This window comes from Lepidochelys olivacea (assembly GCF_965140295.1).
Source record: "Lepidochelys olivacea isolate rLepOli2 genome assembly, chromosome: 2".
NCBI classification, from domain to species: domain Eukaryota; kingdom Metazoa; phylum Chordata; order Testudines; family Cheloniidae; genus Lepidochelys; species Lepidochelys olivacea.
The window spans coordinates 8,884,213-9,091,728 of NC_140412.1; the positions used below are offsets into that span (position 1 = coordinate 8,884,213).

Sequence of the window (207,516 nt, forward strand, 5' to 3'; positions counted from 1 at the left end):
CAGGTATCTCTATTCTTTACTGGACCTCACAGAATAGAAACACAAATAAGGTGCTTTGCACATTCTTGTCTTTTTTATTATTGTTTCTTTTGCTTTTTTTGGTAAAAGTGGTTGTCTGTATCACAAGGCTGAAGTAAATTTAAAAATGCTTTGACATAATAGAAGTCCAAATAATAATGAAAAACATATCAGGGTGGCTTGGGTCTGGTGAGGGGAGGGAGAGGAGGGGAGGGGAGGCACGGCTGCGGCTGGCCCAGGGCTCCTCCAGGCAGGTGTGGGACTCGGGGCTTCGGCCAGCCCAGAGCTCCTCTGAACAAGGGGGGAGGTGCTCTGGGCTTCAGCCAGCCCCGCGGGGGCTTATTTGGGCAGGTGGGGTGGGGGGAGGCTTTGGCCAGCCCGGGGCTCCTCCGGCCGCGGGGGTGGGGGCAGTCAGGGCTTCTCCGGGCTGGGAGGTGATGGCTCCAGGCACAGGGGGTCTCAGGGATGCAGGTGCCAGGGGTGGGGGGAAGCGCAGGCAGAAGGGGTGGAGTCAGAGGCTAGCCTCCCCAAAGGGGGAGTCCACCCACTGCCCATGCGCCCGCCGCTCGCCTCCTCACCCCCACACCGCTTGCCTCCTCAGCCACCCCCACCCGCTGCTTGCCTCCTCACACCCCTGCTCGCCTCCTCACTCCCCCACATTTGAGAAATGGTGCAATAGACTGTGATGCTGTAATAATCCCATGGCCACAGAAACTTCGTTCCTGGCAAGTATTCCATACCCCACAGCCTCATGAACTTGACTGTCCTTGTTGGGGATGTAACTCAGGACCTTTTGTTCCAGTAACACAAGTGGGCTAACGGGGAATTTCAGTTGGCTGTCGTGGTGTTAGATCTTAGATCCGAGGGCTGCAGCCTCCAGATCGCAAAATGTTCATATGTAGTTGAACAGTTCATATGTTACATCCAGCGGAAGGCTGTGGTGCCATATATGCTCTAGCCACAAGTTTATTATCCCCACCTGACGCCAGCAGAGTATCTGAGTTCACAGGCACAGAGGAAGGTGAACTCTCCTATGACCATGACCCTATCCCTTTATACACTGGAAAAAATAATGTGTATATTACTAGACTAATGACTTCATTCTGCACCTTATTAAGATTGGGCTGTTCTCGTGGCTGAGTTTTTGGTCTGGAGTTAGTATGGAGGAGGAGGGTGTGCAGTGTTGAATGGAAGGCAGGAAATGATTGCAGATTAAGATTTAATACAGCGGCTTAGCATGGAGGAAGGGAGTAGGTGCCTAGGGCAAACAGTGACAAAAGTCTGACTCCCAATAGTGCTGATTCAGATCAGTGGTTGAGAAGTCCTGACATAGACCATCAAGATGTGAGAGCCACTCAGAGCCGCAAAATCTCCCACTTCCCTGATCCGAATGCAACTAAAATCATTGAGGTCAATAAGGGCTGCACCCACTTTTGCCAAGGCTGAATGTGGTCCATGCAAAGTAGACGCAGTTAGACCAATAGAGCTGGGCGTCTCCCAATGGACCGTCACTCCCCCACTCACTCCAACGGAATGTCCTTGGCTGCTTCTTTTTGAAGTCCATATGAATAAGGACTTGAGCTAAACCAATGTTCATTTGTGTTCTGACAGGGCAGACAGGATCTGTTGCTCCACTCAGGGTGATTTCATCATCCTGACGTTTGTTATGGTGCATTCCCACATTTCTTCTTTATTCCCTTACCAGAAATGAATATTTAAAAATAATGTTTCAAGGATCAATTCATAAATAGGTAGAGTGGTATGAATTTTTTAAGCACACCATTTGGAACAGAGAGTTGTTCGTACATGGAACTTCACTTTAAATATATGGGCATCAATATATTCGTGGGGTTTTGCAATGATCTTCATTCCCACTTGACTTTGCCTTTTTTTTTTTGTTTCGTTGTCTTTCTTAAATAAACCATTGGCAGTTACCATGGAAACACAGCTCTCTCTTTCTCTACCCCCCCCCCCCCCGGCCTCGTCCCCATTTCTTTTTAGTAGACCTTGTAGAGGAAATCTATTTATATTTCCCTTTTGTTGCTCTGCCCCTCTTCCCTCTCACTCGGCAGGAGCAGAGGTAGTCTAGTGGCTATAGCAACACAACCACATGCTACAAATTGTAGCCATATACAGATCCAACAGTCTTCCATGGGAATCAAGCCTGTGACCTTCAGCACCAAAATGGCAAGCCCACCACTTGAACTAACAAAGCCGGGCCTTAAAAACCTCTAAGGATGGAGATTCCACCACCTCCCTAAGTAACCCATTTCAGCGCTTCACCACCCACCTAGTGAAATAGTTTTTCCTAATATCCAACCTACACCTCCCCCACTGCAGCTTGAGACCATTACTCTTTGTTCGGTCATCTGCCACCACTGAGAACAGACAAGCTCCATCCTCTTTGGAACCCCCCTTCAGGTAGTTGAAAGCTGCTATCAAACGCCCCCTCACTCTTCTTTTCTGCAGACTAAATAAGCCCAGTTACCTCAGCCTCTCTTCATAAGTCACGTGCCCTAGCCCTCTGATAATTTTCGTTGCCCTCTATTGGACTCTCTCCAATTTGTCCACATCCTTTCTGTAGTGGGGGGCCCAAAACTGGATGCAATACTCCAGATGTGGCCTCACCAGTGCCAAATAGAGGGGAATAATCACTTCCCTCGATCTGCTGGCAATGCTCCTACTAATGCAGCCCAATATGCCGATAGCCTTCTTGGCACCAAGGGCACACTGTTGACTTGTTGGGTAGAAAACGTTCAATTTATTAAGTGTACATAGTCGCCATGTTGGATTGGTAAAAGGACAACCTGTCCTCCGTCTTGTCATCTCTTCTCCTGCAGCTTTTGGTGCTTTTTTTGAGTTTGGCACCAAAGCAAGGAAAAGGCGGGAAAGGTAGTGTCTCGTGGCAGTAGAATCTGCCTAGCAACAGAGAACGCATATAAGAAAGTGTCACCCTCTGAGGGGCACTCTGTATCTCTGGATGCTGTGGAAGCAGGTCGTCCCAGTGAGGCATAGAAGCCCTTCTACAGTGTACCAGTCCTGCTGTTAGCTAGAGGCATGCGGGATTAGGACTTGAGGTGAACCAGTAACATCTACCCGCGTCCCCTTAACTTACCTCCACTCACCTGTTCCATCATCATGTGAGCTAGCGTTCGCATTCAGCACGCCGGATGAAGAGATCAAGAATTGAAGACAGAAGACACCATACTGAAGATCTACTTACCTGTCACCAAAGTTCCTGAGGTCTGGTTCCTGTTGTGTTCCTGTTCCTGGCACCTGTCCCTGAGGTCCTGGTTCCCGTCTGTGTTCCTGTTCCTGTTCTCCTGTCCAGCGTCTGCAAGACATGGTATAGTCCTTCTTGTTTAGTCCTGGGTACCCCAATGTGTATAGGGTTTGGGGCTCTGGGGTTCACCCCCATTTACATCAAAGGGTTAATAACCCAGCTGTTATTGTGTTTGCAGGGAGTCCTAGCCTGTTATTATTACTCTTAATATATACCACCTGTTTGCAACCTCAGTCTGCCTATGTCTTACCTACACAATTACCGACGATAGATGTGGAAAGGGTAGAACGCTGCAGGTAGCCCATCTTCTGTAAAGTAAAACCTAGTTCCAACTGCCTCAGGCTAACAGACTCATATCCAACTTCTCGTCCACTGCAATCCCCAGGCCCTTTTCTGCAGAACTGCTGCCTAGCCAGTCGGTCCCCAGCCTGTAGTAGTGCATGGGATTCTTCCATCCTAAGACTCTTTGAGAGTCTTTGAGAGATATTAGCAAAGTCAAGTCTTATTTTCCCTGAGGTGCATTATAGAGTTTAGACATGTGAATTGCGATTTTTCTTAGTCCTTAACTGAAAAGGCAGGTTTTGGAATTTTAAACATGAGAGTGTTTCTCCCAACAGCTTCTCAAACATATGAGTTAAGTAGATCTTAACAAAAACCAATTAGTTTTAATCAGTTTTACATCGTTTCTCTACTGTCATAAACCACCCGTTCTCCACTTAGCTATAGAGTATTTCAAGAAATATATGGATGAGACTTACATTTCTGAATGTGAAAAGCAAGCAGAAAAATAAAATCCTCAAAAGACACAACCTTTTGGGACTTCTTTATATATTATGAAGTGGCCCAGAAAATCCTAAACCCCATTTTTTTCTTTGGTTGTCACCTTCAAAGCTTGGATTAAGACTGGAACTGTGATGCATTACATGCAATATTCACAAAAGGGTTAATATGTATAAAGCTATTCCCTCAACATGTGGCGAGCAAAAGTGTCCTGTCCCCAGGGTAGGATCAGTGTATGAAAATGTATTCTGATCATGTAATGTTTGCAACTCAATTTCCTGCTGGGAAGCTTCGGTGGGTGGAGTTGCTGCTGACCAGACAGAACCAGAATTGTCTCCCTCTCCAGCTTGCTTCTGCATGTGCAATCAAGTTCAGCTGGAATTAATGTCAACTGGTATTTTTCTAATTCGCCTCTAGACTTTTAAACACCAGAGAGATGGGAAGTTCATTGTGGTCTAACAGACAGGTTAAATGACTGAGAGTCAGGAGACCTGTATTCTAAACCTGGCTCTGCCACTCGCCTGCCATAGGAGTTTGGGCAAGTCACTTTTTTCCCGCTGTTCCACCTACTCCCGCCAAATGTTTTGGGAAGAAGGATGGTCCAGTGGTTAGCCTGGGCTTAATTTCCTGCTCCACTAGAGTTGTTCTGAGTGACCCTGGTCAAGTCATTTAGGCCCAGACCTCAAAGGATCCCAGTGAAATCAATGGGGCCTAAACAACTTTGAGGATCAAGGCCTTAGTCTCTCTGTATGGTGGGAATAATAGCACTTCCCTGCCTCACAGGAGTGTTGTGTGGATAAATACATTATCATTTGAGGCGCTCAGATACCATGATAATGGGGGCCAGATAAATACCTAAGATAGAGAGGTGAGAGAGAACAGGCCTGCAGCCCATTCATTATTTGGTCCTAATCCTTGTTCAAGCAGTGAGTCATAGCGGGACTTTAGTTAAGTCGCTGGAACCTCTCTGACTCAGCTTCCCCAGCTGTAAAATGAGCAGGCTTGGAAGGATTAGCTTCTTACTGGTAAGTGTCAGTAAACGTCACTTTCCCCATACCCACAAAACATATTTCCATTGATGATCATCGAAATGTACAGAGGCAAAAGTAAGAAAAATCCTGCTTGAGAACTTAGAGGTTGATTTAAGGATATTTACTTTGTATATTTTGACATGAGGTTGACAATTTGTGTTTTAATGGTTATACGAGTTAACTTTTTGATTTGCAACATCTACTGTCATTAAATAATTCTTGGCAGACTCCCCTCCCCCCATAATTTCCTCCAACTATGAAAATGTACATCAATAAAAACTGGAAAAAATGGTTAAAAATAAACATCAAAATATCAAAACCGAATTCTGCCCAGCCTAAAGATGAGTTATCCACACTCCCAACCCAGTGTTGTTGTGAGGGTTAGTTAACATTTGTAAAGGGCTTTGAGGATGAAAAACATCTGCCCAGTTATGAGGGTTTGAGGAATTAGCCCTGAATGTGCTTGTTTGTGTTTACATTTACCCACTTTCAAAGTGGGTTAAACTAAACAGGAACAAGAAACTCAAACTCCAGAATTAGTGTCCACACATGGAGTGAATCAGGGATCGTTAATTACGGATAACTCCATGTGTAGACAACCCCTGAGTGTGTAGCTCCTGTTATTCTCATAGAAAATCTGATCAGCAGCATGGGTCAGATCACCAGCTAATGTAAATCAATGTAGTTCCACTAACTTAAATAGAACAATGCTAGTTTACACCACTTGAGGATCTACTGACTACCTATCTACCAACTCCTGATTATCTGCAATCACTAAGCATATTAGACACCTAACTCAGGTACTTTTGAAAATCCCACCCCATTGATTTTCAATGAGGCTGGTGCTCCCAACTCACTTAGGTATTTTTGAAAATCCCACCCAGTATTAACAATAAGCACAATTACACTGAAAATGTTGTTAAGGCTGAAGCATAAGACTGAACGCTTCAGAGCCACAAAGGATTCTCCACAATTCCTTAGCCCTCCCACCACCTTTCTTTCTTTCTTTCTTTCTTTCTTTCTTTCTTTCTTTCTTTCTTTCTTTCTTTCTTTCTTTCCTTCTTTCTTTCTTTCTTTTCTCCTCAGTAGTCTTGCATTTGTCAGGGTCAGGGCTATTGAAGAGCATCCCAAGGCACTCCCTTTAACCCTTTACACATGCACATTCTACACCCACAGGGTCTGTTTACACAACTACAGCCATGTTGGTGGACCCAGTTACAATAGGGCCCTTTTCTGACCTGGTTAAGCCACCATTCCACACTGTGGTGCATGCAAGAATTTAACCATGTTGTCAGACAAGGCTAAAGCCATGGATTGGCCCGTTTACATGACAAAATGGGATTGAACTTTAACTGGGTTAGAGGACAGCTGCGATGGAACCAGGTCATCTGATGCAGCTGTTGTGTAGTCAGACCTTTATACCAGTGGTTCTCAAACTTTTGTACTGGTGACCCCTTTCACATAGCAAGCCTCTGAGTACGACACCCCCTATAAATTAAAAACACTTTTTTATATATCTACCACCATTATATATGCTGGAGGCAAAGCAGGGTTTGTGGTGGAGGCTGACAGCTCACGACCCCCCATGTAATAACCTTGCGACTCCCTGAGGGGTCCCGACCCCCCAGTTTGAGAACCCCTGCTTTATACAGTACTTCTCTCCCAGGGCCACATGCACGTATAACCTTCCAGATCTGGATGCAGTCTCTGTTCAGGGCTCCCAGTTCCTGATGGCTTGAATTTGCCCCTGGGTACCAATACTTGGGTAATAAGTGAAGCATACAACTATGGTTTTGACATGTGTGGGAGGAAGAAAGGTGGTACCACAAGGCAGTGAATTTCAGTTTCATTTGTGTGCAGAATGCAGTCCAATTAGTCAATCTTTAAGTGAATTCCAGACATTGATCCTATATATATCTATATATATAGAATACAGACTAATCCGGCTGCTACTCTGAAACCTATATATCCTGTGACTCTTTAAAGGCACAGACTGCAGTTCTTACCTTTTGTGAGAAGGAAAGACTAATAAAGAAACCATCTGAATCTGAGTTTTTGAATGGTCTTGTTTCCTCTCCAGCTCACCCAGAAAGAAAGAGCACCCACAAGCACTCACAGTGTTACAGATGCTGTTGAAGGCTTTTCTGCAAGTTCAAGAAATCCAGCATCTCCATGAGACCAGGTGGGTTTGTGGCCAGATGGACCTCTGTGCTGGGAAAGACAAGTAAAAACAATCTACTTTTTGTAATTCTGGAGGAATCAAGTGAGTCACCTGTGCAATTTTCAGAGCAGCAGCCGTGTTAGTCTGTATCCGCAAAAAGAACAGGAGGACTTGTGGCACCTTAGAGACTAACCAATTTATTTGAGCGTAAGCTTTCGTGAGCTACAGCTCACTTCATCGGCTGTGCGATTGTTATCTTCTACTCATTAGTGTCCATTTCAGGAGTTGCACAAGCTAAACTGATCCCTACTCATTTATATCAATGGACTTTTTGATACTGTTCAGATTGCAGGTGAGGCAATGCAGGGAAAGATGCTACAGTAACGGATGCTTCATCAATGGTGTTGCTTATTAACCAGGACACTGGTGTGAAACAAAATGGTGAAGCCTTGGACCCTGGTGTGAAACATGCAGTACAAGAGTGAAGTCTCTAGCTGGTTGTGAGAAGGACATTAGTGGTGTTGACCAGCTCTATATGGTGTTTAGCAGTTTCAATCCAAAGGAGACTTTTTTGTTTCAGGTCTCATGGGATTCTAACTTCTTACCCACCGAGGCTCATTTTGAGTTTCTGGGTTTGAACAACCCTCAAATCTAAAGTGAAACCCTCCTGAAACCACCAGTTTTCCCTGGTTACAACTTCAAGACTATGAGAAACTGCCAAGTTTTATCTCGTTTCCACCTGCAACCATAAATAGTCATCTCCTTATCTCTTTGAGCCCACAACTGACCAAAACGTAATTGCAGGATCACTTGGAACTCAGGGAAGGTTCCCTAAAGGTTCACAAATCTTAATGAATTCGGCTTAAACTTGGGATTTGTCGTTAAACCTACTGCCTGGTCACAAAAATGTCACCTGACTCTCATGATAACCCAAAGGAAAGTACTAGAAGTGGAGCATCTGTCTTGGCTCTCTAATAGTATGGGGAGATCAGGAGAGAATCTGGTCCTCAGCTGGAGGGTGAGAAGGAGGCATCAGTGCTGGAGCAGTGACACTAAAGCACATTAAGAAGCAATCTCTGTTCTTTCCGGTCCTGGAGAAGTGGCTTTTGTAGCAACGATTTGTAAGTTAGCAGTGAAAAAATGCATCACCACTCTTCTGCAGAAGCAGTGAGAGGTGTTGTCAGCTGTGACACAAAATAGGATCATTATTTCCATTGGTTCAGTGCGGCGTCATCCTAGGTGAAAGAGCTTGAATTTTGCTGAAATGAAAATCATTATGACAGAGCAGGGAAGGATTAAAAAAAAGGAAAGATTAGAGATCAGAAATTGTGACAAAGCAGGTGTATGAGAATCATTTCAAGAGTCTGAAACCCTCCCTCTAAACTTAGCTACTGCAGAAAGAGCCTCTTCTTCCGTGTATGGATTTGAACTAGCACAGTGCTGAATGCAGTAGTCCCGTCCCAATCCACTGAAGGATTGAGGCATGTGCTTATCTTTAAGAATGTGAGTAGGCCCATTGACTAGAGGGATAGAGCCCTATAAGGTTAGTAATTTCAGTACGGTTACAATGATCCCAAATTGCTTTTCAGTGCATTATGCTGAAAAGGACATTACATGATGCTGAAATGCAAGGAGATTATCAATATTTGTGCTGAATAATCCTTTCAAATCCAGGAAATTACAGTTAGTGTAGATCCCACTTGATCCTCTTAAGGCAGTGGCCCAAATGTGGAAACATTCCTCTAAACTAATGTGGGTTTTCTAAACTAGATAAAAGTCTGGCAGGTCTAGCATGGCTATGGGATATGGACCCAGATTTAGGGTGACCAGATGTCTTGTTTTTAAAGGGACATTCCCGTATTTAAGCCCTCCTGCAGGTGTCCTGACTTTTTCTTAAAAACAGACAAATTGTCCCGTATTTTCTGTCTCCCCCCCCATCAGTACAGATGGGTCCTGCAGCTGGCCAGATCCCTGCTCGCCAGCTGCCCTCCCACCAGCAGTGAGTGTGGGGGGGAGGGAGGGGAAGGGGTCCAGTGACTGACGATGGGAGTGGGTGTGCCAGGCTGGTGGTGGGGCAAAGATGCAGACTGTGGGGCCAGCTGCTCCGTCCGGCTGGTCCGTCAGCGCAGCCCCCCACTACGTGCTGGCTCTTGGCCAGCAGGGCCTCGCCCCCACATCCCGTTTCTGGCTGGCACTGGCTGTGTGCTGCAAGCCGCGACGGCTCATGAGTGCAGGCAGGCGCCAGGCGGTGGCCAGTTACGTGTCGCCTCTGCTGCCCATCCACTGGCCCTTCACGTGCTCCTACTCTCCCTGTCCTCTCCCTGCTTTGCCTGTTCACCCCCCGCCCCCAGCCCCGCTGCTCTTCCATATCTCCCGCAGCACTGCTCAGCTCACCAACAGCCTGGCCGGCAGGCTCCTTCCTTCCCCCACTGCCTCTGGCTGAGCGGGCGCCCCGGGAAAGCCCAAGACCCTCCAGCCTGGGCCGCTAGCCAGGAGGAGCTGAGCCCTACATGTGCCAAAGCCCCGCACAGTGCTGGCATGGGGAAGCCTCTCTGCCCCTCAGCTAAGCTCTGGAGTGGTGGGTGGGTGGGAAGCAATTTCCAGCCTGTTCATGCCCTGAGCCTGCAGGCTCCACAGCAGCCCCTGGGGCAGGGGCTCAGCACCTTCTTCACACCCCTGCCCTGGGTCCTGGCAGTGAGCGCGGGGCTCTCTGTCCCCTAGGCACCTTCACCTGCTGACCCACCTCTCTGGCTGGGTTCACAGAAGCCCCTGCAGTCAGGTTCCCTGCACCCTGGTGCACAATGCAGCCTTAGGGCTTAACCTCTTGCTGCCCACGCTGCAGCCAGGGGAACTGGAGGTGGCTGGGTTATGTCAGTGACCAGCAGCAGCCTGGAGGTTTTAGCTGCCTTTTGACACGGTGCAGGCAGGAAGGGAGAAGTTGCTTCCAACCACAAAGGGGTGGGGTGGGGGAAGGAAAGAAGAGATTAGCTCTGCAAAGACGGGGGCCAGGTCATCTGTCTCCGCCACATCTGTGGCTGGAAGCAGTTCCCGTCTCTTCCCTCCTGCACAGTGCTGCAAGGAGGCTGCTGCTGGCCACATTCTGCTGTGAACCCTGGCAGAAATCTGGGGTGGGGGGGGGAAACATGCGACCCCTCCCATGTGAACCCTAAAGCCTTAAAGATAAGAAGGTAAATACAAAGAATCCAACTACGCAGTATTTCTTTTTAATGGGGGCTCAGTCAACTTTATGTTCATTTGCATGTTTGTACTTCATAGTTCTAACTGATTGCCATTGAACTCGCTTGAATACGAGTAATTTTACCAGGTGTCCCATATTCAACAAAGGGAAATATAGTCGCCCCACCCAGACTGGTAAAGAGACCTGAAGATGTTACCAGAGGGGGTTTTGTACCAGTGTCAGGTTTATCTGAGCCCTCTGTCTAGTCCATAAAAGACACTGAGACACGGAAAGTGAATACCATCTCATTCATGAAGAAAGAACCAGGTCAGAACCAGTTATTGGAGAAGTATGGTAAATCTTGCTCCAACAGAAATTAGTCCAATAAAAGTCCATCCACCTTGTCTCTCTAACATCCTGGGACTGACATGGCTACAACAATGCTGCAAACCACTACATTATGTTAAAGAAAAAATGGAACAAATTAATAAATGTATATTGAAAATTAAATTCTGCCCTCAGTTCCATTGAAGGTAATGGGGTTAAACTTGTGTAACACTGGTAGAATTTGGCCAAAATATTTTACCAACTGTAGTGGCTGGCAAGCTTTTTCCTTTGTGTTTGTTTTTGTTCCCTTTGTTGGTTGTTCTTGTTTCCTTCTCTCTCTTTTTTAAAGGAAATAGTTGATTTGTATATGGTTTTAGCAGCCAATCCTTGTGCATCCAATGATGTCAAAAGAGAGTTAAGTCAACAGAAGTTTTATCTGAGTAAGACTGGCAGAATCAAGCCTGTGAACACCAAAAGCAATTTACTTACTATTTAATGAAAACAACGGTCATTCCACCCACAGCCTCCATTCCTCTTTCACTTAGAGTTTGTCCTCACTTTGAAGAGGTAGGAGGGAGTTACACAGCGAAACCTGCTATCTTAAAGTTGAAAGGAAAGGAAAGGCTCAAGGAGAAAATATGGAAGTATACTCTTTATTGTTTTTGTATGATGCATAAAGAGGTCCAGAAAGTTATTTTCAAAGGTTTTTTTCTGCTTGTTTTTTGTTTTTTTTTACCATGGAAATATTAGGCTTGTCAAGTCTGGTTTTGCCTGAGGAATTCTTTGGGCTATTCCTCACCCCAGCCTTTGGGGTCAGCATTCAGCCCCATCCTGGGCTCACTATGCCTTATGTTTGACTTGCATTCTCTTTCCTCAGGAACCCAGGCCCACCATCTCCTCTAGGTTCTGGCCTGGACCCCTGTACTAAGCAGCTAGGTCTGCTTCTTCAGACATGCTGCTACTTTCGGGGCTGCTTCCTACCTCTAAGCCCCCTTGTGCTGTTTCCCACCGCTTGTGCTTAACACAGCCTCCATTCTCTGCTGAACTAATAAGTCTTCCACCCCTCATGGGCTCCACTCAAGTGCTTTTACTGGCCCTACCTCAGGGTCACCCCTACAGGAACGTGACCTGCTCCCTGTGGGTTTCTGTCCACAGAAAATCCTGTCTTCTCTTTAGTCACGGGCAGGTTCTCTCTCTTTCTCCTCAATTCTCCCTGGTTCCTTACAAGGCCCGGGGGGGGTGGGAGAGTAGGGAGGGGGGGGGGTGTCATGATCCTTACGTACCTCCACCCCCTCTGGACAGAAGGCAATCAATCAATCAATCACAAGTGCACTAACTGGCTTTTAACCCCTTGTCTGACAGGTGATGGGAGTAAGCTCCATCACAGCCCCCAAAGGGTTCTATACAGTTAGAATAAAAATAATTTCCTTTCTCAATTAATCTGGTTTCACTTGCATGGTACCCCTGTTATTATAAACCTACCAGTTCTCCCATCATCAGTAGGGTCCTCCAGGACACACCAGGGCTGAACTTCCAATGTGAAAAAAAACCACAACACTCTCCAACCTTTCAGGATTTAGTGACACATAATAAAGCCAAAAAGAGCACTAATTTTTATTGTTTTTACTTTGCAGGTCACCTGCAAGGCACAGAGTAAATAGCAAAACTGTAATGCGTGTGTAGCCACGATACATCAGTCAAGTAACTCACATAAAATAAAGGAAATGGAATTACACATGCTCATGAATTAGAATGTTCTGGCCCAAGGCCATGAGGTTCCGAGCGCCTTCGGTAAGGTATGAACTCGAAACAATGGGGAAGGCACTTAGCATCTATCATGATCTGGCTGCCAGTAGCTCAGAACCATATTTTCCTGTTCTGTATTTTAGGCAACAAACCAACCACAACATCTCTTAAGTAACATTAAAATTCCTAGAGCTAAGGTCTAGGCTGACCTGTAGACCAGGCATTTTGCTGGACCACACATAACATCATCCCTGGGGACACTTGTAATGACTGTGTGGAATTCCTGCCTTAGATGCATCTGGATCCATTTCCAGACCTTCTTAGTGCTGCACCTTCATCCAACTGGCTTCCTCTTCTGCAGCAGGTTCAAGCTCTCATCCTTACAACTCTGTATCCAATGCTACTCTTTGCTGCACCTCTGCTCTCATTTCCACCCATTCCCCACTTCATCTGCCCACATCTCCATCCTCCATGAACTTATCTAGTTCTTTTTTGAACCCTGTTATAGGGCTTGTCTCCACTTACTGGGCAAGTGACGCACGGCGATCGATCCACTAGGGCTCGATTTAGTGGGTCTAGTGAAGACCCACTAAATGGACTGCCGATCACTCTCCCATCGACTTTGGTACTCCACCGGAATGAGAAGCATAAGGTAAGTTGATGGGAGAGTTTCTCCCGTTGACCCAGCACAGTGTGGACATCGCAATAAGTTGACCTAAGGTACATCAACTCCAGCTACGTGAATAACGTAGCTGGAGTTGCATAACTTAGGTTGACTTAGCATGACTTAGTAACTTGCGTAACTTAGGTTGACTTAGTGTAGACCTTCCCATAGTCTTGGCCTTCATAACATCCTCTGGCAAAGAGTTCCACAGGTTGACTATGCGTTGTGTGAAGAAATACTTCCTTTTGTTTGTTTTAAACCAGCTGCCTATTAATTTATTTGGTGACTCCTAGTTCTTGTGTTATAAGAAGGAGTAAATAACACTTCTTATTTACTTTCACCACACCAGTCTTGACTTTATAGACCTCTATCATATCCCCCCTTAGTCATCTCTTTTCCAAGCTGAAAAGTCCCAATCTCGCAACACTGTGATAGAGAACCTTCCTCAGATCATCCAAGGCATTTTATGTCTGTACCGTCTGTTTAGATTGCAAGCTCCATAGAGCAGGAATTGGATCCTCCTCTACATATTGTACAGCACCAAGCACACTGGATTTTATTCCTGATTTGGCCACAGACATTGTTACATGCTGAGAGCCAATAAAACAAAGGAAATGGAATTACACATGCTTGGTGCTGCACAAAACAGAACAAAAGACATGATCTCTGCTCCAAAGAGTTCAACATTTAAACAGAGAGACAATAAAAGTGTTGAACTATTACAGTGATAGGGATCATATAACAGAAGATATCCAGAAGATAGTTTTATCTCAAAATGACACAGATGTGTGATGTAACCTTGGACAGATTTCTGTGATTCTCAGGAAACAGCTACACAGTATACAAAGGTGTAATCACAGGTAGGCATACCTACGCTAGTTTTAATCTAGCTAGTGCACGTAACAATAGTAGTGCAGATGTGGCAGCATAGGCTTTGGCATGGGCTAGCTGCCCCTGTACAATCCTGCCAAGCACCTGGATACAGGCTCGGGTTGCTAGCCTATGCTGAAGTCCGTGCTGTCATGTCTTCATTACTAGCTAAAGCTAATGCGGGTACGCCTGCAATACTGTGACAGGTTTGGTCACAGAGAACCCCTTGGGACTGTCACCTGATGTGCTGAAATTACCTCTGAGCCCGTTTTCCCTGCCAGCTTGGGACTTCCAGAACCCTGCCTTGTTGAGCCAGACATGCTAGCCTGCCGCAACACAGACCCAGGGTCCGGGCCATGCCCCCAAAACTGCAGGCTTTAAGTGAAAATCCTCTTCAGGTTACCTGACTCCAGCACCCAGACCCCAATGGGATCCAAACACCAAATAAATCCATTTTACTCTGTATAAAGCTTATAGAGGGTAAACTCATAAATTGTCTGCCCTCTATAACACTGATAGAGAGATATGCACAGCTGTTTGCTCCCCCAGCTATTAATCACTTACTCTGGGTTTATTAATAAACAAAAATGATTTTATTAAGTATAAAAAGTAGGATTTAAATGGTTTAAACTAATGACAGACAGAACAAAGTAAGTCACAAAGCAAAATGAAACCAAACACGCAAGTCTAAGCCTAATACATTAAGAAACTGATTACAGGTAATATCTCACCCTCAGAGATGTTCCAATAAGCTTCTTTCACAGACTAGACTCCTTCCTAGTCTGGGCCCAATCCTTTCCCCTGTTACAGTCCTTGTTAGTTCCAGCAGATATCTTAGGTGGCAGGCAGGGGCTTTCTCATGGCTGGGAGTTCCCCTTGTCCTGCTCCTCCCCCTTTTATAGCTTTGGCCCAAGGCGGGACTCCTTTGTCTCTCTGGGTCCCCACCCCTCCTTCTAAATGGAAAAGCACCAGGTTTAAGATGGATTCGAGTATCAGGTGATATGTTCACATGTCCTGTGAGACCCCAGCCTCCATTCTTCCAGGGCTGGCCCATAGGTACCCAGGAAGGTTTGCAAGTAACAGAGCCATTTACAGGTCATTGATTCTGAAGCACCCTTAATGGCTTCCACTTAATATGTTTACATCGGTAATACAAGTTTATATCTTATTCTCCTAACTCTAGACATAGAAATAATACATGCAGACAAATAGGATGACCACACTCAGTAGATCATAAGCTTTGTAATGATACCTTACAAAAGACCTTTTGCATGAAGCATATTCCAGTTACATCATAGTCACACTCATAAGCATATTTCCATAAAACATTGTGGAGTGCAATGTCACAACTACAATCACACCTTAATTTGCTGTGTGGACATACCCTCAGTTTCCTCATCTGTAAAACCTAATACCAACAAGGTCTTGTGAGGCTTAGTTCTTTAATGCTTTCAGAGGTTAAAAGTATTCTCAGGAATTTCTGATTTAGAAGACGAAGTTTCAGTGTCTTTCACCACAGAAGAAAGACGGTCTTGAGATTAAAGCATATCTCTGGGACTCCTGAAAACTAGTTTAATCTGTTTACATTTGATAATAGAAAAAAAACTTTCTAACTATAAGGTTAGTTAAGTACTAGAAGTACTAGACATTCAAGGGAGGTTGTGGAATCCCTGTCATTGGAGGTTTTTCAGAACAAACATCTGTCAAGGATGGTCTAGGTATATTTGGTCCTGCCTTAGCGTGAGGGGCAAAACTAGATGACCTCTTGAGGTCCCTTACAACCCTACTTTTCTATGAGTCTATTCGTAGATTTACTACAGATTTTCTGTGTGACTTTAGGCAAGACGCTTAATCCCTCTTGGTGCCTCATTTCATCTCTGTAACAAGAAGACCATAATACTTCTTTAATGTCTGTGAGGCACTCAGATGCTATAGTGATGAGTGCCATAAAAAAACCTATCAATCAAAAATAAATTAAGAGAGGCAGCTCGTGCTGAAGACTGTTGCTCGGTTCTCATTCCTTCAACTTTATGATATTTATATAGCACCCTAGATATACATGGTGATTTATAATAATAAAGTAACATATTGGCAGCCTAAGACAAGATCCCTGCCCTGAACAGCTAAGTATTTGCAGCTTTTAAATCACCCACGTCTCCAGGGTAGTGACCACTGATGTAATGTCATTACATCTAGAGTTTATCTAGCTTTGCTACTGCGAGTTGCACCATATTAAATTTATTATTTATATTGCTTAGGAAATTCTCCAGTCTTCTATTAAGTTCAGCAACAGTATTTTGCTTTGTATCGACTGCAGCACTCGATTCCACAAGTTGGTTATGCACTGTGTGAAGAAATATTTCCATATGCTTGTCCCAAATTAATCTTCTGTTAATTTCAAGTAACTCGTTATTGTAGAATTATGGGGATGGTATAAGCAGGAAAAGATTTTTCTGTTTTTATGCTATCCTTTCTAATCTTAAACACATCACTCAAGTGACTCTGCTTCATATTTTAATTCTTTTCCTTCCCATGCTAATTGATCCTAGGTTTTGGAAACTCTCGCAATATGCAAGTACCTCTAATCATCTTTGTTGTACTTCTCTGAACCTTTCAGTTTAAAGTGAGTTGACCACTGTAGTCCAGAGGAAAGATAGATCATTGTTTGATGTCAGGTTATTATAACATTGTACAAACCCTCAACTACCTAGGACTTCACGGTTGTCAACAGGCTGCCAGCATGCCAACTTGGAACCGTCTAGCAGGGCTAGAACTCAAATCTTTCTGAAGTCAGTGGGCTTTGGATGAGGCCTTTCCCACTTGAGCTAAGTGAGAGTAACCTTCAGGTGCTTTTTGTATAGAGCCTGTGACACACAGTTGGACAGTCCCGATTCCCTCCAGTAGAGGGTAGTGGTGCTTAGTTACTTAGTTCTTTCAATATTATTTTTCTGCACCTTTGTTCAATGCTCCTTAGTATGGTGGTTGCTTTTTTAACTGCTGTTTCACATTGGGCAAGTAACTTGGTTGAGATTCCTGAGCCATCTTCCTCAATGGATCCTGCAAGTTCCAAGCTCTTGGCATATTTGTAGAGAAGTTTGCCTTTTTTGGGAAATATGTGTGTGACGTTCCACTGTACAAGTTACACTCCATTTTCCAACGTGCTGTGCCGTTTAATTCCATCTGGGATTTCTCCCAGCTTCACTAGCTTCTTCCTCCAAAGTCACTGAATTAGCAGGTTAGTAGGTGAGTTAACCATTGTCCTATAGTGCAGAGAATCAACACTACTCATTGTCTGTGTCACTAGCCCTATAATGCTAACAGCTAAAGGAAATGCTCCTTGAACGGGGGATGGGGTGGGGTGGGGTGGGGTGGGGGCATAGGCGACACTTGTGATAAAAATCGTGAATGTCAGCAACAGCAGAACTAGCCATTGGAAGTTGAGGCCATGTTGCAGTTATACTAGCCCATCCCCCACTCCTTCTTTGCCCCCCACCTCCTTTTACCCCCTCTCTCACTGTTCCCTTCCCCCTCCCCCTTCCTTCCCCTCTTGCCTCTCCCCATCTCTCCTCTTCCCCCCTGGCTGCTCCCCGTCTCCTTCTCTTACCGCTCCCCCATCTCCTCTCCTCTTACCCCCCTCTCTGTTCCCCATCTCTTTCTCTTACCCCTCCCCCTTCCCCATCTCCTCTCCTCTTACCCCCTCTCTCTGCTCCCCGTCTCCGTCTCTTAGCCCTCCCCCATCTCCTCTCCTCTTACCCCCCTCTGTTCCCCATCTCTTTCTCTTACCCCTCCCCCTTCCCCATCTCCTCTCCTCTTACCACCCTCTCTCTGCTCCCCGTCTCCATCTCTTACCCCTCCCAATCTCCTCTCCTCTTACCACCCTCTCTCTGCTCCCTGTCTCCTTCTCTTACCCCTACCCCTTCTCTCCCCTCTTGCCTCTCCCCATCTCCTCTCACCCCCTCTCTCTGCTCCCCATCTCCGTCTCTTACCCCTCCTCATCTCCTCTCCTCTTACCCCCCTCTCTGCTTCCCGTCTCTTACCCCCCTCTCTCTGCTCCCTGCCTTCTTCTCTTACCCCTCCCCCATCTCCTCTCCTCTCACCCCCTCTCTCTGCTCCCCGTCTCCGTCTCTTACCCCTCCTCATCTCCTCTCCTCTTACCCCCCTCTCTGCTTCCCGTCTCTTACCCCCTCTCTCTGCTCCCCGCCTTCTTCTCTTACCCCTCCCCCATCTCCTCTCCTCTTACCCCTCTCTCTGCTCCCCGTCTCCGTCTCTTACCCCTCCCCCTTCCCCATCTCCTCTCCTCTTACCCCTCTCTCTGCTCCCCGTCTCCGTCTCTTACCCCTCCCCCTTCCCCATCTCCTCTCCTCTTACCCCTCTCTCTGCTCCCCGTCTCTGTCTCTTACCCCTCCCCCTCCCCCATCTCCTCTCCTCTTACCCCTCTCTCTGCTCCCCGTCTCCGTCTCTTACCCCTCCCCCATCTCCTCTCCTCTTACCCCTCTCTCTGCTCCCCGTCTCTGTCTCTTACCCCTCCCCCATCTCCTCTCCTCTTACCCCCTCTCTCTGCTCCCCGCCTCCTTCTCTTACCCCTCCCCCTCCCCCATCTCCTCTCCTCTTACCCCCTCTCTGCTCCCCGCCTTCTTCTCTTACCCCTCCCCATCTCCTCTCCTCTTACCCCCTGTCTCTGCTCCCCGCCTCCTTCTCTTACCTCTCCCCATCTCCTCTTACCCCCCCAACCCCTTTTCCTCCTCCTCTGGCCCCGCCCCCTTTCCCCGGCCCCTCCTCTTGTCCCTCCCCTTTCCCCTCCTATCTCTTTCCCCTCCCCCACCCTCCGTCTCCCCCCCTCCCCCCGTGACCCCTCCCCTTTGTCCTCTCTAACTTCTCCAGTCGCCTCCCCCCTCCTTCACCCTCTTAGCCCCGTTAGAGCATCGCAGCCCTCCGGCCACCTCCCATTGGCTCCCCCGGCACCCACGTGACACCCCGAGTAAGGGGTGGGGGCAGCCCCGGGCCGAGCGCCTCCGAACGGCAGGGAAGGGGGTGGGGCGACGAGCGCGGCTGCGTGCGTGCGAGCGAGCCGAGGGGCGCGCGACGGAGCAGGGGAGGGGTGGTGTCTCGTGCGCGGGTGCGCGCCGGCCCCCCGGGGGAGCTCAGAGGCAGCGCGTGCGGCGTGCGGCGCGCGACGGCGGGCGGGCGGGCGCGAGCTGCTGCTACTGCTGCGCCCTTGCGGGGGTCGGTGCGGGGGAGGCAGGTGAGTGTGCGCGGCGCGGGCAGCCCGGCGGGGGGTGCAGGGCGGCGCCAGCTCCAGCTGCAACAGTGGGAGGGAAGTGTGACCGTGACCTCCCGGGGCTGGGGAGGACCCCGTGTGTGGGGCACGTTCAGAGCACGCTGGGGAGGAGCCCGCCCCCGTGCGTGCGGGGCACTGGGGGGCGCCCCGGGCGGGGGGCGCTGGGGATGAGCCTGCCCCCTCCCGCCCACTCCCCCATGCAGCGCGCCCCTTGCCTGGACGGTGGCACGTGCCCCAGGCACAGGACGCTCCGGAGTTGGGGAGACCGCCCTCCCGTGCATAGGGTACTCTGTAGCTGGGTGCATCTCCTGCAGATGGGGGTGCCCCATCTGTGTATGATGTCCTGGAGCTGGCCGGATGCGCCCCCTTCTTAGTGCAGCCTTAGGGGGTGGAGATTGTGCCTGGCAGGCTGGAGGAGGGTGCTGGTGGGGTTGTGTCGCCTGGGTAGCATGTCCCAAAGTGTGGTTGGGAGAAGAGCATCGTGCATGAGGCAGTGTCACGCCGAACATTTTTGCGCTTGGAGACCGTCAGTGACGGTACAGCCATACTAACTGTGATGCCTAGCTACGCTTTCAACAAACAAAGCACAGATATAAATGGTCAGTGTTCAGAATGGAGAGAGGTAAATAGCAGAGCACCCCAGGGATCTGTACCGGGATTACTGCTGTTCAGCGTATTCACAGGTGATCTGGAAAAAGGAGTAAACAGTGAGGTGACAAAGTTGGCAGACCATATGAAATTACTCAAGATAGTTAAGTCGAAAGCTGACTGCAAAGAGTTACAAAAGGATCTCCCAAAAGTGGGTGACTGGGCAACAAAATGGCAGATGATATTCAGTGCTGATAAGTGCAAATTAATGCACATTGGAAAACATAATCCCAACTATACATACAAAATGATGGGGTCTAAATTAGCTGCTACCACTAAAGAAAAAGGTCTTGAAGTTGTCCTAGATAGTTCTCTAAACACATCCACTCAGTGCGCAGCGGCAGGCAAAAAAAGATAACAGAACATTAGGAATCATTAGGAAAGAGAGAGATAAAAAGACAGAAAATATCATCATGCCACTGTATAAATCCATGGTATGCCCACACCTTGAACACTGTGCAATTCTGGTCACCCTATCTTAAAAAAGAATTGAGAAAGGTACAGAGAAGGGCAACAAAAATGATTAGGGGTTTGGAACAGCTTCCGTATGAGGAGAGATTAAAAAGGTTGGGACCAAGCCACTTAGAAAAGAGACGACTAAGGGGGTTGTCGAGGTCTGTAAAATCACTAATGAACTGGAGAAAGTGACTAAGGAAGCGTTATTTACCCGTTCGTGAAACACAAGAACCAGCAGTCCCCTGATGAAATTAATAGGCAGCAGGTTTAAAACAAACAAAAGGAAAAAGAAAAGGAGTGTGTGTGGCCACAAAAGGACGTACTTCTTCACACAAGGCACAGTCAACCTGTGGAACTCATTGCCAGGGGATGTTGTGAAGGCCAAAAGTATAACTGCGTTTAAAAAAAAGAATCTAATAAGTTCAGCGAGGAAAGGCCCATCAATGGCTGTTAGCCAAGATGGTCAGGGTTGCAATTCCATGCTCTGGATTGTCCCTAAGCCTCTGATTGCCAGATGGTGGGACTGGACGACAGCGGATGAATCACTCGATAATTGCCCTGTTCTGTTCATTTCCCTTTGAAACATCTGACATTGGCCACTGTCGGAAGGCAGGATACTGGGCTAGATGGTCTGACCTAATATGTCGGCTCTCATGTTCTTATGAGTGTAGATGTGGTGGTATACGTTGTTGCAATGCGCATGAGGACTCTGAGATCTGAAGCAGCAGAAGTAATAGGTGCTGAATGGCAATAGTGGTAGTGGCCACACACAACTGGCATGGTTCTCGATACTTGAGTATATTTGGTTGCCTTTTTCCTTGACATGAGTTTCAGCTTTAAGTAAATAAAAACTAGGTTGGTGAAAGTTCCCAGCATCTCTCAGCAGCCTCCCAATTACAGTTATGAAAATATGTGTTTAAATGGTTAGACTCATAATATTTCTTTGGCCCGGTCTACACTACAAACTTACCTTGGTGTAACTACATCGCTGAGGGTGTGAAAAATCCATGAGAGCTTCTGCCATTGACATAGCTACTGCCTCTCGCAGGGGGGGATTAACTACACCAGCAGGAGAAGCTCTCCTGTCGGTGTCTTCACTAAAGTGCTACAGTGGCATGGCTGCTTCGCTGTATGTGTAGACAAGTTTTCAGTTTCCCTCTCAGGTTGTGTATTTAGCTCAAATTATTGCAGACTATTTGTATTGGATGAGCTGAATCTGGAAAATGGCAGAGGGGTATGTATGGTCTAGTGGATGGATTCTGGGCTGAAGTCAGGAATCCTGAGTTCTGTTCTCAGTTCTTTGGGGCAGTGACTGTGTCTTGCGGGGTGTGCATGCACACGTGAGTACAGTGGTTTTCACAATAGGGCTCATGGGGCAGTGATCTAATTTGAGCCCTCTAGGCTAGGGGTGGCCAACCTGAGCCTGACAAGGAGCCAGAATTTACCAGTGTACATTGCCAAAGAGCCACAGTAATATGGCAGCAGCTCGCTCTCTCCCCCTCCCCGCCCGCTCTCAGCGCCTCCCGCCCACCAGCAGCCCCGCCGATCAGCACCTTCCACTCCCTCCCTGCACCTCCTGATCGTGGCATGCAGGAGGCTCTGGGGTGGGAGGGGGAGGAGCAAGGGCACGGCAGGCTCAGGGGAGGGGGCAAGAAGGGGTTGAGCAGTGAGCACCCCCCCGGCACATTGGAAAGTTGGCGCCTGAAGCTCCAGCCCCGGAGTCGGTGCCTAGACAAGGAGCCGCATTTTAACTTCTGAAGAGCCGCACGTGGCTCCGGAGCCCCAGGTGGGCCACCCCTAGTCTAGGCACTAGCGTGATAGCGTTAATAAAAAAACAACCCCTTCTTCATGTGACTGTCATTTTGGCGTTTAGATTAAAAAATATCCGTGTTCAGCTGGACAGACCCTTTAGAGACGCTAGCTCTGGATGCTGGTGTCTTATTCCAAAATGCATGTGGTGTGCATCTTGTACAACCAGAATTACTAATCCCAGCAGTTAGTCTAAATCTTGGGTTTTATGTTACTGCCAGCTTCTAACTAATTCAATTGTAACTTTATCTGCCCACTCAGAGGAACTGAGATTTAAGCCGAATGAATGGATTTTTTTTTTCTGTGCATCCTTCTTGGTAAACTTGTTCAGCAAGAATACAAGCCTTGGGTTCGGTCCACGCTACAGACTTCTGCCAGCACAGCTATGACGGTCAGGGTGTGAACTTGAAGAGAGGCGATTCCTGACTGATGTAGCTGTGCAGCAGAACCCCTGGTGTAGTAGCTAGTATAGCCCTATAGGGATGCACATGCAGTTACTGATGGCCTTGAAAAGATGCAAACCACAAATCAATGGAAGTTGATACCTTGTGTATATAACCAACTCATTTAGTAAGATCCCTTACTTTGCAGCAGACTGGATTTAAAGACACCCTGATTTGTGTCACATTAGTGCTGTATTCTATAACAGTTGGAATTTAATTCAGAACTGGTAGATTTTACTGATTTGGGACCGTATCCTGTTTTTCACAAATGCTTAATGCAGGTGTATTTGCCTGTTCTCCGCTTTAGCAATTCTAGGCAACTGGGCTGGGGGCAGAGCAGAGCTGGGTGGCGCTCCCTCCCTGTCCCCTGTTGGGCCTGCCACGCCCTCTCCCCCCCCCAACGTTCCTCTGTGTCCCCCTAGGGGGGTGCACCTCACAGTTTGGGGACCACTGCCCTGACTCAAGTCCTGTTACTCACAGTGGACTTATCTTGAGTGTGGTGGTTCTTTTAACTTGAGTTGGCTGGCAAGTCCGGGGTAAAGTCTAAAACTAGAGTAAGCACAGCCAGCTGCTAACGTGACTGCTGTGGTGGACGCAGGCCACCTCAGCTCATCTCATGTGCTGCTAGTCCTCCAGTGCCTTTCCATAATTCCTCCTGTGTGCCCAGAAAGGACAAAGTTCTCCCACAATTCACTCGGGGAGAGAGAATTCCTAGAGCAGCTCAGCTTATTGCATTACAAGGAGCCGTGGTGTGTACCCTCAGAAATCTTAGTGGCACACGAGTGAGTGCAGAGCCATGTGGACATAGCAACTTGAAAGCTTTTTCACAATGGGGCTGCTCTCACTCAGGTTAGTCTAATGCGAGAGGATTAAATTTAAATGTAGATTACTCAAGTGAACTCTCTGAAGATGTACTTTCAAAAGAAGGACATTAGGGGTCAGATTCAGTGCTAAGTGAAGCCAAAGGAAAGGCCTCCATTTACTTCAGTGGGAGGTGGTTTGGGTCCCATGTGTAGAGTACCCATCTGCACACAGAGTTACGGTTCTATATTTAAATACAAGTCAAGCAACAGGAGACAGCTCTCTGAAATGGGAGTAAGTCGTGTTACTATCCTGAAGACAGTGCAAAAAAAAAAATCTTTACTATCTAACCAGTCGCTTTTAGGGCAGTGTATACACAGCTCCCAGCAACTGTTCTCAGTTACATGTGCTTATTTCTTCTTTTTATTCTAGGCAATGCCACCTATTGGTGATGCCCTATGTTATCTTCTGCTATAGAATTAATTACACCCGAGAGGAAGCATGAGTAAATGCAGATCTATGAACCAGCTGGTACTTTGAGAAAAGGTAACAGCCCTCTGATTAATCTGCCATCCACCGAGAAGATAATTGGGCCCATACCTGAGCAAGGGCTGCTAAAGGAGGTTCTCCCTGCTGCAGCCCAGCAAACACAATACATTCAATTTAATTACTTGGTGATATTTCTGTTACTTTCACAGCGTTTAAAAATGTCGCTGGCACATGGCTGTTAATTAGGTAATGTAACGGCTCCCAAGAAACGCTCATTGATTTTTAAGTAATTCTTACACAGTATAAGCAAAACATTCTTTTGTATTGGTGTATGTCCTAGAAGTTTAAAATTGCTAGGTTGCTTCCAGAAAAAAAGTAATCAATAATAGCAGCAATGAGGTTTGGCTACAGAGCTCATGATAAGTTAAGTGTTTTTTTTTTAAAAAAAAAATGAGTAGAGGGGAGCCATGGTTAAAAAGTGGGCTTTAAGTAAGATTCCTCCTTGTTCTAACACCTGAAGGTTGTGTGTTCTTAAGTCAAATCTGAGTGAAAACAAGGCAGTTTTGTAGTTACCAGATCGAGTTAGACTATGAAGACCCTAGGGTTTACCTTGGACTTGCTAACTTGTGTGAAAACTACAAACTGCTTTGTCTTAACTAGTGTTTAGAATGCGCCTCTCTTTCTAAGGGCTTGTCTGCACCAACAATTAGACCGCAGCAACCCCGGGCTAGCCTGTTGCTGTCTAATTGTCCTTGTGCACCTTGCTGACATGCATTAACAGCTTGTTAGAACACTTTGCTTTGATCCTCTTTTTGAAAGGAGACTAGCTCAAAGTGCATTAAGTAACTGTTAACACACATTAGTAGGTTACACCACACACGCAGTTACACCACAGCAGGCTAGTGTAGGGTAAATTCACACCCCAGCTTACTGTGGTCCCTGTAGACAAGCCCTGTTCTTTCTTTTGTCATTTTCTTTCCCAACCAGCTCTGTGGGGGACAAAGTGGGTGGCATCTTTTTTTTCTTCCCCTTCCTTTTGCTGTTGCTCCTTCTGTCCTCTGTTCCGCTTCCCTTGTTGAAATCTCCTTCTTACCTCTTTCCCTAAAAACAGATGCAACAGCAGCAGTTTGCAGACCTCAGGGGGAGAGGGCCAGTGGGCTCTTACTGTCCTCCGAAACAAAGTGGTGACCTTAACGAGCTCAAGGAGCTGAGTAGTGTCAGAGTACATTGTCCTTCCTCGCCTTGTGAACGTGCTCGTCTTCTGCCCCACACTGGAACACGGGAACCCTGCTGCACTCAGTCCCAGAGTCTGGCAGAGTCTAAAGCTGTTATCCCCTGGAACTGCAGGGCCTAGGAAGATGAAGTGCTGGAACAATAGGCCCTTGCTCAGCATGAATTACTTGAATTGTAGTCTTCTCCTGCCATCATACTACAGGAGGTGGCTTTAAAAATACGTGATCCCTATGGCTGTGCACTGAAAGGAAAAGCCATTGGAAAGCGATTCAAGGTTCCTTTAACAAAAAATGCAAACCCCTTGCAGGTTTAAAAAAAAAACTTGTGCAAAAACTGTTGTGAAATCAGGAGCCAGAAGAGGAGGAGTGTTAAGCACCACCTGACCAAGATAAGGATTATGAAATGCTCAGGGAGATTAGAGAGGCTACAAAAACAGAAAACCCAATAACAAAGGGGGATTTCAACTATCCCCATATTGACTGGGTACGTGCGGAGATAACGTTTCTGGACACCATTAAGGGCTGTTTCTTGGAGCAGCTATTCCTGGAACCCGCAAGGGGAGAGGCAGTTCTTGATTTAGTCCTAAGTGTAGCATAGGATCTTGTCCAAGAGCTGACTATAGCTGAACTGCTCAGTAATAGTGACCATAATGTAATTAAATTTAACATCCTTGTAGTGGGGGAAATACCAAAGAAACCCACCACAGTAGCACTTAACTTCAAAAAGGGGAACTACACAAAAATGAGGAGGCTGGCTAAACGGAAATTAAAAGGAACAGTCACAAGAGTGAAATGCCTGCAAACTGCATGGAGACTATTTAAAAACACTATAATAGAGGCTAGACTAAATGTACACTCCGAATAAAAAAAAATAAAGAGGATTAAAAAAAAAATGCCACCATGGCTAAACAGCAGAGTAAAAGAGGCAACTGGAGGCAAAAAGGCATGTTTTAAAAATTGGAAGTCAAATCCTCCTGACAGCAATAGAAAGAACATAAACTCTGGCAAAGTCAAGTGTAATAAGGCATGTGAAAAAAAGAATCTGAAGAGCAGCTAGCAAAAGAGACAAAAACCAATGGCAAAAAAATTAAGTACATCAGAAGCAGGAAGCCTGACAAACAATGTGTAGGGCCACTGGATGATCGAGGTGCTAAAGGAGCCTTCAAGGAAGACAAGGCCATTGTGGAGAATCTAAATGAATTCTTTGCATCAGTCTTCATTACAGAGGGTGTGAGGGAGATTCCCAACTGGAGCCATTCTTTTTAGGTGGCAAATCTGAAGAATTGTCCCAGAGTGAGGTGTCAATAAGAGGAGGTTTTGAAAGAAATTGATAAACTATTAAACTGTAATAAGAGTTCTGAAGGAACTTGGATATGAATTTACAGAACTACTAACTGTAGTATGTAACCTGTCACTTAAATCAACCTCTGTACCAGATGACAGGAGGATAGCTAATGTAATGTGGATTTTTAAAAAAGGCTCCAGAGGTGCTCCTGGCAATTACAGGCTGGTAAACCTAACTTTAGTATCAGGCAAATTGGTTGAAACTATAGTAAAGAACAGAATTACCAGACACATAGATGAACACAGTATATTGGGGAGGAGTCAACACAGCTTTTGCAAAGAGAAATCATGCCTCACCAATCTATTAGAATTCACTGAAGGTGTCAACAAATATGTGGACAAGGATGATCTACTGGATATAATGTACTTGGACTTTCAGAAAGCCTTTGAGAAGATCTCACACCAAAGGGGGCATAACAAGTGGGAGTGTGCTAATAAAATTTGTGGATGACACAAAGTTGGAAGGTATTACCAATATGAAGGAGGACTGGAATATCATACAAGGAGATCTGGAGGACCTTGAAAACTGGAGTAATAGAAATGGGATGAAATTTAGTAGTGCAAATTGCAAGGCCATGCACTTGAAGACTATCCACAATTTTTTGTGCCATAAACTGGGGATGTATCAGTTGGAAGTGACAGAGGAGGAGAAAAACTTGGGTGTATTGGTCAATTACACGATGACTGAGCTGCCAGTGTGATGTGGCCATGAAAAAGGCTAATACAATCCTAGGATGCATCAGGCGAGGTATTTCCTGTTGAGATAGGGAAGTGTTATTGCCATTATACAAGGCACTGGTGAGACCTTATCTCACTCACTGTGTGCAATTCTGGTCTCCCATGTTTAAGAAAGCTGAAATCAAACTGGAACAGCTGCAGAGAAGGTTTACTAGGCTGATTCAAGGAATGGAAAACCTACCTTACAAGAGGAGACTCAATCAGCTTGGCTTGTTTACCCTAACCAAAAGAAGGCTGAGGGGCGATATGATTGCTCTCTCTAAGTACATCACAGGGATAAATACCAGGGCAGGAGAGGAGGTATTTAAGTAAAGTGGCAATGTAGACATAAGAACAAACGGATATAACCTGGCCATCAACAAGTTTAGGCTTGAAGTTAGGCAAAGGTTTCTAACCATTGGAAGAGTGAAGTTCTGGAACATCCTTCAAAGTGGAGCAGTGGGGGCAAAAAACCTTACTGGCTTCAAGACTGAGCTTGATAAGTTTATGAAGGGCGAGGTATGACCTAATTGCCTACAATGGCACGTAGCTGATCTGCGATGCTAGTAGCAAAAATCTGTAACAGCCAGAGATGGGGCAATAGATGGGGAGGGCTCTGAGTTACTACAGAGAATTCTTTCCTAGGTGTCTGGCTGGCAGGTCTTTCTGGCACGGTCCGGGTTCAGCTGATTGCCATATTTGGAGTTGTGAAGGAATTTCCCCCAGGTCAGATTGGCAGAGACCCTGGGGAGGTTTCGCCTTCCTCTGCAGCATGGGGCACTGCTCACTTGCAGATTTAAACTAGAATAAATGGTGGATTCTCTGTAACTTGAAGTCTTTAAATCATGATTTGAGGACGTCAGTAACTCAGTCAGAGGTTGGGGTTTATTACATGAGGAGGCTGGGTGAGTTTGTGGCCTGCAATGTGCAGGAGGTCATGATGGTCCCTTCTGGCCTTAACATGTATGAGTCTGAGGTCCTCTCATGGATCACTAACTGCTTAAAAGATAGAAAACAAAGGGTAGGAATAAATGGGCAGTTTTCACAATGGAAAGTGGTAAATAGCTGGGTCCCCCAAGGATCTGTTTTGGGACCTGTGTGGTTCAACATATCCATAGGTGATCTGAAAAAAAGGGTAAACAGCTAAGAGGCAAAGTTTGCAGATGATACAAAATGTCTCAAAATAGTTAAATCCTACAAATTGCAAAGAATTACAAAGGGATCTCACTAAATTGGGTTAAATTAGCTGTTACCACTCAAGAAAGAGATCTTGGAGTCACTGTGGATACTTCTCTGAAAACATCTGCTCAGTGTGCAGTGGCAATCTAAAAAGAACCCGAATAGAACATCAAGAGCCACTAAGAAAGGGATCGAGAATAAGACAGAAAATAGCATAATGCCTCTATATAAATTCATGGTAAGCACATACCTTGAGTCCTGCGTGCAGATCTGGTCACCCCATCTCAAAAAAGATACCTTGGAATTGGAAAAGGTCCAGAGAAGGGCGACAAAAATTATTAGAGGTAGGAACTGCTTCCATACGAGGAGTGGTTTAAAAGGCTGAGCTTTTGTTAACAGTGCACAATTACTTCAGTATAACTACGTTGCGCAGGGATGTGAATAATCCGCACCTGTGAGTGACCAGAGTTATACTGACATATAGCGTAGACAGCGCTATGTCAGCGGGACGGCTTTTTAACTAAACTGACGGGAGATGCTCTCTTCCATCAGCTTAGCGCGTCCTCATTAAAGCGCTACAATGGCACAGCTGTGCCAATGCAGCGCTTTAAGTGTAGAACTGCCCTTGGACTGTTCATCTTAGGAAAGAGATGACGAAGGATATGATAGGGGTCTATAAAATCATGAATGGTGTGGAGAAAGGGACTAAGGAAGTGTCATTTATCCCTTCTCATCACACAAGAACGAGGGGTCATCCAATTAAATTACTAGGGGGCAGGTTTAAAACAAACAAAAGGAAGTATTTCATACCACGCACAGTCAACCTGTGGAACTCATTGCCAGGAGATGTTGTGAAGGCCAAAAAGTATAATTGCTTTAAAAAAAAAACTAGATAATTTCATGGAGGATAGGTCCATCAATGACTATTAGCCAAGATGGTCAGGGACACAACCCCATGATCTGGGTGTCCATAAATCTCTGACTGCCAGAAACTGGGATTGGACAACAGGGGATGGATCACTCGATAATTGCTCTGTTTTGTTCATTCCCTCTGAAGCATCTAGCCACTATCTCAAGACATGATACTGGGCTAGGTGGGCTATTGGTTTGACCCAGTGTAGCCATCTTATGTAACTTGCTGAATGCTGCTCTCAGCATGGCTGTTGTGTGCATCTAGGAGTTACTTCTCAAGTGGATGGAGTTTTGAGTGCTTTTGCAGATTGTTTTTCAACCATTCAGTCTGGGGTGGTGGTTGTAGTCATTTCCACTTCCTGGGAAGAAGTGATCTTGCAGCCAAGAATAGCAATTCTTCCAAGATCTTCCATAGGGTGCTATTAGAGCTTTCTGCAGCTCATGCGTGTTTATAAAATGGCCCCACGATGAAAAATGTAAAATCTTAATCGCATCTGTTTGGATCCAGCCTCTACTAGATTAGATGAGAGCATTTAACTGGCAGCTAACTGTGTCAAACAGGTGAGCAAACTTCTTGGTAATGAATCATTGAGTCTTGAGAAAAAATCCACTTCCCGGTGGTGAGAAACTTTCAGCTGAACTTGACGGCTCTCTCCTGGGAATCTAGGAACTCACTAAGAACGTGTATAATTTTCAGCTCTAATGGCCGTGATGATAGATTTTAAAACATGACCAGCGTGTAAACCAATGCAGTGCTTCCTGAATCTGCCAGGAGATGGCTTCAGTGCCTCTGCTGCTGCTCATAGCTTTGGCCAGTTTCTTCTGCTGCAACCTGCCAGTCTTTTCAGAGGTCACTGCCCCTTCTGAGACTCCTGCCAGCACCTGTGGAACTGACAGTGGGGTCAGTTTCCTGTTGCTGGTGTCTGGGAAATTCCAGAGCAGGGAGTGGAGCTTTTCGCAAAGGATCACAATCCAAGAGAGACTTTGGGATGCAGAGAACAACTCTACAGCACCCTAATGGCTCTGGAGTGGGTGGCAAATACAGAGAGGTTTTTAATCCCTTCCAGTATCTATAGAGGGATGGCAAGAAAGGCCTCAAACTTTTCAGATACCAGCTAGCCAGAGGTTGCTAGGAAAGATGAGCTGCTGAACAGTTTCCATATAGGAATCTCAGCACCTGCCTCAGCTGAAGGAGAGGGAGTGGCGGGATTCTGTGTTGGGCATTAATCCTGGAGAGTGTAAGCTTTGTCTAGTTGTTAATTATCTGGTTAAAATACTCAAGTAATGGCATTGAGCTGTACATCAACCTGACACGGGATCAGGCCTGGACACTGCTGAATAATAGACACTGGACTTGGAATCAAATACCAAGTCCAGTGCATACCCTTGGCCTGGGCAGATCTTGCTGGTTGGGCAGAATCCAGAGGGGTCTGTCTGAGTTCACACTCCGGAAGCAGTTGCGTTGCTTACCGTGCTAATTAACCCTCATTGAATTGTGTGAATAGGATGTGTGCTTGTATGAAGAAAGCTCGATAGGGTAGATTAGGACTTGTTTACACTTGAAAATTAATGTTGATTAAGGTAAGGTGTGAATTTAAAGCACAATGGCTGTTCCTGGATGACTCCATGTGTGGGCTCTTATTCCAGAGCAAGTGTCCACAAACGATGTTAATTGGGAGCGACTATGTGTAGACAAGCCCTTAGGGAAGTGAAGTATTTTGGAGAAATCAAGAGGAAAATATGGAGAAGGAGGGCTAGAACACAATGTGGGATTAGAGGGAACAAACCATGACTGGCATGTGTGTATCAAATTGTGAACTCCATTTTGTGTTAGGACCTTCGTTTTTGTATTAAGTGCTGAACACTTCTAAACTTTCTCTGGCCAGCTTATTGTATTGCCATGAAGGCAGTGCCTGCCCAGAAAAGGTTTTTGCCACATCTTTAAATGACAATCACTGAGAGGCCATCTGTTGATTCTGATTGTCTCTCAACCACTTACTTGTGCCTATGGAACAACAGATTTTCTGTAAAACCATGAATGGTATGGAGAATCTGAATAGGGAAGTGTTATTTACCCCCTCACGTAATGCAAGAACCAGGGGTCATCCAATGAAATTAATAGGCAGCAGGTTTAAAATGAACAAAAGGAAGCACTTCTTCACACAACATGCTCGTTGCCAGGGGTTGTTGTGAAGGCCAAAAGCGTAACTGGATTAAAAAAATAATTAGACAAATTCATGGAGGATAGGTCCATCTATTAGCCAAGATGGTCAGGGATGCAACCCCATGCTCTGGGGCTTCCTAAATCTCTGATCACCAGAAGCTGGAGCTGGATGAATCTCTCGAAAGTTGCCCTGTTCTGTTCATTCCCTGTGAAGCATCCTGTGCTGGTCCCTGTCAGAAGACAGGATATTGGGCTAGGTGGACCACTGGTCTGACCCTATATGGCCGTTTCTTGTGTTCTTCGACTTATGTGGTGAGCCTGACTGCGGGCAGGGCTGGGGCTTTCCAATGGAACGCATGGCAAAAAGGAACAGACTTTTTGAGTGGGATGCTGCTCTGAGTTGATTTGGGAGGGCAAGAGGGTCGGGAAGCTGACCATTGCTGCTTGGAAGCGGGCTATGCAGGGGGGACTCTGCCCAACTTGAAATGCTGACAAACCCCAGGCTCACAGATTGGGTGAGAGCAGACGAAGGTGTGTCATGAGACTTTAATCTTGCAAAGATTTATTATTCTCAAGTGCTTTCAAGACTAAAGAAAAGGAGGACTTGTGGCACCTTAGAGACTAACCAATTTATTTGAGCATGAGCTTTCGTGAGCTACAGCTCACTTCATCGGATGCATGCCGTGGAAACTGTAGCAGACTTTATATATACACAGAGAATATGAAAAAATACCTCCTCCCACCCCACTGTCCAGCTGGTAATAGCTTATCTAAAGTGATCATCAGGTGGGCCATTTCCAGCACAAATCCAGGTTTTCTCACCCTCCACCCCCCCACACAAATTCACTCTCCTGCTGGTGATAGAGTAAAGTGACGGTGGCAGATGAGGTCTTTTCCCAAGCCTGTTTCTTGCTATATTGTCCAGAAGGAGTTAACCCAGAAGCCCAGAACTCCCACAGTTGGGGCAGAAAACTCGTCAGGGAGGGGACGAGGGGTTGGGAGGTCTGAGGCAGTGGTTTCAGGGTCAAGGGCAGCTGGAATGTGGAGTCCCATGCCACAAGGAAGGGAGTGTCAGTCTGAGCCTGGGACCATGGCCCCTGTAGACCCAGAGCTAGAAACAGAGAGAGAGCTCAACTCAGACCCACTTGTCGTGGAAGCATGTCGGACGCAGCAGTTGGGTCTGCTCACAAGAAGACTGGCAGAGGGGCACTGGGCCAAGGTGTTACAGGAACTTTGACTGAGGTCAGTGTAAAAGAAGAGATGCCATGTTCGCCTACTGAAAAGAAGAGAGTAAAACTGAAGCAAAGCCAGCAGGGGTTTTACAGGAACAAGGGAAAAATCTGTGCATGCGTTTAGAGTGATTATCGAATAGAAAACTGATTGTAGATTATTGTTAAATACGGGCTCAGTAAACAAGACACAGTTTCATATTCCTCTAAATTGCAGGTTTCAGGGATTTGATTGGGGGTAGTGGCAGTGAAGGAATCTCTCAACCTGACTAATAGGCTTATTCTCACGCCAGTAGTGCTGGGAGAGCTTCTGTATATCCACTTGCACACAACCAGCTAACTGATCAGTCAGTAGGGCAGTCTGTGTAGAGAAGTACCAAGTGGCTAATCACAGGGGTGGGATTGTGAGGGTTTTTTTAAGTTTGTATCTCTTAAGGCTTGTCTTCGCTGCAGAGTTAACTCTAGTCCTGTCCACACACAAACACTTACCTTGAGTGGTGGTGGTGCTTTAACTCGAGTTGCCTGGCCCCTCTGGTGTAGATAGGCTTTGACGCCTTAGATTTTTATCAGTAAATGTCAGTTTTACCTTACACGCTCACAGATGAAAAAATATTTCCATCAACAGTCATTGAAATGTATGGGTAGGCAAAGTAAGAAGAATGCTGCTTGAGAACCTGTCAGAGTTTGATTTAAAGATATTTACTTTGTGTATTTTGACACATGATGCTGATTGTGTGTTTTAACTGTTACAAGCCTTTAATTTAGAGTCTCAATGTCTACTGTCATTAAATAATTTCTGACCTCTTTCCCTTGTCTGCCCCCCCAATTTCCCACAACTATGAAAACTGAAATAGATAAAAATAAAAAGCTTAAAATAAGCAGAAGTATTATCTGTTGAAATGAGTAACCACCCTCCCACCCCCGAATTCTGCTAAGCCTAGGTGTGGGCTACAGATCAACTTAGCACAACTCATTGGCAGTTAAACTGCTCAGAGTGATCATGCTGAGTGTTATTTCATAGTATGGTTGTGTTCACTCAAGCTAGGCTAATGTGAGAGGAGTAACTTGAGTGCAGATAACTTGAGTGGGTTCTGTAGTGAAGACGTGACCTTGCCGGTTGGTGGAGCAGGGGATATCTTTGGCATTTCCCCCCTTTAAGATGGGTTGTTTGAATTTCACCTCCTCACGTTCCCCTTTTATTTCTTCTCTCTGATGGTGCTTGCCCTGTAGAGGTGATTTCCTTTCAGGCCAGCCAATCCTTCTCATTATTGTGGTATAGTTAGAACTCCCTGCAGAACCTGGCATGGTCATCAGAATTGCAGCATCAGTCAGTGTGTTGCTTTGTTTCCCCCATGAATTGAGTTGAATATCAGGGTTGGAAGGGACCTCAGGAGGTCATCTAGTCCAACCCCCTGCTCAAAGCAGGGCCAATCCCCAATTTTTGCCCCAGATCCCTAAATGGCCCCCTCAAGGATTGAACTCACAACCCCTGGGTTTCGCAGGCCAATGCTCAAACCACTGAGCTATCCCTCCCCCCCCAGCCTTTGTTGCGTTTATAAATTAAAGAGGCTCTCAGTTTAAAAATCAGAGCCTCTGTTTTTTTAAATAACCTTACCTGTTACTAATATATCGCACATGAGCTTAAAACCAAAAGTACTTTTAAAAGAATCATTTCTGTGTCTGCTGGTTCTTTTGTATTTCTCTCAGATTGGACAGGATTTGATAGTTGGTGTTAATGTCTCGCAAGTTCTAGCTGAGTGCTACAGTATGAGTTGCAGACACTGCAAGGGAATGGTTTTCTAACTGCTTCTTCTAAAATTTTGTTTTTAATTGAAACTTTTCTGCTGGTCTCTGATTTCTGCAAAAGCACTGTAGAGATCCTAAATCTTGAGTCCTATATGGCTCAGGCAACGTTAAGTGGTTCAGGTGAAGGTTAAATGATGTGTTTAAAAGAGATTTGAAGTAAAATGGAAAGACGATGGATACAAGAAGGCTGTTCAGGATGATGGGAGCGACAGAAAAGCCTGCTTATGCCAAGCATGACCAGATGATAGGAAGGGACAAAGGAAGCTGGTGTTAGATGGTTGTGGGGAACAGGTTGGAACACGACAATGAGTGATCTAAATATAGTTTTGAACTGTCCGGGAAAGGAGGGGTTATTTGTGGTCACACTTCTTCGTAGATTAAAAAACCAAAGCAAATTCTGTAGTAGCTGTAACTGCTGCACATTTAGCTGTTGATAAAGCTAGCGTCACTCATGGTAGCCCTTCATCAGGAGCAGTTGCTGCAGTTTTGATCCTGCTTATGGATATCCAAATCCACGGCAGTGAAAACCACGTCGTGGACCATGAAATCAGACCTGCCCTGTGAAATTTAGCTGTTGGAGGGGAGAAAGAGGGACAAGGCTGGGGGCATTTGCTGGGCTCCAGCTGCTAGTCCTCCAGGCTGGGGAGGGACAGGACTTCCTCTTCCTCTGCTTGGCTGTTCTTGGCGGGGAGATCAGACCCGCTTCCCAGAACTTCCCCGGCTGCAGGAATCTCTGCAAAGTGAGGGTGGCAATCCCGCAACCGCCCCTACAACATCTTTGTGATCCCCCCCCCGACCTTTTTGGGGATGGGACCCCCACGGTTACAACGTGGTGAAAATTCAAATATAAACACCTGAAAACGTGAAATTGACCAGTTTTAAAAACCTCTGGCTGTGAAATTGATCAAAATGGACCATAAATTTGGTAGGGCCCTAGATATAGCCATGGGTGACAGTAATTGAGAGGTTTCAGAGTAACAGCCGTGTTAGTCTGTATTCGCAAAAAGAAAAGGAGTACTTGTGGCACCTTAGAGACTAACCAATTTATTTGAGCATAAGCTTTCATGAGCTACAGCTCACTCCGATGAAGTGAGCTGTAGCTCACGAAAGCTTATGCTCAAATAAATTGGTTAGTCTCTAAGGTGCCACAAGTACTCCTTTTCTTTTTAGTAATTGAGAGGGGTAGTGGATGGGCAGCTCTCAGTGATGGGGATTTTCCCAAAGACCCACGCTAGAAAATCCCTTTTGTAGAGTATAAAAAGTAGGTGTAAAGGGAAGAAATACGAATGTAAATGGAACCTGCAGGCTTCTGACAACTGGAGGGAGTATTTCCTTGCTGTAGTTTGGTTCCAGTTCTTTTGTATATTACCCATATCTGTCTGAATTCTTCATTGCACTGCTAAAGAGGGGTTCATGTCTGTCATACTGAAAATTTTCACTAGGAAATGTATTGTTGTGACCTGGAAAGATAGGACTCCCATAAACATGTAATCCCATACACCAGGTACTGAACAGAAGTCTATCCTAGGTGTTAGAGCAAGGGAGTACATCAGGTCTGGGTTCTCTTCCAGCTCTAACACCAACTTGCTGTTTGACCTTGGCCAAGTCACTTAATCAAAGAATTGTAGGACTGGAAGGGACTTCAAGAGGTCTTCTAATCCAGTCCCCTGCACTCAAGGAAGGAATAAGTGTTCTCTCGAGACCATCCCTGAAAGGTGTTTCTCTAACCTGCTCTTAAAAATCTCCACTGATGGAGATTCCACAACTTCTGTAGGCAGTTTATTCCAGTGTTTTCCTAAGTGTCCAGCTAGTTAGTTTTTCCTAATGGCCAACTTAAACCGCCCTTTCTGCAATTTAAGCCCATTGCTTCTTGTCATTTTCTCAGAGGTTAAAGAGAACAATTTTTCTCCCTCCTCCTTGTAATTATCTTTTATGTACTTGAAAACTGCTATCATGTCCACTCTCAGTCTTCTCTTCTCCAGACTAAACAAACCCAATTTTTAAAATCTTCCCTCATAGGTCATGTTTTCTAGACCTTGAATCATTTTTGTTGCTCTTCTCTGGACTTTCTCCAGTTTGTCCACATCTTTCCTGAAATGTGGTGCCCAGAACTGGTCACAATACTCCAGCTGAGGCCTAACCAGCTTGGCATAGAGCGGCAGAATTACTTCTTGTGCCTTGTTTACAATGCTCCTGCTAATACATCCCAGAATGTTTGCTTTCTTTTTCTTTCCAACAGTATTACACTGTTGACTCATATTTAGCTTGTGATCCACTATGATTCTTAGATCCCTTTCCACAGTACTCCTTCTTAGGCAGTCATTTTCCATTTTGTATGTGTTCGACTGATTGTTCCTTTCTGAGTGGAGTACTTTGCATTTGTCCTTATTGAATTTCATCCTAGTTTACTTCAGACCATTTCTCCAGTTTGTCCACATCATTTTGAATTTTAATCCTATCCTTCAAAGCACTTGGAACGCCTCCCAGATTTGTATCGTCCACAAACTTTATCAGTGTAGTCTCTATGCCATTATCTAAATCAATGATAAAGATATTGAACAGAACTGATGCCTGCGGTATCCCACTCAATGTGGCCTTCCAGCGTGACTGCGAAACACTGATAACTACTCTCTGGGAATGGTTTTCCAATCAGTTATGCACCCACCTTCTAGCAGATCCATCTAGGTTGTATTTCCCTAGTTTGTTTATGAGAAGGTCATGCGAGACAGTATCAGAAGCTATACTAAAATCAAGATATACCACGTCTACTGCTTCCCCCCATCCACAAGGCTTGTTACTCTGTCAAAGAAATCTCTCTCTACCTATTCATCTACCTCTCACAGATGTGCTGAGCTTTGATCAATGACCATAAAGGACATTGGGATCTTGGTTAACTCCACCAAAGAGGGTGGTGATGGTATTCTGAGGATTTGCTGGTCAAATAGTATAGGGTTTTGCTCCACTCCCATAGAAAGTGTTTGGAGAGTATGTGGGTTGGGAGTGGGGGGTTGGCGAAAAGCAACTGGAAAAGGGATGTTGATGTAATGAATTGCTGTGTGTGCAGTTCACGTAAGTGCTGATTCTCAGCTGTGTGGGATCTGCAGACAAGCTCATCGCAACTGTATGAATTTCAGATGAGATTGCTGGACCACTTTGCTAAGAGCCTCTTACATCTGATCAGCTGTAATATCTCCTTTCCCTCCCCTCGAACTCAAAGTCTATGCAGGCTGCATGGAGTTTATAGGGGGTGTCTGCAGCTGTGCCGTGTTTGTAGGCAGCTGGTTTCCTGGAAGGCAAGTTTTTATCTTAGAAATATTTTTACTCTTAGTCTCTTGTATCTTGACTGGATGTCAGGTTTAGTTTCCCATGACACTGGGTGATTAGAAAGGCATGGGTGGGAGGGATCCATTTTCTATGTAGGTCTTTGTGCTATGGTATGCATCCAATCAATGGTAAATTTGCTGCATCTCATCTTTTTAATATTGCCCAATAATTTCCTCTCTACGTCACTGAAGATCACCGGTGCTTAACTTGGGAGCTGAAAGCAGTTTTGTGTGTTGTCCTGTTGCAAGTGGGGGGAAACAGGGCAATAGCAGTTCCCACGCAGAGTTCTGTGCATGATGGTAGATTGACTCGGAGTCTTTCCAGTTGAACTTGCCTGCATATTTTGCCGCAATTGTCAGGTTGGAAGTCGGACTTGATCTTTAACATTGAGAAACCTGCATGATGTGCTCTGTCCCCGCCCCGCCCCCCAGATCTAAGATACAGGTAAATCAGTCTCATGCATCAGGACATGAGCTGATTGCAGAGACCAGGAAGGGGATTCCCTCTCTATACGTTGATATATAATCATAAAGCACCTGGCTAACTGGTTTTATTTCCTTTCTCTGAACTGTCAGGTGTTGGTGACTGCTCGAGGTAGAATATCAGACTTGATGGGTAAATGATTTGATCTGGTGGTATGGCAAATCCTGTGTTTTATCTTCCTCTTCTTTTTTCTGCTTCACTTTTGAGGCTCCCTGTAAGCAGGTGGGCATCCATTGTCCTGGGGTCATCTGATATTGCAGACTGTTGAGGCTAGATGCATTTTTCTGATCCAGAAAACTCTTTGGGCTCCTGGACCAGTGATCAGAAAGGAATGGGGGGGGAGGGGGGAGGAGAAACACCCGATCCCGAGTTCTGACTTGGCATACAGATTTGGGTAGTATTCACAGAACATGTGTGTTTGTGGGGAAGCAATTGACATTGAAGGGGTGATGGAGAAAGCTGGATTAGCCAGGAAGAAAAGGGTTGTGGTTGCAGCCTCTCCCCTCCTCAGACCTTTGGTAACTTACTGCCCTGTTGAGAACCCATAGGGTAGAGGAATGAAAGGAATATGAAGAGGAGTGGGGGAACTCTCCAAAAGGGAGCATCAGAAAATGTTTCTTTTGCAAAAGCTAGTGGAGATAGAAAACTCATTTGTCTTCTGAAGTGTTGTCAGATACGAAGACACGATTCAGTCATTACGGTGTGAAAAAGGGGATTTGTAGCCCTGCCAGCCCACCAGAATTACCCTTGTATTGAGTTGCTCCTGCCAGTGCTTTCAAAATAGAACCAGGCTTCGAGGAAGATCGGGGTGGCTGAACCAAAATGGAAATCCTAAATAGCTGGCTGGAGTCGGATCTTTTGGCATCGTTGCGTAGTGCTCGCCTGCCACTCCCCCACATCGGGATAGAATGACTGTTCTGACAAGTCTTCGTGGGCAGAACAGCGGCAGATACAGGTTGTGTTATCTGCGTACAGGAACCAACTTTGAATTATAAGAGAGCTCTTTTTTTTTTTTGTCTTTCTACAGCCTGCTTGTGTGATTTCCGTGAGCTGAGCACTTGCGATCAAAAGCCACATTCTTAGTTCATAGGACGGCTAGCCCTGTCTGGGGCTGGTAAGCCAGCTGCAGAAACCTTCAGCTAACAGTCTTTTTCCCCCCTCTGTAATGAGGGAGAGAGAGAGGTGTGTGTGTGTGAATGAAACTAAAAACCCAAACCGGGAGCCAGATCCCTCACACAGCTTCACTTATTATTCAAAATGCACCACAGACACTTCATCCTCCCAACCCCGCCCGAGACGCAAGTCACTCTTACTGCCCGTCTTTCAGATGAGGTCACGCGTCTGGCCCGAGGTCACACAGCGAGTCCTTGGCAGAGCTGGGATCACCACTCCGGAGGGCCGGACTACGGGAGCCAAGAGCTGCTTCCCGCACTGAGCTGAGTCATGAGACCAGATCCCTCCAACTTACACTGTGTAACCAGTCCAGTATTTTTCATACCCTATAAATGTTCTGTATGTTACAGACCTGAAGCAGCCATGGCAAGGGACTCCTGAGTGCAGGTGATGGCTTGCTTTTATCGGCAAGGAGGTGATTATATTTGTATTTCTTACCATGAGTAGCTGTTCTCTGCTTCTGTCGTGGAAATCTGCACATGTGCAAGGAGTCAACACTTATTGCATCAGGGGAAAGGGGTTTCCTCCTGTCCCTGTTCAGAGGCAAGACATATGGGGGTTTGAAGAACTGGGGGCAAATATAGGGGACAAGTATTCTTGACCAGGTTGTGGGGTACTCTCTGCTTGCTGAGAGGTAGCATGACCCCCTGGGGAGGGTACTCGACTGGAAGTCAGAAGACCTGGGTTCTGTTCTCATCTCTGCCACGGACCTGCTGGGTGACCTTGGGAAAGTCACTTTCTTTCTCTGTGCCTCAGTTTCCCATTCCACCTTTTGTTTGGTCTGTTAACAATATAAGCTGTTCAGTTTGTGTGTGTCTGTATAGTGCATAGCACAATGGGGGCCTGACCATATTTGGGCTCTAGGCTTTGCTGTTTAGCAGATAATTAACATATTGCTTGTCTTGCTATGCATAGGCAAACGGTTGTAATAGCAGCAGGGAGCAGCTGCTGTCATGGCAATAGAACTGGGCGCTCTCAAATGGTCCGAGCTGAGTTTGTTCCTTGAGTGCCTTGTGTATTGCTGTGTGGCGTTCCACCACAGAGTTAACGGTCTCAGCGGGTGTGGCTCCCAACGCAGATTGTCCCTCATGGCAACAGTTTACCAGGCCAGCTTGTTGAGAAGAAAATGTAGAAGTTGCTGAATAAACACTTGGAGGGTGCCCTGGGGAGTTTGGTACTAAACGGGAATGCCTGTGTGTTTCGGTGCCAAGCAACCTTTCCTTGGAGCCGTGGTTGTTGTGTCCTCTCCCCCCCCTTGCAGTTTTTTTTAAGCCTGTCAGTCAAGGTTTCTCCTCTTGTTCTCACCATTTTTCCGTAACTTTTTTTTCCTGTTAGATCATGCCACAAAAGGGAGAGAGAGTGAGTGTGTGTATGAGAGAGAGAGAGAGAAATCCAGCCCTCAGAAGTCAGCTAAATATCAGCCGGGTATCTGTCAGTCTTCCTCTAGGACTAGGTGACTTGCTGATGGCCCTGTTACAGATGAGTCAGGAGCTGCTCTCTTGGGAGGCCATCTGGTGCAGGTGGGTTTAGTGTGTTCAGTGGAGGCAGCAAGAGCTGCCAGGCAAGCGGGAGCAGAGTGAAAGCACCTGTTCGTTCGCTTCCTGCCCACGCCCTACTGCCTTTGAGCAGGCATGGGGCCTGGGAGCTCCCTGCGTGGCAGAGAGTGGCCGTGTCTGTATTCCAAACCCACCCTTCCTGCTCGGATTCTTCATCTGTGCTGTCACCTCCCCCGGCCTCTTCTCATTTCTCCAGCAGCACACCGGGATCTTTCCTCCCCTCTGGATAGCTGTTATTTACTGGCGGCCAAGATGGCGGATCCATGGAAAGTGAGGAGCAGGAAAGGCCTCTGCACTCAGGGGGCATCTGTGGTGGTTTTCTGAAGTAGGGGCAGGTTCTCTGGTGCTTTGAGAGGAGAGACCCCCCCCCAGAAACAGCCAGACTCCCATCACTGTTACAGAGCTAGCTCCATCTTTTCCTCCCTTCTGGTCTCTGAGTGCACCTTTTCAGGTGGTCAGCCCCCTGCCTTTTCCTGTCTTGGGGGGGGAATCTCATAATTTTACCAAACTCAGACCAGGACCTGGGTACATCACCAGCCACTGATCAAACTGCAGGCCTGACTGGGTTCCAGGCACCTGCCTGCCCCCCCGTCAGGAACCTGTGAGCAAGGATAGCGACTAACAGCCTTCTTAAAACTAAGGGGTTTTATTTAGCAGTGGGAACGTAATCTCTTCTAATCTTGCCCTTCACTACAAATTGAGCTAGACAGGTTTTCCTCTTCTCTTCCTGTAACTGAACGGAACCTATTGACGTTCTCCTAGCAGAGCTCTGATTGTCCTGTGTGTCTGGGGTACTCGGTCTGCCCCCCCACCCCTCTTTCTCTGACCCACCCTGTTCACACTAGGTTGAGTGCTCCCCAAAGAGAGCAGGCTGGAGCCAGTAAGGCTTCTTGCTCAATCTCCCCTCTCTCCCCCAAGATGCAACCCAGACATACCCACAGGGTGAAGTAACCATTCCATTATATGCGACAGATGCAGATACAAGATTATTAAAGAGCAGCCCTACCTTTGTTACATTCACTATTAGAATAACTGCTGCTGCATCAAGCAACAAAGGATAAACTCCCATTATCTAAATGTTACTACTAAAATATTGGTGAAATAAGAGGAAGCATTGAGGTAAACAGTCATCGTTCAGCTTCAGAGTTAACACCACGTTAACTGGGATGGGAGAAGTTTGCATCCCCCTAAGCTAGCATTTCAGGCTTTTGTTTGCAGACTAACTAAGCTAATGCTGTGCTGTTTACCTCTCTTTCTTGCTGTGATGTTGATCTCCCTAGGCAGGCGATTGCTATTTACCATTGCAGCCTTGCACAGAACTTAGAAAATAATTGATGGCTGTAGTCAAGGCAGGCAAGTATGGGTTAGAAACAAGTGCAATTACTAGTAGATTAACCTTTAGAAAGAAACCTGCAGTGGAAGATCAAAGTCTGACTTATAGAAAGGGGGGTGGGGAGGGCGGTGGATCAGAATGGGGTCTCTAGCTGTTCCTAGAATCTCTTTCCTTAGGGTGACTTTTTAAAGAAGAACCGAGAGGGAAAACTAGCCAAACTTTCCCACTCTCCCATAGACGTCATGGTGGGGGTAAGAGTTTGGGCCTCGAGTTCACCAGGACGCCTTCCTTTAAGCCGTAAGCTCTCTCTCCCTGGTTGCATGAGTGATACGTGTCTGCTCCTCCCTTCTAGCTACTCAAGTGCATTTAATCCGCGGGAACTTGGAAGGCTCAGGGTCTGTGGGGTTCTTCACTCTGACTTATTGGGGCGGGGAGCTGCCTGGCAGGCTGGCCGATCTGCTGCTTTGTGGCTCTAGGCCCTGAGGATCCAAAGCACCCATTCTCCTCTGAGTGGAGGCAGTTGCCCTGTGCAGAAGGAGTGGGGCAATATACCTCTGACCCAGGAGCGGGTGGGGGAGGGAGAGGATGTGGGAAATGGTAGCGTGGAAGGGGCAATAGAAGACGAGACCCGGGCTCGTTTGGGCCGGTGGGGATGCCACGAAGGGCCGTGAAGATAAGGAAAGCCAGTTTAGTCCCCAGGTGTGGTGCGCCTGTTGGGGGGTCCATGGGGAGTTGGCAGGTAACATGGCAACACTGCCAGCCGCTTCTGCAGCACAGCGGGCTTCCTATCAGCTCGGCAGCTAACAAGGAGCCAGCCTGATACTCCTCCCGTGCCTGCTGCTGCCTTGGAAAGGAAAAGGAGCCTCCGAGTCTGAAGTTATCCAGTAGGAGGGGCGCATGAAGGGATAAAGGGCAGCATGTGCGAGCGGGAAAGGGAAAGAGGTAAGGTATATGCCAGAAAGATGTGGAGGCTCAGGCAGCAGGGTGGAGTGTGTGGTGGAGGAGGGATGGCAGGAACAGAACAGATGGGGAGGAGGCAGTGAATGAAAAGATGAGCCAAAAGGGGATGGTGATTAATATTTCTTAACAGTGGCAGAACACTGCCTGCATTACACTGTTTGTTTGTTTTCTGTTTAAAGCTAACCGTGAATACCTTTTCACGGAAGGAGGTGTTGCATGATTGCAAATGGGACTGATGAGTGGGAGGCTTCCCACGAGCTGATCTCTCCTAAGATGCTTTATGTTAAGAAAAAGTTTGAGATGTGGGGTGGGGGAGGGAGGTGTCAGCACAGGGAAAACAGCTCTCAGTGACCTCTGTTTTCCGGTTGGCATTGTCCTGTTCTTGGGGTGAGTGTCATGAGCCATTCAGTGTCTACTTGCAGACTCTTTTGGTCTCCTCCATACGGGTGGTGCAGTGCCGTCCTACTAGGAGTGTCTGCCATCAGGAGCAGTTATTAACACGTAGGACCACTCCTGGGCAAGGAAATGAATGCCCTTACATAGCCGTAAATGCCATCTGCATACTTGGTATGCGTAGGTGCTCTTGTGTATATAAAACGAGCTTCTTGCAATAAAACATAAAATGCTGACATTTGCCGTTTAAAATCAACCCTTCTCCACTGTGCCTGGGCAAAGTGCAGGACGACAACTTTTTCCAGTGAATGTCTGAAAGATAATCGAGCAAGTGTTACAGTAATCTTGCAATTGAACTAGCTAGCAGGGATGCAAAAAGACGAACAGGACTTTAAAAGGGATCCTGAATGTGGTAAAAGGGGCAGCCGGAGTGCAGAACTGGCTCTTTCAACAGCTTATGTTGCTCATTATAGATGGCCTTGTAAGATCGGCCTGCAGCACACGTTCTGGAGCTGGGAGTATGCATCAGGCCTTGTTCTTGTGAATAGGGTCAGCAGCTGGGAAATCGCATAACAAAGTGCCTCCCTGGTAATTCCCAGCTGCTATTAAAGCGGCTTTTAAAATAAACTCTCTCTCTTTTAAAGAGAGATGCCAAGCATTTAAGGGTTTGAACATTCCAGAGCGGGCTTTGGGAGTTCTGTCCTCTTCCACACTGGGCCTTGGCATTGTAGAGATGGGGATGAGGGAATGGGTTTAATTATCCTGGAAACTAGGAAATGTTCTGATGAACTAAAAAATTAAAACAGGCAGGGTTTATATAGCGGTGACACTCTGAAGTCTAGCGTTATTGAAACAAGCTTTCTACTAAACTAGGAAGAGCTTTTGTTAAGACACAACATTATTTTAGCTGAAGTTTTGAATGTTTGGTGGTGGGCTATAGATTATATCAGACTCGTTTAGTGTTAAAGTTTCCGTGAACTCGATTCTTTGCGGCTGTGCCTGGATGGCGTTTATTTGTGGGGCTTGAAATCTTTAATATTAAAACTGATTTTCCTTTAACAGTGAAACATTTCTTTCTGTCTTTGTTCATGTTTGCCTGGTAACGTGACATAACCAAAAACAAACAAACTTTGGAGCTACTCTCGCTCTCTCAGAACTCCCTGAAAAGTGTTCTATTCAAAACTATTTTGGATCGATGTAGGCCTTTTCTCATACTCTTGAAAATTCTCAGACCAACTGAGTGGTCTCCACTGAAAATTTTTAAAAGTGGCTTTAGGCTAGAGAGTATTTCAGCAAGAGAAAAACCTAGCATAGACTCTCAGAAGGTAGATACAGGATAATAACCTATCTGATTGTCCACTCCTTGGCAATGAAGGATTATTATTTATTTAACACTTGTATTGTGGTAGCACCTAGAAACCGATGAGGTCAGAGCCCCATTGTGCTAGGTGCTGTACAAACATAGAAAAATACAGCCCTGCCCTCCAAAAGCATACAAGTTTAGGTTTGAAAAAGTGGAAATTCTCCTGGTAGCAATATGCTTCTGATTTGGAATTTTGAAGCAGAAAGCTACACGAGCAGGTCTTCAGTCACTTCAGCATTAAGCACAAAGAACAGGATGTGCTCATGTGCAATTTATCTGAGGTCTTGTCTCTCAGGAGGATTCGTTTGTACTGATTTCAATAACCAAGATTGCTCCATGTGTGCAAACCCCAAAGAAACTCTCAGCTGGCTTTGTTGATGCTTACCCCACTTGTAAGCAAGGGTAAGACTCAGCAAAGTATTGGAAATGTGGAATTGCCATGCTGCTGAGGCTAAAGGCGCATCTTGGGAGTTTTGAAGAACTTGCCAAACACCCGCTAGCCAGGAGGAGTTGTAAAAGGCACAGATGGGGGGCTTGTTAGTATGGGCCAGAGAAACCTAGAGCTCCCTCTTTTTCTAGGATCTGGAGTGACAGGTGCTAGGGTTCCTACCAAGGTGCTGTCTTAACCCTGCCGGGGAATGGTGTGTGTTGTGTTGATTTCTGGCTAGTTAAAGGTCTGATAACCATGAAGCTTCTCTCTGGAAGGAAGAGGGAGGTGTCTGCATCTTCCGCTCCAGTGTCTCCTGCCACCGCAGACAGGCTGGGTCTCTGCTGCACTGTGTTTTTCCCAGCTGCTGCGTGAAGAGAGGAAGAAAGGTTTCAACCATTTGTCCACAGCTTCTGCTTTTGCATCATCTTCCCCATGTATAACAGCTACTCATCTTGCTGCTGCTGTTTCTCGTAACTTTCCCTGGCCACTGCAGCCTTGGTTGGACGTGATTCTGGCCCATCTCACTGCTGTCCGTAGCTTTCTGAGTAACATCAGTGGCACTGAGTGGAGTCTCTGGAACGTAGCTTTGCCAAGTGGCAGCAAAGACAATGGAGGTGTCTGACGCTGGGTTCAGAAAGGCAACGACTTTTCCGCGCTTGTAACAGTGAACTGCGGATGTGCCCAAAAAGCGCTAGTCATGTCACAGTCCTACAGGACAACAGTGCTTGCCCCAAGGACTGAGTGCTCCGAAAAGTCGCAAGAGCGGGTAAAAGATGTGGGGAAGGGATAATCACATACAAGGCAAGGGTCCGGGGTGATGGCAGACAGATGCTGTGACGCTGTGTACCTCAGGGGAACCCCCTGCACCCCCATGTTCATCTTTATAAAATGATTGTGTGGTATCCAATGCAAAGTTCGTCATGTTGGGTGTCTTCGGAAGGCTCATGATGCACTGAGCAGGGTTGTTATAGTGATTGTTACAGTCATGTTATAGGTTATAATTTCATGTATATAGTTATGAGGCTGAGAATATGTCCTCATGGCTTAAAGCAAGCCCAGGTAAAAACTCTCCAAGAACAGAGGGGCAGTTCACACGTCATCAGGGTATGTATGGGACAAACCCAGCCCAGCCTCAACGGAACAAAGGACGCTGGCCTAGGCAACAGCAAAAGGATCTGTTAGACTCTCCAGTGAGTCACCCCCCTTCCTTTGGTCCGTATGGGACTGCGATGAGGTATCGCTCACCTGACTCTGAAGGGGGGGCAAAGCCAAGAGGGAAGAAAGGACGTGATAAAAGGGAGAGACGTTTGCCACGCTCGCTATCTCTCTCTCTCCCACCTACATCTACAGACACCACACCAAGTGACTGAAGCGCTGATCAAAGGGGAGAGCCTGGCTGAAGAGCAACCAGCCAGCCTATGGTGAGAAGCATCTAAGGGCTTGGCTACACTTGCGAGTTAGAGTGTATTAAAGCAGCCCTGGGTGGCCTAGCTCACTACCCATCCACACTGGCAAGGCACGTAGAGTGCTCTGACTCCGCAGGTAGAGTGCTTCTGGTACTCCACCTCGGCGAGTGGAATAACGTTTGCTGCACCTTGGCTAAAATGCCCGGGTGTCAGTGTGAACGAGGTGTTGCTTTACTGTGCTCTGATTGGCCTCTGGAAACATCCCATAATCCCCTTAAGTCAAGTGGCCACTCTTGTAATTGTTTTTGAATCACTGCAGGAATGCAGATATGCCCTTCCAAAGCTCCGTTTCTGACAGCCGGCTGCTTATCTGCTCCGAGACAAAGCAACCATTAGTGTGGAATGCTGTGTGTGAGAGAGAGAGAGGAGGGAGGGGGGTCTGCTGCTGTCTGAACTTACAAGACAGTATGCTGACATGCTCTCAGCCCCCCAAAAACCCACTTTCTCTTCCCCCACATGCACACAACACACTCCTGTCACACTCCACCCTCACCCCACCTCATTAGAAAAGCACGTTGCAGTCACTTGCATGCTGGGATAGCTGCCCATAATGCACCGCTCCCAGTGTTGCTGCAGGTGCCACAAATGCGGCCATGCCAGTGCGCTTGAAGCTGTCAGTGTGGACAGACTGCAGTGCTTTCCCTACTGCGCTCTCCGAAGGCTGGTTTAACTCAAAGCGCTTTACATCTGCAAGTGTAGCCATGCCCGAAGTTTGTGAGGACATTGAAAGTGTTAAGATCATTTTAGAATGTGTGTTGCTTTTATTTCATTTGACCAAATCTGACTTACTTACAATCACTTACACTTATTTATTACAAAGATAAATTTTATTTACCTGAAGCAGTGTGTTTGGTTTGAAGTGTGTCAGAGTTTCCCCTTGGGATAACAAGCCTGGTACATAACAATTTCTGTGTTAAATTGATGAACTCATATAAGCTTGCACCTCCAGCGGGCATAACTGGGCACTGCAAGATGGAGGTTTCTAGGGTAGTGTCTGGGACCGGAGATATTGGCTAGGGTCATTCGGTTGCACAATCCAAGGAGCAGCTTACATGCCAGAGGCTGTGCGTGAACAGCCCAGGAGTGGGGGCTCTCACAGCAGAGCAGGGTGAGGCTGGCTCCCAGAGTCAAGGATTGGAGTGACCTAGCAGATCACCAGTCCAGATAACACCAGAAGGGAACATCACAAGATGCCTTGTTTCAATTTTTATTTTATACCACACACACTTGTTAATATGTTATAGATACTCATCGGGGTGCAAGGGAAATGTAGGATAGAGGAAACACAGATGGGACAAGGGTGATGAGACGCAAAACAGAAAGGAGCCCGAGCTGCTGAACGATAGCAGTGATAGGGGGTTGGTAGGATGAGACCAAATAGCCAGGGCAACAGAGCAAGCCTCTCCTAATCCAGTACTTCAATGAGTGGTACAGTCTCATATGCACACTTTGTTGCCGTCATGCTTTGTTGCCATTTTTATTTGAACAGGGTGGCTGCAGACAAGCATAACACGAAAGGCGTAATATCACACGTCTTCAGAGTCACAAACACAGAAACATATCAGAAAGAAAAGACTAATTGGGTCAGCTAGTCAATTGCAACTCTGCCTTGTGTAGCAAGGACTACGGTGGGGCCTTCAGTGATTTGTTCAGTTGAGAATATCTTTGACAATCAGATTTCTGTCACGTCCTTTTGGAGAATACACCAGAATCAGGACACTTCCTCCCCCCCCCCCCCCCCACTGTGTCTTAAATTTGTCCCCCTTCCTGTCACCCCATCACTCCAGCTAGCATCTCTTCTCTGTTCAATTGTGTGTAGACTTCTGTTCCTCTATCACACAGTGGGGTTGTCATGTGGTCCAGGAGTGTTTGTTGTTAGCGCTTAATACTTTTAGTCTGTAAAAGTCAAACTGCTGCACCAAGGTGGGGAAATAGATTACCCCTTTGCAAGGGTGGGGAATGGAGACACAGAAGGCATGTAACTTGCCCAGGATACATGACGAGCAAGGGACGGAACCACAAAGAGGACCCAGATCCAACTCCCAGTCCAGTGCTCCAAGCACTGGATCACACATGTAGCTCTCAGTCCGTTCCTCCTAAACTAATCCCTCAGACCCTTAAGCTTTTTTTGTTGCTCTTCCCTGAATTCCTCCTAATTTATGGGCATCTTGCCAGCATAGAATACATTATAAAAGGGGACTTGTTCTTCAAGTTTCCTTCCAGGACAGCACATTTGCACAAATAGCAACCCACTCTGCAAGTAGTTCTGTGCTTCCCCAGCTATTTCTGAAATATTTGTAGGGTGCTTGGGGAACTGAATTCATGTCTTAAGAGGAGCCTAGTCCAATTTCATGGAGGGCCTTGAGCCCAAAACCTAGCCCAGTCTTCACATTTTGCCCATGTACTTCGGTGAGCTACGTCAGCTGGCAAAACATAGGTATAGTTCTTTCAGAATCCCCATGCAATTTGTCCCTCTCGTGAGAGGAAATGGGAAAGACCCCCACACAACAGATGTATGTCACGTCACTTTGTGTTCCCCTGGAAAGCGTATAGATACCCCAGTAATGACTCAGTGTAAGGATCGGGCTGGAACAGAGTTTTAAAATATTGGATGGTATTTAAATAGCAGCAGAAAGGAACCAGGAGCAGTAAAAAGCCTGCGTTTTGAAGAAGTTATGTCAGACATACAACAGCTAGTTAAACCGAGATAGACCGACAGTCAATGGATAAAAAAGGAATAAAATATTGGAACTTTGTGAAAACGTTTAATGGTGTCTCATGAAATCTTACCTGAATTAATTAAATTGGCTTGAGTATGAGCTTGCTCGTATGATTCAAAATAGGAGAAGGAACAAAGTGAATGAGAATAGCTAGCCATATATTTTAAGTTGGAAGAGTCTAGTAGGGCCAGTGGTTCAATTCTATCTAATTTATCATCTTTAATGGTCTAGAAGAGGGAATAAGACGCAGTATAACAAAATCCAGACACTGAATTGGGAGGTGGTGCAAAGACCAGTGAGGAGGGGGGAAGCAATACAAATGCCGCTGAAGAACTTAGGATCATAAGTAAAACATAAAAATGAGTTCGCTGTAAAGAAATATGTATAAATCCCAAATGCATCTGTTCAATAGGAAGGAGAAATTGAGGCAGCCGTAATGCTGGAAGAGGCCAGGGGTGTGACAGAACTACAGATTAGGTAGGTGCTTGCAATCCAATAATTGAGTAAAAAGAGAAAGCAATTTTGAGCTGCAAATGTAGAAACATAAAGGCTGTGGTCAAGTAGCCAGAGTGTGCATTTATCTGTGTCCCTGGGGTGAGCACACCTGCAATACTTTGTGCAGTTGTGGGAAACTTAATGCCTGAAAGATTTTTCCAAATTGGAATGAATACAGAGAAGGAAAATCAAAAATAATGGAGGGACTGAAGGAAAATGGTTGAAGAGGAAAGTCTTAAAGAAAATGTATGTATAGAGGGCTGAGACTTAGTTTGAATGCTCCCAGGGAGAGCTAGGAGTTATTGGATGCTTAGGAAATGTTTCCGGATATTCAGGCTAACCTTTTCTGTTGTCCGTTTAAGCTCTGGAATAGTCTTTCACAGTGCAGGAGAAATGGCAAAAGCCCCCTGGTTTTGTGTTGTAACTGGACAGGACAAAGCATTTGACAATATCCTCTAGGGAGCAGAGCTAGTCTCTAGGTTATAGACTAGGTGCCCTATTAAACATTTTCCATGTCTGATTTCTGTGGCTTGTTTAAACACATCCTTAAGTTTTTTTAAATTAATGCAAAAAGTGCATTGGACTTCTGCTTCTCTTAGATCATTGTATGTCTTATGATTATAAGATAATCCAAAATAAGCCACTCTGAAACCAGAATACCTGCCTACAGAGGGGTTTGTGCCAGTTTAGCGATATTAATTGAAAAAACAGTGTAAGCTACGTGGTGCAATTTTCTTGAGCCTGGACAGGTGAACAAATGGAGGCAACTTTCTTGAGGTGACCGGCCGGCGGAGCAACTGAAAATGTGTGATAATTCTGGGCATGGCTTCGTAAGAGACCCAATCCTGTGCATGTTAATAATGCGGAATCTCACGCTTGCTGCTTTTCCCTGATGTCCATACTGGTTAGGTGGGAAGGCACAGCTTGTTTTACCCTGAAGCTCTGGTTGTAAATATCTGAAGCATTTCTGAACAGGGAGGGGTATTTCATGTTCACAAGCGAATAAGGAAGATGGTGCCAATTGCTTACATGTAGCTAGCGAATACCCTGCGTACGATAAGGAACATTGTGGGGGTTAGGCAGCAGTATGTTGGGAAGGGAACTTCCCCCTTTGATTCTAGGAAGGGAAGAGATGATCTTTTGCAAAACAAGCCTAGCAGAAACATGCACGTAGCTTTCTTCCCTAGTTACAGAGGCAGCATCGGCATGTGATTACCAACTGTTTTCTGGCAAACTCGCACGTACAATAGAAACCAAAGGGTCTTGGATGCCCAAAGTAAAACAATTACATTTCCTAGGACTTCACTAAGACTGATTCCTAATAGTTTGCAAAGAGCCCAGTGCCTGGTTGGTTTCACATTGAGTTTGATGTCTGTCTGGAAGGGTGCATTCGTGCTAGCAAAGATTCATCCACTCTGAGTGTGGTTAGACATCATGGTGGTGTAACCTCTGAGCCTTCTCTACAATGGCACACCTGTCATTGTGTTTCCTGGGGACAGCGAGGCTTGCCTAGTGTAGGCTCATGTTGTGGGCTTGCAAATGGCTTGGTTGGGTTTCATTGCTGAAATTATGCATGACTCTAACTGCAGCCAGAGATGAGCAAAGTATTTAACCCCCTGCCCTCCAGCCAACATGGACATAGAATCATAGAAGGTTAGGGTTGGAAGGGACCTCAGGAGGTCATCTAGTCCAACCCCCTGCTCAAAGCAGGACCAACACTAGCTAAATCGTCCCAGTCAGGGCTTTGTCAAGCTGGGCCTTAAAAACCTCTAAGGATGGAGATTCCACCGCCTCCCTAGGTAACCCATTCTCAATCACCACTCTCCTAGTGAAATAGTGTTTCCTAATATTGAACCTAGACCTCCCCAACTCCAACTTGAGACCACTGCTTCTTGTTCTGTCATCTGCCACCACTAAGAACAGCGAAGCTCCATCCTCTTCGGAACCCCTCTTCAGGTAGTTGGAGGCTGTATCAAATCCCCCCTCACCCTTGTCTTCTGCAGACTAAACAATCCCAGTTCCCTCAGCCTCTCCTCCTAAGTCATGTGCCCCAACCCCCTAATAATTTTCCTTGCCCTCCACTGGGCTCTCTCCAATTTGTCCACATCCCTTCTGTAGTAGGGGGACCAAAACTGGACACCGTACTCCAGGTGTGGCCTCACCAGTGCCTAATAGAGGGGAATAATCACTTCCCTCAGTCTGCTGGCAATGCTCTTACTAATACAGCCCAATATGCTGTTAGCCTTCTTGGCAACAAGGGCACACTGCTGACTCATATCCAGCTTCTCATCCACTGTAATCCCCAGGTCCTTTTCTGCAGAACTGGTGCCGAGCCATTTGGTCCCCAGCCTGTAGTAGTGCATGGGATTCTTCCGTCCTAAGTGCAAGACTGCACTTTTGCTTGTTGAACCTCATCAGATTTCTTTTGGCCCAATCCTCTAATTTGTCTAGGTCCCTCTGTATCCTATCCCTACTCTCCAGCATATCTACCACTCCTCCCAGTTTAGTTTCATCTGCAAACTTGCTGAGGGTGCAATCCACACCATCCTCCAGATCATTCATGAAGATATTGAACAAAACCGTCCCTAGGACCGAACCTCGGGACACTCCACTTGATACCGACTGCCAACTAGACATGGAGCCATTGATTGCTACCCGTTGAGCCCGACGATCTAGCCAGCTTTCTATCCACCTTATAGTCCATTCATGCAGCCCATACTTCTTTAACTTGAGGGCAAGAATACTGTGGGAGATCGTATCAAAAGCTTTGCTAAAGTCAAGGAATAACATGTCCACTGCTTTCCCCTCATCCACAGGCCAGTTATGTCATCATAGAAGGCACTTAGGTTAGTCAGGCATGACTTGCCCTTCGTGAATCCATGCAAACTATTCCTGATAACTTTCCTCTTAGTGCTTCAAAATTGATTCCTTGAAGACCTGCTTCATGATTTCCTTACCCTCCAGCATATCTACCTCTTCCCCCAGTTTAGTGTCATCTGCGAACTTGCTGAGGGTGGTGTTGTCTGTGTGGTTTAACGTGTAGCGTTTCCTCCACTAGGCCAGAAGGGCATGGGTTAAGTCCCACCTGTCAAGACTTAGCCTACTGCCTAGTGCTGATGCCACAGGATAGCACCTGGGAAGCTGACTTGTTTGAGGTGCTGTTCATCAGCTGGGACTTGAGGCTCCTCTCTGGCTTAAACTGGAACCCCAACTCTGAACCACCTAACTTCTGTGCCTCTGATCTGGCCCCTACCTGTATGGTTTTGAGTCTGGATTGGATCCAAAGCCCAAAGGGATCCATTTGCCAGATTTGGCAAATATAGCCTGAGGCAGTGGAAATGGAAGACTTGGCCCCTGACCTCTGAGAACAGCTCATGGTATTTCAGCACCATCATCCCTAGCTCTGCTTTGTCCTTTAGCTCAATCTGCAACCCCACATCTGAACCTAACCTGGATGAGACCAGTCTCCTAAGCCCTCTTCTTGCCTGTTTGTGGGCATCTCATGGGCCAGTAGCAGTCCCATGGTCCTTTGGGAAAAAGGTAGTGCATTCCATCAAGAACCTGCCAGTACTCCCGCACCTCAGATCAGTTCTGACATCCAGGGATGTGGTCTTGTCTACACTAAGAATGAAATCAATTTCAAGCAACCAATGGCCAGCCGCTGTGGTGGCTGCCCCTATGCAAACCCTAGGCATAGATATAGAAAGCTGCAACTGCTCCATGACTAAGTTCCACTCATGCAAATCACTGCTCCCCTTGTCTGCACTGGGGCAGCTGCATCGGTGGCTGGAACGCTACTCCAGTTCCAGCAACTAGGACAAGGCTTGCACACATGCTGGTGCTGAGTGCATCTTCGCTGCAGCATTTGCCACTCCCAAGTCACTGATGTGTCTCAGCCCTTGCTGAGCAACATACCTTGCTGAGGCAAGATGCTGCTATAGAAAACTCTATTCTGGTGTCCGGTGGAATGCTACTCGGGGATGCTGACCAAATGTTCTTGGCCATTGCTTCTAGGAAGCCTGCAGAATTGCCAGCAGGGAAGATTCAGGTTTCAGAATTGCAGTCTCTCTAGGTTCTCACAAGATTACTGGAGGCAGAGGAATGTGCAAGAGAAAATACTCTTCGCTGTTAAGGGGCAGAGAAGACGATTCTCTCATTACTGGATGAAAAAGTTTGGCTTATCTTGATTGCAGTGAACTGTCCTTTTATGAGATAGGTTTCCCAACTCCGTAATATTTAAAAAACGGACACTCCAGCACAAGTGCTGGAATCTCCCCGCCCCTGCCCTTTCCCTCCCAGGCCATGCCCCCATTTTCTCCTCTTTCCCCCCCTTCCTCCGTTGCTCACTGCTTTTTCCGTCTCCCCACCCCGCACCTCCTGGGTTGGGAGGAACTCATCTGGGAAGCAGGGGCTGGGAGTTGCAGCTACTTGATGCAGGTAGGAGGCAGCCCTGGCTGAGTAGAGTTTGGCGTGGGTCATGACCCGGCACCTCCCCACGTCCCCAGCCTGCAGTAACCAGACTTTGGGTGTAGATCTGACTGGACACTGTCAGGTCCCCAATGTCCGGTTGAAAACCTGGCACCTGGCCACCCCAGATGGAGGTAGCTGTAGAGCTCCATTAAGAGAACAATTCTTTCTCCTTTTCCCTGGCCCCTCATCACCTCTAAACATTTGATCTGACTTGTGCCAATGTTGGGATGAAAGTCTGAGAAATCTGGGAGCGCTGATCATTTGTGACCAGTTAAACTGATTAGAAGAAGATTAGCGGGAAGATCCAAGCCCTCAAATTTCAATTGAAACAAACCTCTAGAGCGAAAGAAAAATCTCTGGAAAGTAGCAATAGTATTCTTCTGGCCACCGGTCCTCTGAGAACCAGCTGAGTGAGTGAGTGTGTGTGTGTGTGTTGGGGGGAAGGTGGGAGAGAGTGCAGACTGCTGCCTATCCATCTTCACCAGCAAATCTTAGGAATGCTTTGATGTCCATTGTATCCCATTTGGTACCAGACACCAAGATAAATTGGCACAAGACTATCCTACATCTGTTAATGAAGTTTGCAGAGTTTAAAGGGACGCTATCAGCTTGAAATTGAGTCCCTTTTGAAACAGGAGTTACAAGTAGTTTCTGTCATTGCACCTGAGCCCTAATTTTGATTTATTTTACAATCAAATTTTCATATATAATTTCAACTGCCACCTCCCTTTACTAGTTTGTGAAAGACCGACACGGATAGAGAAGTGCCCGACTCTACAAAACCGTCTGAACACAGTGAGTCAAATGCACAGAGTAAGCACCTTGGGGGGAAAAGATACGTCTAAACCTTCGATGTGCTTATAACAGTAGGTTAAAGAAAAACTGAGATAGAAATATGACTTTTCAGAATGGTGATGCCACTTAAATGTGTACACACATCTTTTATTGGGTTTTTTCAAATCCATCACAAAGGTGGTGGGTTTTTAAAATATGTCCAATAAAACTGGCTGGTGGGGAGGATACCTTTTAATAGCCTTGAAGTTTGCGATATGGTGACCAGATGTCTGAAGTGGGGAGGGAAATGTGTTTCAACAGAGAATGATTGTTCCAGTGGGGGTGAATCTTATTTATTTTAAAAGCCTGTGTTTTAATATTTGCAGGCTTATTTTAAAGTGTGTGTATATAAAAGCTGACTTTTATTTATCATGTGTAAAAGGCCACCTTGTCCTTACCCGACTTAAAATTTAAGTCGTAATGTATTGAAGGTAGGAGCTTATTTTATTTACAATCTTGCTGAAAATGAAATGGTTTTAAATACCAGTCTCTGAAGTAACTCATTTGGGTGAATCTGCCCACAAAGAGGTGAGTTCAGGTCAAGGTCTCGCTTTTCTGTCGCTCAAAGCTCCTGTGCTCATTTAATGGGCTTCCTTTTGCCTTACTTCACTTAATGTAATCCATTAATAAAATTAATAGAAGTGAAAAAATTCACATCTGACTCCCAAGATGCTGTGAAGCTTGCATCACTAAAGGCTAGAGCTGGCTAGAAACTTCTCAGCGGAAGCGGAAACTGTTTTTTCCTTTGGAAAAAGGTTTAGTTGAGAACAAAATTGTTCATGAAGAACGTCAGTTTCAAAGCAATTTTTTGGGTAAACAGCTTTTTTGAAACTTTTCATGTTGGGGTTGTTTCTATTTTCTGGCAGTTCTCCCAACTAGCGAAAGTTGCAAGGCAGAGGGGAATGGCCTGAAAGTGGGCCAAAAGGCCTACTTCTTTTTTAATTTCTTGCAGAAGATCTGTAATTTCCTTATGGGGGAAAATTTTGGAAAGGGGACTTTTCCCATGGAAAACTGTTGTGGGAAAAATCCTGGTATTATGTCCAGATCTACTAAAAGCTGGGGGATTGGGTCATAACCATCTGCAATGAAGATTATCAATTTAAAAAATGAGAAAACTCTCTTACTCAGAGGTAGAAGCAGGTTACTAGAAGTAGAACCTATTAGCTATACACTTTCCTGTGGAACACATTACAGGACAGAAGTCATTTGTTAAAGTAGCAGGCTGGTTGGTCAGAGAATCTAATGCTTCTACCAATTGGTGTCGCTTAGAAAGAACTCTAGAGGCAGGAGCCCAAATTCTATTTTCAGCATCTGGGGGTGGGCATAATGGTCAGGTAAGGCACCCAGAGCTTTTTAGGGCTGATCCGATCAGCAGCATATGTTACATGTCTCTTCTTTGAGAACAACATCCACACCCTCTTAACAGTTGCATGGTAATGGAGCTGCTAAGTTCTGCAGGAGAAGAGCTGTTCTCCATCTACCTGTACCTTGTGTGATGCACAGTGAATGAGGCCAAGCTCCCCAAGTGTGTGTGGGTGGGTGGGTGGCAGGTCATTTGGGAATGCATATTTTGGCATGATTGCCTTCAGCGACTTAGCAAGAGAATGTTCATCTTTCCTTCTACCCCAAAAATGACTGAACTTTTTTGCTCAAACTTAACAGAGAGCTTCACTTTTGAGCAGTAACTAAGCCTGGAAAGCTTAAGCTCTAAAGGCAAAAGTTCCAGAAAGTTGAGTGACCTGGATACAGGACACCAGGTTAGGATGAACAGAGATCTGCAACCTTGACTCTAGCAGTTATTGTTGCTTCTGTTGTAATGAGAATCCCAGAAGTTCTGCAGACTCTGACTTATATTTCCCACATACCTACAATGATCTGATGGTGGCTTTCCTGAGTTGTTTCGAGTGTGGTCTGTAATCTCCAGAACTCATGGACAATTGCTTTTATACGCCTAATTCTTAATCCTGTACATTTGCAGTTCCAGAGTACTTCTCAATCTTCCCTTACGTTTGACTTTGGACAGTAAGGTCTGGAGCAGTGGTTCTCAACCAGGGGTATGTAGAGGTCTTCCGGGGGGCCATCAACTCATCTAGACGTTTGCCTAGTTTTACAACAGGCTACATAAAAAGCACTAGTTAGGTTAGTGTGCTGCCTGGGAAGGTGTCTCATTCCTCTCCTGGAAGCGGGGCAGGGCAGAGGGAGCTTCGGATGTATCTACAAAGTTCAAGGAGCCTATCTAGGGATCATCTCAAGAGTGACCCTTTCAAGTGTTAGACTTATTTCTATAATACAGCAGCTGTGGTTCTCCTTTCAGATTCCCCCTCATTGATACCTTATCTCAGAACAGGGAGGCCACTCTCCCTCTGCCCTACATAGCAGGGGGCTGGGGATTCTGTACGATCAGGGTACGCTCAGTGTGAGGCTAATTTGTCTTTGTTCCTTCCCAAAGTGTTCTGGTGGAAACTCAGGCCCCGAATTGTCATTCCTCCCCAAACCCCCAGAAGACCCGTTTGCCTCCAGGATCTTGCAAAGATGCTGAAGTCATATTCCGTACGAAGAGATTAATAGGCCACAGCTATGACTGGGCACTTTCTCCCATGGCCAGAAGCACGACTGTCTTTCTGTTTACTGTATTCTCCAGGACAATAAAATGCAATGAGTTGGGTGGCCCCATCCTGGTTTTTGTATCTGACTCACACAACAAAACCACCATTCAGTTATGCCTCCTGTCCAAGGAGGATCTGCTCTCAAGGACTAGATTCCACATCCGAGCACAGAGTAGTTAGTCTAGCTACCGGACATTTGAGAGGTTCCAGTTAAAATAGGAAAGGTATTTATCATAACTTTTATCTTTGAGAAAATGTTCCACAAAAAGAGCATCTTCAAGGGCCCGGTCTAGGGGTAAGACATTGGGGTAAGCCATTGGAATGGATGGATCCGGTCAAGAAAAGACCAAAGCCTATCTTTCTTGGAGCTCTTAAAGTCTTGATATGGGCCTAAAATCTCAGACTCTAATGTCCAGGTGGTAACCATTTCCAGCTCACTAGAGACAGTAAGTGAGCGACTGTCCTCTCATCCAGATGTAAGTAGCTTTCTTAAAGATGCCATGCTTCTTAAATCTACACCAATTAGAACTTGCTCTTGAGACCTAAATCTAAACACTCTGTCAAAGCATCTTTTGATCCCTTGTCAGAAGTGCCCATAGATTTTCTATCTTTAAAGGTTGTCATCCTGTTTGCAGTCACAATAGAAAGGAGCAGTTCTGGAAGTTAACGTCCGGTTGGGGAATGGTAGTACCACATGTCTCATGAGGGCTAAGTCATGGATAAGAGTTAACACAGCCTTTATTCCGCAAATGAAGCGGGTTACAAGAAATTGGGGGGGATAGGAGGAATATGTATCATCAGATTCCAGCATTGTCACTCTATCTCTGAAACCTGAAATGTCTGAGTCCATGTGGAGTAATACGAGTAGCTACAAGCATGACTGAGAGTTCTTCTTCAGAATATCACCAGGTTCAGTCATCTCTGGGGTTTGCAGTCTGTTACCATCCAAGTTTTAAGTTTTCAGCCATTGTTATATTTTTTACATGCCTTTACAATTTACACCTGTGTGACAGCACGAGTTTTCAGCTACTAGTATGAAACATATAACGAAATGTTGCATGGCCTCCTTATAATGTTTCTACACCTTCACTGAGATTGTGTGTGTGTGTGTGTTTGTTTTTAAAATAAATTACATGTGCAGGCCTTATTGGTCCTTGCCATTGGAGAAAGGGCACTGCTTACTGTGTTCGCTGGATAACTGATCTCTTCTTTATCTTTACTGTGCCCAGCCAGTCACTGATCTTTTCATCATCTTTGTTGTCACTTCCCTTTTCTGGGTCAGCAACTTTTATAGCCTTCTTCCAAAACTCATGATTGTACACTTGGCTTGTTGTGCAAATTGGTCTCTCTAAAGTCTACTTCAGATCTGGTCCACGTACCGAGTCTTTGGTCTTCCCCATGGTCATCTTCCAGCCACGATCATTGCAACACCCTACCAGTGGAACTCCCAGGTCTCCACTGTTTCTGTAATATAAATCTCGTTGTTCATCCTTTGTTTCCCCCTTGGTGAGACACTGCTATTGTAATGGATCCCATTGTACTGGATCCGCAGAATTTCCCTGCAAAAAATCAGAAAATTGTAACTTACTGGAAATTTCCTTTTCTAGCGGGAAAGCACGCAGGTGTGTTACAGTGGAACCAAACCTGTCTATCAAGGCAGGCTGGGAGTAGCCACACCTGTAGAGACCTAGCCAATGTGAGATACTTCCAAAGCTACTTTGTAGAGCTAAGTCATTTAAACTTTAATTCATAGGTTATTTAAAACAATAAATTCATATAAACGCTTCCTACCGCAGAGCAACTTCAGATTTTGACCCCAGCTACTGGAGCAGAGAGGTAATATAAAACACACTTAGAAGGAAAGTGGAAGAGTGCACGACTGTTCTAGCTCCTCTAATTATAATCCTTGTGCTGGGTAGGTTGGTTTTGTGGACTTTCCCACAAGAAGAAAGGAAGTTTTTGGTTAAGTGCTGGTAAATTTTCCTATATAAGTACATTAAAGGTAGAGTACTTGGACAGATAGCTGCAAAATATCTGGAAGTTTAGTCTGGCATGTTTCGATATGGAGGGAGGCTTTGATGGATCATTGGCCCTTTGCTGGCCACTGAAATGTTTCTGCAACTTCTCAAACACTACGATTGATGTGCCCTTCCTTTCAAGGTGGCAGTAAGTCAGCAAGGGAACGCTCTATTTGAGATCTGCTGAGGAACAGACTTTCTGCAAACTGTAGCTAGTTTCCTGGGAACTTTTTCAAGACTTGGCAGCTGAGCATTACAGGGGTTTTCACATAGGAACCAAAAATATTGTTGTCAATGCAATGCTCCTCTCTCTAAATGCAGGGTCAGGTCCCTCAAAAATCAGACTATTGACGAACAAACTAGTGTATTAAAAGCTTTGGTTTTCTTGGAACTTTTGGATTGCAAAGTTTCAACCAGTGCCAAAAAGTTTTTTGTTTTATTTACTTTGCAGGCCAAAAATATAATTCAGCACAGTGAAATAAGGAAGCAGGAGCTCTCATACTGATGTAGCAGAGTATGCAAACTGTGGAAAAGCTTGACTATGCATTTTACTGTCCCCTCATATTAATACAACATTAGGGCTGAGAAATAAAACACTGAGAAATCAGGAAATGCAGAATTAAAATGGAAACTTCTGCCTTAGCTCTGTCTCCTTTGTACTTAGAGTCTGTCTTTAAAATATGGTTAGCAGTGTTGTTTTAGCCATGTTGGTTCCAGCATATGATAGAGACAAGGTGAGTGAGGTAATATCTTCTGCTGGTGAAAGAGACAAGCTTTCAAGCTCTACGGAGCTCTTTTTCAGGTCCTGAAGAAGAGCTCTGTGGAGCTCGAAAGCTGGTCTCTTTCACCAACAGCAGTTGGTCCAATAAAAGATGTTACTTTATCTACCTTGTCTCTTTTTTAAAATGCGTCTCTCTCTCTCTCGTTACAAATATGCCAGTTACTATGATACAAATTGGAACTTCTTTGTACAGATTGGTCTTTAGACCTGGTTTATTTTGTAGATCTCACTGAGACTTAAAGCCTAAAACCAAGTCTGAAGTAATTTGGTGGAGTAGCTTTTTTAAAGTTCAGAACTGGAAAGAAGCCCATGTTCTAAACCCACACTAGCTTTGAATTGCTTTTAAAAAAGGAATGAAGATTTCAGCTTGCTGACTTCATATGTTCTTACCTTGAAAACATACTTAACTCAAAACTACCTGATTTGATGGCTGGGAGCCGAAGAGGAACGTTTCAGGGGCTTATGCTGAACAGGGATTTGGAAGTTGCCTTATTCAAAAGAATCACACCTGCGTGTCTAAAAGGTAGTCTGCTTAAATCCAGCATTCTTGAAAAATGGGCCACTTCCATTTTAGGTGCCTAAATATGAATTTAACAGCCTGATTTCTAGAGACTAGAGTTATGGTCTTCACAAGTACCTGAGTCTCATTCAGCTCCCAAGTGCTTAAGTTACTTTTGGAAATGGGACTTGGGCTCTCTAACTTAGGCAATTTTGAAAGTTTTACCCAAGATTTGAAAAGTTTTTGCCTTGAAAATCAAAGCAACATGTTAGATCCTTTTTAAACACTAGTTTTCCAATGTGATTGTCATTCTTTTTGTGGGGAAGGGCAACCCTGATTAGACTTTTGCTTGGGTAAAGGTATCTTTAAAATATTGACAATTCGAATTTCCTTTTCCCACTACCTCAGAAAAATGAAACAATTTCTGAGATGTCCTCTCAAAAGCTGTGTATCTTGCCTGTTTTTATTAATGTGTTCCTCTGATGTTTTTAATTGATTTTTGCTTTGGTGTTCGTAATTTCTTTGCCATCTATTCTGATTGCAGTTTAAAGAAATATGTATTGGCGTATACAAGTAAGGTAATCTGATAAAAAGAAGAATTAGAAAACAAATACGCAGAGGGAGGAATCGGATACAATGCATCGTATGGGTGGTTACACATCTAACTTTGTAGTCACCACAAAGGTAAAGTACGTCTTTGCCCCAGATGTTTGAGGTGTGAGCTTGGGCCATTAGGCTGAATTTATAAATTAAAACTTTTCTTTGCACCGTCCATTGGGTTCACCTTGTGTTGTTCAAACTTGTATTATAGCTGCATTGTAGTTGGAACTTGGCATCAGCATACCATACAGCTGGGCAAAAATTCCTTCTGCTAGCTGCTAAAATTGGCATTGGATAAGGTTAGTGATAAAGCTCCAAGGGCAGAAGAAAGAGCAGTAACTGAAATAGGCTGTGATAATTTTGTTAAGTTATGTTTATTTTAATGGAGTGTACAGGCCAAAGACTAGTGTTTTATAGGCATTCTGACATCAAAGGGATCTGCCTGGGTTACCAGTGATTGGCACAATTCCTGGTTCTTGTCTTTATGGGTACAAGTCTGTAGGAATAGCCTGGGGCAAAGAGAACTCTGAAGGGTAAGGAGAAGGAATTCTGGGAATGAGGGGTTTGCAGTTGGCTTTGTGTCAGTCACATGTACAGCACTTGGCAGCTAAACAGCTGGGGATCTCTTGCTTATGCTTAGAAGGCTTTGCCTCAGAGTTCAAGCAGCAGAGAGGGAACTGTTTTGTCTTGACAGGGATTATTATTCCCTTCCCCCAGAGCTCAAGCAGATGGGACAAGCGGTTGTGCACATCTCCTCTTCATGGGTTTAAGGGGAAGCAATCAACAAAGTCTTTTATCCACTGATGTTCCACAGAGTCTTGTCTGATGTCTGTGGGCCTTCTTTTGTTGGGCAGGAGATGACACTTCTTGTGGTTAACTAGTATTTCACACTTGGTAATGCTTTTCTCCTGACTGGGTTTATAGTTTCAGAGCAAACACTTTCATAGTCACAGAGCAAACGCTTAAATATTACCATATCACATGGAATATAGATATTGTTAGTGTATTAATGCACGCAGCAGTTTACAGGCATTTCACAGAGACCAAACACAGTTTTTATAAATCTAACACCTATTTGACCGGTAAGCCAGATGGTTTCCAGCTATGCATTTGTCAGTGTTCAGTGAGGCCTAGGGGCCCTGGCATGAGCTAGCACCTGGTCTGTCAGCGTCACATAGGCATGGACTCCCTCTCTGCCCATAGGAAAGTCACTTTATCTTCCTGTGCCCCCATCTTCCGTGTCTGTAAAATGGGGATAATACTCACTCACTTGCAGAGTGCTCTGTGACTTACAGATGCAAAGTACTGTACGCTGTCAGCATTGGACGTTGCTGATCTGCAGTGAGTGAGCCACAGAACGAGAGTTGCAACAGTCAGAATAAACCTTCATGGACTTTCAGGCTGTCCAAACTCTCTTTATGGGTTGCCCTCTGGTTGGCTTCAGCTGTTTGCCTGGAGCAGCCTGAATTGTCTTTGGGACTCTGCTAGTGTCCTGCCATAGCTGAAATGCAGCGTGTCAGAGCCACTGAGCCCTGCACAGGAATCTTCAAAGGCAGTGGTCGTTTAGGGAAGAGAGAGGGGCTATCACAGGCCCACAAGTTAGAAGTGAACCAAGGACTATAGGTAGTGAGAGCTGTGGCCATGCTGAAAACAAAGGATAGAGGGGGGATGTCCCAGCTAGAGCCTCAACCAGTCTGTGTTCAGAGGATGGGGGGAAATGAGAGTTGGTTGGTTCACATGTCTCTCACCAAGCCAACAATCCTGGTCCCTGTCATGTCTGACAGCTGCTGGGTGGGATTGCAAAGTTGAACTGTCAGATTCTGGATCAACCATCAAAGCTCCATCAACACACTGACGACTGCCCTTCCTCAGTGTGCCACCAAGGGAGGGCATTGCACTCATTCAGTAGAAAAGTCAAAATTCCACTTCCAGTCCTTGGTCTGTAGGCCGGGGCAGAAATTCAGGCCCCTCTCCCCCCCCCCACCGCCACATGCCCCCAATGTCAATGGGAGGGTTGCACAACGAGCCAGGGTAGAATCTGGCTTTTGTAGGTAGGTAAAGTTTATAGTTACTGTTCTTCAAGTTTTTTTACTTTAATATCACTTGGTGGATAAACATGCATGCCCCCCTTTTTTTCCTTCTTCCTTTCTGTGAATCAAGTGCCCCATGCTGGCAACAGACAGGGGTACACGGTTACAAGTCTATATCGAGGGACTTGCCTAGAGATGCCCAGCTGGGCACGTTTCCCCTGCAGTGGCCATTTTCATGGTATTTCCCCGAAGGGGCTCATGTGGTATCTGCCAAAAACGAAGAACTCGCTGGTTGTCATGGGTATTGCAAGATGTATATACGGAAAATATTTGAAGAGTTGTGTAACATGTAGAATGGCGCGTTCCAAACCTGTTGGGGGTGAAACTGGTCACCGGGGGCAGGGTGGTTCTCCGAGCTAACTTGGTCCAGACTGAGAACAGTTGACATCTTTCGGCCCAGCCCAGCCAAGTGTTGACAGCCTAGACAAGGTGTGGGCATGGGCCTTTCCAAAGTGTGAACAAGCCCAAGAAAAGGATTTTGAATAGGGGGACCATGATGGGCAAGTGAAGTTACCGGAATGCCCTGGTTATGAAACAAGACAAAACATCTGGAACTGTATAATAGGAGAAACAAGGATGCAAGATAGGCTCCATTATGGAGGTGACGCTGCCAGTGGGAGTGACTCGTGAAAAGTAGATCCCAGCTGTTTTGGCTGGACAGGCACTGGACGGACTGACCACTGCGTGAGAAATACCTTATTAGGCAGGAAAGGAACTCCTTAATTAGTACAGGCTCTCGATGGCATTTTGTGTTTGTCTTTGATCTATAACCGTATGTTTCCAATCCTCATCCTGGCTTCTATTTGAATCTTTATCTTAAGCTTTGTCAGGTCTGTTTGGTTTTACTGTAGACACGACAAGTTCTGTGCGCTAAGGAGCGTGCTCCACCGAGTGGAAGCTAGTGAAGTGGGGGCACTGCTTCCATGGAGGCTGCGAATGTGTGTGCATTGCGGTGCCCAGAAGTCGAGGGAGTGGGCATCCGAGGATAATAAAGTGGGTTGTACAAGCTGGTTGGAGGAACCTGAGCCCTGGGTCAGAGCAGAACTCTGGGGGTAATTTCCATAGATTTTTGCCCCACATTCTCTGCTTTGCCCCAGATACTTAGGGAGCCTAAGGGCTGGGGTGTGCAAATTGCTAGCCTGCAGAGGGAAGCACAGGGCTTGCGGAGTCTGGAGTGGGGCAGTTTTGTTGTCAGCAGACGGTAATTTTGGGTGATTTTCCCGCAGTGGATATAGGCAAAGCTCCTTCGCGCTGTAAACAGGTGGGAGTGATTCACCCTGCACCCCTGGGGTAACCCCCAAAGTGTTACACTTGCCCATCTTTTCTTTTGTCTCCCTCTTCCGTTATTATTCCAACTGCATTTCTTTCCCTGTGTACTTTCCCACTACCCAACCCCCTGGGCTTTTCTCCATCCACCAAAATGATAGGCAGTGCAATTGTCAATGTTGACAGCAGGGTCATTTAAATTGATGCTCCCATGTGCTCCATTGGGGATTGAGGTGGTTCCGCCTCTCCAAACTGTTGCTTCTGTCTGTAGGCTCAGGAAGGCAATACTGCATCCATGTGCCCAGTGTTCACTTTGGAAGGCTTTCTGCATAGCCATGAAAGTTAGAAACCCTTTTTTAAAGAAAAAGAGAGAGCCTAGATCTGTGCTGGAAATGACCCACCTTGATTACCATGCACATTGTAGGGAGAGTGGTCACTTTGGATGAGCTATTACCAGCAGGAGAGTGAGTTTGTGTGTGTATAGAGGTGGAGGGGTGAGAAAACCTGGATTTATGCTGGAAATGGCCCACCTTGATTATCATGCCCATTGTAGGGAGAGTGGTCACTTTGGATAAGCTATTACCAGCAGGAGATTGAGTTTGTGTGTGTGGTTTTTGGAGGGGGGTGAGAGGGTGAGAGAACCTGGATTTGTGCAGGAAATGGCCCACCTTGATTATCATACACATTGTGAAGAGAGTGGTCACTTTGGATGGGCTATTACCAGCAGGAGAGTGAGTTTGTGTGTGGGGGGGCGGAGGGTGAGAAAACCTGGATTTGTGCTGGAAATGGCCCAACTTGATGATCACTTTAGATAAGTTATTACCAGCAGGACAGTGGTGTGGGAGGGGGTATTGTTTCATGGTCTCTGTGTGTATATAATGTCTACTGCAGTTTCCATGGTATGCATCTGATGAAGTGAGCTGTAGCTCACGAAAGCTCATGCTCAAATAAATTGGTTAGTCTCTAAGGTGCCACAAGTACTCCTTTCCTTTTTTAAATGAAAGCTGAGAGTTTGTACAATGTAAATGTCATGCAGGCCTCTCAGATGCTTCGGGCAGACCAGATGTGGCCTGAAAGCCATACGTTTGGCACCCCACTTCCATAGAGGAAGAGTTGTGTCGATGCCTGCTGACCTGACTTAGAGCTAGAGTTAATGCATGTTGAGTTTTGTCTGCATTAGGGGTTTGCATTGGTTTAACTACATCAGTTTTAAAATCACTTCAGAGAAACTGGTGCAACGTCTCTGGTATAGACAAGGCCTACGAATAAATGAGTTCTATCTTGGAAACTGAGAGGAAGAGGTGCTCGATTCCTGTCTCCCAGTAATACTGCAGTTAGGGCAGGCAGGAGTCTCACCTTTCCCTTTTGTGTCCAATTCTGACACCCCCCCCTTCCTCCAGGCATGGACAAAATGGCAACAGTCTCGCCATGTGTCTCTGCTAGAGGAGAATTTTCAGGGAGTAACTGGACAAGGCATCTATGAGGGGCCAGTTTGAGAAACCCACCAGGATGTCACCTCTGTTACACTGTCTGATTTTTTGTTTTGGAGCCTACCTCCAAGGGTTTGGCCTGTAAACTCCAAATCCGCTTCATTCCCTTGCCCTCCACAAGGGCTCTGTTCGCATAAGGTGGCCCATCACTGTGGCATCTCAATGCATACAGGCCCCGATTCAACAAAACATGGAAGCAGTCCTGTTGATTAGAAGAGGAAAAGATTGCCCAGTGGCTAGGGTGCTAATCTGGGACTCGGGTAACCTGGATTCAGTTCCCTGCTCTGGCATAGGTTTCGCTTGGGCAAGGGTATCTCTATGCTGCAAAGAAACCTGCAGCACTGAGTCTGAGCCCAGCCTCGGTCAGCTGACCTGACTCACAGGGCTCAGGCTGTAGGGTTAAAAATAACAGGGTAGGCGTTCTGAGGGCTCCCCCTTGCTGGGTCTTGGTGCCCAGGCTCCAGCGGGTCTTTTATTTGGCGTCTCTGTGCCGCTGTGAAATGGGGGTATAATCGTATTTCCTTGCCCAGTGGGGGCGTTGGTGGGTAAACGCATTGTGCGGTGCTGAGATACTCTGGTACCTGGGGCCATATGTTGGGTAGATTCACCAGGACACTCCCGTGGTTAAGTGCTTGGTGGATCATGGCTGAAGCACTGTGACTAGCAGTGGTTAAAGTAGACTGAACTGTAAGGGGAATGGAGCAGAGACGGGAGATTTTCTCCTTTACTTTAACCCCCTGTGATTTGCATCTGCCTCATGTGGGGTTCTCCCTCTTTAAGCAAGATTGGGTGGCAAATATTTCAACTGTTCACCGTGGCAGGAGGAGGGGGTGTATCGCTGAGGGCTCTTGGGCTTCCTGGCCGGCTGCATTAACTCTGCCAGTTACAGCGATAATCTCGAAGGAATTGAATGTGTATGTAACTAAAGCTTCAGCGCTGCTCTGCTGCATGTCTAGTAAATGAGGAAGATATGGTAATGAATACAGATGGGATGTGATAGCTCTAATAGGTGGATACTAAGGAGAGTAGCTCTCTGGAGCAGGGGTGGAACAATTATTTCCTTGGTTTGTGCTAGAAGTGCCAGAGAAGTGGGAAGGCAGGGGACTTTATATTATAGTAGTACCTAAAAGCCCCTGTGGAGATCAGTCCCTATTGTGCTGGGTCCTGTGCGTACATGTAGGTCACGTGTACACTAGGAAGAAAGTGTATTTTTAAAACATGTTTGAATCCTAGTGAAGACAAGGCAAACTGTAGTTTTAACACGTTGTCTGGTCAAGGTATCCCCAGTTTCTCTAATCTTTTCCAGTGATAATGATCTTGGGCGTTAATTGCCACAACAGTGGATTTTAAAAGATGTTTACAGTAGTTTTCTCCTAAGAAGGTGGTGTCCCTGGAAGTAGGAATTTCCATGCTTAACGTTTTAAAAAAAAAACCCGCAAAACTTTCTGATGAGGTTTTTCATGAGTAAAAGATATGTTTACTACTCTGCTTCTGTTGGTTGCAATGTTTATAGCGTAATCTGGGACCTCTGTAAATGAGAGATCTGTTTTCTACTCTTTGCAGATATGAATCGTGGGTAGTGCCTGAGAAGAACTGGTCCAGAATAGAAGCCATTAAATGGAGATGAAATTGCTGAGAACAGCCAGTGGATCTGTCTGGGTTTACGAGGACATTCATATTGAATTAGGTAGGGCGTGGCTCTCCTTGTTGCTTTTCCCTTACATGGAAAGATTGTTTAAAAGGGGATTTTCAGGTTAAAGAATATCCTTATTTGTACTGTGACCTTCTTTGTTTTTAATAACTATGAAACACTTCGATCTAGTTCATTGTTCCCTAGTTATACTGTTAACTTCCTGCAATTCTCTCAGATTGGACTAGGTCTATAGGAAGACCATCTCCTTCTTGGTGATTTCACCTTTAGGTTCTCAGGCACTAGTGTGGTTCCTCAATATTTGAGTTGTAAATACTGCTGGGCAACTTATGTTTAGTTAGTTAACAAAAATAACACCCTCCCACTGCCACAGGTAACCTTTCTGTTACTCTAAGGTCTGGTCAAAACACACTTCTTGTACTGATATAATTAGGGGTGTGATTTTTTTTTTCCCCTTCCAAAATAGTTAGGCTGGTACAATGCTTAGAATGGAGGCAGTTGTACCAATATAAAGGTACCGTATACTCGTGCAGTTTTATTCACCTTCCCAAATGGGACCAGTTATACTACTGGTATACATACCAGTATGACAGAGTCCATGCTAGGGCATTGAGGTGCTTTAACTATATACTAGTAGAGTTAAAACAGTACAGTTCTTGCACAGACAAATCCTTGGTAACTTTAACAGTCTCCCTTGGATGTGTTTCAGGTGGTTTGGTGACTGCCACTGTGTTCATTGACACATAATAGTCTTTCCCAAAGGAACAGAGCAACATTAGGTTCCTCACGTAATAACTTGATTCATAGATTTCCAGGCCAGAAGGGACCATTGTCGAGGGACGTGATCGTTCCCCTCTATTCGACATTGATGAGGCCTCACACTACAAGAAGGATGTGGAAAAGTTAGAACGTGTCCAGCGGAGGGCAACAAAAATGATTAGGGGACTGGAACACATGACTTATGAGGAGAGGCTGAGGGAACTGGGATTGTTTAGTATGCGGAAGAGAAGAATGAGGGGGGGATTTGATGGCTGCTTTCAACTACTTGAAAGGGGGTTCCAAAGAGGATAGATCTAGACTGTTCTCAGTGGTAGCAGATGACAGAACGAGGAGTAATGGTCTCAAGTTGCAGTAGGGGAGGTTTAGGTTGGATATTAGGAAAAACTTTTTCACTAGGAGGGTGGTGAAGCACTGGAATGCGTTACTTGGGGAGGTGGTGGAATCTCCTTCCTTAGAAGTTTTTAAGGTCAGGCTTGACAAAGCCCTGGCTGGGATGATTTAATTGGGGATTGGTCCTGCCTTGAGCAGGGGGTGGGACTAGATGACCTCCTGAGGTCCCTTCCAACCCTGATATTCTATGATTGTGAGATCACCTCCTGTGTAACACAGGCCAGAAAGCTTCCCCCCAATAATTCCTAGATCACATATTTTTAAAACGTCCAGGCTTAATTTAAAAATTGTCAGTGATGGAGAATCTACCACGACCCACTGGAACAATTCACCAAGGTTAATTACTCTCGCCGATGAAAACGTGATGCCCTTCTAGCTTGCATTTTACTGGAGTAAAGCCTGACTTCCATCACCCTGCTCCTCTGCTCAAGGTGCTGATGAAGGCATAAAGGGTATTTCTTCATTGCAGTTAGCCCAGGTGTTGCCCTAATCCCCTCTCCCATCCACACACACAACCCTCTCACCTGAGTTTGGCGCTTTTAACCCAGGCTAGCTGGCCTGGCTGGGGAGGTGGGTGAGAGCCCAGGTTCTGCTGTCATTCAGGGCGGTAACCCGTCTGCTTTGCAGTGGGGATGCAGGCTAAATCACTCTACTGCTGCTAGGGCACCAGTGCTGTCCCACAATTGCCCCATGCGCCCAGAAAGAGAGATGAGTTCTCCCACAATTCCCTGGGTCTTAGAGAAGCTCCGGTTAGTGCAGCGCAAAGAACCATAGGGTATGCCCCCAGAAGCTGTAGTGACGAACCCAGGGAGTGCACCACCCGACAGGGAGCAGTAACTTGGGTAGGGCTTTGCAGCATGGCTGCTCACACTCGCGCTAGGCTTCAACCCGAGTGCCAACCACCCAGGCTAACTGTGCAATGAAGACCTGCCCAAACAGGGTTATCGTCTAAGGCTCATGTGATCCCATCCCTAAAAGGAGAGCTCAGGTTATCATGCCCACTTGAGCATTTCTGGTCCTATCTAGCAGTGGCTGGTGGAGCACATATGTTTTAGCCACTTCATTATGACAAAGCTCCGATGTCATAAATTGCCACCCTAAACCGCTCTAGACCCAGACTGCTACCTTTGAGAGCCTTGCTCTTTCCAAACTCAGCCTGCATTAGTGAGTATAAGGCCAGATTTTTGGAAAGAACACCGCTCCCATTTAGACACCTAAATGAAATGGCTAGGCTCTCAGCCACATTGAGCATCCAGCTGGGAGTGCTGGGGTCCTGAGCTCTTCTTGAAAATCTGGTATGTAAGCTATCACTTAAATCAGCCTCTACCAGATGACTGGCGGGTAACTATTATGACACCAGATTTTTTTTTAAAAAGGCTTCAGAGGTGATTCTGCCAAGTAAGCCCAGCTTCAGTACCAGGCAAATTGGTTGAAACTGTAGTAAAGAACAGAATTATCAGACACATAGATAAGCATGATGTGTTTGGGATGGGTCAGCACAGCTGTTAAGGGAAATACATGCCTCAATCTATCCGAATTCTTTGAGTGAGTCAACAGGCATCTGGATAAGGGTGGATACAGTGTACTTGGGCTTTCAGAAAGCCTTTGACAAGGTCCCTCACCAGAAGCGCTTAAGCAGACTAAGCAGTCATGGGATAAAGAGGGAGGGTCCTCTAATGGATCGGTAACTGATTAAAAGATAGGAAACAAAGGATAGAAATAAATGGTCAGTTTTAGGAAGAGAGGTAAATGGTGTGCCCCCCACGCATCTGTACTGGGACCAGTTCTGTTCAACATATTCATAAATGAGTTGGAAAAAGGACAATACAAAATTACTCAAGATAGTTAAATCCAAATCTGACTATGAAGAGTTGCAAAGGGATTTCATTAAACTGGGTGACTGGGCAACAAAATGGCAGATGAAATTCTGTGTTGATAAATGTAAAGTAATGCATATTGTATGTATAGTTAGGATTATGTTTTCCAAAATGGTTGTGTCTAAATGAGCTGTTACCACTCAAGAAAGAGATCTAGAAGTCATGAATGGTTCTCTGAAAACATCCGCTCAGTGTGCAGGTTCAGTCAAAATAGCTAATCATTTTAGGAACCATTAGGAAAGGAATAGATAATAAGAGAGAAAATATCATAATGCCACTATATAAATCCATGGTACCCCACACCTTGAATAATGAATGCAGTTCTGGTCATCCCATCTCAAAACTGATATATTAGGATTGGAAAAGGTACAGAGAAGGGCAACAAAAATGATTAGGGTTATGAAAGAGCTTCCATACAAAGAGAGATGAGAGAGACTGGAACTGTGCATCTTAGAAAAGAGATGGCTGAAGGGGGATATGATAGAGATCTATAAAATCATGACTGGTGTGCAGAAAGTGAACAGGGAAGTGTTATGTACCTCTTCAAGAAACACAAGAACTGCGGGTCACCCAATTGAATTAATAGGCAGCAGGCTTAAAACAAAAGGAAGTACTTCTTCACACAGTGCGTAGGCAACCTGTAGAACTCATTGCTGGGGATATTGCGAATTCCAAAAGTATAACTGAGTTCAAAAAAGAATTAGATAAGTTTGAGGAGGATAAGTCTATTAATGGCTATTGGCCAAGATGGTCAGGGATGCAACCCCATGATCTGGTTTCAGAGTATTAGCTGTGTTAGTCTGTATCAGCAAAAAGAAAAGGAGTACTTGTGGCACCTTAGAGACTAACAAATTTATTTGAGCATAAGCTTTCGTGGGCTAAAACCCACTTCATCGGATGCATGCAGTGGAAAATACAGTAGGAAGAGATATAGACATATATACACACACACACACACACAGAGAACATGAAAAAATGTGTGTTGCCATACCAACTATAACGAGAGTGATCAATTAAGGTGAGCTATTATCAGCAGGAGAAAAAAACCTTTTGTAGTGATAATCAGGATGGCCTGTTGACAAGAAGGTGTGAATAACGGGGTGGGGGAATAAGTAAGGGGAAATAGTTTTACTTTGTGTAATGACCCATCCACTCCCAGTCTTTATTCAAGCCTAATTTAATGGTGTCCAGTTTGCAAATTAATTCCAATTCAGCAGTCTCTTGTTGGAGTCTGTTTTTGAAGTTTTTTTGTTGTAATATTGCGACTTTTAGGTCTGTAATCGAGTGACCAGGGAGATTGAAGTGTTCTCCGACTGGTTTTTGAATGTTATAATTCTTGACGTCTGATTTGTGTCCATTAATTCTTTTACGTAGAGACTGTCCAGTTTGGCCAATGTACATGGCAGAGGGGCATTGCTGGCACATGATGGCACATATCACATTGGTAGATGTGCTGGTGAACGAGCCTCTGATAGTGTGGCTGACCACATCAGAGGCTACTGGTCTAAATGGACCATTGGTCTGACCCTCTATGGCCGTTCTTATGTCCTCTGCATTTCTGCAGAGGGTTAAAGGAAATCGCTCAAGGTTAATAAATAAATAAAATCTTCAGCTGTTTTTTGTTTTCCCTTCTAAATCACATTGGCAGCATGACAGGCTCTTGTTGGCTGGGAGGAATATTCTCCATTAATCCATTCCTGAAGATCCCATATGAATTAAACGTTTTTTTTTAAGAGAGTTTTAAGTGTCTCGTTTGGGTGCAGACATTGTCAGGTAGAGGGGAGACTCTGTCCAGAGACTGGAATGCTGTGTGCCATTTCAGATGCACATATGTCCACATAAATTGTAATGGGAGCTGACATGGAGAGACCACCCTGGACTCTGCTGAGAATTTGAATTTCAAAGCAAGCAATTAAATCACATCAGTAAAACAGCTCTTATAGGGAAGGGGGAGGGGAGCTCTAACCCTAAAAGAAGGGGCATTCTCAGGAAAGATAGGAATGTTGAAATGAGTCCCTTAGGGGGACTTAAATCTTAAACCATCCACATGACCTCAGTCGCTGGCAGATTCGGAACACCCAGGGTAGTTCCCTTTCCATTCAGTGATTTTTAAGAAGGTCTCCTGTTTTCACTGGGCTTCCTCCCCTTCCCCCTGCCCCCCTACCCCTTTTTGTCCAGGGTCAAAAAGTGGCTTCTTGGATCTGATGGGATTTCAGATATGTTGGAGATAGGAAACTCTGTGGTTTAGGGCTCCTTTCCAGAGCTCTTCAGATGCTTGGCTACAGTCTGAGAAAGTCTTGCATTGGTTCATAACCCTTGCTTTGCGCATATGTATGTGTGTGTATTTAAAAAAAAAAAAAAGAGTAGGTTTCTTAAGCTATTTTAAAAGGAATTATTGACGTGTGCAGATGTGAACTGGAAGCTCTGCTTACTGAAAATAATTAACCCTTTCCAGCACGATAGCATATTCAATCCTTACAGTATATAATGTAGGCAGAGAGAATACCGCCATCTGTTAAGGTTGTTCGGCCACTCTGTTTTCAGTTGCTTATAACTTGGCCAAACTTTAACTGTTTGGGCTGAAACTTTTCATGCCAGGTGTCTGCCTCACGCTGATTTCCACCCGCCCCTCCCCCCCCGGGGCAAACCAGTTCAGCCATTTCAGAGAATGAGGCTAAGGAAAAATTACGTTTTGCGATGTTTTAAAAAAAGAGAGGTCACCAGATTTCTTTTTTTAGAAGCTCTAGTGCCCCCATGGTTTGGCTCAGGGACTTGAAATTTGGCAGGGGGTGATCCCTGTGTCCAGGGATGGACCTTTTGTCATCCCCATGAAAATCTGCGCAAATCTGGCCAAGTTTCCTCAGCCTTTGAAAAACCGCACGGAGAGACTTGCTGGAGCTTTGCAGCTAAATTCCCTGAAGATTCCATCTGCAGTGAGCATGCTCCAGTCTTGGGTTGAGCAGGACTTTCTTTGCAGTTGTGGTTTCTGGCTGCTCCAGCCTGAGTGTAGGACCAAACCCCAGAATTCTCTTTTTTTGCTGTGAATGCCCCTCCTGCTGGGCCCACAGACGAGAAGAGCCAAGCAACCTTAATTCTGGCATTTCCTAACTTCTACATGCTTGGTTTTGCAACCTTAATTATCATTTAAGGGGGCGTGTGTGTGCGCATTTAGTGTTTGTATTGCCTGTTAGGTGAATGTTGTGGTTTTTACATGCAGATATGAAGGCAAGCGAATGCAATGTACAGTCGTCATGTAGAATGCTAGCACCGTGAAAAGGAGGCAGAAGGGCAGGATGTCAGCAGGAAAAACAACCAATAGGAGGGCAGAAGTATATGCAAAGAGGCTGTATAGGGAATTACTATATGTTGCACCACATCACACCTCTGTTCTGGTCACTGTCCTGCTGCCATCCTGCCCTTCAGCCTGTAACTTACCCCAGTGTATACATCACCTTTGATGTGCTTTCCTGCTCAGACAGTTTTGTCATCTAAAGATAGCTGGAAAGGGAAATAAAAGGACAGCCGTGGAGAGTGAGAGAGACTGGGGGTTGAGTTGGAGTGGCTTGGCAAGCTGGAATCTCCAGTATCTAAACCTTAATTTTTAAGCCAGTATTGAGCCTTTAAGCCATTTGTGGTTGTGAAGAGGACTGACAAAATGCTGTGCAAACCAATGCAACAAGGTCTGCTTGAGTCTCCAAACAGCCTGTAACAATAGCTGCCAGGCCTGGGTTGTCCCCTCTTCATTGCCATAGGAGGTTGACTCTAAATCCTAATGTCTCTTTCAATGTCAGCTTTACTAACTATTTCATTCAGGGGCACGGTATGCAAAAAAGAGGGACTCTCCTATTAAGAAGTGTTCTGACGAGCTCCTAATTTTGGCATGAGTGGGCAGAACTTGGGCAGGGGATAGCGTTTGGAACAGTATTGGCCTTCTCTCCCCCCCCTCCCGCCCCCCCCCCCCCCCCCCGGCCCACCGCATCAAACCACTTGTGAAGACCATCCCTCACAAAATGAGAGGAATTCACCACTTTTTTGGGGTGGGGTGGGGTTGGGGGGCAATTTCCCTCGAAGAATGAGAGGTCAAAGCTGTAAGCAGAATGTGGTCCAACTCCCACTGCTGTCCTGGCCTCTTTTGGGGGAAGGTAAAGAAGCCTGTCCTCATGGCAGGTGAAAGGTAATGGCTGCTGAGCCGGATGTGTGGAATGCTAAATGGGGTTGGCCCTTGCAGGGGAGTTTTGCTCGCAGATATCTTGCTCTTTTCATGCCAGGGCCCTGCGACTGCTCACATCAGCTACATCACTCCTCCTGCACCTCCCCACTGTGGCAAAGTGGCCCTCTGGGCGTTTGTTCTGTGATGCTGTTTCCGGTATAACCTTCTCATAGTTCACTTATCCCCGAATGTAGTGTGGTGTTGCTCCCTGGTGCTTGGTCGTGAGCTCCCTTTTTGGGGGAGGAAAAAAGAGTTTCACAAGCATCTGTTCTGTCTGACATGAGGTTTCCCCAGATGAGAGAAGCACTCTGACACTGTTAAACACTTGGCAAGCCTGTAGCGCTGCCTGAGGAATTCAGACTTTGCTGTTTCGGGAATGTAGGTGGCTCTCCGAGGACGGCCTGCTCAGAACAGGGTCTGAGGGTGCAATGTAAAGTTTCTTGTCACTCCACTTTGGTGTCCCATACACTTCGGGGGCGGGTATTTTTGAAAAGACAGCCGCTGTGGGGAATATCCCCCTATGTGATAGCTGTAATGATGACAAGTACTCCACCATCTGCCTGGATCCATCTGTCGTCTCCGGTCTTACGCTCCGATTGTACGCCCCTTAGGACAGGGACTGCCTTTTTGTTCTGTGCTTGTACAGCCCCTAGCACAGGGGGTCCTGGTCCATGACTAGGGCTCCTAAGCGCTACAGTAACACAAACAATAAACGCTTTAAGAAAAGAGGCCGGGAGCAGGGGAACGGGGTCACATGCTCCCTCAGAGTTGCTGCTTGACTTGTACTGAGCATGCTCACGCGGCCTGAGCGTTTTCAGTCACATTTGCTGAAGCTGCTGCTCTCACTCGGCCCCGCTGCCAGCGGGTACGGGTTGTCTCTGCCCTTTTCTATACAGTGAGCTTACTTCCCCTGGGAACTGGCTGTCTGCTTTCCTCATTGCCCTCTGCTGGTGGCAGCAGCCCTCTTTAGGTTGCCACCTGCACAGCTGTTTGTTTGCTCCCAGAGTTTGTTCTACAATTCAAACCAAGTCTCCCTGAATTGCCCCTGAAGGGGCCGCATTTGGCTACTTGAGAGCAAATGGCTTTCCCAGGATCAGAAGCCCGATCTCGTCTGCCCTGCAAGGCTTAGCATGGTAACGCCCAGCTGGGTAGGGAGAGAGGCTTGAGCCAGCAGCAGAGGTAGGGTGGAGGGGCACTGCTGGCCTCATGCCTATAGGGGCGATATGGCCAGTGCTATTCCCACAGCTCCTCTGCTCCGTTTGCAAGCAACAAGGAAATGACCCCCATAGGGATCCGCTATGCAGGAGTCCTCCGCCACTCCTGCCCGACTGCCTGCCTCCCCCTCTAACTGCAGCAGCAGCCCCCTCTGAGGCTCTGCTCCTCTGACGGTGCCACCGAGCAGGGGCATGAGTACCTGCACAGGCTGCTCCGGTCCTTTCGTGGCTCCATCAGCAGCCCCCCTGCATCAGGCTCTGCCCCCTGGCAGGTCATGTGGAGGCAGGAGAGAGGAGCTGGCCAGGGAATCCAAGTGCAGATGGGGTGTTGCTAAGACATGTAGGGCAGAGGCTGGAAATGCAAAAGGGAAAGTGTGGTGGTGACAGGGGGAGAGCTTGAAAGCAAGTAGGCGCCCAGCTTTAAGGCTAGTTAAATTCGTGTGTGGTCATTCACACTTCAGTGGAGTCTACAAGAAAGCGCCCAGCAATGGTTGTGTTGAGCAGCTGGTGTTTCTCTCTTGGGGCAGGCTGGGGAGTGGGGTGAACTTGGAAGCTGAGCAAGAGCAGGATGACTTTGTGTTAAGTCACTGTACTGGGATTTGAGAGACCTCGGTTCAGTCTCTGGCTCTGCTACGGACTCCCTGTGTGGCCTTGGCCAAGGCACTCAATATCTGTGCTGCAGTTCCCGTCTGTAAAACAGGGGTGATATTTCTTTATCCCTGTGAGGATACATTCATTGGTTTTCGAGGTGTTTGGCGCTCATCTCCATGGTATCTAAAGAAAAGCCAATAAATAAAGAAGGCTTGATTAGTGTTGGATGAGGCACTTCCAAGGCAAAGAATTTTCTGTAGTATCTGGCTGATGAATCTTGCCCATATGCTCAGGGTTTAGCTGATCGCCATATTTGGGGTCGAGAAGGAATTTTCCTCCAGGGCAGATTGGAAGGCCCTGGAGGTTTTTCGCCTTCCTTTGTAGCATGGGGCACGGGTCACTTGCTGGAGGATTCTCTGCTCCTTGAAGTCTTTAAACTACGATTTGAGGACTTCAATAGCACAGATATAGGTGTGAGGTTTGTTTTTTTTTTTTGGTAGGAGTGGTGGGTGAAATTCTGTGGCCTGTGTTGTGCAGGAGGTCAGACTAGATGATCATAATGGTCCCTTCTGACCTAAATATCTATGAATCTATAAACAAATGGCAGCCTATGGGACGTGTTGGCCAGGCTGGGGGGAAATGTGTGCAGGTGTGTGATATATTGCCATCTGCTGGCTCGTAGTTGCACTTGCGTGTGTGGTTATATCTCCCTCTAGTGCAGTGGTTCTCAATCCGTGGCCCCCGCGGGCTACTTGTGGCCCAATCAGCACACAGCTGCGGCCCATGTGACATTTTCTGGGCCATACAGGTAGTATATACATTGTGTGGCTGCAGCCCCCATAACACATAGAGAGCAGCATATGTGGCCCACAATGGTAAATAAGTTGAGGACCAGTGCTCTAGGGGCTGGCCTGCCTAAGGCTACATCGACAGGTTTCAGAGTAACAGCCGTGTTAGTCTGTATTCGCAAAAAGAAAAGGAGGACTTGTGGCACCTTAGAGACTCACCAGTTTATTTGAGCATGAGCTCACGAAAGCTCATGCTCAAATAAATTGGTTAGTTTCTAAGGTGCCACAAGTCCTCCTTTTCTTAAGGCTACAGCATTACTGTCCATCACAATTCTACAGGCACTAACAGAGATTTTTTTCCTTAAATTTAAGTGCTGTGTTTGCAGCACAGGAGACCCTGAGTGCTAATCCCAGTTGGGTCACACCCCCTGTTGGTTCTTGTGTGTTGGTGACCTGCTCTCTCCAGGGGCTTGTCAAACCTAGAGTTCAACAGACCTCAAGACAGAAGACCTGTCTGTTGACCCAGGGTTTTGTTTGAACTTCATAATAGGAAGTGGGTATTTGATTTGAATGATTTTACTGATGCAAGGCAACTAAGTTCCTTGGTGATAGGTGCAGATATAAATTTCTGAATGTGGTGAGAGCACATTTCAATGTGTGCTGTGTGCTGTAAACAGAGACCGCGCTTTGTTGTGTAATTGTAGATACATGTGTGTAGCAATTTACTTCCTGTGTTGCCAGAAACAATGCAAGAGCATACCATTAATATCCGCAGTGGGGGCAGGGACGTGGACAGTGACAGGTAGCGGAGACGTCTCTGGTACCACATTCTCACAATCTGCAACGGACTAACTGGTAAGTCTCATTGTTCAGGTTGAAGCCTGCTTTTTTCTAATAAAGGTGATTATACCTACCATGCTTACCTTAAAAAGGTCTCTCGGTAGCTCTGTGCAACTTCATTGGAAGCTCAGTGCCCCTAACTCTCATGAGTTTTAATGTGGGTTTAAAGCCCCAGCTCCTGGAGGGAGGTGACTAGGTGAGATCCTTAGCTTTCCTTTACCAAAAAAGTAAGCTTCTCACCTGCATGTTTTAAGAAAAAAAGCTTGACAGCGGGACCCAAGTGCTCCCCAAAAGCTGAAGCCAGAGGGTAAATAATCTCCCTTCCTCCCCCCAGCTTGTTGAAAAATAATGGATTTTTAAACAAATGATTTGGGGGGCAGGGGCCTGACTAGCGATGGGGTTGGTAGAGCTGTAGCAGTGAAGAGGCCTTTCCGCTATTTAAAGCTTGGGTGCCAGAAATTAGCCAAGAAATTATCTCTAGGTGCTCCCAGGTTACTTCTGTGGGAATTCTGTGCAGAATTTTTAATTTTTGGCACACAATATTTTCAAATTCTGTAAAATTCTGCATATTTTATTTGTCAAAATAACAATAAAAAAGATTCAGGAAATGTTTTTTGAGAAATAGATTCCTTACTAGGCATATTAATACAGAACTATGAGTAATAATTCATTTAAACTACAATACAGAACCGTATTTCCCACACCCCTCAGAAACCGTGCAAAGGCTTGAGGAAGTCAGGGGTAATGGAGGAGCTGAGGGGTTGCTGGGAAGGAGCTTAGGCGTGAACTTGGAGGGGGGTTGGCTATGGGTGGGAAAAGTATGGAACAGGTTTTTATGGGGGATGGGGAGGGATTGTTAGAGAGTGTCCCCCATCAGACCGTGGCTGACCCCTAGCCTCTCCCATTGTCAGGCACACTGCCCCTGTTCCCATGTGTCCCTGCACCGTTGTGTGTCCTTGCACCACGTGTCCCTCCACCCCCACTCAGACACCCACTCCCCCCCATCCCCATGTGGCCCTGCATCTCCCTCCCCCTTGTGGCCCTGCGCCTCCACTCCTATTCGCCCCTGCCCCAGTCCGTCCTCCCCCACTAGCCTTTATGAGCCCCTGTCTGCGACCCTCCCCCAGCAGCCCCACTCTGTCTGTCTCTCCCTGGGGCTGGCGGAGGAGGCTGCTCTGTTCTGGTGCCAATATCCACTAGCTTTCTGGTGGGCAAAAGGAGGAACTGCAGAAACTTTCCAGCAGAAGCTTTTTTCTGCGCAAATAATTAAAAGTATGCGCGGCTCATTAATTATGCACATGCAGTGCACAGAATTCCGCCAGGAGTACCAGGTGGTGGTAGTAATACCTAGCTCGTATTTGGTGCATCGTCTATTGCATTCCCTTATAGCAGGGGTTCTCAACCCTTTTCTTTGAGGCCCCCAACATGCTATAGAAACTCCATGACCCAGCTGTGCCACAACTGTTTTTCTGTATAAAAAAGCCAGGGGTGGCATTAGGGGGTAGCAAGCAGGGCAACTGCCCAGGGCCCTATGCCCCAAAGGGCATCACGAAGCTAAGTTGCTCAGGTTTCTGCTTTAGTCCCGGTTGGTGAGGCTTGGGGCCCCAGGCTGCAGTCCTGTAGAGTGGGGTTTTGGCTTTCTGCCCTGTGCCCTAACAAGTCTAACACCAGCCATGCTTGATGGACCCCTGGCTGAGAACCACTGCCTTATAGAACTTATCTTTGCTCCATAAGGATTCTTAGATGGGATTTTTTTCCCCACTTCTTTTTTTTTTTTTTTAAGCGACTTGTTTCTCGGCTGCCTTCCAGTGAGAGGAGCCTTGAAAGCTAGTGGACAATGCTGAGTGCCTTATTCCAGGAGGCTAATTTATAATTCTCGCTTCAGGAGAATGTGGTGGAGAGGGCACAGGAAATGTTCATTCGTTTCTAGCTTCCAGGCATGCTCTTCCCTGTGTGTACTGAACTTGTTTTTTGGGGCAGCTAGCGTAGAGCATTCAGGTGGGCAGACTTATCTGGATGAGATTGTGTGTATTGACTCTTGGAAGCGTGTGTGTCATGCTGATCAGAGTTCAGACTGGCTTGGCAGGGGATTGTGGTCGAGCAGCTAGAGGATGGATTCTGTTCCTGGCTCCACTCACTGTGTCTCCCTGGGTCACCTGCTCAGCTTCTGTCTCAGTCCGCTTGCTTCTGAGCTTGCCCAGCTGCATCACAGGGCCAGCCTGAGGCTGAGCTCCTCATCACTGGCACGTTGATAGGTGCTGCTTATTGCAATTGACTTTGAGAATTACATTCCTCCTGACTCTGCCTTTTGGCAGTGACCAATCTAATACAATAGTAGTGCAGGACAAGATTCCCGTCTCCTCTTCACCAGATCAGTTTGGTTTCTGTTTCTCTTTGCCGTCCCCCCTCAATTACAGGGCACAGCGCCACTGGAAAGTTGGACCCTTCAAGAGACGAGCGGTGGAAATAGTACTTCGTGACACGTTTGCTTTTCACAGAACTAGGAGAAAGAGGCTGAACATACAAACGCAAATCAGAAGATGGGACCAGGCGTTGCTTTGTGCCTTGTTCCAAGGGCTGTTTCATTATGCATCGACTTTCACTTCTATAGCATTGCATAAAGTTGGCTTCCTTAAGTGCTTCCCTTAGCTCTCCATGACCTGTGGGTCTTCTTGGGTGATAGCAGTGCAGGTATAAAAACAGCCTGCTTGGCCAGTCGCTACAGTGCAGAGACTGCGGGAGTGGAGTAGCCAGGCACAGCAATGCTGCACAACGTTCTGGGAAGCAAAGTGAAGAAACACAATGCCACTGTCAGTGTCAGGTGAGTAAAGGCAGGCAGCACGTCACTGGGCTGCTGTTTGTCCAGGACATCAGTGCTGGCATGGCTGTGATTTGGTGAGCACCTCTAGCAGCCCATTGCTGCTTAATGCTGTCCTGGTGCGTGGAATTTTATCTGCCCCTTGCTAATCTCGGTATCTGAAGACAGCACCTGCAAGGAATATCCAAATCCTGACCCAGCCAGACCCTGCTTAGTCTGTGAGATGACGTGATTGTCAGTAATGCCTTTCATCAATGGCTGCTTTACGGTGGTCGTTTGGGGAGTTTATTAGCCCTGAAACTTTCTCCCCTGCCCCAAAGGAGCTGAGATGTTGTGGGTGGTGGTTGATCAGATTAATTTAAGGAACTATAGCTGTCCTCAAACACTTGCCAAGCAGGGCCACCCTGATAACTAGCTGCATGCTGTTGCTGCTTACCTTGACTGCAAGAGAATTGGGTTTTGTGTTCACGTCAGGCAGCCTTTAAAGTCCTGCTCTGAAAGAATTAGTTTGTGGTAAGTGGGACAAGTCCTGTCCGATGGTCTGTGCACAGAAAACTGGCTTTCTGGCAGTGGCAGCTAGGATTGCCCTGTCGCTGGGAAAAGATGACAGCAACAGAGGTTGTTCCTGAAATCATCTACATCAAATTACGTGTTCCATACGTGATGAAAAGCCATGGTGAGCTTCCTCTAGGTGACTGTGCCATAGGAGTTAGAACTGAAAGAAGGTCTGTTGTGTCACAGCTAGTCCATTGCCCTGGAGCCAGCGCAGGATGATTCCCCACTATATATTTTCCTGGCCCTTGTGAAGAGAAGGGCAAATATCATGATCTGAATTGTGTCTAAACTGTGGGCTAATTCTGCTCCATAAGTCGTCAATAGCAATAATGCCTCATTCTTTTGGAGCACCTCTCACCCCATTGAGCTCAAGGCTCTTTACAAAGGGGATTGGCAATATTAACCCTTTTCACAGATGTGGAAACTGAGGGACATGCAGGTGAAGTGGATGCTTGGATAGAACCCAGCTCTCCTGAGTCCCAGTCCAGTGCTCTATCTGCTGGACCACTCGGGCTTAAATGGGAGCAGAAGTCACTTTGCCTCTAAGTTCCTCGTGACGGGGGTACTGCCTTAAACCTGTAAGTCACCATACACACCTATGGCAGTGCCATAACATAACATGGCTGGGTAGCATCCGATGATGTCACTCCCAGAGCACGTTGCCCACAGGTATAGCAAATGGGTAGCAGAGAGGAGACCTGGCAGTTTCTCTGCTATTGAAAGATATGCGTTGTTTCAGACAAACCAGTCTGGCTGCCCGTCATTGTTTGACATACAAAGCCGGGTATCGATCCAAGGAGAAGTTACAGCACAGCATTGGTTATAAATAACTTGACACTCTGTAAGCATTAAAGCTTGGAAAAGCTATCTTCTCTCCCGAGCAAATCTGCTCGACGGGCAGACGGGAGCTTGAAGATCGCTGCATGATACCGCTTAATTGGCTGAGGCAGGTTTGTACTGAAAGTGATTGGAGTGGACCTGAAGTCCCCAGCAGGCTGGGCAGGGCTGCTGCTGTGTGTGTGGGGCATGGTTTCCCCCCCCCCCCCCCAAAGTTCTCTTGCTATAATGAATCTGTGTCCTCCGATACTGTGCAGTGAGCACTGTGTGACTGCTCATGAGGGAAATGCTGTGGGGTTTGCTGGATGAGGCATGTACTTACAGGTGAGCTAATGGACACAGGGATCTTTTGCTCAGCCAGGAGATTAGATTTCCCCCTGACTTTATACATGAGGAAACGTTTGCCGTGGTGAGCTCTCCTGGGCCAGAAATGTTCAATCCCCTCACTCTGGGACTCTGTTGGATCCCACCTCCGAAGTGGCTGCATTTCATACTGATATGACTCCTCACACAGCACTTTGGGCTCATTCCTAACAACTTTTCTGTGTCGGGATGTCCATTATCCAAATATATGTAAAGATAATGATTTATAGGCTTCAATTGCATCCTTAATTTACTCAAAGTAGGAGGGGGCTGGGCTAGCATTATTTAATGCAGGTCAAGGTAAACTGTGCTCTTGCTACAGGTGCATAAGCTTCAGTTATCCCTCGCAGAAGCTTATTGTTGGTGGAAGAATATTTCTCTTCAGAGGGGACAGCTTTCTCTTCCCTCCGCTGTGAACTTTCTTTCCAAACAGTGAACCTGATCTGGATTTGGAACATCGCCAAGTCTGCATTCAGCAAAAGCGAAGGGCCTTGCTAAGCAATATGCATGGGAGAATCTTTGGAGCATAGCGAGGAATGGAACTGATGCATGCTTGCCCAGTTCGTTCCTTTCCATCCTGGGCTTGGTTCATAAACCTGCATCTGGATTCCCTCCGTAGGCAGAAACACCATTCTAAAGATGGGTTGGGGGCTCGCGAGAACTCTGAGAAACTTTGTTTGGAGATGCTTCGGTGGTGGCGCGGTAACAATATTGTGAGCTGCCTGGTTCAAGGACAGCCTGGATCTCTGATTTGGCTGCCTGCCAAACTGTGATCTAAAATTGAGCTATTTAAATAAAACCTAATTTCTAGGGCCTACTAATGTTGTACATGCTTAACCATACACCCTGCCCACCAAGGCTCTCAAGAGCATAAACACTGAACTATGAATGTGATAGGCACATGAGGACACACCATGTTTTGCAGAAGGTCAGACTAGATCAGTGGTCTCCAGTCTTTTTACGCACAAGATCACTTTTTGAATTTAAGATCAACCCAGGATCTGCCCTGCTTACTCCATTTCCCCCCTCCCTCCGTCACTCGCTCTTGCCCAACCTCACTCACTTTAACCAGGCTGGGGCAGGGGGTTGGGGTGCGGGAGGGGGTACAGGCTCTGGGCTGGGGCCGAGGGGTTCGGAGTGTGGGAGCGGGCTCTGGGCTGAGCCTGAGGCAGGGATTTGGGGTGCAGGAGGGGGTGAGGGGTGCAGGCTCTGGGAGGGAGTTTGGATGCAGGAAGGGTCTCCTGGCTGGGGCAGGGGGTTGGGGTGCAGGAAGGGGGTGAGGGGTGCAAGCTGTGGGAGGGAGATTGGGTGCAGGGTGTGGCCTCAGGGCTGGGGCAGGGGGTTGGGGTGAAGAAGGGGGTACAGGGTCTGGGAGGAAGTTTTGAGTGCAGGAGGGGGCTTTGGGCTGCGGCAGGGGGTTGGGGTGCAGGAAGGGGTGCGAAGTGCAGGTTTTGGCCAGGAGGAGCTTACCACAGGCAGCTCCCAGTTGCTGGTGCAGCGGGACTAAGCCAGGCTCCTTTCCCACTCTGGCCCTGTGCCGCTCCCGGAAGTGGCTGGCATGTTTCTGCGGTCCCTGGAGTGGTGCGGGGGGCAGGGAGCTCCATGTGCTGCTACTGTCCCAGTCTCCCCCTCCCCACCATGCCGACTCCGCCGCTCCCATTGGCCAAGAACTGTGGCCAATGGAAGCTGCGGGGGCGGTGCTTGCGGGCACGGGCAGCACACTGAGACCCGCTTTCCCCCCCTCCCCGGGCCGCAGAGACATACCAGCCGCTTCTGGGAGCAGCGTGGGGCCAGGGCAAGCAAGGAGCCTGCCTTAGCCCCGCTGTGCCACTGGACTTTTAGCAGCCGGAGAAGGCAATTGACTGGCAGAGGCTCCTGGATTGACCAGTCGATCGCGATCTACCAGTTGGTGACCACTGGACTAGATGGTCCCAGTGATTGCTTCTGTCCTTTGAATCTATGAAAAGGTAGTTTGGGAGGTGAGGCGACAGGTGACACAAATGAAATGGTCCAATAAGCTGATTTGGGGCCACATCTGTAAATTGTAAACATCCACCACTACGTTTCTGGAGTGATTTGAGGGGGTGAGAGAGGGTGGAGATTGGCAAACAGAAGGGCGTTTAGAGCATAAGAGGCCGCAGAGAAAGAGGTGCTGTAAGGGACAGACGTACAGGGTAAAAAGGCTGGTGTCATTGGGGTAGAAAGAGTGAGGAAGGAGAGAGCAGGGTGGAGGTGTGTTGGGCCTGGAAAACAAAGAGAAGAAGCTTGAGCTTGTTCTTCAGTACGGTTGGGAGCCAGTGAGGTGAGTGAGAAGGGAGAGATGTGGTTGAGAAGATGGGGGACGCTGGAGATGATTTTGGCAGCGGTGGCTTGGATGGGATGTGTTGTGTCCCTCAGAGATGTGTTGCTGAGTGGCTTGGCATCTCAGACCATGTAATAGATGAGTTCATTCAACGTGAGGGAAAAGAAAATGAACCTCCAGCTTGGAAGCCATATTTTCTTCTGGTCAGATATGTAGGTTATTCGATGCTCTGAGGAGGCATCCGTGGACATCAGGTCAGAGTAGCTTGTCCCCAAAGGAAGAGGCACGTACGGCTTGCATCCAACACAGCTTAACATACTAACTAACTTCAGCGTTGCACCAAGAAAAAAGGACACTCCTGTTTTCTGGGAGAGCCGTAGGCAAGATCCAGGTTGCCATCGGACAAGTTAACATGAAATGTGTGTCCCCAAGTCCGATGAGCCCCCCAGCGGTAAGGAAGTGAGGGGCATGCAGCTCACAATCCATTTGAGATGAGCAAAGTCACGAGCAGGAATCAGATTACTCTGGTGCAGCAAAATGCCTGATTCTGTGGTGTCCCAGCTATCAGGAATTCCACTGGATTCCATGCAGGCTCCAGGAATTCTTTGGACCCATCCCACTGTGGCTCAGACTAGGTGGTGGTTTAAGTGTATTGTGTGACTTCGAGACTTCAGAATGAAGCTTTTATGCTGTAACCCAAAGGGGATGCAGTAAAAATGAGAAACTGTGTAGTACCCTAAAATCTTGCAGTTCCTGGCTCTGTGGTGTTCAGAATGCTGCATTTTGGGGGAATTAGCCATTTGGACCTTGATTGTATGACTTGCAGGGTCTGAAATGCAAAGAATACTACCTCTCCCTCTCTTGCATGCTCCAGGGGAATTTAGTATGTAAAACACTGCCATTTGTGTAAAATATTTGCATTTCACCAAAGACGCTGTTTTCATGCAAATAACCTTAAGGAAGAAGAGTGGAAGCAGAACTGTGCTAAACTGGGAACGTTTCTAGGTATTCTTTGGGGAGCCAGCAGCTCTTGTTAAAGAGTTCTCCATTTCAGAACTGCTTGTGACCCAAGGGAAATGCATTTCCATATTTGTGTTTTCTTACAAAACCACCTTTTGAGTGTCAGTAATTGCACACCCTCTGGTTTAAAAAAATAGTTTGTCATTGGAAAGGCTCCTTCTTTTTGGTCTTTATTTTGTTTAAAAAAATCCCAGGAAATTTTAATCACTGTTTATTACAAAAATGTAAAAACTGGTGAAAGTCTGTGCAAAAAAAAATGACTTTGCAGCTTTCTTGGGTAAATATTGGGGTAAATCTCGCTCTCTTCTCCCATGTTTCTTTTCTTTTCTTTCTTTTTTTTTTTTAACTTTTAAATATAAATATATCAGAGGGATAAATACCAGAGAGGGAGAGGAATTATTTAAACTCAGTACCAATGTGGACACAAGAACAAATGGATATAAACTGGCCACTAGGAAATTTAGATTAGAAATTAGATGAAGGTTTCTAACCATCAGAGGAGTGAAGTTTTGGAATAGCCTTCCGAGGGAAGTAGTGGGGGCAAAAGATCTATCTTGCTTTAAGATTAAACTCGATAAGTTTATGGAGGAGATGGTATGATGGGATAACATGGTTTTGGTAATTAAATATTCATGGTAAATAGGCCCAATGGCCTGTGATGGGTTTTTAGATGGGGTAAGATCCAAGTTACCCGGGAAAGAATTTTCTGTAGTATCTGGCTGATGAATCTTGCCCATATGCTCAGGGTTTAGCTGATCGCCATATTTGGGGTCGGGAAGGAATTTTCCTCCAGGGCAGATTGGAAGGCCCTGGAGGTTTTTCGCCTTCCTCTGTAGCATGGGGCACGGGTCACTTGCTGGAGGATTCTCTGCTCCTTGAGGTCTTCAAACTACAATTTGAGGACTTCAATAGCACAGATATAGGTGTGAGGTCTTTTTTAGGAGTGGTGGGTGAAATTCTGTGGCCTGCATTGTGCAGGAGGTCAGACTAGATGATCATAATGGTCCCTTCTGACCTAAATAAAATATCTATGAAACCCCGGCTCCTACAGTTTTTCGGTTTTGAACCATTTTAGCATGAAAATTAGATCACTAACTTTGATTTGCTATTGAATGCTGGTAACTATCCATGCTGTCTGTAAAGCTGGTAATGTGTATGTGGTGGCTGTGGGATTAACAGGGTGTACGGTTTCTGTTGGATGTTGTATTCTTCCCTTCCAGCCTTAAGCTGTACAGTAGTGTTCCTATGCATTGTTAGAGAGCCCGTGTATGCCACCGCAGAAGTGACTGCATGTCCTTTGTGGGGTAGGGGTCCAGTTTGTCTAAAGTTCTTTGGGCTCTCTGGATGAAAGATGTTGCATAAATGTAAATGTTGTTTTGGTTTCTCCCCAGTCCATTCCTCTACACTCTCATAGTCATATGAGACCGTTGTGTTCCTCACCTGTTACACTGGTTGCAGTAATCAGAGAACCGTCCATAGGCAGAGGATTGTCCGATGTGATACACAGATAACTTCTGCTCTGTGAGGGAATGGCGAATGGCATTCTATACCCTTTCACTGCTCTTTCACGTTTACTTGTGCTTTCATTTAGTATTAACCTGATGTAACTCACTAAGAAATCTTAGCTTAATGCACGAGATGCTTAAAGCAGGGTAACTACGCAGTCATCTCTTATTAAATTATTCCAAATTTCTTTTCCAGTCATGATTTTAAAAATGCAGTCTCTTCCAGTTATGTCTGTTCAAGCGCCCAGAGGATATTCTGCAGCAGGTGCCTCTTAGAAGTGTGCACTTGCAATAGAAACCTCCGATTACCTGGCCACGTGCTGGCATATGGAAGATGCAGAATCCTGCTAGCTGATGGTTTAAACACCTGAGCCATCCTGCTAACGAGTACCCCATGAGCACGTTCGGAGCATGGCTTTGCAGGCACACTTCTCCGACAGTAAACACCTGTTCATGCAAATCAGGATAACTGTACGGAACATGGTTGTACTCACAGCATGATGAGCATAGGGACCTGAGCTGGTCTCGCTCAGCTCAGCAGAAATCCGATTGAAGTCCCTGGCTAACTAGCTACTATTGGAGATAGAGGGTAATGGATAATAGGCCACACACATGCCTTGTGTACCTGTAGAATCCTAAGACTGGGCCTCTAGAAAGGGGAGAACCCTGTTCGGTGAGCAGTGGAACTGTACCATAAAATCAGTAGAGCTGGCCTGGCCTGGGGTGGGATGAGAAACTACTCTGGTGCTAGGCTTCATTTCAGCCTCTCCCCGCTCCCCCCCATCGCGCTGCTGTGAATGACCTTCCCCCACTGGTTGGCCTGTCCTACCAGCTCAGCTGTATGACAGTCGTTCTAAAAGCCGTCCGCAAGAGCAGGAATTGTTGCTACTCTGAAACCTGTCATTGTGCCCATGGTGAGTGTAGATGGTCTGAGTACAACTACCCGGTCTGAGCCAAGGCATCCGGGTTAATACCCCATCTCCTGTGAAAAGTCCTGTGGCACCTTTAATGGACACGAGTGACCGTTGCTGGTATTTGCCTCAAGTAAACGACGGCACCTCACACAGAACCTCCTGGCATCATGGTGGGGCATTGGTTCAGTACTTGTTCAGAGGGAAGAGCGCCCCCTACTGAATTACCAGCATTTCCTATAGTGCCTCTTGTGCGTGTATACGGCCCACAAAGTGTTACCTGGGCCACAGGTTGAGTACTACAGTGACCCCCAACTATCCCTCCCCCCCACACACACACACACACAAACCCCTATGCTCAGCGCTGTCTGCCCAGACACCCCTCCATAGAATGGGGCCAGGAGTGGAGAGCTGGGCAGGGGGCAGGGACCCCGACTCCGGAGCCCCACCGTGCCGCGGGGACGGGTGGCAGCCTGGAGCCCGTGGCCTTTAGCACTCAGCTGAGCTGGGCTGCAGCTGTGTGCTAATTGGGCTGCATACTGAACAGGCCTGAGCTTGAGGTCAGCCCAGAGTGGTATGTGGCATGGGCATCTAAAGGTGGGGCCTAGACTGGACAGCTGTCTGAGAGAGCGAGAGGTACACTTAAAGCTAGTCCCAAATGGGCCAGGGTGGAAGGAGGAATTGGAGCATCATGATCATGGTACCGCTACTTTGAGGCATTTCCTTTCAATGCCCTCCCATGAGGAGCAGAAGCAGGAGAATCACTGACTCTTCTTGTCTGGAAAGCTGGGCTCTCCAGAAAAACTTTGACATGCCCCATGCATTAATCTATCTGCCTGTGTAGTGTGGAGTCAGTGGAAGTAAGCCTGCTGGCCACATCGTCGAATGGAGAGTTGGCAGGTAGAGGGGAATCCTCCTTTTGGTTAGGGTCTTGATTTCTCCCAGGTTCTAGGCCTTGTGTCCTTTAATATTTTTTTTTCATGCTGAAAGAAGGTGGAGGAGGAAAATAGCCCATAAAATTGCAGAATGGTTGCCCAGTTCTGCTCTCCCACCAGTCTGGAGCAAGGTTCTCACTAGTCTGCTGCCTGTCATTGACAAGAACTCCAGGAAAATGTATCCCCCCAAATGCCTGGGATTGCTGCAAAGAGCTGATGCCTTCGCAAAGAGCTGATGCCTTCACAAATAGCAGCACATGTGCTTTCACCCGGGGGGTGATCCAGAAGTTTACCAACTCAAACACAGTCCCTGTGCGCAGAGCAATGGCCAGGAATTTTTTTCCTTTCACAGAGCAAGAGAAGCCCCTTCCTATAACTTGGGGGCAGCAGGGCTCTCTGAGTCCCGGTGCCATTCTGTAGTGTGACACGTCGTATACTAAGTTTAATGTACGCATTTAACTTGTATTGCAGTAGTGCCTAAGGACTCCAACCTGGGGGCTGCGGTGGGGAGGTAGGGGCTCCTTTGAGGGGAAGGGAGGCCGACTCCCTGGGTTGAGACTCCTGCAGGGGGGGTGGGGGGGATAGGGACTCATTAACCAGGGGGGTCAGGTTGGTGGGGAGGGGAGGGCATACCATGTGAAAATGGCTGCTGGTGACCCTGTATATTTATGTAGGTGCCCACATGCAGCAGTGTGGGTTAATGGTCCCCAATGGACAATTATGGGGTTTCTTATACCTTCCTCTGAGGCATCGAGAACTAGCTACTATTGGAGATAGAGGGTAATGGATAATAGGCCACACACATGCCTTGTGTACCTGTAGTTTCGCTATATTACTTATATTGGAAAGGTAGAAGAGGGGCTGTATTGGAGTATGAGGATGTTCTGAGAATATAAATTGAGATTAGTCAAGCATATTGGAGGGCAGAGTTAAGGTTAATTATCTCTGAAGGTCTTGTCTCTCAGAAGTTTTCTAATTTCCATTATTTCTGAATTATAGTGTCCTGTAGCTTGCAGGACAGAACTCCTGCTTTAACTCTGTTTTTCACTGGATCATTTCAGCTTCAATTTCAGGTTTTTAGTAATAGTTGGTTGCCATGACAGCAATGAATCTTAAATGTATTCATCAACCATATGAATGTTTCTATTTCATATTATAATTGAGGGACACTGTCAAGTTGTTTTTTTTTTAAATCAGTTACCAGAAATGCGATAGTCTATTAAAGTGAAAGTCATCAGCCTGATGTCTCATTATTTATGTATCTGGTTTACTCTTGCATTTCTCTCAGCTCGAGCAATGACCATGGGCTAGTCCATGTCACTATCGGGCATTGCCACATTGCAGATACTCTAGAGGGTTGCAAACATTGCAAGGGAATATCTATAATGGAAACAGCTTTTTTATGAAAAGCTAGATCTTTAAATATAGCATAACGACAGCATTTCTAATAGTTAGGTGATGTATAACCATATTGCAGAACCTGCATCTTGGGCCAGATTTGTCCTAATGCCTGCCTCTAAAGCAGCGTTGCAACGTCTGAAGTTGGAAGCTCTCCCCCAACACTGATGCTGCCAATGCAGAGTGAATGAGTAGGTCCTTTTCTTGGCAGTAATCAGATTGTTTTTGAGTTGTTCCAGCCAGCAGTCCCTTCCTTGGTCTCCCAGTTCCTTCCCTGTCTGAAGTGATTAAACCATCTCCAGAAGGGGTTAGCAATATTCTTGTTTGGAATTCCTTGTGTTTATCAATATGCAAGGTGAATATCTATCTAATCTTGTTGTTTAGTGTTTTCATTCTCCTAGCATCAGACTACCTTACAACAGTTATTGCAAAACAAAGGCCCACATGAGGTCCAACCTGTTCCATCTTCCACAGAAGCAGCTAGGGGAGAGTTGCTTTTTTCTCTCTCTCATCTGCTGCTTCATGTCCCTCTGCTGTTATGTCTCTGGTCTGATTAGCCTCAATATTTCCCCCAGGAAGACACATTTCTAGGCAGAAAGGAGTCTTTATTTTCTTTTCCCAAGTGGGAGGTCATATATGTGACTATTGAGCTTATAATGGCAAGTGAGTCCCGTCCCAAAGGTAACTACAGGACTATGGACCTCTGTCTGCCGTAGCAGGTGGGGTGAGAGCTGGATTCCTCCTCCGTTTGCCTCCTCTCGGAAGTCAACTTCTGTTTCTGTTCATGTGCTAGGGAATCGCAACTCACTCTTTGCTGCACGGGGCCCTGTTGACACTGCACTTGTTTGCTCTTTTTCTCTGTTAGTTTGTTGTGTGCTTGCTTGCTTGCCATGTGCCTGCTTGATTGAAGTTGGTAGTGTGATCTGCTTGGGGGGCTGAGTGCTGAGCCTAGTGGCCTGCTAGGCAAAACTGAGAGCTTTCTAGCGAGGCTCTAGCTTGCTGTGTTTTGATCCCTAATCCCCTAGGATCCCTTGAAGAGGGGTAAACTCAGGGAGAACAAGGGCTTAAAAAGCCAGCTTGTAAGTGCCCAGAGTTACAGGCCATAAGCCTAACTTCAGTACCAGTTGGTTGCAACTACAGTAAAGAACAGAATTATCAGAGACACAAATGAAGACCATATGTGGGGGAAGAGTCAACTCTGCTTTTGTAAAGCGAGATCATGTCTCACCAATGTACTTTGCGGGTTTCCAATAAGCATGTGGACAAGCAGGATCCAGTGGCTATAGTGTACTTGGACTTTCAGAAAGCCTTTGACAAGGTCCCTCACCAAAGGCTCTTAAGCAAAGTAGGCAGTCATGGATTAAGTGGGAAAGTCCTCTTACGGATCAGGAACAAAAGGTCAGTTTTCACAGTGGAGAGAGATACATAGTGGGGTACCCCAAGGGTCTGTTTTGGCACCGGTGCTGTGCGACATATTCATAAAATGATCTGGAAAAAGGGGTAAGCAATGAGGTGGCAAAGTGTGCAGACGATACAAAACTATGCAAGGTAGTTAAGTCCGAAGCAGACAGTGAAGAGCTACAAAGAGAGCTCACAAAACCAGAAGACTGGGCAACAAAATGGCAGGTGAATTCAATGTTGATAGATGCAAAGTAATGCACATTGGAAAACATAATCCCAAATATACGTACAAAATGATGGGGTCTAAATTACAGTAGAACCTCAGAGTTACAAACACCGGAGTTACGAACAGACCAGTCAACCACACGCTTCATTTGGAACCAGAAGTACACAATCGGGCAGCAGCAGAGACAAAAGGAAGAAAGCAAATACAGCACAGTATTATGTTAAGCGCAAACTACTAAAGAAAATAAAGGGAAAATTTCTGTGCTTGTTTCATTTAAATTAAGATGGTTAAAAGCCGCATTTTTCTTCTGCATAATAAAGTTTCAAAGCTGTATGAAGTCAATGTTCAGTTGTAAACTTTTGAAAGAACAAGCATAACGTGTTCAGAGTGACAAACATTTCAGATTTCAGAGTAGCAGCCAAGTTAGTCTGTATCCACAAAAAGAAAAGGAGTCCTTGTGGCACCTTAGAGACTAACAAATTTATTTGAGCATAAGCTTTCGTGAGCTACAGCTCACTTCATCGGATGCATTCAGTGGAAAATACAGTGGGGAGATTTATATACATAGAGAACATGAAACAATGGGTGTTACCATACACACTGTAACCAGAGGTTTCAGAGTAACAGCCGTGTTAGTCTGTATTCGCAAAAAGAAAAGGAGGACTTGTGGCACCTTAGAGACTAACCAATTTATTTGAGCATGAGCTTTCGTGAGCTACAGCTCACTTCATCAGATGCATACCGTGGAAACTGCAGCAGACATTATATACACACAGAGTCTCTAAGGTGCCACAAGTACTCCTTTTCTTTTTACTGTAACCAGAGTGATCGCTTAAGGTGAGCTATTACCAGCAGGAGAGCAGGGGTGGAAAAACCTTTTGTAGTGATAATCAAGGTGGGCCATTTCCAGCAGTTGACAAGAACGTCTGATGAACAGTGGGGGTCAAGGGGGAGGGGAATAAACATGGGGAAATGACCCATCCACTCCCAGTCTTTATTCAAGCCTAAATTAATTGTATCCAGTTTGCAAATTAATTCCAATTCAGCGGTCTCTCTTTGGAGTCTGTTTTTGAAGTTTTTTTTGTTGAAAAATTGCAACTTTTAGGTCTGTAATCGAGTGACCAAAGAGATTGAAGTGTTCTCTGACTGGTTTTTGAATGTTATAATTCTTGACGTCTGATTTACGAACAACCTCCCTACCTGAGATGTTCTTCGCTCTAAGATTCTACTGTAGCTGTTACAACTCAAAAAGCGATCTTGGAGTCCTCATGGATAGTTCTCTGAAACCATCCGCTAAGTCTTCAGCAGCAGTCGAAAAAAAAAGCTAACGGAATGTTAGGAACCATTAGGAAATGCATAGATAATAAAAGCTAGACAATATCATAATGCCACTGTATAAATCCATGGTACACCCACACCTTGAACACTATGTGCAGTTCTGGTCACCCCATTTCAAAAAAGATGTATTAGAACTGAAAAAATAACAGAGAAGGTCAACAAAAACGATTCGGGGTATGGAACAGATTCTATATGGGGAGAGAGTGAAAAAGGACTGGGATTGTACAGCTTGGAAAAGAGATGATGATAGAAGGCTATAAAATCATGACGGGTGTGGAGAAACTGAATCAGGAAGTATTATTTATCCCTTCACGTAACACGAACCAGGGGTCACCCAATGAAATTGAGGCACAAGGTTTAAAAGAAATTAAAGGAAGTACTTCTTCAGAAAATGTACAGTCAACCTATGGAATTCGTTGCCAGGGGATGTTGTGAAGGCCAAAAGTCTAACTGGGTTCAAAAAAGAATTGAATAATTTCATGGAGGATAGATGTATCAGTGGCTCTTAGCCAAGATGGTCAGGGACACAACGCTATGATCTGGGTGTCCCTAAACCTCTGACTGCCAGAAGCTGGGACTGGATGACAGGGGATGGGTCATTTGATAATTGCCCTGTTCTGTTCATTCCCTCTGAAGCACCTGGCATTGGCCGCTGTCAGAAGGCAGGATACTGGGCTAAATGGACCATTGGTCTGACCTAGTATGGCCATTCTTATGTTCTTAGAGATTATCCTGTCAGCTCATGGGAGAGAAAAAAGCTGTTTTAAAAAAAAAAATCCTCTTTAGGAGCATTGAACAGTTTCCCAGTGATGTTGAAAGCCAGTCTCAGCCACTGGGTTTCTGCATTGGGACTGCTGAGTCCCAGTGTGGTGATGCACTGATTGTGTTTAAAACACTCGTTTGCAGCAGCGGTGGCAGCTGCTGAGACAGTAACCTACTTTCTGCTTCTGGTTCACAGCCCAGATAGAAACCAGAAAACCTGCATGTTGCCAGCGGTATGGGAGGGAGCCAAAGCTGTTCCCGTTCTGTTGTGCCGATAGCTGGGATACACTGATTGGCTGGCGGAAGCGGAGACTGGCCTTGTGAATAATACTCTGTCTCCAAACCTTTTCCCTCCCTCCCCTCCACATGCTCTCTCTTACTCTCTCAATAGACAAACTGTTTCCATTTCTTAAGCGATAGATATGGAATAAGGCAGGCGTTTCATTTCTTTCCAGCTCAAGACCCTGTTCTGGGTTGCTGAGTTCCAGCATTCCCTTCTGTCAACATGGAAATCCCTGTGTACAGTTAAGAGGTTGACTGGGATTTCTGCTGTGTTTTGCGAGCGATAAGTCTTTTCTTATTTGTCTGTCCTGCCCTCCCCTTCCCTCCCCATTACTGTCCTTTCACAGACTCTCATCCATGTGACCCATCCTTCAGGTGAGGCAGGCTTGATTTTTGAGTTCTTCTGCATTATTCCGGCGCCACGTCTAGTTGGGTTGGATAGGCTGCTGAAGAGAGCCTTAGGGCAAGTCTACACTAGAAGCGCTACGTCGGCTCAGCTGTTCCGCTGTAGCGTGTCTGGTGAAGACACTCTATGCTGACTGGAGAGCGCTCTCCCGTCAGCATAATTACTCCACCTCCACGAGAGGCTGAAGCTCTGAAGCATGAGAGTGTCTCCGATTGACATAGCCCCAGTGTGGACAGCGCTTTGGTCGCTGTAACTTGCATCACTCAGGGAAGTGGCTTTTTCACACCACTGAGTGACATAAGTTACATCAACTTAAGCAGTAGTGTAGACCTGCCCAAAGGCTGAGTCTCTCAGACCCATGCGTTCGGAGCTCAGGAGACTGGATAAATGGGATCCCTCTATATATAGTAAAAGAAAAGATTTGTTGAGACACTCTAGACCGTTCCTCAGCAGCCAGCACCAGACTCTATAGCACAGTTGGTCGTTGAACTGTAGTTTGTAGACTGTGATCAGACAATTCGCAAATGGCTTTAATGTGTTGTGTCGGTTTCAGAATCCTTTACTGCTGCACTGATTATGATTACGCAGGTGGTACAACCCAATACTTCTGCATTTTATGTGCAGCTCGCTAGGTCTTAGTCTGAGAACCACTGCAGTAGTGTGTTCCCCAGTGTATTGTCCTGTCCAAACTATAAGTAAGTTGATAGACATTTATATGTAGCTAAACGTGTGTAAAACACTAAGGTTTTAACTGTACTAACACTCAGGTACGTGGCGCAATATTGTGCGTGAGAATATACACAGGTACTCAGTGTATTGTTGTCCAGTCCAGTTTTGCATGTCCCATACAATTCTGGGAAACTATTCCACAGTGTTACAGGACGTCTGCCCCTGATGTTCACCTTAAATGTTAGTTTTCTCCTAAGTATGCATCGTACATGCAGATGTAGGCAGCTGGCAGGACCCCCTTTAACCAAGCTATAAACAGTCAACTCTTTAAACTCTTCCTCTTAAACCAAGTCCTCAGCCTCTTGATTTTTGTTGTTGTTGTTGTCCTTGCCAATTGCCTGTCCTTGTCCGTATCCTTTCTTTATGGTGGCGAGATGCCCAGAGCTTAGTGTTCCAGATTGGGTCTCACCACACCCCACATGGCTGGTTGAGGAGGGGAAGCTGTGCTTTACGTTGCAGTCTTTATGGGTGTATAATCAGCAGGTTAATATGCTCTAGCGGATAGAGTGCACGGGACTGGAAGTCAAGAGATGCAGGTTCTATTCCCGGTCCTGCCACTGATGTGCTGTGACCTTGGGCAAGTCACGTCACCTCCATGTGTCTATTTCTCCTCCCATCTCCTGTCTTTCTATGTCCGGCTAGGGTGTGTCAAAGCTCAGTTTCAAGCTCAGGCAGATGTACATGTGCTAGCTTTGATTAAGCAAGTGCACTAAAAATAGCAGTGTAGCCATGGTGGCATGGGCAATGGGACAGGTTAGCCGTCCCGAATCCAGGCACGTCAGAGACCTTCGATATGTATTTGGGGCAGGTCGCCGTCATGCCACCTGTGTCGCTGTGGCCGTGCTGCTGTTTTTAGTGCACTAGGTCATTCAGAGCTTGCACACGTGCATCTACCTGAGCTGGAAACGACCGCTCCAGTGTAGACATCCCCTTAGATCATAAGTCTTCCTAGGGCAGGACCGGTCTCTTACCACGTGTTCGTACGTCACCTAGCACAGTGGAGCCTTGACTTCCTTAGCAGACCACCTTCTGGCCTGGTTTGCATGCTGTGCATTTGTGGAGACTAGATTACAAGTACATGCAAAGTACTGCTGGCAGAAGGGTGTTCTCCTGAGTCAACTCAGTTTGGTAATAAAATTCTAATTTGCATTTTGGATCCTATCAAGACTGAACAGATCCTGTAGTAAGGCTGGTTTCAAAATTATGCCAATCCAGAGTACGCAATGCATTGAAAAAAGTTACTTCCCTGGCACCGTCTGCTGCGGCTGTCACCACTGTAAATAATGCTCGCTGGTGCGTTATGGCTCTAGCTCTGTCTGGCAGTGTCCAGAGCAGAGTCCGAGGCTGAAGACTGGATTTATGTTTGACAGTGATGAGCCTTCCGCCGCTGGACAGAATGTGTGGCTGCAGCAGCTGTGGAAAGGGTACTGTTGCTCCTCAGGACTGAGTCATACAGGAGATAATAGAGGCTGTGAAAATGGCTGTGTGGGGCGATCTGAAATGCCTTGGAACAAGAGAGAGCTGAGAGAGAAGCCGTTGGCACCAGCTGATAGCAGGAGAGCTGAACAAGATAGGCCAGAAAAGTTTGCTTGGATTAGAGCCAAGCCTGTATCAAGCTAATCAAGTTGTGTATAGAGAGGCTGGCATCAAAGGGTTGAAATAATACCCTGAATTCCAGTCTGTAGATATTGGTGGTGTAATTATTTATGTTTAATCTGAGTCAAGGGGTGTGTGTGTGGTGCGGGGGAGGGGTGGCGGCAGGGATAAAGCATTAAGCGTTACAAGAGATATGGAATCTTTGCAGCTGTATTCCTCTTGTATCCCCAGAAGGGAATTTGCTGACACCATGATAAAGCAATCACAATGTTCTTTTCTGTTCTGCAGTGGAATTGTTGTTGTAAACGTGTAGCCCCCAAGCGTAAAGTCTGCAGGGCACAAAGTGAAGATGTCCAGTACCATGGTGGTAGGGGCCACCTAAGAACGCAGAGAGATGCAATCCCTGACCCAAAGAACTTACAGTGTAAACGATTGGGACGGAAGGGCGGGACTCGCTGGGAAGCCCGGCAGGGTGAGCAAGTTGGAGTGTTTTCATTGTGGGCAAGCTGTAAACTCTAAGGTGGACGTACAGAGTCCGAAGGGTTCTGGGGGACGTTGTTGATTAGCAAACTGGTCTGGACGCAGCCCCGTGCAGAGTGGCTGTGACTCTCAGTGCTGCCATTCGGGGCTTAATCATTCAGGGGGCAGCAGGGCTTGTGGAAAAGCGTGCTTGCTGGCTCGATGTCTTTCTGCCCTCCAGACTCCCAGGGACCTCCCTCCATGCAAGATACGGCCCATGCCTGGCTTGGGAGCAGAAGGTGCTTTCTCTTTGACACCATCATTGCAGCTTCTGGATGAGATGCAGTAATTTTGCTCTTGACTGGCCATGTTCATTTAAAGAGCTTCTGGCATTTTTCCACCAGGGGAAGAGCCATGCTTGCAGAGTCTTCTGAGTTATTCTGTGAGGTATCGCTGCTCAGCTGTAGCTGATAGCCTTGTACTATGTGGTGCACATTGGCTGTTATTTACTAGTGTGGTAGACCCCGCTTTGTTTTAAGCAGCAGAGCTAGCATGGATAGGGGAACTGGAGAGAGATTTCCTGGGGGACAGGGGTTGGTCAAAGTTTTTTGACTTGCTGGCCAGCACTAACCATAAAGTTCTTTAAGCATGGTGCTTTTCTCCCCCTGCTGAATACACCAATATACTGTTTGTACCCCAGAGGAGTATCTTAGATTACCTACATATAGGATTCTTCATATCTTGCATTAAAGAGTGAAGAGCTCCTGTGAACAATTTAAACAGCTGCTATGTTCCCGCTCAGGGGGGGTTGACTTTCAGTGATGGGTAAAGATCATACCTGTGTATGTTTCTGAAGGTTGGTGAGCAATGAGCATAATTATTGCCCTCACGCCAGGCCTGCACTAAAATGTTAGGTTGACCCAGCTATGTCCCTGAGGGGTGTGAAAAATCCACTCCCCTGAGTGACATAGTTAAGCCGACCTAGCCCCTGGTTTAGACAGCCCTAGGTCGATGGAACCATTCTTCTGTCAACTTAGCTACCACTTCTCAGGGGGGAGAGCCCCTCCTGTCACTGTAGTGAGTGAACCATTGTAGCGGTTTAAGTGTAGACGTAGCCCAGAGTCCAAAGAGCATAGCCAGAGAGTAAACCGGCAGTGCTGGAAAAGGTGGGTTAATTGTGGCTGGTGAACCATTTGAATTTTCCCCCATGAAAAGTAGCCTATTTGACCAAGTAGCACAGTGACCATTAGCACTTACAGGATGCTTTCCACATTCATAGTTTCAGAGTAACAGCCATGTTAGTCTGTATTCGCAAAAAGAAAAGGAGTACTTGTGGCACCTTAGAGACTAACCAATTTATTTGAACATAAGCTTTCGTGAGCTACAGCTTATGCTCAAATAAATTGGTTAGTCTCTAAGGTGCCACAAGTACTCCTTTTCTTTTTGCACATTCATAGTGTTGTACAGACCTCAGCTAATGAGGTCTTACACAGTGTTATCCCCATTTTATAGATAGGGAAACTGAGGCAGAAAATGGAGCTATACCTCAGGCGCTTCAGATTCCTAATCTGATGCTGAAACCACTTAACCCACACTCTGCCGTTCCTCTCTCCCTTCTCTTGTAAATACCCTCCCGCCTCTACAGAGGAAACAGTCTGCTAGTGAGCTGGGATTCTGTGTAAAGCAACATCCCGAGGAGCCTTTGGGTGGTTCCAAAAGGTGCTTGGTGCCTGGGATGAGTAAGAGACAATGGTGTCAGAAGAGCTATAAAAAGCCATTGTTGCCTCCATTATCAAGGGCATTACAGAAACCCACAGGCCCATTCACAGTTGTGGCATGCAAAGCCTCCAGAGCAAAACTCACGCCTGGCATAGGCTGAAGCCCTGTGAGAAACTGATCTGTCCTGGGGGCACTGGGGAGACCCTTGCCTACAAGGTGTGGAAAGATTAACAAGAATACCAGATGGGAGCGAGGGACTTGATGACTGAGGGGAGTTATGGTAGGTTGTAGACAGGGATATGGCGCCGGAAGGGGTAGGGTATCATGTGAGCTCCTTGTCAAAATTCTGCCACTAAACTGGAATGGTTCCCCTATCGCTGGAACTCACCGTTCTTCTTTGCTTCTGTTAAGCGCTGTCAGAGATGACATGTCCCTGGGGCTCATAAAAATACTTTTGAAGAGCAGTTTTTATTTATCGTGCCCCTGGAACTGGTATGAGGGGAATTTTTGTTTTGGGTTTTTTTTTGCGGGGGTGTGGTGTGATTCCTGCCTCTGTAGCATCCTCACCCTGGGAGGGCACGTGCCTGTCCGCAGTCTAATTGGGATATTTTTGTGGGAACCCCTTATTAAAAGGTCAGCAGGGCATGAATAGTTACACTTCCCTTTTATCTTGAGGCTGAGGTTCAGATTCCAGCAACGGCTGACATTGTCCCTCTGATGGACACATACAGTAGATAAAATGGTATCATGGTCTCAGTCCAGTTCCTAGGGAACAAATGTCCACAATTACTACTGCGACTGGCTAGATCGGTTGGTCGTCGTGGCAGAAAGGCTAAGGAATTTGAATGAGCCCAAACACAGCTGCTTGTACCCACTGGTCAGGGTTGAGACATGTTGGTTGATTCGGGCCATGTGGGTGCTATGGAACTGTAATTCCCGCAGGGCAGGGACCTGTCTTTGTACAGGGTTTCCTGTGGAGTCTAATTACCGGCATAGTGAGAAGTTAGGATACTAACAGGCTCCAGCTGACAAAGCTATAACAGAAGCCAGTAGCTGAAAGCTGAAGTCTGCAAAATTCAGAATGGAAATAAGATGCCAGTTAACAGGGAGGGTAATTAACCATGGTAGCAGGAACAATGGGAATAAGAGCTAGTACCAGGGATTGTGGTGACTTTCCATCTCTGACCAGCTTTCTAAACAAGATGCTCGAATTCAGCCACAGGCTGCTAGGCTGGATGCAGGAACCACTGGGTGAAGTCCTCTGCCTGAATTATGCAGAAGGTCAGCGTGGATGATCACAGTGGTCCCTTTTGCCCTTCAAATCTGTGAATGGAGAGAAAACAAGAAGTGGGTGGTAGTTATTATGGTAGCATCTAGGAGCCCAAATCAAGGATTGAGGACCCATTGTGGTAAGTGCTGTACAAGGAAGTAACAAAGAAGACCATCTTGCCATAGAGAAGCAGAGACAATAATAGCTAGGCAACATGGTGCACGGATTAATTGGGCGACAAGCTTAACGAAAGGTTAAGGAAAGGAAAGGAATCACAAAGCATATTCTTGCTCTCACCAGGTAATTAGCCTCCTTATTTGGGTTTTATTGGGGTGGGGTGGGGCGGGGGAGACCAGGGCTAAGTTTGTTTTCTTTCATGGATGCCCTTTGGAAGTACGAAAACTCTGAGGTGGGGGAGACTAGCTGATTATGGGGGGACACAGAAAGTACGGCGCTATCTTCTGGAGTGGAGAGGTTGGCAGTATGAAGAGAATAATAGGGAGGGAACCTAGGGACTGCCAGACTGGTTCAGACCTGAGGTCCACCTAGCCTCGTGTCCTGTCTCTGATAGTGGCCAGCATCAGGTGCTTCAGAGGAAGGTGCAAGAAGGTATAGGATAATCTGCCCCCCACATTAGGTCTCCTCCAGGTCTCTAATACTCAGATTAGCTTTAACCCTGAAGCACAAGGTTTAACGTCCCTTCCACGGTTTATATCATCAGGGAGCGGGGAATGGGTGTGGGGTGAGGAGAAAGAACAGCGGTGGCCTGAAAACTCCAGCGTGTGCTGAAACTTTTCTGCCCTGGATTGGTTTTGCTACAGAACTCCCTATGGAACAATCTGCCCTTGGAGGTCAGGGACTGTGCAAACCAGTTACTTATTCACGCCTACTATGAAATAGTTTATTTCGCTACCTGTTTGTGTTTTACTGTCCAGCAAACATCCCTCCACTTCTGCCACCTCCACATGTTGCTGTCATTGTGGTTTCTTTGTTCGTGCATCAGCCATTGGTAGCACCTGGCACCCAGTGCTAGAGACGGTGGGTACCAGATTCAGGTTGCTAAGCAGGAGGAAGCTCTTAAAATAGAAACATTCCCTCCAATCTCGTTGTTGTTGTTGCACCTCTCTGAACTCCCCTCCAGTGTCAGTGTCTGGCGTTAACCTGGCTGGTAATGATCCCAGCATTCCAGATATGGCAGCAACCCAGAAAGACACTGAAGCATTGAATTGACTGGGGGAAGATGGGAAATAGGTCATATGAGCTCCAGTTTTAGGGCCAACAGGAAGTGCTGATGTCTCCAGCTTTGATTGGAGTCACCAGCTTCTCCCAGGGCCAGGAAACAGGCCCTGTGGAATGTCTGCTCCTCATAGCTTGTTCCCCTTCTAGGTCCACCTGGAACAAGAGAGCACCCATCTCGACCATTAGGTTCCCATCAGTCCGTAGATTGTGGCAGGCTATAGTCTTACAGGAAGGATCATGGCTCCAGCCCCCAAAGTATTTTTCATTCTGCCTTGTAGCCAGTGGGAAAGTTTTCCAGGTCCTGATAATCCTTTGTGCTTCATATAGTACCTTCCTTCAGATGATCTTGGAGCACATTACAGAATTGAATGAAGGGATGAGCCTTCCCTGCAGTCCTGTGAGATGGGCAAGTATTGTGACCCCCCAGTTTAGAAACACAAAAGCTTAACCTTTGTGTGCTTCAGTGATGCAGCCAAGATGGTGCAGGGAGCCTGTGGCGGGGCAGGGACCTGAGCCCAGATCTCTGAGGGCCAGCCCCGCAACTCAGCTACCAAACCAGCCTTCCCTTTGGGTTTGACACCGCAGACTGGGGGAATGGCTCGCTTCCTGACAAAGGGGAGAGAAAATGGAGTGATCTTGGGTGCCCCCTGCAACGTTCCAGAGGGGAATAGTTGGGGTGGGCTGAGGGGAATGGGAAACCATCTCAGATTCTCCCTCTTCTTCTTCTCCTGCTGAAAGCCTGATGTGTAATCCACTTGTTTGATCTGGATCAGCTTCCTGCAGAGCTGGTACCTACGATGAAATCCAAGCCACACTAGCGAGCTTTCCAGTCAAGCCTCTTTTCGCAGCGCCTCAGGCTTTGGCGCCATGCCAGGGCAGAACTGGAGCTCTGCGATTTGCAAGGCAGCCAGCTTAAATGATTATATTACGATTCCCTGTGGAGTTGGCCTCTCTTCCCTCCCCCACCGCCCCTCCTGCTCCGAACTGGCATTTGAGATCACTAATTGAACCCAGACATCGCAGCGCTCAGCAGCAGGGAGCAAGCTGATTCATCCTCTTCTTCCCCGAGCCCTGGGTTTGCTTTCTTTCTCGTTCATTGAAACAGGGGCAAGGGGCTGCCGTGGTTGTCTGGAGGCTGACGGTGGGTCTGGAAGCAGCTTGGGCTACAGGCTGAAGGGGTAACTAACCACTGCCAGCGAGCACGGCTGGTGTTTCTAGCTCAGCGTGTGCATTAGCTTTCTCAGAGTTGCCTTTTTCTCTGTGGGTTCCCCCCCACCCCCCTGTTCCGTAACATTTATCAGCCGTGCTTGGAATCCAAGTCAGGGAAACCTCGGATATTGGCACAGCCTTTGAGTGCTCCAAGCTGCTGGTGGGGGATATCGCAGAAAGTCAACCCCGGCTCTCACTCTGAGCGAGGCCAGGGGATAATTCATTCTGGCCTCCCCCACCTTGTGCGCACAGAGGAGGAGTCACAGCCTCCAGTGCAAGTGAGTTATCTGCAGCTGATTGTTAGCTTGTACTCACTGTCATGTCTCTCTTCGCATTCAAAGGCTGAAATATTGAAAGCTTTGTGGCTCCTTGCGCTGCCGTACGGGGCTAATTCTTTCAAGCTGGAGTCGTTTAGTGCCACGTGGGAGAGGCTGATGTGATGCATGCCGTGGTTGTGAAAAGTAAATAAATCTTTAGCAAATTCTCTCAAGTATCCAGATGTACAGCAATGCAGGGAAAGGGGACTGCTAGCCATACATGCTGGCTGTCCTTGGGGTAACCTTTTTTCCTGACTATGTCTTCAGAAGTCAAGTAGTTTGACCTTGTCATACCAACTTTTCTAGGAGAAGTAGAGCGTTTCTGTTGCATTCTCGCCTGACAGTTGACTGATCTGTCTTCCTGACAAGTGTATTTTAAATATCGATCCAGAAATGCTATGCTTTTTTGTGTCTATGTAAAGGTTTCCTTTATTAAGCCTCTCAGATAGCGTTTGGTGCAAACTCAGATGGTTGGTACTGGGAGTACAGTCTTCATAAAACTAAATTAGTCAGGGTCATGAGAGCTTCTTGTGTTGGTTGTTTTGTATGGATTTCATGCCTGATGCTGGGTTTCTGGTTTTTTTGTTTAAAGAGTCATGCTCTCAACATCTGTGGAGGGGAATATTCTCAGCCTCCTTTGTTAATAAGGAAGCTGTGTGCAGACAAGAGCTCTGCTTTCATGCCAAGAGATGCAGAGTTACCTCTCCCCCTAGAGGAGATGGATAATCTGACCCAGTTGCCTTGTAGGTTGAGCATTTGTTAGTTTTTGAGCTGTTCCCAGGAATCCAGCCTGGATACGATAAAGGATGTGGACAGGCAAGCAGTGACTGTGATTGGATTACTGCTAGACATCCAGAAGTCTGGCATTACACATGGCCAGCCGTGGGCTTAGCAGCTGAGGCTGCTCAGAGTGGCTTTGGGCAGAGGCGTTGCTGAGGTTTAGTAGATGATATTGCAGAAGGACTGGGGGTCTGGAGCTAATTGTTCACTGTGAGGCTTTCGTTCTTTGCGTTCTGGGAACTGGGACGCTCTCTTGCTGGCTCTCGGCAAACTCTGTTGATCTCTCTCAGAGGAGTATGAATGATCGCCTTCCCTGCTGGGGATATTGTGCGGGTTAATGTTCGTAAGATCCTCTGATGAAAAGCAATGGATAAATGCAAAAATGAGCACATAGACAACCCCGTGAGGATATACAAGTGCAGCCTGCTGCCATGAGCCTCCAAGCCTGGATCCACAGACTTGGGCTCACGGGGCACGCACCACAGTGCTAAATAAGGCCCTGCAGACGTTGTGGCCTGGGCTCTGAAGCCTAGAGAGAGGCCTAGCACTGTGTCTGTCAACCCAGACATGGAAGCTGGCTGTGCAGACATACCCTTAGAGGGAGCCCACGTTCCCCAGTTTCAGACGGACGTGATGGGCTTGGTGCGATCTATACGTGAAATTCTCTGGCCTGGGTTATGCAGGAGGTCAGTCAAGGCAATCGCAGTGGTCCTGTCTGACCTTAGAATCTACGAAAGCTCAGCAGAGTATTTAAATGTGAGCCTAACCAGCATCCCAGCATTCACCCTGAAGCTAGGTACGTGTTTAGGTACCTTGCTGAATCAGGGCCTTGGTCTCGCTCGGTTTTTAATCACCTTTTGCAGGTTGACATTTCTCCTGCTCCTTCCTACCAAGAAACTCCTTCCCCTTGGCAGTTCTGTGTAATGGCGAATATTTGAATTCAGTGGTGTGGAGTTTTCGAAATGCACGGACAAGGCCTGTTGGGAAGCACAGCTCTCTGGTGCTTTGCCCTTAGTTGGCTTTGTAGCTGAGCCACTTTAATGCGCCCTGCGTGCCGTGTTCCATGCCTGCTGACTTTCTCCACCTCCGCTTCTGCACTGGGGCCACTAGCATCCTAGAAGTAATGTGCTGATTCACACAGGATGTCCGACCCAGTGATGGGAAGTGGTGCCAGGGGTTCTGGGGTGGCATAGGAGGACCAGGGGTGAGTAGCAAGGAGGAAAGGCGAATGGGTCCTGCTCTGGAGTCGGGGGCATAAAACTCTCCTGTGTTCCTTAATGCCAACAGACCATCCTTTGGAACAGTGTCGCTCAACATGCCGTGCGCACGGTTTAACAATCAGACGAGTGCTATGAAGCCGGCATGTGCCTCGCAACCGTGGAACTCTCAGTGCAAGTTTGTAGACACATTCTAATCTAGATTCACAGGCTCCTTGCTGAACTCCAAGAAAATAAAGGATTTAATCTGTTGGCCACCCAGTTCTTAAGGAAGGAAATATGGTCTAGTGGGTAGGCACTGGACAGAGAGTCAGGAGACCAGGGATCTGTTCCCAGCTCTGCCATTGACCTGCTGGGTGACATTAAGCAAGTTACTTCCTCTCTCCCCTACTGCCTTCTACCTGTCTTGTCTATGTAGATGATATGCTCTTTGGGACGGGGACTGACTCTCAGTGTTTGTACAGCATCTAGCATAATGGGTCATTGTTCTCCCTGGGGGCCTGTTAGGTACATAACAGGTAATAAAATGTGTGTTAATGATGTGTGTTCTTCAGAGCAGATAGACAAGTCTGGATTTTTTCATTTTCCCGTGTCTCTGGGCTGTGGCAAGCCATGTGTTAGAATTCCATGTACTGTCAAGGCCATTTTTATTAGCTGTCCTTGCTTGGTTAGACAAACTGTTGCTAGAGAGCAGCTCTTGGAGTGGTCATCTGCGTCAGCACAGTCAAGGGTGGCTTGTTCTGTGTGTTCATTCTTGATTCACACAACAGTAATGTCAGGACTTCCGGACTGTGTAGCTTTCATCATCGCTTTGTTGCAATAGCTAGAGTGTGCGGAGGCAGACTGGCTAGATGATGCCATAGATCAGCGGTTCTCAAACTTTTGTACTGATGACCCCTTTCACATAGCAAGCCTCTGAGTGCGACCCCCTTTATAAATTAAAAACACTTTTAAATATATTTGACACCATTATAAATGCTGGAGGCAAAGCGAGGTTTAGGGTGGAGGCTGACAGCTTGCGACCCCCCCCATGTAATAATCTCTCAACCCCCTGAGGGGTCCCGACCCCTAGTTTGAGAACCCCTGCCATAGACGAAGGGCTTGTGTAACTTTGGTAACTTACCAGAATAATCTCTCCCAATACAGATATTTGGGTGTTTCCAGGTGGATGTGTTCTTATTCTGGGATAAGAGTGTCCACACAGGAGTAGCTACTTCAGTAGATTTCCAAGTGTAGACAAGCCCTGAGGCTGTGTACGTAAACTCTCTGCTTTCCGCTAAGGGCAGAAACCCCTGTAGTTCAATAAGAAGTAAAGAAGTAAATGGCAGTTGACAGAATTTTCAACTTCTCTGGGCTTCAGATGCATTCCATAGCAACTACATTGAGGTGCCTCAAACAGTGCTCTTCTGTTCTCCTCCCCTGCTCCTTCTTGCACACCTTACCTAATAGCCTACTCATTCCCTTCGATTCAAAGACCTCTGCACTAGCACCAGACCTAAACGCTGCATGAAGTCCGTCTTTACATCTGATAGTTGTTTTTTAATGCTTCCTCTGCCCTGCAGAGCATAGGAGTTAATTGCAAGATTCTCCTGTTACACCCCGTGCAATGTGTGAGGAAGGAAGGGTTAAATGAAAGGGGCGCGCATGGAAGCAAGTCTTCGCATCATTGCAAGTCAAGCTGGGCCGTAAGTTTAGATCGAAACCATTGGTTAACAATTTGCACTAACAATAGTGTCTGCATCTCCTTACACACTAAGTGGAGTTGAGTTTATAGTGCAAAATGTATTGCTCTGTCCATTGGAGGAAAACTGGCCGTCGGTGGGATATGATGCCTGTGGCTGTTGGGAAATGTGGTCAAGGTAGCTGACTAAAACAGGATCACGTGACCAGTCTGGGGTCTGTAGTTTTTAACAAATAACAGGTCAGTTGGTAAGTGTGGTACTGTGGAAACTCTGTGAAACAGGTGTCTGTCTTAAGTACTCATATGCCTCCATCCCAATCACTGTGGTGTCCAAACCCCTCAATCCTCACAACACTAGGTGAGATTTGCTAGAGCCGTTAGCCCCATTTTACAGATGGGCAACTGACATGCAGACAGAGTCAGTGAGTTGCCCAACGTCACCTGTGCCCGAGCTGGGACTTGAGCCCAGGTCTCTTAAGGCTGGTGCCCTAACCACTGGGCCATCCTTTCTCTCATTTGGAAAACTGTTTGGTTGCATGACTCCCCTACCATCCCTGCAGGATCACAGGCCTTCAGCAGCACTCTTCTTCAAAGGACACACCTCCCGGTTCTTATTGCCTATTGGGACTGGTCACCTTGATCGAAACTCTCAACCAGGAATAGGCTTTGCATTTACCCTGGGAGGTCCATCCACTACCATCCTGTATGTTCTGCCACCATCACTTCCTGCATCTCAGGCTGGTGACAGAGATGTGGCCACGTCTTGCAAAGGGAGACAGTCTGTGGTGAATTCTTCATGTGCATGCTAGATCTCTGTATGTGTTCCTGAATGACACTCCCTAGCCCTTCTCCTCTTCCTCCAGCAACATAGCTGGGTTTGTCGCTCTCTTGCATGCTTATTGCTAGAGCTGGTCAATGTCTTTCTAACAGTTTCAGTGAAAAATGGCCTCTTGTATTCTAAATAGAAAGTTTCATTTGTCTTAAAAATGTCCAGTTTTCTCTGCCATCCACCCCCCCGCCACCCCTCCAAAAAATTCTCTAGTTTCCAAAAACTCTCTAGGAAACCCCACAAATTTACATTTCTTTCAAAAATGTTCATGGCAAGTAACAACAGCATTTTCCAACCAGCTCTACTTATTTCTCAGGCAGCTTCTTGGAGGCAGACGTACCTACACCGTGTGCCTCTTCCTTCCCTCTACTGACTGATGCATTTGTCCTACCTGACTGTCCGATTGCCTGGTGGCTCGGGCTTTTGTTAAAAGAGAGCGAGGCCCAAATTGGTGACACTGATCTGCTTTTTCCGGCCGCTTGGCAGCACTGCACCTGGGCCAGTCTCCTCCCAGTCATCACTTAGAGATCTGTGTGCAGATGTTGGGTTGTTTTTTTCCTCCAGGCCTTTCATCTTTAGTTCCTGCTTCCTTCCACACCCTTACTCCCACTGGGAATTTCTGAACTTTTTTTTCCTTTGGCAAGCCCCTTGCTGTGGTTATTGGTTGTAACCGGTACAATCTCTCTCCCATTGTCAGATTCAGTTTTTCTCAGTGGCGTTGGAGTCCTGGCTGGGCAGGAGGACTGTGATGTCTTCTGTAAGGTCTTTACACAGGACCTCTTTCTGCATACCAGGTCTGTCACAAACTTGTGTGTATACATCCCCTCACCTTCTGTTCCAGTTACAGTGGTTTGTCATGTGCTGCTGTTGCTTTAAGTTCTACTGTAGCTGACCTTTTGCCGTTCCTTTGATCTGCTGCCTTGCATGATAGGTAAGAATGCATGGTCAGGATTTTCAAAAGGGATTAGCAATTATGGATGCCTCAGTCTTTTGGCTGCCCAGTTTGAGACCTGGGATACTTTGGGCACAACAGGCCCCATTCATGGTGTCACCAGCTGAATACCAAAAATCACTAAGCGTTCTTTAAAATCTTGACCACACTCCAACTTTCAACAATGTCCTCCCCCACCTTTGCAACTCAGGGCACGTCTAAGCGACAAATAAATCCTGCGGCAGAGGGAATCAGATTCCAGGTCACCTGAGTCGGGCTTGTGCTACAGGGCTAAAAATAGCAGTGTAGACATTCCCGCTCAGACTGGAGCCTGGCTTCTGAGATCCACCACCATCACTAAGTTTGAACCTGGGCTCTATCCATAGCGAGAACGTCTACACTGTTGTTTTTAGCTCTGTAGCAAGAGCCCGAGCCAGTTGACCCGTGCTCTGAAACTCATTGCCATGGGAGATTTTTGTTGTTGTTGCAGTTTAGGTGAACCCTAAGGCACAACCAAGGAAAGAATCCTGTCCCTTCCCCCGTCCCTTTGATCCTCTACCACTGATTGTTTTATTTCTGGTAAGATTTTTTTAAGGATAAAATGTAAAGTTTGTTTAAAGGAAAAGCATTTTATAAAACACCATAGGAATAGAAAAGTTTTTATGACACACTTCAGCTAAGTTTTGAGAGTTTGGAGATCAAAATGTTCTTGGGAGGGCAGGGCGACAGAAGGAATACATAATGCTAGTGTCTGTGAACCAACAAGCGAAATGGACTGGAAACTAGGTGAAACTGACCAGTCTTGTTCTGCTATATAAACTGAACCAGGAGTGGAAAACAAGCAAATGGCACAGTGAAAATTCAGTTAAAATCTGTGGCTTTTTAAAGGAAATAACTAAAAAAGGTAAAGAGTTTAAAAGTCTTGACAATGTAATTAATTTTTGTGGAATTAGCACATGTAGAAATTCCCTCCAAAGAGCCATTTAAAAATAAATCTGGCTTATAAAGTGCACTTTTCTTCTTTTTCATGACTTTTTTTTTTTTTTTTTTGGTTATAAACCAAAACCTGAATAGGCTTTATCAATTCTCCACCTTCTGTTTCGCTGGGTAATGTTCAACTTCAGCCATCTTCACTGAGATGGCTGAAAAGAAAAAAACAAAACCCCCACCTATTCTCTCCTGTACTAGAACATGCCCAAAGGTGAAGTGTGAGAATTTTGTGCCGTACATAAAGTGGAGGGGGCGTGAGGGGATAATCTCTCCCCTTTTTAAGAGCTGTAGCGTAATACAGATTCATTTATCAAAGGAAATCTGTGTCAATTTCTTTCCAGTCTCACCTCTGTCCTGTTTTACATACCCATTTTTGAAGAGAAGAGGCTGTGCATGGTGGTATGTCATGTGTTAGTGTTGCAAAGCTCTGTGGAAGTAGACCAGACCTCTTGTCACACCAAGATGATGGTGGCATTTCAGGGCTGTTGGCGTGAAAGAGAACTGCTCTCCGTTCAGTTTGTTTAGAGATGACAGAAAAGTAGCAGATCCTTCAGCTACTGAAAAACCTCTGGTAACCAAGGGCAACTTGGCAACTTAGAGAAATGGGAGCTTTAAGATGTAAATTAGACCCTTCAGCTGGTTCCCCAGATGGGGCGAGAACCTGTCTCGCATAATTCTTTATTCATTTTATAAAAGAAAACACAGAAATTCAGATCCCCATCCAAGTTGAGGAGAGCTTCCTATTCAGAGAGTTCGGTACAGCAGTTCTGTTATCAAAAGACCCTGCATTTGCATCTACGGCATCGAACAAAACCTCACCTACTCTGTACAGAGCTGCGGCAGGCTTTTCTGGGACTGTTCTCCAGACTGTCAGTAAGTAACGCGAGCCAGACTACACAAGAGTTTTGGATTAAATGGCTCTTTTGACGCTTTGCTAGAAGCATGTATCGAACGATGGTCGTACCGGTGGGAGTGTGCGAACTCATTAGTAATAAGTTTTAGATAGCTGTGGGTATCTCTCTCCCTCTTCCCTGTTTGTCTGGGGGATCCATAGAGATCAGATCAGAGACCGAGGTTTGACTGGTTTGGAGTAGTAGTGGCTGGAAGCTGTTACAGGCTGATGGCTATTTGGTGGCTTGTGTATAATAGTACCTCTATCTTATATAGCTCTTTTCATCAGTAGATCTCAAAGCGACTTACAGAGGAGGTCAGTATCTTTATCCCCATTCTACAGGTGGGGAAACTGAGGTATGAGGCAGGATGTGGCTTGCCCAAGGCCACCCAACAGGTCAGTGACAGAGCCGGGAATTGAACCCAGGTCTCAGTGCAGTGCTGTACCCATTGCCTGGCTGTCTCTGTCTCTCTCTTGTGTGTAGGTGTGCACAATCCCAGCAGGGTGACCGAAGCTCAAATGGTCCAGCCCAGCAAAGCCTAACTGCCCTTTCGTGCTGGCGTGGCTGGGGTAGCAGCGGGTGTGAGGAAGCATGCCTGGATCTGCTCCATGCTGTACATGTCCTCTGAGCTGTCTTCTGTCAATGGGTCCTCCTGAGCTGTGCGAAAGGCCAGGACCCGGAACGAGAGTCGCGGTGTCTCTCTTGCCCTGGGGTTAGATTAGAGAGATTGCTGCCTCCCTGGCTCCAGAGACTTCCTGAGCATGTGTGTGTGGGGGGGGGGGGGAAGGATGGTGACCAGGTCCAGCCCCCGCACCGGGGTCAGCAGGCACTGCCCAGCTTGGAGAAATGGGAAAACACCATCCAGACTCTGTGCCATTCATGGCTGTTGGAAGAATGAGGGTTCCATGTGAGGAATCACCTCCGGTGCTCGTTCCCGAAGTGGGGCCAAAGCAGCATGCTCCAGAAAATTAGCCTGGCATTCATCATGCCAGGCCCGGGAGTGCTGCCCCAAGGGCCCTCGGTGGATGAGCCAGCATGCTGCCGAAGGGAATTCAGGCCACCCCTGAAACGTTGATTTAGAGCCTCCCCTGATGGCTGGTGTTGGGATTCAGCTGCTGGAGTGACAACTGGGCCTTGCACCTGGAGCAGATTGGGGCAGCCCTAGAGTGCTGGGGACCGGTGAGAGTGGAGCTGTTGGCTTGCCAGCATGGGGGTGAGCCGGGGAAGAGGTGGGGGGGAATGACTCTGGTTGCGGTTCAGATTTAATTTCATGCTATTAAGCAATAATGCAGGGCCAAATGATGCCAGCTTAAACCAGGGCTGAATTTGACTCCCGGCTGATCGCTTTGCATGGCGCTAACTAGGGGTCAGCAGCACCTTGTGAGCTGACCTCTGCATGTCATGGCACAGATCCTCAATGAGCAAGGAGGCCCTGACTCTGGAGATAGGGAACCTCACTGCTGCTTGTCCCCGGTCCCATCCATTCCTCCTTTCTCTGGGTGAATAACGCTGCTCCCACACCCTCTCTTCTCTTTCGGATTGGCATCGCCGACCCCGGCAGCACGTGGGCAGAGCAGGAAGCGGAGCGCTGACTGTAAGGGGATCTGGCAGCGTGGGAATGGCATGATTGGCGTTCCCGCGCCCTCGGGCAGACGGGAGGCAGCTTGCAGTGCGGCTCAGGGACAGAGAATACACGGAGCACTGAGCAAGTTATAATGATTTGACATGCATTCCTCAGCGGTGAACAGCCTATAATGGCAGGCATTCCCGAAAATACCAACTGGGCAAGGCCAGGTGTGGTGTGTAATGGGTTTGTTTGTGGGCTGGCCTCTCCCCTCTCTACACCTGGGCTGCGGTGTCGGTTCACTTTACAAGTGAAAGTGAGTCTTGTGGTCTCATGCTGCTTGGAAGTCCCGTAACTGGGCTTGACTGGCAGCCTCTGTCCAGGAGGAACAGGACACCATGGGAGCCAGGGTCACAAGAGACCAGCGCTGAGAATGCAGAGGACCTGTCCATGCTGTGCCTTTCTCCAGTCGGTGCTGCGGGGAACTTAAATTTGCCTTTCGGTTCATACAGTGCAGATGTCTGTCTAGCCTAGAGGCTCCCATCCCCTTCTCTGAGCACTCTTGCCATCCAATCTTATAACAAAGCACTCGCCTCTTCCTGCCATCGGTTCTGAGCCCCCCAGTTAACCAGTGCCAACCTCTCCACGTGTGACAGCCTCTTTCCCAAATACTGGGGCTCCAAGGTGGGTCTTGCAGGCTGTTCGGAAGGCTTATGAATCCAAGCTCTGCCAGACCACAGGGTCGGAGGAAGCACCTTCCCAAGTCTAGGTCTGAGGGGTGGTCTCATGGATGGGGCCCTGGGGTGAGGTTTGGGCTGGGAATGCAGCCCCTGGCTGCCATTGTGACCTTGGGCGAGTGATGTGGGAGCCGGGACAAGCAGTGTTGTTTATTCTGGCCTGGTCTCTTAAGTCACTTTTCAAAACGGGACCGAGGCACTTCTTAACACTTAACCTTGAGCCTTGGATCTGAAGCTGTAAAATGGTGGTAATACTTCCTTTGACAGTTCCACAGCCAGTCTTATGAACGTATTGCCATGTCAGTGCGGAACGGCAGCTCCCGGGAGATGAGGGTTGCTCGGCTGTGGGCTAGCTGCATGTGTGCAGAGGGTTTAAAACGGTAAGTCAGAGATGCAGGAAAATCTCTGGCCATGTGCTTTCTTCAAGGCTTCTCATTTTCCCCAAGTCATATAGTAAATATTGTATCTTTGCTAAATGAGTTGGCTCACGTGTAATGAGTGACTTGCGTGGCAGATAGCTGTCAGAGGCATGCAGATTAGGAGTTCTTAATGAGCAGGACGACCCTACCAGGATTCCCAGGTCGGGGCAGGAGCCAGGCACATCTTTTCAGTTTCCCTTTGGCAGTCTCCCAACCCGCCCGCCCCTCTTATGGTGATTCATGGTTTGATTACTGCAATGGGCTTTTTCCAGCATTACTGCTCCAAATCTTTACCTCGTGCCCACAGCAAAATCCTGCCTCGTTAGTGGTGGAGGGGCTCTCGAGTACATTTCTAGCGCTCTGAATGCTGCTTCAATGTAGTTGACTAAATCTGCAAGCCCTTATATCGTATGGATCCTGGTTCCTTAGCAAGCTGCTCCCCCATCCTGGGCTTTCCTGGTAACTTCAGATTTGAACACCCAGGGTCGAGAACTAAGGAATCTTTTTATTGGCCAAGAGTCCTTTATTTCCCCTTGTCTGTCCGCCAGAATCTGTTGACATCCAAGGGTACAATCCAATCCCATCTGTTTACAGAAGCATTCACTACAGGTGGTCTTTTCCTCACCAGCCCGAGTCTGGGTGGGAATGTGGTTAGTCGCCATCGGTCAGAAGCAGCTTGCCCCACTGATGCGCTTTGTGTTTTCAGTTTCTGTCCTGTGTGTGCCCCCAGGTTTCACAATGGGTGTGTGTCTACAAACACACAAAGGTTACTGAGCTTCTGCCGAAACAGCTCTGCGTCTGTGTTACTACAGCCTCCTGCTATGTTCCTTCAGGGAACTGGGCTGGGCTGTCAGTTTCTCTCTTGCTCATAGCAAGAGGCAGATCTGAGTTTGTGTAGGCTCTGGTTTTAGTATAGTAATAAAAATTTTCAGTAATAAGGCCTTGAAACCAAGGGTCTTAAAGTGTTTCACTCAAACTGAGCCTTGTAGCTAGATCTGGGCAAAGAGTGCAGAGGAGTATTTGCTAACTCTTTTCAGAAACTTTTCTCGAAATTAGCTTTGTTGCATCCACCTTTTTCACGGACATTTGAGGGAGCTCTTGTTCTTACACGAGCATGTTTGAAGGTCAAATTTCAGGCCCGGGTTTAATTCAGAAAAGAAAGTTATTTAACCAAAAATTCATTTGGGGCAGAAACAAAATTAGTACATAAAGGTTAGGTCATCCCATTGGGGAACAGATGCCATGTAAGGTTGCCAACCGTCCCATATTATAAGGGATGTCCTCTATTTAAATCAGGTTTCCAGCAGCACTACACCTCTGGTTAAAATACAGGATAAAAGGAGTCTCGTATTTCTTTAGAAGGCTGACAGAGGGGCAGGTGGGCCAAATTTGAGTGGTGGTGTGACCTAGTGCACAGGGTCGCAACACCACTCAGATTTGGCCTGGCCGCCCCACCATCATGCATGTCCTGTGTTTCTGAAAGACCGTGTTGGCAACCTTAATGCCATGTGACTTAAGTGACCAGTCACACAACTTGCCTATCCATGCAAACAGTTTGTGAACAATCTATAGGCTGATATTTCTTTGAATAAACCATTGATCAGTTTTGAATGGAGAATAAATGAATAAATCATGCTCTGTTTGTAGGTGAATTACCAGCACAAAAATAAGGGTAAACTTGATGGCTAAATTGTCATAAAAATCTATTAGCTCTACCTGCACCATCCCTCTTGGAAAAATATCATTTATACCCCTTTTACAGATGGGTCAATTGAGATATAGAGCAGTTAATTGGCTTCTTCAAGGTCAAGCTGCAAGTAGCAGAACTGGGATGAACGCAGCTTTTTGTTTTAAGTAATGAAGTCCTTAAACAAAAATAGTGAGGAGTCCTTGTGGCACCTTAGAGATTAACAAATTTATTTGGACATAAGCTTTCGTGGGTTAGAACCCACTTCATCAGATGCATGGAGTGAAAATACAGGAGCAGGTCTAAATACAAGAAAGGATGGGGGTTGCTTTACCAAGTGTGAGGTCAGCTTATGCCCAAAGAAATGTGTTAGTCTCTAAGGTGCCACAAGGACTCCTCTTTATTTTTGCTGTTACAGACTAACAGGGTTACCACTCTGAGTCCTTAAACAGCCTCCTTCAGGAGACAAGCAAAGGGTTAATGAGACTTACTCATAAACGCGCTTGATAACGCCCACTTATCACTCACTCATGTATCCTACAGTTACTGACAGTTGAGGTTTCAGCAAAAGATGCTTGTGGCAAAATGTAAATTGCAATTTGCTTGGTACGTGTTGCTTTCGGGGGGTCTTTTGAAAAACGCCATTTGTGTTCCGGAGCTTCAGACAGTACAGACCTGAAAATGAATGCTTCTGCCTATGTAAATTAAAAGCAAAACCCAGTGTTGAAACCAGATCGCAGCAGGCTTAAGCCATCGCTCTGTGCAGAATGTTAAATACCCAGTGAGCTGGAAGCAGCCTGACAGACCGGGGTTTTTGTGGCTGCCTGCCTTGCTTGAGACTCCAAAACTGCTAGCTGGATTTCTGAAAGGTACAGACGCAGCCGAGGTGAGTCTTGTGCTGATTATTCCTGGCTAGTTGTTCAAAGCGATATTGGGCTTGAACTTGTCTTTGGTTTGACACCCCCCACCCGCACCCCCTTTTCCCTCTGCTGTTGCTCACTGAACCTTTTACCCAGCTCTGAAACAGTGTTATGGATTAAAGGCTGAGTCTAAGGTAAGAGGAATTAATGCGATTCATATAAATCGGGTGGATCAGAAGAGCGCTCTAGCTGGTCAGCTAGCCCATCCTCCAGACTTGGCAGTATCGTCCCTGAACCCTCGCTACTAGATGGATGTCAGTCGTATACCTACTGATGTCCGTGGTCCAATCATGGAATAGCTCCACTGGTGGGGGAGTCCACAGTGTCCCACGGCCCAAGATGTTGGATTGCTCCTCTATTCTTAGCTGTCCTCTATGCTGCAGGTTGAAGCTCTTTAGCATAACACTGCTGGGACAGCCCAGGAATGTTGCTCGTTACAACAGCTGGGGGCTTTCTCCAGCGGTTCTCAAACTTCATTGCACTATGACCCCATCCTGACAACAAAAATTACTACACAACCCCAGGAAGGGGGACTGAAGCCTGAGCCTTGCGCTGTGGGTGGGAGGGGCAGGAAAGGGCTGTAACCGGAGCCCCACCGCCCTGGCTGTGGCTTCAACCCCAAGCCCCAGCAAGTCTAACGCCAGCCCTGGTGACCCCATTAAAACAGGGTTGCAACCCAGTTTGAGAACCGCAGGTAGCCTAATAGAACTGCCCCAGTGTGCTCTAAGCTGAGGGTTGTGAGCGTACAAGCCACGGCAAGGGCGGGAGGGATAGCTCAGTGGTTTGAGCATTGGCCTGCTAACCCCCAGGGTTGTGAGTTCAATCCTTGAGGGGGCCATTTAGGAATCTGGGGCAAAAATTGGGGGACTGATCCTGCTTTGAGCAGGGGGTTGGACTAGATGACCTCCTGAGGTTCCTTCTAACCCTGAGATTCTGTGATTCTAAGGTAGGAAGGTTGCAACTAGCCGTGAGCTAATTCATATGCTGTATGTGTCCACAGTATGTGCAGGGTGGTATTTATAACACATACCCAGGTTATATTTGGAGGGGTATTACAGTAGGCAGTTCTTTGTTATTAAAACCCCCTTTCGGTCTCTGTACTCACGTTGAGATCAGGCTGAATTCAGTGCTCTGTATGGACCTCTTGGCCCTAGCTATGTGACTAAAAGGACAAGAGCCGTCCGCTTCTGATACGCACGCGCTGCCTCGGGACCGGACTGCCAGTGTCCTTTGCTAGGAGTTTCTGCCTAAGCCAGGCAGCAAAGCATGCCTTATTGTGTCATCTGGGGATGTGGTAGGTCCACAAACACCGACCCATGTGTGTTTCATGTCCGGCCTAGCTAAATGTAACACCGCTGCACACTTACAACTGTACTTCCGATTCCCATTTACACAGTACTGTGCCGTGACTTCGCTCTTCCTCTTCGGAACCCAGGAGGTGAAAGGCTAGTACGTTGAAGCATTACTCACAGACATATACTAGGTCTGGTAGTGTGTACGCTGCCCTCCGTTGGATTAAATCAGAATTGCTCAGCAGCGTCCAAGATCCTGTACAGCTTGCAGCTAAAAGGGATTCTCCTTTATCTCAGCCATTAAAGAACTACAGCTGTGGACCAGGAAGGCCCTGTTTTCTATCACCTCTGCTGCTGTGAAGTTCCAAAAGGTCACATCATTGCATAATACTGATAGTCATGAAGTCTTGGATTGTGTCTTCACTAGGAAAAAGGTGTATGTTTCAACCTGTAATCAGTTAATCTGTGGTACATTCTTTTTGGATCCCATTGTAGTGTCTCTTTCTGGAGCAGTTACTCTCCACTGGCACTTGAGTTGACACTAGCTAGCCAGAAGGCTGGTTAAATCAGGATTATTATTATTGCTAATAGTGCTTTGCACTTGGCATTTTGTATCCTTAAAATCTCCAACTGTGTTAGAAAGGTGGGGTAAGCATTATCCCGATTTGACTAATGAGGAAACTGAAGCACCCAGGAGTGAAGTGGCTTAAGAACAGAGTCCTGGCTCTCAGCCCCAGACCATAGCTCGCTCCGCAGTGATTCCTGCTCCCCTGCCCCGGGCTCAGGACAATCGCCTGGCACTGATCTCTACCTGTTGCTGTTTTGTCTTTATTATGGATAATGGTGAATCGTGAAGGTTGTTACAAGGAGGAGGGAGAAAAATGGTTCTTGTTAACCTCTGAGGATAGGACAGAAGCAATGGGCTTAAATTGCAACAAGGGCGGTTTAGGTTGGACATTAGGAAAAACTCCCTAATTGTCAGAGTGGTTAAGCGGAATAAATTGCCTAGGCAGGTTGTGGAATCTCCATCATTGGGGGATTTTTAAGAGCAGGTTGGACAAACACCTGTCAGGGATGGTCTAGATAATACCTAGTCCTGCCATGAGTGCCGGGGACTGGCCTAGGTGACCTCTCGAGGACCCTTCCAGTTCTATGATTCTGTGAAACTGAGGCGGTAGGAAGGGTTGCTTATGCCGTAAAGCAATTGCTCGCCTTTTGTAGTTTGTTAGAGCAGTGTTTAGAGTTGGCACCTGAGGCCCGGGCCCCATTATGCTAGAGACTATGCATGTGTATAGTGAGTGACTGTCCCTTCCTCCAACATCTTATTATTTAAATAGACAAGGTAGAGCTGGGACTAGAACCAGGTCTCCTGACTCCCTGTCCGGTTCTCTATCTGCTAGGCCACACAAAGCTCCCTGTAGAGCCCTCCCTTCAGATTCCCTTGTTTGGGCCTTGTCAGATTGAGTAATTGGTTGGGTCTGTGCAGTGCAAAAGTCTGAAAGCCAAGGGACACCTAGGGCTGTGTACTGGGGATAAGCTATCCTCTTCCAAAAGGTTATTTACTGCATGTTCCTTTGCAGCATCCAGATCCCCTATAGCTCTTGAGTGGGAAGGATATGTATTCACTTGACAGGTTATTAATATTGCTTGAAAAATCCTCCTTACATTGTTCTGTCATGCTGAATATGGTAATCGGTATTGCAGCTTGTATTGCCGGGATGAACTGTGATTGAAAACCCATTAAGAATTTATGGACTAGAGCTGAATTGCCAGAACATGGATTTGCCAAAATAGTTTAAATGCTTACACAGAAAATTAGACCTTGTGGGAAATTAGTATGTTTTTCTCATATGCAATCCGTTCCCACTGAATCCTGATTACTGGCAGGAGTGGATCAAAGCCAATAAAAAATATTGAATGCGTATAGAATAGGGATCACATGTCTGACATTTGCTACCCGATGACGGTGGTAAAAGGTTCCTAGTGAACCTCCGCTCCTGAAACACATTGCAGAGTATTCGTTCTCAGCAGTTTGCCAGACCGTGTTCATTCCTTTAACAGAATGTTGATGCAACTGATATGATGCAACTCCTGTAAATGCTGCACTGTAGATTTTCAAAAGGCTGTGCAGAGCTGTATTTGAGCCTTTCGTTGTTGAACCTCCGTGCTGCCTTGGCTTCAGTTCAGTTGGGACCAGCTAAAACAGGGGCAGAGGCTTCAGGTTTTATTGGAGAGAAGTCCTTTTGCATCACTCTTGTTTTAGTGTCCCAAACATTACACTGCTCCAGCTCTGCCTTCTAATAACAACATATAGGCTGGACATTCCTTTTTTGGGGGGTGGCATTGTGGTAGGGGTTAGAACACAGGACTGGAATTCAGGAGGTGACTAGTGACTTTCACGTGCCCTGTTTGAAATGCCTTGAAAGGGACCTGATTTTCAGCAAGTGCTGAACACTTTACCCTCTGAAAATTGGACCCCTTTGAAGTGTCTCTAATCGAGCATCCAAAAACTGATACCCAAAATCACTAGTCGCTCTTGAAAACCTCTGCCATGGTATTAGATACCTGGCACCTCGTGTGCACGCAGGATCCTGTGTCTGACCTTCCAGGTTGGAAGGAAAACTGTGCCCATTCAACTCTGCATGGCATCTCACGCCCGTGGTGGGTAAAACCTCTCTCCACATGTAGAAGTTGTGCAGTGTACTTCAAAACAATGTTTTTAATTAAAAGCGACATTTCTTAGAACTCCTGCTGGCAGCAGCTGTTACCGCTGAAGCGTCGTTTATGACACTGTCAATCTTTGCAGCCCAGGGTTGGTGACTTACAAATAATTATTCAGACAGTATTTAAAGTGGGACAAGGCAATCGGCCAGTCTCAACGTTAACAGTATAAAGTTCATGCTTAAGCATATCTGCTTGTTGAATCCATGCTGGTTTAGGCTCTTGCATACAACCAACTGCGCGTGGACATGAATTCTGACTCAGCTGATCACCAATATTCCCCCCTCAAAAACCCCACTCTCACTTCTTAATTTTCTTTTCCCTCTTTGCTGCTTTATATTTTTGCTTTCTTTTAAAATCTGATGCTTTCAGACACTGCAGCGCACTGTTGGCTCCTAATGACCGCCCTGGGGGTGTGACGGGATGTATCATTTTTAGTTCCTGCTGTGTTGTTTTTTTTATTTTTCCTGTGGGATAACAAGAATGTCACATAATGATGGGGCCAGGTGCTGCTCTGTGGCAAGCTAAAGATAACAGCAAATGGCATGGGACCAGGCAGCAGGATGGATGGATGTACAGACATGGCTCTGAGCAGACCGGTGGCTGTAGGCTGTTGATTCTTTGCCGAGCATGCTGGGTGGACAGGATTTCTTTTTTGCACAGATTAGAGCTGCCTTATCACAAATGACGATGGCTCATGAGCTCTGTCACCTTACTGTTCAACAGCTAGAGATGGGCTCAGTGAGGCAAGAATTACTTCCAGCTCCTTCAGTTGCAAAATGGACATGTGTGTTATCCGCTTCCTTTTCCCTGCAAGGCGCAGTCTGTTGCATGGTGGAGGTAGAGTCAAGCTGGCCCCCTGGCTTTCTTTCAGTAAGCACCAGTGTGGAGCCCACTGGAGGTGTCCCTGCACCTCTTGCACGGGAGCCCAGAGGGTTTTTGAGTCGCAGTGGCCTTTGGGGAAGCATATGAGTTTGGTGCTGCCTCGTGCTCCTGTACAAGGGTATAAAGGCAGGGAGGAGGCGGCTGCCACCCTCCCTCAGTTCCCTCTTGTCACCCCTGGCAGTGACATGGAGCCTGGAAAATGTCCAGTCAGCTAGCTCTTAGCTCAGGCTAAACTTCTTCAAACCCTGCCGAAGTCCGCAGGATGGAGTCTTCACATCTCCAGTATTTGACCACTGTGAACTAATCTGACCCGCCTGGATTGAGCTCTACTAGTCAGACCCCACCCTCCAGACATGCACGCAGTACAGAGCTCCTTAACGTGGCAGACTTTAAACCTGCAGGCTGCAAGCTGTGGCTCCCCTGCAATGGACTAAGTCCCCTGAAGGCTGGACACAGCAGATATTACTTCTCCCTGGGGGAATCACACGTTTGGAGCAGAGGCTTGGAATGCTTGTCCTTCTCTGCCGGACCTTGCACCTCACGAGACAGGAAGCTGCAATTCTGTCTTCCAGAACAGTCCATGAAAGTCTCATCAGACCTCGAGGAGTCAAATTCCTGAGTCCTACTCATGGACAAGCCAGCATCATCGAGCAGACAGGCAACGCCTGAGACTGACACAAATAAGAGAGCGCAAAGGAGATCCAGCACCAGCATCATCCCAGATTCCCACAGCACTAAAGCTGATCTCAACATCAGCATTGCATCTGGCATCAACACTCCCAGTGTCTGTGAGAAACCCGGAGGAGCTGCACCAAACACTGAAGCAGAAGCCCAAGAAGGAGCTCCCATAAGAACAAATACCACAAAGCCTCCTGTGAGAAGTCCACCACGTCCCACATGGGCTGGGGAGAAGGAGCAGCCTGAAACAGAGCAGACTCCACCGGCTCTGGTCCCAGCTCCAACAATGCACCCCTTGGTGTCGCCTTACACGACAGCACTGCCCCGAAAGAGGTTTACGCCTTCTCGCTGTTCCCAAAGACTGTTCTCCCCGGAGGTCCATCATCAATGTATTTTGTCAAGCAGCCTGCCATCCTTCAGGATGCAAGGCAGTGTAGTAATATAACGTATCGGTACTGTGCCGCTTTTCCCCTCCAGCACTGTGGGACAAGTGGGAGCAACCTGCTGCCATCTGTTTATGCTGCACCTACTCTGTCTGTTTTCGTTCCATATTCCAGTTCAGATGCCTGTGACAGACATCAAGATTGCTGGGCCCTATATTGCACATGGGTTTTTTAAAACTTCCTGTTAGGGACTGTGCAGGGGGATGAACTGCAGAAAAGGAAACCTTAATAAAATACCTAAAGCCACTTCTGTTGTGTGCTGAGTGCTGAATAACGTGTCTGCCTTAGGATGAACTTTTGCCTTCCTGCTTCTCCTCCTTGCTTTTTCTAAATCTCCTTTTCTCATTAAAACCAAAGGTCATAGGAACAATGAAAGGGAACAGTGTGTCCCTGCTCTGCCCATAGAAACATCATTCTTTTAATCTGAATGGGATTGACTTGTCCCAAAGTGCAAATATACCAAGATCCGCTGGAGCAAATGTGTCCAGGATTTATGTTGCAAAACATGGGGTCGCTGTTCACTCTACCCTTCCCCTCTCAATCTTCTGCCGCAAGGTGCTGCGAGTGCTACAGGGAACAGATGTAGTAATGCTCCTAGCACGTGGAAATAGTGGTGAGAAGCCACACTGGCAAATCGAACGCCTTGAGCTGGGTGCCAGGCCCACCTGGTTCTGAGTCTGGCTCTGCCACTGGTTCAGTGTGTGTGGCCTTCCGTGAGGCCCAGGTTTGTAAAAGCTGACTGGTGCCCAGCTTCAAGCATCTAAGGCAGTGATGCGCAAACTTTTCCAGTCCCGTCCTCCCCCCGTACCAGTAACGGAATCTGTCAATACCCCCCACCCCCATTACTGCACAGCCTAGGCTTCCTCAGCAGCAGGGCTGGGGGTGGGAGAGGGGCTGGGGCGAGCGGCAGAGCTGGTCTGGAGGCGGAGAGGGAATGAGGACGGAGTGAGGCTGGGGGTGAAGCAGGGGGTGGAATGGAGCTGGGGTAGGGGGCAGAGCTGGCCTGGAGGCGGAGCTGGGCGGGAAGGCAGAGCAGGACTGGGGGCTGAACAGGGTTTGGGGAAGAGCTGGTCTGGGGGCAGAGAAGGGCTGGATGCATGGCGCTCCCTCCCTACCCACCGTGGGGGTGGCCCGGGCCCTGCTGCACGCTCCCCAAACGTTTCTCCATGGCCCCCTAGGCAGGCATGCCCCACTGTTTGGGGACCACTGATCTTAAGGCCTGACATTCGGAGGGGTTAGGCAACTCTAGTTTCCATGGACTCCAGGGGGAGTGGTAGGTGCCAGCGTGTCTGAAAGCCAGGCCCATGGTTTCTCAAGTCGAGTACCCAGAATGAGTGGTTCCTTCTGGAAATGTGGGCGTGAACATCTTCCTTCATCTTCCTGACTGTACAATGGGGCTAAACCTTCTCCCTGGGTCTGAGATATTCATACAGCCCCTTGATAAGGTGTGCAGCGCGGGCGCCATTGACAGTTAAAGCAAAAGGCTGCAGTGCCGTTTGAGAGTGAATTAGGTGACTCAGGGAAGCCAGCACCAGGCTGAGGGGCCCAGGAAAAGGGCAGCTCACTGACCCTATCTGTGACCTTCCCCCCTCTCTGGACTGTAGCAGGGGGAACGCTGCTGGGACACCAGCTAGTCTGCAAAGCATTGAGAACGGGAGGTGGCCTGCAGTGCGGAAAGCTCTACTGGGAGCCGTTGCTAAGTCTTGTCTGGAGCAAGGCTCCCAAAAGCAGCTGTTAGTGCTCCAGCAGAGCTAAGCCTCTGCATTGTGTCTAACCAGACACAACTTGGCAGCCAAACAGGGTGCTAGCCCTCTGTGTCGCTACTAACCCATTCTTAAAAAGAACAGGAGGACTTGTGGCACCTTAGAAACTAACAAATTTATTTGAGCATAGGCTTTTATGAGCTACAGCTCACTTCATCGGATGCATTCAGTGGAAAAGCATCCACTGAATGCGTCCGATGAAGTGAGCTGTAGCTCACGAAAGCTTATGCTCAAATAAATTGGTTAGTCTCTAAGGTGCCACAAGTCCTCCTGTTCTTTTTGCAGATACAGACTAACACGGCTGCTACTCTGTAACCCATTCTTGTGGTTGGTAAGAATCTTTCCCTCCTTAAGGTGTGGGGAGAGGGAGGTGGCTGCTCTTTCCTTGCTCAGCAGACAGCTCTCCAGCTGATCGCTGGGCACTGCTCAGAGGCTGGGTAAGCTGTTCTGTTCGGGTCCTTGGCCAGAAAGATGCAGCATCTGCCAAGGGAAGGACAGGATTGGGGGGAATAAACAATTCCCAGTGCTCTCCCAGGAGAGTAGGCGCCCTGCTCTGTCAGTCTCAAATCTAATGAGAAGACACTTCTGAGCAGAGAGGGGGATTCAAAACCCAAGTCTCAGGAAGGTGGATGTGCTCCTGGAGTTACACTAGCCACCTCAAGATCAGGAAAGAGGATAGAGAGTATGCGCTGTTGAGGGAGATCAGAACAACTCCATCTCCTAAAGCAGTCATGAGTGAGTGTCAGTTGCCAGCATATAAGCTGGTTGTAGGTCATGCTAGGCCATGGTTGAGAGAAGCGATTTCTCATTGCTACCTTAAATGACTGCATCTTAGAAGAGTGCTGTATACAACTGTTCGGTACTGCAGCAGCCAGAGGCCCGCAAGTGAGATCAGAGCCTATTGCGCGGCAACCGGTGCGTATGCATAGTAAGAGACAGACCCTGCCCCAAAGAGCTTGCATTGTAAATAGACAAGACAGAGGCAGGGGAGTGGGGGTTCAGGGGGAAGAAAGGAAAGATCATTGCGTTGTACAGTTGGGAACTGAGGCAGAGAGAGTGAGTGATTTGCCCAGTATGTGTATGTGGCAGAGCCAGGAATCAACCCAGATCTCGAGTCTTTGTGTGGTGCCTTAAATACAAAACCATCCAGTTCTCAACTGGGTCCTAAGTCACAAACACACCTCACTTGGATCAAGAAGTTCTTGAAGCACCAAGTAACTAATGTGGACCACAACCCAATGAAGTCCAGTATCCTCTGAGGAAGGATTGTCCTAGAAACTGGTCCCTGAACATGAAACTTTTAAAAGGAGGATTTTAAAACGGGAAGCTAGTCATAAAGAACCCCAAAATCCACACTTGAGGAAATTAAAATCCTTGGGTTTAGTATAGTATGACCTCTTAACCACTCTGATAGTCACACAGGGCATGCGTGCCCCTAGCAGAAAAGGAAGCAAAATAAAGAGGGAAAAATAGAGTAGGGTTAGAGGACAAGATTTCAGAGGTGGTTTGAGCCAGACGGCTATCCTTCAGAAGAGGAAATCCAACCCATGAGAAGTCAATAGAAAGGAACGTAAGCTGTGATAGATGCCGTGTAAGATCAAAAATAAGGAGTGTGAAGAGCAAATAGCCAAAGGCATTACAAATAAAGAACCAGAAATCCTCTAAGTCTATCAGAAGCTGGAAGCCTGCAAAATAATCAGGAGGCACAGCGGCATGGTGTTAAAGGAGAAATTAAAAACCATGAGAAACTAAATATTCCTTTTCATCAGAAGGTGCTGAGGAGTGAGCTGCTCTTTTCAGGCAATAAAGATGGGCTGTGTCAGAAGGAGGTGCTGGAACAGACTGGTTCCATTTTCAAATTGATTACGAGTTAATCGGTGGAAATAGTAATTATGGCAGCTCCTCTGTTTTGAATGGGGCTCTTACTGCTATCTTGATAATACCCAGTATTTCAGCTGCTGGGTAGGGTTTGTTTTCCTGTCTCTTTAAAGGACCTCAGCTTTAGCCTCCTTTCTTTAAGCAAACAAAACAAAGAAAACAGTTTGCCGGAGAGAATGCCAGTGAGTTTCTCTTGGGAAACATTTGCTCTTCGCGTTCTTGGCTCTCTTCTTTTTGACCACGCGTATCTGGAGCCCTGTGTTCTTGGCATGAACGAAAAGCTGAGTGACATCTGGTCACCCTAAAATCTGTTTCTGTGGAAAAAGATAAATAAATAAAACAAAAATCTCTTATGTGGCTTCTCTGGCTGCAGGCAGGCCGGTGGGGGCTCATAGTGGGCAGGGGAGGAGGGGAAGGAGCAGAGACGCTGTCCAATATCTGAAATATTAGCTGTCAGAAATGCCGCTCGGCTGAGAAGTGGCAAGCTTGGCACCATCAGGCTTAACTGTGTATGCTGACCGTCCGCTCATGCAGGAATGAGATGGGGATAAATGAGATGGTCTACGTATCGAATTCTTGGCTACCCCGTGGAACGGGACTGCTGAAGCTGGCAAGTCTGAGATCCACCAGCGTAAATGTCAATAACGCACTGAGCTCTCCAGTTGGTCGTGTTGTACCTCTCTCCAGCAGGGCTATTTTAAGGGAATAGGTCATGAGTAATTTGCCAGGCTTTTTGGGCAGGCTTATAGAAATACCTCCTTAAGCAGTGAATGTTCCCATGCAGGTGTGAGATTCTGGGAATGGAGCTGGTCTGATGGACAAGAAATTGTATTTCCTTCACAATCTCGCTGCCAGTGACTGGGAAGAGAAGATTCTCTTTTCCCTGGAGAAAACCTTCTGGGTGACTCTATTTTCAGGATGGAAGGGGGTTGGTGTGCCAGTTTTGGCATTTGGCAATCATTGCACTCGGAGGCTCAGCTTTTCCCAGGACTCTTGTACTGCCTGAGATGGTCTATGGATCTCTTTGCAAGCCTGGAAGGATTCTTACCCCAGGCACCCACTTCGGAGTGAAACACCCTGAATTAGCTTCCAACTCAGTCAGCCACTTGCTGTTTCTCTGCCATGGCTTGTGTGGCTATTTAGCTCCGATGGAGAAGGCAATAGGTGGATGTCTTGTCATTATTGCAGTGCCTGTGTAAGGAGTGCAGGAGGGCCACGGGTTAGCTACTTGGGAGCCCAAGAAATCTCTTGACCCTGTGGGTGAGTGAGAAGCCTCTGTGTCAGGGCAGGGTAATCCGCTGGTGGGCCGCAAGGCAGTGGGTTTACATTGACCATCCGCAGGGACATGCTGGCTGCTGCTGCCCACAGCTCCTGTTGGCCGGGAACGTTGAACCGCGGCCACTGGGAGCAGCGGGCGGCTGTGCCTGCGGACAGTCAGCATGAACAAACTGTCTCGCGGCCCACCGGCGGATTACCCTGATGGGCCGCAGGTTGCCCACCACCGCTCTCTGTCCAGCTCATGCTCCTGTTGGCCAACCCTGAATTTGTCTGCTTAGATGAAAGAAAAAATAAAAGTTGCCAGGAGTTATAGTTGGCACAAGAAAGTGCAGTGCACTCTTAGCATGGCTAGAACACGAAGTACTCCTACCTTCTATCCCTGGCCATTCCCACTGACGAAATGTAACTTCAGGCATGGCCTTGGGCCAGACATATCAGTCGGGGGTTGTTGAAGTTGGTGTCTGAACTACTGGCTCGATTTTTAAAGTTAGAGCACCCACAGTGGTCCCAGAGCTCAAAGGCAGCTGCAAGTGCTCAGCACTTCAAACAGCAAGGCCTTAACCTCCCCCCTCCATGCAAAATGTGTTTATCTGCCTCTTAGAGATGCTGTCCTAATGCTCGCACAGTACTTAACGGGATGGTGCTCTGCAATTGCCAAGTGTTCCTTCAGATACAAGTCAAGATGCATCTATAGCATAGCAACGCTGAGTTTGTATGGTGATTGGCGAACCTGGAAGTAGAACTAATAAATAATACTTCGCTTTTTATATAGGATGTCTCATCAGTAGATCTCAGAGTGTGCTACAAAGGAAATCAGTATCATATCCCCATTTTATGGATAGAGAAACTGAGGCACAGGAGTAACATGATGAACCCAAGGTCATCCAGCAGGCCAGCGGCAGAGCTGGGAATAGAGCCCAGATCTCTTGAGTCCCAGGTCGGTGCTCCATCCACCAGGCCACACTGCTCTGAAGAGACACCCCCCCCCCCCCCAGTCGCCTTGGTTTTATATACAGTAGCTCTTGTGGATCATATGTAAAAGCTTGTCAAAGCACTTTGTGAAGCCCAAGGATAAACACTAGTAGTGTGGTGACACTGCAGGGGAATGCAGCACCTGCTAAGTGCTCGGCAATAGTTGAAGAATGTGCATGCAGCCTTGATAATAAATAGGGAGATTTATGTGAAGCGTGCTGCTTAACACATTGTCAACAAACAGATCATCTTTTTGCAGCAAAGCACTCCTTGGAGGGAGTAAATAAAGACTGGGAACTGGCAGCTCTGTTGGAGCAAGGGCTGGACCCTGTAGATACTTAAAAAGAAGAAATTGTTTCATCTGTGGAATGCAGGTTTCTGTTCTCTCAATCTGTGTGAGGGTTTTAATGCCTGGGATAAAAATCCAAAATAGCTTCTGATTATTTAGGTGTTCAAGTTGTGTCTTGGCCGTATTGAGCTGGGAGTGGAATGCTTGGAGAGAGCTGCCAAGGATTTCTGCCTTTTCTTACAGATTGCTCATTTAGGACCTTTCTTTAGAAGACACTAGTGGTCCTGAAAGCATTAAGGTTGATGTGCGAAAGTGCTTTGACCATGGATAGGTCAGGATGTATCAGTTGATATAACTCGTGTCAATCTTTTTCGGCTTACTTCCTTCTTCTCCTGTTACAATTCTGGTGTAACTTTAGAAGCTGAAATCTCTTGAGTCACTAGTGTTATAATACTGCTTGCCATTTAAGAGCTGGGTACTGAGCATTTCAAAAGGTGAAACATTTAACACTGTTTCTAGCTCGAGAAGTTGTTGTGGTAGTAGCCTCTGAAACCATCAGAAATGAGATTGGGGTGTTTCGATTGTGAGCGTCTCCTTGTCTTTCGTGTGTCTTTAAAGTGCTGAATAAACCTGTGGCCCTCAGTGAATAAATCGTTGTGGGTTGTAAGGAAGGTAATCGAGTGATGTGATTTTTATGGTGTGTTCGTGTGCATTCTGCCAAAGTTGGGAAGAATTGCTAGTGTAAATACTGGTGGGAATCCTAGTAGTTCATGACTGAATATTTTTAAATTTTTTGAAGCATTTCTGTTTCTGGGAGCATATGCAAAAATTAAAGACACTTTTAAAATGGGTGAACATCATTTTAAACATCAGTAGAGTCAACCCTGACAGTACCAAGTCTCAAACTTCAAGCCAATATAAATCTCATTACCTGGGATTGTATAGCATGAAGAAAAATTCAGCTACATTTGCAAATGTCTGTTTCCCATCCCAGTTATGAAACCATGACATAGAGACCAGTGGAAACTGGGAGAAATATTCTCGTCTCATTTTAGTTTGTGCTAGTGGTAATGGCTTTCATTCTTGTCAGGTGTATGTATTCATTTACACTTTACTAGTGTAACTCAGAATCTTTTTATAACCTTGCTCAGACACAAGTCCTGGCTTCTATGTATAGAGAGGCTCCATTTATAGTGATGTAAAATCCCCAGTGGAAAGTCCTACATAGTTTTTAATGCTGCAGTATCCTCTGAAGTGAACCTCACAGACTGTCACTATGCGGGTATCTCTTATAATTCTATCGCTTTCTGACTTTGGATTTTGCAACGGATAGACTCCAGAGTTTTAGAAATTGATTATCATAACGTGAAGAGAAGTGGAGTGGAAACCGTGAAGGACTCATAGAATACCATTATGTCTGTGCTCCCGCAGGGTGTTGATGCTAGACAGGTGTGGCACGTAACCAATTTGTAACCGTAAATATTGGTGAATCATAGAAGTCAGCACTTATTGGTAATTTACTCCACTTTTGCTTGCCAACCTATGCATTTTAAGAATCCAGAGTTCTTGTATTCCATGGCCTCAAAGTGCATTCCAGACGTGAATTTAGCCTTGATACCTCCCTGTGAAGTAGGACCATGTTATCCCCATTTTACAGATGAGAAAACTCGGAAGTGAAGTGACTTGACCAGAAAGTTTGTGGCAGAAGCATGAATGGAGAATTGGTGGTGTAAAGGACAGAGGGGAAGGAAAAGCTCTCATATGAAAAGAGATGGAAAAGATTGGTATTGCTTACCTTAGAAAGAAGATGAGTAAGAAGAAGCATAATTATACAGAGTGAGCCGTATAGGGAAGGTAAATTGGGAACTTCATTCTCTGTCTTGGAACACCAAGGACAAGGGGTGGTCAGTGAAATTAAAATGTGGGAGACTGAAAACCAATAAAAAGAAATGCACGGTGGAACTCACTGCCACGGAATGTTGTTCATTCCAAAGTTTAGTAAGATTAAAAAAGGGCCTGGATATTGACATGGATACCAGAAGCCAGAGTTGTTCTAGTTGATGCTAACATCCATTTTGGAAGGGATTTAAACCTTATATTAAACCTTCAGGGTTTAAACCAATCTCTATCTATTAGAGATTAGGAGACCACCTAATGTAAAGGTCAGATTATCCCACATCTGCCTTAATGTGAGGTTACTTGCACCTTCCTCTGCAGTATCTGATGCTGGCCAGGGTCCAAGGCAGATACTGGACTAGCTAGACTATGGAGCCGGTCCGGCAGTTCCCAGGTAGAACTGAGTCCCAATCCCGTGCTTTAGCTATGAGACCATCCTTCACCTATTTTGAAACGTAGTTGCATTCTAGTTGTGCACTAGAGCTGTTCCAGCACAGAGAGAATGTGTGCCAAGCATGTGCTGTCCTGTAGCTCCTAGTTTAAAAAAAAAAAAAAAAAGGCAGCAGGACCTGGTTGTAGTGAGCTCAGATTTCCAGAAACTATTTATAGTCAAGCAGGGTAAAAGCACCAAACGCTCCCATTGTACAACGAGCAGTTCTATAGTGAACCTGTGTGGCGTGGGGGAAATGGTTCTGCTCACGCTGTCACCGTCGCTTTCAATGTGACTAAAATCTGGGTTTGACTCAGTTAATAGTTTGATTACTCACTGATCCTCCTTCAAATCCCTCCTTAAGACTCATTTCTACAGTACTGCCTACAGAATCCTGCCAGCTGATCATAGATAGGCAGGGGGTCAGCTGCAATTACGGCTTCTGCTAACACCTGCGTATGTGCACATCCCCTACAAACTTTGCAAATGCACCTAAGCTCTGCAAAAGCATGCCTCGATTTCTGCTGGCCTGTCCTCTCTTCCTGCTTGTTTCACATGCTTGTTTTGTCATAGATAAAATACTAGGCTGGGTTTTCATCAGGGCCTGAGGGAGTCAGGATCCAAATCCCCTTGGATTTCCCGGAAATTTCGCCATTTAACTCCCTTGCAGCTCCTTTTGAAAAATCCGAGCTGGAAACTCTCTGGTGCAGGGACCCAACTCCGACTACGCATATGTACAGCACCTGACACGATGTGGCCCTGACAAAGTTGTGGTGTCTGGGCACTAGTATGATGCAAATAATCATCGATCTATTAATAGAAAGAAGACTTGTGATTTTAACAGTCATTAATAACAGTTGCTTGCCCGTTAATAGTCAATATTCTTTTCCATGGTGGCCAGCTGCTAGCTTTTTGTTTTCCCCTGATGCAGAGACCACTAAATGGCCCTATATGTTTCTCTCCTTGTCCTAGGAGCAGGGAGCTAGTGGAAACGTCCAGCTTTGTCTCACTATGTGAACCCCCCCCCCACCCAAAAAAAAAACAACAACCCACCCCTTTGTACCCTTTTACAACTTTGTTTTCGGCCAAGCCAAACATATTCAACAGATGCAGGGTTTTAAATATAGAAAGCAGGTGTCTGCAGTGAAAGAGAAGTTCCTCAGTGCTTATCTGAAGTGCAGAGGGGCTTTCACCGGATACTCCTTTCAAAACAACCCCGTCAGAGCTGCTGCATCCTGACTGGGGCGATTTGGGCAAGCCTGTGTGATGTGACGGATTATTAATAGCCCTCAGAAACGTGATACTCAGCTACTTCACTTCCCAGGAGGACAGTGGGGATCTGCTCCTCATCAGGTCACTTCCTCCGGGAAGGTTTTAAAAGTAGGAGAATTGAATAACTTAGCACTTTGGCTGCAGGGCACTGTGTCCATCTACTCACTTCCAGCACACCAGGAAGGAGTTTGTCATCCTGACACCCAGGGCTGGCACGCTCACGTCCTCGCTTTGGGTAAGATTTCAGAAGCATTTCCAGGCGCTGAGCTCGCTGCAGCAAGACTGGGAAAAGACATCTCTCAAAAGCTCAGGGCTTCAGGCAGCGGAGGACCCCCTCCTTAGAAATTCAACTTCACTGAGCCCCGCAGATGCTGTAGGGAACCACACCGTGCAATAGTGGCTGTTCTTTGGGGAAAACGTGAGGTGAGCTTCGTCTCTTCCTGACTCAGGCCGTAACATGGGAAGCAGTAGCTACCTGCGAATCTCTTAGAGGTCCACTGGAAACCTCTGCTGATTTACTCAGGGTGAGGACTTTCAGACAGACAAGCTGACTGACTTGAGTCATCTTCATTTATTGAGGGGTTCTCGGTATTTCTGCAGCAGCATCGCTCCCCTGGTATCTGTTGGAGGTGCCTGGGATAGATTGTCATTCTGAAACCTGTCGGGGGCCTAGTCGTTTTACAGGGAAGATTGCCGAGACTGTAACTTGAAGGCAGAGCGTCTCTTTCCAGTCTATCCTTTGTTGTAAGAGGGGATAGAATTCTCGTTAAGACGCATGGAGCATTGATTTGTTATGGGTTTGTTTGTTTTTTAATGTAAGTCACTGGGTGCCCTTTCAGGGGTGACCAGTACAAATGGAGTATGTTCTTAGCTCCCCTTTTACATTGCTCTCTTACAGATTCTCGCTCCTCCCCATCCCAGATTGGTGTAGGCATCAGCAATGAAAGAGGAACGCAGTTCCTCTGCAGACATGCAGTTCCTCTGTGCCAGTTTAGGAGCCTTCCCTCTTAGCATTTGGAAAACTAGCTGGACAAAGGAGAGACCTCCTCCTGCTCCTCCCAGGCTGGTATCTCCAGGGAGCAAGAGGATAGCCTGCACATATAGTCTAACTTTACGCTGTACAGTGATAAGTTCAGACATGGGATCACTGATTGTGCTGGAATGCTTCAGGCGGCTGACAGTTCTCACAGAGCGTGGTATCCATTGGCCTTGTCCGGTTTCCACATGTTGCCCTCGGAGGGTAAAACCCCAACAGCCTTACATTAGCGCAAAGGAATTCACACAAACTAAGTTTCCCAGGCAGGGAACCAAATTTCCACTGAAGTTCTGTGGAGAGTGGGGGTGAGAAGAAATGTGGCCCTTTGGACTGGGGCAGGAGTTGAGGGTGGGGGGTTCTAATCTCTGCACTGGCTATGCCTCGCTGTGTGGAAATTGGCTAATCAGTTAACCTCAGCCTGTTATCCCCATTTCACAGATAGGTAAATCCTTTCCCCATCTCATAGGAGCAGTGCCCTGAGTTATCAGTTGTTATTTGTGCAGTGATTTGAATGTGCCAAATGCTGCATAAACATGACATCGTTTCATAGGTCCACATTGCCCCCAGTCAAGATGTAAAGCCTGTCAGGAGGTTTTCAGGGCAGGGCAAGGATCTCCTCCTGTTGTGTCATTACACTGGACGAGCTGTGGGGCACACCCCCAAACCCCCAGAGATCGCTTGCCCTGAGGTTCCCCTCCTTGGAAGGGGATCTGTCCAATTACTGTTCATCAGTAAAGATGCTTTGCCATTATGTCTCCATCTGTGAGAACTCCAGCTCAGGTAGGGACTGCCTCTCGCAATGACCGTTTGGTTTCCAGTCCCCCCTCTCATTTATACTTGCTGCCCATTTCAGTGTTGCTGCCATGTGACAAATGGATGGTTTGACTCTCCTGCTGAAGGTGGCTATGTAAATGTTGTGGGAGGGCTCACGGGTGGTGGCATTCTTAGGAAAATCTGCTTTCTCTCCATGTCAGTGTATTTTTCTGTCCACTTGAGACTGGCTGGGCCGGTGCGTGGGCAGGATGTTGGGGAGAACCGCTAGGATATTTCCTGCCGTGGAGAGCCACAGCAATTTTCAAAGGGCTGTTGCTGAAACTAGGGGCCTACGTGTGGCTTTGGGGATCTGGGGTCAGGCCCGTTAATGGGAAAACTTGGCCTTGACTGAGTCCCCACAGAGCCTAGGGAGGAGAGGAGGGACAGGCTTGTGCTTCAGCCACGGGATTAGGACTTGAGAGATCCGACTATCCGATTTTTTTCAAGAGAGCGCAGATTTCCAGAACTGTTCATCGCCCAGGGTGCAGAGCTGTCTTGACTGTCTGGCCCTTCATCTTTGTGTGCTTGGGTTCCCTCTCTGTAAAATGGGGGTGATTGTACTTCTTTTCTTCCCTCCTCCCTCCTTTATCTTGTCTCTCTCTGTGGGCGGAGATGGGCTGTTAATGTGTGTTTACGCTGCGCTGAGTGCAGTGGGGCCCTGGTCTTGCTTGGGGTCTTCAGGTGCTGCATAGTTCTAATAATAACGGTATGTAGCTCCCAGTGACAGCAGGAATTGCTTTTAGCTCTTTTCCTAAGGTGTCATGTCACAGTTGGACAGCCCATCACCCTCTCCCTCCATCTTTAACCCCTTCCTGGATTCAGAGTAACAGCCGTGTTAGTCTGTATTCGCAAAAAGGAAAGGAGGACTTGTGGCACCTTAGAGACTAACCAATTTATTTGAGCGTGAGCTTTCGTGAGCTACAGCTCACTTCATCGGATGCATATCGTGGAAACTGCAGCAGACTTTATATATACACAGAGAATATGAAACAATACCTCCTCCCACCCCACTGTCCTGCTGGTAATAGCTTATCTAAAGTGATCATCAAGTTGGGCCATTTCCAGCACAAATCCAGGTTTTCTCACCCTCCCCCCCCCCCCCACACACACACACAAATTCACTCTCCTGCTGGTAATAGCCCATCCAAAGTGACAACTTGGTGACCCCTTCCTGGATGTTTGTCAGCAGTCTTCAGAGGCATCTGCTGAATTGAAAGAACAAGGGGTCAGGACGCTGGATAATGCAGGATTAGCATGGTCCCTCGTGTAGTGTAAACGGTAGAGGATGGCACGGAGTGGGTTAAGCCTCTGCTAGCAGCCTCCTCCCTCAGGTGTTCTGTGAAGCGCTGTTACAGTTCCAGTTGCTTTTTTGTGCTGCGTCTGCAAGAAGAAAGAACCAACCAAAGATGTTGCTCTGCTCAGCCACCTCCCGTTTCAGTTTACTTATGTGCTTATGTTCTATTTTGAGTCTCTGGCCACGCAGGGCTAAGCAGCCTGTGACCTGGGGAAGGTGTGAGGTTTTTCAAAACAAGAGTCTGCGAGTGGCTGAGTGGGGTGATCAAATGGGGAGGCTGCCTCCAGCCGGGATGGTGGGGTGCATCTCCTTCAGCCAGGCAGGTTGCAGACCACATGCTGGATATCCTCGAGTCATAGAAATTAGGGAGTTCCTCCATTTCTCCCACATTCACAATCTCCTGACTGGTTTCAGAGTAGCAGCCGTGTTAGTCTGTATTTGCAAAAAGAAAAGGAGGACTTGTGGCACCTTAGAGACTAACCAATTTGAAGAGAGCTGTAGCTCACAAAAGCTTGCGCTCAAATAAATTGGTTAGTCTCTAAGGTGCCACAAGTCCTCCTTTTCTTTTTGTGAATCTCCTGACTGGCCACAGTTGTTCCATGCGGAATATACACAAGGGCTCTGTCTAGTTTCAGGGCTGTTGAGCAGCAGAGGCTTAAATGAGGGGCCATTGAATCTGGCTGTTCTTTAACAATGTGTTTCACTGTGAAATGCACAAGAAAATCCTTCCTCACAGAAGTGAGCAGCTCTAAAGGCTGCCTGAAAAATGCTCCAGATTCTCTCCCTCTGAAATGAGTCAGATTCAAGAGGTCACGAAGCACTGGGGCTTTTACCAATTCTCTTGGGAGACTGTTCCACAGCCAGACATTTCCCCGTGGGAGGGGACTTTAGCTCCATTTTTCTTTTCCTTAATCTTCTCCCATTACTGTTTGATATAGCCCCATGGACAGCCCTCCCCGTTGCTTTTACAGCTTTCGGTGGGAAGCTGTTGTGTGCTGCCTCTTATCATGTACCCCAAGACCTGGGTGTTTAGAGCTTCTATATACGTCAGCAGTGATTACGGAGTTTTCATTAGCCCCTGTTCCCTAAACCGCCTGCAGCCATCACGAATGTTTGTGCGTGCACCAAAGCCAGCTAAACTTCAATAGGAAAAGGCTTCTTATAGTTGCTTTGCACTCTCCCTTCCCCAGGATGGCTGTTGCTGACGTTTGTCTCTGGCATGTTCCTCACGCCCCTTCTTACAGCCTGGATGTTTCTCGTTGCTGCTGTCAGTTACTTATGTGCACGCACAGGGACACTCTCTGCTCTCCATCTACCCTCATGTACTAATAGCTTTATTAATAGGTTTCCAGCTCCTCAGGAGGCTTCTAAGAGGAATGCGCCTCTGATTTCATGCCTCAGGAACAGGCACTGACTGAAGAACCAAAAAAAGAGAGAGAGGAAAAGCTTAGTTGACCTAAGAGTATTAGAAGTGCATTTACTTGACATTAACCATTGAGCAGTGTCAGTGTCATGTGGCTGCTTAGGGGAGGCTGACTGGTTACAAGCAGAGTGAGTTATTCAGGTCAGAAATCGTGTGTGGTTTCTCCTACCCTACTGTGTTGTGTTTGCTTGGATACTAGCAACTTAAAGGTAAGATACAGATAGACATTTCACATTCTCTCTTGATCCCTGCGTGTGTGTAATAAATTGCATGCTGTTGCTTGGAAACATAGACAGACATGGCTATAAAGTCCCTAATCTCAGATGTTTCGTTACAGAGCATTAACAGCAAAATATCTTGATGCTGAAGGGTTTTTCTCAACGACTGCTGGCTCAGATCAGCTTTAATTGTGGCAGATGGTACTTGCATTCGGAGGAACAAGTACCACATTTGTATTCCTAAGGTGGCACTTAAGGCAGCTTCTCTGTCTTGGCAGTGTGTCAGTGTGTTTGTTGTATTTGACCAACAGAAGGGGGAAGATAAGCACAGAGTTCTCCTTATAACATGGGTAAAATGGCTTTTAACCATTTCCCTTCTGTCTCGAGCAGTAGGTGACTGCACTGAGCAGTGATTAGTTTTCTAGCCCATGAGCCTTGCAGGGACACAACGCTGCACCAGCTGCTGACTGCACTTTTTGAAAGTGGTCACTTCCAGCTTTCCAAGCCATAAATAAGGGGTGAGTGTGAGCTGCTTTCCTGCCATGCCTCACATTGCTAGCACTGCTGATGCTTTGTAATGACATCTCTCTTTAAATCGCATGTTGGTTGTTTGTAATCTCCTGCCCATCCTGTAAATCCAGACAGAGATTACTCTCGCCTTCCTTCCTCCCCAGCTTTTTGTTAGCAGACCAGCTTCCCAGCAAACTTGCCCCACTAAATCAGCTGCCAGCTGAAACAAATCCTCCTCCTTGGTTATGTTTATTTTCTTTCCCTCACTGCTTTCCCTCCCTCCGCTGCTGAGCTGTCCAATTGCAAACTGCCCCCTGAACCACAGGCTAAACGTGCCCAGATGATCTTGAAGCAGAAATACATGGCACTCAGCAGGCACACTGTGCAATTTTGATATTCTGTGCTTTATAGTATCCCCTGGAAACACACAAAAGTGGCTCTTTACAGCCCAAAGTGCTCTATCTAGCTGGTGTCAATCAACCAGAGCTGCGGGATGGGGTGAGGCGAAGTTATCTATCTGACCTCCATTATCATACTATCTGAGCACCTCACAATCTTTAATGTATTGATCTTCACTGTGCCCCTGTGTGAAGTGAGGCAGTGCTGTTACCCCCCATTGTACAGATGAGGAAACTGAGGCACAGAGGGACTTAGTGACTTGCCCACGGTCACCCACAGAGTCTGTGGCAGAGCAGGGAATTAAACCCAAGTCTCCCAAGTCCCATGCTAGCACCCTAATCACTGGGCCATCCTTCCTCCATAGAGTCAACTAAGTTGGCCTTAGTTTTGTTTGGTTTTGGAGTGGAATACAGTATTTCCGATGGAAAGGAAACCAGGGAGTGTGCTACTTATATCCAGCTACATCCCAGTGCTCTTTCCACTAGGAGATGGTGTGTCCAGCTGGGAGGCGCGTGTGTTGTTATTTATTTGTGTTGCTGCATTATGAAGGAGCCCTAGTCAAGAGCCAGGAGCCCATTGTGCTAAGTGCAAACGCAGAACAATGTAGAAGGGAGGTAAGACCCTTATTTTTATTAAGTAGTATTTATTAATGACACTCCTCCTCAGACCCAAATAGGAGAGAATCCATAGGGGAATGAGCACTGTCGCAAAGGGCCTTCCTCTACTTTGCTTTAATTTGGGCAGAGATGGGCATCCAGTGTGTTGCAGTTAAATCCTTAATTTCTCCCCTTTTTCCTTGTCCTCAGTTCTGTCTGCCCCCAACCCTTCCATGGTAAGGCCGCCCTCCATCTGGCAGAGGACTCTCCTGCAGGGGGACCTGCAGATCCTATCAAATCTCCCCTTCCTGGCTGAGTGACAGGAGTGAGGTGCTGTCAGCTGCTGGAGCTTGGAGACAGCAAGGCTGGGATGAGAGATCTACCTTTGTTGACCTTTTGGTCCCAGCCACTTCTGCGCTGGCCTCAGTGACCAGTCAGGCTCCTTTCTGAAACGCTGTGCTGCCGTTTTTCATACCCGGGAGTCCCGGCTGGCTGCTTATAATTGATGAGACTTTGGGGCTGTGAAAGGAGACATTTCACCTGGACCAACCAGCCCATTTATCATTCTATCTCGATTACTCATATTAGTGCCTCACAGTTGCTAACGTGTTTTTCTAACGGCCCAGTGCCGATATCCTCAGTGTACAGATGGGGAAGTGAGTTTAAGAGACTGACTTACCTAAAGTCACACTAAGAACATGGCAGAGGCAGGAGTTGAACTGAGGGTCCCCCCAGCCTTCCTCTCTTTCTATGATGGTCACCTTGGTATCTTGCTTGTTAGAATGGATGCTTCCGCTTTTCAGGATATCTGGGGTTCTTGTAATTTTCAGTCCATGCATCTGAAGAAGTGGTGTTTTACCCACAAAAGCTTATGCCCAGATAAATCTGTTAGTCTTTAAGGTGCCACCGGACGCCTTGTTGTTTTTGGGGTTGTCGTGGCTTCCAGTGGAGTTGCAGAGGCTGCAATTGTGAAAATGCTGTCGAGCTGCCTAAAAACAGGGCTAGGGCTCAGGCAGAACCTGCCGCGAATCGCCCCCAGCCCGCTCGTTCACGCAGAGCACGTTGGTTGTTAGTTTGAGTTACTCAGAGGGCGGGGAAACCCCGATTGCGGGAACAAGGGCAGTAACAAAGAGCTTGAAGGGGACTCAGTGTGCAAGCTGGGTTCAGTTCCCGGCCCTGCACAGATACTTCCTGTGTGACCTAGGGTAAGTCAGTTACTGAATCTCTCTCTGGGTGTGAGAAAACCCCCAAACCTCACAGCAGTGAGTCTCAGAACCCCGGTCAACTGACTCGGGCTCATGGGGCTGTAGCTATTGGGCTAAAAATATCAACGTAGATGTTCCCACTCAGTCTGGAGGCCAGGCTCTGAGACCCAGCCCCTCACCGGGTTTCAGAGCCCAGCTCCAGCCTGAGCAGGAATGTCAACACTGCTGGTTTTTAGTCCTGTTGCACAAGCCTGTCAGTTGACCTGGGCTCTGAGACTTGCTGCCGTGAGGTGGGGTTTTTTTGGTGTGTTTGTTTTGCTGTGTAGACATACCCTCTCTGCCTTCCTTCCCCCTGTAAAGTTGAGCTACTTCCTCCCTCCCAGGCGTGTTGTGAAGATAAAATCCCTCAGCGATTGAGGCCTCAGATACTAGGGTGTTAGGGCCATATATGTACCTAGTTAGAAGAAAACTTCAGGCTTGAAATACCCATCAGTAGGCAGGTATAATTTAGGAGTGAATGAGTCTCCTTCTCTTATAGTGGGGAGCATTGGCCTTTTGTGATGCAGCTGGAGTCTGCTGGGCTAAAGAATCTGATCTTTTCTTGGGACTTAAAATTATCCACCCTGTGAGATCTCCCCCCCTTTCCTTGCTAGGTTGGTTTTCTTCCCTGGACACACAGGCTGCCTCAACATTAGAACTTGCTGTGGTGGATCAGACCGGAGGATGCAGAGCTTTCACCATGACCTGTGGCGTAAGCTTCAGGAGGCAATACACCCGTAATGGCCTTGGCCAGTTGTGCAGCCCTGTATCTGTGGGGAGGTGGCGGCAGCAGAGCCTAGATACCATGGTGGTGGGGCACGAAACGTGTCTTCAGAGGGAGTGGGGTAAACTCTTCTGCTGTCCTTCGCTGTGACCAAGGGACCCCTGAATCCCGAGACTGGATTTTTCCTGTGGCTGTCTGGGCCAGGAGGGAAGGGTGTGCTGTTAGCACATACTGGTTAACACATGCTAGCTAATATGTTTGAAGTGTCTGGTGTACTTAGCACAGGTTAGATAATGTGTGTGAACATCACACCTTTTGCATCCTTCTCTAGGCGAGGCTAATCACAGCATGCTGCAGGGGGCCCTGGACTGGTACCCAGGAGACCTAAATTTCATTCCCACCCCGACATATTGGGCCCTGGGACAACTCTTTCCACACCTTGGTGTGTTTGTCAGATAGTCCTTACCCTGCTTCGTAAAGTGCTTTGGGATCTATGAAAAGAACTAAACAGCACCTTCTTCTAAATGCCTTTTTAAAAGGACCCATGTGATACTGTCCTGGCATGCCCAAGCCTGTGTTTAAATCCTGCTCCAGTATTGACTCTGTAAAGAATGGACTGTTACGGGGTGGATCAGAAGTACGTGGCTCCTGGCATAGCATGTGGGGACAGAGATCTGCTAGAGCATGGAAGTGTTCAAATGTGGCGGGGGGATTTAATGGGGAACTAGCAGCGCAGATTAAATGTATAACCCTTGTTGCTGTCCCTTTAAATCCCAGGTGGGCAAACTACGGCCCGCAGGACCATCCTGTCTGGCCCCTGACTTCCCGGCCAGGGAGGCTAGTCCCCGGCCCTTCCCCCGCAGCCACGCTGCCAGCGCTCTGGCCCAAGGGGGCAGGGATTCCAGGGGGGCAGTCAGGGAGCAGGGGACAGTTGGATGGGCTGGAAGTTCGGGGTGGGGGGGACAGGGAGGGTTGGGAGTGGAGTCCCGGGTAGGGGGGCGGCGGCTGGGGTGGGGCGGTCAGGGGATAAGGAGCAGGGGGGTTGGATGGGTTGGGGGTTTTCTGAGGGGGGCAGTCAGGGGGGTGGAAAGTGGGAGGGGGGCCAGATAGGGGGAGGGGGCCTGGCTGTTCAGGGAGGCAAAGCCTTCCCTACCCAGCCCTCTGTACAATTTCGCAACCCCGATGTGGCCCTCTTTAAATCATACAAATGAGAAATTGTATTGGCCCAGGGCGGGGGACACATTTCCTAACAGCTGCCTTCCTGCGCGGCTGCTCCTGCAGGAGGAAGCTACACAGCAGCGCAGACTCTTACCTTCTCAGGGACTGTTCTGGTGAGCAAAGCTGCTGAAGAAATCCTGAGTCCGTGCTCTGATGGCTTCAAACCCCCAACCCTTCCTGAAGGCCCCAGTGCTGCCTCTGCCCTCCCAGCCCCGAGGATGCAGTAACTGTTTCTTGGGTGTAGCTAGTCGTTCTTGCACATTTGCAAGGCTCGTGAGATGGATCTACTCTGTCTTTCCCCCCGCAGAGCAGACAGCTGGGTTTCTCTGCAGCTGTCTCAGGTTTTTTAATAGTTAGAAACAGCTAGAAATGCCTTGCTGTAAGTTTCTCAGAGCTAAGCCGAGCAGTTTAACTTTCACCTGTGACCTGCTGACCACCCTTCACATCCTAGGCTAAGCTGATGAACGCAAGCCCCCTTTCCCGTGAGCTGCTCCGCCCCTCAGTGGACACTGTTAAAGGCAGTTGTAGTGTGTTGCCGCAATGAGCTGTCTGCCGGTCGTAGGGAAGCCCCAGGTGGCGTAGAGGCAGTTGCCCACCTGTGTGGGCCTGTGAACCCTGGAGAGAATGTCGCCTGCGTCTTCCCCAGAGCACGGTCAGGCTTCTAGCACGGTTCAAAGAGCTGAGCTCTGGCTTCCCAGATCCATGTGTTGGGCGCTGGGCGTGTCTCTCGGTATAGCAGCACTGGGCAGGAGCGGGAGAGCGTCTCCAGTGCCAGGCCTTGGACTCTGAGCCCCCGCCGTCAGGTTTCGGGAGGGGAAGCAGCCTTTGTCTGAAGGGACGGTGTCTTCATTGTCGAGCTGCTCCCTACGCTCAGGGGTCAAGTAGCAGGTGAATGTTTTCCAAGCAGATAATTACTTGGCTGAGTGCTGTGGATGCTCCATCGGTGCTTGTCCGTCCCGCAGGGTATCCCAACGAGCCGTGCTAAAGCTCAGCCACCCATGACCCGGGGCAGGCAGCTGGAGGCTCACACTGAGTTGTCGTACCCGCGGGGGAGCTGGCCAGCAAGATTTGAAAATGGGCCTTCCCAGAAGACGAGTCATTCACGAATTTCTCTGCGTGGCACAGTCGCGAGAGAGTGGGGTTTGCAGAGGCCGTACAGGGTGACTAGTGCCTATTGTGTGTTCCTCTCACACCTTTCACCTGACAAATACATGTCGCAGTCGCTCAGCCTCCAAGCACCGCCTGAGCTGGGCAGATGGCACGCCTATTGCTAACCAGAGGCAGAGACTAGACAGAGTGGTTTCCCCAAGGTTACCTGCTTCGCTAAGGGCAGACCTGGGAATAGAGCCCAGGCGTCCTGGCGACAAGCCCTCTGCCCGGCCACTTGCCTGCCTGGTTTCTGTTGAGAGCATTTGCTGTTAGGTGATCTGATCTCATTACGTCCACCTTAGCCGGCCCTTAGTGTGACAATTCCTGAAGTGTTTTGCTCAGGGCTAGGGTGGAAAAAGGGCTTTGGCTTCAGACGCAGCAGCTGCGTCCTCTACTAATTTTGGCACTTCGTGGCCTGGTGTAGCTTTCTCTTTACTTGATCCCAACCCCACATTGATTTCATCCTGTCTGTTTCTCCCTTCCAGGCTCTCTCTGCCGGTGACTGGCTGTGGATTTATGGAGGTGCCGGGGAGCAGCTTTGAGTATTGCCACGCACAACATTGTGCCCACTGAGGAAGGGTCTCTGCCGGCTCTCCTGCCCCTGGGTCCGTGCCCTCGGGTTTAACCATTCAAATCTCCCGTGCATGGCTCTCGCAGCCAAGGGACTTCTGCTGGCTGCTGCCACAGCCTGATCTGCTTCGGGCCCCCATCGCTGCTCCCAAGTACTCCACCTATCCAGATGGGGTAACGTGACGGAGCGCAACGGCACGCAAGGAGGTTCCCTGATGCAAAGGCCTTTCTAGAGAGGAGAGCAAGGAAACTGGACGGCGCAGAAGGCAGGGAGGGCGGCGGCTCTGGATTGCATGCCCAAAGGAAACTGACACTACAAAGGGAGATTATTATTTTTTATTATTATTATTTGGCTTCAAGCACATGGCTTTTTGTGTGTGTTGGGGGATCTAACACACTCCCAAGAGCTGGGAATATTTGCACAACATTTGTGTTGGGGGTTTTTTAAATTACTTCCTCTCCCCCCCCAAAACACCAGGTGTTTTTTGTTTTTTTTTTACCTCTCGTCCTTCTTTCTTTATTTCCCCCTGCCACCCTCACTTCACCATGGCCCGTATGAATCGGCCTGCACCTGTGGAGGTCTGCTACAAAAACATGCGGTTCCTGATTACCCACAACCCCACCAATGCCACGCTCAGCACCTTCATAGAGGTAAGGAGGAAATGCAGGAAAGGTGGGGGGTGGCTTAGGGAGTTGGTAGTAGGATATAAAGGTTTGAACTCTCAGGGACACCAGTTCAAATCTACCGCGTCTCTTGACTGGGACTCAGGAGATCTCGGTTCAGTTCCTGGCCCCGCAACAAACTATATAAGTGCCCCAGGGCAAGTCATTTAATCTCTCTGTCCCTTAACTCCCTATCTGTAAAATGGGGCCAGTAATACTGTCCCTTCTCCTCTCACCCTTGGTCTGCCTTATCTGCTAGGGTTGTAGTGTCTTTGGGGCAGGAACTCCCTATACTACAACTCAGATCTATGACTGAGATTTAAAATGAAAGGAAATTGGGCATCCAGCCCTCTAAGCAGCTTTACCAGCCTCACCCTATGTGTACGTGCAGCTCCCAGCACAAATGGTCCCTGGTCATTTGGGGCCTAGAGGTGGTGCTGTAATACAGGCCATAACACTCCTCCTTTGCAGGCGTGTCAGTCCAGAGCCTCTCGCCACCAGTACCTGGGGACTCATTTGGAGTGACGGAACAGTTCTGAGCGCAGGGCATCCTGTCACCCAGCTCCTTGTTCACACAGCACCCGTGCCGAGGAGGAAAATACCTTGTAATATCTGGATCTGAAAATGGATGCTGCTTTCCCAGTTGCGAGTACTCACCACTAGGCTGCTCAGCGTTCATAATACACAGCAATTTGGAGAGTCTCTGATCCTCCGAGGCCCATTTGCCAGACAAAGGCACTTAGCCATAGATCGGTACAGTGGGTTACCTTTGACCAGATTCATAGATTATAAAGCCAGAAGGGGTCAGTGTGGTCATCTGCTTGGACCACATGCATAACGCAGGCCATAGGACCTCCCTGCAATACTTACTGCATAAACTAGAGCTGATTCTTGAGAACAGGGGTGGGCAAACTACAGCCACATCCAGCCCTCCAGACTTTTTATTCCAGCCCTTGAGCTCCCATCGGGGAGAGGGGTCTGGGGCTTGCCCTGTTCTGGAGCTCCAGCCACGGAGTGGGGTCAGGGGCTTGCCCCACGCCGCACGGCTCCAGAAAGCAGCGGCCTGTCACCCCTCTGGCTCCTCTGCGTAGGGGCAGCCGGGGGCTCGGCACCCAGGAACCACGGCCAATGGGAGCTGCGGGGCGGTGCCTGCGGGCACAGCAGTGCACAGAGCTGCCTGCCTGCATCTCCACTTAGGAGCCGGAGAGGGGACATGCTACTGCTTCTGGGAGCTGCTTGAGGTAAGCACCGCCCGGGGCCTGTACCCCCAACACCCTGATCCTCCTCCTGCCCTCCAAATCCCTCAGTCCCAGCCTGGAGCACCCTCCTGCACCCACAACCCCTCAGTCCCAGCTCCACCCCAGAGACTGCACCCCCAGCCAGAGCCCTCATCCCCTCCTGCACCCAAATCCCCAATTTCGTGAGCGTTCATGGCCTGCCCTACAATTTCCATACCCAGATGTGGCCCTCGGGCCAAAAACTTTGCCCACCCCTGCTTTAGAAAGGCATTCAACCTTGATTTTAAAATTGCCAGTGATGGAGAATCGATCACCATCCCAAATCTAGTTCCAATAATTAATTGCCCTCATTGTTTAAAAAAAACAAAAGTGTGCCTTATTTCTAGTCTGACTTTATCTTCAGTTTCCAGCCACGGGATAGTGTTATTCCTTTGTCTGCTAGATTGAAGAGCTCTCTTATCAAATATATGTTCCCCATGTAGATACTTACAGACTCTGATTAAGTCACCCCTTATCCTTCTCTCCATTAAGGTAAATAGATTGAGGTCCTTGACTCTGTCCTATAAGACAGGTTTTCTGTCCTTTAATCGTTCTTGTGGCTCTTCTTTGAACCCTCTTCAATTTATCCACATCATTGTTGAGTTGTAGACACCAGAACTGGACACAGTATTCCCACAGCAGTCGCATCAGTACAGCTCCTTTTTATACATCCAAGGATCACATTAGAGAAAGCCTGTCTCAGTCTAGTGTACCCGGGCTCCCACTTTCAAGCTTCTCTTTGTATTCTCTGTGACTGCAGTTAGCTGACTACATTGTTCTATAAATATTTCTGTGGCTGTGTCTGCAGGAGGACAAGGGGGAGACGTTGGGAGGTAGTCGGTTACCTGACTGTAATCACCCTTGTCATGCCAAAATCTCAGAGTTGTGGCAGGGTATCCATGATGTTTATCATCTCCAGATCACTGTGAGCCACTCTGTTCATGCTTAGCCTCCTGGCCTCTCAGAAGAATTGAAGATACATCTCAACTGCCGTGTTCTCCCTTTGTTCACTGGTCTTGTACCTCACCTTCTATCGGAGGCAGAACTGAAACGTTCTGGAGCTCAAGCTGTATCGCTGTTTGAGTAAGAGTGCAAAACTGCTTCCTTATAGCACTTGATCACCCCGGCATTCAGAGTAAACTCTCATCTCTGTCCTCACGTGCACACCCTCCCTTCCCATCTGCCCCCACCAGTTGCGGAATTTTATAAATTACATTCTCACAGCCACAGCCCAGCAGCTCCTGTTCCTCATTAGGCTTAGCAGACTAAAGGCGACAGAGATGCTTTGGTGATGCTGCACAGATAACAATCTTCATGAGCTCACTGTCTGGGCTCTGGATCCCAATGGCAAAGCAAGTAATTGTAGGGTGGTAGAATTAGAAGCGATGTGTCTGGCATTATCTGCCGCTTCACACATGTGTGGGGAAAGAAGGGTGCGGCTTCGACCCCGTTCTTCCACCAAGGAGAGAGTTTTAGTTCTGTGGTCATCAAAATGGAAAAGGCTAAGTTCTCCTAAGGAGACCTGAGCCTGGTCTAGTTTACTTCGCTCACATGCACATGTTCTTTGGTTGGTTGAACACATGATATCCCCCCTTAAATGTATACAGCATTCCAGAAAATCCCATGGTATTTAAAATGCAAACTGACTTCATCTGCCATTCGAAACCAGCCCACCTGTGGAGCATTCATGTACAGCAGATGAAACATGTTGTCAGATCTAGCTTACTGTTCTTTCTTTGGCACCGTCCACGGAGCATTTTATTTACTGGTTCGATGTGAGTTAGTGTCAACTGTCCATGAACTCTCAATGTTAAGTCATTGCTAGCTGGGACACGGCACAAACAGAATCTTGAGAATTCAGCACAGCAGGAAGGGACATGTATGCAGGACTTTTCCCGTGCAGAGCTGACTTGAAGCTGGGGGTGTTGAACAACTGATTTGCAACAGGTTGGAAGTAAGGAGGCTAATCACAAGCCATGTTTGTGGCATAAAATAAAACCTTGTTAGATGCGCTCTTCTCACCATCATCTCAGGCTTCCTGGCACCATCCGGGTAAAGGCATGAGTTGGAGCTGGCTTGCTCAGCTGTAATGGCTTGCCGTTCAGTATGCCAAGCATTCTGAAATGGTCAGATATATTCTGAGGATGCTCTGCTGAGAAGATGGCTGGTGCGCCCTTCTGAGCCAAAGAAGAAACTGTCCAGGATAGAAAAAATAATCCCTTCAGAGCCTGAGAAGCAAAAATCTGCTGACACCAGAGACTTCCTTTTCACACGTGCAAAGGACCCACCAAAGCAGGTGTGAGCCGTACAGATTTTGAAGGGAGGCAGGTACGTATGCTGTGTGTGGGAGGGAGAAGGAAGGGGAACATTTTAGATATGGTGGGAGGAGGGAGAGCACCATAAACCTTTCCCTAGGGTTTGCTGTTTGCTCATAACTTTTTGAAGCATCTGGTATGAAAGTAGATTTGCCACATTCAGGCAAGAAGCAATTCAGATGATTTTCCATGAAGCGTAAGTTAGCTGATTTTGTCAGATCGAAGTTCAAGGCCAGTCCATGGTCCAGGTGATAAGCCATGCTGGAAGTGGACCAAGTCTTTGACTGCCTGTAGCATCCAACTAAATTGCTTGAGGGATGTAGCAACAAAACTCTCCGGTTGATCAAGAAGGTGACCTATGTAACTTGCAAAATCCTTACTGCATTGGTGAGTGAAACTGAAACAAGTGGTGGACCCGGAACCTAAAGATACTAATCTCTCACATCAGAAGTGGGGGTTTTTGCACAGCGTTGTAAAAGCAAATCTAAATTCTTTCTTTTGAAGACTTGCACCTGCATAAGTGAGAAGGGCACTGGTGGTTAGACACAGTTTATTTTAGGCATAGAGCAACAAACTGAAATGCAGTTGGACTTTGGGTTCAGTTGGATTGTGTGCAGTTTAGCCTCCACTTCATGCTGCATGCAGTCTGGCTCCCAACTTTCATAGCTTTGTAGAGTCTGAGGCCAAAAGGGACCATTGTGAACATCTAGTCTGATGTCCTGTATAGCACAGACCCTAGAACATCTCCAAAATAGTTCCTAGAGCAGGTCTTTTAGAAAAACATCCAACTTTGATGCAAAAATTATCAGTGAGGGAGAATCCACCATGACACTTGTTATTCCAGTGGCTAATTACCCTCACCCTTTTTAAAAAAACACAGTACGTCTTGTTTCCAGTCTGAATGTGTTTGGCTTCAACTTCCAGCCATTGGATCATGTTATCCCTTTGACTGCTAGATTGAAGAGCCCATTGTCAAATATTTGTTCCCCATGTAGACGCTTAGACTGTGATCAAGTCACTTTTCTTCTTTATTACTGTGTTAGGCATAGACTCTGATGCCTACAGTTGAGTATTAATAGCCTCTTTTACAATACTGAGCGCTCCTGTTATGCATGTGTTGCTTAAAGGGACAAAGTCAACTTTTAACGTCTGGTCCATTTGAAAAAGAGTTTAAAGTAACTTCAAATTTTACTCGCACACAGAGTCCCCCTACCAGATTTTGCGGTTTTACAATTACCTTTCTCTATTTTATTAAAAGGGGTTTCTCTCCTCTCTTGCTGTGTGAAAGACAAGCATCAAACAGCACAGGAAACAGACCAGCTGACTGGAAATACAAGGAAAGCAGTAAAACTAACCACACAAAATGCTGTCAGATGCACAAAAGGATAAAGAAATCATTATTTATAGTCCTCTTCAGCATTACTTGCACCAATAGTAGGTTAAAAAAATTAATTTCAAGCTGGCAGTGGTTTAAAAAGTGTATTCCACTAAAGTTCATAAGAATCAGTGGTTCCACATCTGGCTCCATGGGATTGTGTGTGTCACTAAAGTGTGTGAGCACGTACTGGCTAACTGCTTACTGCACTGAAATCTGATGCAGCTGTCATCGCTCCTGCACTGTGACTAGCTTTGTTTGTCAGGTTTATTTTTTTTAATGAGCTGCTCAGGATGTGCAATAAAACATGACAGGAGATGTCACCTGTGCTTGTTAGAAAACATAGCGATGGTGTGAAAATGTTCACAATAATCATAAGGAACCTGCAAAGCATTAATGGCTAAAGTCAGCCCTGACATAAACAGGAACAATACGTAGAATCATAGAATATCAGGGTTGGAAGGGACCTCAGGAGGTCATCTAGTCCAACCCCCTGCTCAAAGCAGGACCAATACCTTTGACTTTGGCACCCATCTGGGGAAGAAAATTGCTCAGTCCTCTGAGCACCTAACATTGGGGAATTACATGTTCACAGTGTGGTCACACACTTTTACGCTGCCACAGACATCCTCTGTAACCATGGGAAAGTCACTTAGTCACTCTGTTCCTCAGTTGTAAAATGGGAGATAGTAGCACTGCCCTACATCACAAGGACACTGTGAGGATAAATACTTCCACAGTTGTGAGATGCTCAGATCCTGGGCTGACGGAGACCATAGAAGCATAATAGTTAGTAAGCCGAACGCACTGAATAGTGCTTATTGGGTGGTCATTTTTGTGTTCTGAAATGCTAGTGAGGCTGATTTCCCCTGCCCCCAATGATACATCTGTCTATACCGAAATATCCCTGCATGTTTCTCAAGGGACGCAGCAGAAGCCCCAGTGCTTGAGCAACGAAAAACGTGGACTGGACAGAGCACTGGAGGAATATACTACAAGCAATAACTGCACTGGCAGAAGGCAAGATGGATCATCGAATCATAGAAATATAGGGCTGGAAGGGACCTCAAAGTCATCCAGTCCAGTCCCCTGCGCTGAGGCAGGACCAAATCAATCTAGACCATCACTGACAGGCATTTGTCCAGCCTGTTCTTAGAAACCTCCAGTGAAGGGAATTCTAGTCTCCCTTGGAAGCCTCTTCCAGAGCTGAACTACCCGTATACTTAGAAAGTTTTTCCTACTATCTAACCTAAATCTCCCTTGTTGCAGGTGAAGTCCATTATTTCTCGTGCTACCTTCAGTGAACATGAAGAGCAATTGGTCACCGTCCTCTTTGTAACAGCCCTTAATGTATTTGAAGACTGTTATTGGGGCCTCACTCTGTCGGCTTTTTGCTAGACTAGTCATGCCCGATTTTTGTAACCTTTTCTCATAGGTCGGGTTTCTAAACCTTTTATCGTTTTTGTTGTTATCCTCTGGACTCTCTCCAGTTTGTCCACATCTTTCCTCAAGTGTGGTGCCCAGAACTGGACGCAGCTCTCCAGCTGAGGCCACACTGGAACCAAGTACAACAGTTCAGTTACCTCCCGTGTCTGATATACATCACTCCAGTTAATACTATAGATGTTCTCTTCCATCTCTCCCTTCTACAATGTGTCTGGATCCCTTATCTTGTGCACCACAAGCGTTTTATTGGGGAAGGAGGAAACTTGCAGGGTTTTACACTTCACTATGTTATTGTTAACTGGGCTCTGCTTTACATCTCAGGTGCCCCACCCTGAGATTAGGGCCCCACTGTACAAACCTAGAGCAAGAGACATTCCTTGCTCCAGGGAGTCTGTCATCTAAATAGACAAGACAGAGAGTGCGAGAGGAAACAGGGACTTGCCTGATGTCACTCAGCAGGTCAGTGGCAGAGCCAAGAATAGATTCCGGGTCCAACTTCCTATCCAGGGCCCTGTTAATTGAACTAGTTGTCTCCTGTCTGCTGCAAACATTCCTGGGGGGAAACTGGTGAAGTGTTTGCAGTGCGCAGTCTTACCTGAATTCTTGGGGCCAAGGCGCGCGTGATGCAGGGCCAGACGGAAACACACTGTAGCTAAGGACAGATGAGAGAGCGCTCCCTTTATCTGTGCGTAGAGCTAAAACATTCTCTCTGGTGTCGCTCTGTTGAGCACTTGGGACCGTAGCCAATGTGCTCTTTTGAGCCGTTCGTTTTCCTGGAATTGGCTATGTTGTCCGTGGATGTTGATTGGTTTCGTGGGCAACAAGATGAGCTTTTGCAAACCTCCTTGGGTTCAGAATAAATGCCCCTGCTTGTGTTTACGACTCGAAGGAGCAGTGAAGGTGTCCAGTCTTTTTTGCTGTAGCTTAAAAATATCCCACTCTTGCCTACACCAGATTTTCTGTCTTCGTGCCCTGTGATTTAACATCTGTCTGCCTCTTAAACCTTGTTTACGTGAAGGTTTTTGTCCAAGCCTCTCTAGGCAGCACCCAGGCCCTTTGACCACAATGTCATGTAGCTGTGCTCTGAGCAGGGTTAGATGCCAGTAACTATTATTGATTTGCGTTACGGCAGTGCCTAAAGATCCCCAGTAAGATAAAGGCCCCATTGTGCTAGGGGCTGTATAAACACTGAGTGAAGGACACACTCTGCCCAGAAGAACTGAAATGGGCACAGAGCAGTGACGTGACTTGCCCAGGGTCATGAGACAGGTCAGTAGCAGAGCTGGAAATAGAACCCAGGCTTCGTGAATCCCAGTCCACTGCTCTAACCACTGAACTACACTGCTACTCATTACAGTCACCCCAAGTATGCCAAAGCCCCAGTCTGCTACATCAGTGCTAGACTAATTGTTGGCAGATCTGACAAACGTTTCTAATGCCGACACGCACCTTTGTGTGGGAAAACGTAGCTTGTAGTGAAGTCGTGGGAAGGTCTCGGATTGCAAAGTCCCTGCTGGAGCGATGTCCAGAAAGGTGTCCAAAGACTGAAGATTTCCTGGACAGAGGTCAGGATGTGCTTCTACGGACACAACATTCTGAAGATTCAGAGCAGGCTGCACTGCGGGGACAGGAGGACGGTGAAGAAATTTGGCAGCATGTGACCTCCAGAAGAAGAAAGGGGAGCGTCCATGTACCAGCAGCGCAGTACAGGTGAGCAACCGTTTTCATGTTCTCTCCACAGGTACTAATGCGGAGAGGGGACTAGATGATGCATCTGAGGGAAGGGAACAGAAGGAGACGCTGCCGATTGGAAGGCATGAGATGCACTGTCCTAGGGATGGGGGTTCCACGGCCACCGCTCCCCAAAGAAGGAGACGGGTGGTGGTGGTCGGGGACTCTCTCCTCAGGGGGACTGAGTCATCTATCTGCCGCCCCGACTGGGAAAACTGAGAAGTCTGCTGCTTGCCAGGAGCTAGGATTCACGATGTGACGGAGAGACTGCCGAGACTCATCAAGCCCTCGGATCGCTACCCCTTCCTGCTTCTCCACGTGGGCACCAATGATACTGCCAAGAATGACCTTGAGCGGATCACTGCAGACTATGTGGCTCTGGGGAAAAGGATAAAGGAGTTTGAGGCGCAAGTGGTGTTCTCGTCCATCCTCCCCGTGGAAGGAAAAGGCCTGGGTAAAGACTGTCGAATCGTGGAAGTCAACGAATGGCTACTCAGGTGGTGTCAGAGAGAAGGCTTTGGGTTCTTTTACCATGGGATGGTGCTCCAAGAAGGAGGAGTGCTAGGCAGAGACTGGCTCTGCCTAACGAAGAGAGGGAAGAGCATCTTCACAAGCAAGCTGGCTAACCTAGTGAGGAGGGCTTTAAACTAGGTTCACCGGAGGAAAGGAGACCAAAGCCCTGAGGTAAGTGGGGATGTGAAATACTGGGAGGAAGCACGAGCAGGAGAGCGCGAGAGGGGAGGGCTCCTGCCTCATACTGAGAAAGAGGGACGATCAGCGAGTTATCTCAAGTGCCTATACACAAATGCAAGAAGTCTGGGAAACAAGCAGGGAGAACTGGAAGTCCTGGCAAAGTCAAGGAATTATGATGTGATTGGAATAACAGAGACATGGTGGGATAACTCACATGACTGGAGCACTGTCACGGATGGATATAAACTGTTCAGGCAGGGCAGAAAAGGTGCGGGAGTTGCATTGTATGTAAGAGAGCAGTATGACTGCTCAGAGCTCTGGTATGAAACTGCAGAAAACCTGAGTGTCTCTGGATTAAGTTTAGAAGTGTGAGCAACAAAGGTGATGTTGTGGTGGGAGTCTGCTATAGACCACCAGACCAGGGCGATGAGGTGGACGACGCTTTCTTCCGGCAACTAACGGAAGTTACTAGATCACAGGCCCTGGTTTTCCTGGGAGACTTCAGTCACCCTGATATCTGCTGGGAGAGCAATACAGAGGTGCACAGACAATCCAGGAAGTTTTTGGAAAGTGTAGGGGACAATTTCCTGGTGCAAGTGCTGGAGGAACCAACTAGAGGCAGAGCTCTTCTTGACCTGCTGCTCACAAACCGGGAAGAATTAGTAGGGGAAGCAAAAGTGGATGGGAACCTGGGAGGCAGTGACCATGAGATGGTCGAGTTCCTCAGGATCCTGACACAAGGAAGAAAGGAAAGCAGCAGAATACGGACCCTGGACTTCAGAAAAGCAGACTTTGACTCTCTCAGGGAACTGATGGGCAGGATGCCCTGGGAGAATAACATGAGGGGGAAAGGAGTCCAGGAGAGCTGGCTGTATTTTAAAGAATCCTTATTGAAGTTACAGGGACAAACCATCCCGATGTGTAGAAAGAATAGTAAATATGGCAGGCGACCCGCTTGTCTTTTAATAGTGAAATCCTTGCTGATCTTAAACACAAAAAAGAAGCTTACAAGAAGTGGAAGATTGGACAAATGACCAGGGAAGAGTATAAAAATATTGCTCGGGCATGCAGAAGTGAAATCAGAAGGCCAAATCACACTTGGAGTTGCAGCTAGCAAGAGATATTAAGAGTAACAAGAAGGGTTTCTTGAGGAATGTTAGCAACAAGAAGAAAGCCAAGGAAAGCGTGGGCCCCTTACTGAATGAGGAGGTAAGCTGGTGACAGAGGATGTGGAAAAAGCTCAATGCTTTTTTTGCCTCTGTCTTCACTAAGAAGATCAGCTCCCAGACCACTGCCCTGGGCAACACAGCATGGGGAGGAAGTGACCAGCCCTCTGTGGAGAAAGAAGTGGTTCGGGACTGTTTAGAAAAGCTGGAAGAGCACAAGTCCATGGGGCCGGATGCACTGATCCGAGAGTGCTAAAGGAGTTGCCGGATGTGATTGCAGAGCCATTGGCCATTATCTTTGAAAACTCATGGCGATCAGGGGAGGTCCCGGACGACTGGAAAAAGGCTAACGTAGTGCCCATCTTTAAAAAAGGGAAGAAGGAGGATCCAGGGAACTACAGGCCAGTCAGCCTCAGTCCCTGGAAAAATCATGGAGCAGGTCCTCAAGGAATCAATTCTGAAGCACTTAGAGGAGAGGAAAGTGATCAGGAACAGTCAGCATGGATTCACCAAGGGCAAGTCATACCTGACTAATCTAATTGCCTTCTATGAAGAGATAGCTGGCTCTGTGGATGAGGGGAAAGCAGTGGACATGTTATTCCTTGACTTTAGCAAAGCTTTTGACAGTCTCCCAGAGTATTCTTGCCAGCAAGTTAAAGTAGTATGGGCTGGATGAATGGACTATAAGGTGGATAGCAAGCTGGCTAGATTGTCGGGCTCAACGGGTAGTAATCAATGGCTCCATGTCTAGCTGGCAGCTGGTATCAAGCGGAGTGCCCCGATGTTCGGTCTTAGGGTCGGTTTTGTTCAATATCTTCATTAATGATCTGGAGGATGGCGTGGATTACACCCTCAGCAAGCTTGCAGATGACACTAAACTGGGAGGAGTGGTAGATACGCTGGAGGGTAGGGATAGGATACAGAGGGCCCTAGACAAATTAGAGGATTGGGCCAAAAGAAATCTGATGAGGTTCAACAAGGAAAAGTGCAGAGTCCTGCACTTAGAACAGAAGAATCCCGTGCACTACTACAGGCTGGGGACCAAATGGCTCAGCAGCAGTTCTACAGAAAAGGACCTGGGGATTACAGTGGATGAGAAGCTGGATATGAGTCTAGGATGATTTAGTTGGGGATTGGTCCTGCTTTGAGCAGGGGGTTGGACTAGATGACCTCCTGAGGTCCCTTCCAACCCTGATACTCTATGATTCTCTGAAAGATATTTTCCTGCGTAGGGAAAAGGAGGCTTCTCCATCCCAGTACGCAGCCCCTTCATAGCTCTTCCGCCTTATTGTACAAATACAAATTAATCTTCACAACACCTGTGCCAGACATGTGGCACAATCTCCATTTCATAGCAGGGGAGGGTGGATCCTGGCTGGAACAGCCAGTCATGCTGGAGAATGCTAACAGCGTGGTATGAGGAAGAAGCTCTATCGGGCGAGAGTTAAGGATTAGACTCTAGAACGCATGCTGGTTTGGTTTTGTTTGTCACCCTTTCGAATCTCTTCCACGCTAGCTTGAAATCACTTGAATCTGTGTTCTTTGTTAATAAACTTAAGTTTTACCACAGACCAGCTCAGTGCTGGGTATTAAAGGGCCGTGTCTAACCCCAGCTGAGCTATCAAGCTGTTGTATGGACTGGCTCTTTGGAGGCATTGAAGTTGGTGTTACCTCTGACAGCGTTCAGCAAGAGGGACCGGATACTTCAGGGGAGACAGTTTTGGGGAGACTCCAAATTGGAAGGGCTTTTGGGGTCACCCTGCAAAGGAGTAACTGGAGGATGAAAGTGCAGGGGGAGACCTTTATGCTGTGGACATGGTGCTGGTGTCAGGGCTTCGCCAAAGCTGCACAGCGTATGGGCACCTGAGGTTACCGGGCAGGTATTAACAGACCACCTTACTTGTCTGGGTGGACCCCCAAAGCATCACACCGGTGCTGCCTTGCCCAAGGTCCCAGTGAGTTGGTTTCTGCCAGAATTGTTGGGGCGTTTTGGTTTGTGGGCTTGTGTTCCGACCACATACAGGCTATGCCATAACGGGTGAATTGTGTGTGTTGGAGGATTTTGTTTTCAGGGCTAACACTGGAAAGGAGTCAGGGGGAGCCATGTTGGAGGGGCTGGTGGGAGGATGAAGGGGATCATGAATGTAAATGTGGAGAAAGCAGAGGGTAAAAACTTCTTGCAGCCCTAAACCGCTCCCTGAGCACCTCACCATACCCATCCTGGTCCTGACTCAGCCAGGCGCTTACACGTGTGCCCAGCTCGCTCAGCATGTGATTTGTGCTTGCACATGTTTCAGTGCCGGGCTGAGTCTACATCTGGAAGGAGAGCCACGCAAATAGCACGGGTGAGAAGAGAGGCCACATGCCTGTCTGCTCTCTGGTAGGATTGCTATAGAGAAGATGTGTCTGTAAGTAAAGAGTCTCCCCTTCTCTTTCCAGGATCTGAAGAAGTACGGCGCGACGACAGTTGTGCGGGTCTGCGAAGTGACCTACGACAAGACTCCCCTGGAGAAGGATGGCATCACAGTAATGGTATGTAGCCTCTTCAGGGCTTTTGATCCTGACCAGAGTGACCCCTTTCTAGTAGCCCCTTTCAGTCTCTCTCCCAGAGTTCAGGGAGGAGCAACCAGCTGCTGCAGGAGGCTTTTGAATCTGGGCACAGCCAGCCCTCTGGAAGCCAGCCTGTTACAGTGCAGGGGAGGTGGGCTAGATCAGTTCTCCTTACTTCTCTGGAGTACACCCTCTCTCCTCGCGTGCGACCTCCACTTTACTAGACAGTGCCCACATCCTCCCTTTCCGACATGTGCCCGCAACAAACCACAGCAGAGCCAAGGCCATGCCAAACCCTGCTGGGGTTCAGAGCAGCCCAGCTTCCATTTGGGGCCGAAGGAGGCAGGCCACACCCAGGCATTGGGCCTAGACTGCTAGTCACAGCTTGAAGTAATAGTGCTGACATATGTACCCTGTGCTGGGAATGATTGGATCAGATCCCTTCGCTGGGAGCCCCTTCTCTACCCAAGACATTGATGCCCAAGCTTAGGCAGTACCTGTTGGTCCCCATCTCTCCCATATCTTTCAGTTTTGTAAATATTTGCTTTGTTGCCATCACAGACCCTTCCAATAACTTCTCAGCTAGCAGCTGCCTTTGGAGTTCATGCTTCCGTTCGGCAGCTATTACAGCTTCCTTGAAGTGGTAAAGTGATAGGAGGGTTCAGTTGCTTTGTGACTAAAGGCTATAAAGATGCTGATCGCTTTAAAGGGGAAAGGAATAAACCAGGGGTAACCAATTATTTTTTTGTTAAGGTCCAAATTTCTTGGTCAAGATATAGTCAAGGTCCAGACTCCAGAGAAAATAATACAAAAATGACAACAATCATGATGATAATAAGTAAATAAAAAGATCCTGGTCAGCTCAAACACATCTGGCGGTCCAGATTTGGCTCACGGTCCATCTATTGACTATCCCTGGAATAAACCCAGTGTCTCATCATCAGCTGCTGCCTTGTATCTCTTAGTGTGCGCGTGTGTCTCTGGGAGAACATACCACTGTAGTAGATACGTCATTATCACTTCTGAGAGAAGGATGCAGTGAGCACAGGACTGGAAGCCAGGAACTCTGGAGCCGAAATCTCTACCCTGTTATGGTAGTATAGATCCAAAATGTGTACGCACGCACATCCCTGCAAGAGTAAAAATAATGCAGGCGGAAGTCCAGCAGCAGAGTGGGGGCTGTCCAATTGATTGCACTAATGCAGCATGTATGGTCACCTGCCTTCGGCACAGGTGGCATATGTGTGCATTCAGTGCAAGCAGCTCCTGGCCCTCAGAGAGGGAGCACTGGCTCTTGAGACCAAAGTGGTTGAACTGGAGGAAGTAAGGGAGACAGGGAGGTACACTGAGGAGACTTTCCAAGAGGTCCTATCCTCAGTCTGACAGCCTCTGTGCTGTTGAGGAGGATGGAAGTCTCGAGGAAGAACATGAAGCTGGAGTGGAGGGAAATGAGCCCATAGTTGGGATTCTCCTTCCAGATGATGTCATGATATCCCCTTGCACTGCGGATACCTCTCTGAGAGGAGGGGTATTAAATACCTGGTATCAAATGAGGATGGTGGTATAATAGGCATCACAGAAACTTGGTGGAACAAGGATAATCAATGGTACACCGTAATACCAGTGTACAAAATACATAGAAATGACAAGGTAGGTTGTGCTGGAGGGAGGGGAAGCACTATATGTGAAAGAAAGCACAGAGTCAAATACAATAAAAGTCTTAAATGAATCAAACAGTACCATAGAGTCTCTACGGATAGAAATTCAATGCTTGAATAATAAGAGTATAGCAGTAGGATACACTAACGACCACTTCACCGGGATGGTGACTAATTGTGAAATACTAAGGGAAATTAGAGGAGCTGCAAAAACAGAAAACTCCGTAATAATGGGTGATTTCAACTATCCCATATTGACTGGATACATGTCACTTCAAGACGGGATGCAGAGAAAATTTCGAGACACCATTAATGACTGCATCTTGAGGCTGGTAGTCCTAAAACCCACAAGCAGAGAGGCAATTCTTGATTTAGTCCTAAGTGGCTAACGGAACCTGGCCCAGAGGTGGTTATAGCTGAACCGCTCAGTAAAAGCGACCATAATGTTATTAAATTTAACATCCTTGTGTGGGGGAAAATAGCAAAGAAACCTACCACAGTAGCACTTAACTTCAAAAAGGGGAACCACACAAAAATGAACAGTCTAGTTTAACAGAAATTAAAAGGAACAGTCCCAAGAGTGAAATGCCTGCAAGCTGCATAGCAGCTTCTGAAAAACACAATAATAGAGGCTCAAACTCCATGTATACTCCAAATTAGGAAAGAAAAAAAAAAAAAAAACAGTAAGAGGACCAAAAAATGCCACCATAGCTAAACAACATTGCCAGAAGCTCAGAATGGGCGACAGGGGATGGATCACTTGATGATTACCTGTTCTGTTCATTCCCTCTGAAGCACCTGGCATTGGCCGCTGTTGGAAGACAGCGTACTGGGCTAGATGGACCATTGATATGACCCAGTATGGCCGGTCTTATGTTTTTAACATAGCAAAAGAGGCAGCTGGAGACAAAAAGACATCTTTTAAAAATTGGAAGCCATATCCTACTGAGGAAAATATAAAGGCGCATAGACTCTGGCCAGTCAAATGGAAAGTTATACTTAGGCAGGCCAAAAAAGAATTTGAAGAGTAACTAGCAAAAGACACAAAACTAACAGCAAATTTTTTAAAGCACATCAGAAGGCAGAAACCTGCCAATCAATCAGCGGGGCCACTGGACAATCGAAGTGCTAAAGGAGCACTCAAGGAACACAAGACCACTGCAGAGAAGCTCAGTGAATTCTTTGCATCTGTCTTTGTTGCAGAGGATGTGAGGTTGAGTCTCATACCTGAGCCGTTCTTTTTAGGTGACAAATCTGAGGAACTGTCCCAGATTGAGATGTCAATAGAGGTGGGATTGGAACAAATTGATAAATAAGTCACCAGGACCAGATGGTATTTCCCCAAGAGTTCTAAAGGAACTCAAATATGAAATTGCAGAACCACTAACTGTGGTACGTAACGTATCACTTGAAACAGACTTTGTACCAGATGATTGGTGGATAGCAAATGTAATGCAGATTTTTTTAAAAGGGACCAATTACAGGCTGGGAAGCCTAACTTCATTACCAGGCAAGTTGGTTGAAACTATAGTAAAGAACAGAATTATCATATATAGATGAACACGATATGTTGGGGAAAGTCAACATGGCTTTTGTAAAGGGAAATCACGTCTAACTAATCCTATTAGAATTCATTGAGGGAGTCAGCAAATATGTGGACAAGGTGGTCCAGTGGATACACTGTACTTGGAACTTCTGAAAACCTTTGACAAAATCCCTCACCAAAGGATCTTAAGCAAATTAAGTCCTCGTTGGATAAGAGAGAAGGTCCTCTCATGGATCAGTAATGGATTAAAAGATAGGAAATAATGGGTAGGAGTAAACGGTCCATTTTCAGAATGGAGCGTGATAAATAGCGGGGTCCCCCAAGGATCTATATTGGGACCAGTGATCTTCAACATATTCATAAATGATCTGGAAAAAGGGGTAATCAGTGAAGTGGCAAAGTTTGCAGATGATACAAAACTACTCAAGATAGTTAAGTCCAAAGCAGACAGTGAAGAGTTACAAAGGGATCTCACAACACTAGGTGACTGGACAACAAACAGTCAAAAAAGCTAACAGGATTTTAGGAACCATTAGGAAAGGGATAGATAATAAAAGACAGAAAATATCAGAACAAGGAGCAACGATCTCAAGTTGCAGTGGGGGAGGTCTAGGTTGGATATTAGAAAAAACTATTTCACTAGAAGGGTGGTGAAGCACTGGAATGGGTTACCTAGGGAGGTGGTGCAATCTCTATCCTTGGAGGTTTTTAAGGCCCAGCCTGACAAAGGCCTGGCTGGGATGATTTAGTTGGGGTTGGTCCTGCTTTGAGCAGGGGATTGAACGAGATGACCTCCTGAGGTCTCTTCCAACCCTAATATTCTATGATTCTGTGATCATCATGCCACTATTTAAATCCATGGTAAACCCACACTTTGAATACTGTGTGCTGTTTTGGTCGACCCATCTCAAAAAAGATATAATTGGAACTGAAAAAAAAAATTACAGAGAAGGGCAACAAAAATTATTAGGAGTATGGTACAGCTTCCATATGAGAGATTAAAAAAGACTGGCACTGTTCAGCTTAAAAAAGAGACAGCTAATCGGGGGGCATATCATAGAAGTCTATAAAACCATGAATGGTGAAGAAGTGTTTATCCTTTCACGTAACATGAGAATCAAGGGTAAACTAATGAAATTAATGAGAATCAGGTTTAAAACAAGCATAAGGAAGTACTTCTTCACATAAAGCACAATTAACCTGTGGGACTCATTGCCAGGAGATGTTGTGCAGGCCAAAAGCATAACTAGGTTCAAAAGACAATTAGTTAAATTCATGGAGGATAGATCCATCAATTAATATTACTCAAGATGGTCAGGGACGCAATCCCATGCTCTGGGTGTCCCTAAACCTCTGAGTGTCAGAAGCTGGCACTGGACGATGGGGGATGGATCACTCGTTAAATTGCCGTGTTCTCTTCATTCCTTCTGAAGCATCTGGCCACTGTCAGAAGACAGGATACTGGGCTAGATGGACCACTGGTCTGACCCAGTATGGATGTTCTTATGGAGTAATCTTCTAGACTCTGATGATGTTAGTCCATTTTCACACAGGTTTGTTTGTGCAGAATTGGCCCTCTGAGTTCTAACCCAGACTCTTGATGCTTTCTGTGGCTTCAGGCAAGACACTTCGCCTCTGTGTGTGTTCCCATCTGTAAGGCAGGATACTTATCTACTTCCCAGGGATGGGTGTTCTGAGGATTAATTAGTTAAGTGTTGGTAAAGCTTTTTGAAGTTGAAAAGTGCTACATTGGTGCTAATTATGCCAGGCTCCAGTCAGACAAGCCCCTCTTAGTACTCAGTGCTTGTCTAAACACACAGATGTGCCTGTTTAGCAGTGCAAGTTCTGTGTGTCGACCCGGCCTTAGTCATAGCAACACAGGAGACAGGAGGGACCAAAGTTCTCCTCTGCCGGAGGGTCCTATCATCAGTTGAACAACACTGATGCAGTAGAACCTGACTCTAGGATCCTCTCGCAGTGCATCAGAGGGAAATGAGGAGTAAAGCTCCCTGCCAGTACCTGAAGGGGGGAAGAGAGCTCAGATTGCCTGACCCCAGCTTGCTTGAATGCTTAACTCTTTGCATGCATGAGTGTAGTGCTCTGGTTAGGTTTCTAACCTCATGTATACTTTGGAATGCACATTGAAAACTAGACTGGCCCAAATGTATGTGAGGTGTAGTAGGGACCAATCCTGCCCTGACAGGGAGACTGCCCAAGTCTTTACCAGCTCTAGGTTACAGGATTTTATACACTTCGCATGCCAGTAAATGCACATTCCTATGTAATAGTTGAATCCCTGTATGGATGCTGCTATGAATCTCCAGAGTCCACTTTCCTTGAGACCACGAAATGTACAATTCTAAAATCTGTAACGGAGGACAAGTTAGTGCAGGCCTTTTCTCTCGGCTGTCTAATGCTAGGTGCGAAGGGAAGGAAACGGAAGCTCTGGAAGCCTTCAGGGGCTGATTGTGCACTTTTACATCTGTAAAGTCCCTGGCTTTAACGCTCGGAGAGGGGGACTTGTGCAGACAGGCTGCAGAGATGGCACATGCAAGTGTTGGGAGGCGCAGCCAGAGCTGTGTTTTCACATGCCAACCTGGATTTCCCTGTGAGCTCTAACTTGCTTCGCATCAACCTCAGCTCCTCTTTTTCAGTGTCAAATAACCACCTTGAGATCCTGACGCCTGTTGCATCTTTCTAAAGCTTTCTAAAGCTCCCTCTCTCCCTGGAACCTGCTAGAAGGAGTGAATGTGAATGTGCTAGCCGGAAGTGGAGAGAAACCTTTAACCTCCCTGTTTCCAGCCGCACGGACGCGAGGTGCGATTCTTGAGCAGCTGAGCACTGCTGCTTTGTATCCAGACCTCACCAGGCACTGATCAGAGACAGCTTTAAGGATCAGCAAGCTTCCCCTTTAAAAGACATCCTTGAGGATGTGTGCATTCTTTATGCGCAAAGGGAGCAAGGTAACAGTGAGGACAGTTTATTTAGGCTTTGTGTGTTTAGTTCTTTTTTTAGGGCATCATGGAGCCATTTAAAGCCGGCCCAGCTTTTAATTTAGCTGTAATGTCCCGGTTGTGTGGCTTTGGCAGCTGTCTGAGCTGTTGGAATGGCAGCTGAGCCTTTCTCACCCAATAAAGCTAAAATTCCATCTCCTTAGTCAGAGCATTGTAAGGAGAGCTTCCAAACCAGCATGAGAAGAAAGAGGTGTTTTTAACAAGAGGGCAATTCCAGAAAAAGCAAAGCCCTGAATTTTTCTTGGAAATAAATCTAACTGCTCTTAATTACAGGGGAAAGAAAAACCCTCTCAAAGGGGAGGCTTCAGGACCTATTGACTTTCTGGGGTTTGTGTCAGTTGCAGCATTCGAAGGCTGCCATATGAAATAATGACTTATTTATTCCTTTTCCCCTCCAGATATGGACTTGAAATGCAAAGTTTGCATGCCCTTCTTAATTCCCAAACGTTGTGGGTGTTCAGAGCTGGGATTTTGGGAAACAGCCTTGTTATGCAAGGTGCCGGGAGCTTGGATCAATCCCATCTGTGGTTCTTATTACAAGCCTGTTTCTCTAGTTGAGGTCATTATGGTTCAAGCTATTCGGTTTGGTACCTGCTTAGATCCAGGGCCTTCAAGGCAGGCCCAATGCCCACAGACAATGTGCGAGGATTCCCAAAGGTATTGAGAGTTGGCCACGCTCAGTCCTGGTAGTTTTGGAATCCAGCTGGAAACTCTGGCAAGTAGGTTTGGTTAAAGGAGCTGAGCACCCACTACTTCAATTGGTTTCATTTGGCCTTAGCGATCAGCAGCCACTCTGAGAATCCAAGCCACAGTCTCACGTTGAGCACTCAGAAACTGAGTATCCCGTTTTAGAGGCCACTTCTTAAAATGTGGACGTTCACCTCTGTACTGTGAACTGATGATATGCCTCGCAGATCTGGCCTCTCCTGTAGCTCATCATTGGTAACGCCCAATGTCCTACTGAAATAAACACAATTCAGACTGCAGATTGCTGCCGGGGATCCCCATACTCAAAATTGGGAAAGGGAAGAAGGCAGAATCAAGTTGAGTGGGGATGGTATTAATATGACCCCCACGGGGAGCCATAAAGCATCCAGGGTTTTAAAGGTTCCATTCCTCAGGGCATGACACAAGCGAAGCTGCTTATGTTACCCACTAGTATTATCTCATCCAGAGGGTATGAAAATTATGCTTTATTTTTTTGCTCTCTCAGCAGTGGCATGATGCAGCTAGAGAGTACTCAAGACAGTCAGTCAGCAAAAAAACAGGCATAGATCTTCTAACTGCCTAGGCTGTGTCTTTAATCATAAATAATTGCAGATGAGGTCAGGCATGAGAGTAACATGCCAGAGTTCTAACAGGTCTCTTTGCCAGGTAATCTATTAAATTCTCTGTCTCGGTAGTGTGCTTGAGACAATAAGAGCCATAGGACGTCCTCTCTCTCCAGAACAAACGGTAGCTCTCACTGAGTTATGTACGCACATTGGGTGCAGAGAGAGTGTGTGTGTGTGTTTTCTCTAAGCTGTGTGGCCGCCCAACATCTATCAAGTGCTGTGCACTTCAGGTGCCTCTCCCCACCACTGCCGCGCTGCTCCTGCCCTCTGCCTTGGAGCCCCTGGCCAGCTGCTCCTGGGAGCCTCCCGCTTGCTGTGCAGAGTGGGGAGGGGGGGTGCTGATATCAGGGTGTCCCCCTCCCCCCTGTACTCCATCTCCACGGTGCAGGGATCATGACAGGGCTCAGGGCAGAGAGGAGCTTACTGGCGGCTGCCGCTGTGTCTGAACAAGCAGGCTTCAGACTGTAGAGAGCCGATCTACTTAAAGGGGCAGCACGTCTCTCTCTCTTACGCACGCGTGCACACATATGCACTCTGTGTCTCTGTCTTTCACACTCACCTCCCAACACATACTTGTGGTGGTGGTGTTGTTACTTCTTGGTACTTCCTGCAATGCACATATATTCTCTGTAATTTTATTCTTTCAGAGTGCTGTTACTTGAGTTGTTTGACTGGTCTATGCATTTCATAATTTTTATTTCTCCTACCCTTAAATTTAATTCTTGGAGTGGTGAATTCTAAAATTCCTAACCTGTCCTGGCTGGAGTAATCATTCCTATGGTAACTTTTAAAAAATATATATGATATCTAGGGTTTTTGTTTCTACTGGTGGTGCATATCCCGCACATACCTTGATATGGTGCACATAACAAAATTCATTCCACACGTGGATGGAAAAAGTTAGAGGGAATGTTGTTCCCCACCTGTGACACTGACATTCAAGAGCCGTATTAGCAGCTAGCGTGAAGGCTGCTCGCCTGGCTTACATAAAACAAAGCAGATGGCAAGGAGCCCTTATTGATAGCACACAGATGTGACTGGAGAGATGACAGGTCCTGGCGTGTCCTACTCCATCTTCATCCACGGTGACTGGAGCGTCTCATGCCAGGACTCCTGATCCTCACAGGTTGCACTTGCATGTCTGAGGCGATCGCGGCTGCATGAGAACTCTGTGGGTGACCCGTTGGCAGGCCTGTGGAGACCAGGACAGGGGTAGTGTGTGTCTCAGGACTACCGTGTGTTGTCCGGAGGCGATAAGCAGTGAGCTGTATGACTCGGAGCTTGGAAGCTGCCACTCAGTCCACTTCTAAACCAGAATTGAGGGCTGGCCAATGAGGGCAAAAGAGGGATTTGGAAGTAAAACCAGGAGGAGCTGGGGGAGACTGAGAAAGGGGTATGTTTGGGTGTCATTTATCTCTATCTAGCTAGCTTGTTTGCCCAAATCGTGAATTAGAAAAGGCAGATCTGTACCCTGGGCTTCCTTGGGTCCCGTTGGTATAACAGACAAAGTTCACAACAGCAGCAGCATTTTTAATTGTGCGTTTTACACATTAAGCTATGTAACATAGGCCAGCTGAATGCAGGTGCCCCTGCTCTGCTTGGGGAGCATTCCTACAATGGAGCTGGGAGCAGAACCAGCTGGTTAGGATGTCACCATCAGCGGCCCATAAAAAGGCAGAATAAATAGCAAGGGGGCTGGAGTGGGAGGTCCCAAACCCTTTTGGTTTCAGTTCCCCCACCAGGCTTAAAGCTTCCCGCAGCTTTCCCTTTTAAACACTGGAGCAGTTATCACAGAGCGGACAGCTCTCCCAGCCTGCCTGGCTTAGGGAAAGAGGCAGCTGCCCACTTTCATTGGGGCTGGCAGTGATCTTTTCCCCCATCCAACTGTGTTAAGTGAGGATGTTGTACAGCATTCGGTCCCTGTTCCCCACCGTATACGCTCCAGCTCAGTCCATTTCTGCTTCATTTTTGGCGAGAGAGCCTGCCTAGTACTGGTCTGCACCACAGAGAGTTTCCACTGGGTGTGGAAGGCAGAGCTGACCTATACAATGCAGAGGACAACCTTGAATGTAACTTGCCTCATATATATTTTAGGGTGCATAAACTGCATGCTTCTGAGTTATAGGCACACAATGACCCTGGGGAACCCATGTCCGGGTTCTGCTACTGCAGTGCTCTCCCAGTGCCTGCGGCTGGGGGTGCTCAAGGGATGGGGCGTGTTGAGTGCACACGCATATACCACAGTGCACACAGCCCTTGTGCGCACACACGGTTAAGTGAACCTCTTCTCTTTTGAGCACCTCCATATGCAGTCACTGTTTGGAGCAGTATGCAAATGTTAACGTCCCTGGATATGGGTGTCCGGTTGTGGCTTGGCTGAGGGTTTCATTGATACTGGCCATTCAAATGGAGATGGAATGCCCCATCTTTGAATCTGTAGAGCCTGAGGGCGTCCCATGGTCTTAGCAGTCTCAGAAAACTGATGAAAGCGATGCGACTGCAGTAAGCACAAATGGGCTTGATCTGCAGGGTGCTTTGGTTCTGGGTCAGATTCGGATGCGGTGATCACCAGGCCCTGCAATCAGGGTATTGCGCCGGTCAGACCCGGGCCCTGCGCTGCACAATGCAAACCTGTTAGTGTGCTGAGATCACTGGGTGCGTCTCTGAAGGAGCAGAAATCTTTGTTCTGCAAGCTCGCCCGCATGTGACGCTCTGCACGACATGCAAGCAGGAGTTTAAGAGGCTTTTGATTCTCTTTTGGAGGAGAGACGTGGCCGGGAACGTTGGGAACCTTTCCCCAGCGAGATAGAGGGTGCCAGTACATCCCAGGCCTTTCGGGGCCCCCTGTGAGCTCCGTACATACCGTTCTAATCACATCATGCTCATTCCCAGGGAGTCAGGGACGTTCGGAGTTATACATGTGCTGTACAGATCAAAGACATGTACAGAATTTCTGCAAGAGGTAAGTGCTTTTCAGTCCACTATTCCCAATTTTCTAAAGCCTAATGAGTATGATTGACACTTACTAGTTCTAACCCCAGATCACTCTAGGCTTAACAGCCTTACGTTATGCACCGTGGTCACTATCCATCCCTGAACTTCAGCTTCCTCGGCATGGTGAGGAGGCAAAGTGCTTTCAAAGCGCACAGCAACCCTCCACAAAAGATGGGATGACTCAGGCAGCAGGATTCCCTAATGCACAGAGCACCGATTCTCCAGCTATGGCCAGTGGGTAGTTGAAATTGCATCATTGATTTAGACAAACCAAAAAAAAGCCTCAAGGGTTTTTTATCATCTTATATCAGTGATGACTTCAGTACAAGGCGTTAATGCCCACATACATTCTTTCTGCGCTGCACCATATGTCGTTTGCATTTGCAATGTTGCGTTGGCACAGAGTAATGTTTCTGTACTCTGCTCCTCGGGGTGGGTGCTCTTCATACATTACAGCCCATAGTGTGCCATAACGCCAGAAGTAGATATATTACATTGTCTTTGTATTACACTCGTGCCTAGAGGTGCCACCCAAGATCAAGGCCCCATTGTGCGAGATGCATCCCCTTCCCCAGAGAGCTGTCAGTCTCAGTAGACAAGGGCTGGAGGGGAAAGAGGTGAAGTGACTTGCCCAGGGTCATGCAGCAGGTCACTGGCAGAGCTTGAAATAGGCTCCAAATCTCCTGACTCCAGCCCATTTTACTGACCACTGGACTGCGTTGTCTCCCTAGACTGGTCACCAATCCCCCTCCATATAGACCAGTCCACCAGAATGAAGTTATTACACTATACATAGACCCTCTGAGGCATGTGTATTTCATATAGGTCAACACATCGTCTTCCCATAGGCTTTGACTTTATACTGGAGCTCTCTAGTGACAAATCTGGTTGGAACATCTTGAAGAAACTTGTCCTGTTGTTGAAAACAGAACTTATCATGAAAAATTGTTGGCGTGTGTGTGGGTTCCCCCAGTCTCCAAAAATACAAAACAATTTAATAAAAGTTTATTTGGAAACTTTTGGTAAAGGGGGAAAAACCCCATCAGATTGAAAGAATACAAAGACTAAAGGGAAAAATAAGCAGTGGTATGAAAGCAAAATAGAATGAACAAATGAAAAGAGAAATGTCAAGCTGAGGATAGTGTGTAAAATAGTTTAGGAGCAGTGAAACTAGGGTTGGTAAAAGAGTGAAGGGAATAAATACCTCAGAAAGAGGGGAGAAAATGACAGAGGGGACGTGGCAAATAGCAGAGTGAACAAAGCTGGGCTAAACTCCATCAGTGCACATGCTTTTGAGTTGAACATGTGCGCAGCTGCATTGAGTTCAAAGTTAGATGCCCGGTTGCAAGTCTTTTCAGGGTCAGGGCTTATGTGAGTCAAGCTCGCTGCAGAACAGACTTCCGCCAATGTTTGGTCTGCAGTCAAAGCTGTTACGAAGTCTGTCTGAACATTTGTGGGCAAGTTTTTGTTTGGAAGCACCGCCTGGGGTTTTAACTGTTGGAGGCCCATTAAATTAAAAGAGATGCTCCTTTTAAGAGTCAAAATGCTTTAAGAAAATCTGCCACACATTGTTTTATTTGAATACACAGTGCTGTGTTCCTAAAATGCCCCAGCCTGTTGTGCTTTTGGCCTGATGGATTCAGCGCCACTCTGCTTTGAAATAGGCTCGGCGAAATAGCATTCTGGAGTTTCCCCATGTATTGTGTGGGAATAATTTACAAACAGAACACCCAGCAGCCTTGCAGACGTATTCAGGACTCTGAGGGCTTGTCTATAGCCAGGGTTTCATCAGTTCACCTAAAGGTATGATCCCTTTTAAACCTATTTAACTTAAATCAATGCAAAAGATTGTGTGGACACTCTGACTTTGAGATAAGCTAGGTTTATTTCAGTTTAGCTTGTCAGTTAGAAACAGATTTCAACGAGACCAAAAGAAGCTGCTCTGAACCAAAAAAGCATCCACACGGGTTTGCACTCGTACAACTAAACCAATGCAAACTCGCGTTTAGACAGCTGCTGAATCAAATTGGATTCTCTTTTCCTTGCATATCAAGGAGTCAAGGTTCTACAGGCCAACTCGGGGTCTCAGTCTCGTCTCTGCACCCCCACTGTCCTTCTCTTTCGCCCTTGTTGAAACCTGCGCATCTTCCTTTTCAAAGGTGGCTGCTTGTTTTGGGTGCGTGATTTGAGATGCTTCATTGGGCCTGATTGCCAGAGGGTTGGCACTTTCTGAGCCCTTTAAGTTGCCTGAAGTTGGGCGCCCCAAAATCACGAGTCATTTCTGCAATTCTCAGCCACCCCGTCTCTTTGGAGAGTCGGACTGCACTGTAAATCTCTTGGGAAGTGTGCTTCTAAACCTTCCTGCTGATGGTGGGGTTTAGAGGCGCCTAAAGCTTTAATTCAGTTACACTTGGGTGTGCAGTGAAAACAGTCTGCCCCAGTGGGGGAGGGAGAGTTGTAAATGATGTGGTGAGCAGTTTACACACACACACATGCGCCCGCGAATGACCTAGCACAGCCCACTTTGCTAGGGGCGTCAACCCTCCTCATGTGAGTCAGACCAATCAGAGCCTTTATCCTATCCAAATGAATATAGGAGGACCTGCCATGCCCTGAAATTGAGGCAGAATGAGGAGCGGAAAGCTGGAAATGACACAGGAGTTGTGTATTTTACATACATTGTTGCCTGCAGCCTCAGATCCATGGTCCAGTGTGTGGGATGCACATAGCAGTGGGGGGAGGGGTATTTTGGGTCAGTGTGAAGGAGCTGACGGGCTTTAACGGAGAGGCATACATACCAGTGTCTAGCTCTTGTGTTCCGCCACCACCCACGCAACAGATCAGAAGGGCTCGTGCCATGGAGGGGGGGCCGTCTGAAGCATCTGGGATTAGCCCCCTAATCGTCCTTGAGATGAAATAGTCATCACTGAGCATGGTCGGTAATTCTGTACTGCGGGCGCCTGGCTCACAGGTGGATAGCGTTTCTCTCTCCGTCTGTCTGCAATGGGGTAACCTTTCAACTTGTCAATTCCAAAATGTCAGGGAAGGTTGTAGGCACCAGTGGGCAGAACCCTATTGATCTGGGTGAAAGCAGAAGAACTGAAAGGAGCCCCGATGTGGGGAGAATTGGGAGAGGCACTCGGAGTCCTGGTATGGGAAGTGGGGGTTGGAGGGAGGCCCTGAAATAGAGGGGGACAGGAGGGAGGCGCACAGGGAGCTGGTGGGGGAGGATGGAAGGAGGCAAGGAGCCCCGTGCACAGTGATCTTTGCCGATAGCAGCAACAAGGTGTGAGCTGTAGCTCACGAAAGCTTATGCTCAGATAAATTGGTTAGTCTCTAAGGTGCCACGAGTCCTCCTATTCTTTTTGCAAATACAGACTAACACGGCTGCTACTCTGAAACCAGCAACAAGGTGTGAGATTCCCTAGTGTAAAGACAGACGGGAGGAGCCTGGGTTGAGACTGCTATGCAGATGGGGATAGTTAGAGGGGTGTGGATGAGGTGGAGGGATGGGGGCAGCACATTGCAGTTTGATCTGTTAATGCTTAGAAGGCACTGAGTCGCGTCAATCATCAGACCCTTCCCGCCCACCCCCAAGGAGGGAGGCCTTTCACCAGAAGAGCCCACTCTTAAAGCTCCACAACTCCCTTCCCCAAAGAACAGCCCTGTGGCCTCCAATCCCTCCTCCCCCTGCACTGCTCATTCTGTGCAGTTGGACCCTGCCCGGGCCAGCTAGACCCTATCAGCTCATGTCAGGATTCTTGCCGGGGGCCCCAACAGGGGTGAGGTGGGAAAAGTGGGTCTCACGTTTCAGCAGCCGGGAGCTCCCCCTAATTCCTGGCGCAGAAGTTCCCTGTCCGCGGTGCCCACTCAGAGTGGGAATTTGCCCGTTCCAATGCCACGCACATCTAATAAGTAGCTGTTTGTCTAAGCACTCTCCCCAGAACCCGTTGGATACAGATCCTGGGGTATTGCATGGTAAACTTACATTGCTGCCCGACACGCTGCTCCGCCGGTCTCGGCTCCCTGCTTAATGGCGCGTGTCCTGAGTGGCTAAAGCTGGGGAAATAATTGTAATGCTAATTCTCACCTCTGTAGCTTGCTAATGATTATGCATTAAACCCAGTAATGAAAGGGAAAACCTGGGCCATACTTTGCCTTATTGCTGATATTGGCTATAGAGGCCTCAGCCAGGCCTGGGCAGTGCCCAAAGAGCTTTGTGGTCCAGGGCTCTGACCCTGTGCTGCTGTGGCCATGCAGAGCACCGCCGACTCTAACAGTCCACCCATGCAACGTCAGTTGTGTGACTGGAGCCTGCAAGATAACAGGCGGCTGAGGCAAACGAGCAGTGGGGTGGGGACAGGTGAGGCAGGATGGGAGGATGTTGTAGCCTAGACCGCTTGTAGCCAATCAGAAGCAGTTATCCCAGCTCACAGCCCCTGCCTACTCGTTTCTCTGTGGGTGATACAAACGCTTGGGAGGGTAACCTGTGTGTCTAGCCCTTATGGGGGTTGAGGTCAGCGTGGGGAAGGCAGCAGGTTAGCTTGAGTGTAACACAAGGGTTACTTCACATGCAGCCTGGCAGGGACGCAGCACACCTACCTCCCCGACACACCATGGCCACCCTCGTATGGGTCAGGGTCATCCCTGGCACGTGTCTGCCCTGCCACCCTCGCCAGCTCTTCACCTGACTCTCTGTCACCCTGAACTGAGCGGTGTGAAAAGCCCTTGGTCTTGGCTCTCGCCAGATCCTGCCTGTTGCAGGCATGCGCCCAGGGCCAGAGCCTCTTTCTGGATTCCTAGAGGCTAAAGCCGGAAAGCGAGCCTTCTGCTGACCGAGTCTGACCTCTGGCATAAGAAAGGCCGGAGCGCTCCACCCAGTGTATCCGGCGCCACGCCCGCAACTCGTGATTGAGCCAGAGCAGATCTGTTAGGCCGTGTCTACACTAGAGCACTTACAGCGGGACCGCTTTACTGACGCAGCTGCACCCCTGTAAGATCGCTCGAGTCGCTGCTCTGTGCCGAAGGGAGAGAGCTTCCCTGCTGACATAGCACTGTGCCTCTGTCAGTGTAACTTATGGCACACGGGTGTTTGTTTCACACCCCGGAGCGACCTAAGTTATACCTACAAAAGTGGGAGTGTAGACATGGCCGTAGAAAGACTTCAAGAGACTGAGATCACGTCCCTAGGTAAGCTGTCCCTATGGTCGATGGTCTCACTGTTAGCAGTGTACACCTTATGTCTAGTCTGATGTCTTACTGGGCAACGTAGATAGCCCAGTCCATGTCTCACGAATGAGATTTCCAAAAGGGAGTCGTGATTTTGGCTGGCCCCAATGTTTGTTGCCAAACTGTAGGCATTTTAGAGGGCCCTGTCTTCCAGGGAGGGTTGAGCTCCCTCGGCCCTTAAAAATTAATCCTCTTTCAGGTGTGTCAAGCTGGGTGTCTGAAATCAGTAGCCATTGGCCCCTGGCTGTAACCTGATCTCCCAAAGTCCACAGACTATTGACATGTCAGTAAATGACTTGTTAGCTACACTCAGTGGCTGCTTGGGGCGTGGTGGGATGGGAAGGCTGTGGGTTCGTTGCTTCCTCTGCTTCGTGGCATGTGTGTTGTCTGCTGGGCTTCTTTATTTCAGCGTCCGAGCCGTTGCAAAGCAGATTGAATCTGCCAACTCCTTTGTTTAGCCAGGAACAGGCAGTGGGGGGTAGGGACAGGGAGTGCTTGTTTCAAGTTAAACGAGGCAATATTGCGGTTTCACTATCTGTATCCATCTCCCTTGTGGTTAGAAGCCTCTTAGCTTTACTGTCCTTTTTACCTTACACGCCCTTTTCCCAAAGAGGGCAGGGCTGGCCTTTCACTGGTGGCTTAATTGCGCTTTGATGGGTGTCAGTCTCCGGGACACAGGCCAGCTCATAGGCTCTCTTTCGGTGGTCGGGTTGGCGGGGGCCTTTCGGAAGTTGTAACTTTTTGGCTCAGGAAGGAAGTCTGTTTTCCTCCGAGTTCCCACTCCCTGTGGCTGTAGCTGGCAGCGTCTGATCCAGCAGTTACTGTTCCCACCCACACTCAGCTCAAACATGTGAACTGCAACATCTGCCAAACCCCGCATGTGTTTTGAATTTATGGAGGCAGGAGCTTGGCCGCTGTCACTAGCTAAAGCAATAAGACATGGAGATGGAGCCATACCCTAGAAATGAACCTTTGAAAGCCACGTCTGTTACCTTCTTCGGTCAGTGCTGTAAAGTTACCCCTGCAGGAAAGGCTCCCTTATGGTTTAACTTGCTAAGAAACTCGGGTTGCCCCTTGTTAGCTGTGTGTGGCTTTTACTGCTAAACATTTACAGCAGCTCACCCAAGGATTTCAGAGCATGTAAATACGAGCCTCGCAGCCCCACCCCTGCGAGGCTAGAAATAATCATAACTAGCTCTGACCCAGTCCTTCTCTTGAGTAGATCTCCATGTGCTTTACAAAGGAGCTCAGTATCATTATCCCCGTTTTACAGAGGGGGAAACTGAGTCACAGAGGTACCTCTCCCAAGGTCACCCAGCAGGTCAGGGGCAAAGCTAGGAATAGAACCCAGTTCGTCTGAGTCCCAGTCCAGTTCTCTGTCCACGAGGTCACACTGTCTGGTAGTAATCCATAGCAATGTGTCTCGTACAGCTGAGCAAACCGAGTCACAGAGAGAGGTAAAGCATCTCAGACAGGAACAGCCCAGTTCTCCTTCTGTTGTAGGGAGGATGCTGTGCTTTAGAAATACAGCCCTGGGGAAATGGGAGATTGGCGGAAGCTTCAAGTGCCTTCCTCTCCACTGTGTTGGTTTGTAAGATTCTGACTTTATGTATCTATTGCTAACTGCTCTCCCTCCCCTTCCCCCACCTGCCCTTCCATTAGGACTGGCCCTTTGATGACGGCGCTCCTCCCCCCAGCAAAATAGTGGAAGACTGGCTCAACTTGCTGAAAACCAAGTTCTGCGAAGACCCTGGCTGCTGTGTGGCAGTTCATTGTGTGGCTGGCCTGGGCCGGTAAGTGAGGGCTCGAAAGGAGCTAGGAGCTGCCCTTAGGAAGAACAGCTAGATTTAAATATCTTGTTAAAGGGAGATGTCTCCTGTTACAACGAACTGCTAAGTCCCTTGAAGCTTACTGAGCTGCAGAGAAGGTAAATTCTCCCTCTTTTTCCCAGCTCTTCCTTTGTGCAGTTGGCAGGGCTGTTCGTATCATCAGACCATGCTTGATGGGACTCATCTTGGCCTCTGTGTTGTCAGGGCCCCTTCTTGTTTGGGGAGGGTCTTCCATGCAGCCACACAAGATGGGGACAAAAATCTTTTAACAAGAAAATGGGATTGTAAAAGTTCCGACGCTGGCAGGAGAAGCCAGGCCAGGTTAGAGAGACGAGATGGGGGAGGTCAAATCTTTTATTGGACCAACTTCTGTTGGGGAAAGAGACAAACCTTCGAACAACTCAAGCTTGAAAGTTTGTCTCTTTCCCCAACAGAAGTTGGTCCAGTAAAAGATCTGACCTCCCCCATCCTGTCTCACTAATATCCTGGGACCGACACAGCTACAACAACGCTGCACACAACAATGGAAGAGAGCTCAACTCCTTAGGGGTTTTTATAAACACCCTGGATTTCAGCTCGACAGCCTCGCTCTTTAAGGGGCGAGGTGTGATCTAGAGAGCGTCCTTGGGGAGCAGCTGGGCCTCACACTTGTCCTCAGTGCAAGTTACCTAAAGCAGCTGTGGCCAGGCCGAGCAGGGGGTGTGTGTGTGTTAATGAGCAGTCTCCAGTCCTCAGCTGAAGCAGATTAGGATAGAATCATAGAAGGATCCTGATTCAGCAAACCACTGAAGTACATCCCATTGAAGTCCATGGGATTTAAACTTGTGCTGAAGCACGGAGGGGCCAGATTGAATAGTGGGGAAGGGGGTGGGACTCTTCTGAGCTCTGCCTACGAGTCACCATGATGAGAGATCGCTCACCGCAGGTGTGCAAAATAGGAACTATGCTGGGCTCTTTGAGCTTGGCTTCCCCTCCGCGGGAGTTGACCGTGCCCATGGGCTCTGCCTGGCTTCTCAGTTTGGGTGGCTAAATAAATACAATGGTGGCAGCTCCCAGATGCCACCCACTTGGCTTTAATGGGAATTGGGCATTTGAATCCATGAGGTGGCTTTGAAGATCACAGCCCAACACCCCATGGTCTGGCTGGGTGGCGTGCATAACAGCTGTTCATTTTGCTCACTCCATTACTTATTAAATCCCTTTAAGGTACCTGGGGAAAGAAAGGCAGGCACTACATAAATCAGTGACCTGGCCAAAACTGGGCAAGCTAAAGAGAGTGATGACTTTATACCTCTTCCCTGTATTTAGAGATGTGATCTGTCATTCCCTTGCAGGGCATCTCGATCCTGGTCCCTGTCTGGGAACGAATCTCTCTTTTGGTTTAAAACCCGCCCCAGAAACAAAGCAGGATTCCAAGTGCAGGTTGTCACACAGTCGTCTGCAACAGCTTTTAATATGCTCTTGGAATCCTGTATCATTCACATACTGGAGTGTCACAACGACCTAGGTTGTATTAAGGTCTGTCATGTAAACGTGGCTTGTAAAATCTCCCCCCGTTAAAACTAGAAGCCACTTTTCAGACACTTTGTATCTAGTCCACTTCGGTCTGGTTTGGTTTTTGTTTGTTTTATGGTTTGTTTGGTTTTTTTCCTTTAGTAATCTACTTGAAAATCATTTGCCAAATTCCTCTGAAATCAAAGCTGTGTTTTATAGGGAGAGCAGTAGACAGATGTAAGCTCTGTCCTCTCTTTATTTTATCCTCCTTGCTTTAAAAGGAGCATCGTTTCTCTAGGCATGGATATGCTGCACCTCAGAGCTCCAACCTCGAGTTAATTTTTGTGGCCAAACGACAAAGCCTGAAACCCAGAATTTATGTGGTGGGAAATGGCAGTGAACACACCACTATAACTGTGCTGCTGGGGGTTGCTCTGGGAACCTATTGTAGGAGAAGCTGGATGCAAGTGTGTCTGTTTCTGTGTGATCTCTGCGTGCTGTATAACCCGTTGATTTTGTGTGTGCATTCATGGTGCTGTGGGTTTAGCGTGGGGGGGATTGTTGATGTGATGACAGTAGGTTTGGGAAGAGTCCATGAGTTTTTCGGTGCTTTTTGTTCAAGGCTCTTATCACTGTTGGCATTTCTTTAATTAAAGTAGGAAGTGACTCCTCTTGTAATTACTTTCCAGAGCTCCTGTTCTCGTAGCCCTGGCTCTGATTGAGAGCGGGATGAAGTATGAAGATGCCATTCAGTTCATCAGACAGTAAGTGGCCTGGAATAAACCCCTCCACTGTGTGCCAAGCAGCAAATTGACAGTGTAAAATATCCAGAGTGACATGGCGTGCCCCAGGGAATAAATCGCTGGTGCTCACGAGAGGGGCAAGTCCTGTTTCAGAGCCGCACCAGGGGGCCGGGAGAGCATGAACTTGTGAACTCCTCTGAGCGGCTGGGTGGAAGCAGGGTGAAATAACCTTCAGAAACTTGCTTTATCCTCCCCTGAACTGGCAGGAGATGGAGAAAATGAGTCTCACGCGCCTGGTGGCTGCATAGAGAGGGAACGAAGCCTGTCATCCTCCTAGCTCTAAATTAGACACCATCTTCATATAAAAACAAACCTGGTGCTATATTTTTGTTTGCTTTCCCCCCGCGGCTGGCCTGTGCTCCATGGGTCAAGCTGTCTGTCGGGAGTCTGTGTGTGTAAATCGGTAGCCAGAGCTGAGCAGATCCAGCCCACTTTTTTTGCTGCTCATCATCAGTTGCTGTTTCCCCCGCTATGTTGGTGGTTGTGGGCCAGAGGGATCAGGGAATAATTAGTCGGCTAAACTCCTAGTAACCTATTAATGCAGACTTCATTCTGGAGTCCTGAGCAGTTCATTAGCAGAGCTCGGATCCCCCAGGCGAAGGGCTGCGCCTTCAGTTCTGCTGCATTGACAGCTACTCGGTAAATGTAACAAAGATTGCAGAGGTCCTGGGCAGCAAAATAACTAAATGCTAAAGGGAAGGAAGGAAGGAGACGAATGGATAAGTTGATTTCTAGACCAACAATCATCTTAATCAGAAGGCAGGCGCGGAAAGCAGCGAGGGTCATGCACTGTGTGTGTGTGTGTGTGTGTGTGTGTGTGTGTGTGTGTGTGTAAGAAGTTGACCAAACTCGCACGTGCTGTGACTGGTTGGTTTTTTTTTCATGACAGACGTTTCTATTTAGCCGGTCTGCAGGGCAGGGCAGTGGGGAGGGCTGTATGGCTCTCTGGCGTTCTTCGCTCCTGGGAACTCCACTCTTGACCGTTCTGTTGGTCATAAGTCAGCCTAGGCTATAATAGACCTTTCTCGTAGCTGATACTTGCTGTTAGCCACTGTTTCTATATTCGTCTACGATCCCACTCTAGTCTTCATAATATATTCTGGTCCATGCCCTGCAGCTCCCATTTAGGACTGCAAAAATGGGGATTATTCTCTTTCCCCTTTCTCTGATGCCAGCTATGACTGCAGGAGGGAGAGAGGTTTTCCATGAACACCAAGTATGTCAGTCTCTATCTATGGTCTGATCCCCAGTTCCTGCCCCAGATGATGAGTCCCACTCAGCTATTTCTGCTCAGGCTTCTCCTTCAGGCGCACTCCATTTTCATTGGAAAGGTTTCGTTGTGTATGTAGAACAGAGCAATTCAAAATGGAGGGGTAAATCGGGGACTAGCAATAGAAGAGCCAATTAGCAGAGCCAGCCCTGAGTTCTCCATAGTCTGTTATCGGTATTAGCCCAGTTTTAAATGCCCCAGAGCCAAGAGGTTCCCACCATTTCCTTGGGAGAGGCTAATCCACAGCCTGTTAGATCTCCCCGCTAGGGTACTGTTCAGCCTAAATTTCCCTCTGCTTAACTTCAGCCTGTGGGAGTTCGCTCCATCCCATATTTCTTGACTCCCCAGGTAACAGGGTTAGTGTAGCTGCAGACACGCAGGCCTCCTGCAGTCAAAGTTGGATTTGCTGCACAGCTGAGTGCAAGAGGGAGGACAGGGGAGAAATGCAGCTTTTAGGAACTTGCCCTCTGGCTTCACTAATTGAGCAGCAACCTCTCTGGCTTCGAACGCCCAGCCTGGGAGGTGCGTGATGTGTCCCCCCAGAGCCTCTACAGCCACTTGCTGGCCATTGGGCCTGTTAGTCTTCCAGGGTTCTGCCTGGACACTGAGAGATGAGCGGGAGGCAGAGAGTGCCGGGGTGCAGGGCTGGTTCTCGGACGCTCCCCAGTCTTGGAGCACTAATGGCTTTCTCTTTGTGTTCCAGGAAGCGCAGAGGAGCCATCAACAGCAAGCAGCTAATGTACTTGGAAAAATACCGGCCAAAGCAGAGACTCCGATTCAAGGACCCTCACAACCACAAGAACAAATGCTGCATCATGTAACCTCAGCAACCTCTTGCCAAAACACACGCACAGACACACACATGCGGGCACGCAGGGTCGGACGGTGGAGTTGCGGGGAGCTTGGACAAAGTGGCACTGACCTTTCTTTGTAAATGGGGTGCTCTCTCTTTAAAGAATCGCTGCACCCCTGGCCAGCTAAGGTCGAGGAGGGAAGATGGTTAGGCATCTCGCTCCTGGTTTTAATGAACAGAGAATTAGCCCATCATTCCTCCCACCCCAAAAAATCTCCCTTCCCCCTCCTCACCCCTTCCCCACCTGCAGGCGGAGCTTGAGTTGATCTGAATTCTTTGCACTGAGAGTGAAAACCATCTGAACCCACCTGCAGGAAGAGATCTGTCTATGCCGTGCTGCCCTGGGGATGGGTTGCGGGAGGAAAAGCTGCAGAGAATTTGCCTGCTGCCTGGCGTGTGAACAGCCGCAGTCTGGCGATGTGTCAAATACGCTCTGTCGGGCCAGCCCCTTCCACTGGGTTTGCTGGATCGGGGGTTAGGACATGCTCTGAGGTTGGGTTTCCTCTCTGGTGACAGACATTCTTCCCTCTCTCTTCTCTCTGTGCTGCTCTTCATTAGGGCAGCACTGTTACGTGTCCCAGTGGGGCACGTAGCATCCAGAGCAAGTGGATTGTTTTATTTCCCTAAAGGGCTTCAGTAGAGCTGGCTCCAGTCAGTCACCTGGGGCAGAGTGTTGTTGAGGGAGGAGACGGCACTGTACAAACGCCGCTCCCTGGCTGAATTCCAGCCCTGCGCTGAACATCCCCCGTGTGTCTCGTGGGACCTTAACTCCACAGCAGAGAACTCAGTTCATTCAGATCTCAAGGGCTCTCTTCCCCCGCCCAGCTACCTCCCTCCTTTGCCTGAAAAGAACCTGGCCCAAGAGTTCCTTTTCTCCTTCTGAAATCAAATGGTCTTCTTTTGGGGGAGTGGGTTGTACATGGGGGTGAGGGGGTTTGGGAATGGAAGGGGAGTGCGTTGCTGTGGCCAGTAAAGGGTCTTCTAGCTGGGAGGAGAGGGGCTTAGGTGTGGATGCTAGCCCGCTGTTGGACAGGTGCATCCCAGAGCATATTCACACCCTCCAAATACAGACTCTGGGACTGGGTTGGTGCCGGGGCTCACAGGGAGGGAGAAGGGGCAGCCGGACAATTTGATGTCACAGAGGCGAAGCATGCGAGGGAGTTGGGAGTATGTGAAATTTCGGTCTCATTTTTGGATCGTAGGAGTTTCCCGTCTGGCTCAGCGTTAGTGTAACTAGCCAGGATCTGCTTGTTTCACCTTGAAACCCACCGTCTGGCTGGAAGACTGAGCAGCTTCCTACATCAAGTGAACCCCAGGAGAGCACAAGGGGGCAGGTGGTGATATTGCTCTTGAAATTTGTCATCTTTTCCCTTCTGTCTGGGTCTGATCTTCCCCTTGGCACAGCGTCTGCTGCAGCAGCTTCCCGTTCGGGTAGCCAGCCCTCCGCGGTGACGTCCACCTTTGGCCATGACCCATGGCTGGGGTTAGGTACCACTGCCTTTTGGGAAACAACATGCAAGGGGCTAAGAGATGTTGGGTTCTCTCCAGATTGCTGCAGCTGTAACCCCAGGCTCCCCCGGCAGCTTGGGGAAATGAGCTGAGATCCTCTCCCTTGACACACATGGCCTGCATAAGTGCATTACCCAAGAAAGGGGAGCACCTCGGTTAGAGAAGGAGGCCAGTCCAGCGAAGCGGTGACTCCAGAACTCTGCTTCGGCAGAGATGCCCAGATTTGTAGGGGGACCGGGGATTGGGCCTCCGCAGAAAGGTACTACTATTCTGTCTTACCCCTTCCTCCATTCTAAGGAATCCAGGGGAGAGCAAGTGGCCGGTCTTCTCCTGGACTGCAGGTGTCAGCTTCCCTAGAGCACTGCCCACGTGTGTCCTGTCACCTCTTACCTCTTTATTAAATGCACAAGCTTTACAAAATGGGAAGCTGTTTAATGTGCTGCTTGTGTGATGATGGGAACGGGTGCTGCCGTGGGCAGCGTTTGGCTCGGATGCCGTCGCTGAGGGCTAGCGGGCAGAGCACACAGCGAGTGCCCACAATCACAGCTCCGTCATACGCTTCCCCTGTGGCTTGTGCCCATCACGTCACGTGTGTGTGTGTCCGTGTCCCGAAAGAGGAGATGAGAGGGGCTGGGAGGATGGATGCAAAGCGCCAAGCAGCCATTGAGTGTTAGGGGAGTGCTACGTGGTGGTGTCCTCCAGGAAGCTGCCCCTGCTAATCTGCATGAAAGTCGCTGGGGTTCTAGGTTTGGAGAGGGGGTAGGAAAGGCCAATCTCTTGCATGCAGGTCCTGTGGCGGGGAAGGATTAAGAAATTCTTCCTCCAAATCCTGCATCCATTTCTAAGGGCTCTCTGCTACACCGTGAGCGGAGGGGAGCCTGTGCCTGAAGAAAGGGGAGATTCCATGTGGGCAGCCTGCTCTGATTGGAAGGGGCAGGTGAGATGGGCACATCCAAACAGGTGCCACTTGCTTCTGACCCAGTGCCCCTGGGCTTGGGGAGTGCAGTGCTCCCCTGTGGGCATGGGGAGGGAGAGCAGCTTGGAAACCCCTGGAGTCTTCCCTTCTCTATATGGCTCCCTTCTGTGTCGGGAAGAATAGGGCCCCGTGTTTCTTCACCGGTGGTGAGGACTGGCATGGCCCGTGCCATTGCTTTACCCTGTGGCTGTGCATTTCTCCGAGCTCAGAACAAGGCTCCTTTAAAGGAGCCAGGCTCAGAAATCACTCACTGCCGGCTTGCTTTTCCCTAACCACCAGCCAATTGGGGAAGGGGGTCTCTAAAGGGATTTCAGTGACACTTCTCAGAGATGCAGCCCCAGGGAAGGGTTTTTCCCTCCTTCCCAGCCCCCTGGCTGTTCTAGGTTCTGCCATGAGCTGGCCAGCCCCACATTATCTCCCCTGCCCCCAATATCCAGGAACTAGCGATTGTTTAAAACTGGGGCGGGAAGCAGCCACCTTCCCTTGTGGCAGACGAATCTGCAATGCAAGGAGTGTTTGTGGGGGAGGGAGATGCAGGAACACCGCCCACGGGATCTCTGGGTCGCTACTGCACGTGCTTTCTTGTGGGGCTCTGGTGAACCTAGTGATAGGGAGTTCTCCACCCAGCCGCTGTCCTGAGTCGCTCTCTGAGCATGCCCAGGCGCTGCCGAGGACGCTTTGCATGGCCCGCGGATGCTCCCTGCTGTTTAAGGCCATGTGACATGGAAGATGGCCAATTTACACCCTCCCTGCTGTGCGGTGGAGAATGGAACGTGCTGGCCCGGTGTGAGCACGGCTTCAGCGGTGCTGTGCCAACTCAACCCCTCTGCGTGGGTCAGTCCAAGAGGAGAGGTCATGCCTCTTCCGCTGTCCCCTCTAACTTTGGGGGCAAGCTTGGGGGTAAGGGGGCAAATTGCCCTCCCTCCGCCCTGTACACTGCTGTATGCTTCCCAGTTTGTCAGTGCTATCGGCTTTGACCTCGCCTGGGTTCCAGCTCAGGATCTCTGTAAGCAGGCGCCTCCTTGTCGGGCATTCGAAGCGTGGATGGGCTCAGCAATTCATCTTCCCCAGCCCAGCCCACAACCTCTCCTGCTGCCCTGCATCCAGCAGTAAAGATGGAACCCTCCAGTCTAGAAAGAGGCGCTGATGCCAGAAGTACTCCAAGCAAAACAGCCTGCAAGGTCACCCGTGCCCTGGGCGTGCTTCAAACTCCTCCTCGGAGTCGGCGCCTGGCTTGGCTTTGGAATCTGCCTTGACGTGCTCCGCGGCAGCACAACCCATTGACCCTGCACACACCCTCCCCCAAGTGAAATCCTTAACGCAGGCACGCTGGAGCATGGGTGTGTGTAAACACATGGCGACAATTACATCATAAACACCGCTGGGTGTGCTTATGGGGCGGCTGTCCAGTGGCAGAACTGACGTATTTAAACACCCATCACAACATGCTTTTCAAAATGTGTTTTCTTCTTGCAAGGGCAGGAATTAACGGATGAAAAATGGAACATATTTGCCTTCCACGAATCCTCCGGCCTTTCTTCTCTCATCAGCTCCATTTCCAAGCACTGCAGGGCACTGCAGCTCGTCTATCAAGGAACAGGGGCTGGAAGTCCCCGCCAAGGGAAAGAAGAATATAAACTTCCCCCCTCCTGAGCAGAACACAAAGAAATGATGAGAAAAGATCCACAGTGCAAAACCTTCCTTCCGGGGAAGCCAACCCAAGTTGTTCATGCTTATTGCATCCCGAATTGGAAATGTAGCCCATGCGTGCGGGCCCACTCACCTGCCATGCTGGCCAAGCACAAAGCCAGCATGAATGAATGGAAAGGACTCGGCCCCTCTGCGTAGTTTGTGATTGTAACTCATCATTGTAGAATCTTCCATGACTGTCCCGTGGGGATCATAAATGGGGATTACATATGCTGATTTCATCTGCGCCTTGTCAGTAATAGAAACGTAGGACAGAACCTATTCACGTGGATGGGCCCAGATGATCAACAATGATCTTGAGTGGCTCTGCTTTTGAGGTGCCCAACCTGAGCTGCCTTAGAGGGGCGTTGACTTCCAAAAAGTGCTGACGATCAGGCACCATTGAAAGTCTCAAATTCTGGGCCCCTAAAACTGGACAGTCACCAGCCACTCCTGCAAATCTGTGCCCTGCAGCTTCCCGTCTGATCTCGTGAAGAAGGCTTTATAGATTCTTCTGGCATCTGCCAAGGAACCTGTGTAGGTTTAATGACTTCATGCTGCGTAACTTATTCGCAAACCGTCTCCGGTGCTGCCTCTCCTCTACCCCAAACGCCACCTCCTGAGTCACAGCCGGCACTTCACAGGATGCTCACGCTGAGGCCAGGCCCAAGGGGTTGGTTAGTAGCGTTATTCCCCCAGCTGGTACTGTGCGCTGCTGGGAGACACTGGTGACCTCGGGTCTGCACCACACTGAGCAATCAGCCGCTTTCACAGTGCCCCTGAGCAGGGCTGTGTTTCTGTGCCAGCAGCTCGTCTCTCATCTGCCTCTGGATCTTGGCAGGAATTTCCCACAAGGTCACTGCCGTTAGATGGAAGTGAGACGACACTGAGGTACTGTCTGTCTAGATAGTGTAGAGTAAGAGCACTCTCACCAGCCCTGTCTTTGATTTGCTACCAGGATCCTCCATGCTAGGGGATACACTTCTGCACACAAAGGAGCTCCTTAAATTCACATGGCGACATCCACGGTGATTCTCCACTGTCAGAATCCAGGGCACAGAAATCCCCATCTTGGTTTAACCTGACATTAGTGGGTGCTCTACAAATCCGCGCAGGGTAGGAGAGAGTAGTGTGTTGCTGAGTATCAGAGAGGTTAGAGATGGGACAGACCTGCTGCAGCAGTAGCCCGGAGGGGATTAAGTTTGGTGTTTAACTGATGCAGATTGGATGCTCTGTTTCTCTCTGGTTTGCTCCTGGAGCGTTTATTTGCAGGCGTTCACAAAAGATGCTGTCGCCACAGGGTATTTGCACTGTGATTGTAGGTTCTCCTAACTTCTGCCCCATGTCCTAGGAGTACATACATCTCCACCCAACCCATCCCCTGCTCTCTGTGGGACACCCACCCAGCTCCCATGAACTCCCTTGGCATTTCTCCTCCAGTCCACTTCACTAGCACGTTTCACCTGGGCAAGAAGCCAGCACGATAGGGGACTGGGCAGGGGTGCGGGTGAGGCATAGAGGAGAAGGGTGTCAATCGTGAACTGCTGTTGCAGTCCGTGGCAGCAGGATTGTACCCTACATGTGGAGCCCTTGGCAGGTTGGGACAGGAACAGGGATCCTCGTGGGTGTATCATGAGTTACTTTAGAGGGCTGCAAAGTTAACCCCCGTCAGTGTTGCTTTCGTCCAGGGGTGGTGGGAGGGTGTTCTTGGGCCTCTTGGCCAAAATGCCTGGAGTGTCTCCATACACCCCCAGATCACAGCAGGCTGCAGCCATGTTGCTCCCCTAGTACAATCCATGTACCCTGCTGATAAATCCTCTTTTCCATCACATGACGGGCCTGCGAGAATACTGCACCCTGTAGCTTTCTCGCCCTCCCCTCCTGACCCTAATCCTCAGGGTAACGGCACTGCGGCCCAGGATGAGCAGGGATGTGCATCGGCACGAGCGCTTAGGGCATTCAGTGTGGGTCGGTGGCACGGCATAGTGAAGAGTGGCAATGGGTTTGGATCTGGTACGCTCCTCGGGGGGAGTGTGAGAGCTCCACCCGGTTCGGTTATGGGAGCCCCTTTGTGCCGCCCCCACCCCCATGAAGAGTTCAGAGATTGAAACAAGTGGCTCTTGTCTGTACTGGGGGGTGGGATCTGAACTCGGGGGGCGTTCTCTTTGGAGGGGGCTGGACGGGGACAAGTCACAGGATAAATCAGAATCAATTCCATTGGCATCATGGAACATGTAGAATTGATGTGACAGGAGACCGCTGTCTCCGCCTTGCTTTGAAGATTGGTATTGTGAACTCCCTCTGAAGGCCTCTGTGTGTTAAAATGGTGCCCAGTTTTCCAGGTCACTGCAAAACCATGCCCCCCTTAGCTGCTGTCATTGGTTTTTGATAGACACCTCTCTCCTGTGACGGAACTTGTTACCTCCTTTTGCTGAGTGGTGTTCTGTGTACGAGACCCCGATGGTTTTGGTCAGGGAGCGGGGAGGGTTCTCATGTCTCGGGCTCTCAGCTGGTCAAGAAGGGTCAGTCCAGCAGAAGTTCTCTGAGGAAATCTTTGTGCCTGCACAGTCATTACTTGCAAGTAAAAGCGATTGAGTGGAGCAGAGCTGGGGGTGGGAGGGAGGGTGGGGAATACCTGTACAGAAAAGGGATGGCGTCTTAAAGATGCAGTTTTAAAGCCTGGGGTTAGGATTGTCTAGATGGGACTAACAAAATCAAGCAGAAAAAGTGCTTAGATTTTCCTCAAAAAGAACAGGAGGACTTGTGGCACTTTAGAAATTAACCAATTTATTTGAGCATAAGCTTTCGTGAGCTACATGCATCCGATGAAGGGAGCTGTAGCTCACGAAAGCTTATGCTCAAATAAATTGGTTAGTCTCTAAGGTGCTAGAAGTCCTCCTTTTCTTTTTGCAGATACGGACTATCACGGCTGCTACTCTGAAACCAGATTTTCCTGTTTATCTCTAACATTTGCCACCATTTCTGGCTAGTAGCGACAGTTTTTGACGGCCAACCAGAGCAATATCTCCCCCACACACACACACGGAACAGATGAGAGGATCTGCCGTTTCTCCTTCTCACCCCTGACATTGCTGCATCATTTCAGTGGCTTGATTCAAAGCAGGACTGTCTTTGCCTTGCCCCTCGCGCATGCGGCATTTCAGCAGTTGCACGGGTCTGGATAGAGGATGTTTGCTTTTGACTTCCTCCCACCAGCTCCTTGGCTGAGTCATTCCTCATGATGACCTGCAAAGAAGGGGGAAAAAACAGCTTTGTGCCTTTTTGTGCTTCGTGGTCCAAGATTTCCAAATGTGGGTGTAGAAAGGGAGGCTCCTAAACCCATTTTTAGGCAGCTAAAATGAAAGGTGCCTGGTTTTTTCAGAAGGGCTGAGCAGCCATCCTCTCACTGTGTTCAGTGGGTGCTGAGCACTTTCCCTCTGGACGGAGGAGCCTGACTTGAGGTTCCAATTTCTGAACAGCTTGGCCGCGAAGTGTTTTCAAAGGCAATAGAAAAGGCCTGACATGTTGGGATTTTTCCTGCTGTGTCCACCCTTTCTTCCTGGAAGGTTCCCCAGACAATTGGAAAGCAAGCAGGTTTCAGATACTGGAGGCATCATAACCATGAAATGAGGCTTGCTGGACGGTGGAAGTGATTTATATTTGTGTTTGGTTTTGCTAACCCTTGTTTCTATCAAATACCCAACAAACTCTTGGAAGAAGAGAATTCGTAGTTAAAGGATTGTCCTTAATTGAAGTGGCCAGGGCATCAAGACCGTCCCCGAATCACTTCTCTGGATCATCCCAGCAAAACTAGGGCAAAACCTGATTGACATTCCTGATGTTTCAAATAAAAAACAAACAGGAGAGATAAATATTTCATGTCTCCTTTGTCTATCATAAGGAAGCAAAAAAAAAAGACATAAACTGAGCTGTAGGCACCATAGACCATATCCTTCTTCCCTTCCCTGTAAAATGAATTCTCTTAAATATTTAAATTCCTACCACTGACACTGTGCCAAACCCTAGCATGTATTTCAGACCCTCAGCATGATCGCTATAAACAGGCACACTGTAGCCAGCATCTGAAGAACCTTTGTGCTATTCATGAAGGAGAGGAATTGTCTCACTGAGCTTGAGTGGGGGTGGGAAATGTTAACCGGGGCGGGGGGGGCATTTCCTCTGTGTGTGTGTGTGTGTGTTACAATGTTTTGGCTTAAAATGATCATGTTTTCCCTTCTGTTCCCAATGCTTTGTGATAAAAAAAAAATAGAAAATACTGAAAGGTGACAGTGGTGAGGAGTGTGAAATACCCGCGTAAATGGCCACTTTTTCACCTGAGGTTTGTTTCTACCTATTTAAAGATTGTGTTATTGGTAAATTATGTTGTGGGTTTTGAGATAAAGCCACCACCTCCATGCTTGGGCTGAAGGAGCTTTCAGCAACAGGGTTATTACCCCGTTAGCCAATTTGGGAAGAGGCAGGGTCTTGTCTGTCGAAACAAAATGAGGGTTAAGTTGCTTTATTTTTCAAAACTGACACAAGGAAGCAAAAGAAAGATCCTTTTTTTAAACTGCAGTTTACAAGTTCTTCTATCCTGTTTGCGTCTAACCACTTGGCTACATAGGCAGCTTCAGCTTTTGGTCGTCTTATGGATACTGTCTGGTGAGGCAAGAATTCGCCCGGTGTCTTTGCTCAGTGTGGGGCCATGGGACACTGGGCATCACATTTTCAAGCATATAACCAACATTCTTAGGGGGGTTTTTTTAGTCTTCTGCTTTACTTTAGATAATATTCTCCCGAAAGAACTCTTGATTTCCCAACTGTTTCTTTCTCGGCAACAAAGAACTGCATATAGTTTTCCTTTTAATCTCCATGGGCAATCTTAGTAGTATGTAGATTAAGCCCAACGACTTTTTTGGTCTGAGCCATAGCTAAATTATTATATCCAGTGCTTTTATACCAGACAGCATCACTTGGGTTATGCAGATGAGGTATAGGATCTTGACACTTTATAACCTTTTTTAAAAGAAAAGTCTGTTTACTTATGTCTTGTGTAAAATTGTATGCCTTTTAGTAATCACTTTTTTGAGTTTTATGAAATTCCTAAAGTGGATTAAGGGGGTTTTGCCTCCAGCAACAACAGCAAAATAAAAATAAAAGGGTTCACTGTTTTGTACATTTTGTTGTGGATTTTTCTTCAGTGTTCACCTTCGAGCTTTTGCAGATCAGGTGCTCTGTGTTCAAGCTTATGTTAGGCATGGCTTGTGTTAGGGGGGTGCTTAGGGGACGTCTACGCGGCAGCATGTCTCAGAACGCGGCTCGACAGACTCAGGCTCACAGGGCTCAGGCTACTGCATCAAAAATCGCCCTGTAGTCCTGGCTTGGGCTGGAGCTTTGGCTCTGAAGCCTACAGCAATGTTCCCTCTAATTTTTCCCACGCATCTGCAGAATGAATTTTTGTTATGTGCACCAATATGGAGGTGATATGTGACACATCGCCTCCATATTGGGGTGAAAAACAAAATTCATGTGGTGGGGGTGGGGCCGAGGGGTTTGGAGTGTGGGGCGGGCTCAGGGCTGGGGCAGGGAGTTGAGGTGTGGGGGGTGCAGACTCGGGTGGGGCTGGGGATGAGGGGCTCAGAGCTGGGGTGTGGGGGGGGTGAGGGCTCCGGCTGGGGGTGCGGGCTCTGGGGTGGGGCCAGGGATCTGGGGTTTGGGGTGCAGGCTGCCCCAGGGCTATGGCAGGGAGAGAGGACTCCTCCCAGCTCGCTCTCCCCGCAGCAGCACCTGGCCTGGTTGGGGGGAGAGCCGCCTCTCCCTATTGCAGCAGCTCCGGGGTTGGGGCAACAGGAGAGCTGCCTCTCTCCCAGCTGCGGCAGGTCCGGGACTGGGTTGGGGCCGCAGAAGGGGCGCCTCTCCTACGGCTGTGGCAGGTCTGGGGCTGTGGGAGAGGCATAGAATCATAGAATATCGGGGTTGGAAGGGACCTCAGGAGGTCATCAAAGCAGGACCAATCTCCAATTAAATCAAATTTAGTACCTGTGCGGCGCTTCATGGGCTGCTGTGCTTAGGGGAACATAGGTCTACATGGCTGTTTTTAGCACAGTAACCCAAGTCTGTTGACTTGGGCTCTGAGACTCGCTACTTCTCATTGCGTAGACATACCCTCAGAAGCCCCAGGTGAGATCAGGGCCCCATCCTAGTAGGCACTGGAGAGACACTTATTAAAAATTAGTCCCTACTCCAAATAGAGAAGGGAGGAGGGACAAAGAGGCCCAGAGAGGAGAAGCGACTTGCCCGGATCACACTGCAGGTCAGTGGCAGAAGCAGGAGTCGAATCCAGGTCTCCCAGTTCAGTGCTTTTTGGCCTGTCCTACAAGGCCCCACTCCACCCCACCTCCTCTCTCATTTCTTACCACCGACCCCTCCTTTATGGCGATCGAGCCTGGCTTACTATGTCCTTTGGCAGACAGCAAAGAACTGGTAAGTTATTGTCTGCATGTTGGAAACTTCCTGAAACTTGCTGTAAGGCCCAATGAGAAGAAACGAAGGGATGTGCCTATAGGCAGTCTTGCCCCACTACCCACCCCCCCCCACCCCCCCACCCTCCAAGAAAGGTGGATGAGAAGGAAGGAGTACAGACATGCCTCCAGAACTGTGGATTGGAGAAAGTACACCGGGAGACCCATTGCAGGGCACATGTTGATCTATCTTGATTTTTAGTAAGGCCTTTGACACAGCCCCACGTCTCATTGTTCTCATAAGCAAACAAAAGGAAGTGTGGTCTAGAGGAAATTGCTGTAAGATGGGTGAAAAATTAGCTAAACAATCCCAGTGCCCTCAGCCTCTCCTCATAAGTCATGTGTTCCAGTCCCCTAATCATTTTTGTTGCTCTCCGCTGGACGTTCTCCAATTTTTCCACATCCTTCTTGTAGTGGGGGGCCCAAAACTGGACACAGTACTCCAGATGAGGCCTCACCAATGTTGAATAGATGGGAACGATCACGTCCCTCAACCTGCTGGCAATGCCCCTACTTATACAGCCCAAAATGCCATTGGCCTTCTTGGCAACAAGGGCACACTGTTGACTCATATCCAGCTTCTCATCCACTGTAACCCCTACATCCTTTTCTGCAGAACTTCTGCCTAGCCATTTGGTCCCTAGTCTGTAGCGGCACATGGGATTTTTCCATCCTAAGTGCAGGACTCTGCACTTGTCCTTGTTGAACCCCATCAGATTTCTTTTCCAGATACTTCAGAAGGAATGAACAGAACAGGGCAATTATCGAATGCTCCATCCTCTGTCATCCAGTCCCAGCTCCCAGTACTCAGTTTTAGGGACACCTAGAGCATGTGGTTGCATCCGTGACCATCTTGGTTAATACCCATTGATGGACCTGTCCTCCATGAACTTATCTAATTCTTCCATGTAAGACATGAGAGGTAATTGTCCCACCCAGCACTGGTGATACCTCAGCTGTGTCCAATTCTGGGTGCCACATTTTAAGAAAGAAGTGGGGAAAATGGAGAGTCCAGAGGAGAACCTGGAGTCCAGGCTGGCCCTCTGGAAAATAAATAAGATAGATGATAGATGAAGCCATCTTGTGATAGATGAAGCCATCCTGCAACCTGGAATTTGGAGCTGGATGGAGCATCTATGTTATCCAGGGTCTGTCAGATCTGGGTTTTTATGTTTAAATTAAACTGAACCATGCCAGTCTGCCAGGGGATACATGGATCATTGGCGGTGAGCTATGGGATGACGAGAATGACTGGAGAGTGCAGTTCACAGATCAACCTGAACTGGAGAACTTCACGGTGACCTTGAACTGTGATGACTTCTATGGGGGCCATTTGGTGGGTGACTGGGCCCAAATAGCAGAGCAATCTGTCAATGGCCTCCATGAAGTTGGGAGGAGTCTTGCACTGAGTCGGGATATTATGTACTCGGGCCAACTCCAAATCCATTAAATTTGTTTGAAGCACCAGAGTCCGCTAGAGCATCTAGGTTAACCTCCAACACAGCAAGGTGCCGAACAAGGAGTGGGAATTGGAGGGGTGTCGGACTGGCAATTTATGGTTGCCAATGTTCCAGCAAAACTGTTGTCATTAGGCACTGGCATGAGGGGGAAGACACCAACCCAGCCCAGATCCCCATATCAGGGCTGGAGTTTGCCATTTCCCAACCTGAAACACAGACCAGCTTTCACAGGGCAGCTTGACATGAAGTGTCCTAATTTACCGCTGTATAGGCATAGGCCTGATGCTTGACACTGGTTTTTCTATGCATCGGAGAGACAGGGCTGGGCTTGGCCAAACTACTTGGGTTTGGCTGGGATGAGGGCACCGGGAGTTGGCAAACCAGATCTGGTGAGGTTGGCACGGGTCAAGAGGTTGATCTTCTTTCTAGGCGGCGGTCCATCAGGCAGTCACCAATGTTAATACTAAACTTGATCAAGGCATGCAGACTGGCTGCTGGCTCTATTGGCGCAAGCTCATCTTTGATCTCCACTTCAAGGCCAAGACGGAAGTGGTAGCACCGGGCAGCCTCATTCTATGTCAGCCACGAGATGCCAAAACTCCGAGGCGTCATTAGCAACTGGCCGGCGTCCCTACAGTAGGGTCTGGAGCGCAGCCTCAGCTGTGCGTACACAGCTCAGGTCAACAAGCGATAGCTTGAATCAAGGCCGCCGACTGGTTCAGGACGTTACAGAGGTGGGGAGGCCCCAGTCAGCTGCCTAATGACAAGTCCAACCTGAGATTGGTCTGTGTAGAAGGACTTCAGGCACAGCAGGATTAGGAGCTGGGACTGGTTCATAAAACCACGGGACTGGCTGTGGTCACCACCACACTTGTCCAGCAGGGGAAACTTAGGTTCCCCATGGCGAGGAATCTTGGGTAACCTGCCGCGTAGCGTTCTGTGCCTGCAGGGCATCTGCAGGTTCTGTAGGGTGCCCGCTATCTCTGACACAGACACGGGGCTTAGGGGGACCCTTTCAGCAACTGACCTGTTCCCACGCCCCTTCTATACCTCCTCCTTTTTTGTGGGGGCTGCTCAAACTGTCATGGGCCAGGGTCTAGTGGTCGGAGCAGTGGTGGCCAGAGTCAGGAACCAGGGCTCAGAGCTGGAGTCAGCAACTCAGTAGGGCCACAGGGCCGGAGCAGAGCGGGAGCAAGGCAGGCTCAGGAATGATCGCAGCTGCCAGGGTCAGCATCAAGCAGCTGCTGACCAAGTGCTACTATAACCCACACACCTCCTGGTGTGATGTTCTGTCCCATCTAGTGGCACCGAAACCACTTAGAGAGAGATCGAGTCTGCTCTACAGCCTTAGCTAACAGTCAGATGGCTTTTAGCTCATGCAATAGAGGCTCATGCACTAAGCTCCAGAGATCCCAGGTTTGATCCTGCCTGCCGACGACTGGGTCTGTCGCCATCACGCTACTGCTGGGCTTAAGAGCAGGCCTGGCAATGCCGCTCAGCCAGTCAGACCATCTGGCTGATTAGGGGTTTTAGCCTTGGTTGGCTAGTGGCTCCTGGGCCTAGCTGCAGGCCCCCATTCCTGACAGAGATTCTGTGGGTTCCTGTTTCAGTCCAATTCCTGCCATTGCACAGTCCTCGGGAGGCTAATGGCATCACTGACGCCACATGACTGTTCATGTTTCAGATCCGTTCTTGTGAATTAAACAGGGAAATGACTTTATCCAGCACCTGTCGGCTGGGGCGGAAGGGCAAAGACTGGTGGCTGTGTGCTCTTCTCCCGGGAAGGTCAGCAGGGGGCTCCGATGCAGTGAAATGAAAAGGCTGAAATGGAAACCCGGCCAAGATGGTGAGCTCCCCGGTAATTGCAGTGAGGGCCGGGTAGGGTAACCAGGGCAGGGAAAGGGAAGCGGGAATTGGCCAGCAGCAGGCTCAGGAAAGCTTTTAAGGTGCGATGATGAAGCAAAGTGACTCACTGGCTCGGAGGAAGGGAGAGTTCCAGATAGCAGAGCGCTGGGGCAGCACAAGTGAAGGAATCCTCCTTGGCTTGCCTGTACCACCCCTAAACGTTCTGCAGTTAAGATTGTTATCTAGCCGTTGGCTTTGATCCGTGCATTTTATGTTACATCTGCACAGTACGCTGCCTGCAGGTTTGGGCAATAACAAGCTGTTCCTTCAGTCAGCCTAATTACTGCTGTCGGAGACGAGCTTCCAACCAGAAGGCCTAGGGCTGCTTCTGAAGGAGCATTTCAATTCTGTAGCAGCCGCCCTCCACCAGAGATTTTAGGCTATAAAGATGCACCTCTGCTTTCACCACCTTGCAGAACAGCCCCATTCCCATGCCACACGACTGTGTGTAGCCCCAAATCGCTATTGTAGGCAGCTGCCCCTCGAAAGCGCGGCCTAGACAAAGTTGATGCTTGATAACTTCCTCCTGTTTTCAGTGTGGTCCAGCACTGGGAATCAGGAAATCTCAGTTCTGTTCCCATCTTGGCCACTGCTTTGCTGGGTGACCTCTGGGAAATCCCATTCCTTGTCCGTGCCTTGGTTTCCCCATCTGTGAAAGAAGTTATTATTTGTTTGTGTTCTGGTAGCACCTAGGAGCCCCAGTCATGGGCCAGGACCCCATTGTGCTGGGCAGAGTACAAACACAGAACAAAAAGTCAGGCCCTGGACCAAAGAGCTTCCAATCTGTTGTTAACCCATCCTTTGCAAGGCACTTGGAGATCTGGGGATAAGCACTAAGCTTCATCATCATCATCATTTGGCACTGAGTTGGTTGCTATTCAACATGGTTCCCTTTTTCTCCTGGGTGTTCTCCCCATACAAGCTGAGACACCGGGTTTCGCGCTGGATCCAAAACAAACGTAATCTCCACTCCCTCCACGCTGCTCACAGCTGCCCCCCTGCAATCACACCGGAAGGCAGGTTCACGTTGGTTCACGTTGGCAGGGCGACGTAGCCCCAGTCTCTGGTAAAGCACGCATCCAGGCACTGCACGTTTTTCACCCATGGAACAGCAACATTAAAAGAGTCAAGACCTTCATAGAATCATAGACCATCAGGGTTGGAAGGGACCTCAGGAGGTCATCTAGTCCAACCCCCTGCTCAAAGCAGGACCAATCCCCAATTTTTGCCCTAGATCCCTAAATGGCCCCCTCAAGGATTGAACTCACAACCCTGGGTTTAGCAGGCCAATGCTCAAACCAAGCCTCCTCGTGATCTATGGGAGGGGACTGCTGGTGCTGTTTCCCCATCCCTTCCTTTGGAATTCCACCCTTGGAGGCAAGTGAAACCCCCGCAATCTGTTGACTTTCTTTGCATGCTGCTCAGCCCATCTGTTTGAGCAGGTGTTGGGCCAGCTCAGCGTGAGCTTCCCCTTTCGGAAAGTGCAATGGGTCACATGACTGGCGATTAGCTGGTGCTTGATAGGGTGGGAAGAAGAGCAGTGCTGCGGCTTTGGTTGACTTACGTGTGGTAACTCGTCTTTTCAATGTATGCCAGCGGCAGCCAGAGCCCAAGATAGGCATCTTGGGGCATGAAGGTCTACTTAGAATGAAATCATCATATGTACTTTTATACCATAGATAAAATGTCAAAGCAGTGGAGGGGCGTATTACTGTTAGCAACAAGGTAGCATCTGGAGGCCCCAGTTGAGAGTCCCCCCCGTATGTAAGAAATTAGCCCTTGCCTCAAAGAGTTTGCAGTCTAACCAGGCAAAGGGCGGGGGGAGAAATAGAGGCCTGGAGAAATGACTCGCCCAAGGTCACACCACCATGTCAGTGGTTGCAACACAGTTCTCCTGACTCCCAGACCAGAGCTCGCCCACACAAACCATAAATATGTCATGCAGAGCTTGTGCTGGTGCCAACAGAAGTGGATTTGTATAGCGTCTCTCAGCCTATATCCCAGGGCACTTGAAAGTTGGTGATGGCAATTAACTTTTTTTAATTGCTGAAGGAGAGGAAAACCTTTCAGCAGTAAGGGTGGCAAACGCTTCAGTGGAGACCTGAAGAGATGAGTCATTGTTCTGGCTAGCGCGAGCTCCAAGGGAGAAGGTGCTCGCACTGAACTGCTCCCTCTGAATTGTCTTCCTGGCAGTCCTAAAAAACTAAGTGCACGGGACAAAGAGAATATTCTTCTTTCTCCAGGACGGTTTCCTGCTGCCACACTGGCTCCTCTCTCTACCAGAACTGGGTGAGGCGAAAACTATTGGCGAAAAGTTCTGTGATTGCTCTGTAATGAAGCTGACAAAGTACTAGTGCCAGGTTCTGCCGCAAACTGCTTGCTGCCGTCAGTGACATCCCATAGCTGAGAGGTACGGGTGGCTCTCAGAGTGAGGGAGTTCCCTGCAAATGGTAGCAGCCGTTAAACACTTCCTCTCGTCCCTCCCTGACTGCAGGTGTCTTCTGTTGCAACATCTCCCTGTGGGATTGCTGGGCGTGGGAGCCTGTGCAACACCTCCACAGAGAGCATGCAGCCTTCAGCCTTGTGTCAGGGTCAAGTCATGGCTTAGTGGCTGTCATAAATATAAAGGGAAGGGTAACCACCTTTCTGAATACAGTGCTATAAAATCCCTCCTGGCCAGAGGCAAAACCCTTTCACCTGTAAAGGGTTAAGAAGCTAAGGTAACCTCGTTGGCACCTGACCCAAAATGACCAATGAGGAGACAAGATACTTTCAAATCTGGAGGCGGGGGTGGGGACAAAGGATCTGTCTGTGGGATGCTTTTGCTGGGAACTGATCAGGAATGCAGCCTTACAACTCCTGTTAAGTTAGTAAGTAATCTAGCTAGAAATGAGTTAGATTTCCTTTTGTTTAATGGCTGGTAAAATAAGCTGTGCTGGATGGAATGTATATTCCTGCTTTTGTTTCTTTTTGTAACTTAAGGTTTTGCCTCGAGGGATTCTCTATGTTTTGAATCTGATTACCCTGTAAGGTATTTACCATCCTGATTTTACAGAGGTGATTCTTTTACCTTTTCTTTAATTAAAATTCTTCTTTTAAGAACCTGATTGCTTTTTCATTGTTCTTAAGATCCAAGGGTTTGGGTCTGTGTTCACCTGTACAAATTGGTGAGGATTCTTATCAAGCCTTCCCCAGGAAAGGGGGTGTAGGGCTTGGGGGGATATTTTGTGGGAAGACGTCTCCAAGTGGTCTCTTTCCTTGTTCTTTGTTTAAAACGCTCGGTGGTGGCAGCATACTGTTCCTTGGGGAAGTTTTTAACCTAAGCTGGTAAGAATAAGCTTAGGGGGGTCTTTCATGCAGGTCCCCACCTCTGTATCCTAGAGTTCAGAGTGGGGAAGGAATCTTGACAGTGGCCCAGTCAGAGCTTGGTGAAATGATTGGGGGTGGAAGATGCTCGGGGACCTGCCATCTCTATCCTTTGATGAGCTGAATGTAAAAGCTGCCTCCAACCTACAACGATAATCCAGTAGTTCTCGACGGGTTTGAGTCAATGGCGCCGTTGAATCATCAGTGTGAATGAATCTCAAGTCTGTGGAGGCTCTGGGCGTGGAATGAAGAGCAGTGAGTTTTATGTGGGCAGTGATCTGGAAAATGAATAGAGAGGAGGATCCTGCTTGTGAGTGAAAAATCTCTCTGCACTTCTGAGATGTTGGTGGTAACAGGTCGGGACTGTGAGATTTTTCAGCAGTATCTAGTGACTTTTGGGTGCCCAAATAGAGACAATTGAAGGGGCCTGGCTCTCAGAAGGCAGCTTCTCAGCCCTTTTGTACATCAGGCCCCTTTAAGGTGTTTCAAGTAGGACACCAAAAATGGCAAGAACACTTTTTGGCAAATCACGGCCAAAGATCACAGGTGCTGCATTTGGGCCGGGGTGCCGCTGGACAGCTGGTGCGTGACACAATGGCTTAGAACAGGGAGGGATGTACATCCAAGTGAAACCACAGCGGGGAAATCTGACAAGGCAATGTGACTACCTTAGCTGGAGCTAGGCTAAGACACCACGTTTGGTGCCTGCCACTGAAGTGTTGTAGGTTGTTTAAGGGCCACGACTGCTTAGAGTGTCATTACAGCTCATCTGAAGATGACCCACCTGCCAGCACGGTGGATACAAAACGATAGGCTGCGACATTGGTTCACTACTGACTGGGCTGGAAGAAAGAAACCCATTGGATCACCCAACAGATCGTCCCACTGAGCCTAGCTGTTCTTGGATTTTGCCGTAGCAAGCTCAAATCTGCTTAGTTTGAGGGGCTGTGTCAGGCCCACAGCTTGGAGCGGTTCATCTTCAGGCCAGAAGGGACCGTTTTTCTTGGAGCGCTTGCATATGTCCATTACACTGTAGGTGTGTGTACATGTGCACAGGTGCCAGAGAGTTTCCCACTGCCGAGTTTGTGCTGGTATAAAGGGCAGAGACTGGCTCCTCTGCCTGTTCCTTCGTACTGTCTGTGGTTAGTGGTGGAAGCATTGGTGTTCCTGGTGAATAGCTACTCCAGCTACCTAGTGGTACTCAAAAAGCTCTTCGGATATTTCTTTTCTTTTACTGTTGTATAATTTTAAGTTTGTTTCTTTTGATTTAGCCCTTCTTTAAGGGATTTTCCAGTCCAACAGCTCTCGGGACCCCACCGACACTGGCAGAATCTATGCCAGGGACCCTGGGCTTCAAAGTGGTGCAGGCTGCAGGAAGCTGTTTCTGTCAGTGACCCTCCCCCAACCCTTGCGTGTTTGGTAGAAGGCCACGTCAGAGCTAGGTGCTCTATCTGTTGTGGCATCAAGACTGGGATGAAGAAGCTGGGCAAGGAGCACCTCCGATATATCGTTGTGTAGGGATGCCATTCGACCGGTATCGGAGCCCCGTCCATCAACTAAACGGAAGCTCTTCAAAGACTCCTTCCTGAAGCGTTCCCCTGGCTAAATCAGCTGAAAAAGGCCTCAGAAGATCCCTGTCTCCAGGACCATCTTCTTTGAGGCCCAGGGAATCCGAGCCCCTAGCCTCAGAAGCACAAGCATGGAAGTCTGCATCTGGCTCCTCAAAGTTTAGGGTGCAGGCCTCTTCCACAGAGGGTCCTTCAGGTACCAAAATAGAGCACCTCCTTAGTCTCACTCCTCCCTGGTGACGACTTGCTCAGAGAGACCTGAGTTGTGGACTCCAGTTCCACCTCAGAGACTGTGGGGTCCAGCTACTTCTCCCAGCGTGGCGGGCAGAACAGTCTACCCTGACCACTGCAGTTAGCAGCCCATGTTGGTACCTACCACGCAGGAGGCTTAGGCCATGGCTAGACACTTATTATCCCCGTCAGTATCACCATTACCTTTGCTTCGGCATGAAGACCATTGCTCAGCACTGGTGCAGCCTTCTAGATTGTCAGCATCTGCTCATCCATGGCACCACCTGCCTTCGGCTAGATCCTGCCACCTTCCATGGGGCCAGCTCAGGATCCCCCACACTGAGTATTTCCAGCAGCTAGGAAGGCATCCATGCTGCCCCCAGTAATGCATCGAGACATAGGTCTTGACTGAGGTCCCTGAGGACTCTTCCTGGCACCACTTCTCCCTGGTCCTCCAGGGACTCCAGGTTGTCATTGGACTCTGAAATCGACTCTCAGGTTTACTGGTATCAATAGTTTAGAGCTCACTCTTGTCCTTGTTCTTGTTGCCATGGCTTAGAGAAGGGTCCATCCAGGGATTGGGCCACTTGGGCCAGGCAGGCTTGGGGCCCAATACTGTGCCATTCCCCCCTTGTGAAATGCCTCTGGCTTCCAGATCTACAGCACCTTGTCTGAGTAAATCCCCCAGGAGGCACATTTCCCCAACAGCTCTGAGAGGCTGGTTGGTATGGGACAACCGCCCAACTCCCGTGCATTTGATTGACCATTGCCGGCTCCGTAACAACCACCAGCACTGCAGCCCATACACGTACAGTTTCCTGATCTATTGATTACATATGAATTATATTGATTACTTTAAAATTCCCACTTAATGATCTGACGCTTCGTAGGTTCTTGTCCCAAGATCAGGCTCAGGAGTGTTAGAATTCCTGTTAAATCAGGAACCCCGACATGCACAGTTGCAACACACGTGTCGGAAAAGTTTCTGTATTTGTAATAGTGTTATTAACACAATTAGTAAAGTTACAAACACTCCAACCCAACCAGGCAGAGATAATACAGAATGAGCTGAGCATCCATATACTCCCACCATCCCTCGCAGAACAACCTGAAGTGTTAACATCTTCCCCCTCACCATCACTAGTGGTTGTCATCCTGGCATCTCCCAGGGCACACAGGCCAGGACAGAACTTTTATAGTGTATTATGCTGATGCCACTATGCCTAATGCATATTCAGTAGGGGATTCTCTCCTTTTCCTAATTTGCAGTTCCTTACCCTACTAATATCTGTGTGCTCTTTTCCCATAGGTCTAGTCCTTTCTTTCAAGCTTATTAGCATATATGTCAATTAGTTACTGTGGCCCTGTTGTGTTCAGACACCTGCTGATGTTCCTAACTTAAAATATTCCAAGCAGGTTTAAACGAGCATCTTGTGGTTACCTGTCAGCAGTTTACTGATTGCAGCATTCTATCTTGTGATATCTTAAGATCTAGGGTTACTCCTGGCTGACTACTTATGCTAAGGTTTTTGGGCTTTATGCCTTGATGAGTTCAGCTAAGCTATTGTCTTACAGGCTGTCATAAATATAAAGGGAAGGGTAAACCCCTTTGAAATCCCTCCTGGCCAGGGGAAAGCTCCTCTCACCTGTAAAGGGTTAAGAAGCTAAAGGTAACCTCGCTGGCACCTGACCAAAATGACCAATGAGGAGACAAGATACTTTCAAAAGCTGGGAGGAGGGAGAGAAACAAAGGGTCTGTGTCTGTCTGTAGTCGTCTTGGCCGGGGACAGAACAGGAATGGAGTCTTAGAACTTTTAGTAAGTAATCTAGCTAGGTATGTGTTAGATTATGATTTCTTTAAATGGCTGAGAAAAGAATTGTGCTGAATAGAATAACTATTTCTGTCTGTGTATCTTTTTTGTAACTTAAGGTTTTGCCTAGAGGGGTTCTCTATGTTTTTGAATCTAATTACCCTGTAAGATATCTACCATCCTGATTTTACAGGGGGGATTTCTTTATTTCTATTTACTTCTATTTTTTATTAAAAGTCTTCTTGTAAAACACTGAATGCTTTTTCATTGTTCTCAGATCCAAGGGTTTGGGTCTGTGGTCACCTATGCAAATTGGTGAGGCTTTTTATCCAACATTTCCCAGGAAAGGGGGGGTGCAAGTGTTGGGAGGATTGTTCATTGTTCTTAAGATCCAAGGGTCTGGGTCTGTAGTCACCTAGGCAAATTGGTGAGGCTTTTTACCAAACCTTGTCCAGGAAGTGGGGTGCAAGGTTTTGGGAAGTATTTTGGGGGGAAGGACGCGTCCAAACAGCTCTTCCCCAGTAACCAGTATTAGTTTGGTGGTGGTAGCGGCCAGTCTAAGGATAACGGGGGTAATATTTTGTACCTTGGGGAAGTTTTGACCTAAGCTGGTAAAGATAAGCTTAGGAGGTTTTTCATGCAGGTCCCCACATCTGTACCCTAGAGTTCAGAGTGGGGGAGGAACCTTGACATGGTGGCACAGTGGTGGGATTAACCTGAAATCATTTTGAGATCCAGTTGAGATTTTTTGAACTAGAAATACAGATTTTAAAAAGGAATTTTTAGGAAGTCCAGAAGGCAGCTTTGAAACTGAAAGCAGCTTGGTTTCTCTCTGCTTTGTGGCCAAGCAGAGACAAAAGGGGATTATCTTGTGAATTGCAGGTTTTCTTTGCCTGGAGGCAGGGTACTTAACTCCTGCAGGGAAATTCACAGTCTTCCAACCCAGAGGTTTTTTTTTTTTCTTTTCTTCCTAAAAGTAAATAGGGGGTGTGTGCTCTACCCATTTGCCTGGAGACAAAAGTGGCAGGGTTTTTTTTAGGATTTTGATTTTTTTTTTGTTTTACAAGGAGCACAGGTTTGAAAAGAAATTTTTTTTCTTCTTTGGGCTGGGTAAGCAGGTTTCCAAGTAGTTGGAGGTTTTTTGCTTTAATTTGGGCCCAGAGCAGAGACAAGGGAATTGTCTTTTTCTGTAGGCTGACAATCACTATCAGAGAATAGGTATTCTATTCCAGCACAGCAAAATTTTACAGCCAAGTTTTGTTTGTTTATTTCTAAACCTCGGGTGTAAAGTTAGTTAAAAACAGAGAGGTTAGAATGGCCAAATCCTCAGCTCGACTACAGCTGGAATTAGCCAAATTTCAGGCTGAGGAAAAACAAAGGGAACATGAAAGACAGATAGAACTCATGCGGCTGAAGGAGGAGGAGAAGGAAAAAGAGAGGAAGCATGTGGAGGAGATGGAGAGGATAAAGGCCCAGCAGAATATACCAACAAACCCTAGCAATCCTTCTCCAGGTACCACTTCCCATCCCAGAAAGTTCCCCACCTACAAGGCAGGTGATGATACTGAGGCCTTCTTAGAAAACTTCGAAAGGGCCTGCCTTGGGTACAACATCTCTACTGACCAATACATGGTAGAGCTGAGGCCGCAGCTCAGTGGACCCTTAGCTGAGGTGGCAGCTGAAATGCCTAAAGAACACATGAACAAGTATGAACTGTTTAAATCCAAGGCGAGAGTCAGAATGGGGATAACACCCGAGCAGTCTCGTCGGAGGTTCAGAGCCCTAAGGTGGAAACCAGACATGTCATTTACCCGACATGCCTACCACATTGTAAAACATTGGGATGCCTGGATATCAGGAGCAAGTGTTGAATCTCCAGTAAATTTGCCCTTCCTAATGCAAATGGAACAATTCTTAGAGGGTGTTCCTGAGGAAATAGAAAGATACATCCTAGATGGGAAACCCAAAACTGTAATTGAGGCAGGAGAGATTGGAGCCAGATGGGTGGAGGTGGCAGAGAAGAAGAAAACTGGTCGCAGTTGGAGCGGAGACCAGAAGGGACCACCCCAGACCACACCCTATTACCGGGGGCCGCCCAAAGCCCCACCTACCTCCCAAAGAACCCTCCAGACCCCTTATCGTCCCACCACCCCGTTCTCCAGCAACCCTCCTCGCCCCAGTGACCCGTCAGCTGGACGATGTTTTAAGTGTAACGAGCTGGGGCATGTAAAGGCCAACTGCCCCAAGAACCCCAACAGATTACAGTTCATTGCACCGGAATCACACCAGAGGTCCACAGGCCCAGATACCTCCCAGATACCCTTGGAGCGGAGGGAAACTGTGAGTGTGGGCGGGAAGAAGGTCACCGCGTGGAGGGACACCGGAGCACAAGTGTCAGCTATCCATGCTTCCTTAGTGGACCCCAATTTAATCAACCCAGAGATCCAAGTGACGATTCAACCCTTCAAGTCCAACTCTTTCAATTTGCCTACAGCCAAGTTGCCTGTCCAGTACAAGGGCTGGTCAGGAATGTGGACTTTTGCAGTCTATGATGATTATCCCATCCCCATGCTGTTGGGGGAAGACTTGGCCAATCATGTGAAGCAGGCCAAGAGGGTGGGAATGGTCACCCGCAACCAGGCTAAACAAGCCGTGAGGCCTAGCTCTGTTCCGGAAACTTCTATCAGGACCCAGTCAGAGGTGATGGACCTGGACCCCAGGCCAATGTCTGCAACAGCAGTAGTGGATCCAGTCCCGGAGACCCAGACGGAACCAGTCCCAGAACCGGAACCAGCCAAACAACCAACACCAGACCCCGTGTCAGCACTGAATCCAGTACTTGCAACCTCAACACCAGAGGGCCCCACCGAACCTGAACTGGCAGCAGCCGATAACCCTACACAAGAGGCTCAGCCGGAGCCTGAATCCCAACATAGTGCACCAGCGGAGAGCGGTTCACAGTCAACAGAAACAGCTCCATCCCCTATATCGCTTCCAGAGGGACCAAGCCTAGGTCCACAATCCCATGAGGAACTGATGTCTCCAGCATCAAGGGAACAGTTCCAGACCGAACAGGAAGCAGATGAAAGCCTCCAGAGAGCTTGGACGGCGGCACGGAGCAACCCACCGCCTCTCAGCTCTTCTAATCGATCCAGGTTTGTTGTAGAAAGAGGACTTTTATACAAGGAAACTCTTTCTGGGGGACACCAGGAAGACTGGCATCCTCAGAGACAGTTGGTAGTTCCAACTAAATACCGGGCCAAGCTCTTGAGCTTAGCCCATGATCACCCTAGTGGCCATGCTGGGGTGAACAGGACCAAAGACCGTTTGGGGGGGTCATTCCACTGGGAGGGAATGGGCAAGGATGTTTCTACCTATGTCCAGTCTTGTGAGGTGTGCCAAAGAGTGGGAAAACTCCAAGACCAGGTCAAAGCTCCTCTCCAGCCACTCCCCATCATTGAAGTTCCATTTCAGCGAGTAGCTGTGGATATTCTGGGTCCTTTTCCGAAAAAGACACCCAGAGGAAAGCAGTACATACTGACTTTCATGGATTTTGCCACCCGATGGCCGGAAGCAGTAGCTCTAAGCAACACCAGGGCTAAAAGTGTGTGCCAGGCACTAGCAGACATTTTTGCCAGGGTAGGTTGGCCCTCCGACATCCTCACAGATGCAGGGACTAATTTCCTGGCAGGAACTATGAAAAACCTTTGGGAAGCTCATGGGGTAAATCACTTGGTTGCCACTCCTTACCATCATCAAACAAATGGCATGGTGGAGAAGTTTAATGGAACTTTGGGGGCCATGATACGTAAATTCGTAAATGAGCACTCCAATGATTGGGACCTAGTATTGCAGCAGTTGCTCTTTGCCTACAGAGCTGTACCACATCCCAGTTTAGGGTTTTCCCCATTTGAACTTGTATATGGCCGTGAGGTTAAGGGGCCATTGCAGTTGGTGAAGCAGCAATGGGAGGGATTTACACCTTCTCCAGGAACTAACATTCTGGACTTTGTAACCAACCTACAAACCACCCTCCGAACCTCTTTAGCCCTTGCTAGAGAAAACTTACAGGATGCTCAAAAAGAGCAAAAAGCCTGGTATGATAAACATGCCAGAGAGCGTTCCTTCAAAGTAGGAGACCAGGTCATGGTCTTAAAGGCGCTCCAGGCCCATAAAATGGAAGCATCGTGGGAAGGGCCATTCGTGGTCCAGGAGCGCCTGGGAGCTGTTAATTATCTCATAGCATTCCCCACCTCCAACCGAAAGCCTAAGGTGTATCATATTAATTCTCTAAAGCCCTTTTATTCCAGAGAATTAAAGGTTTGTCAGTTTACAGCCCAGGGAGGAGACGACGCTGAGTGGCCTGAAGGTGTCTACTACGAAGGGAAATGTGCTGGTGGTGTGGAAGAGGTGAACCTCTCCATGACCCTTGGGCGTATGCAGCGACAGCAGATCCAGGAGCTGTGCACTAGCTACGCGCCAACGTTCTCAGCCACCCCAGGACTGACTGAACGGGCATACCACTCCATTGACACAGGTAATGCTCACCCAATTAGGGTCCAACCTTACCGGGTGTCTCCTCAAGCTAAAACTGCTATAGAACGGGAGATCCAGGATATGTTACAGATGGGTGTAATCCGCCCCTCTGAAAGTGCATGGGCATCTCCAGTGGTTCTAGTTCCCAAACCAGATGGGGAAATACGTTTTTGCGTGGACTACCGTAAGCTAAATGCTGTAACTCGCCCAGACAACTATCCCATGCCACGCACAGATGAACTATTAGAGAAACTGGGAAGGGCCCAGTTCATCTCTACCTTGGACTTAACCAAGGGGTACTGGCAGGTACCGCTAGATGAATCTGCCAAGGAAAGGTCAGCCTTCATCACACATCTCGGGCTGTATGAATTTAATGTACTCCCTTTCGGGCTGCGAAATGCACCCGCCACTTTCCAAAGACTTGTAGATGGTCTCCTAGCGGGATTAGGAGAATATGCAGTCGCCTACCTTGACGATGTGGCCATATTTTCGGATTCCTGGGCAGACCACCTGGAACATCTACAAAAAGTCCTTGAGCGCATAAGGGAGGCAGGACTAACTGTTAAGGCTAAGAAGTGTCAAATAGGCCTAAACAGAGTGACTTACCTTGGACACCAGGTGGGTCAAGGAACTATCAGCCCCCTACAGGCCAAAGTGGATGCTATCCAAAAGTGGCCTGTCCCAAAGTCAAAGAAACAGGTTCAATCCTTCTTAGGCTTGGCCGGTTATTACAGACGATTTGTACCGCACTACAGCCAAATCGCTGCCCCACTGACAGACCTAACCAAAAAGAAACAGCCAAATGCTGTTCAGTGGACCGGAAAGTGTCAGAAGGCCTTTAACAAGCTTAAAGCGACACTCATGTCTGACCCTGTACTAAGGGCCCCAGACTTTGACAAACCGTTCCTAGTAACCACAGATGCATCCGAGCGTGGTGTGGGAGCAGTTTTAATGCAGAAAGGACCTGATCAAGAATTCCACCCTGTAGTGTTTCTCAGCAAAAAACTGTCTGAGAGGGAAAGCAACTGGTCAGTCACTGAAAAAGAATGTTATGCCATTGTCTACGCTCTGGAAAAGCTATGCCCATATGTTTGGGGACGGCGTTTCCACCTGCAAACCGACCATGCTGCACTAAAGTGGCTTCACACCGTCAAAGAAACTAACAAAAAACTTCTTCGGTGGAGTTTAGCTCTCCAAGATTTTGATTTCGACATCCAACACATCTCAGGAGCTTCTAACAAAGTGGCTGATGCACTCTCCCGTGAAAGTTTCCCAGAATCAACTGGTTAAAATCGTCCTTGAGATGTGGAAAATATTGTTAGTCTTTATGTACTTGGTAGTATATTTAGAGATGCATGTGTCTTATTAACTCTGTTTTCCTAGAGCTCCAGGAAGAAATCCCAGCCAGTGTTTCACCCTAGCTGAGATTTGGGGGGCGTGTCATAAATAATAAAGGGAAGGGTAAACCCCTTTGAAATCCCTCCTGGCCAGGGGAAAACTCCTCTCACCTGTAAAGGGTTAAGAAGCTAAAGGTAACCTCGCTGGCACCTGACCAAAATGACCAATGAGGAGACAAGATACTTTCAAAAGCTGGGAGGAGGGAGAGAAACAAAGGGTCTGTGTCTGTCTGTAGTCGTCTTGGCCGGGGACAGAACAGGAATGGAGTCTTAGAACTTTTAGTAAGTAATCTAGCTAGGTATGTGTTAGATTATGATTTCTTTAAATGGCTGAGAAAAGAATTGTGCTGAATAGAATAACTATTTCTGTCTGTGTATCTTTTTTGTAACTTAAGGTTTTGCCTAGAGGGGTTCTCTATGTTTTTGAATCTAATTACCCTGTAAGATATCTACCATCCTGATTTTACAGGGGGGATTTCTTTATTTCTATTTACTTCTATTTTTTATTAAAAGTCTTCTTGTAAAACACTGAATGCTTTTTCATTGTTCTCAGATCCAAGGGTTTGGGTCTGTGGTCACCTATGCAAATTGGTGAGGCTTTTTATCCAACATTTCCCAGGAAAGGGGGGGTGCAAGTGTTGGGAGGATTGTTCATTGTTCTTAAGATCCAAGGGTCTGGGTCTGTAGTCACCTAGGCAAATTGGTGAGGCTTTTTACCAAACCTTGTCCAGGAAGTGGGGTGCAAGGTTTTGGGAAGTATTTTGGGGGGAAGGACGCGTCCAAACAGCTCTTCCCCAGTAACCAGTATTAGTTTG

The 207,516-nt window shown here is 47.6% G+C and overlaps 1 protein-coding gene across 11 annotated transcripts; it reads left to right on the top strand.

The window, feature by feature from the left end:
• Window positions 1–19,141: 19,141 nt before the first annotated feature.
• PTP4A3 (protein tyrosine phosphatase 4A3) lies at window positions 19,142–189,078 on the top strand. 11 transcript variants are annotated; one of them, XM_084618690.1, is made up of 8 exons: window positions 19,142–19,300; window positions 23,926–24,039; window positions 68,479–68,602; window positions 144,408–145,143; window positions 157,598–157,690; window positions 175,146–175,276; window positions 177,496–177,570; window positions 179,583–189,078. In XM_084618690.1, the coding sequence occupies exons 4-8, from the start codon at window positions 145,039–145,041 to the stop codon at window positions 179,698–179,700; spliced, it is 522 nt and encodes a 173-aa protein (XP_084474816.1). In that variant the 5' UTR covers window positions 19,142–19,300; window positions 23,926–24,039; window positions 68,479–68,602; window positions 144,408–145,038; the 3' UTR covers window positions 179,701–189,078. The 11 variants fall into 11 exon arrangements, with proteins under 11 accessions (XP_084474816.1, XP_084474819.1, XP_084474822.1 ...); XM_084618693.1 differs by lacking the exon at window positions 23,926–24,039; XM_084618696.1 differs by lacking the exons at window positions 19,142–19,300; window positions 23,926–24,039 and adding an exon at window positions 43,183–43,376.
• Window positions 189,079–207,516: the final 18,438 nt, after the last annotated feature.

Coding starts and splice junctions, on each gene's coding strand:
- PTP4A3 (XM_084618690.1), top strand. CDS start 145,039: ATGGCCCGTATGAATCGGCCTGCACCTGTGGAGGTCTGCTACAAAAAC. Junction 145,144..157,597: donor CGCTCAGCACCTTCATAGAG/GTAAGGAGGAAA, acceptor TTCTCTTTCCAG/GATCTGAAGAAGTACGGCGC. Junction 157,691..175,145: donor AGGATGGCATCACAGTAATG/GTATGTAGCCTC, acceptor CCCTTCCATTAG/GACTGGCCCTTTGATGACGG.